This window comes from Pleurodeles waltl, chromosome 7, assembly GCF_031143425.1.
Source record: "Pleurodeles waltl isolate 20211129_DDA chromosome 7, aPleWal1.hap1.20221129, whole genome shotgun sequence".
NCBI classification, from domain to species: Eukaryota; Metazoa; Chordata; class Amphibia; order Caudata; family Salamandridae; genus Pleurodeles; species Pleurodeles waltl.
This window is the reverse complement of record NC_090446.1, coordinates 128,369,548-128,657,905: the sequence shown is the minus strand read 5'-3', so window position 1 is coordinate 128,657,905 and position 288,358 is coordinate 128,369,548. Positions and strand designations below refer to the sequence as shown.

At 45.4% G+C, this 288,358-nt stretch overlaps 2 protein-coding genes across 5 annotated transcripts; one reads left to right on the top strand and one right to left on the bottom strand.

The window, feature by feature from the left end:
• Window positions 1–77,332: 77,332 nt before the first annotated feature.
• SNPH (syntaphilin) lies at window positions 77,333–189,803 on the top strand. 4 transcript variants are annotated; one of them, XM_069243301.1, is made up of 5 exons: window positions 77,333–77,820; window positions 114,804–114,891; window positions 173,450–173,656; window positions 182,275–182,424; window positions 186,574–189,499. In XM_069243301.1, exons 1-5 carry the CDS (start codon window positions 77,769–77,771, stop codon window positions 187,802–187,804), a joined length of 1,728 nt encoding a protein of 575 aa, XP_069099402.1. In that variant the 5' UTR covers window positions 77,333–77,768; the 3' UTR covers window positions 187,805–189,499. The 4 variants fall into 4 exon arrangements, with proteins under 4 accessions (XP_069099402.1, XP_069099405.1, XP_069099404.1 ...); XM_069243304.1 differs by having other exon boundaries at window positions 77,350–77,833; window positions 173,549–173,656; XM_069243303.1 differs by having other exon boundaries at window positions 77,354–77,820; window positions 173,549–173,656; window positions 186,574–189,803.
• A 49,627-nt stretch (window positions 189,804–239,430) lies between these two features.
• SDCBP2 (syndecan binding protein 2) lies at window positions 239,431–287,528 on the bottom strand. Its single transcript, XM_069243300.1, has 9 exons — window positions 287,292–287,528; window positions 274,462–274,542; window positions 266,496–266,568; window positions 265,775–265,875; window positions 263,527–263,688; window positions 244,107–244,282; window positions 243,041–243,212; window positions 241,540–241,631; window positions 239,431–240,890 (listed from the first exon to the last, which is right to left on the bottom strand). Exons 2-9 carry the CDS (start codon window positions 274,510–274,512, stop codon window positions 240,836–240,838), a joined length of 882 nt encoding a protein of 293 aa, XP_069099401.1. The 5' UTR covers window positions 274,513–274,542; window positions 287,292–287,528; the 3' UTR covers window positions 239,431–240,835.
• Window positions 287,529–288,358: the final 830 nt, after the last annotated feature.

The following is a 288,358-nucleotide window of genomic DNA, read 5'->3' as shown; positions in this document are numbered from 1 at the left end:
CCCTGTAGTGTTGTTTCTCCGCAGGTCGAGCCGGGGGCGTCGGGTGCAGAGTGGAAAGTCTCACGCTTCCGGCGGGAAACGTGCAGTCCTTTAAAAGTTGTTTCTTTGTTGCAAAGTTGTTTATTCTTTGGAGCAGAGCCGCTGTCCTCTGGAGTTCTTGGTCCTTTTAGATGCAGGGTAGTCCTCTGAGGCTTCAGAGGTCGCTGGACCCTGGGGAACGCGTCGCTGTTGCAGTTTTTCTTGAAGTGGGGAGACAGGCCGGTAGGGCTGGGGCCAAAGCAGTTGGTGTCTCCGTCTTCTCTGCAGGGCTTTAAGGTCAGCAGTCCTTCTTCGTCTTCAGGTTGCAGTAATCTATTTTCCTAGGTTCTGGGGGCCCCTAAATAATCAATTCAGGGGTGTGTTTAGGTCTGGGAGGTTAGTAGCCAATGGCTACTAGCCCTGAGGGTGGCTACACCCTCTTTGTGCCTCCTCCCTGAGGGGAGGGGGGCACATCCCTAATCCTATTGGGGGAATCCTCCATCTGCAAGATGGAGGATTTCTAAAAGTCAGAGTCACCTCAGCTCAGGACACCTTATGGGCTGTCCTGACTGGCCAGTGGCTCCTCCTTGTTTTTCTCATTATCTCCTCCGGCCTTGCCGCCAAATGTAGGGCCGTGGCCGGAGGGGGCGGGCATCTCCACTAGCTGGAATGCCCTGGGGCGCTGTAACAAAGGGGGTGAGCCTTTGAGGCTCACCGCCAGGTGTTACAGTTCCTGCAGGGGGAGGTGAGAAGCACCTCCACCCAGTACAGGCTTTGTTACTAGCCACAGAGTGACAAAGGCACTCTCCCCATGTGGCCAGCAACATGTCTGGTGTGTGGCAGACTGGTAAAACTAGTCAGCCCACACTGTAAGTCGGGTATGTTTTCAGGGGGCATCTCTAAGATGCCCTCTGGGGTGTATTTCACAATAAAATGTACACTGGCATCAGTGTGCATTTATTGTGCTGAGAAGTTTGATACCAAACTTCCCGGTTTTCAGTGTAGCCATTATGGTGCTGTGGAGTTCCTGTATGACAGACTCCCAGACCTTATACTCTTATGGCTACCCTGCACTTACAATGTCTAAGGTTTTGCTTAGACACTGTAGGGGCATAGTGCTCATGCACGTATGCCCTCACCTATGGTATAGTGCACCCTGCCTTAGGGCTGTAAGGCCTGCTAGAGGGGTGACTTACCTATGCCATAGACAGTGTGAGGTTGGCATGGCACCCTGAGAGGAGTGCCATGTCGACTTAGTCATTTTCTCCCCACCAGCACACACAAGCTGGCAAGTAGTGTGTCTGTGCTGAGTGAGGGGTCCCCAGGGTGGCATAAGACATGCTGCAACCCTTAGAGACCTTCCCTGGGATCAGGGCCCTTGGTACCAGGGGTACCAGTTACAAGGGACTTACCTGGATGCCAGGGTGTGCCAATTGTGGAAAGAAAGGTACAGTTTTAGGGAAAGAACACTGGTGCTGGGGCCTGGTTAGCAGGCCTCAGCACACTTTCAAATCATAACTTGGCATCAGCAAAGGCACAAAGTCAGGGGGTAACCATGCCAAGGAGGCATTTCCTTACACTGGAGGGGTTCACCATAAACATGTCAAAGTCACACCTGACTTCCTCTCAGAAGCCCACTTTCATCGGAGCTGTTCTGGTCACAGTGCAGTATCAGGCCTATCCTGCCGAGCAGCGAGTCCAGGATATTCAGGTTATGATATCGATGTTTCGGCCTCTATCCTGGATTTTGGTGAGACAGACTCTGAGGCTGTTGGGACTCATGGCTTACTGCATCCTATTGGTCAAGCATGCCAGATGGCATATGAGGGCTCTGCAGTGGGACCTGAAGTTCCAATGGGCACAGGATCAGAGAAATCTTACCAACGTGGTTCAGATCTCAGAGGGAACTGCAAAGGATCTGCAGTGGTGGTTAGTGAACTGCGATTGGGTCAAAGGCAGACTCCTCTCCCTTACCCAACCAGATCTCACAGTAGTGACAGATGCGTCACTTCTGGGATGGGGCGGCTATCTGGGAGAGGTGGAGATCAGGGGTCTCTGGTCTCCGGCGGAATCCAGGCTCTATATCAACTTGTTGGTGCTTCGGGTGATCCGACTAGCATTAAAGGCATTTCTTCCTGTTGTGAAAGGAAGGTAGTGCAGGTGTTCACGGACAACACTGCCGCAATGTGGTACTGCAACAAGCAGGGCGGTGTGGGGTCTTGGACTCTTTGTCAAGAGGCTCTATATCTCTGGACATGGCTGGAACATCAGGGCATAACCCTGGTGGTTCAACACCTGGCAGGTTCTATGAACGCCAGCGCAGACAAACTCAGCCCGCGATGCTTAGCGGATCACGAATGGTGTCTCCATTTGGAGGTGGCGCAAGGACTCTTCCAGCAGTGAGGAGAGCCTTGGTTAGATCTGTTTGCCTCCGAAGAGAACGCGCAATATCAGCAGTATTGCACGTTGGTGTTTCCAAGGCGGCTATGGCTAGGCAACGCTTTTTGTCTCGAGTGGAGCTCAGGCCTCTTGTACTCCTTTCCACCCATACCACTTCTGCCCAGAGTTCTCAAGAAAATCAGGAACGACCGGGCCCAAGTAATCCTTGTGGCTCCGGATTGGGCACAAAGAGTCTGGTATCCAGAGCTTCTCAAAATGAGCATCAGTCCTCCAATCAGGTTGCCTCTTCAGGAGAATCATCTGTTGCAGCAGCAGGGGAAGCTTCTCCACCCGAACCTGTCAACTCTGCGGCTTCATGTGTGGAGATTGAACGATGACAGTTGATGGTTTATGACCTCCCTCCCGAGGTCTGTGATGTCATTCTGGCAGTCAGGCATCCCTCTACTAAGTCGATTTACGCCTGCTGTTGGAAACATTTTGTATAATATTGTACAGAGAGGTCTATTGATCCTCTTTCTTCTCTTTCTAATATCCTTCTGTTCATTCTCTCATTCACCCAACAGGGTTCCTCCGTAGGGACTCTTAAGGGCTATCTTTCTACCTTATCTGCTTTTCTTCATTTGCCTGATCAACAGTCTTTGTTTAAGTCACCTATTGTACAAAGATTCTTAAAAAGGCTTTGCACATATGTTTCCACCTACGTCTTTTGTTATGCTCCATTGGGACCTTAATTTAGTGCTCACTTTTCTAGTGTGTGCTTCTTTTGAGCCTTTACATAACTGTCCTCTCTGGCTGCTCACTATCAAAACAGCCTTCTTAGTGGCTTCACATAGAATGTTTTTTTTTTTTTTTTTTTTTTTAACATGGGAGGGTAATCTCAGAACGAAGGCCCATTTGGGACAGCTACTAGTGTGACTCAAATCCACGTCAAATGCCAGGATGACAAGGAGTTTTAGTACTCATATCAGAACATCAGTCTTGTAGATACTATAAACATCATGATGAAGCACACTGAGGACTCCCCATCCTCTTTACAGCTGTTCCTACGATAATTACTGTGAGGAACCACAATACAGCAGCAGGCCCATGGTGATGGTGCCCGTAAATTTCATCAATAAATTACATTCAATGTCAAAGTGTTATCCCAGGTTTCCACCAACTCCCAGCATCATGATAACTTCATCTCAGTTGCATTGGCCTGCTGAGTGATCAAGACTCTCTGAGTGGGTTGACTACATTGTACAACAACTTTGAAACCTATTCTGACCAATGTGTATGCTCCATGGATATATCCACTACAGGCTTCAGGTAAATACCTGGAGCTGCTGCTCTAATACGTCAAGGTTGGTTTTCCTCCATATCTTCATCCCTTAAAGTACAACACTGCATGCTTCATATGCCGTACATTTGAGAGTACCTGTTCAGATAACTTTGGATAAAGCTCTACAGTGGTAAATCGAACACTGGCACTGCCAGATCTTCGGGTGTTCTACACTGTAGAAAGAAATCTCCCTTTTACAGTGCATGAAGCAGGTTTATACTGTCATTTAGAGGTGACTGTATGCCCAAAAGATGTTTATCACAGTAACCACAAGAATTGCCTTATTTTTGCCAGCCTTACTATCAACCTCAGCAACACGGATTAGCATTATCCTCTTCCTATGGCAAGCACTTTCCCAAAAAGTGTAGCGGAGGTCAAACTAATCTAAATCTAAACCAGTCTTCTCACAAAAGCAATGACAATGTACAGGCTCCAGCTACTCCCACTTTCTGATAGAGAATTCTATCTGTAAGTTTCTCTCCTTTTAAATCCTCTCCCAGGCGGCTGGTTGAATCCAGAAAATCTTTTCCAGTACCCCTGCATGCAGGCAGGTGGCCCCAAAGTCTGCATCCTTCCATGCCAGACACAACATACATGGGTGCCATGTATTCCGGCCCTTGTTCTGTAGCAACCAGAAAATCAGGGTCTGTCAGCGGCGCTGCACCAAATTGAGGACTTACGCAATGCAATGCTGTGACTTTTTGGCACGTTACAAGCTTCCTCCGGTGCATCTGCCGGCCCCAAGGAGCCAAGGAACCTCCCAACTGGGCTTGTTCTTGTGGGACACCGTCAGTGACAGTTAGGCCCTCTGGATCTACTCAGGGCTCCAGACCGACTTCGGTACATGGTCTCTTCCCAGTGTTACAACCCACACCAGAACGCTAACCGCCAATGTTGTCGCCTTAGAATCTAGGTTAAGATAGCAAACCCATAGTGTTGAATTATATCGAGACAGCACCACCTTGACTGAAGCCATGCAGTCCTTTTCTCTGAGCTGCAACCTTATTACCACCCTTTCAAGTACAATGCAATGCCTCGACTTTCTCGAAGAGCTCATGTGTTTCATATGTTATTCAGCACAGACTCGGATAATGGAGGCTATGATGCTGGGGATGAGTTTGTCCAGCCGTATAAAAGGACAGCAGGTACCAAGATCTCCAGGATTTCAGTGGTCTGGATACCTCCCCAGACACTGGACTAGTTTCCTCCCCAGGTCTGCCATGGAAGACAGCACCAACTTTGCTGTGGTCATACAAACAGTGGTGGAGGTCTTGGGTCGTCTACTTCCAAATCAGAAGGTTTAAACCAATGTTCTAACAGGTGTTTCAAAGTAACCAGTCGGCTTCTGAGCGTCTACTCCCATTCAGTGAGAGTCTAACTGATGCGATCTCGGGTCCCATCGGCAAACCCTGCTCGAGCCCAACCTGTGCATCCCCAGACGTTTCTCCCTGCTTAGGTGACCCAGCCTTCCTCACTCAGCACTCCAGTCAAGAGAGCCTTATCGTACAAGCTTCAGCCAACAGAGTAAACCCAAACATGTTCCTGACTACTCTTCTGAGAGGGAATCAAATAGGATAGAGGCGTTGGTAAGCAGGATTTCTCCTCAACAAATCTGACTCTACGCTCAGTGAATGCCAGCTGCCTCTTAAGCTGCTACTCACACACCCTGTGAGACTTCGTGGCCCAGATATTTCCCTTGGCCTCTGAAGAAACCTGGGTCATACTCTCCCAGGCAGTGCAAAATGGCTGTGATGTTGCCAAGTTCATCATCCCCTGTGGACTAGATACCACAGTGATGAATGCAGGACCGCAGACCAGTCTGTGGCAAACTTATCTCCTTGCCCCACAGTGGTGAATGAAGCATTGCTTCAGGCTTGGGGATGCCATCTGGGAGAGGTGGAGATCTGAAGCGTCTGGTCTGGGGCAGAGGCCTTCTGGAGCCTAGAGCCATCCTCTTGGTGTTGAGATTTCCTGAGCTCACTCAAAGGCAAATGGTGTAGGTGCTTGTGGACTACACCACAACCATGTGGTACTGCAACAAGCAGGGAAGGTTGGGGCTGTGGACTTTGTGGCAGGAGGTGATCTCTACGTGGCTAGGCCGCCAAGGACTTTTTCTGGTGATAAACCACCAGGCAGGTTTACTGAACACCAAAATGTATCAACTAAGCCGTTGATGACTTGTGGATTACACATGCAGTTACATCTGGAGGTGGTGCAGGGTCTTTTCCCCGAATGGGGAGAACCTTGGCTTTATCTTTTTGCCACCACCGGGAGCGTGCAATGTCAGCACATTTGTCTGTTTGAATTTCCAAGGCATCTCTTGCTCGGAGACGTGTTCCACAAAGAGCGGAACTCTCCTCCAGTGCACCTTCCTTGCCCATACCTCTCTTGCTCCAAGCTCTGAAGATGATCAGAAATGACAGGGTCCATGTCATCTTAATTGCCCCAGGTGCACCACAGAAAGTATGGTATCCTGAGCTCCTGGGCATGAGCATCTGTCCTCTGAACAGGCAGCATCTCCGGGAGAATCCTCTGACACAGCAGCAGGGTAGGGTGTGAACCTGAACATATGGAATACACCTCCTTGCTTGGAGATTGATCAGCAACAGTTGAATGCTGTCAACATTCTTCCTGAAGTTGTAGATGTCATCTTCACAGCTAACCTCAACCAAATCTTTTTGTGCCTGCCATTGAGAAAATGGTGCCCTGCTAAACAAATTGACCCACTCCATGCCAAACTGTGCGAAGTTCTGTGGTTTGTTTTGGCCCTCATCCAGCAAGGCTTTGCTTTGGGCACTGTAAAAAGGCAACTGTCAGCTCTTTCGGCCTGTTTACAGTTGCTAGACCAGTCATCATCATTTAAATCACCCGTTCGGATGTGTTTTCTCTAGGTTTTTGTATGTTTTCCTCCTTCGCTGTTTGTTATGCCCCAATGGGATGTGAATTTGATCCTCACTTCTGTCATGTGCGTGTCCTTTCAGTATCTCCACATTTCTCTCAGGCTTCTTATGCTCAAGGCAGTCTTGCTATACCATTGGCCCAACGGTCAGCAAATTACAGGCCCTTTCTGTTAACCCTCCCAACACTTTTTTGTTGTTGTTTTTTTTTTGTTTTAATTTCTTTTTAATAATTTTTATCAAGATCCAACCAGATAACAAAAACAACCAATGTAATTCCATACTTTATCTTTCCCAATGATTCCCAATAGGATGACTCTAAATGAATTCAATTCGGCTAAGTGTCACTCCAGTTTTATATTATAATTGAGCTTGAAATTATTGCACACAGTTGTCTAGAAAGAATTCGCCCCAAATCCGTTAAAACATTTCCCCGCCTACTCTCCTGGCATATCTCCTCTCCTGATTTCTGACCTGTACCATTTTACTCAGCCATTCTTGAGGGGAGGGAATTAGATCAGAGTGCCAGTTTCGTAACAGGAGAGATCTAGCAATCACAGTGGCAAAAAAAACTAGTTTTTCCCATCGAGGTGAAATCCTAGCCCTGGGATCATAGCCCAAGCTCACCAGCCAGATACTGGGGATTATAGGAGTCTGGGCAATAGTTGTTAATATCTTAAATACACCATCCCAGAATTCCTGAATAAGTGGACATGTACCAATCACGTGTATCCAGCCAGCCACGCCTGCTGGCTAACACCGAAAACGGATATCCGGGCAGCTGGGTATCATCCGAGATAGGGCTTGCAGAGTACGATATAATAACCATTTGCTGAAGAATATCATACAATGCCAATTCAATCCTCTCAGTACTGCAAAATTTAGCTGATTGATCTTCTCCCAGCATTCCCTTGACAAATCAAGGGCCTCTTGACGGGCCCACTTTCTTGCTGCCTTTTCCCAAAGATCAGTCTTATCCTGCTCTAAAAGTAACCTTCTCCAAGCAGCGGCTCACATTAGTCCGGGAGAGTCTACTAGTCCAGCAACTAAGGCCTGCGTACTAACAATTAGATCGATATTCAATTCCCTCAAACTATGTAGCATAATACTATAGGAAATCACCAAAAGGAAGTCATTTCGGACAGACGTCTGGATGTTTGAGAGACTCTCCCAATTATCGTTGATGCAAAAATCCCCAATTTTACTAAACTCTGCATAATCCCATCTTCTCGCTGTCTCTAAATCGAGGTGATACCCAGAGCGTAACATGAAATATGTGAGAGGAGTAGGAAAGTGCAAGTGTGGGATTGGATATCTTCTAAAAAAAAAAAAAAAAATCAGACTTTCTTTTAAAGAGCCATTTAAGAATCTTGTATCAAACCTTTTTAGGAGATTTCACCAACAATGCCGGATTCGGGATATCTTGCAGGGGCAGATTAAATCACGAAAAATCTTGAAAAGATGGGCAGCCCACAGATTGATTGATTTTGAAATTAGCCAGATAATGTGCGAAAAAGGCAAAGTAATAGTCTTTAAAGTTTGGCGATGCTAAGCCCCCAGCCACGCCTTCTGGCTTTGCCAAATGAATGAGCTGAACATAGACTCTAATTTCTTGAAAAATAGAGACGATAATACACAGGGGACGGTTGAGAACATAAAGTTAAATAATTTAGATCATAAAGATCTCCTATTTCGGACAAAAAATTTATCCCAAGGTACCGCTTAGGCCTCGCATTGACACAGGGCATTAATTCAGGGAGCAACCTAATAGACGAAGTGCCACTAACAATGATATCGGTCTTACTCATGTTAATCTTATAGCCACCAATTTGCTCAAATTCGGCAAATACCATAAGAGCTTTTTCCTGGGAGGACCGCTGTTCATTTAAAAACATAATATCGTTGGCATAAAGCTTAATCTTCTCCATTGACTTTAGTGGGGGATAAATCTGATTATTCTGTCTAATTGTGATTGCTAAAGGTTCAATAAAAAGAGCAAAAAGAATAGGAGACAGGGGGCACCCTTGACGGGTCCCGCGTGAAACTTGAAGTCGACCAATACTGGAAGAATTGATTATGATATTGGCTTCAGAGTTTAGATAAAACCTTTGAATTAATGCAGAGAGCTGGGAGGAAACTTTGTATCTAGACAATATTTCAAACAGTGTATCCCAAACAACCAGGTGAAAAGCTTTTCAGCATCTAATAAAAGAATGATAGCAGGGATTTTATTAGAAGCAAAAGAATCAAGAGCCTCGGCCAGATAGTCCGTATTAGTAGCCAACTGTCGGCCGGCAATAAACCTGTTCTGATCGGGTGTACCAGTTTAGTAATAACCCTGTTAAGCCTATTGGCCAACAATTTCATAATTTTATAGTCCGTAGTTATCAAAGAGGTTGGACGATATGCATTAGGGTCTTCCCTGTCCTTATTCTTTTTAGGTAAACTAACTACATACCCAGAATACCAAGAATTGGGGATCTGCTCACCCTAGAGCAAGCCATTAATTAAAAACAAAAAATGGTCTACAAAAACATAGATGAAACTTTTATAGAATTCAGCTGGGAAGCCATCAGGTCCACAAGCCTTCCCCGTGGGGAGGCTCTTAACAACCTCCAGCAGTTCTGATTTCGAAAATGGCTGTGTTAGAGCATCACGATCTTCTTTCGAAAGAGTAGGAATATCCAATTGCCCCAAAAAGTCCCTAATAGTCTTAAGGTTGATAACCTGGGTCTGGCTTTAGATCTGCCTATAGTGTTCTAGCATGATTTTTACCACAGCTCTGGGATCAGTATGCCTTACCCCAGAGACGGGGCACCTTAATGCATGTATCATATTGCTAGCAATTTGGTCTCGAGCTTGCCAGGCTAAAACTTTGCCTCTGAAATTACTCTCTTTGTATACCTTCTGTCTATGAGTCTGATGTCCTGTGTCAACCTTCTTAAGAAAACTGTTGGACAAAGCGCGTTTAGATAATTCAAAAGATTTTCTGTTGTTTTCCGTAGGGGCATGAAGATAGATAGCTAAGCTCCTCTGTATTGTGTCTTCCAGAGCCCTAGTTTTTTTTGTCTCTGAGTTTTATCTGTCGCCCCCTTAGTGATTACCAAGCCCCTGGAAAAGGCCTTGAACGCATCCCAAACCATAGCTGGGGTTGAAGATCCCTGATTATATTTAAAGAATTCACTTATTTCGACTTTGGAGGCCTGAAGCCATCCCTCGTCTTGGAGTAATTGCTGGTTGAACACCCACCTTCTAGATTGTGGTGTAATGAACCCTGGAAAAAGGGATACTTCTAGCACCAGGGTGGCGTGATCAGATAAACCAGAATGTCTCACCAATTGACTCTTAAAACCCAATGTTTTGGATATTAAAAAAAAGTCGATGCAGGAGGCACTCTTAAACCGGCTTGAAATGCACGTATACTCTCTTTGATTTGGGGCACTTATTCTCCAAGGATCACAAAGCATCAACACTTTGACGTAGTCTTTAAAGATTTTAGCAACTCTAAGTTTGTGTTGTTTTTACTATTTACAGAGCGGTCTATGAATGGATCCCGAAGAAAGTTAAAATCCCCATCAATAATGATTTTACCTGGAAGTTGCAGAAGAGATTGAAAAAGTTCCATATAAGGAGCTGGATCATCAAAAAATAACTAGTTCTTTGGCGATCAAACAGTGCACCCAACACAATCGCCCCTCAGGGTCGCTAAAACAATCGAGTGCCCGCGCACCAAGATCTCTAGCTAGAAAGACCGCCACGCCTCTGTGAGCTGCTGGAGCTGCGGCAAGCACCTTGAGATCTACATCTCTTTTGAACATGTTGAAGCCGGCTACATTTTTAGCCGGGATATGAGTTTCTTGTATTCGAATAACGGAGGGATTTAGGACATTTACCCTGTCTTCAATTGCAGCCCTTTTCCTCCTATTATTTAGCCCATTAACATTCCAGGAAACTATTCTTAATGGGGAGTTCAGCCTTGCCATTAGAGTCTTTTATAGGATTGGCTAAATATTTAGATATTCAAAACCTACCAGAAACTGTAGGCCTTGGCCTGTATCGGATAGTGCCATCCACACTATAGACGTCATCACTTTACATTGTGCATACCTATCTTTCAATATTGTGAAAATGGATCTTGTACCCCTATGCACCCCCCGCCCATCCCCCTGTGCCCTCACCCCACCCTTTAGGTGGCCAACACCTAGGGCCCTCCCGTCTGGGTGAACCGCGACCACCATCCACCCCCTGACCCCCTCCTTCCCTAATCGGGTACCTTGACATGGCCCCCCAGCTGCCATAGGCTATCAAGGGACAGGAATGTAAGTACCAAGATAATGCGTTATATTTCCACTCTGTGAAATCCACCACTCTCAAATGAATTCACCCTTGTCAGTGCTTAATGTGCCCACACCCTCCCAGTTTCTTAGTCATGTTCCCCATCTCCCACCCCCAACCCCTCTTCCTTCGTCGGGGTTTTGAATCGTATGCAAAAGAGTCTTAGCGGCATCAACAGTATGAATTCAATTAGAATGTCCCTGGAAAAAAACATTAAGTTTAGATTGCTGCACAAGTCCAGCCGGTGCTCCGGCTTTTTGAAAAGCTGGAATCATCCCCTTCAGTTCTCTCCTCCGATGCGCAGCCGCCACCGACATATCTGAGAAAATTTTAAAGGCGTAATTGCCAGGGATCTGGTGTATTTTACTCTTGAATGCTTGTTGAAAAATACATTCCTTGACACGAAAATCACTAAAGTTTACAAGAATAGTATGAGGGTATTTTGCATTAGGTGGCTGCACAGCAGGGACTCGATGGGCCCGCATAATAGTCCGATCCAAATGAATCCGTTGGTTCCAAGAGAACATGATGTAAAATAAGATCAGTAATTAAATCTTTAACCGTCAGCCCATTTTCTTGGCCTACAGGAATTCCTGTAAATCTCAGTTTAGATCTGCATGAACGATTCTCAGCATCATCTAGCCGAATCTGTAGGTCTAACACATCTGCTTGACATTTTGCCACTGACGGCTCCAAAGTGATGTGTACATCCGACACTCGCTGTTTAACCTCTTTGATACGTGAGTTAAGCTGCTCTATATTACTGCAAATTAAATTTAATCGCGATTCCGTTCTCTGGTTAGCTTCATCTTGCGAAATTTTCAAAGTTTTTAACTCAGTTAAAATCTGAAGGAGCAGGTTTTCTGAGGGATGCCAGTGCTTGCCTTTTCTCTGAGTTCGTGAGAGGGAAACCCCATTGGGTTCAGCTGATCTTGGGCGAGCTCGGGGAGACCATTGAGAGATGAATTCGGAGGAGGGGGCCGATTGCAGTACTGATCCCTGATACATAAATTGGCTTGTGAAGTATATCGAGTGGGTAGCTGTTTGCCTGGGGAGCAGAGAGGGAGTCACTAGTCAGTGGGGGAGTAACATCCTTTTGACCCATCTCCACTCCACCACCAAACAAGGGATACAGCAGCTTGGGTGCTACGCCCATATCCAGAGCTTGAGTGTGATTAGCCTCAGAATTACAGCTAGAGGTTGATTGATTCAGAAGTGGGCAGACTTTGTTGACCGATTGCAGATTTAAGTCCAGGTCCGGGTCTCTGACCCCTGCGGGCAGTGAACCAGAGCCAAGATGCTGATCCCCCCCCCCCCCTGCTAGTCATAGAAGGTGGTAAGTTGCGAGGGGAAATAGCGCTGAGAGATAAGTCAGTGGTCAGTGGAAGGGAATTATTTGAAGGTGAATCCATATCTAGATGATTGTCAGAGGGGGCTGGGCACTTTACTTTAACAGTGTGTGTTGTTTTAGGTGCCCTAGGGGAAGGGCGTCCTTTTCCCTGAAAATTATGTGGAGATCGCCGCATTATATAACATTGCACCTTGCTCTCGCCCTGACAAGACACCCAGTCCCCTTTTCTCTCCCTCCCTGGGCAACTGACTCTGATTTTAATTGAAAAAAAAAAAAAAACTCGTGGCGTGCCAGACTTGCACTGAGGTTACACTAGGGGAAATGTCGCTAAACAGGTAATTTCCAGGAATCAAAATGTATTGCACATAAAGTACACTAGAAGGTGACCAAAGCAGTGTAGACTGGTCAAAATATAAAAAGCAGGAACAAAACAAGACTGCCCCTGCTGGCAAAAGTCTATTGAAGTCCGTAGCCTCTGCCTCACCTCCCTTGTCTTTTATAGAGAGATGATATCCTATCTTAGGACAAGACGGGTAAGACCGACATCTGTAGAGCTTCTGCAGCAGCAGTGTCGATTTTTCAAATGAGGCAGCGAAGGGGCAAAGGGGCAGCCTTCCAATCCTTTCTTTTGACAGGAAGGGGGGAGGGGGAGCTCCCTTGAAGAACTTGGCGGATTCAAACTCTTTTCCACGTTCGGAGACGCGGCGAGGCTATAACGTGTCCGATTTCCAACGTGCGGCTTCCCTCTGAGCCTGTAGCTAGCCGCGGAGCATGACGGGAGCTACTACGCGGCCGAACTACTCCAGTCCTCCCATCACTATGTTCTACGCAGACAAGCTTGTTCTGCGGACTCAAGCCTTTTTTCTTCCAAAGATAGTGACTCCTTTCCATGTCGGTCAGAACATCTGTTCCATTGTTCTTTGCCCCTCTGAGGAGGAGAGACTTCACCAGGGCTTATACATTGATCGCACCAAAGAACACTCAGTGGAAATCTGCTCTTTATCTCGTTCACTGAAGCAAAGAAAAGCAACTCTGTGCAGAAAAGGACCATATCACGCTGTATCCTACTCTGCATTAAGATCTGCTACGGACTGACCGAAAAGCATCCCCTGAAGTCTTACAGGCGCATTGTTCTAGAGTTAAGCCTGCCACAACTGTTTTGGTACGTGGGGTGCTGGTTCTGTAGTCTGATGTGGGCATCACTACATACGCTCAAGAGGCACTTTGCCTAGCCAAATCAAATCTGCTGAGAGGGGCACTATACCTGCTTCCTCCTTCAGGACTTTTCACTTTGAGTCAGTTCATGGACCCTCCAACTTGGAGGTATTGCTTGGGTATATATTCAAACGGTGAGAATCTGTGGATAGAAGCCTCTATCAGAAAAGCTTACCTTTGGTATGCTATTTTGGTAGAGACTATCTAATCTAATATTTCTCACAGACCCTCCCATCTTCCTGTTCTGGGAACTGTTCTCCTCCTAAAAAGATAAAAACATAGGCATCTGCACACTGGTATTACTAATCTGATTGGCTCTGTCTCTCTGGACGTGGAGTGTCAATAAAGCAAATGATAACTGTGCACATGGGTGATGCCGATTAAGGCGCGTGCATGTCACAGTCTGTGTGGAACAATGTGAACGTGGAGCAAACGGTGCCACTTGCGACGCACAGGGGTACTGCTAAATATTTTCAGATGTAGGGCCAGATGTATCAAGAAAGCGCTTTGCGGTTTCCTAATAGCAAATTATTGCGATTCGCTATTAGGAAATCACAATCTGCGATGTATTACAGTGTGTTTAACACTGTTAGCGATTTGCAGTGGGTCACAAATGAACCTGCATCATCATCAATCATGAGGCAGGTCGCAATTTGCGACTCATTATGAATGGCTGCAATCACAGGGATGGTGGCCAGCTGGAGTCAGCAGACCACCTTGTCTGTGATTACTTTTTAGATAAAGCATTTTTTTTGTAATGCAGCCCATTTTCCTTAACGGAAAACGGGATGCATTACAAAAAGAAAACTGAAAAGTTTTCTTTTCATTTTTTAAGAGTAGGAAGTGGTCCCTGAGACCATTGCCTGCTCTTAAAACATTTTTGCACCCCCTTTACTAATGGATTACCAGCAACTTGAAGTTGGTGGGAACTCTGATTGTTGTGCGACTGCATTCCCGGTCGTGAAACAATCATACGTGGCCCTGCGAGTCGCTGTTAGGAAGGGACGCCCCACCTAATAGCGATTTGAAATCCTTATTTTGTCGGTCGGTGACAGGTTACCGACTTGCAAAATAGGGATAGTACATGGCAAAAAGCCTTTTACTGGTCGCAAACTGCATGATGGGCCGTTTGCGACCGGTAAAAAAGCTTCATACATCTGGTCCCATGTCTGACTCTTGGGGGGATGGGGTTTATTAAAAAGTGAGGAATCTGCCATTAGATAGAGTCTCTACCAGAAAGAGTGTTACAGAAGGTAAGTAACTTGTTCATTTTGTCCCCCAACACTCAGTTTAGCAGCAGGAGTAAGGCTCTTCCCCTTTCTGTTGTCATTGGGAACAGGTTACATCTAACAGATTTGTCTTAGAGCAAGGTCTTTATGGGCTTAGTCTGGAATTCCTGTAAAGACCTACACCATCTCAGAATACCTATTATCAGCATGTTCGACTATTGCTAGAGGATATTTTTTTTCCATGATCACCAAATAGGGAAGAGAACCCTTCCTCAAATCCCAACACAATCAGGCTTCCAGTGGATACTTCTGACTGTAGATAATTTATTGTTAGAATATCCTCCAGATGGCAGACCGGTTCCTGAAACTTACCATAGCAATGCTCCTGTGTGCTCCTGGGCGGCACAGCATGGCTCCTCGTAGGCTTTGTTCCAGCCCAAAAGAGGCAGGGCACAGCCACATATAAGCACCATGCCTGCATAATAATGTCAGTTTCTTTTTTCCACACTTTCAAAGGTGGATCCAGAGCTCCGATAGCACTCATCAGTTTTCGCCAACCCCCAAAAATGAAATCCAGTAAGCATGGTAATGATGTCCTCTCCTAAAACTACAGGCTTCAAAATATTCTGTGACTGCAGCAAACAGATGATGGTCACAGGCCTGCATGAGGTGTGTCTCTGGTGCTTGCGATGGGGCATGACTAAAAGTTGAATGAGTGCGTCCTCATGCACCCTACAGTGATCTGGGACCACCGATCTATGGACCCAGCTCCCAGGGGCACTCCTGTGAGAAGTTGTGTTCGGGGTCAAACTCCTCCAGGAAGTCAGAGTCCAACCAGATGCATAAGTAAGCGAAGGGGGACTCACCCCCATCCTGTTGATCTCTATCAAAAGAGAAGTTGAGAGGGTGTAAAGGAGCCAACCAGTGTTGTTACCGATCTCTGATTGAGAAGGTGATCCCAATGCAGTCTAGCTCCCTGGATCATCAGCAACACCGCAGCACAGTGAGAGCTACCAATACTATGCTACTACTACCACAGAGATGCCCTCAGAGACCTCACTGACTTTTTGGCTTTGACTGTGATCAGAGTTTGTCACCAATAAGAGACAACTGCTGTGGGAGTCAGGATGGGAATGATTTACTCCTCCATTATGACAGTATTGTATTTAAATGAGCTTACAAGAGGCCAGTGGGCCTGATACCTCCCTTGATACGGGGTTGGATTTGCCCACAGGTCCCAACAGAAAAGAGTGCTTCATTTCCTGTGGTAGTTCAACTTAGATCCAGGACCTACAACTGCCTTCAGCCGGAGTTAAGATAAATGTCTTTACTGAGGCTTTGTCATCTGGCCCAGCATCTTCTGAGCCCTTGCTTCCCTTCAATGAAGCTCTTACTAATACTTTAATAGACACTTGGTCCAAACCTCCTTCGTGCCCACCAGTGAATAGGCAGGTGGCTAGATCCCAAATGCTGGTGACCCTGATTTCCTTACATGACATCCTACTCCAGAGAGTCTGGTGGTCTAGGCTTCCATCTACAGTGAGAACCCCAATTTATTCTATATGACCCCAAAAAAAAACACCCCTCCAAGACAAGGAGTTGAAGAGAATTGAGGTGTTTGAAAAGCAGTAATTCCCCCTTCTCCCCAACTAGCCTAGCTTTGAGGTCAATCATTGTGGTTTGTTTATTAGGCCGATATATATCGACAGCGGCTTCTCCACAATGGCAGAGGAGCGTCTCCCCGCTGGCTCAGAGCCAGCCGCTGAAAAATAAAACAATATTTTATTATTGTTTTATTTTTCAGTTGCTGGCTGAGCCAGCCTGTGCATGGAGGGGCAGGGCTGGGCCATGGGAGTGGGTAGTGAGGGTACATAACTGCACACATCTGTTTGGCCAGCCATTCTAGGCCGGCCAAACAGACATGCGCAATAGGTGTCTCAAAACCAGCTGTTTTGACAGCCGGATTTGGGAAACAGCACAGACTCTCCCTGTGCCTGAGGGAGCAGTAAACCAGCCCCAAGATTGAACAGGGAGTCGTTTAAGCTGACCTAGGGCCTGCTAGGAGCAGGAAGCTGAGGAGAGCAAGGTGGCCTGCAGCACCAGGTACGTGATTTTAATTTTTTTTTTTTTTTTTAAATTATTATTAAATATTATTGACCCTTGCGCCCCACCCCCACACACCATTTCCCCACCTGGCCCCCTCCACCCACCCCACCACTTATAATCTGTGTTGACTGCCGCTGAGATACATGCAAGCCCTCTGGTACATGACCAGCAAGATCTTACTGTCCCGGAAGAACATGGGACTGACTGCCTTGCCTCAAACCATTCAAGATGGTAAGGATGTAGCCAAAATGTGATCTCTGCTGGCCTTGATAATACTTATTGCCTGGGATAGGCGGTTAGCACCAGTGTGTTGCTCTGTTGCCAAGTGTGAATGCGATCCACAGCTTTCTCAGTTAATTTATAGGCATCCCTTATGGATTTGCCTTTCAGTGGCTCACTTCTGTCCAGTGACCTAGCTGACTCATAAGGTTTTAATGCTTTAAGGAGAGTAGGAACATGGCAAACTCTCTGGGTCTTGCAACCTCTGCCTGACAGTTTCCTAACCATTTAAGGAAATTGCAAGGCTACTTTAGGCAGTTGGCGTAAGGTAACACCAGTCTCCATACCCCTCCCTGCAGACAACCCTAGTCCTTTTGTGGCTAAGAATGTGGATTTGTTGTCGAGTGCCCAGGTCTTCAGAGGCATCTGTCCTCCCAGTTGTTGTGCAGTGTTGGGAAAAGTAATGTGTGCCTTTATTTAACATTGTAGCATCTAGGAACTTCCCTAAAGAGAATAGATAATGCACTGTGTGATATCCCACCTGCTGTGGCAACTATTTTGTGGCTGCCTGAAGCTAGCAAATGCTTGGAACAATGCATTTGAACATGTGCAGGTGTAGCCTCTTTCTCTTTGACTGTTTGGCTCCATGCCCAGTAGAGGCTCTATATGTAAATATATGGTGTTTTCTATAGCACAAACATAGCCAAAAGATAACACAGCACTGTACATACTCAAAAGACAAGTATAAAGTCAACAAGGAAGCTGGTTTGTAAACCGGTAATTGATTGAGATGTAGTGTTATTTAAGTACGTGAGTCTTCAGCTCTTTTCTAAATTGGAGCAGCATTGGGTCAGTCCTGATGAATATGAGAAAGTTGTTCCCGATCCTGGGTGCACAGATGGAAAAGGTCCTCTGACTTGTTTTTAATGTTTTGCACCACTTAGTCTACATAGTCTACAGCCTGATTGTGTCCTGACTGCAGGTGTGCCAAGAACTACGAGAGATTGAAGGCTTGCCTGTAAGATAAGTGGGGGTTCTTATCACAAGAGCTTTATAAATGATGCAACTGTTTTTTAAGAATGTACTAAAAAGCTCCACTTTAGGTAGACTCCCATCTCCAGCAGAGTTGGGTACCCTGCTTTGGAGACAACCCACTTGCCACAATCAGCCAGAGAATTTCCAAGTACACTCCGGGTAGGAGCCTTCCATCTGGATACCTATTGGGTACTTCAGATAATGGTGAAATGCTGATCTTGTGCAACTGTGTTAGGGACTTTTAATCCTACTGCTATATCATCAGGTTAGAGGATCTGCACACATTCTGCAGTCAGTCATTTGAGAGCCTCTGCCCATCTCATCACACCTGAATTTAGTGAGTGGGGGCTACAAACAGATGAGCCCAAGCAGAACAACTGTCCATGTATTGATTTATCCTTTACAGCTAATCATTTCAAAAACCTTAAAATGTAATAATGGTCAGATAACATTAGAAAATCCCCTGCATTCTAAAATGCAGTTTATCCCAAATTCTACTGAGTAATAACATTGTATAATAATAAAGCCATAACAGTGGTTCTCCAGCATTGGATCTTTCATAGATTCAAATGCTTGAATCATTCCTGGTTGTCGAGGTGAAAGAGCCAAAGTAACATAATAGTCCAAGGCTCAGTATGCCTAAAAGGCATCACAGCAGTACCACTTTAGTAGCATACTCACTTCATTGAAAAAAGCCCAAACATCAGCCAGTGAGGTGAGAGTGCCCCTAGCCTCACCCTCTCCTAAGCCATCTCACTTCAAAGGAAATTCCGGAGCTTTGGGTCAGTCTTCAGACAAAAAAGTCTCTACCTCAAAACCTTGACTTTTATTCTTTCCTTAGGTTGCATTTGTTAAGCACCACTACCTCTGGATTACATGAATTGAACACATTTTTATATGGAAAAGTATTTGAAAAGGAGCCTTTTTAAGACATGTGACACTTGCACAAAAATGTGAGTATTTACAGACGATATGCACAAAATGTGCATTTACTCCCTTTTCCAGGATCATAGACCATAGGACTGCTAAATCTACACAGCGTTTTCATTAAAAACCCTCACTGTGCGTGGAGTCCGGATCAGGTTGAAGCCTGCACAGGAGAAAGACACATCACTGCTATCTAGAAACCATTAAAGCTTCCAGAAAGATATCTCCAGCAAAACAAAAGTGTCTAACTGATAAAAGCCCCGGGCGAAAGTGTACAACAGTCTCCTTCATCCGGCAGGGACAAAAAATAAGAGAAATACTTGCCTTTTTCTTTGCCACCTGCATCTCCTCAGGTGAAGACAGCACTGTTGGCCTTATTGTCGTTGACACCTTGAACAGCCAAACAAATACTTCTAACAGTGGAGCCACCATCTACAGCAGCTTGGTGGACAACCGCGTCATTCTCTAAAAGTCCTCAACAAAGATCCTATCATCTATGACAGTCTTGTAGGGCAACCCATCAAAAACTAACCCAGATGAAGACACCACTGACCACAAACCTGTCAACTGATGTCTTATCGACTAGTTCACAGAGACGAAAGACCTATGGATGCATATTCCCTCAACAAAGGATCTTAAACCTAAGAAAGACCAGCAACCTTCCGAAATCTTTCCAGACCACACCTCTTCCAAAAAGATTCAGCCTCAATCACTGGCCAAGCTCCTGCCAGTGCCTCAAAATGTCCACTACAGGAAAATGCCTGGACACAGGCCTGAGCCTTTTAACCCAGTTGTCTTGTCGCCACTGATATCTACAACACCATTTCCTCCGGTTCAGCACTGTACAAACCTAGTACTAAAACCCTTACAAGTGAACACATGAGATGGAGACCAGTACCCGGAAAGAGGAGAAAGACCTCAGAGAGCCTTCTAAGCCTCAAGATGCAGAATGAGATAACTAGGTGCTTCCAACAGTAGAGCTACCCACACTCTAACAAGCTCTCCAACTGATAACATCGCCAAGTTTCATACCTTGGCAAAGGAGCATTTAAAACATTTGACCTTCTGGTGACAAGCACAAAAATAGATTTGTTTCTCTATGCCTTAAGGGAACCATCTAGAACAGTGATTCCCAACCAGTGGTCCGGGGACCCCAGGGGGTCCGCAAAGCCTCCTCAGGGGGTCTGCGACTGCTTAGAAAATTAAATAATATAAAAAAATTAGGTCCTCCACCTTTCCTTTCAGTAATGACTCAGTGGGGGGGGGGTCCCAGATTCCTAGAATGATTCAGTGGTGTTTCCTGGGTTCCAGTAATGTTGAAGTGGAGGTCCACAGAGGTCAAAAGGTTGGGAACCACTGATCTAGAAAGTTAATCACAGTAATTTCAATGATGGACCACCTATATATATTTTTTTTTAAATATATTTTTATTAACACTTTGTTGTCTTACATTTGTATGTCTGTTCATGGTAACATCTTGTACTCTTTATACATATCCATCAGATAATCCGCTTTTGTGATATATATTCCTTGTGACCCGTTTCACATCTCCTTGGTACTGTTAATTTTCCTTATGCGTTCATTGATCACTGACTCTAATAAGCTGATCCCATTGTCTTACTATGCTATGTTCCTCGCTGCTCTGTGTTATCTTTTGAATCATCTGAGTAAACAACAATCTTATATCAGTTCTAAACTATAGCTTGAAGGAAGAAAGAAAAAGAAAGTAAACAAACAAAAAACCAGGAGTTAATGTAACAGCTTTGTGTGGGTGGGTCTTGTAGCTGATGATATAAAAGGCACAAAAACATAGGAAAAGGGGGCCAGGCCCAGGGCGCACCAATGTGCAGAGGGACAGCCAACCACTCACTCCACCCCTCGCCACCGATAGTGGTATTATAATTTACGTCTCGTCCGTCACTATACTACATCACTCAGTGCGGTCTATTTATGAGTTCGGCCACTTTCCGGCCCCTATTTGGGGAACCTTCCCCCCTGGGTCAACCTTGTAGAATGTGCTGATCTTCTCCTACTTCGGGGCCTTCTGGTCTCTTGATTAGACCATCCCAGCTCATCACCAGGTCTTCCCACTCCGGGGCGATGGGAACCTGACGGATGCCCCTGGCCTCCTCGGCCTTCAGGACCTGCAGCTCAGCCCTAGACCAACTCGAAACATCACCTTTCCATTCAGCCAGCGAGGGGTGGCCAGAGGCCTTCCAGCCCTTTGTGATCAGTCTTTTGTAAAGGGCCAGGGTCAGGTCCGGGAAACGCCCTCTCACCTTCCCTTGTAGCGCAGCCGCCCTGAGGCCCAGTAAGCACAGATCAGGGGTGGGCTGCAGCTCCGTCCCAAATAACTCAGATTGGGTAGTCATTATCTCCCTCCAACCAGACTGAAGCACCGGGCATTCCCACACCATATGGTCGAAGTCCGCATCTCCACCCCAACATCTCAGGCATGTCCTAGGGGTCCCCCCGTAGATGCGGAATAGTCGGTGAGGTGTAAGGTACGTCCTATGTAGATAATTGTATTGAATGTATCTTAACCGTGTGTTACGCGAAACCACCCACGAGGGTAAGCCAGTGTTTTGTACCACTCTGAGTCAGACAAGTCCCGCCCGATCGTGTTCCCCCATTTTTCTCTCAAGGAATGTAAAGGATCTAGCACGGCCTCAACCTGGGCCGGTATATTTTGGCGATCAAATGAGGTTCCTCCCCTGATGTCAGCAGTAGGTGTAGCACCCCGTGGGTAGCGGGCTCCGCGTTTATCGTGTCCCAGTGGTCTTTCAGAGTATGCACTAGCCTCCCGAAGAGCAAAAACTGACCCCGGGGAACACCCCCACCCGATAGGTCAGTGAATCCCTTCAGCACACCCCCCTCAAAGAGCCCCCCAACTGTCTCCATCCCCGCTCTAGTCCAAGGACCAAGCCCCAGACCCCCCAGTCCTTTCCCCCCGGGCCCCAGAGCCAGTGCCGACAGCGGCAAAGCCGGGGAATATGGCTGGCCCACTCCAACCCTTCTCGCGCACCTTTTCCAGCATGCCATTGCGACACTAATCATTATGTTGTTCCCAGGTGGGGCAATTTTCCTTCCTGCCATGCGCGCTGCAATCCAAGCCATATCTGTTACCCCATGAGCAGTACACAAGTCCAGGCGTCCTCTGCCCACCAGCCAACCAGACACCCACTGTAGTTGGGATGCCAGATAATATGCCTCAAAGTCAGGGGCACCCAGCCCGCCCATGCGGGTCGGTCTGCAGATGGTCGTCAGTGCGTCTGCGTCCATCGTCCCATATTAGCTCCCTGAGCAATGCGTTCAAATTGCGAAACCACGCGGGGGATCAGTAACGGTAGGTTAGCGAAGTAATAGAGGAGTCGGGGAAGCATAATCATTTTAGACAGCGCCACTCTGGCCATTATTGTCAGTTTGTGAGCGCCAGAACCCAACCGAGGACCGCAAGGATCGGAGCGCTTGGCCAAGATTACCATCCCTGAGATCGCCCAACTCATGGAATATTTGAATGCCCAGGTATTTGATGGTCCGTGGGGCCCAGTTCACGTCTATCGGGCATACTCCTGGGCGCGCGCTAGGTCTCCTATACAGGTGCATATAATAATCCCTAAATGTGTCATTAGTGGGGCCTGGACTAAGTCTACGATTTCCCCCTCTGTCCAGTACACTCGTGATGGGCTCGCTAGCTCCACTCGGGTGCACCAGCCATGCCAGTAGTTTATCCGATCTGCCCTCCTGACTGGGGATGCCAGGTATTTTTGCGTGCTGTGACACCTGAGCCGTTCCTCAACTTGAGAGTGTTCTCTGCGGGCGCAGTCGTATTCCTCATCTCCTTGTGTTACCAGACCCTGTCTCAGTTCCCCCTCATGCATGACCTTCTCCAGGGCAGTTAGTTCCCTCTCAAGCGTGCGCCTCACCCCCGCCAACTGCCCGAGACAGAAGCCCCTCGTCACCACTTTGAGTGTCTCCCATTCCACGGCCCTGGAAGGAGTGGATCCCTTGTTGGTCTCAATGTGTTCTACCACATGGCAGCGCAGAGCCTCTCTGTACGCCTGATCTTCGAACGCCGCAGGGGCCAGTCTTCATGACGGTATGAGGGGTCTGTCCTGCGATACCCTCAACAATAACAATAGTGGATTATGATCCGATATAGTGCGGGCAAGGTATTCAGAGTGAGTCACACTACGAGCCAGCTCCGCAGTGCAGACCACCCTATCAATTCTGGTGTGCACCTGGTAGAGGCCCGAATAAAACGAGTAGTCCCTAACGACTGGGTGCTGCACCCGCCAAATATCCACTAATCCCCAAGTGCCCAGCCACTCAACCAGTCTTTGAGCTATCTTAATTGACATTGCCCCTTGTAGTGGCGGGTGGACCTGTCCATGTTTATATCTAATACTGCGTAGAAGTCCCCTCCTATTAGTACTTCCCCAGTGCGTTGGCGGGTAAGGTGTCTTGATAAGCCTGTCATGAATGAGACCTGGTCTTGATTAGGGGCATAAATGCAACTCAAAACCATCGGGGTCCCGTGTAACTTCCCCTCCAGTATCACAAACCTGCCCTCTCTGTCTATGTTGGAGGAATCAATCGTTAGGGGGACCCCACCCTGACCCAAATCAGTACGCCTCTTGCATAAGCTGAGTATTCTGTGGCAAACACCTGCCCCCTCCACCTGTGTCTCAGTTTCTCTCCCTCCCCCGGTGCCAGGTGGGTCTCCTGTAACATTGCTACCTGCACTCCCCTTCTCTTTAGATAGGAAAAAATTCTATGTCTTTTGGCCGGAGTGGCCATCTCCCTGACATTCCAGGTTATGAAATAGTAGTCTGCCATCTTGTTCTTAAAGTCTGGTAAAACTGGGCCTGGCGCGCCCGGGATTCTGATTGACCCCCCCCCCCCCGCATGCTCGTACCTTTACTGTGGTCAGTCTTCTCCTCCCACACTGCCTATTTAACTCATAACTGCAAACCCCAACTCCCCATCCCCAGGGCGCCTCCGGAACTGTAGGTTGCCCAGAAAACTGTGCAACAGTGTAACTTGTTCAAACACATAACTGCAGTACTCGCCAGCCTAGTTGGACAGGCGATAATCTAGTCAGGGGGGGTGGCCAGGTCCGGAGGGGCCACTCGTTCACCCAGCTTGCCATGTCTCCGGGTGCCTCTGCAGGCCTGGCTTATCCAAGTTCGTCGGCCGTTTGTGGGGGTCACCTTCGGGGCGCGAGACAAGCACCCCGAGTCCCCGGCGCGGGACACCATTGTGTCATCGGACTCTTCTTCAGAACCCTCCTGGGGGGACAACTCCCCGCCCACTCGGGCCGCCGCCTCCAGGGCCGCCCTCCTGCCCATCTCTCTTTGCGTTGGCGCCAGTCGTGGGCGATCTCTGGGGCCCGGCAAGTCCTACTCACCCCCGGGCTCTCACGCGCGGGCCGCGCCGATTGGGACCCACGTCTCTGGAGCCATTCCCATGCCTCTTCCGGGGACTGGAAGAAAGTGGTCTTCCCCTCCACAATCACTCTTAGTCTTGCTGGATATAGCAGCGAGTACTGGATCCCTTCATCGCGTAAGGCTCTTTTAACTGCTAGGAATGAGGCTCGCTTGTTCTGAACATCTAGGGTGAAGTCCGGTAATAGTGTCACCTCCCCATTTGCCACTTTAAACAGCCGATCTCTCTGGCTTTCTATAAAAGGATGTCTCTGTCCCTGTAGTGCAGGAGTTTGGCGATTACAACACGCGGAGGTCTGCCAGGGGCAAGAGGTCTCAACGGCACCCGATGCGCCCGCACCAGCGTGTAGTAGGGGGTCAGGCACCCCTGTGCGACCACCGTGCTCAACCATTTCTCCAGGAATTCCACCATGTTCATCCCCTCGGGGAGGCCCACCACACGCACATTGTTCCTCCTATTTCTTCCCTCCGCATCTTCGGCTCGTTGTTCGAGCCTTGCCACTCTGACGGCCAGAGACGTTACCTCCGCCGCTACGTCTTTCTGCCTTGGCACGATGTCCGCCAACGTGGATTCCGTTTCTTTGATTCTGTCAACCAGTTTATGGTGATCAGCTCTCAGGAGACCCACCTCAATCACAACTTGGTTGATGTTGCGTTGCAATGTTGACTTTGTGTCCTCTATCGCCCCAAGTATCTTGTCTAGGGTGTCTTGGACTTTGGCTTGTGACTGGTTCTGTAGGACCGTTTCTCTGTCCCCGGGCTGCGCCACGGGGTCCATGGTTCTGTTCTTGTGTCGGCCCTTGGGGGGCATCGGTCAGGCCAGGGGATGTACCCCAGGGGCCCGGGAGGCGGCCCAAATGTTATTGTGTGCTCTTCTTCTGTCTTGTCCCCCTGTTTTGGTCTCCACTGGTTTCACCTCTGCGCCTGGGCCTGGGCCGGGCTCCAGGCGCCCCGCCGGCCGTCCCCGGCTTCCAGTCACAAGGCCAGGGGGCTCTACGTTGACAGACCGTGGCTGATTGCCACCCGCTTCGGTTCTAGCTCTTCCACTTGTTACTCGCACCGGGCCCCTGCCAACCAACTGGGATCAGGAATGCGCCGCCACCGCGGCCCAGTCGTCCCCCCTCGCGGGGCACTCACCATCTCTCCAGTGCTTCCTCCGTGACTATGTCTACACTTTTGGTCTTGCCCAGTGTCCACACTCAGGGGTCGATGGTGCCCCAAGGCTTCCAGCAGTTCGACAGTCATCCCCTACCAGGCAGCCGGTCACCATTCCCCTGTGGGGTGAGCCTCCTCCGCTGTGAGCTCCATTGGACGTTCCTTTCTGCTTCAAGTCATACTCTTCAGGGGGGTATGCCCCCCCCCCACTCCAAGAGAGGCCCCCGGTGATCCCGCGCAGTATGAACACGGACCGGCTCCTGTTCTGCGCCGGGTTGTGTCCTCACCTACTACTCAGGCCTACTTCTTCTCAGGGGCCTGAGAGGGCCTGCGGGGCCCCCGACAAGCAGAGCCCATCTCCGCACGCGTGACTCATGGGGTCCCTCGGACCCCTCAAGGAGCCCGCAGGTCGCGACGCCGACTCGTCCTCCCGGTGCCCCGCCTGGGCCTGGCGCAATGCTCGCGGGTCGGCCCCAGCAAAACCAGGGCCGCGCCCGCCTCACCGACTCTGGAGGGAAAGTGTTTGTTGGGGTGAGGTCCCACCAAGGCCCCCAGCCCTTGCCGGCAGTTCCGCTTTCAACGCGGCAGGGAGACCTGAGGGCGGCCCCCGCCGCACACAGGCCGTCTGCTCCGTACTCGCAGCAGCCCACAGCTCCACCCGTGGCCGCGGCTCCAAGCGAGGGGAGGGGCCGTGAGCCTCTCCCGTCAGTCGGCCCGACTCAGTCCTCCGCTCCCCACGCGTCGTCAGCTGGTCCTCTGTACAGCGCCCGCGCTCCATGGAGGGATGGCCCGGGCTGGCTCGTTTCTCAGGAGTTTTGCCGTCGGCCCCTCCGGAGCGAGATATTCAGACGTGCGCCATGTTCAGAACCATGGCCACGCCCCCCAACCCCTCCCCCCCCATTAGATATAATATCATGTAATGATCTCAACACTTTTAGGGAGTCAACGACAGAGTCCAACTATATCAGGTGCTTATCCTACTGTCGGATAACCATTTTACCATCTGCAGTTGCAATACTTTAAGGACTGTGGCTCTCAACAACCACATCAAATGAGCAACTCCTGCCCTGGCTTACAACATGCCTCCATCCAAATATAGAGGTGGTAGACAGTCCAAGTCTTAGGACATGGAACATTGTCCCTGACAGCATCCCTGGCTATACTTGTCTATATCCTTCACCTCTTGAAGCTTTGTCCCAATAGGTGGCAGAAATTCAGTTTTCTACAAAACTGAGCGCAGATCAAATCTTCATCATGCTACATCAGGGCGCTATTCAGTCACTCCAGAAAAACATCAAAATAGACTTCTAGTCCAGGTTTTTTTCTCATATAAAGAAGAGGTCAGGAGAATAGAGATCTATTTTAGATCTTTACCAGCTTAAGGTCATCCTAAGAAAACAATTATTCTGAATGGTTGCTTTGCAGGAGATATTGCAGTTGCTTATGAAACCCAACTACGTCCCAATATTTGTTCTTCATTTGCAGTTAAGGAACTCCCTGGGTCTTCTCGTGCCACTGTGATTTTTGTGGTGAAAGGAGGATCCACCTGCAGTGCTCAGGTCCCCAGGACATCAATAAAAAGCACATGGACTGCTTTAAATAAAGAATAGGGGGAGTGGCCATTCTCAGCCTGCAACACCCCTCCGGTGTGGCAGGCGAGGTGACCACTCCATTTAATTTTCCTCCATCTTGGATGGCAGGAAAATAGCCAACCAGGGTTAGGGATGTGACCCCTTCCCACAGGCAGTGGCCACATGGTGTGTGTAGCCACCTAAATGTAAGTGGCCTATTGGCCACTACCAGCAACTCCCTCTAAAGCCCACTAAATACAGAATTTAGTGGGAATCACTAGACCTGCAAATCAGATTTGACAGACACAGGAAGACCAGTGACAAGAAGACCCAAGGCGCAGGAATAGAAGCCCTAATGCAGGAAGAAAAATGCCCGAAACCGTCCCTTCTGAACCCAGGACTCAACAATTGCAGCTGAGGGGTCAACTGCACAACGGAAGGGTTCTAAGAAACCCCAGAGGACCACCTGGCTTCCAAAAATTGCCAAGAACCTCCTTCTTAGTGAAGGCATCACTCCCTGCAGGCAAGAAACCAGTGAAGTCCCTGCCAGTGTGCCAGGTTTGGTGGCACTACGACTTTCGGTAGCTGAGACGTGACTTAGCCAGAAGAAAAGTCCACTCCGGACTCTCCGAGGACCAGAAGTGAGCTCCAGTCGTGGGACTTCAGGACACCCAAAAACCAGCCCCCAGAATGGCCCTGTTGACCTGCAATCCACCCTCAAAGTGGCCTGCCCCTAACTACAAGGACCCTAGGACACACAACCCTTGGCTGACCAGTCCACGCGGTACCCGGCCTCCCTGGCCCCTGCATTGACAAACCAGCTGTGCTCTAGGGCTCCCCAACCCAACCCCTTGCGACCGCTACACTCCAGGGGGACCCACCGGACCTACCTTTAAGTCCGTCTGTGCAGTGTCTTCCTAGTGGTCCTCTTCACCAGCTCTAAGACTTTCAGTCACTGCTCCCGCCAAAACCGGGAATTGCCCGAACTTCTCTGGCTGGCCCACAGGACATCTTGACGACCCGACCTAAAAACAGAAGGTGGCACTTGTAAGAACACTGCCTGATTTAATATGCATTTGAAAAGTTTTCTCCAAGGTCTTTGTCTTTTTAACACTTTCCTGGAAAAGAACAAATTCAGGATGATTGTGCTAGCTCAGGTTCTGTCTGCCTGGTACTGAGTGGATGATAGCGTTGGACCGATAGGCTGCTTATTTCCATGTCCTTGTCCTCCAGGCTGACAGGTGTTATGATAAGTCGATCTATAAACCAGGAGAATTTTTAGTTTGCGATGCTCCCTTTTGGCCTCGCCAGTGCCTCATGAGTGTTTAGGAAAGTGATGGCGGTACTCAGAGTACTCCATTGGAGGTTGGGAGTTCCATTCTTACCCTACCTCAATGACTGGCTGTTAAAGGCAGGCTTGCCCCAAGCAGCAGTGGACCACCTCCAGATGACAGCAAACCTTACAATACCATTAGGGTTCACTATCAAAGTGCTGAAGGCACACCTGACTCCTTCTCAGATGCTCCATTTCATCTGAGCCATGTTGAATAAGTGTGATTCCGAGCCTTCCTAGGTAATCCACCAGGACATCTCTCTGTTTGAGAACCACCTGATGGGATCGCTAAGTGCCCAGGTGAACATGCTCAGCTGCCCATGTTTAGTGGATCATGAAAGACAGCTACACCTGGAGGTGGTACCTGGTGTCTTCTAGCAAAAGGGAGAACCCTGACTCGATCTTTTTGCCACCACCAAGAATGTGCTGTAGCCATACTTTGTGCACTAGAGTTCCTAAGGGGGGTCTCTTTTGTGGAAATTCATGCTGCCTAGACTGGAGGTAGGAACTCCTGTATGGCTTCCCACCTCTACGTTTCCTGGCGCGAGTTCTGAAGAATATTACTAGCGACTGAGCGCAGGTCATCCTAGCAGGTAAGAATTGGGCCAGGAGAATGATGAGAATGTGTTACCCAGATATGTGTAGCCAGTCCTCTGACCAAGCTGAGGCTTCAGGATGATCTACTGTTGCAGCAGCTGTGCAGGCTCCTGCACCAGGGGCAGTGCAGTCTGCACCTGCATGCATGCACATTGAGTGGCTTTAGTTTATTTTCTCCTGAGATTGTTGATGTAATCTTGGCAGCTTGTGGTATTTTTTGTTCCCCCTCATCCCTCGAAAGAGGAAGAGAGGCTCTGTTTGGATCCCAAGAGAGCGCTCAGCATTTACATCTGTCACACCAATAAACATCGGATGGATTATCAACTCTTTATGGGCTTCTGTGGGGCGGTGCAGAAAGGACCATATCAGTCCTCTGCATTAGGATCTGCTGGGCACTGGCTAAGCAGCAGCAACCAGAAGACATACCAGCTCATTCCACCAGATCCTCCAAGCTGCTGCCACTGCACTGGCAAATGGAGTGTCCTTCCCAGATATTTATCAGGCAGCTACGTGGACATCAGTGCCTATATTCACGTGCACACGTTCACAAAGCACTGCTGCCTCAACAGGCCTTTGAGAATGGAGCACTGCTGCCTCAACAGGCCTTTGAGATGGGCGTTTGAGGACTCCAAACCTAGTTGATATTTGACACAGTAGAAACCTTACCTCTGAAGATGGTAAATGCTCCTCTAATGCACACAACTCCTGGTCCAGAATAGACCTATGCTCTTGGTCTGTCTCTGTCAAACACATTCCCAAAATGCTATTGGACTACTGTAAAGTCTTCCCAGAGGCAGTATTCCCTGTACTGCAACCACCTCCACTTAACCTCCATACCACATCAGATCCAGGCTTCAGAAATCAGGACCCCTCTACAAGTGTACTTGACCCCCAACACGATTTGAGTGCTGAGCAGGCACGCAATTAGAGGCATTTAACTTGCTAATTAGAGGAGTCTGAATAGTCAAGCAAGCTAGAATATTTAAAAAAAAACCTTAAATCATGATAACCTAAATTATAGGATGAATTTTGTGCACTGAAAATAGGTAATGAAACATCTATAAACCCCAAGGTATTAGCTACCATACAATCCAAACTAGCAGTGCATGAAAAAGTTGCCAATATGGAGGTAAACTACTTAGACAAAGATGCTAAAGCCAGAACCTTTTCAACGGGTGAAAGACTGAGTAAAACACTGGCTCATGTGATACGTTGGCCCAGGATTGCAAACAACATTATAAAAAGCATCACCAAAAAAGAGAGATGTGCTGTGGAGTAAAAAACATATTATGCAAGACTTCACTGAATAGAAGTTTAAACTCTAAACCTCCAAAATACACCCTGTACTCATCCATCATATTTGGTTAATGTTGCACTGGCGTGGCTTGAGAATACATACCTTACCTTGAAATCTCCACCACAATCCAGGAAAATAAAGCATGTCATCCACAGGAGTTGCCTATGGGTGGTGACAGGCTACCTGGTGATTTCTACAGTGACTGTTGGCACATATTGACCCCACACTTGCTCTAACTGTGCAACCTTACCCCATACATTCAGGGGGCATTGATAATCACTCTACTGAAACCAGATAAGTCCCCTTGCTGTAAGCTTCTGCTGAAAATATTAGCTAAATGGCTACTACCTTTGCTCTCAAGCCTGTCATGCCGAGATTTATCCTTGCCAGAACTACACCTGATACTCCACACACAATTTTTGCTTTGAACACCACTGTGGGTCTTGGACTCACTGGAGTTGGGTTTTGTATTTACAACTCTTCAGCGCATGCACAAGGACCGGCATGGATAGGTTGGATCAAAATACTGTACTAACACCCCAATAGTGAGAATCAGGACACATTGCATGCTATCAGCACCTGTGGCAACTATGCGCAGTCTTCTTCGCCTTTGCCATGTAAGCTCTAACCAGCACACTTATGCACCACTGTTCCAAATGAGGCCTTAGCTCTATGTCAAGGTGACTCTTTATCTAACTACTCGCTGATGACATGATGCTATACATCAGAGACCCTAGCAAAAACAACTCTCCCATTTATGAGAATTTCTTAAATTCAGTTAACTCTCTTGCCTCAAACGAAAGCAAGGCCAATCTATGATTCTACTGCTGATACTGAACACCCCCAAGTGTAACGTAGAATTCCCCCTAAATGGTGCCTCACGTTCACAAATATCTTTGTATCTGGGTGAGTAAACTATGGCACCTCCATGATGAAACCTGAAGACTAGATAATCTACTGGGTTAACCTTGAGCTCATGAATGCAGTTCTGGCTGCCCTTATGAAAATGGTGGTCCTATCCATGTTTTTATAAATGTTCATGAACATCCTGATAGCCCTGCCCAAACATTACTTTCACATCCTTGAATTACCAATTATTAAACTATCATAGGTGGGTAACAGCAAAGATTAAAATGGGAAATCCCTCATATAACCTTACATCCAAGGTGTTTCTTTAGCCCCAGAATTCGAACGTTATTGTTTATGGGCTCAAGTCCATTATGCAAACTACTGGCATCAAATCAGCCCTGCATAGCAATTGAAATAGATTCAGGAATCCCTCGCCCTTTATATGCTTCTTTATGTTATCCCACAAAGAGTCAAATTACTGAGATGGATATCGTGGATTGCCCGGGACAGATTCCATGCTAGAGCCAAGCTGGATAAAATTTACTCACTGGATATTTCCCTGCTCCATAACCCACATTTCCCACCAATGCAGGAGAAGAGAGCAGTCAACCCGCTCCTGTCACTTATCTTACTCAAGCTTGGGTGATCCCTTAACCCAAAGGCACGTATCATCCCATTATGATAACCCAGGAGGGAACACTTAACTGCACATCACTCAACATGTTCTTATACTTTTGTCTTAGGGAAGCAGGGAGCCCCACTTTCCACTCCTTTCGGCAGACGCTGATACAATTTTAGAAATTAAATTATCCTTAAAGTCCTACATACATAAACAAATTGTATCTTGTCTGTACAACTTCATGTTGGAAGAGGGCCCAGCGATCTGCCCTTACACAAGAGGAAAATAGTACATGGATTTGGACTGTCAGATAACCGAAACCCATTTAAACTACTGCTGTGTGCGGACCGTGGCTCTCTTCCAGAACAATAGGCTGAGATTGATTGATTTAAATATTGAATATACCATACGCTTGTAATCCTACATAAATGAGGCATGAGAGCAGACTTGCGGTGTACTAGATACCACGCCTTTAAATTTGGGTTTACTTCACATTGCTTGGTCATGTCCATAGGTGACTGTATATTGTCAAACAATACTATCAGCCATCTTGGACATAATTGTCCCAACATCATCCAAAATTGCCCAGCTGAAATATGTAAAGGAAGGTGCCCACTAGTGTTAGAAAGTTAACAACATAGCCAAAAGGTGGAATGCAGTTGACTAGTGTCGAGGACCCTCCTCTAGAAAGAAGGGCTGTTTGAAAGGCCTTATTTATTGTAATGAACAATCGGAAACATATGGTGAGACATTGCCCTAAGGATCCACACCTGAAGATATCTGGAGCCCTCTAAGAGCATATGTCTTACATCGCCACAACATTTAAATTTGCACTAAATCCTCTTCAAAGAAATACCTATCTCTGGAGGTCTGCCAAAGCACCTCCTATTTTCATAATGATTAATCAACCCCATGCTGTACATCTACAAACAGTGCAATGTGCCTTGTGTGCTACCAACTTTAGCCATACCCCTTAATGTTTCTCTGTGTAACTGCATTGTCAAACTGTGCACATCTGTCTAGTTTGTGTAGATTGAATACTTCAAAAATGTACATTGATAATCACTTTGTATAATAATGTGGTTGACTGCCCTGGAGTCGTTTTATATTTTGTTACACTACAATCAGTAATACAAAAAAATAGATCTAGTCAATGTACGGCGATATGTTGGGACCGTCCTGTAACAGTTCTGTGGTTCTCTCTGAAAGCAAATCGGGAATCTTCGTATGCCGTTGGGAAAATTGCATATACTTCTTTTGGGAGCCCTCAAATGTAAAAATCACACCCTTTGACTCGTGCTACTTTTTGACTAAAAAAACAGTTTGCAATGTCTAAAGTCTTTTTTGTATTTCTTACCTCTTTTCGTCATAAGCCCCATACTATAGTGTGTGTGTTTTAGTTCTTATTTCTGTAGTCCAGTTCCAGGTGTTAGGAATTGTCTTGTTTCACTACTTGAAATAGACATATTCGTTGTTGAGTGGCAGAGTACTATCACACCCTGCTACTGTAATTCTCAATCGATTTTTTGTATTGTGCTTTGCCTCTGACATTATTTGGATATCGGGCGTCAACCTGTGGTTAACTTCTAAGAAGATTTATCTATGTTACTGAGCCCTTATCCCACCCCGTTGTATGCAGCGAAGTGGCTTGTTTCAGAGCCCATACCTATTCTTCCCCGAGTTCCTCAGTTACCAGAGGAGATAACGTTTATGATATGATGTCCTCCCATGTGGTGTATCGCTAACAAAGGGTTGTGAGCAGTCATCGCAGGTAGGATATTATCAGGCTTACTGCAAATGTGACAAACATTTTAATTGTGCTCGCTATATCTCCCGCTATTTGTATTTCTAGTACATATGTTCTGTCATGGGGAATTACATGTTCATCTTTAGTTGAATGTATTCATCAGTTGGAGCAGTGGCCAGATATTCCTGGAAAGTCTGGCACGGTATTGTGATCTCGGTTGAACTGTTTAGAACCTTCACTGTCCCTCCCTTTTCTGTAGAAGAGGGTCATAATGTTTTATACTTTTCAAACATGCCATTTTCTTGGACATAATGTTTTGTAGGGATCAAACATGCAATTTTCTCCTTTTTGAAGTGAGTGTTTAAATCTAAACATTTCCTTCTTTACACTTCGTTCAGTAACTAGTTGGCGGGTCTGTCCCTTTTCGGCTTTCTAAGTGCTGTACTTGTCCATTGTTCAATAATCCATATGCCTTCCCCCACCCCCGTAGCTTTGTGCCCTTTTGCTTTTGTTTTGCATAGGGAACATTATCTCTTAGCTGTTCATCTATCTCAGGCTTAGACTTGAGTTGTGCTAGTACCTAGGGTATGTCAACCTATAGAGGTATATATATAATTGAAGTAATTTTGGGTTACTTGTGCTCCTTTGAGCTCACTCAGCGACCAGATCAAACATTGATGATCGTAGTGCTGTTCATCTGCAGATTAACTCTTTTCCAAAGATGATCCTGCTGTTCATTTCAGAATTTCGGCAATTTCGATTGCTTTTAACCTTCAAATTATTCCTCAAGTAAGCAAGTCTTCCCATTTCAAGTTAGAGGGACCACTTCATCTTTCTCGTCCCTGCCTAGTCTGGATAAATCCTCCCTGGCTATGTACATTGCTTGTCTTGCTCTGAATCTCCTGTCCTAATGATGATCTGCAATTTGCCAGATGTGGATCGAAATGCTGTTGATAATCCCAGCAATTACACTAGCCCATCATTGTCTGTACTATGCTGATAAGATGCACATTGTTCTCTTGGTAACTTACGAGGTTCTCCCTACTCTCCCATTGCGCATAACTCATACAATCCCTAGATGAAGTATATTTGGCAAAATGCCCAGCAGCAGTCTCAACTGTTGTAAATTCTACCCATGAGCTCCACAAGCTCCATATCTTGAGGGGTTTGACCAGATACCTCCTTGCCAGCTAGATTACCTTTTCAGTCTGAGCAAACTAATTGTAATCCACTCAGCTAATTCACGAAAAATGGTTCTTTCTCCGAGCGCCAGTAAAATGTATGATGTCTCTTTTGGTCAAGGGAAATGAGGGACCAACTCATGCAGTAGGCTTCCCAACCTTATTTCGGGCTAGGTTCCACCAGGTTCTTAAGGAACTTGAAGGTCTTTAACTTGCAGACAGTAGTTCTGTAGTATTGGGAAGGGCCATTCCCGTTTCGAAAGGACTCCCTATTTTGTGAGTAGCATGTTTGACAGGTCGAGGCATGGCGTCTGCCCATCTTGCACAGTTTCTCTGGGTTGTAGGTTCTATGTAGGAATTTAAATTGGATAAGGCATATCCAGGCCAAAATCGATAAATCCTAGAGTGACATCTTAGGCTGTCTGCACTTGTCCGTCTCTAACTATCCCAGATCCCTTTCCCAGATGGATTGCAAACCAATAATCGTTCTGGTCTATTTGCTACTAAAGAACTGTAGAAGTCCAAAACATCAGATTTACACAGGGAGAAAACACCAATTTGGCTACAGTGAGGTTAAACTCTGGAAGGGTCACTAATATCACACTGGTGTGCTCCACAATGTGTCACAACCACAAATATCTGAATACATATGATTTCCGGAGCTAAAACTCAGCAGAAAGTATCTCCAAAGGATATTCTGTGATTGCACACCAAAGCATGCTCTAGTTTTAAAATGTTAATGAATTTCCAGGTTCTCAAGACTTGTAGGCCGGCAGATTCTGCTATCTTCAATACCTCAAAGGCAACACTTGTGGCAACCTACCCACCCAACCACCCCATTGCAAGACTTTCCATCAGCAATCCAGTTTGGCTCTTTCGGCTAGAGGTCGAGATGCTGGGATCAGAGAGCTGTACAGGAGTCCGAGTAGGGCAGGCCCCTTGCCTTGAGCTTCAGGCAAAAAGCAGAGTTGTCTCTGATGCCTATGAGCCATTTATTCATTACTGGTAGCTGGGCTACCCAGTAGAAAAAGTCCATATCTAATATACTCAAACTACACTGCAGGAAGGGGCATGGCTAGCGGACAAGATGGCCGCAGCATAACCTAGAACACTGTGTTCGACCCACCAAATCTGCAATAATCCACTCCTGTAACAACACCCCTACCTCTCTTGAGACGCCAACTCTCACCTGACGCATTGCTCTTCCCCCAGGGACCCAGACAAGTGGGCGATGGTGCCACTGTGGACCTTAGGACTGCTCCTGCCGCTGCAGAGCCCCCATCCATCCCTCTTCCCCTTCCCCTCAACATAGGCACCCAGCGACCGATCCCCAGTGCAGCAGAAGGACGGAGCTGGGGAGATGGCTGCACTTCTGGTCCTGAAGGATTGCACATCAACCACCCCCAGCTGATGTATTGATCCCAGCGGTGTCTCATGACCAAGGCGCCCTAGGTAGCAGGGGACCTGAATTCAGGGAGGTGTGCTCCGGCATTCCCTTGCGAGTAAGATTGGGGAACAGAGCGTAGACTTGTCCTTGCTCTACCAAGATCTCTGTAATACAGTGGAGAGGGTCGCCGAGGATCAGCTGTCCAAGATCGAAGACGCTACCACTTGTCTCCAGACTGAACTGGCGATGCTGTGGCAACAGATGGGCCTCCTCGAGTCTGGGGCAGAGGATGCCAAAGATGGGTTCCAACGTAATAACATTTGCATAGTAGGGGTCTTGGAGGGACACTGGCCTACATTTCAGACTTGGTACGTTTCTGGGTCCCGTAGGACTCCCCGGCTTGCTTCGTGGTGGAGAGAGCCATAGGTCCCTGGTGTTGCATCCGGGGCTCCCCCAGACTGATAATAACCCGGCTCCTCAACTTTGTTGACAGGGATACGATCTGTGCACGGCCAGAAAGAAAGAGGAACTGCACTGCGGGGGACATAAGTTTGTGCTATTCCCAGACTATATGCTAAACGTACAACAGAGGCATACCTTTCAGGTAGTCCAGGAGAAGCATTGCACCATGCAGATCACCTATATGTTGCAATTTCCATCACGTCTCAAGGTTATCTACAATGAAAAGACTTTGTTCTTCGACTCTTTGGAAAGTGCCTGGGCCTGGTTACAGGAGTGCCTCGCCTTGGGCTCGGGGGGGCCATGAGAGACCACCCCCATACACCCCCCACCCCAACATCGGGAAGAGACTTGGTGGCATGGAGGCCTCTTCCCAAGCTTAAAAAAAGAGACAGGCGCCGCCACAGATCGGCAGGCACGATACCCTACCCACCGCACAGACAGTGCTCAACCTCAGCGGATGGGTCCCCGGATATGAGAAACAACCAGGGAAGAAAGTAGTGACTTTGCCATCCTAAATTATAAAGAAACCCTTATGTACGGTCACGCCGGAATGTCATATCCTCTTTATCTTGGGGAGAAGACCTCACCCTCTGACAGTTTGTTTTGTTTGGGAGTTATGTTCTTGTTTCTAGGGCGACAGATGCTTCATGGGGGGGGAAGTGTAGGGTGGAAGGTGGGTTTGGAGACCGGCAGTTGCGTGTTGCAGCTCCACTGGTGGTCCATTGGGGAGTTCATTTACAGTTGAAAGAGCTAAAATGATATGACCCACGTTGGAGACTGTACTGGAAAATGGTAGTTGCCTATTGCACCTCCCTCAGTACCACATAGTAGTGTACATATGTTCTATTTTCAGTTACACAAGCTCAGAGGTAGGATTCACGTTGTCACATTTCTGATGTGGCACTTACACAGTACTTAATCTGTGTCTACCACCGACAATTGCAGGTCACACAAGATCAACGCATGGAACGTCAATGTCCTCAATGACAAAATCAAATGAGGGCGATATTGGCGTATGTGAGGGACACGCCCCTATGGTGGTCTTTCAGTAGACTCATCTGCTGGGGATGCAATGACCCTTCTTAGGCCGCTGTGGATACTCCTGTCTCTTTCACTCTGGTTACACGAGGGGATCCAAGGAGGGTAGCCATTTTTGTGCACTGCACCATCCCGCTGGTGGTTAGTTCAGTACACCACGACCAGTCAGAAAGATACATTATACAACATGGCGTAATGGGCGGACAAGCAAGGATTCTGGGCAGCATACACATGCCACTGCAGCTGCTAGGATCGACCCTTGAGGCGGTGATGGGGTGTCTGACAGAGGCCACACCTGGGTTTACCTTACTGGGAGAGGACTTCAACACCTGATGGACCCCGAGGTGGACATGACATCCAGAACGGGAGGGCCACGAACGACTAGGCTTAGGTCCTGGGTGAACGCGTTGGGGCTGGTGGACGTTTGTTGACTCCACCGCCGCCATGATCAACACTACATCTACCACTCACCCACACGGCAAATCCTTACACCTCAACTACTTCTTCTTCCTACCCACAGAGCTGAGACTGACTACTGGGTCCTGTATTTTCCCCAGAGCCCCCTCGGACCCCTCTCCCGTGATTGTGACAGTGGGTGGGGAAGATTAAATGTGTGGTGGCTGCTGGACAAAGACTTTGGGGGAGGAAATTAGAGACATTATATCAGGATACTTCGACCTTAACAAAGGCTCAGTAGACTCCCCAGTAATGCTCTACGAAACATTCAAGACACTTCTTAGAAGCCGGGCCTTCTCCACAATAGGGGGTCAAATGTGCTGCTGTGCGACAGATACACTGCGCTTTGAAAGGTGAGATAAGGAGCCTTGACGCTGTCACTGGGACCCCCTGCTCTCAGGCAGAGCAGCGCAAGTTGATGTAGGTGCACTTGGAACTTCGGCATAAATTGCTTGACACAGCCAGACTTAGAAAACTCCATCCAACATGCAGGGTGTACAAAATGAGTGATATGGCTGGTAAGCTGCTGAATTGGCTGGGGACAGCAGACTGGGTCTGTGACGGGTAAGCAATTACTGGCGTGGCAGCCCTGGTGCAGTGCTTTGCCTCTCTCTTTCAAGATCTAAATGTGGTCAGAGAACCCCCAGCGGTTGAGACCGAGTTGCCCTTCATTTCTGACATCGCACTCGGAGTCTAAGGAATTGGATGAGTCGCTTGCGGCGAAGGAAATCCAGGTTATTATTTTCAGCCATGCCGCCAGGAAAGGCTCTCCAGGCCCCAAAAGGGTTCCCACTGGAACTGTACAAACAGTATGCAACCCATTTAGTACCTCACCTATTGACACTGTATAAAGGAGTGTTCCACAATGGTTCTCTTCCTCGGGAACTATGGGGGGCTACGGTCACAATTATATTAAAGCCTGACAAGCCACCAGAGGATTGCAGATCTTATTAGCCCATATCCGTTATTAACGTAGAGGTCCAAATCTTGGCAAAGGTCCTGGCCGGTCACTTGGCGACGGTGGTCTGCTCAGTAGTGCATGCAGATCAAAATGGCTTTAAGCCCCACAAGGGTACCCATCATTGTCTTCAACAGACACACGTTGTTCTGGCTCGAGCAGTGGAGTTGAGGGAGAGAGTCGATGCTTCTCCTTGTTAAAGAGCAGGCATTCAATACGGTGCACTGGCCCTGCCTACTTGCAGTCCTTCATAAGATAGGGTTTGGTCCCTGCTTTTGCAGATGGGTTATCAGTCTTATATTCTGGGCTATGGGTCCATGTCCATGTCCGGGTCAGTGGGGCTTCTCCTCCCGCTTTCCGATCAAGAGGGGCACCCATCAAGGATATCCCCTCTCGCCTTTATTTACACTGGCCATGGAGCCCCTTGTGGAACTTATCCACATTGATGCTAGGGTTCGTGGCTTTGACTGAGGAGGTGGGGGAGGAAGACAGTGTCTCGATGTGTGCTAACAATATGCTTCTCTTTATCCAAGACACTCCAACACTGGTAACGTTCAGAGGCTTATTGAGATTTTGGACATATACAGCATGACCTTGAACTTGAACGAGTCAGTTGAACCAAATCTACTCTAGTGCCTATCCGGGGGCTAGCATCACGCAACTGGGTAGATCGCGGGCTGCGGATAACAGGTGATAGCTTCAGATACCAGAGTATGACTATTGCTTTGTCCCAGCCACAATATCAGTACCTTACTATCCTCCCATTGGTGGGACATGGCAGAATGGTCCAGGCTCCCACTGTTGATTGCGGGCTGAGGAGCACTGTTGAAAATGGTAGCTCCCCCCGCTTACTATATATGCTTTATTTTTCACACTTATTTAACACCACATTTTATCTACTTTGCTTCAGGTTTGAGCCCCCGAACTGTCTCCTGCCACTTACTTTCGGTCCCAGTTGGCTGTTGGTACTCGACGCTCCATCATTTACAATGCCAGGGTGCTCTCATGATGGCCACACAATTTTAGCATGGGACATGGCTGTCCAAGACTGCTCTGCTGACTGGATTTCAACTTTGGGACCTGATTGCCATCTTCCACCTTGGGAGAAGTCTAGAGCGATGGCCATATGCACTTCTTCCGGGAACTGACAGATGAATTCTGCCTCCATCACTCCCAGTTCAAGTGCTACCTACAGCTGCAGCATGCCTTAGAACATCACAAGGACAGGTTGGCCGCCCTACGCTAAATCATCTCGCTGGAATGTAAGCTGGTGACTACTGCCCTGAGTTGTTTGGGGCGGGGGGTGAGGAAAGGTGCGGCGGGAATATCCAGGCTATACAAATCTCTGGTTGCAAACATGCCCAATCCTAAAGGGGCGTTTGGATCCAGGTGGGAGGAGGATGTTGGTGACTTTGATGACAAGGACTGGATGGAGGCACAGATGGCTTCAAGAACACTTACAATATCCTTAAGACTATGCCTGATACAATTTAAATATTCATATAGAATCTACTATTTCACATGCCTGTGGTGCATGGGCAGGGCCGGAGATCCGCAGTGCCTGTGCTGTGGCTTCTGTCCGGGCACCTTTTATTACATAATATGGACATGTCCGGGGGCGCAGAGAATTAGATCTCTGTCAGCAGTCATATGGGGCTAGGTGCTGGGTATCCCATTAGGACTCAACCCTAAAATTATCCTACTGGGAATAATGGATTCCGTGGGGGACTCGGGCGACTCGCACACTCCTAGTAACGGTTTACATTGTGGCAAAGAGGGATCAGCTAGGCACTGGACGGAGGAGCAGGTTCTGACCCTACAGGAATGGATACATGGAATTGGATATATGCGCTGCATATCAGAGACTGGTCTACGAAGCAAGGGGAGACCTACGAAAGTTCCACCGAATCTGGGATGTGTGGGTGGAAAATCTGATTTATGTACCAGGATGTAGTGACCATAATTATCTGATTTTGTGTAACCATATTGTCTGCCTCTTACCACTGGTATGTGTGTCTCCATGCAATATGCTTCTTTGTGTTGCTGCTTACTGGGTGACACCATGGTTTGAACTCATGGTGTTTTCTGTACTGTTTATGTTGAAAACAATAAAAAAAGATTCCTAAAAAAGAATGCATTGCAAACCGACTGGATATACTTGTCCATTCAGACCCTGGGTTGTTTTACTTCCCAAATGAACAAGCAGGATAGGGTCCTCAATATGGTGAAGAAGCTCCCGGAATCTTGAATGAGTAATTTTGGAGCACATAAAGGAGCGTTGGCAGAGATGATTTTGTGTAAGGCTACTCTCCCTGTTGTAGAGAGGGGAAGATCATCCCACCCTTGTAAATCTCTATTTTATGCTTCCAGGGGTGGCATGCCATTAAGATCTAAGCATAGCTTCAGATCTGTGTTAATGTGTATTTCCTGGTCTTTGAAAGCATTGGCTTGTAAATGCAGTAGGGATTGCCAGTGAGTCTCATTCCACTGCTTGAACAAGGATGACAATTGACTTACACCAGTTGACCTCAAGGCCTCTCTTTATGGGGCCATTATCTCCATTAGTCTCTGTCTGTCCATCTTGAGTATCTGAGAAAAAGTATATTGTCTGTATAGAGTGCGGCCTGGACTTCCATGCCATGCCCCCCTTCCCACTAGAACCTCTGCTGCAGTGTGTCTTTTCTTGTCCAGGAAACGAGTTGCTTAATACACATGGAAAAAAGAGAGAGAGGGCACACCCCTACCCAGTGCACCTTTTGACTAGAAACATCTAGGAAAGGTCAGTGCTTACTTGGTCACTATGCCAGGGGTTGTAGTGTATGACCTGGATGTAGGTCAGGAACCTGTCACCAAAGTTCTTTCTGTTCAAAACCTGATATAGGAGCCCAACATCCCAAAAAGCCAAACGCTTTTTCAAAGACCACAAATATTGAGGCTGAGGAACTTTGAGGCATGAGCCAAGGCAAGCTGTACCCTCCTAAGGGTTTGGTGTGTGCTGTGTTCCAGCTTGAAGCATTTCTGAACCAGGTCGATCAGTGATGGGATCACTTTGTTTGATTAATTAGCTAGGACTTTTGCAAAGTTCTCCTCTGTGTTAATGAGTGAATTATGGCAATACGAGAAACACATTTGGGTGGTCATCCTGGGTTTAGAATGACTGAGATAGTGGCACCCTATAGGTTTCCTGAGTGGGAGCCCAACTGTATGAAGTTGTTGAACTTGTTCTGAAGGTTGGGAATGAGGAGACTATCTCGGCTGGAGATCACGAGGTACACGATCTGGGTTCCTTATGACCTGGATTGGTAGTAGCTGCAACAGGTGGTTGGGGAGCTTACAGAGGTATATGGGTTGATCAGCATAGAGACATTTATATTATTCTACAAATGCAGACACTGTCTCACTGGCAGTAAGCCCCAGGGTTTTGGAGTGAGTAACAGTCTTGGATGCCAATTGTCTGTTGGCAAGCGAGTAAAGAAGCTTGCTTACTTTGCTGCCCATCTTATAGATATGTCTGATGTCATCCATATCAATCGAGCCACATTGCGAGCTAAATGCTTAAACTGTAGTTTGGCCACTTCAGTCCAACAAAGCAGCTGTGGTTCTACGAGTTTGCAAACTCTTACTCTACGGCAAGGACCTGGTCTTTGGTGCAGCCACTGCAAGTTCCTTCTCCTTCCGCTTAAGGTATGTCATAACTTTCTCTTAAAGCACTGGTTTGAAGGCTTCCCATAATGTGCTCAGGAAGGAGACTAGCTTGCAGTATGAGTCTGTCTCTTTCAAAAGGAAGGTGGAGAGTTTATCTATCATCCACTACTCATTTAGGCACCAGATTTCACGTGTACATGCTCATATGTGTCCAACTGACAGCTCTACTGGGGAGTAATCAGAGCTACTGTGAGGGAGGATATGTGAGCCTGTTATCCTCAATAAGTGTAGCAAGGAGAAAGCGATAGTTTGGGAGAACACCTGGTGTTTAGCCGAGTAAAAGGTGAGAGAACCCCCTTACGCCTCACACGCCTACAGGTCTCCCAATCGAGAGCATTGTATTTTACTTGTTCAGCATGACCAGCAGCAAACTATTATCACACTGCAATCACACGCTAACATTGTGAGTCAGGGGTTGTATTTGCCAGTAGGTCACTCAACCCCTGTGGGCCTTCCTGGTAAGTGGAGGGTCAAAAGCACTCAGGATTGACCACAGATAGTCATCTGTGCTGTCTGCCACCAGGATGTAACATGTGCACCTGTGACACCACTAAGAACAAGCATTTGCAATGCAACAGGTCTCACGTTTGCTCGTGTTAGAGCTGATAGTGTTGTAAACTCCTAACGCGACTTTTCACTGGTAATGAAACCTATAGGCAAAAGTGCATTTATGTACATAACCCGAAAAACTGCAATTAACTGTGTAACAGGGCCGATATTATGTAAAGCGCTCGACTTCTGCTAAGCGAGATCGCGCTGGGAAAATAGAGGAAAAAGTAGTCCACGAGCCGGACAGAAAACAGCGAGCCTCGCATGTTTTCTCTACTTGGTCGATACGCTCGAGGAGGGCTATCCACCGGAAAAGGCATGACATGTGCATGCCTTCCACTAATGAAATCAAGCACATTTTAACAGGCAAGCCCACAAGCCATTAACAAACACTGACGTGAAGTGGACAGGGCTCCGAGCCCTTTTTAATTACTAAAGCGTCTCGCTTAGCGAAACGCAAGTGCATGCGACGCAGGCTTGACCCTATAAAGGACTTATGCAGCTGAACTGTTATTCCTCTGGAACCCTTCATGAATTTGGAGTGGTGTGCCCTTTTGCAACCTTGTCTCCCCCTAGAAAGTAAAATTTGTGCTCCAGTTTTTTCCTCCGACAAGAGCCATTAGTTAAATCACGTTTAGCAAATTGCATCACTGCCCCATGCTTGATACTGTTATGGAGTCAATTAACATTGTATGGTAAAATGCGAGTAATTTGTTTTCTGTTTGATTCTCAGTGTGTTCTAGGCACTGCTAGGATGTACATGACATTAGAAGATAGTGAGTAGTACTTGCTTCTCCCTGTTGCCTGTGTCTGTGACTGACAAAGGTGTTCCTCTGCCGGATCATGCTATCTAACCTAGAGCAATAATTATGTAAGCTGAGGAATTAGGAGTACACCACCATAACAACATCTTAAAACTCTGAACAAAAGCTCTTCCCTCCAACTTCCTCCTCTACCCTGCGTTTCCACCCTAGAAGCATCTGTCATCATTACAGGCTGAAAAGGTTCAGGTTTGTGATGCAAACCAACACTTTACTACCCAGCCTCATTGCACCAAGATATGAAAGCAAAATTAGTAAAAGGAAACTAATTCAGGTCCACATCTACAAATGTAGTGCTATCACTCATGGTACAACATCTTACTCCGCCCTCTCTATTCCCATCCCATAGTAGCCGAGTCCAACAGTTAATATAAGAAAATAAAAATGGGTTGGACCCATCTAGACATGCCAATATAAAAAAAATGGGCATAATGAAAAGGAAAGCTGGTAGAGAAAAGCAAGAAATCCAGTCCAGTTGGAAAGAAAACTTTCTGACACTAAAAGGTTATTCATGATATCCTTTCTTGGTTGTAGCTTCATTAGAGTATTCACAGCCGGAATTCTCCTTTTCTTCAATAACCTCTGGATTACCCTTGTTGTCGCCAGCATTAGTTTGCTAGACACGTGTGGCATGACGTCATCTTCTTTATTTGAACTTTGAGAGGTGCCAGCAAGCTGTTCACTGCTCCTCTGGAACTGGCTTTTGATCACTCTTGTGTGCCCAAGAGGACCTTCCTCTCCTTTCCCCTATCTCAGGAGGTTCAAGGAACTACTACTCCCTCCAAATGTAACCCTTTGCCTTAAAGAATGCATCATGACTTATTCTAGCTGCATGGCTTGCAATAACCTCTGAAAATGAGCGCCTTTGGTGTTGAAGCAGACGTGTAATTCAGCAACAGCATTATTCTGGTAGACACACAACCTTTGTGCGGAGTGCTACACAGAGTATTGTTTCGAGTTCCATGTAATTAAGTAGCTTTGAGAGGCTAGGGCAGTGCGATGCACCTGGGGGAGGCTCAGTAAGAACGCATGGTGTACCCTCTCAATAACAATGCGTGGTCAAAAATCTTTGGAGAGTAGCCAGGTTTTTGGACAATTGGAAGGAGATTGTTTGGGGCATGTTCACTTAGCCCCTTTTGGAATCTCTCAGTCCTCAGAATTTCTATTAAACCCTCCTAATAAAGTGAGCTGTATGTGCTCAGATAAATATTATCCATCTTTCTAAACTAGTGTGGAGTCTTCTTGTGTTGTTTTAACGGTGTTACTGTACACAAATACTTTACACATTGCCTCTTAAATTAAGCCTGCCTGCTGTGAGCCAGGCTACCAAAGGGTGAGCACTGGTTAATTTAGGGTGTGTTTCTGAATTACCATTGTGGTCCCTACTTGGACAGGGTACATACCTCTGCCAACTAAAGACCCCATTTCTAACAACTAGCATAAACTAACATACTTATAAGTCCCTACTATATGTACAAGGGGTACCAATGACCTGTAAGTTAAAGGGTCTGCTGTGGACTGCAGGACTTATTATGCCACCATGAGTGGGACAAAGCATTGCTGGCTGGCATAGCAGTTTTCAACTAATAACTTGACTTAACTGTTTAAAATGAAGGCAAAGCTCAAACCTTTTTAATAGCACATGCCTACTGAACCCTGAAGACTTGGTGCATTTTATTTAAAAGTTTGACTCGTTTCTTAACTTTACATGTTCGGACTGTAAAAACCCTGGATTGTCGAGTGGAAAGGCTAGTAGCCCTGTTGGCAATTACAACGTTGGATGCGGACAACTCAGCAGTGTTAACTTCTGAATGGGACCGATAGTTCAAGGTATCTGAAGAATTGTTGCATTAAGCCCATTTTGATGGTCTAGTGAATTTTTTAATTTTTAACTTTTAAAAGTTAACGTTTGCCCAAGGGGCAACTTCAGTAAGTAGCCACTTTGCTACCCAAAGTTTTTCAATGAACATTTACGATTGCCAGCCACGAGAAAGCCATCTCCCCTCCTAGGGGAGGTGTGAATAATTCTCAGAAAGGAGCACAAAGGGTCAGCTGTTAGAAGAGTTGTGACCTCTCCCTGGCAGGAAGACCAAACAGGGTGTGAACACAAAAAGCGAGCTTCAAAGGGTACGTCACCTTTGAAGGGCAAATGGTGGACACACAGAGGAGAGCTGCTCTTTTATACTTGCACACACGTTGGCATCTAGGTGAGAGAAGGGAAAGCTGTTGCCAAACCGTTTTTTTCTGTGGGCTCCAGATAGTCAAACTCCGAGGTGGGCTAGGGAGCTCCACATACCAATCGAAGGGTTCTCCCATCTTGGAAGTGGGCTGAAAGGTGCATTCTTTGCTAGCTAGATGTGACCCTTCACAGGAAGTTGTCACTAGGCAGGAGGGACCTAGTAGCTCATCAGCTAATAGTGGCACTATGACCTGAGGGCACAAAATGGGCATAAACATGGCACCCAGATCAAGTCTGTCCTGAAAACAGGACTACCCTGCTGTTCCCTGATCCAGCAAAGGGAGGCTACATGAAGACTTGACTGCCCCTGCTGCTCCTGGGCTAGCAAAGAGAGGACTATGGCTGTGGTGCCCTGCTCGATGAAAAGTCATCCCGAACCTCAGATAGAAGACATGACTCAGAGTCAGCGGCTGACTTCCTGTTACAGCCACAAGACCACAAAATCTGAAGAAGCCTGCCTTTGCAAGCTAAGAATTTCTGACTGCCAACGTGCAACCTAGGAGACAGTCCCAGCCCTCAAAAGTTGCACCCAAATCTGCTGGGCCCGGGAGACCTGTTGGAGTGCAGTTTGGTTGCTCATCAATTATGTTATTACCAGTTAAAGGTAACCATTAGTTTTGCTGTAACCAGTATACCAGTAGCAACGGTTTTGGACTGGACTTCAACTGTACTTTGAGGGACATAGATCCCTATAACCAAACTCACCCCACCATGTTTGTTGACCTAGGTGTAGCCCCAGGAAGACATCCGTCACTGGATCACCAGCCTCAATCCCTTGCATCAGTACCACTCAATTGAAGTGTGTGGCGGTTCTCCCATAGCACTTGGACCCAGATTGGAGACCAATTTGACTGTGAGAACACTATTCAACTAAGCCTTTTGGCCCCTGTGACTCGCTCCCTGCCAAAGTAGATCACCCAAAGTAGGCCAGTGTAAATGTTTACAACTTAATAGAAGATTTCCAAAGTTTACAAAGTTGCCCGCTAGCACGGTCCATTGCAGTGATTTATTGCACTGAGTGAAAAAGCAATGATTTACTGTTCCTTTAAAAATTCATATCCTTAGGTCCCTCCAGCTGATTTGTGTCATTGGGGTGTATTTCTAATGATAGAAATACAACCTATTTTTCTAAATCGGGGTCAAAGTTCTATTGAGTATTGTTGCTTTCTCAACTGTTCTTACTTCTTAATGCTTTACACTTGTTCTTTGATAAAGCCTGACTGCTCAGAGCCACAGCTACCCAGGGTTGAGCTAAGGTTTTTCAAACAAATCTGACTGAACCCAGGACAGTTGGTGAGTTTATTATAAGGTGAGGTTCCACAACTACAAGGTTTAATAAACCACTTTCCTCACACTCACATTTGGAAATGTAATAATCTAATTGGCCAGCCTAATCCTGAGGTCAGTTAACACAGTTTATCTACTAGGGTGTTGCATGCAAGCTCTTTGGGCATGGCGAACAAAAACAAGGTAATTTTTGTAATGCTTAACTCAATCTCGGCCACTAGCAATTGTTCTGACCACGTCCCAATCCATCATTGCCACCTCATTTTGTACCCATCCCTATGAAAATGAGCTGCAACCCTGCTCCAATGGGAACAGTCCAGCCTGACCTGCCAGACCAGCTCCTCGCTGGAACCAGGTCTGGTTTTGCCCTTATTAGGGTTCATCAGACAGGTGTAGTTTGTTCCAGTGGCACAGTGCATGGGACCCAGTTCTGGGCATACCCATTTCATTTGGGACAACACACTGTAGTATACAAAAAAGTGATGGTGGAATGCCCCCGGTAATTACTCTGGCGCATCCCAATCAATTGTTCTTTTGCACACCATGCACCTCAGTTTGGACTCAGCCATATGCAAATCAGTCTCGACCTTGATCCACTAAGAATAGTCCAGCCCAAACTGCGTTACATTTCAGAGAGGACCTGGCCTGTCAACCAACCGAGGCCAGCTTTTGTCCTTATAAAGGCAGAACCTGTTCTGGGTTGCTTGTGTTCAGATTCAAGGAGGACGTGGTCTATTAGGTCTACCTATGTTCATGCCTTTGACTCTGATACCGATCCTAGGGACCTACTCTTGCTTTCACTCTGGAACTTAGACATACCATTCTTCAGTCAGCAGTGCCATGGCTGGCCCTGCCATAGAAGCCACCTACTCCACCTGCTCTGTCAAAGGACTCCGAGCCGCCAGCACCTCCTCTGCAATTTTTGGATCCCCTGCCTCTGAAACAGATTAAGGAGGGAAACTGAGAGGCTCATAGAAGAAAAAGAAGAGTACCACCAAAGCATACATTACATCTTTGATAAGACTTAGGTGCTCTGAGACGCTATGCTTATGAGGATGGTGTGGAAGGGCACACCATCCCATTATGTGGATGATGTGGAAGGTTAACAGGTTTCTCCTTGGCCAGTGGACTCCTGTCCAGTAATGGAAAAGGAATTCTCTGGGCCCCCAACCCCAGAAGTCATGCCCATGCACTGGTCAAGAAGAACGCCAGGTACTAGATCTACAGCTAGCAACGGTAGGCTTTAAAACCAACATCCTCTCCGAGTTCCTCCTTCCGTCCATACTGACCTCTGAAGGCTTTCTTCTCTTAGTGATGTCTTGGTGGAACCCATAATAGTTGCCTGGGAGAAGCCCACCACAGCACCGGCAGTGAACAGATCGATGGCATGGTGCTACCATCCTGCACCAGGGGATCACTTATTATCTCTTAGCTCATTCATCGCCAGAAAATTTGGTCCAGGCAAGGCGCAAGCATCTTTCCGTCAATTCCTTCAGACAGGAGATCTAAATTACTTGAAGCCTGGGGCAAAAACATGTTCTCTGTGGGCAGTATGTATTAAAGTCCTTGACTGCTAACTGCCTTAAAGTGCTATAACACATAGGGTTATAAGCCTTTGCACAGTTATTCGCTCGACAAGTACCAGAGGATTTAGGGCCACACTTTCATGAGATCATCTGAGAGGGGCAGAATGTCTTATTCTATATTATCAAATCGGACCTGTACACCACAGAATCTGTGGTACATGTGTTTATGAACTTAGGGGGTCATTCTCCGCCGGGGCCAGGGTCGGCGGGAGCACCGCCAACAGGCTGGCGGTGCCCCGCAGGGATTTCTGACCGCGGCGGTTTGGCCGCGGTCAGAAGAGGAAAACCGTCAGTCTCCCGCCGGTTTTCCGCTGCCCAGATGAATCCTCCATGGCGGCGCAGCTTGTTGCGCCGCCATGGGGTTTCAGACACCCCATACCGCCATCCTGTTCCTGGCGGTTCGCCCGCCAGGAACAGGATGGTGGTATGGGGTGTTGTGGGGCCCCTGGGGGCCCCTGCAGTGCCCATGCCAATAGCATGGGCACTGCAGGGGCCCCCGTAAGAGGGCCCCACAAAGAATTTCAGTGTCTGCTTTGCAGACACTGAAATTTGCGACGGGTGCAACTGCACCCGTCGCACCTTCCCACTCCGCCGGCTCCATTCGGAGCCGGCTTCCTCGTGGGAAGGGTGTTTCCCACTGGGCTGGCGGGCGGCCTTTTGGCGGTCGCCCGCCAGCCCAGTGGGAAACCCAGAATAACCGCAGCGGTCTTCTGGAGGGGGGAACTCTGGTGGGCAGCCTCCGCCGCCCGCCAGAGTTAGAATCACCCCCTTAGCCTCTACATAGCCATCCTTGGCTTCAGACTTTGTTTTTCATCCGATGTGTAGGGTAACTTGATGAACCTACGCTTTCATGGTCGCTTGTCTAGGGTCAAAGCTGATGCCATTTTGGGCTGTTTTAAGTCCAGGAAGGACACATCCTGGTGACTGGGACTGACTCTAAAAGGCTGTGGGCTATCACCCCCCCCCCCAACCACCCTTCCTTTAATTTCCCCCATTCTCAAATCTGTTGGTCCGGCAATACAGCCCTCCTCCCCATTTTATGAATGTGTTATAGGGAAAGATTAATAATGTCACAATTCATGTTTGGCACTGTAGTGCTTTTTGCATTAATACTAGTAATGTTTATTACTGATGTTAGTACATGTGCGCTCATCAAAGACTTGGAAAAAATGGATGAAAATAAACGTCTTTGCACCAGGGCCAATATTATATGGCTTTGGTGACGTCATCCAGTGTCACTTCTGTTGTTAGTGCCCCCTACCTGTGACTTAAGAGCTTTGATGTTTCTGGGTAGAGTCTGATACCAGGCACTATTCTACAGGTCAGAAATCACAGTGTAGCTAGAGTATCCACAAGAAAAGTGTGATCAAAGGTAAGTAACTTTTTCATTGACCTTTTGGGGCGGGATCTTTAGCCAAGTCTACTTTGTGTACTGTACCCTGTAAGTGAAATCGCTGTTGAGATTTTTTTGGTTTGTGTCTGCTCTTTTGGGTCGTTAATGACCTAGGGTTGGCTGTGGCGATCAATATTTAAAATAACCATAGCCACTGCATGTGCCCCAGTAAGCCAACATTCAGAGCTAGAGTAGAGAAAATGTTAGTTTGTCTGCCATTTGGATAACTTACTGAGAAGGGAAAAGTGCTAGGTGGGTTTTTCTTGAATTAATCTCAACCATAGGCAGACTACAAGTTTCAAGGCAGTACCCACATGTTCCGGTCCCACTCAGGGTAACACATTGAGGACACATTGAGGAAAACAAAATGTGATGAGTGGAATGCTTGAGTTCATCTAACCCCATATCTGTACATTCCAACTTTAGGGTAGTCACTGAAAAGAAAAAAATATAACCAACTGAATTAATCAGAGCCACTAGTGATTTATGTCAGATGCCTTCTACTCCGACATTTGTTTTTGATCACTGTACAACTGGAGACAACGGCCATTTGCAAATCAGCGCTCATTATGTCCCAAAACTGCTAGGCCACTTCCGCTCTTCACAGCAACATAAACCTGAGTACTACTGCATGTGACTTAAGGGACTCACTAAGGATAGGTACTCCGATGCATGACTTTTGCTGCTTTCTGTGCGAAAGGGGTCAAGCTGCACCTTACTACATGTTTAGGATTTCTTATGTTACCATACAAAGGAATAGTTGCTTAGCAATTCAAGCTGGAATATCCCTTTTGGACAGAACCAGGACTGATTTGCATATGTTCAGTACCCTTTGTGGTTCCACATTAAAAAAAAGGAGGTTAAATGCTGCCCAGAGTAATCATCAATGGCATTTATTTATTCATGCATTCTGTCCATCACTTTTTCTTCAAATCAATGAGTAACCCAGATGTGATGGGTATGTACAGGAGTGGGTCCTGTGGTACACAATGTCATGGGATTCCAGCAAGGGTTGAACTGTGTGGAGTTTTTTGTGATCCTGTTCTAAATCATGTAATTCAGATGTTTGGACTGCACTGTCCTTTTTGGAACGTGGCAAGACAGATTTGCATTTGGCTAGTCTGTCTCTGCAGTGACTCAATGTGGGTCAGAGTAGTTACCAGTGGCTGAGATTATCACATGCATTCTTTTGATTACCTTTTTGTTATCTTAAGTGCACTACCTCACGTGTTACAGGCATGCTCGGACAAGGGCAGAGCTCAGTTTAACCATACCATAAATCCTTTTTTGTTTCTTTAGTGAGTTACCATAAATAGAAGAGGTGCACCCATATGTGTTTTGTGTAGCTCACTCTGCGGTGGTGTAATCTTTTCAGTGAGTAACCTTGAGGTGAACTTCCATTCCTCTAACCTGGGACCTGTAGCTCACTGTGTGATGGGTGTAAAACTGTGCCTTGCTGATAAGGCCTGAAAAAGCTGATGACCCATAGCCCAAGCCGAGTCCATCAGGGCGTGGATATATCTACCAAGAACACAGGTAGCATTTGCAGCCTTGCGAGCCATGCTGCAAGAAGAGAAAGTTTTCTTTGCTGATTGCTCCTTCCTTTTGGATTCCCTGTCCAATGGAATCACAGGGAAGGAGCCTGGTGCAGACCGTGTGGAGCAAGAGGCCTGAACAACCAGACTCTCTGGGGTAGGATGTTTTGATAAGAACCCTGGATCTCCAGGCGCCACTCTGTACCTCCTTGCCAAAGACCTATTTGACAGCAGGTGACGAGACAGGCTTCCTCCAAAGTTCTAAGATGGGCTCCGTAAGAGCATCGTTAAACGGAAGCAAAGGATCCGCTGAGGTTGAAGAAGGGTGTAGGACCTCCGTCAAAATATTTGTTTTAATCTCTGCAGCAGGCAATGTAAGTTCTAAAATGTTTGCCGCCTTACTAATCACCATGTGGAAGGAGGCCGCCTCTTCCGTGAACTCCCCCGACGAAGAAAGGTCCCATTCCCGGGAAGTGTCAAGCCCACTGGCTGAATCCAGCCCTTGATATTCCCCCAAGGGCTCCACAATCTCCCCTTCTTCCAACAACTGCTGTTTGTACTCTTCCTCTTCCAAAAGTCTCAAGGCCTTTCTGCGTGACCTCAGTCTGGCCTCTAACCTCGGCTTTGACATAGAATTGGCCGACGTTGATGACACTGGCTTCAAAACTTGAAGACACGGAACAGGAGAGGAAGTTTGGCTTCGGTCCAATCCATCATTCAGATCTGGCGCCGGAGTGGATCCCAACGGCGCCGAGGACACTTGAGGCGCCACCATTGGCGTCGACTGATGGGGCGATGAGATCGGTGCCATAGGTCTGGAAGGCGACATCATAGGAACCACAGGACCTTGAGGCGACGTCATCAGCGCTGAACCGGCACCCTCAGCCGGATAGAAGGGCATAAACTGTGCCGCCTTGTAAGGAGCCGGGGAGCCCAAAGAAAATGCTAACGGACCCGTGGGACCAGCCGGTGCACGAGCAGGGGCCATAGCTTAAACACAGAGAACATGGCATTTGAAAATGCCACCGGAGCCGGGAAGGCAGGATACCGCTGGTCTCCATGTTGCACCTGTGCTTGCTGAACATCGGAATCATGAGCAGCAGGTGAAAATCGAGGACTCTCCAGGGGTGCCACTACCTCAAAGACTGATGGCGCTGGAGAAGCCTGAGGGCTCTGAGGTTGTGGAGTCAGTCGGACTAACCTCTCATGTCGTAAGGTGCCAACGAGATGGAGACCTTGATCTTGACCGGCTCCGAGCCCAATGACGCCGAGAGCCATGACAACGTTGTTTCTTGTGTCTCTTCAACGAAGTATGGGAAGAGGACCTGTGATGACTCTTATGCCCCTTCTTCACCTTAACCAAAAAGAGTTTGGCCTCTCTCTCTTTCAGAATCCTAGGATTCATGCTCTGGCAGGAAACACACTCGTCGACGTCCTGCTCAAACACACCAAAGGCAATCGTCATGAGGGTCAGTAACCAACATGTGCCCCCGCACTCTTGGCATGGCTTAAATCCAGACTTCCTAGGAGGAGACGTAACTAGAAACCGGAACGAAACTAGTAACAAGATGGAACACCTCCAACAGTAGCAAGAGCTAGGAGAAAACCGTTAGCGTCGAATGCATGGAAAAAAGGGAACTGATGTCAGCACGCCGACGAGGACCTCTTACTGGCACGGTGACATCAGACTGAGTCGCGTGGAGCTGTGCAATTGTGACATGGAGAGCTGTCGGATTCTGGCACATGGGAGAATTCATAAGGTCAGGAATCCACAGGTAGCTATTGTATCCACCAGAAAAAGCATTACCGAAGGTAAGTAACTTGTTCTTTTGTTGTTTTCCACAAGTAAGGATGTTGTGCAAAGGCTGCTCTTGGACAGAAATGGGCTGGAGCGCCCCGTCTTTAAGGACGTTAGGGCCCTCCCCACCTTTTTACAGACAGAGGGCCTCATTACTAGTCTAGCGGTCTTGCGGTGGTGCTCAGACCGCTGCCGACAGGGTTGGTCCGACAGCCATATTGGTGGTACCGGCGGTCTCAATCCGCCAGGGCAGAGCTGCCCTCCGGATTACGACCTGCGTTTCCGCCAGCCTTTGCATGGCAGTCCCACCACCATGCAAAGGCTGGTGGAATGGGAGTGCCAGGGGCCCCTTGTGGGCCCCTGCACTGCCCATGCACTTGGCATGGGCAGTGCAGGGGCCTTACTGGACAGCCCCATCGCAATTATCACTGCCTGAATTATGGGCTGTGAAAAGCATGACGGGTGCTGTCACACCCAACGCACTGCACATTTGCCACTGGCTCTATTAGAAGCCGGCGTCAGTGTTGTGGTGTTTTTCCTGCTAGGCCAGCGGCCCAGCAAGAAACTCCTAATAGGTATTGCGGAGTAACGGCAGCATATGCGGTCATCCCTACGCAGGACTTTGGCGGGTGGAAGTCCTAATGAGAGCCAGAGTGTCTGTCAGGCTGAGAAAAGGTCAGGCTGACACACTCTCTATATGTTCAGGTCATGCGGCCAGGCACTATACATACTCAGGCGTCTGGCTGCCTGAGCTGAACTTTGCTGTTCTGAGGATTTCACAGCCCTGTAGGTGTGACTCCTCACCCATGCAAGTGCCTCAAGGTCCTTCACCTCATGACAAGCAGCAGCATCACTGATAGCCTGGGACCTGCGTGCCTCAGTTTTAAGCCCTGAAGTGCCCAGGGCAGAGTGTCAATCTCATCACAGACTTAGGTTTGGTCAGCAATTCTCACTTTACCCTAACCCACTCTGTGATGAATAAGGGTCTGCCGCTTCTTCTCGCCTAAAGTCTCCAAAGCCTCCAGGAACCTCAGAAGCTTCACCGCTGCAGTCAGGTAAGTTTTGCTTTTTTTTGTTTAGTGCATGCATATATGAGTGTATGTGTATTAGTACATGCGTTGTGTGAATTGGTGTGTATAAGTGCTTGTGAATGTAAGGGTGTTAGTGAGCATGTATGTAGATGGGTGAGTGTGTGTGCGGCCCACCCATCGCCTCCTCAAATTATGGCCACGACTGAAATAGGATTAGATAACTGCTTATAAACTCTAGCATGGTCCGAGGTTTAATTGTCGTTGACAATCTCCTATTTTACTCTACTGTATTGACTTATTGTAAATACATTGATTTCATTAGTGCAACGTTCTAAGTGTGACATGTTTTCCCAGACTTGGGTCATGTGCTCACTGTGCCATGGGACTAAAGCTGCACCCTACTGTTGAGGCCCAAATATGCCAAAACTGCTCTAGTGTTGCTTGTGTTTTTATTCAGACAGGACATGGCCTGGCAGTTCTGGCTAGAATATTCCTATTGAAGCAGGACCTAGAGTGATTTTTAAAAGGCTACTTTTCAGCCTGAGGTGGCATGCTAGGGGGGAAAATATGGACTGGAATATGGCCCAAGTAATTAGCAGTGCCTGATACTAATTCAAGCATTCCACCCTCAACAGTAATGCTGATTTGAGTATGGCTGTTTTCTATTTGAGGTGGTGTGGTGGGGGGGAAAAAAAAAAGAAAACGATGGACTGCTAAGTGTGCCTGTGTAGTTGAGAATAATTCAAGCATTCCATGTTCCTTTTTTTGTCCTTTTAGGTAAGTCTTTTATTGTTTTTTTACAGTTGTACTGTAAAAGTGATTTATAAAGTGCTATTAAAACGTAAGAAATGGGCTTCTAGATGTTGAAAGCCAGACTGCAGATGGTGATGCACTCAGACAGGAGGGTTATGGTGCTGTGAAAAAGCCATGTTTTTACTTTTTTCAAAAGATTGGACGATTCATTGTGGTGCGAAGCCACTTCCACAATTTAGAAGCAAGAATTGCGAAAAAAAAGACTACCTCTTTGTCTGAGTCAGTATCTTGGGGCGGGGGAGGGAAGCAGGAGTCTGTACATGAACGATCTGAGAGATGTAAAGGAGGAATAATTGATAATAGGTTTCTGAATGCTCACTAAGCTAGTATTTTAAAACGCACTGCGGACAAGAAATAGTGTTTTAAACTTTATCCTCATCTCAACTGGGAGCCAATCCTATTCTATGAGTTTAGTCGAATCAGTGGAGTAAAGATTGGGTGCAGAGATCTTGGCTATTTGGAGTTTTCAAGTCTAGCAGATAGGGAAGGCCAAGGTGCACAATTAGAGCAATCTAATCTGGAAGTGAACAGACCATGCAGTACAGACTTTCTCACAGTTTGGGGTAAAAAATCTGATCACTTTCCTCAGCATCTTTATGAGGAGGCCTAAGCAGACTGTGGTCGCTGAAGTGTTTTGGGACTTAAAAGAAACATGATTATCATATTTAACTTTCTTGCGTACTAGGATAGGATAGGGGGGTGAGCCAACTTCTGCAGGCTGCCACTTATTGAACCAGAGTTTATTGACTTTATCCAGGACCTGTAATCCTTTTTTCCTGGATTGAGTTTTAAACAGCTGTTGTTCATCCACACAGAGACTGAGACAAGACACTGTTTAAACATTTCTTGACGTAGAGGATTATCGTTCGTCAGAGATATAGTGATGTATGTATCAACCGCATACAACAGGACTTCAAAGCTGAAGATGCTGATCAAACCTGCTGTTGGGACAGAAAAGTAATTTGCATGGCAATAGGCGTGCTCCCCTGCCATGAGTGTCCACCTGTACTGTTTTCTGCATCCCTAATGTTAATTTTTGTTGTCATAGGGAAACACAGATCATGCATGGCACAATGACATAGTATGGATTGCGGTCTTGTTGGAACAGGAAAGGTGCCCAAAGCTCTGCCCTCATAGTGCTGGAAGGTTACTACCTCCACCAGGAGTTAAGGAGCACAAGCAAACCGTGTTGTGATCAGTAGGAGTGAACATGTCATTCCTAATCAGTGTCACTTGAATAAGGCCAAAAGGCCCGCTCACTTTCTGACGTTCTGTTGGTGTGTGCTTAACTCACCCTTTGGCCCACATCAATTAGATGAAAAATACTGCACAGTGCAGGAGACATGACTGCACTGGTTGTATGTGTGCCTGGAAAAGGTACGGTCGGGGATAGAGCAATACTGTGCGGTGCATGCATGGTGAGGGCATGTTCTGGGTATATGTGTACTTGTGAGGGGTACAGTACATCACAGATGTAGTGCTGTGCAGTGCATACATGGTGAGTGAATGTATTGGGTGTATGTGTATCTGCGAGGAATACAGTGCATGAAAAGTGGTGTCTCACAACCCCAGTCAACACCTGTTTTGTCAAACGGGAGTATCACTATGACAGGGCTTGAAATAACATTTTTTTAGAAACATTGTAATAAGGTATATACATATAAAGGTATTCAGAATATACCTTCACCACAGTATAAAAAAAAAATGTGCTGTGTAATACACGACTCATCCTGCGAGCGGAAACCCATGCTCAATCATAATTCCACAATGTGGTCCTGTGACAAAACAAAGATGTTCATAATAATAATAAAATCACTGATAATGCAAGAGAATTGTGCTATCAACAGCGGATAAAGCCATCATGTGAAACATATTCATTGAAATTAAACGTGTGGTGGAACCAAAAGGCCCAAATATTTTGGTCCCATACAGGGCTAATAGCATGTACCACATATAAAAATTCAAAAAACATGCAAGTGCAACCCATAGTGTGAACACCATAGGAAAACTACTTGCCTTATTCGTATATATCTTCTAAGATTTCAGTGTCCTCATTATTCCAAAAAGGTCAACCAAGCTGTATAAAAAAAATCTCCTAAATCAAAGAAAAAAGCACAACTAGATAAAAAACGTGTTGACCATATTCGAAGAACAGTGCTCTTAAAAGAGGACTTACTGGAGCACTCAACGATTTTGTCTCAATGGCACACTGCGTCACAATTTGTAGTATAAAGTAGTTGCTATAAAGTTCTAGTCCGGTGCCAAAATAATGTCTGCAGCAGATTTTAAACATAAGGAAAGAGTATTAAACACTACACAGTACTATTTTTTCCCAATGTACCCCCATACGGTGTTTAACCACATATGAAAGTCCAATATACATGTAAGTGCAGCTTATAGTGCAAAAAAACACAGTACTTCTACTCGCATAGACACTATAAAGTACTATTCCATCCTTCTTGACCCCCGTATGGTGCTCAGCCATGTATGAAAGCCCAAAATACATGCAAGTGCAACCTATGGTGTAAAACACCACAGTACTTCTACTCGCCTGTCTTGTATTTCAGTATTATGACACCAATTAATTTTGTTGCTCAAATGAATTGACCATATCATATAATAGAACTCCTATATCAAAAGATAAGTCACAACTAAGCAAAAACTGGGATGGGGCGAGATTACACCAATATGTTAAACTTAATAGAATCCCAAGGGGACTTAGATCACAGATTTTTCCAACATTTGACGACATGGATGATGACCTGTTGGGATCTTGGGGAAAAATAACTCACATCAACTTCCATGAGATGAGTATATATTCTGACTGAGAATGCTGACAGGAAAGTTTCCAAGTTACAAACTGAAATTGCAATTCTAGAAAATGAAATAAAAGAATTTAAACTTAGTGAAAGCAGCCACAAAGAATTACACAATTCTACATGACATCTTAACCAAACACTAAGATGAGATTAAACAAAGGAAGGTGAGGAAACTCAAACAAGATGAGATAGAGTACTGCAGTGGCTGAATCTTTACCTTCTCTAAAAGATATGATCACCTGATACAGGTGGATGGTAAGAAACAGGCATTGAAAACTGGTTAATGTAGCTCAGACACAGCTTCCCTTTGTGCTCCACCAACAAGTGAAAGTGACATAGATGAGGGTGAAGGAACGTCAGCTCAGACTTCACTAGCAAACTGAAATTCTTCTTTTTTAAAGGACGTACAAAGAATCAAACAAGGGCATTGGGAACAAACCAGGAAAAAAGATACTCCAACAAGACACAAAGAGGAAAGAGAGGTGGTAGCTCCAAATGAAAGAAGGGGCATGAAGACGAGATCATGAGACAAAAAGAAGTAGACATTGCCCCACATGAGACAGTCAGTATAGTCAGTTTGTCAACCATTACATTATCTAGTGAAATTACATCTTTGTTGAGCAAAGGATTAGGATTTTTGCCTGGTAAGTGAAGGTGACTTGTGAAGATCTAAGATTGACATATTCTAATTTATTAGATGTCTCAAACTGAATATGTTCTTTGAATTGAATCCTGCATCAAGTAAAAATGCAAGTTCCAGCAATACTAGTGTGGAATATAGTCCATTCACTATACAGGATATACATGACATAGTCACCTTACTTTCTATTACAGACTTTGAGGAGGATCCGATCACCATCTTCAAAGTACTATTTGATCTTGATATCCAGTGTGATACGGTCACCAGTGGCCTGAAAACCAAATCACAATGGATTCCTAATTTAACATGTGGTAATACTATTGATGTTTTTCACAAGTTGGTATGCAGGGGCCTGGACAAAATCGATCAAGAAAGGAGATTATGGAAAGGGAGAGGGATGTACATTCTTAGTTCTGGAGAGCATGCAGCTTTTAGAGGCTTACAAGAGGACAATGATCTAATAATCAGGGAAGCAAATAAGGGTGGTAATATCGTCATAATGAACAGACTAGATTATGAACAAGAAATGTATACACAATTAAGTGACCCTGTCTGCTATGAGGAAAATACCACTCAATCCTGTACACAATCTTACTAGCTGCATCAACAGATAATTGAAAGGATGTTTTGATGACAGTTTACTAGACAAGTACGAGTACATGTACCTGAGGGTAGTACAAGCTAGATTCCCCTGTCTATATACTCTCCCCAAGATAGACAAGAACTTTCCCGCCAGGTAGACCAATTGTATGTGGTATAAGAGGTCCCACAGAAAGACTATCCGAATTTGTAGATGTCTTCTTACAACCTTTTATCTGATAGAGGCTTCTAGTTGCAGATTCCTTACCTTAGAATTTCTCCCAGGCGTCAGACTGGATCCGGAGATTTTTTCTTCAAGCAATACCCTTGCATGTCGGTAGGTGGTGTCGGTCGACTTTGCGGGCATCGTTTGCGCTGTGGTTGCTGTGATGACGTCAGGAGTAGTACATAGACGCCACTTCAGAGCAGTGATGTCCGTTCTTTTCTTTCCGCTCCAAGCGCTAATCTAGAGAGAGCTACCCTTGGTCCTTTTTTGACCGACTGACTATTTTGTCTACTTTTTGTGAGTTTTTGGTGCATCAAGGGATGTCCCCGAAGACCGGCTGTAAACTGTGCGAGGACTGTCACCGCATGATGTGAGTGACGGATCTGCATCGGTTCTGTTTGTGGTGCCTGGAGTGCAACCACGACCCAAAGTCATGCTCTGAGTGCTGGGCCATGACCCAAGGGCCTTGAGGGAGCGGTCCCTCAAGCTTATGGCGGCCTGGTGCTTGACTCCGCATAGGTCCCGGTCTCGCTCGAGGGGAAGGTCTCGAGACCGGTTGCGGAGCCACCACCACTCGTCGTCTTCGAAGTCTTCAGGTCTCTACCAGATATATCATTACCGAAGGTAAGTAACTTGTACGTTTCAAATCTCCCGTCATATACCAAGGATATGAAACATATACTGAGCATTCTAGGAGATATTCAGTGGAAACTAGGAATTACTTTAGTAACACTAGATGTCACATTACTCTACACCAGCGTTAAGCATGAGCTGGGGTTATTGGCACTCCGACATTTTCCTAATAAGAAATCACCGAGTTTATGGGAGCACATGGAGATGCTATTGGCCATGACTGAGATTATACTAAATAACAATTACTTTCTTTTCAAAACTGACTGGTACAGATTAAAACAAGGAGTAGCTATGGGATCTAGATTTTCGCCTTCCTATGCAAACCTTTTTACTGGACTTTTAGAGGAGGAGTTAATCTGGGGCCCAGGAGGGGCACAATGGGATGCCTCCATTTTATACTGGGGACGGTATATTGATGACTGTCTCATGAATTGGATAGGCACTATACCAGAGTTTCATAGCTTTTGTGATTACTTGAACTCCAACTTAATGAACATCTGATTTACAAACCAACACAGTCAGAATAATATTGCATTCTTGGATGTGGACTTATTTATAGAAAACAATATGATTCAAAGCTGATTAGACTGTAAGACAACATCATGTAATTCCATTTTACATGCATCTAGTGCACATCTGAAACATCAAATCAAAGCAATACCGTTTGGGGAAATGATTTGTGGGAGTCGAAATTGTAGTAAACAGTCAAATTTTCAACTATGGAGTTTATGTTCTTACAAAGAGGTTACAGTGACCATGATATTAAAGTAGCCCCTGACAAGATTATAAAAGTACAAAGGCGTGACACATTGAACAATATCAAAAGGAGTAAGAGTGAAAAAGTATGTGTTACTGATTATACACAAATGTCTAATACATTATTGAGATGTATGCATAAGCATTGGCAGTCCTATGTGCAGGTACAGCTTTGAACAAGATCACTTCAGACAGACCAGATCGGACGTATCGTAGGGTTGGGGGTCTAAGGAACATGCTGTGCCCTAGTTACCCAAACATTAGATCACCAGAGGACTGGTTAACCAAGCGTGCAAAAGGTTTTTTTTAAATTTAAAATAAATAGTCACTGTGGTATGTGCAAATGGACTCATAACAAAATAGTTGGTTTGGGGGAAATGTAAATCAAACATTTCGTATATGTTCCAACATTACCTGTAAAACAGATTATTTTGTACATATCATTGAATGTAAATGCAGCTGCATATACGTGGGGAGTACAATTAGGGTCCTCAAAGCTAGGAAAAGTGAACATTATCGTGCCTTGGGACAGGAAGATAAACAATATTCAATAGCGATACACATCAAAGAGTGTCCAGCTCAGGGGCCGATTAAAAATGTAAGATTTTTTGCAATAGAGCATGTAAAAAAAAGACTCCAGGGAGCAATAGAGAATTGTATCCAGGAAGAATGGAATGTATCTGAATCATGCAGGTAAGGGCAGAAGAAGAAGGTTTGAATACCGATCATGAATTAGAATATTTTATGGGAGACTAAATGCATGAGGATGGTATTAGGTCTTGAGCAAATTATTAATTTGCTATTTGCTTACGCACTTAAGTTGGTGACTGTATATTGAAAATGTTTCCTGCAACCTCATCCTGTATTCCTTATCTTTTCAATTGACTGTATAACGCTATCTCTTTCTTAATGACCCTTTTTTATTTTGATCCCATACAATCAGGAGAATGGCATTCATTTGCTACTTGAAGGTATTCGTGGTAAATAGCAGGGCACTTTTTCTATAGACATGTAGGCACAACTTGATGCCCGGACGGTTATGGTTTTGTGGAGAATTAGTTCTGCGGATATGTGGTCACAATGGTCAACGTATTATTACAAGTGGAGCTTTCTGATCGTAATTCAGGAAGTTAGCTGGATATTTATATCTCATATTGGATAATTAAATATTGCCTCCAGATACTGGATTTTTCGCCTGAAATTGATGCAGGCATTAAAGAGGGTGGCATATATCAATTGGGATGGATTGTGAGTCAGTTTATTTTTGGTGGTTACTGGTTGCCCATCCGGAATCACGTAGTAACTTGAGATAGTAATTTCCAACAAAATTTGAAAAAAGAAGAGAATTAAGATTTGCCACGCCGATTAATCGAATTAAGGGTAGAACCGGAAGGAAAATAAACATTCCTGGTTCATTACATTATGTGGATTCCATGAAATATATTTCCAAAAGACTGCGGAAATCAAGGAAAGTATTTATGCTAATATTTGGATCGGTTTGATTGGTTTGATTTGGCATTAATGGAGACTTGTTTTAATACGTTTTGGGAGCACATTATCTAGCCCTGAAGAAGGTGGTGAAAAGGTCTGGAAGCCCACCGAAACGCGTCAATGCTATATTTTATTACTGGACCCACAGGAGGAGGCCGGTATCGAATAAGGATTGATGACAACAATCGATTGGCCTATGTCTACCAGAATTGGGCTAGTTTAATTTTAATAGACTATTGTATATGTCTTTTTATTGTCTCCCTTGTATTGGATTTGATTGGTTTTATTGATGGTTTGGCTTTGTGATCATTATGATATTGGGTTTTGATTTGGGACTATATTAAATATATACCTTAGATTCCTTTGCTTTAAGATTGATCATTTGAGAGATTGTGAGTGTGTGGGGTAATTGTATTGCTTTCTCTTTGGGGAATTTATTTATTTCAGATAGTAATTTTGGATACAGTGTGGCTGCAACTGCTAACAGATTCAATGTATGCAGGCTTCCAAATAAACGTATGGGAGCTTGTTTTGAGGAGTTTGTTTGCTTAATACGTACACCGTTACCTGATTCTAATAATTTTTAATCTATGGTACACTAAAATTGTGGTCCGTCTGTAAAGTGGATGGTACCTTTCCCGCTGTAATTATCTACTGATGAATGGTTTATTAATTTTACAGTCTCGGTTTGGTTGTCTGTTAGCTCAATTTTCAGTTATATTGGTAATTTTAAATAAAGCTAAAGTAACAACTTTATTTTTGTTGTGTAACTCAGTATGATTTCTAGCCAATTTGACACGTTCCAATATGGCGGCCACTGTGAACTTAGTTCATCACTATTGTCAGTTTTTCTTTTTTACTAGGGTCTATATATGGGCTAATCATGGCACCCGTGTAAGACGCTGACAGAGCGTACTCGCTCTGACACGATTGGATACACGAGTTGCAATTACACATGGTAAGTCGGTTATACTGCAGTCTGCAGGTGCAGAGTTTTTCTGCACTGCAAGGGCCTTAAACATGACAGTTTAGTATCGACAATGCTTAAAACTGATTATTCTTTTTGAGGACTTTTTGAACTTTGCAGATGGTACTTTGGCATCAGTCTGGAGCATCATAGCGAATGCTTGATACTACCAAACGTGATGAATTTGAATCTGACATTTAATGGGTGAGCACATTACTTAGTTCTCACTTACTAGTGTGACTTTTTAAATACTGTCAACACAGTTTTTGCTTAGTTTTGAGTTATCTTTTGATATAGGAGTTATGTTATATGATATGGCCAATTCATTTGGAGTACAAAATTAATTGATGTGTTAAATACAAGTCAGGCAAGTAGAAATACTGTGGTGTTTTACACTATGGGTTGCACTTGCATGTATATTGGGCTTTCATACGCAGTTGAGCACCGTATGGGGGTCAAGTGGTACGGAATAGTAGTTTATAGTGTCTATGCGAATAGAAGTACTGTGGTTTTTTGCACTATAGGTTGCACTTCCATGTATATTGGACTTTTATACATGGTCGAGCACTGCATGGGGGTCAATTGGGACAAAATAATACTGTATAGTGTTTAATACTCTTTTCTTATGATTAAAATCTGTTGCAGACATTATTTTGGTAACGGACTGGAGCTTTATAGCAACTGCTTTATACTGCAAATTGTGACTCATTTTGTCATTGAGAGAAAATCGGTGAGGGTCCTCTTTCAAGAGCACTGCTTTTCGAATATGGACAACAGGTTATTTATTTAACTGTGCTTTTTTTCTTTGAGTTAGGAGGCTTTTACACTGCTTGATTGACATTTGTGGAATAATGAGGGCACTGAAATCATAGGAAATATATATATGAATAAGGCAAGTAGTTTCCTGTGGTGTTCACACTATGGTTTGACCTTGCATGTTTTTTGGATTTTTATACTTTGTGCTTGCCATTAGCCCTGTATGGGACCAAAATGTTTGGGCCTTTTGGTTCTCTCACATGTTTAATTTCTTGGTTTCAATTAATATGTTCAATATGATGGTTTGTCTGCTGTTGATAGCGCATTTCTCTTGCATTATCAGTGATTTTATTATTATTATGAACGTCTTTGTTTTGTCACAGGACCACATTGTAGAATTATGATTGAGCATGGGTTTCCACTCGCAAGATGAGCCGTGCATTATACAGCATGATTTTTTGGTTACTTTGGTGAAGGGATATTCTGAATGCCCTCATATGTATTTACCTTATTACAATAGTAGATTTTTTGTTATTTCCAGCCCTGACAAAGTCATAGGGGATACTTCCATTTGACAAAACATTTGTTGGCTTTGATTGTGAGGCGCCAGAAGAGAATCTTTCAAGAATAAAATCAAGGAGCAAGAAATTCTTTAAAAATTTTAGACTTTGTATTATTTCAGGTGTGTGCCTTGGACTCTAGTTTACATACTTGTTAATGCTCGGATTGGAATTACGGGGGAGTTGGGTGGATCTCCCCCTTCCAGGAGCACCGCATGTATAGATGGATACTTGTAGATGTGTGAATCTGTGAGTGCTGTTACCTATTAGAAACACCCCCTGGTTTTAGTCACTTTTGATTGTAATGGAAGAATTAGAATGGACTCCTGAGTTAAGGCCTACTCGTGGGTATTCCCTGAATGCACCCACCACTAAATGAGGAATAACCCCAGTCACATTGCGTGGAACGGTTGACACAGGGACTTGCCAAGGAATCACTAGAGCCCCAACCTCGAGGGGGAAAGGTGTTGTCAGTAAATGCTGTAACTTTCGTTTGAACGAGTAGAGTTAGAAATAAAAAAACGTATTTTGTTATAAAAGAACATATTTGGCTGGATATTGATGTATTGCTGCTGCTGGGCACTCTTTGAGTTATGCGCCGCATTCACTAATCTGTATCCAGAACTCCACCTCCCATTGAGGAAGCCTTAGACTGCTCATTCACATCTACTAAGGAGAGTCAAGTGCAGAAGGAGTACTTGGCTCAGTTGCTCAGGATCCATAGTAGGCTTGGTCCCAGGATATCAGGAGTAAAAGACCTCAACCCCCGTGGTTGGGCCCAGTAGCCCTTTCATACCCTGTGGCCCTCTGAATTGGGTTCTTACACCTGACAAAGGAAACAAATAAATATTGAAGAGATTAGGGCTCATGAATGACCTCCATGGAACTTGATAAGGGAGTGGCAATGGTTTGGATGAATATGGTAAAACCTGAATGTTTTGGGTTCTAGTAAAGAGGAAGCTCTCTAAGAAATCACTCATCCTGTGACTGATATATTCTAGTCTATGTATCAGTGTTGAGTGGAAGATACTACTGAAAACTGCCGACCGATCAAAGAGGACAAGGGCAGCTGTGCCTCTGATAGCAAATATGGCTTTAAGATGATCAGATACTTGTAAGAAGTATAGATTCTGTACTGTGGCCACTGTGAAAACCAAGTTGACCAACACTGTGTGAGTTGCACCTAGTGTATTGGACTGGACACAGACCATAAAGGATCCAGGGTTTGAAATAAAATGGGGACCCCGCACACATATGGAAATCTTCTGAAGGTAGACTATAGGGTCAAGAAATTAGCCTATCTTTGATAGAGTTCTAGCTGCAGATTACTTACCTTTGAATTCTCCTGAGGTGTCAGACTGGATCCTGAAGATTTTTCATTAGCAGTACCTCTGCGTGCTGTTAAGTGGCGTTGATCGGCTGTGCATCCATCGTTGGCATAGTCTGCACTTGGTATGATGTTGTGGGTTCTATATAAGCGCCACCCCAGCGAGCTGACGTCCGGTCTTTACTTTCCATGCCAGCAAGGATGATCCGTAGAGAGCTACCCCTCTGTCAATTTTTTAATGGCTTATTTCGACATTTTGAGTATTTTTTGAGTCTTTTACTCCTGGTGCATTGAGGATGTCCTACAGAAAGACCGACTTCAAGGCATGTGGATCCTGTCATTGGGTGTTGTCTGTGACTGATCCGTACCTCGTGCGTCTTTGGTATCTGGAGCATGACCATGACCCGAAGTTGTGCTCCGTGTGTCTGTCCATGCATCCAAAGGCTGTGAGGAAGCGGTCCCTGAAGCTGATGTCGCCCCAATGCTCGACCCTGCGCAAAGTCAAGAGGAAGGTCCCAGGATCGGTTGCGTTGTCCCACACCAAGTCCTTGGGGCAATCGGGTAAGTCGAGGCATAAAAAGTAGTCCAAGAAATCAAAACGTTATTAGACTTCTCATCTTTCAGTGACGAAGGAACTTCGACGCGCTAGCCCTTGTTCTCCAGAACATGCGCCTGGGCCCAACAGTGCACCTCCCTGAGTTTCTGGGAGCCGGAGCAACCCATGCTCAACTCCGAGGGTTTTACGAGGCCATGCGCCTCATTTTTGGGCAGCCGACACCACTAGAGCACTGTCGGCCTCCCGGAGCCAGAAGGGGCCCATTTTGGTTTCATTCTACCTCCGATGGTGAGGGGCATCCGGGGATCCATTCTTGGATTCAGACCAGCGGTGGTCAAACCACCTTGACCTTCTTCGACGCCAGTCACAACATCTGACGCTCCCGGATTCGTCCTTGCCCAATGGCAGCATCATCCCCACTGAGATCCACGACTCCGACACGGAGGGGTGCTGTATGATGCGGGCACCAGCAAGAGCCTTGCCTCCTTGACGAGATCCTGGGCCCTTTTACTGTAGGTTAGGCTTTTGGTATGAATGGGAGGGGTCGCTGGACGTTTTAGAATATCAGCCCCATGAAGCAATATACTGGCGTGAAGACTTTGGTGAGGCAAGCAGACTGGATACTTCTCCACTTACTGGCATGCTTTCTCCCCCTAACGTGGCTATAGAGGAGGGAGCTTCTTATGCTATGGTGATGGGGAGTGCAGCTGAGGTCCTGGACTTTCAACTGCCGTCATTGGCTGTCAAGACTAATCTCTTCACAGAGGTCCTGCAACCGGGAACTTCCACCCCAGAACCCCTGCTCTGGTTCAGTACTGCCCTCACTGATGTACTACTGGGTACCAGGTCCAAACATAGCTCAGGAGCTCCTGTGAACAGGACTGTTGCTCACCTCCACTGCGCCGCTCCTGATGACCCAAGTTTTTTAATGCAAACCACCCTCTCCCGCCCCGCCCCAAGAGCTTGGTGGTCCATGCCGGTACCTCCGAGGGCCCATTGCCTTCCAATCCCTTGATAGGGAATACAAACAACAAGATGTTTTCTTCCGCCATCCTGGCATTGGGCCCATGAACAATGCATGCCTTTTGGGCCGTTACTCCCACACTCTGTGGGATTCAGTTGTGCAAGTGCTGCCACAGGTCCTGGAGGAGGCTGGGGCTGTACTTTCCCAAGCATTTCCTAATGGGAGAGACGCAGCAAAGTTCACGATCCGATGTGGACTGGACACGACCGACTCACTGGGCAGAGTGGTTTAATCGACAGTGGCCCTTAGACACCATGTGTAGGGAAATGCCACCCTTGGCATGGTTACCCCCTAACTTTCTGCCTTTTGTTGATGCCAGTTGTGATTGAACATGTGCTGGGATCCTGTTTACCAGGACCCAGCACCAGTGTTCTTTCCCTAAACTGTACCTTTGCTCCCACAATTGGCACAGCCCTGGCACATAGAAAAGTCCCTTGTAACTGGTACCCCTGGTACCAAGGGCCCTGTGGCCAGGGAAGGTCTCTAAGGGCTACAGCATGTATTATGCCACCGTGAGGACCCCTCAATCAGCACATGCACACTGCCTCACAGCTTGTGGGTGCTGGTGGGGAGAAAATGAATAAGTCAACATGACACTCCCCTCAGAGTGCCATGCCCTCAACCCACTACCTGTGGCATAGGTAAGTCAACCCTCTAGCAGGCCTTCCAGCCATAAGGCAGGGTGCACTATACCACAGGTGAGGGCATAGTTGCATGTGCACTATACCCCTACAGTGTCTAAGCCAAATCTTAGACATTGTAAGTGCAGGGTAGCCATAAAAAGTATATGGTCTGGGAGTTTGTCAAACACGAACTCCACAGTTTCATAATGGCCACACTGAAATCTGGGAAGTTTGGTATCAAACGTCTCAGCACAGTAAATCCACATTGATGCCAGTGTGGGATTTATTGAAAAATGCACAAAGAGGACATCTTAGAGATGCCACCTGTATACCAGTCCAAACACTAGTGTTAGACTGACCAGTTCCTGCCAGCCTGCCACAACCAGATGGGTTTCTGGCCACATGGGGGGGTGACTTTGTCACTCTGTGGCCAAGAACAAAGCCTGCACTGGGTGGAGGAGCTTCTCACCTCCCCCTGCAGGAACTATAACACCTGGCGGGAGCCTCAAAGGCTCATGCTTGTTGTTACAGCGCCCCAGGGTATCCCAGCTAGTGGAGATGCCTGCCCCTTCGGACACAGCCCCCACTTTTGGCAGCAAGTCTGAAGGAGATAATGAGAAAAACAAGGAGGAGTCACCCACCAGTCAGGACAGCCCCTAAGGTGTCCTGAGCTGAGGTGCCCCTGCCTTAAGAAATCCTCTGTCTTGGTTTTGGAGGATTCCCCCAATAGGAATAGGGATGTGCCCACACCCCTCAGGGAGGAGGCACAAAGAGGGTGTAGCCACCCTCCAGGACAGTAGCCTTTGGCTACTGCCCCCCAGACCTAAACACACCCCTAAATTGAGTATTTAGGGACAACCCTGAACCCAGGAAGTCAGATTCCTGCAACCGGAAGAAAGAAGGACTGCTGACCTGAAAGCCCTGCAGAGACGATGGAGACAACTGACTTGGCCGCAGCCCTACCGGCCTGTCCCCAGACTCAAAGAACCTGCACAGCGACGCATCCAGCAGGACCAGCGACCTCTGAGGACTCAGAGGACTGACCTGCACCTAAAGGACCAAGAACCTCCCGAGGACAGCGGCTCTGTCCAGAAGCAGCAAAGCAAGCAACTTTAAAGTGACTCCAACTTCCCTTCAGAAGCGTGAGTCTTCACACTCTGCACCTGACGCCCCCGGCTCAAGTTCAGGACAACCAACGCTGCAGAGAGGACTCCCAGGCGACTCCAACGATGTGGACACCCTGAGGCAACCTCCCTGCACCCCGACAGCAACACCTGCAGAGAGGTTCCAGAGGCTGGTAACAAAGGAACCTGACGCCTGGACCAAGCACTGCACCCGCAGCCCCCAGGACCGAGATGAACCTCCTACCAGTGCAGGAGTGACCAGCAGGCGGCCCTCATCCTAACCCAGTCAGTGGCTGGCCCAAGAAGACCCCCTGTGCCCTGCCTGCATCACCAGAGTGACCCCCGGGTCCCTCCATTGTTTTCAACGACAAACCCGACACCTACTTTGCTCACTGCACCCAGCCGCCCCTGTGTTTTGTGTGCTTGTGTATGCCCTTCCCCCACCCCCACCCCCCCAGTGCTCTACAAAACTCCCCCTGGTCTGCTCCCTGAGGACGCAGGTACTTACCTGCTAGCAGACTGGAACTGGAGCACCCCTGTTCTCCATAGCCGCCTATGTTATTAGGGCCCTCCTTTGACCTCTGCACCTGACTAGCCCTGTGTTGCTGGTGCTGTGGCTTTGGGGTTGCCTAGAACCCCCAATGGTGGGCTGCCTATGCCCAGGAGACTGAAGTTGTAAGTGCTTTACTTTCCTGAAAAACTAACCAATACTTACCTCCCCCAGGAAATGTTGATTTTTGCACAGTGTCCACTTTTAAAATAGCTATTTGCCATTTTTTCCAAAACTGTATGCTACTGTTTTAAATCAAAGTTCTACACTTACCTGTGTGAAGTTCCTTACAATTTATGTACTTATCTAAAATTTGAATCTTGTGGGTCTAAAAATAAATTAAGAAAATATATTTTTCTATATAAAAACCTACTGGCCTGGAGTTAAGTCTTTGAGTGTGTATTCTCATTTATTGCCCGTGTGTGTACAACAAATGCTTAACACTACCCTCTCATAAGCCTACTGCTCGACCACACTACCACAAAATAGAGCATTAGTGTTATCTAATTTTGCCACTATCAACCTCCAAGGGGAACCCTTGGACTCTGTGCACACTACCTCTCACTTTGAGATAGTATATACAGAGCCAACTTCCTATATTGGTGGCAGCAATGGGATCTAAGACTTTGCATTTGCTGGACTACTCAGCCAATACCTGATCACACCAACTTCCTACACCACTCCTGGTTGAGTACGCCTGGCTTTTCAGGGGATGTCCAAGCCAATCTTATGGACATGCCATTTGATGGCACCTGTCTCTTTGGAGAAAAGCAGACTTGGCGCTCAAGCACTTCAAAGATTCTTGTGCTATGGCCAGGAATTTGGGTGTCCCAGTGGCTCCACATCCCACCCAGTCTGCCTTTTTCCGCTTTTGTGGCTACAGAAGTGGTCTCCAACCCTGTCCATTCCTAGCCATCCATTGTGCTGTGCAGGCTGCCCAGCTTCTGCGTGGCTGAGGGTGTGGGATCCCCTGGCCTTGTGGATCAGTTGGCCAGCGGTCCGGAAGGTCCACCACTCCCCCTCTACAGCAGCGTCTAAATCTTCGTCTTCTGACTCCTCCCCACCAGGGGACAGTTGGAGCCAGAATTCGCCATCACCTGCTCTGTTGGCAATCTAACACGTCCGACACGTGGGTTTTGCAGGTAGTCCAAAGGGGCTACACCTTCCCTCCATGCCACCGTCCTATGGTTGGATGATGGAGGATCATTTGTCCTTTCTCTGCGAGGAAGGGAGCCATAGAGATGGTTCCCGTGCCAGAAGAAGGCTGTGGTTGCTATTCCTGCTAATTTCTGGTTCCCAAAAGGGACAAGGGGCACCGCCCTATGTTAGACCTACAGACAGTCAATTTCTTCCTCAAGAAGGAGAAATTCAAGATGCTCACTTTAGCTCAGGTCCTATCCGCATTGGACCCAGGAGACTGGATGGTAGCTTTGGGCTTGCAAGACACTTATTTTTATATCCCTGTCCTGCCTGACCACAGAAGTTACCTGCGGTTCACAGTAGACCAAGAGCACTTTCAGTTCATTGTTCGCCCCTTTGGCCTTACCAGTGCCACTCGGTTGTTCACTGAGGTGATGTTAGTGGTTGTAGCTCAACTGCAGAGATCAGGGGTATCAGTATTTCCTTATTTCAGTGACTGGCTGTTGAAAGTGAGCTCGCCTCAGGTGTCGTCTCCCACCTCCAGATAACAGTGGACCTCCTTCATTTGATGGAGTTCACTATAAATGTGCCAAAGTCACACCTCATTCCCTCTCAGATGCTCCTTTTCATTAGAGCTGTTCTGGTCACAGTGCAGTTTTGGGCTTATCCTCTTGAGCGGTGAGTCCAGGATATTCAGACTATCATGCTGATGTTTAAGCCTCTTTCATGGATGTCGGTGAGAATGACTCTGAGGCTGCTGGGCCTCCTGGCCTCCTGCATCCTTCTGGTGACACATGACAGATGGCATATGCAAGCTTTGCAGTGGTACCAGAAGTTCCAGTGGAGGCAGCATCAGGGAATCTCTTCGACAAGATTCAGATCTCAGAGAGATCTGTGAAAGATCTGTAGTGGTTAACAAACCGCAGTTGGGTCGGAGGCAGATCCCTCTGCCTTCCCCAACCAGATCTGACAGTAGTGACAGATGCATCACCCCTGGGATGAGACGGCCATCTAGGAGAGGTGGAAATCAGAGGCATCTGGTCTTCGGTTGAATCACTCTGCTGGAGGTCTGTGCAATCCAGCTAGCATTGAAAGCCTTTATTCCCTCTATCAAAGGAAAGATGGTGCAGGTATTCATGGACAACTACACCGCCATGTGGTACTGCAACAAGCAGGGCAGGGTTGGGTTTTGTACATTTTGTCAGGAGGCTTTGAGTCTCTGGACATGGCTGGAACAGCGGAGCATATCCCTGGTGGTTCAACATCTGGCAGGCTCTCCGAACGCCAGAGTGGACAAACTTAGCAAAAATGCCTAGCGGATCATGATTGGCGTCTCCATCTGGAGGTGACGCAAGTTCTCTTTCAGCAATGGGGAGATCTTTTGTTAGATCTGTTTGCCTCTGCCGAGAACGTGCGATGTCAGGAGTTTTCAGCACTGGAGTTTCCAAGATGCTCGGAGATGCTTTTTGTCTCGAGTGGAACTCCAGCCTCCAGTTCACATTTCCGCCTGCGCCACTTCTGCCCAGAGTTCTCAAGAACGACTCAGCCCAAGTAATCCTTGTGGATCTGGAGGGGGCACAGAGTCTGGTATCCCGAGATGCTGAGTATGTCCGTCGATCCTTGAAACAGACGTCCCCTTTGGGAGGATCTTCTGTTGCAGCAGCAGGGGAGGGCTCTGCACCCGAACCCTCTCCGCCTTCTTGCATGGAGATTGAACGTCGACATTCAACAGATTTGATCTTTCTCCCGAAGTCTGTAATGTATTCTTGGCAGCCAGGCGTCCCTCCACCAAAACGGTATATGCCTACTGTTGGAACAAATTTGTGGCATGGTGCACAGAGGAGTCTGTTAGCCCCCTTTCTGTCCCTCTCTCTGAGGTCTTGTTGTTCATCCTTTCTCTGGTCCAGCAGGATGGAGCTAGGGGCACTCTTAAAAGTTATTTTTCTGCTGTTTCAGCTTTTTTGATGTTGCCTGATCAACCTTCTTTGTTGAAGTCCTCTATTGTACGTAGGTTCCTTATAGGCCTTACGCATCTTTTTCCTGCATCCGACTTCATTATGCCCCAATGGGATCTTAATTTGGTTTTGACCTTTCTGGTGTGCACTCCTTTCAAGCCTCTGCATAATTGTCCTCTCAGGCACCTCACTTTAAAAACAGGCTTCCTGGTGGCTATTACATCTGCCTTCAAGGTGAGTGAGCTGCTAGCATTGTTGCCTAAGCCATCCTACCCTTCTGTCTATCCTGACAAAGTAGTGCTTTGCACTAGGGCCTCTTTCCTACCAAAAGTGATGATGCCCTTTCATGTAGGCCAATCCATCACCTTAACTACTTTATACTCGCTCCCACATCCTTCTAAGGAAGAGGAGAGACTCCACCGCCAGGTACCAAAAAGAGCGTTGGCATTGTACCTTGATCGTACAGAAGAGTTCTGGGTGGAGTGCCAACTCTTTGTAGGATATGTCAGTGCGAGGAAAGGTTGGGCAGTGCAGAAGCGGACTATCTCCATATGGGTCAAACTCTGCATTAAGATCTGCTACCCACTCGCCAAAAAGCAACCTCCTGGAGGTTTGCAAGCTCATTCCACCAGAGCTAAAGCTGCGACCACTGCATTAGCACACAGAATTCCATTCCTTGACAGCTGTCAGGCGGCAGTGAGGGCATCTTTGCACATATTTACCAAATACTACTGCCTGGTCGGGTACTTTGCCCGTTCGGTCCTACAGGACTTCTTTGTGTAAATTTGGTTCTCAGACGCACCTCCGGGGATGGTACTGCTTAGGTATTTATTAAAAGGTAAGGAATTTCCAACTAGAAATTTCTAATCAGATGAACAAGTTATTTGCCTTCGATATCCCCTTATCTGGTAGAGACAGTGTCTAGTTGCAGGTTCCTTACCGACCCACTCATCCTCCCCGCCAACTGATTTCTAGTGGCAGAGACTACCTTTTCAGGGCCTTAGTTTTGATGCACCAGTAATCATTTTTATGGTTCTGCGCTTCTGGTGTGGAAATTTGTGTAAAGAATCTGACATCAGCGCACCGCGGTGGCACCTATGTAGGACCCATGACATCATATCCGGCGCAGATGAGGACAGACGCGGAGCCAATCGACATCACCAAAAGGTGCTAGGGGGTCCTTTTCACTAAAATCTTACTGTATCCAGTGTGAGGCCTGAGGAGAATTCAAAGGTAAGGAATCTGCAACTAGAAAATGTCTCTACCAGCTAAGGCATTACCGAAGGTAACTTGTTCGTCATGTTGGTTATGCATAATATGAATGCCTTAAAGAAGTTCACGGTGGTGAGTGAAACACGTTATCTTTGTTGTTTTCAGTAATGTTTGTATTTTAATGATTATGAAACCAGCAAAATAAAGGTATGGAGTATTTTACATTTTGATTTGGACTCTTCTGTATGGTTATTTGGTGATGGTGCACCACTATTTGTTTTTTTACATTGTGGCTATATGATGAACCCTTTAGCAGCAGGTGTATGTAGATGGTCCAGCCCATCCTCTTGGAATTACTTATTTTGGGTCAAAGAGGAGGTGCTGTTCATTGGAACTTGCTGCTCAGTTGATACTTTTGTAACAAATTGAGACGGGTATGATAGGTTATTGGTCTTCCTATATGGTGACAGTTGTCGGTTAATATGCTTCACCAGCATCTTCACAGGAGATGGTAGCAGAGAGATGGTCCATATTGACTTCTTTAAGAGCGGTATAACCTGAGCCTGCTTCCAGGCATCCAGAATCGTCACATTATTTATAAAAATGTTTAGCACTAAATGGTCTGTTCAGTTTTGAGTTTTCTTCCTGTATTAACTGAATTTAAATATTAAACCCTCAACCTCCACGAGCAAGCCCTGACTGCTCAAACTCCAACACTGCTGACAGCCAAGCCCCCAAAAGAACTGTCTTTTTCAGTGAGTTGTGCAGTAGTATCCAGTCCCTGGGGTCCTGGTATCATACGATACTTCTGACGACGCCCCCACGCCCCTCCCATGACCTGGAAAACTGGCCTGAGATGGCCCACTTAGCACATTCTTGGCGTTGGCCACCAGCCAAGGCCAGCCTATTTGTGGCGCATGTGAAATTCCTTTTGTATGTAGTAATTAAGATAATTACAAACACAACGTTTCTCTCTCATTAATGTTAAAAAAAAAAAAATTAACTGTTAAGTACTCGCTCTGAGCCATCCCAATTTAATGTCCTCATAAGTTCAGTGCCATTAAATGAAGAATGTCATGCAGTAATCACTTTAATGGAGGAAGTGTCTTCGATTAATTTTGTTTGGAAAGAATTAACTGAAGTCACTTGAGTAATACGAGAGCGCTCAGTTGGAGCCCCCACATCCTGTTCCAAGAACCACCTTTAATATTACAAGTTGAGGGTGTAGGCAGTTACGTTTTTAAATATAACGTGTACCTATGATAGGACTGCAACCTAGTTTTACTATGAAAAGCAGGCAGGGTCATGACACGTATATAATGTACAGGGAAGCTCTTCACTCTGCTGATGAGTTTGAGAGTGGTTCTTGCTCAAATGGTAATGGGCAGGTTGATTTTGTCTGTGATACCAACTTGTAGGTAGGCCAGTGGCTCGGACGATGAAGTAAAAATAAGAAGCTCCTGGCTCTAATAATATACTGAAGGGGGTTCCTGTCTAATGTTAAAGGACTTGTGTGCAATCTCTGTTGGTGACCCATAGGCAGGCAGCTGCCTTTCAAGAGGATAGAGGTGTTTTCATCTGGTGATTATGGCTGAAGATGCTTCATGCTCTCATGGCAATGCACAGGGGGTTCCTGGTTATGATGTTGATGGGTAGGTAGGCTCCTAGGTCTGGTGGCAATGGGTGGACAAGAACTTGATTCAGTGGATAATGAGCGACTATGTAGACATCTGACTTAAGTAGAGCTGGGTGGGTAGCCTCCTGTCCCTGGTGACAATCGCTGTGCAGGCCTCTAGCTGTGGTGATGATGGTCAGCACACCCCTGTTCATGATGGCAGGCGGTCAGGCTCCTAGCTCTGGTGGAGGTGGTTGGACATACCTCTGGCTCAGATGAGAAGTGGTGAAGCTCCTTCCCCTAGTAGCAGTGGGAGATCAGGCTCTTAGTTCTGGTCATAAGATAGGCTCCTGGCTCTGACGAGGAGGATCCCAGACAGGCTCCTATCTCTGGTGCAGTGGGAGAACATACTCCTGGCTCAGATGTTGAGTGGTGTGAAGCTCTTTCGTCTAGTAGCAGTGGCAGGTCAAACACTCGGCTGGGGTCAGGTGGGCGTACAGGCCCCGGCTCTGACTAGGAGGGTCCCGAACAGGTTTATAGTTCTGGTGGCAGTGGTGGGCAAACTTTGGACTCGGAAGATGCTGAGCGGGAAAGTTCCTTATCTAATGATAATGGACCGTAAGTAACTCCTGGCTCCAGTGGCAGGGGATGGGCGTGCTCCTGGGTCTGGCATCAACGCTCTTACAGATTTGTGCCTGCGCTGCGTGCGGAGGGTCCAGGGATCAGGCACTTGTCTGTTGTTTTGGGTGTCCCTGTCTATCCTGGCAATAGTCGGCCTGGTTCTGGTAATTTGATGTTGATGGGCAGCAGTTTCCTGTTTTGGACGAAGGGTCGTGCTCCGGGTCTGCTGCTCGCTGTGCCTTTAAGTGGGAGTGCTGCTGAGTCGCTCAGCTGCTGATGGATGGTGGGTGGATCAGGAGCTGCGGTTTCTGTATGAGGGTGGCAGCGAAGCTCAGATCGTGACCCCATGGGCTGAGGATGTACACCCGCGGGGATGCTCTGCAGCGCACCCTGTGCAGTGGCCCCGGAGAGGGGCGGGAACGTGCAAACGCATCGGCTAGACCCGTATGCCCCGTCTCCTCATTATTGCTTGCTACTTTCTGCTCTGCGTGCATCCCTCTAGCCCCATCCTTTTAGCCCTACCTCTACCTGCCTGCTCTCCCGTTCCTGTGGTCGGCTCTGTTCATCCCTGCCTGTATCCCGTTTATCCGCCCCCATTCCCTCCCCTCCCCGATGAGTCAGTCATGTCGGGCCTTCTCTCCGGTGTAGGTGGCCGCTGAACCAGGAGCGACGCTGCTCGCAAGCCGCATGCTGCAGTGCGGCGGCGGCACCAGCAGGACCTGCTGTGGACCCGGAGCAGGTGAGAGCGGGCGGTAAGTGCGCCCACCCCTCCTAGTGCATGCAGGACACAGAAGTGAGGGGACGCAGCTGCTAGCATGATTCCCTCCGCCGCCTGCCCTCGCAGGACACCTCCACGTCTTCGGCAATGACCTGAGTGAGGGGTCTCGGCCACTGACAGTGTGAGCTAGTGGTACCCCGGGCCCCTCAAAACTACGCGGTGGAGTCAGTCTGCAGGGATTCCTGTGGTGTGAGCGAGGCTTACGCATGATTGCTGGCTGCATCGCCGGGGGCGGCTGATTTTCTGCAGCTTCCAGATGCTCAAGGTCACTGTCAGCTGCCTGCCCTCCACCGAGGCTTATCCGGGGCCTGAGCTGGTGGGAGATGCGTAGATAGGGGCTTTGGGCACGCACGCACGCCTGGGACCTGGCTGAACTGGGGTGGTTGTGGTGTACAGAGCATGGGGTGTGGCAGTCAGCATCGCTCGAGGGAGCATTGAGTACCAGCAGACAGCACTGCGATGGCGGGGCTGAAAGGGGCGTCCAAGTGAAAAGTGTCGAATAACATAACTTGCGTCACCCATGGTTATTAGACGTTTTGTCCTGTTTGCGTAAACAGGGCTCTCTTACCAGTGGACTGTATTGCTGTAGGCTCAAAGCCAAGATTTGTCGTTCGTGACTTTCATTTGAGGCACCATTTCTGGAAAGCAAACCAGACGTCTTATGCAGCATTCAGATGACATTTGCATGACACTGCTGAGATGGTAGTCGCTGACATTAATGTAGGCTAATATAAGGAGGGCATGAGGGTGGGCGGAAAAAGTGATTAAAGCTAATGCTGCATGGTCTATTGTATTATGTAGATTGTAGAATAAATGGCCACCGTTAATGTATGTGCTGACAATGTCAGAAGCTATACCGTGTGTCCGAGGTAGCCAGTGTCCTCGAGCAGGTTTCGAAGGACTTATACGAGGCAGTGTAGTCCCTCGGGCCTCTGTACAGCCTCATTACTCTTCTGGTGCGAGCGGCATGCCATATTCCCTATGCAGTGTAAGATTTCAGGTGGATTCTGAAATAAATATTCCATTACGGTTCTAATTTACATTATGCGAAATTTCGCACTAGCAAATGCTCAATATTGTTAATTGTGGAACACATTAATCCAAACCTATGCGAAATATCCCGTTTGCACAATATTTCCTTTTCTTAGACTAAATACGTCTTACACAACCAGCTTAAAACACACTATTTCACATTATTATTATTAAATTCAATGTATGATCGAAGCCAATTTATCATGTAGTCTCATTTGCAATTTTCACATCCCATGTCTAGTGCCTTACTAGGCCAATCCGTTCTTAATTTTTGTCCAGTTAATTAATTCATTTATTGTATTTATTTGGTTACATTTCAGTTTTGAACAGGCATAGTCTTTCTTTGGTGTGAATTCTATATTTGCGCTGCTCAGGCTAGAGGTGCAAGGTCACAGAAATGCTGGAGTTTCCCATGGGATGAAGGCAGAAGTCAATTGGAAGTAGACGTAGCAGGGAACTAGGCTATGCGACTAGCGAGCCAGCATTGCTTGCTGTGTGCTGGAAGTAATAAACCCGAAGATACAGAATTGTCTTTACTTTCCTGCTGTTCGATATCTCTATGTGCCCCTACAGACACATACCTGAATAGCATTATACATATTTCCAATTGAATTTTCGCTGGTGTGGCAACACTCAACATGCGACACCAGTCATCCCATACTTACTACATTGTAGCAAGTCAGACTGCACTTATGACAACGCAGTGCGATGGCTGATATAACAAAAAAGTAATGAGTGGAATTCTTGAATACATCTGACCGACTTGTAGTTATTCACTCTACATTCTGGTGCATCATGTTTTGCTCACTTTTAAGTCAATAAAGGAAGCAACCTTAGCAAATCAGCCTAGGTATCCTAGGTCTTGCGCCAGATCAGTCTAGCACAATTTGATAGCCCACTTACTCCCTGAAGGGCAGCACAAAGAGCGTTAGACCACATTGTGCCTCATTTGCTTCATAACTGGGGTGTGCAGATTAAACCCTATAACTCAGCAAGTTGTGTGACAAACCCCAGCAGGTGTCTCACCTTTAGGGCTTGCTGAAATTAAGTCGCTAATGCCTTTGTCATTTCCAAAAAGTTTGATCAGTTTGCTTTCAGGATACGAAGGTACTCCTACCTCTATTAAAAGGCTTGCTGTTTGCTGGAGACCGATTCAGTTATGCTTTTCCTCAGTGGCTGCCCAGGATGCACCGTGATTCTGGTGGTGTTACCTTGGTCCTGCCACAACTCGTGCCTAGATTCTTGAATCTTCTGCAGAGAAAACTTCTTTGTAACTCCCAGAGACAGGACTTTCTGCCCATAAAGACATGGAGCAGTCAGCATATTTCACTACCACTGCTTAACCTGAGCACTTGCTTCCATATGAGCTAGCCTTTTGTCACTAAGGCATCTGAAATAGCATGGATGTTCTGGCAGCTGCTGGACTTCATTGACCAGATTGCAGCACAAGTGCAAATTGGTGAAGATCTGAAACTGAGCCTTGCTCAAGAGCATCAATCCACTCGTCTTTTTGATAGAAAATATAATATTGTTCACCAAGCATCTAAATAAATCAAACCTCCAGGTGGACACTGATACAATTTACTTTGCAGCCATTAATGCCTATAAAAATAGATTAGCAGAATACATCTCCGTGGCTAACTAGGTGGTCAAGCATCATCTGCCCTGCCTCTTGCACTTCTTTACCCTTGTCAGGTGTTATACTGTCACCTTGGCCAGGTGAATAGCTTATCCTTGCAAGCCTTTTGCAATATAAAGCTTCTTTGCTGGATGGCATATGCCATAGTCTTCATTATATTAGCCAGGAGCAGCATTAAGTTAGAAGTCTGATACACCCTCAGCCTTTCAGCGTATTTGATGTGGACAAGGTGGTATTTGTTCTCAAGGTGTTTGATAGTTTTCTACTTGATTGAAGTTGTTTTTCCAAACTTTTTCTGTGCCTATACACTTACTTCTAGTACACACGTGTAGTTGGCATTACAGTACAACTCGACCAAACCAGTTGATTTTCTTGTTGCATTCTCCATGTTATGAAAATTGCATCTTGAATCTCGCACTAAAGTGATCCTTCCAGTACCCAATCAGAAGCCATCAGGGCTAATATTATGCATGTCATGTTATTGGCATGTGTATAGCACGTATTGTGCCATTGGTTGGGAACTGCAGTGCTTTCAGCAGTCTTGGGTGACCTTGCAAATGTTTCTGAAAAGTATTGCAAACCCAAATGTCCTTTGGCTTGTGAAAATATAATATTAATAATAAAAATAATTTATATGATTCTATTTTAGGTGACTGCCCAAATCCTAGTCGAGTAGTAAAATGATTTCACACGCCTCTCCATCTACTATCTTAACGAAATTATATGCACTACCGATTATCAAATATCGTAGTTTTGTGTGGTTCATTCACTGGTAGTAAAAATAATGGAAAAAGGCATGAAGCCTCTTGCTATTTTCTTATTAATTAATGTGTTGGACTTGCTAATTTCATTACATTACTGTGTATTCCCTAGCACCTTGGGGAAACGATGTCCTGAACTCTGCACATTCAGGAACTATGCCTCTTTATCTGCAGAATGCATTTCTAATCGTTGCTCAGCTTAGAATCAAGCCACATTACATTCGAACTAGCAGTGGCTGTTCAAGCTAACAAAGCACCTATCATTTTTATTTGAAAGCTTTACACTCTTCTTATTGGTCAATAATAAAAGAAACAAAATAAGTCCTCCCATTAATTACATTAGGCCAAATGGCATTGTGGTCTTGACATACAATGCTGTTTTTTTACCATATTTTTGGAAACTCGTAATATTAGGTTACAAATATTGTATTTAATCTCTTGATTCATTTATTCTTCTCGAAATTTGGAAATAATACTATATATGTTTAATTCTACTAACTACCAAATTATTAAATGAATGATTCCTTGCCTCCAAAAAACAACTATGATTCAAGATGATTTTACCATGATTATTCAATAGTCTGTCATGGACACAGATTGTCTTAGGTGCCAGATAACCCCTTCAAGCTTGAGCTAAACATTTAGGGGTCTTTATTATGTACAGTATTTATTATGAGTTGTTAGACAGGACTCTTTCCAAGTTCATGGCAACTTTTCCCACCTTTTAAAAGAGGGATAACTCTTAGCAGAATATTTATTCCAGTTTCTACTAGATAATACAAACAAGATGCTTCCAGGCCTTTTTTATAGGTCAGAGAATCGAAATGGAGAAAATCGATTTCATGGACATGGTTTCAACCAGTCATTAGCTCTATTGGCGGAAGCTTTTCACATAGCTAAATCAGAGTGAAGTACAATTTCTTGAAAAAAAAGCCCTCTAAGTTTGCTGCCTTTCAATATTTGGCCCATGTTTGGTACCATTTCTCAAACACTGCTGTTCTCGCATGCACATATTGATTAAACCTTTCAAATTTCCTGATGGAGATGGGAGCTAAGATTATGTTAGTACCTTTTATTGGTGAGGTTCATATCTTTGCTAAGAAATGAGTCATGATTTTCCTGGACACTCAGTTTGGTCTGAAAAGGAAAACGCTGTCTTATTGTCAGACAGTGGGTTTGGAGACTTTTTGCTCACCATTTGGCTGAGCAGGCGGAGCACTCATGCCACCTGAACCACCTTTGAGTCTCTGAATTTGCTTCTGTCTACAAGGTTGCTCCACAAGTGCCTCCGGTAGAGGGCATGGTTGCGGCAACAGGATTGCGGAATGCAGTGCCATTCAAAAGTTATCAAGCTTATGATTATTCTTTGTCTAGCATAAGAACATCATGTGCTTCAGCAAAGAGGCTTCGGCAAGCCCTATAAACTACTGTTCCAAGGTGGTAGTTTGCTCATCGGATGTTAACAGAGGTTCTTATTAAAAGAGGAGATGAGATGATCCTGTGGTGTCAGTTCCTGTCGGTAACATATTTAAGGAGGGATTTCCACTTGAAGGGTGTATAAGAAAGTTATTTTTCTTCATGTTCATCGCCCCTGTGTTACTGTTTTGTTCATGAGTTTTGCTCTTTGCATTTGTTCTTTTCTTTCAGGCTCTACTTATGGATACCACTCTCTGACTTTTTTTTCTCCTTTCTAATATTAGGAGGAGTTTGGTGCCTTGCTAATCCCTTCAGTACTAACTTTCAAATTTAGTTGAACGATTGCCAAGGAAGTTTTTTTTTCCTCTTTGTGTATTTTTATTTGTCCTCCTTCGTTCATATGAATCTGCAGTTTGTTTTCCTCGATTGACAGCTGAAATTACTGGGCCTGAAAAGCGCAGACGAGTCTTTGTGGAGGTTATTTGAAAGAAGAGATCAGGGATTAATTGGTTTGTTCCCAGCATCTTACTTAACTTTTCGAACTTATCCATTTAGCACTTTTAATTGAACATAGGTTACGAGAGAGATGGAATTAAAGAAGGTAGTTATTCTAGTTAATCCTTAAGTCTCTCATTTACGTGATCAGAGCTTTCATTGGTCCTGTTGCTCCAAAAAGATAATTTGTTAGTTGTAAAGAGGTCCTTTCACTGAAAGTGAATTACAAAAGAGATGGAAAGAAAGAAGGAAGTCATTCTTCTTTAGTCGAGACATACAAGATGGCCAATAATGTGTTTTTTACCACTTCATGTGCTTTCTTTCTAAATTGTCATGTGTTGCCTATATTAATCTGTTCAGAGTGGCTCCCTGGCTGTTTGGAGGAGGTGCCTTTTCCTCAGTCAATTAAGATGGGAATTTAGATCTTCCCAGCACCCAGTCCCTGACAATTTCCCTGTCCTGTAGGTTTTGTGTCATCAGCACTATTGCCCATTGTCAGATGTTAGTAAACCATTAGTCATATTTTGGCTAAGACAGAAAGGATTCCCCACAGCGTCAAGTAATACTGACCATTAATGGGCATATGTAATAATGAAAAGCAATTCTCTCTCAGTAAGGTTCCTCAAAATGTCCAGGTATTGTTGTGCTCAAGCATTGATGAGCGTCATTGGCCCCAGGCAGCCATGAGCCTCAATGGTCCCAGTCATTAATGGGCAGCAATCGCCCCTGGCATTGATAAACTTCATTTGAACAGGCAATAACGAACTTCAGTGGTCCATTAAGCAATCATACTGTGACATTGACCACACATTGTGAACTTGTTCAGGAAGCTGCCAATACTGAAACAAGGTGTGTACAGGAATTATGAATGTCAGCATCTACAATTTCCAGAAGGATGCATGACTGATTGTTGCATCTCTTGCAGTGGCCAAGATGAATATTCTATGAAGGTGGAAGACAGTAAGTGGATCACAGTGCAAGGAATGGTTGGGCGAACTACTGAGAACGGTTGTGAATGAGAAACTGATTTACAGAGCTGAAGATCAGAATCAAATCTATAAATTAATCGTATGCCCTTTTCTGGAGTTTCACCACATGGGCCAGCTGTCAGGCTGATGATTACAACATGGGACATTTTTAACCTTTTAACCTCCTTCATATAATTTTACGTTATGTGAATTGCTTTCGTTGGTTGTTGAATTCCAAATCAAACCTTCTCTTTACCCTTTTCCCACTATTTTGTCATGTTCCTCTCATCCCTATGATTATCAATGTGTCAGGGAATTGAGAATTTACTGGTTCATGCATTCTGATGTCTCATGATGGGACTAACAACTACCACTGGGCGTACATGCATATTAAGGTGCAGTCTGTAATCAACCTCAGTGACGCAATGGATTAATAAACGCAAATGGCCTCAACCAGGAATGAACGTTCATCCAATATATTAGAACTTGAACACAAAGTTCAACCATTTTTTACATTTCCGTCAGTGTTTGCATTGCACTGAAAGAGAATGTGAGAAAAGGAAATTGTTAAGTGTTCCAAACTATTGCTAGAGAATCACAGTTGCACTCAGAGCACAATACTCAGAGGCTCTGTAGGTTCAACAGCATGCAGGGAAAATCTTACAAAGAGAAGAACCAGCATTTGCCTACAAAGGAATTAGCACAGAAACGTTCCTTAAAACATGTTAGCTAGATTGTATCTGGAAGAAGTATCAAGTAAAATACTTCCTCAGTGCATCTGGGGATGCCAAAATGTCTGACATGGACATGCCTGTGAGAATACAGTAAATGCTAGTTTGTCTCTGGTGAGGTGTGCTTGTGAATTAAATGAACATGGTCTTTGCTGTAGACCATAGCCATGAGCGGTGCTGAAGGAGGTACCTGTAGCAATAGTGGTCGTTGGTGCAGGGTTTGCAGGCATTTTATGAATTTTACAGGTCCTTCAAATGCTGATGTTTGTGTGTTTCTGTAAGTACATTGCAGCTGTCTGAAAGACCTATTGTTTCCAATAAACTTGTCTTTAAGTCCCTCCCTTCAGGCACTGGCTTGTTCGAGTCAGCCCCATCAGCCATTGCTCTGTGATATTCTCAATCATCTTAGATCAGCCAGGATGAGTGTGCTTCTCTCAAGCCATTCTGTTGGCTGTTTGTTGTTTCAGTCCACCTTTTAGGTAGTGTATCTGTTGCAGTGTACTAGTTGCATTCTTTTAACCACGTGGCAAGGACTATGTTGTGAATGTAAAGAGCACCTTCAAAATAAGGCTACATCCTCCGAAAATACCAAGTTCTACATTATAAACAAATGCTTAATCAAAGTATAATCTAAATAATAAACATGTAAATTATCTATTATGTTTTTTTTACACAATTTTTGGGCATGTTCCATATGTGCGATACTGTTACAGATAACAAAATCCTGCCTAATCATGGTTACTGTTAAAATAAGTAGACCTTATGTGTGGAAACTGATAATCCTAACCATGCTAGTTTTTTACGGGTTGGGCCCCAGCATCATAAGGGACAATTACTGAAAGGAAAGGGGGGAAAAAGAAGACATGCCAAACAAATCCTAACACAGGGAAACAGGGGGCTGCTGCGTCACCAGGATGTAGGCATGATCTCCAGTGCAGTGACTTTGGGCCTGGGAGAGGGTGGGACCAGGGCATAAGGGGGAGGGGGAGGTGGTGCACAAGGATACATGATGGTGCCCTTGGTAGTATGCATGCAACTTCTGTGAAGTGTGACCAGAAGGTGACCAACCAATTGTTCAGTCCTCCCCCTCTTAGACCCCATCTGACGGGGGAAGCAGACTGCTATCATTTGTAACCAATGGGATGTCCTGGTGAATCTCGTCCCATACTTGTGAATGATCAGGGCTTCAACGGCCACTCTGCACTTCTATTTTTAGAGTAGCACTCTTGCATTCCAGCCATTTGGACAGCTGTCGCCTCCACCCCACAAAGAGGGACCCATAGAAGCCCTCTAAGACATTGAGATGTGGCAGCATGCCAGGATGATGGCCACATACGCAAATATTGATGTGATCATTCTAGTGTGAGGTTTGGAGAACAGTCTCAATGGGCAAACCACAGGCATCCACTCCAAGGTATGGCCGTGGCTGCATTATCCAGAGCAGTCACCGATTCCCATTAGGTCATGATGAACGGGCCGTCCCAGACCAGGTGGTAAGTCTTTTTCCTCAAGTTGACATCAAGGATAGGATGCCTTGAGCACCAGATTCATTACATTTAGTCATTTAGGAGTCAGATACACTCTGTAAGTAATAATACTGGATCAAGTTAAAAGTGGGTATTACGGGAAATCCGAGTGGTGTCACAAAGGATATTGTTCCAGTCTCTGTCCATCAAGTCTCGGTCTGTCTGCCGCCCAGCGGGCCTACGGGGGGAGCTGTGTTTAGTTTGAAAAGGTAAGGTTTGGAACTGAAGTATGACAGCTTTAACTTAGCCCGTCGTCATACATATAGGGGCTGATTATGAGTTCGGCGGACGGTTTACACCATCCGCAGAACTTCTGACAGGGACATTGCCGCCATACAGGCTACCTCCCCACCGGCCCCATTAAGAGTTTCCTCTTAGGTCAGTGGGTGCAAACCTGAGTTTCCGCCCGCTGGCCTAGTGGGAAACCGCATTGTTTCCAGCTCGTAATAGGGCCAGCAGCAATGCTGTAGAGCGCAGGGTGCACCAGCAATCTCACAATGTTCACTGTCTGCAAAGCTAACAGTGAACATTGCGATGGTGCTGGACAGGAGTCCCCTGCACTGCCTATGCCAATTGCATGGCCAGTGCAGGGGCCCCATGCACCCATTCTCCGCCAGCATTTTCATGTCAGTACCACCACCCTGAAAATGCTGGCAGAGAAGGGGGTTGTATGCCCTGACAGATTTGGAACGCCACTACTGCCAGACCACTGGGGTGTCCGATACTGGGGGTTCCCTGGCAGCCCGAACGCCAGGTTTGTAATGTGGCTGTCGGACTGCCGCATTGGCGGTGGTCCAACCGCCATCCGCGAGTATGGCGGTCTAGTGACCGCAAGACGCGTAATGAGGCCCATAGTTTGTAGAGTGTTGTTTACAGACTGTTTGAGTCTCTTGGCACTCTACCGTCTTCTAATAGCAGCTGTTACTTCACCGTATAGGAGGATGTAATGTGGGGGGATGCTAAACTCAGTATTCAATTTCTGGAATGTGTGCAGTTGGCCATTGAGAAACCAATCTCTGACTTACTCCATCCCCCACTGCTCCCAATTGTGCAGACCTGATCAATCTCCCCCAGGCAGGAGATGCAACAGTATCAATAGGGGAGGGTCTTTGGCATTGGAGAATGGCATCTTAATGAATAGCAACGTTTGGGTTTATGCGAACTTGAATGTATCTAGCACGGGCCCGTCCACCACTGTTCGGGGGTGTGAACGTGGCTCAAAAAGGGAACCCACCAGAGGAAAATAAGGAGCCCCTAGGCATCACCGCTTCGCAATCCTGTGCTCCAAATTGCTGCCCATTTCAATTGAACATCGAGGTCGTAGATCTCTATATCAGGAGCCACAAGTTCATCCTCATCTGCAGGGAGGCACAGTTTACCCAGGGCAGTCGGATGGCGCCCTGCACCCCAACTAAGTTGTGTGAGTAGGCAATACATTTTGACAAAGGGGGATGTGGGGAGGCAGACAGGCAGAGTTGTGAAGTAGTGGATGAAGAAATATCATTTTTGGGAGGGCAGTTCGTCCCATCACAGGTAAAGGAAAGGTGAACCAAAACTGTGGAGTGGCGTAGAACAGCAAGGGTCATCCTAAAGTTACCTTCAGTGAGCTCCGTTTCAGAGTGATGGATCTTAATCCCGAGGTACCAGAACGTTATCAATTCCCAACAAAGGATAGCACCAATTTCAGGAGAGAGAGCTCGTGTGAAACATATCATTTGTAGGCATTGGACTTGCCCACGTTGACCCTCAGGTCTGACAATTTTTCTATTGTGTTGTTTGAATTGTAAATATATTTTTGGCATGGAAAAAAAAAGCACATAAAAAATAGAAATAGATTGTTTTAAAAACGAACACGTGACCAATACTAGTGACAAATACTACTCGGTGGCTCTTGTTCAATCAGAAGGTCAAATCAGGTGGTTTCTATACATTTTGGCTTTTTTTGTTTTTCTGTCTACTGTAAGTGTCAGTGTGGTCCTTCTTTCATGTTTCTAATTGCCCGTATATTTGTGGTCCTTCAGAGTTGCTGGTAATATGTTGCAATGTAGTCCTCCTCCCATGTCAGTGATTGTATGAAATATGACTTCTGAGTTTCGTTTTTAAATGGCTATCTTAATATTTTGTTCTCTTACTTTCATGGGGAATAAGGGAAATGGTTCGCCTCTGCTCCATACTGGTCACACAGATGCAGTGGCAAAGATGCCTTAGTGAGGCGCTCTGACTGATATCGGCCCAGTGAAGGGGATAAAGGAGGTGCCGTTAACCATTCCTAGAAATCCCCCTGCAGGCCGGTGCAGTCCCTCACAACACCTGTCTGCAAGGGAATCTGTCTCCCCACCCCCCTTAAAGTGCAAGTAGATGCCACCTGCACATGAAAGGCGAACCAACTGCTTCAAACAGCTATTCGGTTTTTCAAGAATACACTGCCCCGAAAACAGGCGTAAGTTTGCAGATGCCTTGGGGACAATGCCTTGTTGGTAATAGAGCACACTACAACAGTCTGCTCCATTAGCTTCTTGTTAGTGCACTGTAGCACAGAGCAGGGCAATTCTCCCTTTCCATATCAAGTTATCAGTCTTTAATCTCCTAATCAGTTGTGCAAACTGTTACTAGATGTCCCATTTCAGTCAGCAGCACAAGCGTGCAGACCTAAAGGATGGTACTAGATGTCTCTGTTAAGCCAGCAATATAGATTGCAGTTGTACAAGCTTTTATCTGATGTCCCATTGTTATAACTGCACAGGGGTGCAATCTACATCACAAGCAAGGCCTCTGCAGAACATGGTTATGGATTGGGGATTTGCATCCATGGAGAATGTACTGTACTGAAGGGTGCCTAAGTAGACCGCTGGCACGCACCCCGATTTTAGGCAACAGCATTCTTGGGCTCATCTTGCATTTCTTTACTTGCAGAGGCAATGAAATCAGTTTTTCTGCAATGTGCATTTTATATGACAAATTCCAGAAAGATTATAGTAATGAGAATTTCTTCATATTAGACACTTTTAAATATGCACACGTTATAGGTAGAACAGGAAAGACAAGTTAATGTCAACCCTACATATTGGTGGACAAAAAAAGACCAAATGAACCCTAAGTCTCATACATCTATTCATTCTCTAGAAATTTGTTTGGCAGCATCCTGAGTTAATTTGGAAAGTGACACCGCAGACAGGAGTTTCTTTTCTAGAAATGGCATACTTTAAGTTCCTTTATTCTTCAGGATATTTTTATATCCTTAATTCAAGAGCAGCACTACAGCAAGTGCTAGGCTTTCATCAAAAAGCCTTGACAATTTTGTAAAACTGACCTGAAGCTATGATTTTAGTTGCCTTTTTAATGAGATGATGCACTCCCATCCCTGATTCCCAGTTTTCCATGAAAATGCACAGAACATCCACAATATGACGTATTTCTGCAAGGAAGCAGCCCACATTTGAAATAGTTTACTCCCTTCATTTCTACTAGAGATTACAACATTCAAGAAAGATTTGAGGACTTGAGATAAGGTATCCCCAGTGGACTGTTCTTTGAAAGGACACCTGCCGTATGTATCCCTGACCTACCTCTACCTTGCAGCCAGTCAGACAAGGTGGTGAAGTTGGGTGCCAGTGATAAGGTAAGGAAGGAGAATCTCTATGCTATGTCTGATGTCTGCTACATACATCAAGAGCATAGAATTGGGGCCTAGGACTAGTATGCCCGCAGTGTTAGTTTCATTGTGTCATCACTTTCCATTGAGTGTTATGTTTGTCTTGCATCACCCTCTAGGAAGCCCCCTGACTTGACATGGAGGCCATGATGCATTCCAGAAAAGAAAGGAGAAAGCCACTCTGGGAAGAGAGATTGTAAGGAGTGAAATCAGATGAGCAAAGTTACATTCACAGAATGAGTCAATTTTGGAATGAGCTAAAACCATGTATTTATGTATCAGTATGTAACATCTCCGTCCCTTGTGACCGGGTCACATGGGCGCACAACAACCTCACCAGAACGAAAGTAAGGCAGTTCTCTACCACCTCCTGTTTAAATGTAAGAAGCATTTTGTTTGGTTTGAGTAATCTTAGTGACTAGCCTAGGACCTATCTGTTATCTTTGCACTACTTTCTTTCAGTTTCTTAGCAATCTCACCCATGCATACCACTAGTGACATTAGAAGCAATGTCCTCAGACTCCCAGTAGAAAGGATTATGACCCTCTTTTCCAATGGGTACTTCTAACTGCAGATTCCTTAGCCTTAGACTATTCTGCAAGTGTCAGATTGGATCCCAAAACTTTTTGAGCATTATTTCTGCATGCCTCTGGGTCGTGTTGTACAGCTCCACTCCAGAAGTGATGAGCAGAGCTGCATATATGGGCCACCTGTGAGTGCTGATACTGATTCCTTTCTTTCTGCGCCTCTAGATCAGGAGCTACTCTTTTGTCTCTGACCAGACACTTTTATCCTCCAAATTCTCTTTTTTATCTAGTATGCAAGGAAAATGTCACATCCCAAAATCACAGGATTCAAACCTTGTAGGCACTGTCAGTAACAGATATGTATGACGGATCCCCATTGTTAGAAATGGGGTCTCTAGTTAGCAGTCGGTTTGCACCCTGTCCAAGTAGGGACCCTCACGCTAGTCAGGATAAGGGAGATACCCGCTCAGATAACCCCTGCTCACCCCCTTGGTAGCTTGACACGAGCAGTCAGGCTTATCTAAGAAGCAATGTGTAAAGCATTTGCACATAACACACAGTAATGAGTGAACACACTACAAAAGGACACCCACCCGTTTTAGAAAAATAGCCGATATTTATCTATATAACACGAGACCAAATACGATAAAAATCCAACATACAGTAAGAAAAATATGAATTCTGCAAGATTGACTCAAAACTACAGTTCCTTGAAGTCGATAACTCCACCTGGGGCTATAACGGCATCGTGATCAACAAAACCAACAGTTCAGGCTGGCAGCGGCATCACGGGCCAGCTACGGTGTCGGGGAAGACCCGCAAACAGTACCTTGGATTTGCAGGGCGTCGTGATCCTCGCGGTGAGCTCCGGAGAGCGGAGTCGCTGGCATTGGTTCCGGAGTCGGTGCAGGAGTAGTCAGGCCCGTGAAGTCACGCACCTTGGGGATCGAACTCCGGGCTGATGAAATCAGGTGCGCTGGCATAGATGGCACCGGGCCTGTGGTGCGAAGCGGGACGATGCGACGTGCAGTGCCCACAGGTCACGGTGCAGGCAGTGGCTCGGTGACGGCGTTCAGCGTTGTCAGTGAGAGCAGGGCTGCGGTGTGGGGCGGTGCAATGTGCGGTGTCCACAGGTCACGGTTCAGGCACAGTCGTCCTCATTACGGAAGCGCTGTTATCGGTATGCCCAAGCCAGCGGTGTGGGATGGGACGGTGCTGCGTGACCCTCATGAGCGGTGTCCACAGGCCATGGTGCAGGCACGGATGCCTAGTGACGACACTGGAGCCGATGGTGCTGGCGTCGGTGGACCGGGGCTGCAACGCAGGACGGGACAGGGCTTCGTGCTCCTCACGAGCGGTGTCCACAGGCCACGGTGCAGGCAGCGGCGCCAGTGTCAGCAGGAGCAACGTCATCGGGGATGCCCAGGCTGTGGTGTGAGCAGGTGACGCCGGAGTGCGGGGCCCACAGGTCGCGATGGGAGCAGCGGCTCAGTGAAGTCGTCCGATGACGGCGCTGGTGAGACCAGGGTCGCGGTGCGAAGAGGGGCAAAGCGACTCCGTGCGGGGTCGGCAGCTCATGGTGCAGGGCAGCTGCGTCGTTGGTGCGTTGCAATGGTTTCTCCTCTTGAGCAGCACAAAACACACAGTTCCCAGTGCTGCAGGTCGAGGAAACTGAAGTCCTTGGTGTCCCTGAGACTTCCAACAGGAGGCAAGCTCTACTCCAAGCCCTTGGAGAACTTTCTCAAGCAGGACACACAGCAAAGTTCACCCTTTGCACTCTTTTCAGGCAGAAGCAGCAACTGCAGGCCAGTCCAGCAAAGCAACACAGCAAAGGGACAGTACTCCTCCTTCAGCTCTTCTCCTGGGCAGAGGTTCCTCTTGATTCCAGAAAGATTCTAAAAGTCTGGGGTTTTGGGTCTTCTTCTTATACCCAGTTCTGCCTTTGAAGTTGGCAAACTTCAAAGCAAAGTCTCAAGTGCTTGCAAGATCCTTCCTTGTTCAGGCCAGGCCCCAGACGCACACCAGGGGGCGGAGACTGCATTGTGTGAGGGCAGACACAGTCCTTTCAGGTGTGAATGACCACTCCTCCCTCCTGTCTAGCTCAGATGGCTCATCAGGATATGCAGGCTACACCCCCGCCCCCTTTTGTGTCACTGTCTAGAAGAGAGGTGTGAACAGCCTAACTGTCAAACTGACCCAGACAGACAATCCACAAACAGGCAGAGTCACAGAATGGTATAAGCAAGAAAATGCATACTTTCTAAAAGTGGTATTTTCAAACAGACAATTTAAAAACCAACTTCACTAAAAGATGTATTTTTAAATTGTGAGTTCAGAGACCCTAAACTCCACATTTCTATCTACTCTCAAAGGGAATCTGCGCTTCAAGGATATTTAAAGGCAGCCCCCATTTTAACCTATGGGAGAGATAGGCCTTGCACAGTGAAAACAGAATTTGGCATCATTTCACTGTTAGGACATATAAAACACACTAGTATATGTCCTACCTTAAACATACACTGCACCCTGCCCATAGGGCTACCTAGGGCCTAACTTAGGGGTCCCTTACATGTAGTAAAAGGGAAGGTTGAGGGCTGACAAGTGGGTACACTTGCCAAGTCGAATTGGCAGTTTAAAACTGCACACACAGACACTGCAATGGCAGGTCTGAGCCATGTTTACAGCGCTACTAATGTGGGAGGCACAACCAGTGCTGCAGGCCCACTAGTAGCATTTGATTTACGGGCCCTGGGCACCTCTAGTGCACTTTACTAGTAAATCAAATATGCCAATCATGGATAAACCAATCAACAGTACAATTTTTATAGGGAGCACTTGCACTGATTAGCAGTGGTAAAGTGTGCAGAGACAATAAACCAGCAAAAACAGACGTAAAAAAATAGGAGGAAGAAGGCAAAACGTTTCGGGGATAACCCTGCAAAATTGCCATTTTCAACACCCATGAGGTCTACCTTTCGTGCTCAGGGTCAGAACTCAACTCTACGGCCTGCAACAACTGCGCCCAGAAAGGCCAGAAGGCCATATGGCCACAAGGCAAAACTGTACGGTGCCAAACAGAGGAAGACTCCACACCGGTCGAAGTCGAAAGGAAAATCCTGATGTAGCTCATGAAGTTGTTTCCGGAGTAGATCTTCATCACAGTTGAATAATCAGGAAAGTCAAAGAAAGAAATGCAAGTTGTCCAATTGAGATTCAGCTCATTCCCACCTCTCTCATACTCCAAAGAGGGCACAAGGGTGTCAATGTGCCTCTGTCTCCCTCTACCGATCTTGATCTCCATCAGAGCAGATTCTGAGCCTGGACTCCATAGGGCCCAAATTCCAAGGTTCATCATCAATGCCGCAGTAGATGGAGGCTTTCCTGGAAGACATGCTGGGCCTTGTTGCCCCCTTACCGCCTCCCTCTGGTGTGCATTTGGGTTTTTAGGATTCATGAGAACCTCCATTTGGACTTCGGCGCCATCTGGACCCTCCAAACCAGCTTAGTTTTCTGCATTGGCTTCTGTGCTGACTTCATTTCCAGCTCCACATTCTGAGCTGGTTCCTTCCACAATTATGCCGGTAACAATGCCACTGGTGGAAGAGGTGCAACCAATCGTGCTTTCTTACTCAATCGCACTCACCTTGACCGAGGCCTCACCCAGATCCCACTGGGCTCCAGCCTTTCGGCAACCCATTAGACTCAGACACTTGTGCTTTGCCTCGCGGCTGACACCAAGAACTTCAAAACAGACTCGAACAATGATAATTTTGATGGAGATAAGTTTGCACCTCAGTACAGAGAGAACATTTGGTATGAGAAACTGCAAGATGCCAGTGGTCTGGACACCACCCAGACACCGGATTGAACCACCTTCCTGACCCTGTTACAGAGGAAAGTGCTTCCTTAGCCATGGTGATGCAAAGGGTAGCAGAAGTCCTTGATTTCAAATTATCTATAAAGAAAGTAAAACAAATGGGCTTACACAGGGCTTTCAACTAGGTCTGACACATACAGAACCTGTGTTGCCTTTTAATGAGGCTTTAACATACATTCTACAAGGTGCATGGGCAAAGCCATGCTCTGAACTTCCAGTTAGTAGGCAGATATCTTGTTGCCATCGCCCTGCACCTGGTGACCTGGAATTCTTAACTCACCACCCTAAACGTGAGAGTTTGGTGATAAATGTGCTTACAGGTAAGGTAAACCCTAACTCCTTCCTGACTCTGCTTGATTGTGAATCTAAGTGCATCAAAATATTTGTCAGGCACATGTTCTCCTCCACCAGCCTTGCCTGTGCTCTGTGAATGCCCGCTGTCTCTTAGTTCTCTACTTCCACATACAATGGCCCAAGTCCTCCTAGCATTTCCTGCAGAAAGGGATACCAATACAAACACCAACAGCTCACACTAGTGATCCAGCATGTTCCCCATCCATTTCATGGCTGTGGCCATGGTTCCCACAGGCAATGCCCAGGACAGCAGGGACAACATGCAGCTCAGTCCCTGCTCTCCGAGCTGGGGCAAACCACTTTAGTGTGTCGTTCCAGATGAGTGATGGAGATTGCAGGACAGTTTCGGAGTTCAGACGTCCCAGTCTTCCCATACTTCGATGACTTGTTGTTGAAGGCTTGCTTGCCCCTGGCAAACATTGACTACCTCCAGATAACAGCGAACCTTTTGACATTGTTGTGGTTTATTACCAATGTAACAGTTACACCTGACTCCTTTGCAGACACTCCCATTCATCTAGGCTGTTCTGTACATGGTACAGTTTTGTGCCTTTGATGGTGCAGAGAGTCCAGGACATTTGGGCTATGATCCCAATGTTTCAAATTCTCTCTTGGATCTCAGTGAGGATGAATCTGAGGCTGCTGGGATTGCTGGCATCCTGCTGGTAAAGTATGCCAGATGGCATTTGCATACTGTGCAGTGGGATCTGAAGTCCCAGTGGGCACAGTACCACGGAAATCCATCCAATCTTGTCTGGATTTTGGAGGAGACTGCAAAAACCTGCTGTGGTGGTTACTGGATCTCAGCTGGGTCAGTGCAGACCCTTCTCCCTACCCCACCCAGAGTTGACAGTGGTGATAGATGCATTGTTTCTGGGCTGGGGAGGCCATTTAAGAGAGTTGCAGATAAAAGGACTATGTCTGCTCTCCAGCATAGCTCGACTCCGTATCTATCTTCTGGAGCTGCAGGCTGTTTGCTTGGCATTGAAAGTCTTCCTGCCCATCCTCAGAGGGAGGCTGGTACATGTGTTCATGAACCAAAGCACCATGTGTGGTACTGCAAGAAGGAGGGTTGAATCTTGGACCCTGCGCCAAATGGCTTTACACCTCTGGAAGTGGCTGGTCCACCAGGGCATTTACCAGGTGTTCCATCACCTGGCAGGATCGTTAAACAGGGTGAATTAACTCACCTGCCACCGACTTGCAGACCACGAAAGGCAGTAACAACTAGAGGTAACGTAGGGCATCTTCCAAGAATGGGGAGAACCCTTGCTTGATCTTTTTGCTACACCCGAGACTGCACAATGTCAGCATTTTTGCATGCTAGAGTTTTTATGACCGCTTTCTCTTGGACACACATTCCGCAGAGAGTGGAGCTCTGGCTGTTTTATGCCTTCCGTCTGCTATCTGTCCTGCCCAGCGGTCTGAAGTTGATCCGGAGCGACACGCCCAAGTCACCCTAAGGGCACTGGTTTGGGACAGGAGAAAATGGTACCTGGAACTCCTGGGCATGAGCATCAATCCGTCTATCAAGCTGCAGCTTCAGGAGGACCTTCTGTTACAGTAGCAGGGCAGGGTCATGCACCAGGGCCTGCAAAACTAAATCTCCATGCATGTAGGTTGAGCGGTAGCAGTTGACTGCATTCAGCCCCCATCACAAAGTCCTTAATGTTATCTTGGTGATGAGGTGCGCCAAAATGGATGTATGCCAGCCATTGGGACAAATTTGTGGTTTGGAGCATCATCTAGAGTGGCCTACTTCAAGCCAAGTTGTCTAAATTGTAACTCGTGTTATCCCTGGCATAGCAAGAACTTTCTTTGGGCACAGGTAAGTGTTATTTGTCTGCTGTTTCAGCATTTTTGCGATTGCCTGATCACCCTTCTTTTTTTAAATCACTTCTTGTGAAGTGCTTCTTAAAAGGTTTACAGCATTTGTTTCTTTCTAAAGCCATTCATGATACTCGCTAAGAAAGTGCTGTTTAGGAGACAATTATATTATTATGTAATCGGTGCCCATGAATGGGATCTATGTGAAAAGCTTGGGATGATAGCTCACAAGACAAGTCATATTCCGCTGGTTACTCTTTCAGGCCAAAAAGGATACAATATTTCTGAGTGACCAGTTGCATTCACGGATCAGTTTACTACTCTTGATTTTAACCCCTTCGCTGCCAGGTCTTTTCCCCTCAGGTGCCAGGCCTTTTTTTTTATCTATTTGGGGCAGTGTGCGCTTAGGCCCTCATAACTTCTTGCCCACATAATCTACCCACACCAAATTTGCGTCCTTTTTTCCAACATCCTAGGGATTCTAGAGGTACCCAGTCTTTGAGGGTTTCCCTGAAGGAGATCAAGAAATTAGCTAAAATACAGTGAAAATTTCGATTTTTTCAAAGAAATTTGGAAAAAAGGGCTGCTGAAGAAGACTTTTGTTTTTTTCCCTAAAATGACATCAACAAAGGGTTTGCAGGGCTAAAATCACCAGCTTTCAGGAACAGGCAGACTTGAATCAGAAAACCCATTTTTTCAACACAATTTTGGCATTTTACTGGGACATACCCCATTTTTACTATTTTTTTGTGCTTTCAGCCTCCTTCCAGTTAGTGACAGTAATGGGTGTGAAACCAATGCTGGATCCCAGAAAGCTAAATATTTCTGAAAAAAAGGCTACATTCTGAATTTATCAAGGGGTAATTTGTGTAGATCCTACCAGGGTTTCCTACAGAAAATAACAGCTGAAATGAAAAAATATTGACGTTGAGATGAAAAAAACCAGCCATTTTACATCACGTTTTACTCTGTAACTTTTTCCTGCGGTGTCAGATTTGTGAAAGCAATATACCATTACATCTGCTGCACTCTTCTGCTTACAGGGATATATCGGGATTGTATGTTTTCATTCTATACTGGGCATACAGCAATTCATTTGCTGAAATATAAAGAGTAAAAGATAGGTATTAAGAAAGCCTTGGTATTTCCACAATGGGCACAAGATAAAGTGTTGAGAAGCAGTGGTTATTTGCACATCTCTGAATTTCGGGGTGCCCATACCAGCATGTGAATTACAGGGCATTTCTCAAATAGACAACTTTTTTTTACACACTGTCTTATATTTGGAACGTAAAAATGTAGAGAAAGACAAAGGGCAATAACACTTGTTTTGCTATTCTGTGTTCCCCCAAGTCTCCCGATAAAAATGGCACCTCCCTTGCGTGGGTAGGCCTCCTAATGCTAGCGACAGGAAACGCAACATGGACACATCACATTTTTACATTGAACTCTGACATGTTTTTTCAAAGTGCCTAGCTGTGGATTTTGGCCTCTAGCTCAGCCGACGTCTAGGGAAACCTACCAAACCTGTGCATATTTGAAAACTAGACACTTAGGGGAATCCAAGATGGGGTGACTTGTGGGGCTCTCACCAGGTTCGGTTACCCAGAATCCTTTGCAAACCTCCAAAATTTGCCTTTAAAAAAACACTTTTTCCTCACATTTCGGTGACACAAAGTTCTGGAATCGGAGAGGAGCCACAAATTCCCTTCCACCCAGCATTCCCCCATGTCTCCCAATAAAAATGGTACCTCACTTGTAAGGGTAGACCTAGTGCCCACGAAAGGAAATGCCCCAAAACACTATGTGGGCACATCAAAATTATCAAATACAAAACAACCTGTTTTTTGAGGGGGGGGAGGGGCACCTGCGTTTTTAGTCCTGGATTCAGCAGCCATCTAGTGAAACCTACTAAACCCAGACATTTCTGAAAACTAGACACCTGAGTGAGTCTAGGTAGGTTTGACTTGCGTGGATCCCCCAAAATCCTCAGCGAACCTCAAATTTTGCTAAAAAAAATCTAATTTTTTCCACATTTCTGTGTGGGATCACCGCACAAAGACAAATTTCCTACCACCCAACGTTCCCTCAGTCTCCCGGTAAAAATGATACCTCACTTGTGTAGGTGGGCCAATTGCCTGTGACAGGGAAGAGACAAAAACATTTCATAATTGAGGAGGAACCAAATTGGGTCCAAAAGGGCAGTTTGAAAAAAATAATAATAATAATTTAGGCTGACAATTGCTGCAGACTTTTTATCTGCACAGATGAGACAATGCTGGGTGGTAGGAATTTTGTGGATTCCTGCAGATTCTGGAAGATTCCATCACAAAAATGTGGGGAAAATGTATGCTTTCCAGCAAAGTTGGAGGTTTGCAGGGCATTGTGGGTAAGAAAATGGTGCAGGGTGCATGTGAAGCACACCACCCTGGAATCACCCAGTTGTGGATTTTTCGACATGGCAGTGTCCCAAAAAGTGCTGCCCTCGCCATTTCAAGTGGGACGATTTTTATAGTTAGTCAAGATCTCATGGCTCCAATGTAAAACCAAAACCCAAAATAATCAAATGTCCTCTTGCTTGCCGTGGGATAAGATGTTTTAGTGTGCGGAGGGAGAGCTGAAAGACTGCTACTCCCTTCAGTTGGGGTGGGGGCATAACTAGGCCCATACTGGTTGGTAGTCACCACCCCACTATTTTATATATATTTTTTTAATTCTCTGGCATCTAGTATGCTTTCTGCCCTCCCCGGGGAGTGGGTCCGGGGTAATTGACCCATCTGCCCACCGGTGGGCTGATCAACTTTGGCCTCATTTATTTTGGGTGGGGATACGGCCATACCCTCACCCTCTTATTTTGGAAAACAAATCTTCCTTGGTGTCTGGTGGGCTTTCTGCCCCCCTTGGGGTCAGATGGGCCTTCCAGAAATAGGGCGTTCTGCCCCCCTTAGGGGCAGATTGGCCTAATAAAAATAGGCCGATCTGCCCCCAAGTGAGGCAGGAATGGCCTAAAAGTAAAATTACCCCCAAGGGAGCGACCCTTGCCTAAGGGGTCGCTCCCCACATACATAAAACAAAAAAAAGATCCCTGGAGTCTAGCCGTTACTGCCCCCCCCCCGGGGGCAGATCGGCCTAATTATAATAGGCCGATCTGCCATTAGAGGGGCAGAAATGGCCTATAAATAAATTGCCCACTGGGGAGAGGCTCTTGCCCAAGAGGCCGCTCCCTTTATGCGCAAGTATAAAAAAAAAAAAATCCCTGGTGACTAGTGGTTTCTGCCTCCCTTGGGGTCAGATTGGTCTAATAAAAATAGGCCCATCTGCCCCCACTGGGGGGCAGAAATGGCCTAAAAGTAAAATTGCCCCAAGGGAGCGACCCTAGCCTAAGGGGTCGCTACCCACATACATAAAACAAAAGAAAATGATCCCTGGTGTCTAGCAGTTTCTGTCTCTGCCCCCGGGGGGGGGGCAGAAATGGCCTATAAATAAATTGCCCCCTCCTAGGGAGCGGCCTTTGCCCAAGGGGCGGCTCCCCTTCTGCCATAAAAGAAAAAAAAATCCCTAGTGGCATTTCTGCTGAGAGACATGAAAGGAGAGGAAAGGCCTTGCCTCTCTTTTAATGCCTCTCTGCCCTCTCCACGTGATCCGGTGGGGAAAGGCCTTTGATGAGGTCAGCGCGCAATTGCGCACTGACGTCATCAGATGCCACAGGGGGATCGGGGGTGGAAGGGAAAGAGAGATTCCCCTTCCACCTCTGTCCAGGGGAGGGAGGTGCCAGGCCCCCGTGGGGAGTGCTAGCGCTTCCCCCCGTGGGCTGCTGTTTGGGCGTAACGGTTATGTCCAAGGCACCCGAGGGGTTAAAACCCATCTTGTTTCTTTGCAACATTTTAACCCCTTTCTCTATTGTTTTAGACCAGTGGGTCACAACCTTCTCAATTCTGTGGAACCCCCCCCCCCCCCCCCCCTCCCCAAAACACACTTTTTCATTACAGGAACCTGGGGACCGCAACTGAATCATTATTTGAATCTGGGGGCCCCCCCACTGAGTCATTACTGGAAGCCAGGAGTCCCAGACAAAACATTGTGTATTATTTGAACTGCCAAACAATAAACAAAATATAAAAACAAGCATTCATCAAACACACAAATGATAACACGTTATTTAATCTGCAAACAAATCCAAATTAAAAAAAAAAAAACATTTACCGTATTTATCGGCGTATAACACGCACCTCTTTTTAAGAGGAAATTTCAGGAAAAAAAACCATTAAATTTTATCGGCGTATAACACGCACACATCATTTGCCCCCTAGTTTCAGGGAGAAAAAGTGCGTGTTATACGCCGATAAATACGGTAATTTTAATAGGAAGGTTAGATCTTTTCAAAATTCAATTGAAGCCACGCATCGTCCATACTATGTTCTGTTTGATGCATCTGCACTGCTCCCTTGAATCAATCTGAAGATTCTAATTTAATTTTTAGTCGCCAATTTCAAATTCATTGACACATACAGTATTTTTTTTTAAATGTTCAATTGCACATTTAGCCACTTTACTTATATACACTTTATTAATCTATTAATATTATTTCATTTTCTAAGCAGTCACAAATCCCCTAAAGAGGCTTCATGGACCCTCAGCTGTCCCTGGACCACAGTTTGGGAACCACTGTTTTATACTCCCTGTATTGTGTGTTTGCAGAGGTCATTGTGGCCCAGAGCCCACAATCATTAACTACTGCTGCATCCTGCCCACCTCAGTCAAGGCAAGGCCCAGCCAGCCCCCACCCCCGTTTACCTTGTGATCCACAAAAGCAAATGACTGACACCTACAGACCACACACACTTCTGAAAACATGTCTGAAAGACATTCAGAACTGAAGTATTAGTAACAGTAACGATCCTTGGCAGAGCCAATAGGTCTCGTCTCTGCAAGAGTTATTGGCTTGGCAGTGTGTTTTTGCCATGTTGTACACCAATATGTCTGTTGGTCAGCATGGCTAAAAGTTAGTGGAGTTAAGTGTCATAGAGAAATGTAGTGGAGTAGTTGTAGAATGGCTTTGTTGGAGTAGTGTCATAGAGAAGAATAGGGAGAGTAGAGTGTTGTTGAGTAGAGCAGAGCAGAATTCAGTTGTTCATTGGAAGAGTGTCATAAAGTGCAGTGTTGTACAGTGGTGTGGTGTGGAGTTTAGCAGAATAGGCTAGAGTGGATTGGGGTAATGGGCAGGATTGGGGTAGAGTGGGATGGATTGAGTGAACTGTGGTGGATTGGAGTGGGGTGGATTGAAATGGGGTGCGATGGATTCCAAGGGGGTTGATTACATTAGACTGGGGTGGGTGGATTGGATTGATAGGACTGGGGTGGGGTGGATTGGATTGGGGTGGAGTAGATTGAACTGGAGTCAGATGGATTTATTGGATTGGAGTGTGGTGGATTGGATTTATTGGATTGGAGTGAGGTGTATTGGACTGGGCAGGGGTGGATTGGACTAGAGTGTTGTGGATTGGAGTGGTGTGGGTTGTATTGGAGTGGATTGGATTAGAGTGGAGATGAAGTGAACTGCAGTGATGTGGATTGGACTTGGGTAGAGTGGGTGGATTGGAGTGGGGTGGACTGGATTGGGGTACATTGGAGTGAGGTGGATTGAAATGGGGTGGGGTGGATTGGATTGGGGTAGAGTGGGGTGGATTGGAGTTGACTGGGGTAGATTGGAGTGGACGGGATGGGGTGGATTGGGGTGGAGTCGAATGGGGTGGATGGGGTTAGGATGGGATAGTTTGGCTTGAGGTGGGGTAAATTTTTTGAGTGGATTAGAGTGAGGTAAATTAGACTGATTGGATTGGATCTGAGTGGGGTGAACCGGAGTGGGGTGGAATGGTGTGGAGTGGATTTAAGTGGGATGGATTGGATTGGATTGGAATGGGTGGACTGGTTTTGAGTGGACTGGACTTGAGTGGGGTGGATTGTGGTGAATTTGGCTGGAGTGTGATGGATTGGAGTGGGGTGAATTGGATTGATGTGGGTTGGATTGGAGCAGGGTGGACTTTTTGAAGTGGGGTGTTCTGGAGTGGCGTAAATTGGATTGGTGTAGGGCGGATTGGACTGGAATGGGTTGGATTAAGGTAGTTTGGCATGAGGTGGATTGGATTGTAGTGGGGTGGAATAAAGTGGATTGGACTGGATTGGTTTGGATTAAGGTGGATTGGAGTGGGGTGGGTGAATTGGAATAGATTAGGGTGGATTGGAATGGAGTGGAATGGATTTGAGTGGGTGGGTTGGATTGGAGTGAGGTGGGCTGGTTTGGAAAGGTGTAGACTGGAATGGGATTGGATAGGTTAGGTTGGGATGGATTGGACTGGGGTGTGGTGGGTTAGGCTGGATTGGAGTGGGGGGTCGGTTGAATTGGTGTGGGGTGGATTTGACTGACAGTGGATTAGACGGGAGTGGGGTAGATTGGATTGAATTTTGAGTGGGATGGGTTGATGGTGGATTGGAGTGGGGTGAATTGGGATGTAGTGGGTTGAGGTGGATTGGATTGGAGTGGGGCGGTTTAGAATGGGGCAGATTGTTTTTGATTAGAGTGGGCAGATTGTGATTGGAGTGGGCAGATTGTTTGTGATTGGAGTGGGCAGATTGTTTGTGATTGGAGTGGGCAGATTGTTTGTGATTGGAGTGGGCAGATTGTTTGTGATTGGAGTGGGCAGATTGTTTGTGATTGGAGTGGGCAGATTGTTTGTGATTGGAGTGGGCAGATTGTTTGTGATTGGAGTGGGCAGATTGTTTGTGATTGGAGTGGGCAGATTGTTTGTGATTGGGGTGGATTGTTTGTGATTGGGGTGGATTGTTTGTGATTGGAGTGGGGTGGATTGTTTGTGATTGGAGTGGGGTGGATTGTTTGTGATTGGAGTGGGGTGGATTGTTTGTGATTGGAGTGGGGTGGATTGTTTGTGATTGGAGTGGGGTGGATTGTTTGTGATTGGAGTGGGGTGGATTGTTTGTGATTGGAGTGGGGTGGATTGTTTTAGACTGGAGAGGTGCGGGTTGGATTGGAGTGGGGCAGATTGTTTTAGACTGGAGTGGGGCAGCTTTTTCGGATTGGAGTGGGGTAGATTGGTCTGGAGAGGGGTGGATTGTTTTGGACTGGAGTGAGGTAGATTGTTTTGGATTGGAGTGGGACACTTTTTTAATTGGATTGGGGTAGAGTGTGGTGCATTGCATTGTATTGGAGTGGGGTAGATTGGAGTGGGGCGGCTTGGAGGCAGATTGTTTTGTATTCAAGTGAGTCTGATTGGAGTGGAGAAGCTGACTGGAGTTGGGCAGATTATTTTGGAATGGAGTGGGACAGATTGTTTTGGATTAAATTGAGGCCTACAGGAGTGGGGCAGATTGTTTTGGATTGGAGTGGGACAGTGGAGTGGGACGATTGTTTTGGATTAGACTGAGGCCTACTGGAGTGGGGCAGATTGTTTTGGATTGGAGTGGAGCAGATTGGTTTGGTTTGTAGTGAGGCAAATTGTTTTGAATTGTAGTGGGCAGATTGGAGTAGTGCAGATTTGAGCGGATTCGGGTGAGTGATTTGAGTGGGGTGGCTTGGATTGGATTAGAGTGGGGTGGATTGGGGTGTACTGCAGGGTTATGTGAAAGCATAATTTTGGAAATTGAACACCAGAAAGAAACACTGTTGCTTTGCAATATATAGAACAAGAGAATCGTCATCTTTTGAGAACAGTGCACATGAGTGAAAACAAAACATGAGTGCAAAGTGAGGAAAGAAGGCTTGGCAAAGTAAAAGAAGCAAGTAATTTATAGAAAATAAAACTTCGCAATTATATTGTCCTTCTGGACATGTTTTTGCCAGTCGCACACCTTCTCTTTGCAAGGTCCTAGAAGGTAAAAAGGAGTACCTCAATCACGTCGGGAGCAGCAGAGGGGCAGTGAATAAATTGACTCAATCTTCTGGATATGTGCTAGGCTGCTACATGGGCATCAGTCCACATGTTCAAGAAGTATTATTGCCTCCATGGTGAAAACGTCCCATGCTTGGAGGTCTGAACATCAGTCATGCCAATCTGCTGTTACACTTTGCGTCTGAGGGAATAGGAATAGCCTAGAAGCAACTGACATCAGGGCTCATTTTTGATGCTTACACGTGGGTCTGCTCATCACTTCCGGAGCAAAATGACATTGGTAGGGAGCTGCATAACCCTACCTACCGCTATGCAGGGGTACTACTTGAAAAGTTTTCAGATCCAGACAGACGTCTGTGGAATATTGTAAAGCTGGAGAATCTGCGGTTATATAGTATCCACCAAAAAGAGCTTTAACAAAGGTAAGTAACTTGTTCTCCAAGACGTAGCATGTTAAATACACCACAGCCCTTCTTCACGTTACCAGCGGGGGCATAAATTCACTGAACATGGTTGGACTATCTGCTTCTCAGAGATGTGTATACCAAACCCATCCACAGACCTTGGTGTGATTCTTCAAAGCTCCAAAGTGTAATGAAGGCACAATCTCCTTGCATTTGATATGCAGCATGCTGAGGCCACAGTGCCCTCTGTCATTATGGCAGCTCTTAATAAGTGTGCCATGATGTGTCCTTTTCTTTCCAGTTTTGGTCACCTCATGTGATCATGCCTATTTTGTTTTACTATACCATTTCTTCTTTGGGGGCAAGGCCCTGGTCAACCAGCGCACCTATTCTTGCCAGATCTACTCTAACAGCTGGGTCTTGCTTTACCAGTATCATTCACCGTGTCAGATTTAGTTTGAACAGTGACCACTTCTTATCATGTGTTGCTACAGTGGTGTTCTACTGATTGCTATGTCTTGCTCAGACGACTTTGGGTGTCCCACTCCCCAGGCTTGAGTTAACTGGTGTCACCTTGCATACCATACCCAGCGTTAAATGTCATCCTATCGTTCTCACCCTTTGTTGATCCACTTAAACCGTTCTCTGTGTGTGACTCTTTGGATGGCTTGTTATCTCTCTTAGTTTTGTTTGCTACAGAAGGCTTTTGCTACATCTCCCTCCCATTGCTTCTGGCACAATCTGCCTTTCATTGCTGGCTTTATCAAGCTTTGCCGGCCTATTGGCTTTCGGGGTTTTGGACGTTGAATCATAAAATTAAGTTGTCTGCGTCATAGCAACATGGTTTGCCATCTGTCAGTTCTGTCACTATGACAACGTTTTCAGATTTGTCAACTGGTCCATAGCCAGCGCTCTACTACTGCATCGGGGAGACATGGAATTAGTTCCCCAACATGCCGATTGAGATACTAACCTTGCTGCCTGAGTGCTAGTTTCTCATAGTGTGTCACAACTAAAATGTGTGGTGTCATATTACCTCCAGTTTTGACAGGGGATGATTTGGAAGTACAACAGAGGTGTTTCCAAGATATAGAGAAAGATACAGGAGGAAACGGTCACAAAATTGAGAAACAGTTCATTATGTATTGCTTATGATGGCCTGAATGGCAAAGCCGGGTAAGTTTTATATTAAAAACATACTACCTTATTATTCCTCCTCAAACTTTTTGATCTATTTGCTTGTGCTAGAGTCTTCAAGCATTTCGCAGGTGCTGTTCATGAGTCTTAGAGTAACCAGTAATAGAGCAACGGAGAGGAAAGTACAATAGTAAGCACCTGCTGGTTGTTCGGCAGCTTCAGGACCCTCGAATGGGCTAGGTCTTGTCATCCCTTCTTGTACAAGGAGACAGAGCTTCTCGGTACAGATGTGAATGGATATTGGAAGGCTCCATTTGGGACCTCTAAGTCTATATTCAGACTGCATACCTTCTCAAGGCTCACTAAGTGGAGAGAGACTGGAATTAATCTTTGTTTAAATGTGACGATTCATAAATGAGAAAGCATGTCTGTCTTCCATCCATGATGCTTTTTTGTGGATGGGAAGGTTACGAAGTTGCCTGCTGCCAGAGAGTAACTTACGTGTAGGGAAAATAGTCATTTGTTCTTGTTTGGTTTTTTGAATTTGTATTTGAAACAATCTGGAGTATGTTGAAAGCCATGTTTTTGAGACCATATATCTCCAAGCGAAGGACCGAAATTGTGCAGTTTGGACAGAAGTTGGTGGCAGACCTTTAACACAGTGCATCATGTCCTCTTTCTGATGTGTTAGTTGCCTGGGTTTTTCCATGCAGACATTCTGAACAATTCACGCTCTGCTTCTTACCTCTTACAGTTGTATTACCTTCTGCTCATCTTGTCTTCAGAGCTGCCACATTGTTATGGTCTGAGGTAACTGAGCAATTTCGTAGCATTCACACAAGATTTCACATAGAAATGTGTTGCTTAAAGATTGTCATCAAACTGGGCGAAGGTTGTGACCTTGGTCGTCCGCATAACAGCGGTCTGATTGGAACAGTCAATCAAACACTGTCTCTTGGGCCTCCTGTCCCTCCTTTGGGATGGCCGTAGACTGGGTTAGAAATTCGCTCTCCTAGGCCTGTAACTTGCCAGACAGATAGTCATCCACTGGGCACAGGTGGCACCCCCCACCCTCGACAAATGGCAAAAAGATTTATTGGAATGGACTGTAGCAGAAGGGATACGTCTCCGTAGGGTTTGTACAGATGAACATGGGGAGAGAGATCTTGATATGTGGGACGACATGATTTACCATATTGAAGGAGACCACGATAGAGAGACAGATGACCAACTCGCGGCGCCGCTTGGGGATTCGCTGGACCTCCATTTCTCACCACCCTTCTGACAGTGACTGACGATGAAGGTCACACTTACATAACCCACACACACTGGGGCATACATATGATTTGTGGTATTCATGAAAAAAGGTGTGATGTGACAGCCAGGGAGTGTTAAAAGCGCTGAGCTGGCAAAGGGCCCTATATTGAATCTCATGGTGCTGGACGTCTTGATATCCCTATAGGGAATTCACATTCCTGGCTTGGATCCCCTGATCTCCTCCTTGGCTAATTGATGTATTATGCTAGGTCATCCTTGTGCCACAGACCCCCTGTTCTCTACCACCCCCCCACCACTACAAGTGTACACACCTGAAAAGAGAACGTAGTGTAATAATTATTGTACAAAACATTAGGATGTCGCCACCATATGTTTTGTCCTTTTGTATTCCTGAGTGACTAAAACGCTAATAAAGATATACTCAAAAAATTATCATCAAAAGGCTTCAGCAGCGTATGTATCCTCAAGCATCCTCACGACTCGGCGAAGTAATGGCAACTGAATATCCCTCACTGATGGTGCTGGCCCAATAGATAGATTCTGTCCAGCCTTATTTACACCAACACCATTACACTAACAACTGACCAGTTTTATTTTTGATTACTCTTTTTCAGCAGATTGCATACAATGCTTATTTATACAATGCTTATTGTAAGTAATTTTGTACTGTTATATGTATGTCTTCTTTCCTAAAACTAAAAACATTATTGTAACACAATTGTCCTAAAGATAGCTATCTGTTTACTCCCTTTCTCTGTCTATTCAGTGAGCCAGCCTTTGCTTTTCATTTAAAAGCCTGTGCTGTACTCCCTGCTTTTGTCCTTTGATCATAAGATTTAAGCTTGTGCATCACATTATATAGTTATCTAAATGTTGGGAAAGTTTGAAGTATTATTGAGAGTAAGCTGGTTTGTTCCTGTTCACTGAGTTTGCTTGTTCATCGTTGAGACCTGTTTCATGCTAAGACTTTGTGCTCATTGGCAGAGCAGTTGAGCCTTCTTCGAGAGTATTGGAGATCTTATTTGTTCTTGCTTTCGGAGAGGACTGATTCAGTTTGTTTTGTCTGTGCAAAGTGTGACCTTCACTATGCAGACTAGGTTCCAACCAATTTATGTATAAACTTAATTAATCTAGGTAGTGTCTGTGATGAGGTAGAACTAAGGCGCCTGAAAGTGAAGTGGCTGGACCATGAACAATTATTTTTTTCCACCACCACTGCATGGCTCTCTACCCCTGTGCAGAGACTTGCTCTTAATCTTCTCAAGTGTCTGAGATCTGTATCCAGATGGGCTCGAGCACTGTTTTGTTCATCTCTGAAGGTGCTAATGATGTTGAATAATTGAGATACAGGATGCCATTAAATCCAGGAGGGCTTTGAAGTTTATTATAATGTGTGAGACTTGTGCCTGTACTCTCTTTGCCAGATGCATCAAATTTGGCCTGCATTCTTCAGATGGGGAGACTTTTGTGTCTTGTAGGACAGTTTTTGAGTACGTGAAAACGTTCCTCAGGATAGAAGAGAAACCTGTCCACATTTAGGGGAAGACCAGCGGATGCATGATTGGCAGAGCCTGGACAGTGACCTGAACTGCAGATGCTGTCAGCAACCAGTCACCTAATTATGTGAATATTTTAATTGCTTAGCACCATAGATGTGTTGGCACTGGTGTAAAGCATACAGTGAGCAGTGAAAACGTAAGTCCTAGATTTCATAATAAAGTACGTGCATTGATGGTAGATGCCCTTTATCAGGCTGCGAAAAAAATGTCCTGGAGATCAATGGAAGGGAGAAAATTGTATTGTTCTGATGTGTTCTATCGTGATCAAAACAACTTTTTTGTGAAGTCCAAAATAGGTCTTCAACCACCCAGTTGTTTCTTCATAATTTTCTTCAATAAAAGACTTTGCCTCTCACGGATCGTGCGATATTCTCTTTATTCACATGCACAAGGTTTTTTGCAATATGTTTATATACTAGTAAATCCCAGAGAATGGACCTATAGAACAATGTTGAACACCCATTTGTCTGAGATTGTGGCCTGCCAGAGAGCAGATAATCCGTATTTATTTATTTAAAATGTTCTTGAACTGCCCCTCTACCAAGTATCTGTGTGCTTTACAGAGAGACTTATGTTATCTGCGCAAAGCAAATAAAGCGGTGCACAGCCAGTGAATCATAAACAAAAAACTATAAAGGATGATGAAAGGACTGTGTTTAGCAAAATCCAATAAGCAGTTAAATGATGAAAATTGAGTAGGATAGAAGGGTAATGTAGTAATGGATGGAATGATAAGAATGTTATCAGAAGAAAGAGAAGACAGACCGTGGAAAGGATGGTAGATTAAGGTGGAAGAGGATATGCAGAGCAACCGAGTGGGTATGGTAACGAAGAAAAAGGGATTGCAGAAAGAAGCTTTAATGCTCTAATGGATGTATTACTGGTCCAAATATAGTTTAAATAGATAATTTTAGGATTTTTTCCTGAACTAAGAACCTCAAAAATGGCAGTTCTTCAGGCAATCAATCAATCACCGGGCTTGCTATAGTGCAAGCTTGTCATCCCAAGGGGTCTCTAGGCGCTGGAGAGGTGCTGCAGGCCTCATCTGGCTGGTGCTAGCAGTTGAAGAGCCAAGTCTTGGGCTGCTTTCTGAAGTCCTTCAAGGAAGAGGAGGTGCGCCGTTGTAGATCATTCCAGAGTCTGGCGGCAGGGTGGAAGAAGGATCGACCTCCTTATCGTTCGTTGTGGATGTGGGCCTGGGCAAAGGAGGCTGAGCGGAGGTCTCTGCTTGAGTGGTGGATGTTGAGGAGTTGTTGATATAGACTGGTCCGACATTGTGGAGAGCCTTGTACGAGTGTGTGAGGTGTTTGAAGAAGCATCTTTGCTGTAAGGGGAGCCAGTGGAGGGCCCTGAGGTGGGGGTGATGCGGTTTCTTCTGGAGACAAGGTTTGCTGCCGCATTTGGATGGCCTGGAGGCGGAGGCTCTTTTGTGGTTCCGGCATAAAGCTTGTTGCTGTAGTCGAGTGGGCTGGAGATGAGGACCTGGGTGACTGGTTTCTGGTAAAACTGGGGATCCATTGGAAGATCTTGCGGAGGATGTGGAAGGAGGCAGAGGCGACGGTGTTGATCTGTTACTTCATTATCAGTTGGGTGTGTAGAATGAACCTGAGGTTGCGTGCGTGGTTGGTGGGTGTGGGTGAGGGAACGAGGGCGGCGGTCCACCACGTGTCGTCCCAGGGGAGGGCTTGTTACCGAAGATGAGGATCTCCATTTTGTCTGAATTTGGCTTGAGGCAGTTGGTCCTCATCCAGGCAGACAATGTCAGTCATAGTGTTTTGGAAGTTAGTTTGTGTGGTGGCAGTGCCGTCCGTGAGGGAAAAGATGAGCTGAGCGTCATCGGCGTAGGAGACGATGTTGAATCCGTAGGTGTGTGCCAATGGAGTCATGTAAATATTGAAGAGAGTGGGGCTGAGGGAGAAGCCCTGGGGAACACCAAAGATGTTTTTGGGTGCGGAGACATAGGGAGGGAGGAAGATACTCTGTGTTTGGCCGGAGAGGAAAGAGGGGATCTAACTGAGTGCAATGTCTTGGATGCAAATGCTGTGGAGTCTGGTGATTAGAGTGTGGTATGAAATGGTGTTGAAGACTGCCGATAAGTCAAGGAGGATGAGGGCTGCAGTTGCCCCCAGGTCAAGGAGGCACCTGATGTCGTCAGTACCTGTAATCAGCGCGGTTTTGGTGCTGTGATTAGGCCGAAAGCCTAATGATTGGGGTGGGTCATGCATGTTGTTTTGTTCAAGGTAGTCAATGAGCTGGTGATGGCCTTTTCCAAGACTTTGGTGGGGAATGGGAGAAGCGAGATGGGGCAGAAGCTTTGGAGCTCGCTGGGATCATCTGCGGGTTTCTTCAGGAGGGGCTTGACTTCAGCGGGCTTCCAGGCGTCAGAGACAATGGCTGCAGCGATGCAGGTGTTGAGGAGCACTGGGGGCAATGAGTTTCACAGGAGAGATAACACTCTGGAGAATGAGTGTCTTCCTTTTTTTTAGTGTTTTTTCCCGTCGTAAATATTTAAAAAGGATGCAAGTCATCTTGAACTGAATTCTTGCCTCTCTGGAGAACCAAGTTGTATATTCAAAATGAGAGTGATGTGATCATGTTTTTTTGCCTGATGCAAGCCTGTATGCATAATGCAGAATCTCTTTGTGGGAACCTATGTTGACTTTTATCGCTTCTAAAATGGTGGCATTCTTATCAGTGTAAGAGATGACGAGTATGTATACAAAAAAGCAGAGGACTGATAGTTGAAGTAAGCCTTTTTTATATTCTTTAATATGCTGAGCTATTCTGAATGGCTTCACAGTATGTTCAGTGTGAGATACCATGGTTAAGTGAGAGTTTGAGCTAAAAACCTAATGTATTTACTTTGGGATCCATGAATGACTTGAAGCCAGATATGTGCCAGTTTTTTACAGTGCAAGTATCTTGAAATGTAGACATTTGGAAAGAGAGCTGGGTACGAAGAGAATATACAGTCAGCTGCTCCATCCATTTTTTCCACCAGAATTATGAGTGGTTATGTAAACAAACTTAATGGCGTTAGACCAAGAACATACCTTTGGGAGACAACACAAAAGACTGAGTTAATCTAAGAGATTGAGTTGTCCATCTCACTAACTGTTTGTAATTCGCTAGAAAAGAAGTGAACCTGATCTGCTTCTTTAACACTGAGTCAGTTGTCAAGGATATAATTCACATTTTTTAGTCTTTTATTGCCAGGAATGTAAAAGGCTGATGATAAATCTAGGAAGAAAAAGAAAGACATTATGTTTGTCTAGCATGGAGTTCAGTGCTTAATTTGAGCAGGTGCTGCAGGTGGCATCCAGTCATTTTTGGGGACTGGCACTTATTATCCTCATAAGATTTTCAACCACCGGGAGCGATAGAAAAAAGTCAAGGAGAAGAGAAAGAGTAAGTGGGTGACGGAAGGGAGGGAGAAATAAGGAATAAAAAAGAACGTCCATTGGTGAGAAAAGGGGGGCAGGGTGTGTCTGATGGTGGAAAAAAAAGGTATGAGATTTAACCAAGATTAAATCTCAAGACCTGTTTTGTTTGGCACCTCCGATATTCATATTGCAGGCTTTGGGCTTCTGAACAAAACGTTCAGCTTCAGCACTTACTGTTTACAAATTAAGCACTGATGAAATGTAAGTATTTTGGCTTTGCTACTTTCATCTGTTAGAGCCCCTTTCTTTTGAACAAATGTTCATCAGAAAACAACAGATTGTATGATCCTGATGTTACTCTTTTTAGTTCTATTGGGTATTTTTTTTAGCAATAGACGTGCACAGGGCATTGTGGTGGCTGATGAGTTAATTATGTTGTTTCTTGTTGTGATCTTCAAAATAATTTAATTTAATGTTTGTGCTTTGCATGTTCTGTCTTCTCAACATGGAGCTGACTGTTCCTTTTACCGTATCCCTTGTTGTAGTTATCATACTCTTCATACTCCATGAAAAAGTGTATGTTCAGTTCATATGGCCCCAATGATTCTTGGGGCCCACCCTCACTATGATTTCCCTCTTCCTTACCTCCTTGCAGGCTTGCCCAGGATTTGGTGAGTCTTTGTTGGGGTGATAGAAGAATATTTGGTCATCAATAGTGGTACCATACATGATGTCTTCTTGATTGACAAAGATGCCATCAACATAGTCAGTGATGAGGCTGTAGTTGGCTGAACGGTCTTCTGAGGTGATGGATGGGCGATGAAGCAGAGGACACAGTTACCTTCATCAACAATGACTGTATATTTAGTGACAACCCGGTTTTCTGAAGCCTGGGTGAACTATGTAGCTTTTGCATTTTTATCAACAGACATATTGAGCCCCACTTTTCCCTATGTTGCTGCTTTGGGGGGATGGAGAGTTGAAGTTAAAGGTATATAGCACACTGATTTGTTTTATGTAACTATATCTCTGCAGAGAAAATCTTGAAAAATTCACACACTCGAGGAATGTGGTTAGGATGCAGGGATTAAGTATGCTGCTTGGCATTGACAACCCTCTTTTTAGCCCCAGATGTCTGGTAAGGACTAATGAGCGATTTTCACATTGCCAGGCATTTCAAATGTGAGAGAAACTCAAAAGATAAAGAGATGCAAATATCTTTCCGCTAGGTCCAACGCTCAAAGATGGGGTAGAGCACAAACCTCTAGGCCCTGTTGTGGAATCAGTAGGGAAAATGGCTGCAAAACACCTGCAGCTGGGAATTGTAAGAGAAATGAGAGGAAAAACAGCTTCTGGTGTGGAAGAACGCTTCACAATATCCCTTATCTGTAAATACAGGTTGTTAACTAATCTTTCCAGTTTTGAGAGGCTTGTGCTACATATATTCCTCAGAAAGAGCAGACCCCTGGAGAGTTCCCTATTACATGCCATGCTGTAGAAAATAAAAAGTGTGCTAGAGAAGAGTGTGACTCCACCCTTTTAACTCTCTGTTGAGTCACAGTATGAGGTGGTTAAGCTGTACCTAATACAGTGTTAAGTGCATTTTGTCAGTCCTAATTTTACCATCTTGTACTGACGATTCCCACACTGAAGACGAGAATTTGAATGAAAAAATGTTCAGATCCTTGAGATACAATGATAGAAAGCACTGTCCTGCAGGCCGAAAGTGCTTTTGCACCAAAAATTAGGAAACAAAGTGCAAAACTGTCAACATTGATGATGGCTAGTACCAGCTGGTGCAAGACTCATGTAGTGGAGACAGTGAACTAGATATGAATAAATACCTATGGATCTCTAAGGAGGCTAGAAAAGAAAGCACATGATGCACCAAGCCGATTAGCTAGCTGAGACACAGCATTTGGAAGGGATCAAACCAGTCAACTGTTAGACAGTATGGTAAGCAGAAAAAGTATCAAACAACTCTATGCCTTAAGTAGAGGAACAGAAGGGATGGGAAATGTGATATATTGTAACTCAAGATTGGCAAGTGAACATTATTATCCAAATTTGCAGCTCAAAATAAATTCTCCTTGCGGGGTGGATTGGTTTTAGTTAGCTATAAAGGTCACAGTTGGTTCCAGTCGCTGTGTGGGAGTGCGTTCTGACCTGAAATCTGGATAATAGGCCTTGGGGGCTATTCTCACATCCTGAATAATATGCGGCCCAAAATGGGAGATGCCAGTCTTGTCAAAGTGTATGAGTCTGCAATATACGAACCAAGTTGCAGGGTGTAACTGGCTGGTGATACGAATAAAAAGAGTTGGGAACATTATGATTAGTAGTGAACCTGTAACTTGTTTAGTCCGAGTATTAAGAGGAGATTGTCCACAAAGTAGGCTCTGTGCCTGAGAATAGATCAATCAACTAATATTTGTTCTTTCCTGTCCTACCCCCTTTCTCTCATCCCCATCTAGACCTTCAAACTTCTGGGGGCGGAAACCAGCATCTTCACAGTGTAATGTCGCTGCCTGGAAGTAGAAGGTCTTCCACTGGATCCCGGAGGTAAGCTATAACCGTCAGAGGTTGATTTGGGAAGAGGACAGTCCTGTACCTGACGTGTGGCTGAGTTGGAGGAGTTTCATTGAGAAGTGTGAGTGTGGGCATCTTTGTGCATTTATTTTGGTGGGAGTTTATAACCAAACCAGTGCCACAGCCTAAGAAGCAGGCATCTGATGACCCTGTATGGTAGGGTTCACATTTCATGTAATAGTAGCAACTGAGCATTTACTTTTTATTTATTTGTTACAAGACTATGAGTATTTAGAAGCATGTCATTTTCAGAGCCTTGTTACAGATTTTATACTTCCTCGAATATTAGCAAAATCTCATCGATTATAGCTCCCTGTGGGACCTTGTGCATGAGTCTTGTTCATAGATATCCCTCCATTACAGAAAAGTGGGAATGGGAAAATGTGGAGAGCAGTGGTAAAGACATGTGCATAAATATTGATCTGTGCTGACAGAATCTGCGCCACATGTGAGGTGACTTATTAGATTTGCGTTCAATCCCTGAGTGTCAAATGATGCCCACTATAGCAAATCTGTTCACTTAGTGGATTCTGATAAGGCACTCATTCAAAAAGCAATATTGTATTAATTCAACTTGTGATCTGGTTTACCAGTGTGCATGAGGGGTGGGGGAGATTTGAATAATTTTCATCCCTGTGTGTTGTCTTTTGTACATCAATGTGTGATGTCTCAATCATTGTTCAGACTCCGATCAGTTCTGGTAACAAATGTATTATCTGATAGAGACTTCTAGTTGCAGATTCCTTGCCTTAGAATTTCCCTCAGGCTTCAGACTGGATCCGGAGATTTTTCTTTGAGCAATACCCTTGTGCATCGGTAGGTGGCTTCAGTCAACTCTGCAGTCGGCGTCCTAGTTGCTGTGATGACGTCCGGAGTAGTACATAGATGCCGCCTCAGCTCAGTGACGTCAGTTCTTTTCTTTCCGCGCCACATGCTGATCCTGAGAGAGCTACCCTGGTCTCTTTTTGTCAAGTTTTCTATTGAGCTTTTGGGGCGTCGAGGGTGTCCCCGAAGACCGGGTTCAAGCCGTGCGAGGACTGTCACCGCATGATGTTGGTGACAGATCCGCATCAGGTTTGTTTGTGGTGTCTTGAGCGAGGCCACGACCCAAAGTCGTGCTCAGTGCCAGTCCATGCACCCAAAGGCCTTGAGGGAGCGGTCCCTCAAACTCATGTCGGCCCGGCACGCAACTCCGCTTACGTCCCGGTCTCCGTCGAGAGGAATGTCTCGAGACCATTCGCAGAGCCATCACCATTCTTCGTCCTCAAAATCTTCGGGTGCAGGAAAGAAGTTGTCGTTGAAGAGGTCCCATCGCTCTCTGACTTCGCTCCGTCGCTCGGCTGACGTGGGAGGAGCGTCAACACTCAAGGACTCTGTCCTCGGAGCCTGCGTCTGGGTCCGCTCCTCACTTCCGAGAGATTCCAGAAGCCAGAGCGACCCCCACCCAACTTGAGGAATTCTGTGAGGCCATGCACTCATCTTTGGGCAGACCAACCCTGATATGGAGCCTACTGGCCCAAGGGTTTTGGTTGAGGGGCCTTCGGGTTCCGCGCCGGCGGCTTTGGCCCCAACCACGGAGGTCCCCTCGGATCCGCTCACAGATCCGCACCGGGCGCACCATTGAAACCTTCCCCGGCACCGGGTCGATTGTTGACGCTCCTGACGTCGGTAGTGCCCACTATCGACGTCAACTCAATCCTTCTCCCTGATGACTCGGAGTGGCATCGGCTGATGCCACCTTTGTCTTCGATGGGGCCCATTCACCCCAGGTCGGATTTGGACCCTATTTCCTATGGGTACGAATTCGGGGAAGGATTGCAGGGGTCCCTGGACCGTTATGAATACCAGGATGACCCATCTTTGGACTGGGCACAGGAATTGGGCGACGCCAGTGGACCGAACACTTCTCCAGACGCTGGCATGCTGTCTCCTCCTACTGTGGCTACGGCGAAGGGAGCAACTTATGGTATAGTGGTTAGTATGGCAGCCGAGGTCCCTGGCCTTGAGCTTCCTACTGTAGAGGTTAGGTCCAACCTCCTGACAGAGGTGCTTCAGCCAGGGGCTTCCACATCTGAGCTCCTTTTACTGTTCAATGAAGCCCTCACCGATGTCCTTTTGGGTACTTTGTCCAAACCCAACACAGAGGCTCCTGTGAATAGGACTATCACATGCCGCCACTGGCCTGCCCCGAAAGACCCTAAAATTCCTGTCCCAACACCCCACCCCTGAGAGTCTTGTCATCCAGGCTGCTGCTTCTTCAGACGCATTCCCTTCTGCACCCCCGGATAGGGAATCAAAAAGGCTGGAACAATTTGGGAAGTAGTTGTTTTCTTCCTCCAGTCTTGCGCTACAGTCTGTGAACACCGCATGCTTGGGCCGCTATACCCACTCTATGTGGGATACAGTTGCGCAAGTCCTGCCGCAAATACCGGAGGAGGCCCGTGCAATTGTCTCCCAAGCTGTCAACAATGGGAGAGATGCAGCCAAGTTCACGATCCGATGTGGGATGGACACAAACGATTCTCTGGGCAGATCGGTTGCTACGACAGTGGCCTTGCGACGCCATGCCTGGTTACTGTACTTCTGTTTTTTCTGGGGCTGTCCAACAGTCCCTCATGGACATGCCCTTTGATGGCTTTTGTCTCTTTGGAAACAAAGCGGACTCAGCCTTGGAGAGACTCAAGGATTCTCGGGCTACGGCTCAGTCCCTTGGTCTTACCTCTACCTCTCGCCCCCTGCAGTGTGCTTTTCGCCCCTTTCATGGCCATGGAAGCGTCTCCCTGTCACGTCCCCCGCCCATCCACCTTGCCACCCATGCTGTTCAGCCGCTGCGTGGCTGGGGATGCAAAATCCCAAGTGGTCGTGGGACAAGGAACCAGAGGTCTGCCCAGTCCACCTCTGCCCCCGCTGCAGCCTCCAAACCCTCCTAGTCCGTCCCCTCACTCCCTTCCAGTTGGCAAGAAGATTCAACATCACCTGCCCCACTAGGAATCCATCACTATGGACAGTTGGGTTTTGCAGATCGTTCGAAAGGGCTACTCCTTCCCTTTCAAATCTGCCCCACCAGCCATGCCTCCATCACTCAGCTAACTCCTGGAGGATTATTTGACACTTCTCGCCAGGAAGTCGTGGCTCTCTTGGCCAAGGGAACTATAGAGAAGGTCCCTATGCCCGAAGTAGGTCATGCTTGTTATTCCCACTATTTTCTGGTGCCAAAAAATGACAAGGGTTTACGTCCTATCCTAGACCTCCGGGACCTAAACTACTTCCTCAAGAAGGAGAATTTCAAAATGATCAGCCTGGCTCAGGTTCTGTTTGCCTTAGACCCACGAGTCTGGATGGTAGCGTTGGACTTGAAGGACGCTTATTTCCACATCCCCATCCCCATCCTGCCTGCCCACAACTGTTACCTGCGATTTGTGGTAGGTCATGAGCACTATCAGTTTACCATGCTCCCCTTCAGCCTTACCAGCGCCCCTCGGGTGTTCACAAAAGTGATGGCGATGGTTGCAGCTCATCTGCACAGGTTAGGGGTATCAGTCTTCCCCTACCTCAACGACTGGCTGTTGAAGGCGGACTTGCCCCAGAAAGTAGTCTCCCACCTTCAGACTATGGCAAACCTCCTGCACATGCTGGGGTTTACTATAAACGTGCCAAAGTCAATACCTGACTCTCTCTCAGATGCTCCCTTTCATCAGAGCTGTTCTGGACACAGTGCAGTTTTGGGCCTATCCTCCCGAAAAGCCAGTCCAAGATATTCAGGCTATGATTCCGACCTTTCAGCCTCTGTCTTGGGTTTCAGTGAGACTGACTCTGAGGCTCCTGGGCCTCTTGGCCTCCTGCATCCTGCTAGTGACACGTGCCAGATGGCATATACAGGCTCTGCAGTGGGACTCGAAGTTCCAGTGGGCGCAGCGTCAGGGGAATCTCTCCGACATGGTCCAGATCTCAGAGGGGACTGCGAAAGACCTGCAGTGGTGGCTTTCAAATCCACATTGGGTCCACGGCAGATCCCTCTCCCTTCCCCAACAAGATCTATAGTGACAGATGCGTCACTTTTATGTTGGGGCGGCCACATGGGAGAGGTGGAGATCAGAGGCCTCTGGTCTCCAGCAGAGTCTGGGCTCCATATCAATCTTCTGGAGCTCCGGGCGATCAGGCTTGCGTTGAAAGCAATTCTTACCTCTCTCAAAGGGCAAGTAATGCAGGTGTTCACTGACAATACTACAGCCATGTGGTACTGCAACAAACAAGGCGGAGTAGGATCCTGGACACTTTGTCAAAAGGTCCTACGTCTCTGGACATAGCTGGATCATCAGGGCATTACCCTGGTGATTCAACATCTGGCGGGTTCTCTCAACACCAGAGCGTACTAACTCAGCCATCGATGCACAGCCGATCACGAATGGCATCTGCATCCGGAGGTGGCAAAAGGTCTCTTTCAACAGTGGGGGGTGCCTTGGTTAGATCTGTTCGCCTCTGCAGAGAACGCACAATGTCAGCTGTTTTGTGTGTTGGAGTTTCCAAGGTGCCACTCACTCAGAGACTCTTTTAGTCTCAAGTGGAACTCCGGCCTCCTTTCCGCCTATACCACTTCTGCCCAGACATCTCAAAAAGATCAGGTATGACCAAGCCCAAGTCATCTTGTTGGCTCTGGACTGAGCACGGAGAGTCTGGTATCCAGAGCTAGTGAGCATGGCCATCGATCCTCCACTCAGACTAACTCTTCGGGTGGATCTTCTGTTGCAGCAACAGGGGACGGTTCTTCACCCGAAGCTGTCCAATCTCTGCCATCATGTGTGGCGATTGATCGGCGACAGTTGACAACTTTTGATCTTCAACCCGAAGTCTGTGATGTTATCTTGGCAGCCAGGCATGCCTCCGCCAAAACTGTATACACCTGTTGTTGGGATAAATTTGAGGCATGGTGCACCAACGAATCTGTTGATCCCCTCTCTGCCCCTCTATCCAAGGTTCTTTTGTTCATTCTTTCTTTAGCCAAGTAGGGCTCTGCTTTGGGCACCCTTAAAGGGTATTTATCTGCCATTCCAGCCTTTCACAGGTTACCTGATCAGCCCTTACTCTTTAAATCTCCTTTTGTGAGTAGATTCCTAAAAGGTTTCACCCATTTATTTCCTCCCACTCCATTTATCATGCCTCAGTAGGACCTAAATCTTGTCCTTACTTATTTAAGGTGTACTTCCTTTGAGCCCATGCACAATTGTTCCTTACGGCTCCTCACCTTCAAAACTGTCTTTCTTGTTGCCATCACCTCTGCTTGCAGGGTGAGTGAGCTTCAGGCCCTTTCGTCCAAACCTCCATGCCTGTCTGTGCACCCTGACAAAGTGGTGTTGCACACTAAGGCTTTCTTCCTTCCAAAGGTGGTTACTCCTTTTCATGTAGGCAAGTCCATCACCCTGGCTACTTTATACGTACCCCCACATCCTTCCCATGAGGAGGAGAGACTCCACCGCCTGGACCCAAAATGAGCATTGGTGTTCTATCTTAATCGTACTAAAGCTTTCCGGGTGGACGATCAACTCTTTTTCGGGTATGTGAGTGTGAAAATAGGAAAGGCGGTGCAAAAACATACCATCTCTTGATGGGTACCTCTTTGCATCAAGATGTGCTACGCTTTGGCCAAGAAGCAACCCCCTTAGGGCTTGCGTGCTCATTCCACCAGAGCAACTGCTGCTTCATTGTGTTGGCACGTGGAGTTCCTGTCCTGGATATCTGCCAGGCAGCTACATTGGCATCCCTGCACACGCTTGCTAAACACTACTGCCTGGACAGTCAGGTCCATCGGCATGGCTACTTTGGTCGTTCGGTCCTACAGGACTTCCTAGTATGATTTTGGTTCGCAGCCCACCAACGAGGATGGCATTGCTTGGGTATCTATTCTAAGGTAAGGAATCTGCAACTAGAAGTCTCTATCAGATGTACAGGTTACTTACCTTCGGTAACGAAATATCTGGTAGAGGCATATTCTAGTTGCAGATTCCTTACTGACCCACCCATCCTCCCTGCTTGTGAACTGATTTCTAGGGACAGGGATTCCTCCTTCAGGTTCTTAGCTCTGGCGCACCAATCTCTGTTTTCTTAGCGGCTCTGCGCTTTGGTGGGGGAAGTTGTTAAAAGAAACTGACGTCCCTGCGCTGAGGAAGCATCTATGTACTACTCTCGACGTCATCACGGCAACTACGACGCCAACGATGCCCGCGGAGTCGACCGATGCCACCTACCCATGCGCAAGGGTATTGCTCGAACAACAATCTCCAGATAGAGTTTGACGCCTGGGGGAAATTCTAGGGTAAGGAACCTGCAACTAGAATATGTCTCTGCCAGATTTTCGTTACCAAAGGTAAGTAAGTTGTACATTTAGCCTTTTCCTGTTTGAAGGATTGAGATGATCCAGTATTGGATCGAGAGCATTGCAGAGTGTTTGCCCTTGTGCTTGTGATCTTCCAGAGAGCTTTAGCTGTTTGAACTGTTGTAGGATGATCATGTTAGTGCTTACTGATTTATAATCTTTTGCATGCATATTCTGGGCTTTGGAGCTCAGTTTTAGGGGGCCTTATGCCTTGGGCACAGTATTTTGAATTTGATTCTGTCCTCAGACAGACGTCAAAGGAGGGATTTTAACACTGGTTTTATGTGTTCTCCTCTTCTAAACTTAACACTGAACATGGCAACTTGATTTTCAACTAGCTGAAGTCTTTTGCAGTGTTCTAACGAGCCCTTTCTAAGACTGGTGAGTTCTATGCAGTGACTAGTTTCCAAGAGTGGTAATATAAAAACGAATTTCTTGTTGATTTCCAAGAATTTGTTTCAAAAGGCCTGTTTAGGTTCTACACAGCTTACTCTGGGTCTTTCATTGGACTTTGTTTTGGATATGTATTTCCACTGTGAATCCTGAAACCATTCCATTGTATTAGATCTATTGTGCTGTAAACAAATTCGAAATTTCTTCCTCCTTGGGATATACATGTTTCTATAAAGCATTCTAGTGGCACTTACAAGTTAATAATACAAATAAAAACCCTTATCTAGCTAAGAAATCCTTGATACCGGTTTGAGGTAACTACCTATCATTATTAGAGTAATAGTCAATCTGTTTTGTTAGTCTTATTTGAAACGAATTGTTAAACTACATTGGGAACGCTAATCTGTCATAAAACGAAGAAAATACATAAATCTAGAACACATGCTAATCCTTAATTTTACAAAGAGCATAGCAATCCAAAGCAAAACGTTCATCAACTTGAATACAAACATCAGAAATGTAAATCATGGGAAGACCTGTTTGGTCTAACTATCGGGCAGATCGAATATGCCCTTTAAAGCAGTACATGAGGAAGCAACCTGTAAAGATCCAGCCTCCATGTAGTGAGAGACCTGGTGGCTGACAGGGAAAATCAGCAACATTATTGGACCTGGCGAAGGTAGTGGAGACTAGAGGTCCTTCAGATGGCACAACTGAATAAGACATTGATCTCCTCGATGGGCTGTGTGTGCAGGAAGTATTGAGCCAGGTTGAAACCATATTCTTCACGGGAGTGCTCGAACACCATGTGGGAACCATGGGCTGTTGAGGGTACCTGCTCCTGATTCGTGGACCACACTGGCGGTCCCTCAGGGTGTCCACACACCTGAAGCAAATTCAGCCTTGGAGCTTGTGATTTGTGGCTCAGTTGTCAGCTATGTCAACCCAAAAGAAGTCCAGAGAGGACTTTTTTGAACCATACGTGAAGATGACAAAAGGAAACGTGTGAGCAGGCACACAGTGTGCGGCAGATGACATCGGCTTAACAAAAGGGGAACGGGTTCTCCCGAAATCTGTAACAGTCTTTCCCACAGACATTGACGAGAAAACAAGCACAATTACAGTGACAATGAGAAACGTGACCACGCGCTGAGTTTGGAAAAGGCAGTGGGGAGAACAGAAGGGAGAGTCCGCTCTTTAGAACAATCTGTGGCAATATCTGTGACATGAGGTTAAGGACCTGCACAACTTCAAGCAATTCGCACCAGCAGCCATACTGGAACTTGATGCACAGATTGAAACATTGGAGGATCAGAGGAGAGAGGCCCATATAAGCACGACTTTGAAGAGACCCAGCCCCCACCCCCTTCACTAGCACCACACCACCACCGGTGTTCATGCTGGACTGGATGGACAGATTGCTCAGAGATCTGCTACAGACCCCAAATGACAGTGTCTCAGTGATTTAGAAAATGTATAGAGTTCTGTTGAGGCTGCAAAGAACTGCATCTGATGTGGGGGCACAGTGATGGTAGTGTTGTAATCACAGGACTACATGGAACAGATCTGGAGAGAAGAAATACAGTGGAAAAGAGTGCAGGTAGGTGACAATATCCTGTTGCTGTAACTCGATCTGAGTGCTGGAACTCGGGCAAGCAAAAGAGAACTGATGGGCATCAAGCAGGCAACGGTGAAAAAAGGTCTTTCAGTATTAGTGGGTTTTCCAATTAAACTGATGATGGAGCACAGTGGGAAGGGACATGTGTTTGTTCAAGTGGCGTCAGCAAGGTTATTCTTAGAGAGGTTGCAAATGGACACGGGATGAAGTTGGGGTGGGTTTATAGACACTGGACTCAAAGGGATTTTTTTGACCTTCTTCCTTTCCTCAAGGAGCTACTTTGGGAGAATCTGCATTTTCTTAATTCTATGAGTCTCCCTTGACATTGTTATTAGGATTCAAACCATAACTGCGTCAGCTTTTGAGGTTCTGTGATATTATTGAATGGGTTTTAATGTTAAACTTACTGTTCATTTTGTGAAGATCTGAAATAAAAAGATTTAAACAAAAAAACGTATTTCCCCCGATATAGCATACACTGAGGTTCAGTCCTATCACACCTTCTATTTAGCATGACCCCTTGGCTGCGATAGTTACAGTCTGTGGTCAGTGGCGTAACGAAACTTGAGGTGGCCCCCTGCAAAGTACTGTGAACAGGGCCCCTCCGCCTTGGACCCAGTCAGGGGCCCGCCGCCCGTGCACAGTGTACTGTACTGAGGCCCATCTCCCAGTGGCAGTTTCTGTGCAAGGGCGTCAGGGCTCCGCCCCCTCCCCTTACATTTACCGTAAAAAAGAAAGCAATACTAAATCCGCTTTTTTTGTCTCTCTTGAACTGGGGCCTGTTGTACCTGCTGTGATGATGACACTAGTGTATCATGGCGCTTTCCCTAAACTTGCTCCCCTGGGCGGGCCCAAAAGTCTAGAGTATTTGCCGGGCTGACAGTCTCACAACCCTGAGGCTTGTGATGTCACTAGCTCGGCAAAGATGGCCAGTCTCCACCCCCTGATGACATGGGGGTAAAGTTAGCCCTGGGTGTTTCACATTCAAGCCCTGTAGCGCTAACCCTCCATGTCAATCACGGAGTGGAGAGCATTGTCACCCCACCCTTTCCCAACTCGTCACAGGGTGGGGTGTGACCCACCCTGTGGCTAGTTGGGAAAGGGTGTGGTAGACAGGCTCCAGATGGAAAGCCAAATTCGAGTCTGCGCAGACTACTTCCCGCGCGTGATTTGGAGCTGGTCACTGTTTAGATGCATCATGATAACATGCCATGGCAGCAGCTAACTAGGAAGTGAGTTGAGAGATCTCAGCTAGTGTGTTTCCCCTTGCGCATAGCAATACAGGTTCATGTGGTTACTGGTGTGACTCAACGCTGTGTGTGAAGGAGTCAGTGGGCAGACTTGTGAGGTAAAAGAATACAGTTTCCGGGCCCAGGCCTGTTTAGTTTATGATTTGTTGTAACTTTATTGTTGGGCTCGTTACATGGTCTAGTGGCATAATAACAAAGGCCCCCACAGCCCCAGCGGTTGGAGGGGTGGGGGGGCAGTAAGTTCCAGGGGGCCTCCCCAGCACAGCAACTGGCCTGAGGGAGTCCAGAAGGGGGCCCCCTTCATGTTGTTTGCAAGGGGGCCCTCTTATTCCACTGCTCTGTGGATCAGTGTGCCTACTGAAGAGCGCCAGGCCTCTGTTTCTGACTGAGGTGATGCAGCTCAGTGGGTCTAGGCACCTGCTGCAGGAACACACGTTCCCTGCTTGCAGTGGTTGTCAGTCTTAGATAGGGTCGGTGTGCCTACTGCGGATTGAATGGTCCCTTCAATGTGATCATAATGAACTGTCCTTGAAAGATGTGTGAAACCCACATGCTTACAGCTCACTCAGATATCCCTGAGGTGCATGTGTGCAGATTCCAAGCTGCAGTGTCTGTTTAATGGATCAAAGGCACTGCACCTGCTGCACAGATGTTATCCACTGGTTCCAGTTCAGATATCAATGTTAAGGCACCTGTTGCCGATCTCAGTGTGTTACGTGTCACAGAGCCATGTTCTGGCATGGACAATTCAAACGTCAGTGCTTCTGACCTCAGTAAGATTAATGTCATTCCTAGTCCCGTGTGGCAGGAGCACGTTATCTGTCCTGGAATTGTTACAAAGTCCCAGCTTTCAGAATGTTTTGCCTAACAAGCTAGGACTGGATAAAACTCCCATAAAGACACCTGCCAGTTGGCTTTTACATCGCAACAGGTATTGGTTGGTGGTGGGGGTGGACATGCGGGGTCGGCTTTCTTCTACGGAGTTCAAATCTGGGTAGTTCTAATTATGTCTATACCAGCCACTTCTCTACTCTTTATGAAGTAGTGCCTGGAATGTGGAGTCCCTATAGTAAGGCGCTAGCAGGACTTCTTCAGTGAAATGCTCTTCCCTGAAATGTGTCCCTTAAAAACTTGTTGGACACAATCCCCAAAGGAGCATAGGGCCACGTGCACAAGCTTCTATTTTCATTGTGTCAACACTTGTGAACATGTATATCTATCCATAGTAAACAACTGTCCCCTAAGTTAACCCACCGAGCTATCTTTTACTGTAAAAAACTAAATTAAGGTCACTCCCCCTGAGATGATGTAGCGTAACGGCTAGATTGGCCAACTTTAGAGCTGGGGAACCAGGTTCGAGTCTTGGCATTGGCTCAGCAACCTGTTATTCTTGACAAATCTCTTAATCTCCCTGTGCCTACCAAAAATGAATGTGTCCTTGTGTAATGTAACCGTTCTCGTGTCAAGCGCTCTACTGCCTTAGGGTCGAGGTCATAATATATAAAAGTGCAGAAAAATAATTTGAGAGTGAAGGCAGCAGATTACCAGCTTTCTTATTTTCTTGTTTTTATATACCCCGCCTTTATCTGCCCAGACTACATTCCTAAGAGACAGGAGGTAGGTCTCGAAATCCCAAAAGAACAAAAATATAATTAGCAGCACTGCTATTCTGGCAAAAGGAAAACATTTCACATTTTTTGCCAAATGCAACCAATGTAATCTTCAGAAGCGCTGCATTCCTGGCACATTTCCCCCTAACTTTGATGAACCACTGTTTCAAATACATTTTTTTACTACCCTCCGCTTCTTGTTAGGCTAGATTTCTCTACTTGACATTTAAGAATTGTCATTGCTCCAGCAAAGAAACACATCTTTATTCTAGTTACAGTTCAGCTCCTAAGTTCTCAATAGATATATCCGTTCTGTTTTGTGTAAATCTACACCTTGTTCGCTAACATACGGTATCAATGTTGTGACCTTCAAAAGGGTGGAAGTTTGATTTGCTCTCTCAGGATTCCAGTTTGCAGCCTACGGATCGCTGTATGGGTCAGCGGCGGACGTTTAACTTGGTGAGCTATCCAGCCTACTGGATAAGAATGCAAATAATCTCTACTGAAATGTATTACATACACTTTGCCCTGATACATGTTTAATACTTGCAATGCCATGAATATAGGAGCTGGTAGGGATCTGTTGCTATTTGTAAATGAACCCACCTCCACATAAGCCCGTGGCGTCACCCATTGTGGGCTGCTTGAAACCCGAGTCAGTGTCTTGCAAAACGGCACTTTGATGACCAAAGGCACTGCTAAATGTCCAGTTAACGATAGACCACTCCAGCCACACCTCCACCTATTATAGTGCATTTCCAGGCATCTTTATAGAGGACGTATAGTCTTCCAGCTCATGGTCAGTTCGGAATAGGCAAAGGGCTCACATGGCAACTCGACCAGGTTGGCCTATTGCCATTCTGTGCATGAGAACAGGGCAACCAGTCTGTGTTAAATACACACCTTTCTAAGCTGCAGCAGCTTTGCCTTGTATGAGGTGTTTCTGGTAGTCGAGTTTACAGACGAGGCACTGAGGGTAAAAAACATACCAGCCCACAGCTGGGCATTAGGCTACTGGCCATTGCTCCAGTGCCCAAATTCCTGACCTCTCAATCCAACCCTGCTGCTTGATGACAGTGAAGAGGCCCGCAAGATGCCATTTTCACTGGTATCAGGTCTGATACAGTGGAATTCAGAACCATAGAGCCAGTCACTCCGTCATGGGGTACAGTAATGATACCACAACCCCTGGTTGACATGATGGAGAAGTGTAGCACTCAGTCCTGTCGCTGCCTATCCAACTATTACGGCTGATACAGATGCAAAAGAAACATTTTATTAATTTCCTGATTTCCCTTCCTTTTTCACCCATATATCTAATAATACAAATTGTTGCATTGTGAAAACTGCAACATTCATGTTATGAGCAATGCTTTGGGGATTGTGTTTTCATAGTCTATAAATGACAACTAGTCCCTGGGCACTTATTGTCCACCTGTGGGGTGGGGTTTATTCGTTTGGCGTTTTTCATCTTGAAATGGAAATGTCACATCCATAGTTAGCAAAGCTGATTTCCTAAGAACGTTTCTGATGCTGCACTGCTCTTGGGTTTTTAAAAATAAATGGCTCATGCCACCACACAGCCACCAACAGAGTGAGGTCTTTCATGAACAGTGATGCCCTCATTTAGAGACTGTTGAGCCATTTGTGGTAATTCGCTATCATGGCCTGTCTGGTAATTGCATCATCACGTGTTCCATAATAATAATAATGGCAAAATAACTCGGGAGTTTAACATATTTGCTAGCGAGATCTGTGTTTTGTCTAGTCCTAGTTTGGAATAAATGTAGCATAAAGGGTTAATATCTCCTGCAAAGCTTATAATGTAACATGCAGATGACAGATTTCTATTTTAGGTAGATAAGTAAGTGGTTACTGATTTTAACACGGTGATCTTACAGTTCATAAATTGTATTCCTTCTAATATAGCACAGTGAGCTGTGAAGGACTTGCGACTCCTACACTTTTTATCCCTCACTGCCTGATGTAACACATCTTGTACATTGATGTACAAACTTGTATGAGATATTGTCAATGTATAATGTGTAAAAGTGATGTAAAGTGATGCTGCTTGCAGTCCCCCCCCACCGAAGCAGTAACTGCCCCTCCCCTGCATCCAGTCATCCCATGGCAATGTGACATCACCTTTCACCCCACCAGAAGGGCATGAAATCAGAGAAGTAGGCACTGCAAAATCCTCAAGCTCTTGTTTTGCTTTCTTTAGTCTAGGTTCAAGGCCGAACTGGCCGTACTGGGCATCAGGCATTCCCCGGGAGGCTGGAAGGGTGGGAGGCCACTTTTGTTACTGGGGGGGGGCGGTGTTGTAGCAGCACACCAGTTTTAAAAGCACTGCTGAGTTCCGTGTATTTCTAACAGTTTTCAGCCAACAATAATAGTGGCAAGATAACTCTGGTGATTAATGTACCTGCTGGAGGGAGGTAAGAGTTTTGTCTAGCAGCAGTTTTGACTGTAAGGTAGCGCAGAGGGTTAATACGCTTCCTGCAAAGAATGTGCACTATGCAGATCACTGAACAGTATTTTATGTGCTCTGCTCAGTGGGATACTGTTTTGTTACAGAGATCCTTTAGGTACTGTGCAGTGCATAAGTTACAATCATAATCTAGCACAGTGAGATATGAACTGCCATCAATGAGCTGCATGCAAACTGCATGGTGTAGGCTAGAAAGTTATTTTTTTTCCTCAGTCTTTGATAATCCTAATTTTTGCTAAAAGAATTTGTTTTGGATGGTAGTAAATTATTAGTAAAGTCAAACCTAACCACTTAGTTATGTTCTGAATCCTGAGTTTATGCTTCCCCAGACCAAGCACTCTTAAAAGAAATCCCTACCAGTATGGACGACATGTGAATGCTACACCTTGTAGTCCCCTTTGTCTAACGTAACATTGTTTTATACATTGATTTACAACCATATGATTCATGGTCTCTGTATGTGTGTATGATGTGAAGTGCTCCAGCACCCTACGCTGGTAAGAGAGGCGCTCTCAAACAAATGAAATACAGGTGAGGGAGGGGACTAAAGAGAGATGAGAGGCACTGTTAGAGGGTGATGGTGAGGGAATGGTTGAAGAGCCCATTTAAGATTGCTGTATCCTGGTGCACTGTAAGGTCATCATTTACTATTCTTTAAAAATGAATACAATGGAATATATAATGAAAAATGTGTTGTAGAATGCTCAATGCAAGCAATTCCTTTTTGTTCTTTTTTTTAAAAAATATATCCCAATTTTGTTAAATAGGATTTGTAGAAGAAATGAAAAATAGGCGACTAACCTCCCGAATAAATGTGCACATCTCCCCCGCCCGCCGCCAAGTCCAGCCCCACCACTCACAAACCTCATCAGCCGCCACTGCCCCCTCCCCTGCACCGCTGGGGCCTTTGTTACACCACTGTCTGTGGTATGCTGATGATAGCCAGATTTTGTTGTATATGTATGAGAGGTCTGGTGATGATAATCATTAATCGACATGCCTCTTGTCCATAAGAGCATGGATGTCCAATAACTATGTTAAAATTCAAGAAACTGAAATCCTGCGCTGAGGCTAATTTTCATGTGCAGTGCCTATATTGGTTTGGTCACAAGCAGCGACATGTTACTCTGATGCAGAGATTGGGGTTATTTTGACTCCAGTCTTTCTTCTGCACCTCATATTCCTGCCTTGACTAAGATGGCTGATTTTAACCTGTGTATTGCATCTAGAATCTGCACATTATCGGGCATTACACCCAGTAGTGCTCTAGCTCTGGCCATTGTATTTTCTAGAATGTTTTTCGCTTCACAGTTTATCTTGTTTATGCTGCTTGCAGTCCCCCCCCACCGAAGCAGTAACTGCCCCTCCCCTGCATCCAGTCATCCCATGGCAATGTGACATCACCTTTCACCCCACCAGAAGGGCATGAAATCAGAGAAGTAGGCACTGCAAAATCCTCAAGCTCTTGTTTTGCTTTCTTTAGTCTAGGTTCAAGGCCGAACTGGCCGTACTGGGCATCAGGCATTCCCCGGGAGGCTGGAAGGGTGGGAGGCCACTTTTGTTACTGGGGGGGGGCGGTGTTGTAGCAGCACACCAGTTTTAAAAGCACTGCTGAGTTCCGTGTATTTCTAACAGTTTTCAGCCAACAATAATAGTGGCAAGATAACTCTGGTGATTAATGTACCTGCTGGAGGGAGGTAAGAGTTTTGTCTAGCAGCAGTTTTGACTGTAAGGTAGCGCAGAGGGTTAATACGCTTCCTGCAAAGAATGTGCACTATGCAGATCACTGAACAGTATTTTATGTGCTCTGCTCAGTGGGATACTGTTTTGTTACAGAGATCCTTTAGGTACTGTGCAGTGCATAAGTTACAATCATAATCTAGCACAGTGAGATATGAACTGCCATCAATGAGCTGCATGCAAACTGCATGGTGTAGGCTAGAAAGTTATTTTTTTTCCTCAGTCTTTGATAATCCTAATTTTTGCTAAAAGAATTTGTTTTGGATGGTAGTAAATTATTAGTAAAGTCAAACCTAACCACTTAGTTATGTTCTGAATCCTGAGTTTATGCTTCCCCAGACCAAGCACTCTTAAAAGAAATCCCTACCAGTATGGACGACATGTGAATGCTACACCTTGTAGTCCCCTTTGTCTAACGTAACATTGTTTTATACATTGATTTACAACCATATGATTTATGGTCTCTGTATGTGTGTATGATGTGAAGTGCTCCAGCACCCTACGCTGGTAAGAGAGGCGCTCTCAAACAAATGAAATACAGGTGAGGGAGGGGACTAAAGAGAGATGAGAGGCACTGTTAGAGGGTGATGGTGAGGGAATGGTTGAAGAGCCCATTTAAGATTGCTGTATCCTGGTGCACTGTAAGGTCATCATTTACTATTCTTTAAAAATGAATACAATGGAATATATAATGAAAAATGTGTTGTAGAATGCTCAATGCAAGCAATTCCTTTTTGTTCTTTTTTTTAAAAAATATATCCCAATTTTGTTAAATAGGATTTGTAGAAGAAATGAAAAATAGGCGACTAACCTCCCGAATAAATGTGCACATCTCCCCCGCCCGCCGCCAAGTCCAGCCCCACCACTCACAAACCTCATCAGCCGCCACTGCCCCCTCCCCTGCACCGCTGGGGCCTTTGTTACACCACTGTCTGTGGTATGCTGATGATAGCCAGATTTTGTTGTATATGTATGAGAGGTCTGGTGATGATAATCATTAATCGACATGCCTCTTGTCCATAAGAGCATGGATGTCCAATAACTATGTTAAAATTCAAGAAACTGAAATCCTGCGCTGAGGCTAATTTTCATGTGCAGTGCCTATATTGGTTTGGTCACAAGCAGCGACATGTTACTCTGATGCAGAGATTGGGGTTATTTTGACTCCAGTCTTTCTTCTGCACCTCATATTCCTGCCTTGACTAAGATAGCTGATTTTAACCTGTGTATTGCATCTAGAATCTGCACATTATCGGGCATTACACCCAGTAGTGCTCTAGCTCTGGCCATTGTATTTTCTAGAATGTTTTTCGCTTCACAGTTTATCTTTAATATGTCACGGCGTTTCATAGTTATTTTGCTGGCAGTTGAAAAGAATAATTTACATAGCACTTGAATATCCAGAGGCGTCTCCCTTTCATGGCCTCGGACAATCCAAACCCCTCACCCCAGTCCCACCTTCCAAGCCTCTTTAGTGTACCCTTACAGGGTCACTGCCATCCAGTGGGAGGCAAAATACATCGATTCTGTCTGGGTTGACAAGTGATCACATCAGACCGATGTGTCCTACAAATCGTCTGCTGAGGTTATGCCTTGCCCTTTCTTTATTTCCTGCTGCACCTCCCACCACTACCCCAGCGACTGACGGAAGACCATCTCCAGTTTGCAGCAGGAAATGCAAGTGGTTCAGGTCAAAGGGACTGGCAGGACGCTGCCTGTGTCAGAACTAAGATGTGGTTGTTATTCCTGCTACTTTCCTTTTCCCAAGAAGGACGTAGGTCTTTGCCTAACCTAGATCTGCACCCCCTCTCAATGCCTTCCACCATAAGAAGTTCAGAATTCTCACCCTGATCCATATCATGTCTGTTCTTGACCCTGGGGACAAGATGGGGGCACTGGATCTGTAAGATGCCTATTTCCATATTTCCACCCTGTCGGCTGATCAGTGCTACCTGTGGTTTGTCATGGGAGAATAGTATTTTCAGTACACTGTGCTCCCCTTTGGTCTCACCAGCACTCTTTGGGTGTTCACATAAGTGATGGCGTGGTGGCAGCACACCTTTGGAGGTCAGGCGTGCCCTAGTCTTCCACTACCTCAGTGATTGGCTGTTTAAAGTGGGTCGCCACAGGCAGTTATCAACCACCTCCAGACTACAGTAACCTTCCTGTTATCTTTGGGGTTCACTATCAACGTGCCAAAGTCACACTTTACTCATTCTCAGATGCTTCCCCCTTCATCTGAGCCATTCTGGACACATGTTAGTTTTGTGCCTTTCCCCTGGGAAAGAGAGTTCCAGAAACTCTGGCTATGATCCTGAGTTTCCAATCCTGGTTCTGGATTTCAGTGACGGCTGCTGGGACTGATGGCTTCCTGCATCCTGCTGATCAAGCATGCCAGGTGGGATGTGCAGGCTGTGCAGTAGGATCTGAAGTCTGAGTGGGTTCAACATCAGGGGGACCTCTCTGACCATGTTCAGATTTCGGAGGCGACTGCGAAAGCTCTGCAGTGGTAGCTACTGGATTGTGATTGGGTCATAAGCAGACCCCACTCCCTTTCCCACCCAGGGCTCACAATGGTGACCAATGTGTTGCTTCAGAGATGGGGCGGCTACCTGGAAGAGGTGGAGATCAGAGTCCTCTGGTCTCTGGTGGAGTCCTAGCTCTAAATCAGTCTTCTGGAGCTGAGGACCATCTGATTGGCGCCGAAAGTCTTACTCAGGTCTGTAGGACGTTGGCTCTGTATATACTATCTCAAAGTGAGAGATAGTGTTCACAGAGTCCAAGGGTTCCCCTTAGAGGTAAAATAGTGGCAAAATGAGAATTCTAATGCTCTATTTTGTGGTAGTGTGGTCGAGCAGTAGGCTTATCAGAGGGTAGTGTTAAGCATTTGTTGTACACACACAGGCAATAAATGAGGAACACACATTCAAAGACTTAACTCCAGGCCAATAGTTTTTATATAGAAAAATATATTTTCTTAATTTATTTTTAGAACCACAAGTTCAAGGTTTGAAGTAAATACATAAAATGCAAGGGACTCCACAGGGGCAGGGGTCATCTCAGCTCAGAGCACCTTAGGGGCTGTCCTTACTGGTGGGTGACTCCTCCTTGTTTTTCTATCTCCTCCAGCCTTGCTGCCAAAAGTGGGGGCCGTGGCCAGAGGGGTGGGCATCTCCACTAGCTGGGATGCCCTGTGGCGCTGTAACAAAGGGGGTGAGCCTTTGAGGCTCACCGTCAGGTGTTACAGTTCCTGCAGGGGGAGATGAGAAGCACAGTTTGACAAAGGCACTCGCCCCATGTGGCCAGCAACTCGTCTGGTTGTGGCAGGCTGGCAGAAACTGGTCAGCCTAACACTAGAAGTCAGATTGGTATTCAGGGGGCATCTCTAAGATGCCCTCTGGGTGCATTTTACAATACATTCCACACTGGTATCAGTGTGCATTTATTGTGCTGAGAAGTTTGATACCAAACTTCCCAGATTTCAGTGTAGCCATTATGGAACTGTGGAGTTAGTGTTTGACAAACTCCCAGACCATATACTCTTACGGCTACCCTGCACTTACAATGTCTAAGGTTTTGCTTAGACACTCTAGGGGCATAGTGCTCATGCACATATGCCCTCACCTGTGGTATAGTGCACCCTGCCTTAGGGGCTGTAAGGACTGCTAGAGGGGTGACTCACCTTTGCCACAGGCAATGTGAGGTTGGCATGACACACTGAGAGGAGTGCCATGTCGACTTAGTCATTTTCTCCCCACCAGCACACACAAGCTGAGAGGCAGTGTGCATGTGCTGAGTGAGGGGTCCCCAGAGTGGCATAAGACATGCTGCAGCCCTTAGAGACCTTCCCTGGCATCAGGGCCCTTGGTACCAGGGGTACCATTTACAAGGGACTTATCTGAGTGCCAATTGGGGAAGCAAAGGTACAGTTTAGGGAAAGAACACAGGTGCTGGGGCCTGGTTAGTAGGGTCCCAGCACACTTTCAATCATAACTTGGCATCAGCAGAAGGCAAAAACTCAGGGGCTAACATGCCAAGGAGGCATTTCCTTACAACGTCCATCAAGGGAACTCTGGTGCAGGTGCCCACAAACAGTACTGCACCAAACATGAACCCTGTGATAGGAGTCTGTGCACCTCTGGAAATGGCTGGACCACCAAGGTGTCTTCCCGGTGGCCAACCACCTGGTAGGCTTCCTAATCGCCAGGGTGAACAAACTCAGCCGTCAGTGTCTAGCAGATCACGAGTTGCAGTTACACCCAGAGGCAGTACAAGGTCTCTTCGGCAAAAGGAGAGAACCTTGGCTTCATTTATTTGCCACCACAGAGAACGTGCAATGTCAGCACTTCTGTATGTTGAAATTTCCAAGAAGTCTCTCGCTCTGAGACATGTTCTGCCTTGAGGACTCCTGTATGCCTTTCTGCTGATACCACTCCTGCCTGAGTTCTCAGGAAGATCCGGCCTAACGTGGCCCAAGTCGTCCTGGTGGCTCCAGACTGGGCATATTTTAGAGTTTTGGTATCCAGAACTCCTGTCCTTGAGCATATGTTCTCCAATTTGGCTGACCCTCCATTAGGACCTGCTGTCGCAACAACAGGGCAGGGTTCTGCACCTGGGCCTTCACAACCTCCGCCTACATGCATGGAGATTGTGCGGCATCAGCTGAACACCTTCCTTCAGAGGTGGTTGATGTCATCTTGGCAAGCAGACATCCCTCGACGAAAACGGTATACTGTTTTGGAACAAATTTGTGGTTTGGTGCGGCACTCACCAAGTTGAACCTCTCCAGGCCAAACTGTCTAATGTTTTATTATTTATTCTGTCTCTCACCCAGCAAGACCTTGCTCTAGGCACAGTTAAGGGTTATCATTTGGCACTCTCACCCTTCTTACGATTGCCTGATCATCCCTCTTTGTCTAAATCAGCAGTTGGATGTGATTTTTGAAAGGGCTATAACACAATTTTTCCTGTTCTCAGTATGTGATGCCCCAGTAGAACCCAAATCTTGTCCTTACTTATTTAATGTGTACTCCATTCGAGCCGCTCCACAACTGTCCTTGGCTGCTTCTCATCATTAAACTGGTGTTCCTGATTGCCATCTCCTCTGCACAGTGTGTGAGTGAGCTTCAGCCTCTGTGTTCATTCACATTACACCACCTTCTTCTCCACTAAGCTAGTTCTGTAAACTACAGTCTCTTTTCTGCCAAAAGTGTGACCCTCATTCCACGTCACTCAAACCATCACCCTACCAGCTTTCTAAGCTCCACCCGAGCCCTCTAAATTACTTATCTTCGCTAACACTCTTCCTGGTAGAGACCCTATATAACCGCAGAGCCCTCACCGACCCTCCTATTCTCCCCATTACTTGATTGGATTCCACCCATTTTCAAGATCCCAAGTCAAGGAATATGCACATTGGTCTATCAGTTCGTTTGTTTGAGCTCAGCATCTATGGGGCACAGAGAGTCTCGAAAGCAAGTGATGTCAGTGTGCAGGGGTGGTGCCTATATAGACCGTGCTAGTCATTGTCAGAGTGAAGCGGCATCAGTGCGGAGCTACACGTTGCCACCTTCCAGCATGCAGAAGTTCTATGGAAAATGTTTCAGAAATAGTCTGATGCCTAGGGAATATTCAAAAGGTGAAGAATCTTCAGCTAGATAGTCTCTACCTGAAAGAGCGTTAGGAAAGGTAAATGTAGTTGAGATGCTATGGTAAAGGGTGTTAAGACATCTTCACTTTCTGATTTAATGCAAGGTTTCCCTTAACTATCATGAAGGGCATTTGAAATTCTTACTTATCTATGATTTTGAATTGTCTGATCTGATTTACATAGACTTTTTTGTATATTTCACATTGTGTGGTGGAATAAGACAATTATTCAACCATAGTTGCAGGTGTATCTCAAATTTTGTCATCTCAGTGTTGTGCATAGACCCTACAACTATGTACATCAGTTCTCAAGCTGGGTTGTTGTTGAGTCTTCCTACCCTTACATTTAAGTGACCTGTTGCCAGTATACATTTCACCATTGTTTGTAGAATTGTAGACAAAGATTGAATAAAGGAACGTCACATGTCTTGGATTGCGTATCCTTCACGTACAGAATTAATAAATAACTGTTGATAATTGTTGGTGGCCTATTGGAAATAAGTGCATACTTTGTCATGTAAATCAGTGTGTGCCATCTCACGCTTTTGTAATTGCATCACCACTTCCTCTACTCTTCTTCCTTATTTATGAAGATGATTTTGTGTTTGGGAGATGTTAGATCATCAAGAGTGGTGACTGCAATCTCTAAATCAGGTTTCATTCGGACGTATGGTGCGGCATTTGCTTTTTACAGTTAAGTCATGAATATCAAAGTAGTGCTCAATATAGGATTTAGTGGTGATGATTTCTACATATTCATGACCGACAACTAGTCACTCAGTTTCCTTAAAGTGAACCTGTTTCTGCTTCTGTTTGCCTGTCTGACTGAGTCTTGCTAGATCTAGGCTAGGAGGTAGTAACCGTGGTTATCCTAAAGAAAGTAGAATATGGTTGTGAGTGCTTTGGATCTCCAGATCATTAAGGACAATGTTTCCAGGCCTGAACTGGTGTGATAACCTAATGGATTCTGGGTATTGTAGCCTTGTTTTGTACCCATTGAATTCATCAGATGAATACCTGAAAATAATGTTTTTTTAGATAGGGACTGAGACTGTTGTAGTGACTTGGAGTAAGGTTGTCAGCCTATTTGGGGCCCACACAGAAAGTGCAGAGGGCTTCATTTCTTATAAGTGCATCAGGTTTCTGTATTTGCAGGCTTAGCATTTTGGGCGGGGTGCTCAAGCGTGGACTAGTAAATGTCAGTGCTTCGTTTAAGCCCTTTTTGGGTGGTTTGAAGTCAAGAAAAAAGATGAACTTTCCAAAAGTAAAGACCAAAAGTAAGACTTACTAGATTGCTTTTCTGTTTAAATTCTTTATTTCACATTTAGTGTTTGGATGTTCGGTTTTCAAGATAATATTAGCAAAGAGTTCTTAGCAGCCATCAGTCAGCAATGTGAAGGAACACCACAAAACTGCCTAGGAATAGGTAGTATGCACTGCTGCTGGGACTGGGCATGCAGGCTGTATGTGCCGCTTGGGCCGCGTTCCTTCTGTGGCTTTCCTTACACAACGTACAATGAACCTTGCATCATTAGGTGCAAAGAGCATCACTTTCAGTTTCACTTGTTGAGCAGAGCTAATTTTATGTACCTTGGCTACATAGACAGATCATTGCCGACTTTCCTCAATAGGACTTCTTTATTCTGTTGTGATGGTCTGTTTTTAATTTTGTAGTTATAAAAGTATTATTCGGCTGGTAAAGACCTAGGAACTCATGCTCTCCATAATGCAAATAATCTTGATTTAAATTTAGACATTTGCAGATGTCATAATAATAGTGTTTTGTCATTTTCTCATTGAGTGATAGGAAGCTGGCCTAGTGTGTGGTGGACACCTATGGTGTTGGCACCTTATACCAGGTCCAGGCAACCTCTATTTGTGAAGTGTAGGCAGTGTCTAGGAAGCCAGGGCTCTCTAGAGGTAGCTGTGTATGAGCAGCCAAGACTTATCTAGGAGGCATGCAAAGCTTATGCAATACCACTATAGTCACACAGCAGCTTATCACACATGAAAGAACCACACAGTGTTACAGACCTAAAGGTACTTTATTATAGTAACACAACACTAGATTACTTATAGGCGCCCCCCCCCCCCCCAAGTGAAGGTAGGTACACACTAATCATATACACAATATCAATCAGAAATTAGCATAGAAACAATAAGCATTGGCAATAATAGTAGAAAATAGTGAGGGCCCTAGGGGAGGGCCAAACCATATACTGAAAGTGGAATGCAAAGTGAAGTACCCCATCCAAGGATATGAAATTGTTAGAGGGGAGCTGGAATAACTAGAAACCCCAAGAGGTGAGTACCTGGAGAGTAGAGCTAAGTACCTGATCTTCCCAAAGACTAACAGGAATACTTAGAAAAGGTATTGTGCAAGAACAGGACCAGTCTTGAAGAAACCAATGGTGGATTTTGAAAGAAGAGGACCTGCAAAAGAAGGGGACATAGTCCAGTCCACACTGGAGTGCCCAATGGGGCAGGAGCTACTACCCACCCATCTGTGGATGAAGAACCAGGTCGACGGGGGAAGACCAGCTGTGGTGCCCAGAAGCTGAAGAGGAGTACTTGGAGTGGTGCCGATATTGTCCCACATCCGTTGTTGGGTTGCAGATGGTCAGTTGTGTAGGAGAACCACGAACAAGCCTTGGCAAATGCATGAGGAGCAAAGGAAGAGTTGCAAGGCTGAAGAGGACCATCAAGGCCCAGGGTACTCGACCCTTGGAGGGGATTCCGGGGTGACCCTCAGCAGCTGGGAGAGCTAAAAGAAGCAGTTGCAGCCCCCACAGGCAACCCACTGGCAGCAGGCACAGTAAGTCACATTGAGGCCCAGTCAGCACAGCTAAAGAGGAGCCCAACATCGCTGGAGCATTAAAGAGGAGACTGTGCTTGGCATGAAGAAGTGCTGGGGGCCAGGGCTACTCAGAGCCTGAAGATCCCTTGGAGCAGGAGACAACAGGGCTTGGTAGCTGCAAGAATAGAGGTGTACAGGGGTACTGTCCTGCTAGGAGAGGCAAGGGTTCTCCGTCTCCCAAATTGGACAGCTGGCAGAGAGGACCAAGGGGATCACTACAGACCACCACCTGTGATGCAGGACCCACGCAGTTTCAGAGGAGAGAAGATCCACACAGCCAAACGTCATTGCTGTAGGTGCCTGCAGATACAGGGGAGTGACTCCTTCACTCCAGGGGAGATTCCTTCTTACTTGGTGCAGGCTAAAGCCTTGTCGACGCCAGAGGATGCACAGCCTGGGAAATGTTGCAGTTGCTGGAAGGAGCCGGAGAAACAATGTTGCAAAGCACAGTCGTCGCCGAAGTTGCAGTTTTGTCAGTTCCAGTGGCCAGAAGTCTAAGTAAACAATGCAGAGGAGTCCTGGTGGGGTGTCCCATTTCACATCTGGGGACCCTCCCCCAAGGAAGTCCCTAAATAGTTTTAAAAGAGGGGTTGGTCACCTAGCAAGGTGACCACCTATCAGGAGGGGTCTCTGACGTCACCTGTCTGACCTGGCCACTCAAATGCTTCCAGGGGATTCTGCACATCTTGGTTTCAAGAAGGCAGAATTAGGTGGCCTCCTGGAGGAGCTCTGAGCACCACCCCTGGGGAGGTGATGGACAAGGGAATAGTCACTCCCCTTTCCTTTGTCCAGTTTTGTGCCAGAGGAGGGACCGGGTGTCCCTGAGCTGACGCAAAGCGGTTTATGCAAAGAGGGCACCAAATGTGCCCATCAAAGCAAACCAGTGGCTTGGGAGCCTACCTCTCCCAAGCTTTGTAACACCTATTTCCAAGGGAGAGGGTGTTGCCTCCCTCTCCCACAGGAAATCCTTTGTCCTGCCTTCCCCTGCCTGAGCTGGTCAAGCAGCAAAAGAGCAGTAACCTGCCTGCGGGTGACAGCAGCACGGGCTGCCCATAAAACCCCAGAAGACTGGTAAGAGCAATACTGGGTGGTCCTCCAAGGAGCCCTCAGAGTGCATGAAACCTTACAGCCAATACTGGCAAAAGTATTGGTGTATGATTCCGACATGTTTGATACCAAACGTGCCCAGGTTCAGAGTTACCATTATGTAGCTGGACACAGGTAATGTGAACTGTGTCCAGTATTCGGGTAAAATGGCTTCCCCACATTTAAACGAAGTTGAGTGCAATGAACTGGAGTTTGCAGGGGCACCTCTGCTCATGCAGGGGTGCCCTGACACACAGGGACATGGACCCTCCCGTCTGGGCTAGGCGGGCCTACCATAGGGGTGACTTTCAGTGACCTGTGGTGAAAGGGTGTATGCACCTCTTCACTCAGGCTGCAGTGGCAGACCTGCAGACACATTTTGCATGGGATCCCCTGGGTGGCACAATACATGCTGCAGACCATGGGGAGTCCCTGGTGCCTCAATGCCCTGGTTACATAAGTACTGTATACTAGGGACTTATAAGGGGGGCACCAGTATGCCAATTATGGCCTACTGCTAAATGTAGTCCTAGGCTACTACATTTAGAGGGAGAGAGCACAACCACTTGGGTCCTGGTTAGCAGGATCCTAGTGAAAATAGTCTAAGCATACTGATAGGCAAAAAGTGGGGGTACCCAGGCCAAAAAGAGGGTACTTTCCAACAGTATTGTTTATAAAGAGTACTTTGTCGTTGTCTGCACGTCTTTTGCATTTGTCACTTTATATAATCTCCACCTAAGTGTTGTAGAATGCTGAAGAATAAAAGGGAATACTACTGCACTTTCAAAAATAATTCTTTGTGATGTAGAAAAGCTCTGGATAAGGTATTAACTTTTCCACAGATATTTGGATTTTTCATCCACCACAAATATGATGAGCAATTTCCCTCACAGAGTTGCCCACAGGAACCCCAGCTTAGTTGTCATGTGGTACTTGAAGCCAACTCTCTGTTCAGGTTATATGGTCTGTGTTGATGCCTGATATAGTAGTATTCTGAGATTTGAGGTTGAAGCCTGGATTTTCTTTCAGCTGCTTGAGTCGTTTGCGTGTACTGTTGTCCTGTCTAAATCTGCAAGACTGCTCATTTGTGACCAGGGATTTTGTTTACTTTTTTATCAAATTTATTATTAAACAGGAGAATGGAACAAGGCTATAGAATTAATAGGGTAAGCATCCAAATAATTAGGAATGTCCTAACCATCAAGAGAGTTTAAGCAGATCCAGTCATATATTGTTATATACTCTTTTGGTATTTTTGGTTTTGATCCTCTTTGTACAGTGTATGCTTTTGGTGAAGTTGATTGTGAGTTACATTATTTACCTCTAATCCTGTAATGAGTCAAGAATGGGTATATAACTTCTAATACAATATACTTTTAATTATAAAAGTTCCTTTGTTGAGTTCGAATTTAGAATCCGAAAAAGAGGATTATTCATTATTTGAAGTAATTCAGCCTGGAATTAAAGTAGGGGGTTAAATGAGAAAAAATGGGATGTTATCTGGACATGCTCAAACTTGGACATCCTTATTTATTTGTACCAATTTGTAAATCACACTAGTTCTGGTTGATCTGGAAAGAGCTCTGAGACTAACACAAATAGATGCTATGATAGTTTGCATGCCTGCTTGTACAAGGATCCCTGTCAAATTAGTACCTTAAACAAAAAAGAAGCAATTGATGGCCTTTTTAGCATTGAGCACTTTTGGACGTGGCCCTTTTCTTTTTGTAGAGTTATCCCCAAAACGTTTTGCCTTCTTCCTCCTATTGTTACTGACTTTATTTTTGGTGGCTTTAGGACTCTGGGCACTTTACCACTGCTAACTAGTGCTAAAGTGCATATGCTGTCTGTCTAAAATGTGTTGGCAACTGGTTTCTCCATGATTGGCATATTTGATTTATTAGTAAGGCCCTAGTACAGTGCACAGTGTGTGCCCAGGGCCTGTAAATCAAATGCTACTAGTGGGCCTGCAGCACTGATTGTGCCACCCACATGAGTAGTCCTGTAAACATGTCTCAGGCGGCCACAGTCTGTGTGTGCAGTTTTAAACAGCCTTTTTGACCTGGCAAGTGTGCTCAAATGGCTGGCCCAAACCTTCCCTTTTACTAAATGTAAGTCACCCCTCAGGTAGACACAGAGCAGCCTCATGGGCAGGGTGCAGTGTATTTAAAAGGTAGAACATGTACTAATGTGTTTTACATGTCCTAATAGTAAAATACTGTTAAATTAGTTTTTCACTATTGTAAGGACTATCTCTTCCATAGGGTAACATGAGGATTGCCTTGTAATATCTTTTCCTTTCAGAGCAGATAGAAATATGGAGTTTAGGGTCTCCGAACTCACAATTTAAAAATATATCTTTTGGTGAAGTTGTTTTTTTTAATTGAAGGTTTGCAACTGCCACTTTCAGGAAGTGGGCATTTTCTTGCTTAGCCATTCTGTGCCTCTGCCTGTCTGTGGAATACACATCAGGGTCAGGATGACAGTTGGGGCTGTTTGTGAATTCACTCTAGTCACACAAAGGGAGCTGAGGTGTGCCCTTAATTTCCTGATGGGTATTCCTGGGCTAGACTGGTGAGTGGAGCTGACATTTGCACCTGAATAGGACAGTGCCTGTCCTCACACAAAGGAGTCTCCAATCCCCTGGAGTGTGACTGGGTCAGGGCTGGGTAGGGCAGGATCCTGTGCACTATAAAGACTTCTCTTTGAAGTTTGCCTACTTCAAAGAAAGAAATGAGTATAAGTACTTGCCTGTGACACCACAAAGTTAGAACACTCTGGACTGAGGACATTCTGTCAGGAAGAAGAGATGAATGCCATAGGAGGGACTGCCACTTTGTCTGTTGCTTTGTTGTGCTGGCCTGCTGCTTCTGTCCGCGGAGTGATAGGATTGGACTTTGCTTTCTACATCCTACTTTCAAGGTTCCCCAAGGACTTGAGTTGAGCTTGCCTCCTGTTAAGAAGTCTCAGGGACATCAAAGACTTCATCTGCCATCACCTGGGCTCCTTTGCTGAGAGCCCTTCCCTGTCAGGTGGTGCCAAATCCAGTTCTGGGCCCTCAAAGGAGGTTTTTGGTGCTACAAGAAGAAAATCTATGCATCGACTCGCAGGGTCATTCGGAAACTACACATCACTGTAAGGATTCAACACATCACAGCTGCCCGCACCGGAGCGTGGTCCCTGCCCGATGAATTGACCACGGTTTTCAATGCAGGCCAAAGCTTTCCATCACAGTGTGTCAGAAGAACCACTGTTCTGTTGGTTTCGAGAACCATATCAGCAAAGTCCGTAAGGCGCCTGCTTCGTCGCTGTGAGATACACTCCTTGACTTTTGATGTATCATTGAAGCATCGTCCCTGGGCGCCATTTTCTTCATCGACACCGCACCACAGTAAGGAACCGATGCTTTGTGCTGCAACCAATGCATCACCTCCCTCCCTGCATTGCAGTAGGGAACCGTCACATCACCTCCCCTACCTAGCAGTAAGGAACCAACACATCATCTTCCCTGAAACAGTAAGGAACCAATACATCTCCAGCTCTTTTGACGCATCACCTCTCCTGCAACCCGCATCGTCTTTGTTTTTTGATGCATCTCAGGTACTTTGCCTCAGTCAGCGCTTCATTGATTTCAAGGAACTACAATTACATTTAATCTTTTTAAAGTGATATCTTTGATTGTACATGTTAGATTTTTGTTGTTGTGGTCTTGTTTTACTCAGAGAAAATGTTGGCTATTTTTCTAAACTAATATGGAGTAATTTTGTTGTGTTTTCACTGTGTGTGTGCGTGCATGTGTGTGTGTCTGTGTGTGTATATAAACAAATACTTCATACATTAACTCTGGGTTAAGCCTGACTGCTCGTGCCAAGCCATCCAGGGGGTGAGCAGGGTTTATCTTAGCTGTGTGACTCCCATACCCTCACTAGAGTGAGGGTCCCTCCTTGGACAGAGTGCAAACCACTGCCAACTAGAGACCCCGTTTCTAACACTCACCATTGGATAGAAGACGTGGTGTAGGTGGGAATGTTTGCAGAGAGATAGGATCTGACAACTGCTACTCTCCCTTTCACAATGCATATAATTCATATTTGAATGAAGAATATGAAAATAGCATTTAATATTCATGTACAATTTGACATACATTTTCTAGTGGATCATAAAGAAGCATCAGTAAATAAACATTCGATTTCCCAATACAGTTGGTCATGGTTGTTGATTTTTTTTCGATATAGGTCTAGTTTCTTCTATATGCAGAGCTATTGTGAGTGATGGGATTGGCTGGTGAACTGTGTTAATGAGTTGAGTGAAAGTTCAAGAGACTGCATCCGATTGGCCAGAATACGAGGACAGAGTGACTGTTTAGAATGTTCAGTGGATTCCTCTGACACAGCTGGTATGACAGTTGGAATTGAGGACCGCCGGGAAGATCTGAGAGGTTTGTTTTAAGAGAGGAGGTTGTCAGTTGGCAGAACTGTCAGAGTGGATGTGCAGGAGGGATCCCTCATCAAAGATTCAGCCCTTTTGGGCAACAACTGCCCAGTATAGACGGGGTTAGGCATCCTTGCCAGGTAAACTGATATTGGTTTTGGGTGGGTAACTGGTATGTACTTCAGAAAGGTTTCGGACTCCGTGCACAAAATGTTGCTGCAAACTTCTCAGACTTACACACGATATTTTCTGATATAGTTGGCCCCTACCAGTGGTGAGAATGCTGGAAGTCTGAAAATAGAAGAGGGTTAGCGATGAGGCTATCCCGATGCCTAATCCAGATGTGATGAAGGTGCCACTAGTTTACTTAGGAGCCCTCGCCTGTGATACAATAACTACACTGAGTCATATGTATTTCATTATATTGTTATGGTTACTTCTCTTCTTTTTTCCGGCTTCTTCTGAGAGGATTCTGGAGCATTGAGCTCTCAGTTTTTCTGAGTTTTTCTCAGAAAAATACTTCAGAATAGCGTTTTTTCCACCTTTACTTGACCTCTAACATCATTGTCTGAGTCTGGAAATTTTTTCCTGACTGAAAAATGCCTTCACTTTTTGTGAAATGCCCTTCATGTGGGAAGAAGCCCCAGTCAGATCCACACACTCTCTGCATTGTGTGCTTGCCTCAGAATCACTGCCCTGACACTTGCAAACACTGCAAGAACATGTCAAAAAGAACTCTGAAGGACAGGGAAAAGATCAGGCTTCATGGGCTTCACGAGAGGCAGAAAACATCATCCTCTTCGCTTCCCAGGCAGCCAACAAGCCATTCTCAGGAGAGACAGGCTAGATCGACGTCAGCAGGTAGGAAGATACCTGTTTGTTCCCCGTCGACGTCGTCGCTGCCACCATCTCACCGTCATAGATCGCCGTCGACGGCGACACGACCGACGTCAAAGGATACGGCGTCGAGAGAACATGGCCACCGCAGGGGCATATCTCCGTCGACGGCAACCCACCGATCGACGTCGAGCCATCACGGGCGTGCCCATTCGCCGCCGAAGGCCTCGCACCCCTCGACGTCAAGGAAGGCGACGTCGAAATCGCTTCAGTGGCAGGAACGAGGACATCCGCCGTCGTCGGCCCACCGCTCGACGGTGAGGCACACGACGGCGAGCAGGTCGCGGTCCAGGGATCGCCGGTCAACGTTGAGGCACACAACGTCGAGACAGGAACAACCGGCGGCGCTCCCTTCGACGTCGTTACAGCTGTCGACGTCGACACCGGTTTTACCTGTCTTGGTGGGAGCAGAGCATCGGCTTCCACCGGCGGATAAGACCACTCCATCTCCGGTGGTCTCCATAAGAAGTGGTTCATCTCAGTCGAGAGCTGCATCGTCTGGGCATGTCTCGCCCATCAATTTGCCACCGAGGTGGTTGGATAGCCTTAATAGACAGACGGCCTCCCCGGACTCGCAGTATTCGAGGATGTACTCTCCTACTGCCTCTCTCCCGAGAACACCATCACCGACAGTGCGGGCAGGACGGGCTCGTTCTGCTTCTCACCAGTCGACCACGAGGCCTGGGCGCTCTGCTACAGCATCTCGTAGCAGGTCACGCTCCCAGAGACGATCTAGGTCACGGTCAAGACACAGAAGGTCGCCCTCTTGGTCATCGTCAGGGTCATCCGTCAGACAATACTCCCCCACATTCTCCACCAGCTAGGGTTTCCCCGGTGGACGACATCACTACCTTTAATGAGGTGCTTATCAGGGGAGCACAAAAGCTAAACATAGAGGTTCCAGAACAGTCAACCTCCTCATCCGTCATTTTTGAAACTCTGCAGCATAGAGCGGTTTCGAAAAAGCTGCTGCTGCTAGTGCCTGGTCTGTTGCAACCAACCATGGACACCTTTTTAGCGCCAGCCACCCTCAAATCAGCTCCTGCTAGGATCTTGAAAAAATATAAAGAGCCTGAATAAGATTATTTCTCAGGACGGATCCGCCGCCGGACTCAGTCATATTGGCTGCAGCCCGAAAAACACACTCAGTAGCATCATCCTCCACGGTTCCACCGGACAAGGAGAGCAGAAATCTAGACTCTCTGGGGAGGAAAATGTGCGGCACAGCAGCTTCTATGATGAAGGTCTCCAGTGCTTCTGCACTCCTAGGCAGATATGACCGTTCACTGTGGGACTCTCTGAACAGGTTCGCAGACAAATTGCCTAGGGAGGACAGGCAGGACTTCCAGGAGATCCTTCAAGAGGGATGTCTGGTCTCCAACCAGGTCATCAGCGCAGCGGCAGATGGGGCAGACTTAGCTGCACATGGATACGCACATGGGGTTTGTGCAAGAAGGTCTTCCTGGTTGAGACTGACTGGATTAAAACAGGAAGCACAACAGTGTATCTTAAATCTTCCGTTCAACGGGAACTCGCTGTTTGGTACCCATACGGACGAAGAGATGGCGCGCATGAAGACGGAAATGGACACCATGAGGGCGGTAGGCTTGGAGAGGAAAAAGGACTTCAGACGAAAGTATAGGCCTTATGACAGGCGCCCTTTCCAGCAGAGGGTTCAAACCCCTCATTGGTCCCAGAGGCCACAACAGAGGCAAGGACGCCCACTTTTTCAGTCTCGTAAGGCCACGAGGGAACAAGGGTCAAGTAGACCACAGCAGTCCACACCCAAAGCACCAGCCAAACAATGAGAACTCGCTTCCCTTAACACTGTGCACCACTCCGGTGGGGGGAAGTATCACAGACTTTATTCACGAGTGGCGTGGTATAACAAAAGACAAATGGGTGCTCAACATTGTCGAGAATGGGTACTCTCTTCTTTTCCGGCAACCTCCACCGCACTTACCACCAACCAAATGCAATCCGTCTCACGTCCGCCTATTGCGCAAAGAGGCTCACGCCCTTTTACGAAAGAAAGCAATAGAAAAGTTCCAGTCGCGCACAGAGGGAAAGGGGTATACTCCCGTTATTTTCTGGTAGCGAAAAAAGGCCGAGAAGGTGTTTCAGACCGATTCTGGACTTACGACTACTGAACAAGTACATAAAAAAGCAAAAGTTCAGGATGCTGGCCATTCACCAGATTTTCCCTCAGCTACATCAGGGGGACTGGATGTGCTCCATCGACCTGCAGGATGCGTACTTTCACATCCCGATCGTTCCCAAGCATCGGAAATTCCTGCGCTTCCAGATAGCCTCACAGCACTATCAGTTCAAGGTCCTACCATTCGGCCTGAAATCTGCCCCTCGCGTTTTCTCGAAATGCGTTGCAGTGATAGCGGCACATCTACGGAAGCAAAAAATCTTCATTTACCCATACCTAGACGACTGGCTACTGAAAGCCTCCTCTCCGGAACAGGCAAGAAGCCATCAGGACATTGTGCTCAAGGTTTTCAGGTCTCTAGGTCTACAAGTCAACTACCAAAAGTCCACCTTGATTCCAACGCAGAATCTCCACTACCTGGGAGCAATACTAGATACAGAGCTCGAAAGAGTGTATCCTTCGGAAGAACGACTATTATCAATAAAGAAAAAGTGTCAAGACCTGTTGAAGCCCGACGCACCTACGGCCCGTCAGGTGACATCTCTACTGGGCTCCATGGCATCATGCATTTTCATTGTCCCGAATGCCAGGCTACATATGAGGCCCCTCCAAAAGGCATTGGAAAACAACTGGAACCAGAGGACAGGCCGCTGGGAGGACAGAGTGCGGTTGCCGATAGGAGCACGACAGTCATTACAATGGTGGATGTACAGACCTCACCTGTCAGTAGGAGCTCCGTTTCACCAGGTAATTCCATCCGACACTCTGGTAACGGATGCGTCTTTTCAGGGATGGGGAGCTCATCTAGGTCCCCTTCAAGCTCAAGGCCTGTGGTCCGACAACGAAAGGGAGTACCACATCAATCTGCTGGAGCTCAGAGCGGGGAACGAGATCCCTACCCCTATCTCGGGACTCTCAAACAATCTGGCATTGGCTCCTGGCGAGAGGAATGTCGCTTACAGCGGTTCACCTACCGGGTCAACAAAACGTGGAAGCAGATTTCCTGAGCAGACACCTCGAGGACGCCCACGATTGGGTCCTGCACGACGAAGACATCTTCGCTCAGTGGGGTCGGCCTCAATTGGATCTCTTCGCAGATGAGGTAAACAGGAAATGCCCAGAGTTCGCGTCCAGGTTCTCCCGTCCGGGATCTTGAGGGAATGCCCTGTTGATCGACTGGTCATGGATATTTCTCGATGCTTTTCCACCGATCCCCCTCATACCGGCGGTGATCAACAAACTTTACAGATCCAGCACCAGAATGATTCTCATAGCTCCGCAATGGCCCCGTCAGTTCTGGTACACAGATCTCCTCAACCTATTGGAACAACCTCACAGGAGGCTGCCGTGCAGACCGGATCTTCTTTGCAGGATGGAGGGCAGGGTACTTCACCCCAACCTACCCTCTCTGAGCTTGACAGCATGGCTCCTGAATTCCTGCAGTATGGGCACCTAGGGCTCTCGCAGGAGTGCATGAACATCTTAAAGGAGTCCAGACGACCTTCCACGCGGCGTTCTTACGCGTTCAAGTGGAAGAGGTTCTACATATGGTGCTGTCAGCAAGGTCGGAATCCCATACTGGCTCAGGAGGAGGTCATACTGTCTTACTTACTCCATCTGGCAAAATCCGGTCTGCAGGTATCCTCTATTAAGGTACATTTATCTGACATTACAGCCTACCGTAAGTCACCTTCTCAGGAATCCTTCTTTACGAAACCAGTAGTCAAGGATTTCTTAGAAGGTTTGAAAAAAGTTTTTCCACCCATTCGGAAACCCTCCCCTCCATGGGAGCTGAACATAGTACTATCAGAACTTTTGGGCCCTCCTTTCGAACCTATACACAAAGCCTCTTTGCAACACCTTACGTGGAAGACTGCTTTTTTGGTAGCCATTACTTCCGCAAGGAGGGTCAGTGAAATTCAGGCTTTGTCCTCCAAAGAACCTTACACAGTCTTTCACGACAATAGAGTGGTTCTACGAACTCATCCATCATTCCTACCGAAGGTGGTGTCAGAATTTCACATCAATCAGACTATTTCTCTACCAACTTTTTTCCCCAATCCGGAGACTCCGGCGGAGAAAGCTTTGCACTCCCTAGATCTGAAAAGAGTGCTAAAATTTTATTTGGATAAAACCAAGCTGATTAGACATTCCAACCACTTGTTTATAAATTATGGTAATTTGAGAACAGGGGAGGCAGCATCAAAACGAACCATATCAAGATGGATAGTTTCTTGTATTGTTAATGCATACCAGTTGGCTAACAAACAACTACTTGCTAGACCTAAATCACATTCCACAAGAGGAAAGGCAGCTACTGCTGCCCTCCTTAATAATGTTCCAATCTCTGAAATTTGTAAGGCTGCTACATGGAAGTCTGTACATACATTTACTAGACATTACTGTTTGGACTCAGATGCAAGAGCAGACGCCCAAGTTGGGCAAGCTCTGAGAAATTTGTTTGTATGATACATATCTATTCCTGCACTTCTATTGGACAGTCCGCAGAGTCAAGGGATGGGCTTGCTAATCTATTCAATGTTTATGACTATTGATGAGGATCCCCTGGAAGAGAAGGATAAGTTACTTACCTGTAAATCCTAGTTCTCTTCCAGGGGTATCCTCATCAAAGTCATAAACAACCCACCCTCCTCCCCGTACGCACGTCTCCTAGAAGTGCAGGACAGACTATCTTTCGAATCTGCTGCACAGCTTGTCACCGTAAAAAAGTACTGACCTAACTGTGAACCAACTGTCACCTCTCCTTCACCCTTGAGGCATGGTGGGATACTGGAGGTGCTCAGTGTCTTAAAGGCACGGTGCCAAAGTTTTTATGGTTCTCCTGTGTTAACCTGCATGCAGCCTATTGGCTAAGAATGCTCCAGTGTTTTTCAATGTAGTTTTTTCTCTTTTTTTCTCTGATGATTACTACTGCTTATTTCCCTAGGACCAGTGGTGGGGCTTTGGTAGATATTTTTTCTGGTATTGTAATTTTGAAAAGAATTTAAAAAAAAAAAAAATCCATAGAAATAAAGCGTTTTAGCCTGTTTATGATTATAGTCTGCATTGCTGTTTTACACATGTATATAGGAGTTTAGTATGAAAATTTGTCTACTAAAAATGCTATATATATTTTTTGTGCATATTTCATACTTTGTGTGTGTATTTTATATATGCTCCGGGGTCCCCGCACGAGGGCGGGAATATTCAATGTTTATGACTATTGATGAGGATACCCCTGGAAGAGAACTAGGATTTACTGGTAAGTAACTTATCCTTATCTCCTGAGCATGCAAAGTTTACCCCTACATTGGCTTCATTTCTAGGTAATGGAACTTCATACTTGTAGTCAGTAATGCACACCCATACTTGGAATAAGTATTCCTTTTCAGAGGTTAGTGGTATGGGTGCTTTATTTATAACAGTCTACAAAACAATTAATCTTGCTTTCTCAACTTTAGTATCTCTTCACACTCCCAGCACAGCCTTTCTGAGTTCTAAGGGACATTCAGCATTAATGATTTTCTTCCCCTTTGTGCTGTTGTGTCTAATGCCATGAAGGTTATCTCTCCAGAGTCCTCATTATAATTAATTTGGTTTCAACACCCCAACATAATTCTTTATTTGTTCATCCCTTTGATTTTGATTTATCCACTGCCACCAAGCTGTGTCTTCTGTTTAGTTGTTTTTGTTCTGTACTGCTCCTTTTCAATTTAATAGTTAGTCCACGTGTTAAATCTGGTTGATGCCTACATTGCTTCCCATAGTTTGTATTTCCAGTACATGCTCCATTTTAACATTTGATACTATTCACATTTGCTCTGTATTTACCACCTGATACTTGGAAGTGCAATATTATCCCGACTGGATCATACTGCCTTTGTAGGCTGGTATTACAAAGCAGCCAGTTGCGGCACGTGGGTGTTAAAGGGGGCGAGGCAGCGCGTGGCGGGGAGAATATTAATAATATAAAAGATAAAAATAGTAAACAATATATCTTACCTGCTGCTCAGTTCCTCCATCCTCTCAGCATGGACAGTCTCCCAGCCTGCCCTGTGGCCAATCCTAACACTGCATGAAAGCCGCGTTAGGATTGGCCAGAGCCCCCAGCCACTGCGTTCCCAGGCAGACTGGAAGCCGGTGCCTGCTCCCTCCAGCCTGGCAACACAGTGCTGGGTTAGAGAGAGCACAGTGCGCATATGTGTTTGGCCGGCCCAAGACGGCTGGCCAAACACACATGCACACTGTGGCACTCCCCCTCGTACCCGTCATTCCCCATGGCCCGCCCCTTTAACAACAAAATGATAATAAACATAGTAGAGGAGCCGCCATTGAAAGCAGCCTTGGTTCTACAACTGACAAGTATTTCACCCCACTTGTGGTTATGTAGTTAATCTATATAGAGGCATTTCTCAAACATTAATACTGGTTGTTCCAAATCCAAGTTCCGTACAACTCCATTTTGACATATGTTCATTCTTGGAACCTGGGGTTCTTGAAACATTTTATTGTATGTTGATTGGTTTGGAGAACCATGCCCTTGTTGCAGCTGTGTTCCAGAATCAGGGTCCAACCGGTATGAAATTATTTTCTGCATTTGCGTTAGATTATATTGGAAATTATTGCGAAGAATAAGTGAAACATGCCATTTGGAGCAAAGGATGGTGACAGATGATGGGTGCTGCAGCATCACTACTTGTCATTCAAGGAGTGAAAAACCCCATTGCGCAAAGAGGATTTCTACTTTCATTGACAAACAGCCCGGAGTAAAAGGTCCAAAATGTGCATGTGTCTCACATGGTTTCCAGGATCATTGACATGAAAACAAAGCAATATTAACAATCGGGCACCTTAGACAATCTTATTCCAGGATAAAGGCAGAATATGTCATCATACTCGAGGTTAAATTATCCCAAGTAAGGGAAGAACCCCGCTAAGTGCTGCGGCGCAGGAGCCGGATTAAAAGTGGCATTAGTTCAGATGCAGAGCAGGGTCTGTGGTAATATGCCTCACTCTTGGGTCTACTCATTTAACAAACTGTTTTATCCTGGACTAATCATACTCTCTGTGTGCCTCTGTTCATTGATCTGACAATATGTCAGCACTTTGAAAAACAGGCCTAGTGGAAAAATAAACAACCACCAATGGCATACTACCAGTACTGGTTCCCAGCAGTTTTCTTTCAGACATTCAAGGCAGTTAGTTTGTATCTCATTAAATGAAGGTGCCCCAGAAGTTGCCCTACCCTTCTTGTGTTACAGCTCTTTCCTCTCACAAACTAAAAAGCCCCTTTGTGGAAGCTCATAGAGACCATAAACAGTGAGACTTAACTTGTCATTTGAGAGTGCTAAAAGTGAGGGGTGGCACCAAAATACTGGACTGTGGGTGTCCCACGGTGCCTCTCTTTTAGACAAGAGCCTTGATTGCAGGACAAACCTGCTAAATGCTGTCCACCCTAGGCCCACAGGAGGACAGCTTGGGTTCCCCGTGTTGAAGGGCTGAGCGCAGGGCCTTGCACAACTGCTCACGCCTAGCACCAGACCTGGTGAATGGAAATGCAATTTGTGACGTTGTCTATATACTAATGCACAGGGGTGGCAAATCGACCAGCCTAGCAATCATTAATTATCAGGGGCGGTGAAGTAATCCACTTCCACCAGGGTTGACGAAATAGAAGATTTATTTGTAGTTACATGGATTATACAAGCTCCATCCACCAGCAGATCACACAATAGCCTCCTGCACCTTCCGCCGACCTACTCCAACTGCCTCTCAAAGCATTCTCTTAATGATGTCACATTCCATTCACACCTCATCACTTGATGGAACTTTACAGTATGTTTCTTAGATTCCACATCACCTGCCCCTCCCAACATAACAACATCAAAATAACTAAACAATAAACAAGCTATCATTAAACAAAACAGCATATAAACATGTAAAAAAAAATACAAATGTCCCTGAGACATATACACCAGCCTTGTGTTGCACACAGTCTGTTAGACGACTGGGTTTCACTATTTTCCGTTTCGGTCTCACCTTGATATCGAGTCCACTTTTTGATTCCAAGTGACCCACCCCACTTGGAAAATTAGCACACTTCACAACTCTATTGAGATTCCAGATCTTATAATCACTAGTTTTCACAATATTTAAAGCAATTTTGTGACTTTAAAAGGCCCTTTGTATTTTGAGAAAACACCTTCTTTTCTAGGAGACTTGATCTTAATCCAGTCACCCACCTTCACCACCATATTTTTTTCTCCAAAAATGTATTTCCTTTTGATTTTTTGTAGCCTCTCCTTTTCTCTCCAACCCTCAATATCTTCAACATGATCTTCTAAATCTTTACTTTTCTCCTGTAACCATTTGGGAGCAACTTCACCTATTGGCATCCTACTCCTAAACAGCTGAAAAGGGGAAACCCCTGTGCAAGAATGCGGTGTTAAATTATATTCATTAACCTTTTTTTTCCATTGCTTCCTCCCATCTCATACCATGCACTGAGGACAACTGTAAACATTCTTTGAGGACCTTGATAAAACGTTCAACAACATCATTAGACTCCGGATGGTACAGAGCTGCCTTTTTGTGTTTGATACCTCTCTCTCAAAAACATCTCCATTAACTCCGAGGTCAACTGAACCCCATTGTCCATGAGAATAGATGAAGGAAATCTCTCCCTCTCAAACAGCTCATCAGGGAAACCCATTACATCTTTAGTTTCCACCGAATTCACTACCTTAATCTCGGGCCATTTTGAGTACATATCTATGCAGACAATGACATATCGCTCATGTGAGTTTATTCTCACCGGACCAAGTATATCCAATGCTATATCAACCCACGGTCCTGTAGCTTCTTCCCTTATGGTCATTGGTTGTGTCCTAAATTTTAATACTTTATCAGATCGAACACATTCATGACAATTTCTGACCTCCCTCTACACCTGCATATCCATAGCAGGCCACCGGTAATTAGATCTTACCCTCTCCTTAGTTTTAGAGATTCCCATATGACTAGCATGGGCATGATTGTCCAGTCGGCTTCTTAGAGTAACTGGAGGAATAAGCTTGCTTCCCCTTACTAAGACGCCATCAACAACAGCCAATTCATTCCGCACCTGTCAATAAGCCAACACATCCTTACTACATTCACGTTTACTGCACCACTCCCCTTGTGCCACCTTTTGCAAAACTTCATCTGCCATGAATTCACTTCTCCATTCAGACTCATGTATCGCTTCATTCGTAACAAAACACACCTCTATCTCCTCATCAAAATCTCCCCCGCGAAATACTCTGCACTTCCTATATCTCCTTCTTCACATGGACCACATAATCTTGACAGACAATCTGCTTGCACATTCATCACTCTAGGTAAGTATGACACTTGGAATTCGTACTCTTGTAGGGCCACCGCACACTTATGAATTCGAAGTGAAACCATATCAATGCCCTGCTTCATAAATACCTCCTAAAGAGGCTTGCGATTCGTTATAATTTTAAACTCATGCCCCCAAAGAAACTTCCTTAACTTTCTCACTGCCAAGTACACACCTAGTGCCTCCTTTTCAACAACCGAATAGTTACATTCTGCTCCTCTAAGTCCCCTCGAAATTAATAATATGGTTCTACTTTTCTCATTCGCCTTTTGTATTAAAACTGCACCTAGCCCTTTAGAGCTTGTGTCAGCCATTAACATGGTCTCGTCCTTTGTGTTAAAACGTCCTAATTCCAATGTTTTCTTTATGCTTTCTTGAATGTCACAAAGTTCACTCTCACATTCTGCACACCAATTGTAGTCTTTCCCTTTACATAGTAGGCATCTCATCTTTGTTGTCCCATCAGCAAACCAAGGGATACATTTATTATAGAACTCTGCCATTCCTAGAAATGTCATTAACTCTTCCTTTCTCTTGGGAGCCAAAAGATTATTGATGGTGTTCACCAACTCCCTCTTGGTCGAATGCCCCCTTCTGAGATCTGTTGATCCAAGTACTCAATACTATCTACATCTATATTAAATTTTTCTACCTTTATTGTTAACCCATTTTTCTTCAAAGACGTTAACACCTCCGTCAACCTTTGGTCATGTTGTTGCGTAGTCGATCCAAATATTAAAGGATCGTCTTGGTAGACCTTTAGTCCCTTTATGCCCTTCACCACCTTTTCCATGGCCCTCTGAAAAACGGACGCAGCAGATAGTAGCCCAAAAGGTATTCTGAGAATTTTGTACGTACCAAAAGGAGTAATAAAGGTTGTAAGAGCTTAATTAGGGGGATGTAACATTATCTGATGGTACGCCAAGGTCAGGTCAAGTGTTGAAAAGTATTTAGCTCCATCTGAGGAACATAACATTTCATTTATGTTAGGAAGGGGATAATGAGCCACAATGACAGACTTATTAAGTTCTCTCAAATCAACTCACAATCTTGCATCACCATTGGCCTTTCGTGCCATAACAACAGGTGCCACCCATTCTGAAGCCTCAATTTCTTCTATAATGTAATTTTAAACTAATTGTATCAGCTTGTTCTTTCATTTTCTCTCTCACTACTAACGGGACCCCTCTCAGTTTAGCAATTTTAGGTTGGGCATTAGCTTTTAATTTGATCTCATAAACACAATTCCAAGACAACCTAGTTCTCTCGTAGGGGATTTCCATGTATAGTCATAAGCACTGAATAGTTCCGCGCGCCTGCGGGGACCCCGGAGCACTGATGTGAAGTATATTCTTAAGTGCAAACACCAGCCGTTTGAAGAAAAGGTCTGTCAAAAAACACTTAAGAATAACATTGTGCAGCCTATGTGAACAGCTACACAGGCCAAATTGTTGAAAAGAAAATCAATAGTAGTGTAAATTCATGTTCAAACACCTATTTATTCTGGAAATGTAATAACAAATACATTCTCATACTTTATTTACACCTCTGATGAGAATAAAACAATGCAGGGCAGTGTAGCCCATAGGCTGCCATTATACAGAATGTAAATAGAGCTGTGCCTTTAAGAAAGCAAAGTCTTCCTGTATCCCATCATGCACAGCAACAGGCAGTTGCCTCAGTTCTTTTTTCAGGCTCCTGCTGACAGGACCCTGAAGCATTGAGCTCTACCTCACAAAGCTTTTTGTGACAGAAATTCATTGAAATATCTTCTGAATTTCATTTTCACTCGACGTTTTTACCTTTGAGTGATCATTTTCTACTGATTTCTGTTACATTCTGACAGAATTTTGAGGTTTTTTTCTAGTTAGAAATACCTTCACTTTTTGATAAATGTCCTTCTTGTGGCAGAAAGAAGGCTAAAACAGATCCACATAGGGTCTGTATAATTTGTCTTCCATCCAGCCACAAACAGGAGTCGTGTGACATTTGTAAAACCTTCTCTAGAAGAACCTTTCGTGATAGAGAGAAGATCCGACTTCAGGCGAGAGAGGACAGGAGAAAAAGTGGCCATTCCACTACAGAGCGAGGAGAAGGTCAGGCTTCTACCAGGGCTCTACCTGTTTCCTCCATGACTCCTTCCAGACCTGCTGAAAAACGACATAGATCTCCGACGACGTCGAGAGCGTTGACGTCGAAGCAGGGAACGGCGCCAACATGTTCGCCGTCGAGGAGTGGTTCGCCGGCGAGAAAAAGACATTGTTCGCCGTCGACAGCTATTTCGCCGTCGAGGCGGCGAAGACACCCGACGTCGAGAGGATCTGGGTCGCCGTCGACACGGCGAACACAGTCCACGCCAAGGAGATCCGAGTCGGGCTCGCCGTCGACACGGCGAGGGAGATCGCCGTCGAGAGAGAGTGTTCGCCGTCGGAGGCGTTCACCGTCACTGCACCGACGTCGAGGGTCGTCGTCGAGAGGTTCGCAGTGGCGAGACGAGTCGACGTCTAGAGGCACTCGCCGTCACCGCAGTTCGACGTCGAGTAGTGCTTCGACGTCGAGAAGACCATCTAAGAGGCCTAGAAGGGTTTATACAACCTCGGAATCCTCTGCCTCGCTTATCCTACTTCCAGCATCGCCACAGCTCTCGCAAAGGCAGTCGCCGTTACCACAGACGCCGGTAACACCTACGGCTCCTCTTCCGGCGCCTCCTCCAGAGCCTGTTCCGAGGACCCCAACGCGATCTGCAGGGCGTTCTGGATATTCGTCGAGGCGTACATCTACCTCTAGGCACCGTCGTCAGGAATCACATCATGGACATTCTTCATCGTCCACACGGGACTACTCTCCAACCTTATCGGACTCACCGTCCCCAAGAGTGTCCCCCATAGATGATGTCAACACATTTCAGGAGGTCTTAGTGAGAGGGGCAACCAAGCTGAATATCCCGCTAGCAGCTCCGGCCCCATCGACATCAGTGATCTTTGAGACCTTGCATCAAAAGACATCTTCACGACCTTTACTTCCACTGGTTCCGGGTCTTATTGAGCCAGCAATGGACATTTTTCTCACGCCGGCTACAACAAAGTCTGCTCCTTCCAGACTCATTAAAAAGTACCGTCCACCAGAGCAAGATCCTCTATTCTTGAGGTCGGACCCAGTACCAGACTCGGTAGTTATAGTGGCAGCGAAGAAATCGCATTCGACGTCACAGTCTTCCTCTGCTCCTCCAGACAAAGAGAGCAGAAAGATCGATGCTGCAGGAAGAAAAGTATGCTCGACGGCATCCATCACCATGAAAGCAGCCAGTGCCACTGCTTTATTAGGGAGATATGATCGATCCCTCTGGGACTCTATACTGCAGTTCGCGGAGCATCTCCCTAGGGACAAAAGGGAAGATTTCCTAGAGGTCGTGAGCGAGGGAGCTATGGTTTCTAACCAGATTATAAGTGCTGCGGCGGATTCTTCAACACTATCCGCACATAACTATGCTCATGGTATAGCGCTCAGGAGACATGCATGGCTGCGGCTTACATCGCTTAAACCCGAAGCACAGCAGAGGATACAGAACCTACCTTTCTCAGGCTCCACTTTGTTCGGCTCTCATGCCGATGACGAGATGGCCAGAATGAAGTCGGAGCTGGATACCCTGAAAGCGGTAGGCATGGAGCGACCTAAAGAACAGCGAAAAGGATTCCGACCATATCAAAGAAGACTGTTCACCCACAGGTATCAGACTCCACATTGGACGTCTTCACGCCCTCAGCAACAGCAGCAGCAGCAGCATCAGAGGGGCTTCTCCAGAAGGTCGACAAGGGGTCGTTCAACACCTCAGACCCAGACACCTCGACAGGTGCCCGCGTCTAAGCCCTGAATCTTTGCTTCCCCCTCCTCCTTTACCCACTCCGGTAGGGGGAAGTATCTCAAATCATCTGGACGAGTGGCTACGCATCACATCAGACGCCTGGGTTTTGAATATTGTGAGACATGGTTAAGTTCTCAGATTCACCCGTCCTCCACCATCTGTTCCACCCAAAACAACCAACCGACACCTCGAAGCTCTTCAGTTAGAAGTCACCATCCTATTGCAAAAAAGAGCCATACAACCCGTCCCGATCAGCCAGCAAGGGAAGGGGATTTATTCGAGGTATTTCCTTGTGCCAAAAAAAGACAAGCAAGAGTTTCGTCCCATTTTAGACCTAAGGACAGCAAACAAGTGGATTCGCGAAGAGAAATTCAGGATGCTATCCTTGCACCAAATTTACCCACATCTTCGTCAGGGCGACTGGCTCTGTGCAGTTGACCTTTGCGACGCTTATTTTCATATTCCGGTGGCCAAGAAACATCGAAAATTCCTAAGGTTCACCGTCGGAAAACATCATTACCAATTTGCGGTTCTGCCCTTCGGCCTAAAATCAGCGCCGAGGACTTTTTCCAAATGCATGGCGGTGGTAGCCGCCCATTTGAGGAAGCATCGAATTTTTGTCTACCCCTATCTAGACGATTGGCTCATAAAGGCCTCCAGTTATCTAGAGACGCAACAACATTTCAAATGGACTCTACAGCTGTTACAGAAACTCGGTCTTCAAGTAAATCTCCTGAAATCCACAGCAACACCGGTTCAGAGGTTGCATTACTTAGGAGCCATTATAGATACAAATCTAGGAAAGGTGTTTCCTTCGGAGGAACGACGATTATCGATTCTCCAAAAGTGCAAACAACTGCAAGAGGCTCCACAGACCACTGCAAGAGTAATAGCTTCCCTACTGGGCTCGATGGCGTCTTGTATCCATCTCGTTCCCAATGCTCGCCTCCATATGAGACCATTACAGGAAAACCTGGAGGATCAATGGAGTCAACTAATGAACGAATGGGAGAACAAAGTCCTCCTTTCTCCCCACGCCTTACAGTCCCTCAAGTGGTGGTGTCTACCCGACAATCTCTTGGTGGGGATTCCGTTCCAACGACAGCCTCCAGCTCAAACCATCGTAACAGATGCGTCACTGCTCGGATGGGGAGCGCACATGGGACATCTTCGAGTCCAAGGCAAGTGGTCACAGAAAGAGAGTCTCTATCACATCAACCTGCTGGAACTTCGAGCGGTCCACCTTGCGCTCAAAGCTTTCCTTCCCTCTCTGAGAGCAGAAACTCTCCTTCTTCAGACGGACAACGTGGCCACCATGTACTATGTAAACAAACAAGGAGGCACCAGGTCCAGGATTTTATCCAGGGAGGCTCAGACAATCTGGCATTGGCTTCTAGCCAGGAACATGTCGCTAGTAGCAACTCACCTGCCGGGCATCCAGAATGTGCAAGCGGATGCTCTCAGCCGAGTAATGGACGAGAACCACGAGTGGGTTCTACACGACGACGTCGTTCATTCCATTTTCGCACTATGGGGTTCCCCCTCTATAGACCTGTTCGCAACCCCAGAAAACAAAAAATGCCAAAACTTCGCCTCCAGATATTACCATCCAGGGACACTGGGGAATGCCCTGTGGATAAACTGGTCAGGAGCATTTCTTTACGCCTTTCCACCGCTTCCCCTGATTCCGGCGGTCCTCCAGAAGTTATCCAATGCTCAGTCCAAAATGATCCTGATTGCTCCGGAATGGCCACGACAATGGTGGTTCCCAGACCTTCTTCACCGGTCACTCAAACCACACATCAGGCTCCCTTACCGTCCGGACCTGCTCACGAAGTTCGGAGGGCAGATATCTCATCCCAACCTCTCATCACTGAGTTTGGCAGCATGGCTCCTGAGCTAGTGCAATATGGACACTTGAACTTACCTCAGGACTGTATGGAAATCCTGAGAGAAGCTAAGCGCCCTTCCACACGATCCACTTATGCAAGCAAGTGGAAGAGATTTTGTGTGTGGTGTTTAGACAACAACATTGACCCGATATCCTGTGGAGAAGAGTCTATTCTGCCAAACCTCCTAACATTGGCAAAATCGGGCTTACAATTATCATCAATAAAGGTACATTTGGCGGCTCTAACAGCATACAGGAAGAGCCCATCGCAAACTTCCTTTTTTCGAATCCCAATTATTAAAGACTTCCTGGAGGGTTTAAAAAAGGTTTTTCCCCCCATTAGAAGGCCGTCTCCTCCATGGGAATTGAATGTTGTCCTATCGCGCCTGATGCTACCTCCATTCGAGCCAATACATAAGGCATCGCTTCAACATCTCACATGGAAAACTGCTTTTCTGGTGGCAATCACTTCAGCGCGTAGGGTCAGTGAAATCCAAGCCCTTTGCTCTCAGGAACCCTACACGGTTTTTCATTCTGCGAAAGTGGTAATGAGAACTCATCCAAATTTTTTACCGAAAGTCGTCTCCGATTTTCATGTGAATCAAACCATTTCACTTCCAACTTTCTTTCAAAATCCAGCTACTCCTGCTGAGAGAACGCTGCACTCTCTGGATGTAAAGAGGGTTTTGAAATTTTACTTGGACAGGACAAAATGCTTACGTAAATCACAACAGCTTTTTGTTAACTATGGCCCACTTAGAACAGGGTTGGGCACGTCTAAGCAATCACTATCCAGGTGGATTGTTTCATGTATAATGTTATGTTATCAGTTAGCGAACAAGTCCCTCGGTGGTAGGCCAAAAGCCCACTCTATTAGAGGGAAGGCAGCTACTACAGCCTTAATGAGAAATATACCTTTGGCAGAAATATGCAAGGCTGCCACTTGGAAGTCTGTCCATACCTTTACTCAGCATTACTGCCTTGATACAGACGCTAGGGCGGATGCACAGGTTGGACAGGCCTTGCTTAAGAACTTATTTGCATAACTTTAGTGTTTTGGCACTATTTTTTCTGTCTGCTCCACCGCGGTTATGGGGATGGGCTTGCTACTCTATTCAGTGCTTATGACTATACATGGAAATCCCCTACGAGAGAAGGAATGGTTTCTTACCTGTAACTCCAGTTCTCTCGTAGGGGTATTTCCATGATAGTCATAAGCAACCCTCCCTCCTCCCCGGTGGAGTTCACATAGAAAAAGTTGCCATAAATATGGTTGATGTTGGTACTCCAACAAAGCTTGTTCCAGGTTAAAAGCCTTCAAAAAGAACTGAGGCAACTGCCTGTTGCTGTGCATGATGGGATACAGGAAGACTTTGCTTTCTTAAAGGCACAGCTCTATTTACATTCTGTATAATGGCAGCCTATGGGCTACACTGCCCTGCATTGTTTTATTCTCATCAGAGGTGTAAATAAAGTATGAGAATGTATTTGTTATTACATTTCCAGAATAAATAGGTGTTTGAACATGAATTTACACTACTATTGATTTTCTTTTCAACAATTTGGCCTGTGTAGCTGTTCACATAGGCTGCACAATGTTATTCTTAAGTGTTTTTTGACAGACCTTTTCTTCAAACGGCTGGTGTTTGCACTTAAGAATATACTTCACATCAGTGCTCCGGGGTCCCCGCAGGCGCGCGGAACTATTCAGTGCTTATGACTATCATGGAAATACCCCTACGAGAGAACTGGAGTTACAGGTAAGAAACCATTCCTTCTTTTTTTTTTTTTTTTTTTTTTTTAACACCTCCGAAAATTTGTCAACACAGTGACAGTTATTATCAGAGGTATTACCAGATACTCTCTCTACCCTTGGAAATTCCTTAAGCTGGACCGGGGAACTTGCATTCGGGTCAAGGTAAACATACAAGTCATGTTGATGAAACTATCTGATTAAGGAATCACCTTTTATCGAAATGTAGGTCTTTGCAGTTATCAATTGTTCTGTAAACTCTATGGTTCCCCAAAAGTAATCCAACAGTTTGATTGGTTCTCCGCCATAACCCGTAGGTCTTATATCTGGTTTCATTAATTTGACTTTCCCCTTCAAATGATGATCATAAAATGTTTTAGGTATGAGTGTAATCTTTGCGCCCGAGTCAAATAAGATTTTGATAGCCTCACCATTCACTAAGATGGTGTCCATAGGGCCACTAATGGAACCACAAATATTTTGTAAAATGTCAATATCACCCACCAAATCAACCTCACGTCCTTCCTCTTCTCCTTGAACTTCCCTTATTTTCTTCATATCACCTTTCGATGTACAACACACTGCTAGATGGCCATTTTTCCCACAGTTGCTACAAATTACTCCCCAACCCGGAAATTTTTAATTATTAGCCGTATGGCCAGTTTTTCCACACCGAAAACACCTTCCTGTAAATATTTTACTAGACTGTGAAGTAGTCTTATTTTCTCATTCTGGTTGCATCTGCAGGCACGTTGCATACTCTTTATCTCAATATCTTCATTCCTGTATTTATCCGTGTTGCTTTTGCGAAGGACCTCCACACATCTTCTTGAATGCTCACTCGTTTTTGCAATCATTAATACTTCATCCAGTGAAGGGTTGTCTTTCTGCCACATATTTTCCTTGACTTCTCGAGAGAACACCCTAACAAGAATTGGTCTCGTAAATGTTCCTCACACGAGTTACCAAATGAACAGGTAGAAGCAAGTTTTCTCAATTCTGTTATATACTGTTCTGACGTTTCTTTTTGGTGTTGAGTTCTTTTGCCAAACGTATACCTCTCCAACACCATGCTAGCTTTAGGTAGATAATGTAGGTCCAACTTCTTTATGCAAACCTCCTTCTCATTCAAACCCGCTGCATCACTGTCAGGTCAGGAAGATTCTCAAAAACTTCCTGACCCTCCGTCCCAAGGCAAGGCATTAATAAAGACATTTTCCTCTCTGCACTGAGGGACGTTCCGCAAACTTACGCGTAGTTGAAGAAAACCGTTTTCCATTTTTTCCAACAAATTGGCTGATCACCTGGTGAAACTAGAAAAAACGGTGCTGCTGGTATATTCTGCATGATGTCAGAGATCGTAGTAATGTTAAGTGAAAGACAAGCAATGTTGTATAAACATCGAGGTTCAAAATAAAACGTCACAAGACCTTACCATCTTTTAAATCAATGAAGTAAACACAGAAACCCGTTGCCTGATTGATTTCACCAGTGCGTTCTGTCTGGAGTTGCTAGGCAACCCCAAGGAAGCGTAAATACCGAAGCGTTAGCGTTGCCTGAGTTATGGCTGTCTTTTCCGAAGCCTCATGCTGCTTCTCTTTAATCTGTCATGCCGTTTTGAGCCGCTGTCTTAACCCGGCTTGAGGTTGCCAGGCAACGAACACACCGCAGAAGCATTAATATGTTGCCGGGCTTGGAGCTGCCATCTTGACCCGGCTTGAGGTTACCAAGCAATGAACATGCCGCAGAAGCGTCAATAGGTTGCCGGGCTGGGAGTTGCCAGGTAACAAATACGCTTCCTCCTCTTTGGAGGCTCATCACGCCGCAAGAGCATCAGTACGTTGCTGGGCAACCCAGCAACGAACACGCTTCTTGCTACGCATCAACGTGTTGTCCAGCGACCACCACACCTTCAGGTTGCCAGGCAGCAGAAGCGTTGACTCACAGGGCCGCGCACGAGTTCAATAATAAAATATAATTTAAAGGTGAAACGATTAAAACAATTAGATCGCACCACCTTACCGTCCTTTAAATAAAAAAAAATTGAATTGACGTGTTGGGAGCTTGTTAAATAAACAAACTTTGTCCATACTTTGTACGTGGAGATTTGTGATTCCAAAATGCATGATCCCACCAATGTGGGAGATCCTCACCCTCTTGGGTGAGTGGGCACGGGCAACTCGGTGGGCTACTGGGAGGGCGGTGCTAGTACAGGGGGTGGCGGCTGCACCTGTAGCTAGGGTGGTTCCATAGGTGTCCGCCACCACCAGGGAGCTACCATTGGAGAAGGAATCAGAGTCAGTGTTTTTACCTCCTGTCTCCGCCGTGGTGCTCCCCTCGCCCTCCGTCCCACTGGTCCCCTCAGCATCGGTGGACTCTGCCTCCTGGGTCCTGTGGGATGCAGCTCCCTCAGTCGCCGGTGCCCGTGCTCCTCTGCCAGATTATGCTAATGCACGTATGGACAGGTTGACAGAAGAATATATGGGGGAGAGAGAGAAAGGGAGCACTGGGTCCATTACTGCACCAACACCACAGATGGCATACACATTACCATCACCCACAGGGATCAGGATTGAGCACTATGCATCGCACTGGCATTCCATTGGCTAGGTACCACAGCAAGATAAGAGTCAACCACCGCTAACTGCACCCCTCCTGGGGACCCACTAAGCCCTGTCTGACATGGAATGCACCCTAGCTAGGTTACCAGATTTTGCAATACACCCATTTCCCTGGAGCTGGATCACGCTGCAATGTCTGACCTGGCATTAAGGGGCACCCACTAACTAAAACCCCCCACCAGGAGCCCATGCCACCGACCAATTATTGTTGTTATGCTCACTGTACTCATCCCCCTGTGGCTGCTGTGATGCCCTCAAGCGCCCATCCAGCTCTGGGTAGTCCACCGCCAGAATGCGGACCATCAGGGGGGTCAGGTTCCACTGGGCCTCCGCGGTCTCCGGGCCCAGCGTCTCAGGTCCTCCCACCTTTTCCTGTAATGTGTGCTCTGCCTGCTGTAGACCCCCAGGGTCCGCACGTCCTTGGCGATGGCACACCACAATCCCTTCTTCTGATGGGCCCTGACCTGCAGCGGTAATACAGACAGGCGGACACCATTAACATACAATCCAGCCTGTCACACGTATGGCCAACAAATCCCATTTCCATCTCCATTGGCACACACATCACCCAGCGCACACCATGTACACTACCACCAGACATACCACTCCCCCAAATGAGACAATGCTTGCACACACATCTCCATGCAACCTTGTCACATGCATCGTGCCCAAGGTGTACTCATCTGTTTGTCTGGAGGCCCATACAGCTGTCCATACTGGGGTAGGACCCCATCCACCAAGTGCTCTAACTCCTCTGAAGGCAGGGGCCCTTTCCCCGGTCACATGGGCCAAGGGAGGATCCAGACACAGGTCACAGCTGCACACGCAGTGTACGTGTTGTCCTGTGGAAAGTCAGGAATCAATTGAGGTTATAGACAGAAAATGGTGGTCACGTCCGCTGCAGTGTACACAGTCACCGTCCCCGGTGATCCCCATTGGCCACTGTACTCCATAGAGCCACATATTAGCCAATGAGGAATAGAACGGTGGTGCAAGACCGCCTTCCGCCATGACGTCCAACACCGGCGGAGTTACCTCACTTCCACCTGTCCCTACATACAGGACAGACGGTCACCATTTTATGGTGGTGGACTACATACAGATAATCGAGAACTGCGTCATTGCTATAATTTGAGCATACATTGCTATTCCCATTGTCCCTTCACATTACTGCTCTATGTACACTGAGGTGGTAGTTCCATTGTTCAAATTGTGACACCCTACTTACTTTTGTGTCCCTTAGATACCTACCACTGCGGAGGAATCGGAGGAGGAGACAAGACCCCATGTACAGACCCCTTGTGGACTTGGCTACACTGGAGGACAGACACACAATACTGACCTATAGACTGGACAGGTCCACTATCACAGAGCTGTGTGCTCAATTGGAGCCAGATCTGATATCAGCTATCCGTCATCGCACTGGTACCTTCCCTCGTCTGCAGGCTCTCAGTGCTCCATTTCCTGGCAGCTGGTTCTTTCCAAGTAACAGTGGGCTTGGCAGCAGGAATGTCACAGCCAATGTACTCAATCGTGCTGGCAAGGGCTTTGTCTGCCTCGGTCAAACACATGTGGAGCTACATTGCTTTCCCCCAGGTGGAAGATTTGCCCACTGTGAAGGCAGGATTCTATGTAATGGGACATATACCCAACATTATTGGGGAGATTGACGGAACACATATTGCATTTGTCCCCCCAACACCACAACCACAATGAACAGGTGTTAAGGAATCGGAAGAGTTTCCACTCACTCAATGTGCAAATGGTGTGCCTGGCTGACCAGTACATCTCCCACGTCACTGCCAGATATCCTGCCCTGGTGCAGGACACCTTTGTCCTACGGAATAGCAGCATCCCAAATGTGATGGCACAACTACAGAGGCACAGGGTGTGGCTTATAGGTGAGCCTGAGTCCCCACCCAATGCATGTCGGTGTATGCCTTCAGGAGGCATACACACAGTGTGTCAGGCTAATGTTTGTCCCTCAATACTTCAGGTGACTCTGGCTACCCAAACCTATTGTGGCTCCTGACGCCTGTGAGGAATGCCATAACAGGGACTGAGAATCAGTATAATGATGCACATGGGCGAACCAGGCATATCATGGAACGTACCTCCAGCCTCCTGAAGGCCAGGTTCAGATGCCTCCATCTGACAGGTGGATCCCTGTGCTACTCACCCGAGAAGGTCTGCCAGACAGTAGTAGCATGTTGCACAACCTGGCCCTCAGATGACATGTGCCTTATCTGCAAGAGTAGGAGATTGGAAATGCCCCTGTGGCTGCAGTGGACCCTGAGGACAGTGAGGATGAGGAGGCAGAGGATGAGGATGTGGACGATAGAAAATCAGTTATACGTCAATACTTCCAATGACACACAGGTGAGACAGTAGAACTAACCATTCCTCTGACTATTGGTGTTTTCAATGTGGTTGTAGCAGGATGGCATTCAGTTCTCCCCCTGGCGCACAGCTGACCTCCGACTGTCCCTGTCCCCCTGTGCCTGTGTCCCCTGAACGGTGTGCCCACTGCCACTGACCCCAGGACCCTGATTGTCTAGCGTGTGAGGTGTGGACTGGGGTCCCTGTACAGGTGGGCACACTGCTGATTGACGTGTCCTGGGGACAGAGGTGTGGGGATGTTGGGTGGTTGCTGTGGTGTTGGTTACTGAGGGGGAGGCTCTGTGGTGGACTGGGACTGGGAGTGGGCTGGGGTGAGGTGGCCGACTGACCAGTGGTCCCTGATGGGCCTGGTTGTTCATCCAGAAGTCCAGAGTTACTGTCATCACTGGGGGCATCTTTTGTTGGGAGACTGGTTAGTCGTGGCACCTCCTTGCTGCTGGGATTGGCTGGGGCACCTGTGGGGATGTAAGTGATGTATTATGCTTCATGTCTGTGACATATTGTACATCCCTAGCCTTCCCCTCTATCGTGGCTGTTGCCCTGCCACCTTTGTTTGAGTATGGTGATGTATTGTGTGATTGTTAGTACTCCATGCTGTCCATGCTTTGGTGATTGGTGTACACGCAGGGCTGGAAGGGCTGTCCATGCATTGGTATGGCATGCAGGGCTTTTTCATTGGGGTTGGTCACATGTGTAGGTGCACTGTGTGGAATGGAGTGGAATGATGGGAGTCAGGGTGAGGGGGTGAGATGTCATGCATGTATGGAGGGATGATAAGTAGTAAGTATTGACTCACCAGTGTCCAGTCCTCCGGCTACTCCAGTGAGTCCCTCAGGATTGCCCAGACTTACTCCTCCCATGCTGTGAGCTGTGGGGGAGGAGGTGGGGGTACACCACCAGTCCTCTGGATGGCGAGCTGGTGCCTTGCTGCCACGGAACGTACCTTCCCCCGTAGGTCGTTCCTCTTCTTCCTGATGTCGTCCCGTGTTGTTGGATGCTGTCCCACGGCGTTCACCCTGTCTCCGGCATAGCTCCATCTTCCTGGTAATGGATATCTGCTGTAATTGTGTTCCAAACAGCTATAGCTGACTACTTCCTCCACCATAACCCGCAACTCCTCATCAGTGAAGCGGGAGTGCCTTAGTGGGGACATGGGTGTTGTGTGGTGTGTGTGTGTTGTGCGGAGGGTGAGTGATGTGATGTGATGGGGTGTGGGACGAGTGACGGATGAATGGGTGTTTGTGGTGTGTGTGTGTGTAGTTGTCTCTGTGATATTCGTTTCTGTCTCGTGGCAATTTTTGGTGTTCGTAAAAGGTTGTGGGTAATGTGGGTTTGTGTTTTATAGTGCTGTGGTGGGTGGGTGTGGTGTGTGTATCAGTGTCAGGTGTGTGTTTTTGGTACTGGCCAATGTTGTGTGGTTTTGTATTTGGGTGGCCATTGAGACTGCGCCGGTGTGTACCGCCAATGGTTTACCAACGTTGAATGTCCTCCGTGGTGATTCGTGGGTCTTAACGTAGTGGGAGTTGTTTTGTTGGCGTAATGGTATGGGTGGTAGTACCGACAGTTTAACACTGACCTTTGGACTGGCAGATATGTGTTTGTGGCAGTAGTCTGTTGGTTTGGTGTGTATGTGTTATAATATGGCAACGGATGTTCGCATCCGCGACAGGATTGTTGGTAGCCGTCACCGCAGCGGTAAGTGGGATTTACCGCCATTGTCATAATGAGGGCCATAGTTCTTTCTGCATTTTAAAATGTTTTACAGAATTAGATGTGGAAGATATTTAAGAACGCATAGAAAATGAGTCATCCTTCTGTCTTTCTAAAGCACTAACCATAATTTCTGTAACAAAGTTTCCTCTTTTTTGTTCATTTCTAAAGGAAATGTGTTAGGTTTTGTAACTTTGAATCCATCAAAATGGCTTCCGGTATGCCACACGTTTGTCATAAATACAGAAAGTTAGCATTCTAGTTGTTTATTAGAAGACTGGGAAAATGCAGTAGAACACTGGGAAGATAACAGACAGACTGCTGCTGTAGTTTGAAGTACATTTTTAGCCTGCTTGTCAGTATAACGTATTGACATGGGTAAGAAAGATATTTGAGAACTCATAAAAAATGTATCCTCATTTTGGCTTTGCAGAGCGCTAACTATAATTTCTATGGCAAAAAATAGCCCCATAATTTTGTTACTTTCTAAACAAAATGCTTTACGTTTTACAGCTTAAATTCTATCATGACGGCTTCACACTTTAATCACAAAAACATAGTGTTAGCAGTCTAGTTGTTCATTAGAACAGTGTTAGAAGCTGCAGTAAAATATCGGGGAATCAACTGAAGACTGATGCTGTTGGAAATTCATGTTTTACTCAAATTATCAGACTTTATTTTCACATGGCTTTGGAAGATAGTGTGAACTTATAGAAAATGTGTTTCACCTTCCATTATTTAAATGGGAAAATCATGGGAGGATTTTTTTTTTTATTAAACGTGACTCATCAGATACCAGCAGAGTATCATGATATACCACATGATAAAATCAACCAAGAACTCACTAGTATTCAGAAAATTAGTTAAGCATCATCAACAAATTATTGAAATTGTGACTAAAATCAGTTAGTGCCATATGTATGTGTTCCTTTTCATAATTCTCACAACTTGGCATTCTCATCAGTGTATTTCAGTGAGGACCATGTCCCTAAATCCCTGTAGTGGCTGCCAGCTGGCCAATCAAGGGGAGTTCCTTTGAAAACTGCCCCCTCCTGACAAAAACAAGTTAATGGGTGTCAAGGTGTGCTTACCCTGCCCACTATGTTGTTTTAATTCATTTTCAGGATGCAGGAACCATACCCCTGAGTCCTGGAGTGGCTACCACAACATATGTTCATGTTGTGGACAGCGAGTCAGTGTTGCTAGTCTTCTTTAAAGTGGCTAATTAGAGCATATTTGTACACCTACAGTACAGATATATCGATTTTTTTCTTTTAGCCCCTTCATGACCTCACCGAGCAACTCTTTAAACACAGTTTTCTTGAAAAATGGATGAACTGATTTACACCAAATCAAAAAACATGGTTTCCAAGTTAAATTAAGTTTTAACTTTTGGCTAACTTGGTTTAATTGCATTCTTCTGTTTTTTTTCTTTTTTTTTTTGTATCCGCGACAGACATGGCCTATGGGAATTAACATGGGAAGTCAATGATTAGGACATTCCCCCCCCTTCCCCAACCCCTGCCCTTTCTTGGCCCCTGCTGCACTGAACATCCTGAAACTCCTAGAATGGAGCTGAAATACATGAAGTTTGTTTTTTTTGGAATGCTTTGTGTAGTTGCGTCAAACTGTGCTAAACTTATTAGCAAAACAAAAATACACTTCCTTTGGAAACGGTGGCCTAACTATAGCTAGACAGGCGCAACCTCCATACTGTAATATATATAGATTTAGGGCCAGATGTTTGAAGCATTTTAACGATTGCCAATGCATTTGGCATTTGTGACAGTTAAATTGCTTTCTGCCATGAAATAATCCCATTTTAGCAGACAGAAAAGGTGTTCTAACTCCTAAAATAGGATTACGAATGGATACTGATTTGGTATTTGGAAGGGGCTGGGTTGTAGGCATCCCTTCCAAATACCGATTTATTGTCTCATATATCAGTGCTTTGTGGCGGAAATCTGGGAAATTTTACTGACTCCTTAGTTGGGGTGGCAACACATTCACAAAAGGGAAAGTAGACCTTTAAGGACCCCTTCATCTCTGTGATTTTGAAAAAATTTTGTTGGGGAATAGCCAGTGATCCAGGGGAGCACTACCAACTCTCAAACAAACAAAAAAGTAAACTTTTCTTTTTAGTTGCAGCCCCATTTCCTTTAAGGAAAACAGGCTGCATTAAAAAAAAAAAAGACTTAATAGGCAGTCTTTAGACATGGTTATCTCCTGACCTCAGCAGCCCACCATCTGCACGACAGCCTCCAATCGGAGAGAGTCGCAATTTGTGACTTGCTTCATGAATATTAATGAGGTATGTCCGATTGCGATCAACTTCGAATCAAATGTTTCTGAACTGACTTATTTGTTTAAGGGTTGGTTTAGATCCGGCCCTTTGTTCCTCAGATTGTCGAATTTTCCTGTGCATTACATAAAGCCCATAAGCAAAGAGCCTTTATCCAGTTCGAAACATGTTCCTTCTTTCATCTCTACTTCTATATTATCATGAAGATGATCCATGAGCCCAGACATTCCAGCATTCCAGTTAGTTGCTTGTGTTTTTACTGTTATTTTGGTTGGTTCGCAGTAATTAAACAAGCATTTGCAATGCAATGGGTCTCACGTTTGCTCGAGTAAGAGCTATTTGCATTGTAAATTCTGAACTTGACATTTCTTGCCACATAAATTGAAATAAAAAGTAAAACTGAAGTTCGCTCGCAGTCAAAAGTATTATCGGCAAAAATGCAATTATCCATGTAACAGGGTCGATGTGATACAAAGCGCTCTACTACTTCCTAGCAAGATCGCGCTGCATATGAATTAAATAGAAAAAAGTAGTCCCGAAACCATACAAAAACACGGAGCCTTGTATGTTTTCAGTAGTTAACTGGTGCACTCAAGGAGGGCTAAAAACCGGAAAAGGCATGACGTGTGCATGCCTTTCACTAATTACAACAAGCTAATTTTAAAAGGCAAGCTCACGAACCAACCAAACTCATGGGCGCGGTTACAAGCCCATAGAGAGATTACAGCAGAGACAGAGCGCTTTGCGCTTGACCCTAAAAAGGGTCTCAAAAACTGTCTGCTCTTTTTAAGCTCTCTCTTGAACTCTAAGCAATCTTTTGAAGTTTACCAAATTGTTAATAAAAATCTATTTTATGATTCCTACTACCTCCTACACTGAGCCAATCCCCTTGTAAGATATCCTGTATTTTTATGCCTTCAGGAACAGCTCATCCATTGCACCCAACACTTATGCTGTCCCTCTGCACTATCTGTCTAAGAGTTTTGTATAATGCTAGTACATGTTACTTAAGAGCTCTGGGTAGGCTGACACGTAGGCACTATAGGCAATAAAATGCTGCTTGTTTTCCTCTGTTTGATGTACCATAGTGTGGCTGGCTTCAAGGATCGAGAGGCGGTTAATTTGAAGATCTGTTGATGGTACCTGTGTGCCACTCAGCCTATTGTTTGTTGCAATAAAACTACATATCCCATTAGTTTAAATCATGTGTTCTGAAGCAAACTCAGTACCTGTAATAGGATATTGAATATGGATACTCTTCAAATGCATCAGCCTTTTCTTTATTCCCTTTTCTTGCTCGACATGAGTAACACATTTTCAATTTGGAATCCTTATTTTTGGCGCTAAACCGTTTGATTTGGGAGGCTAATTATCCAAGACTGGCTATAAAATTTCCTTTCATTAGTAACCTGGTAAAATGGTAGTAGATATGTGGTTTACAAATCTACTTTTCTAAAAACCCTTTTTTAAATATGTTACTTCAAATTCAAATCTAAGGAGACTCTGCCCCGCTCCAGCCATCAGCCTTGTGCCATAACTTTTACTGATGCCACATGCAGAGGTGGGCCACGATTCCATTCTTCAGCATTTACCTCCAAAGAGCACTTTTTTTTAAGGTGATCTGAATTCGGATTTACTTCCAATTTGTCTGTGAATGAGTCCTATGCAGTGCATCACAGGGCTGTTCCTTTACTCTTGATTCCCGGGAACTTCCTTCCATAGTGCGCAGAGTATTGAAACCACACATCCAATGACAATAGAAATAGTTAGGGCATCACCACTGTACGGCACCTTTGCACTTCCAACTTACAGACCCCCTGTGCTCAGAAATACGACCATTCACTGCTTGTTCTGCTTCTCCGCGCTCGTTTCCTCGTTATAAAGTCTGGTGAAGGGGACTGGAGTAACAGGGGATGGGACTGGTTGAAGGTTTGCATGTTACTGCTTCTGTAAACTGGTTTCTGCTCTGTGATTTTGTACGTTTGTAGATGTCCCTTGTTGCACATTTTATCTTGCGTGATTTTGCCTGTCTTTGTTTTTTACGTGGTGGTTTTGAAGTCGTGGGTTTTATGGGAAGAAGGGGTTTGCCTCGTTCTTTAAGTCATCGACGCTGCCTGCCTCTCAGACTGAGACACTGCCTCTTCACCCTGCCCCCAGGCGGCCGTCGCCAACCATGAGCATGCGGGACACCTTCTGCACTTCCTCGGTCAGCAGCAGCAGCAACTCCGGCTCCTGCAAGGGCAGTGACGGCAGCCCTACTCCAAGGTAAAGACATGGCCGTGCCAGGCCCACGCGCTGCATGATTTCTTTTTAGAGCAATTGTACCCTGGTTTAGCGGCTTGAGGCTCTAAGGGCACATGGTGCTGGTGTAGGAGGACCAGCTGTACAGGGCCGGCTTTAGAGCTGGTGGCGCCCGGTGTGACAATCTCCTCAGATTCTCTCACTACCACCCTGCAAAGGTGCCCCTCATCTGTCAATAGCCACTTCCTCGTATACGTTCCATTTGTGTCCATTTGTGTTAAAGCGCTGGCAAAGGCAGGCTGTACTAATCCACTCAGCTATTCACATAAAACATAGATCTGTTCTTTGCAGCAGGCACAGTAACCCTCTGAGCTACGTCATTGCGAATCTAAACTGCGCCAGGCAAAATTCCATTCCCTCTCTTTAGCAGGAACATTAATCACAAGAGTTATCTTGACATTTTTATTGCTGCCTGAAAGCACAAGGAACTCTGCAGCAGGTGCTTTTAAATCGAAAGTTATTGCGCAACAAAGCGCGCCCCCTGAGGTCAGTGTCCTCCCTCCAGGTCAGCGCCCAGTGCGGCCGCACCAGTCAGTCGCACTGCCCGAAAACCAGCCATGAAGCTGTAACGTGCAGCCATAGGAGTGTGGGCAGCCACACAATTCTTACTGTCCTACCGCCATGTCTCAGAAGTGTCCCAGGCATCTGGAAACAAACGATCTCTGCCTGTTGGGGCCTTCTGGTTTATGCTGGGTGCGCTTCCACCCTTCTCATATACTTGCCATTGGCAGCATGCGAGTGGCACAGCTGAGCAGCCCACGACCCCCTAAATGTTATCATTAGGCCCTCTGTGCTATGCCATGGAAGGAGCCACACAGATTCCCCTTCTGTGCAAGCTTCTCCCCAACCTTTTTACCTCCATGCATTCCTACTGCAATGGACATCAAAGAGAGACCCAGCCAAGTGTCTCTGAGATGTGAGCACTTCTGCAAGGAGAATTGTGGTTTAGATTCTCAGGCCCAATAAGCCTTCTTCTGCTCATGATGTTTGCTTCGTTACATGATTTAGTAAATATAAATTAAGCTTTATTTTACTTATCAGCTCATTATTAAGTGCGTTATATTGTTATCTCATTGTTTGCGTTTTTTGCAGTTATTTTACTGCATTAAGCGCAACGCCCACAAACTATGGCACAGAGGTGGGCACTTCAGCCTGTTGACTAAGTCCGAGGCATAACGAGAATCCAGATGAATAGATAACCTGGGCGTCCAAAATGACGACAATCCGCAAGACCTAGTGATGCGCGCAACACCACTCCAATTCTTGGGAGATGCCCACCCCTTCTATTCTCACCCTTACTTATCTTGAAACTCAGAGGTGCGGATGATGACGTAAAACTTGCAACCAAGCTTAAAGTCTCCTACCTACTAGTATCCTTGTTAGCTGAGCTCCCTGGTGCTATCAGACTGACAATAAGAGCAACAAATTCTATCTCATCACACGCAGTGTAAGAGCCCATCAGTGTTTCCTACTGGATGCTAAGCTTTAATTTTAATGCAATGCTATATGGTTTCCAAAGGTTTTTGGCTGATATTATTAACATGTTTAAGGGACTCAGAAATCTTTGGAGTAAGTTTGCCTTTCTTGATTCTGTCAAGTTTAAGAAAGCAAATACATTCCCAAACGTTTTATAAACATTACGCCAGTAAAGCTATCTTTCTGCCCTGTTGTACTAAATTTTAAAAAAAGAGCTGAAGACCTTTATTTTAGGAGCACAAACATGGAACAGACTGTTTTATGGTGTTCTGCGTCATTTCTACTTTTATCCATGTTTTAAATGTCATAATTGTTTTGGATATATATATATATATTTCTAAATGCTTCTGGGATTAATGTAATGCTTTTCATCACGTAGTTTGCCACCTCCAGGTCAAGTCCATGCCTAATAGAACTGTTAAATAATTAAAATTCAGCTTGCCTGCACAAGTATGCACAGCATAATGTGTCCTGGAATTCTCTCCATTGCTTACTCTGGACATCTTGATGCTTGTGAAAATGTCCCTTCTCGAGTGACCGACGTCCTGAAACCTGAATTATGCAGGCTCTACTGAAAACACCTTTTGAGTACTAGGTACCTTAAAATAATGGCTGATTTCATATCTTCCTTACCTCAGCACAATCATAGAAAGGAAGTAAGACTTCTCCAGTACTGGATCATAGATTCACATGCTTGAATCATTCCCCATTGTGGAAATCCCACAGTACCATAATAAAGCAGTATGTATCATTACCATAGGCCCTAATGGCAATGAACAGTCACTTTAATAGCTTGTAAATGTCCTTTTAAAAAAGGACCAAACTTGAACTGTGACCAATCAGACAACAGTGCCTGTAGAATACGACCAAGAGAGGCTGCATCCCTCAGAATTTCTCCTGCACATCATGTGAAGGGAGTCTCCCTGAGCTCCAATCAGTTTTTTCTTCCTCAAACCAAAGAATGTAGCCTAAACATCTGATAATTCCAGAAAGGTCTCTTCAGATCCTGCAAGACCTGTGAAAGAAAACGACTGCATGTGGATAACCCACATAACAACTGTCTTTATTGCCTCTACCCCAAGCATCGGGTAAAAGAATGCAAAATATGTGGCACTTTCTCTTCTAAGTCCTTGAAAGACAGAGAGGGGAGACTACTTCTGTGGCTTTAGAAGTCTAAAACTCAGAAATCCACCACTTCTGAGGAAGACAGTGACACCTCTGAGAGGGCACAAATAAGGGCAAGATCCTCTGACCAAGGGACATTTGAAGAGAGCAGAAAGGCCTTACAGACACACTATAAAGACCCTCTGAGAAAAGAGGAAAGAAAACACATCTCCATAGAGGAGGCCTCTTCTCAGCCCGACACCCCATTTCTGAAGACTGCAGGGGTGGCTTCTCCATGAGGGCCGAGGAGCATCGCCCCGCCGCCAGCAGCGGCAGCTGCAAACCTTTTCCACAAAAACTATAATAAACTTTGTTTATAATCGTTTTTGGGGAAAGGGGGTGGGGCCACGGGGGTGATGAGTAATGAGGGGGAGTGCACAGCACTCCCCCTCAGACCGCATGTATGTTTGGCCAGCCTTCCTGGGCTGGTGAAACACACATACGCAAAGAGCTCCGTGTTGCTGGGCTGGAGAGAGCCTGCCTGGGAGCACCCAGCCAGGGCGCCCCCCAGCCAATCCTGACCCTGCTCTGAGCAGCGTCAGGATTGGCGCAGGGCAGGCTGGGAGCCTGCAGGCAGAGGAGAGGAGCAGTGTGGTTCTGAATGCGACGGCAGCAGCAAAGGTAAGTGTTTTTATTTATTCTTAATGTAATCCCCCCATCTCTCCCCCTGTTAATCCCCCCTCCTGCGCACCGCGCCGCCCCTTCACCATCGTGCGAGCCGCAACTGGAAGACTGGGGAACCATCATTGAGGAAACCCAAAATTCTCATGAAAACACCATCAACGACATCACTGTCGACGGCAGTGTCATTGAGAATGGTCATCACCGTCTCACCTACGAGGCCACAGTCAGCAAGAACGAAGACAGCCGTTCACCCACAATCTCGTAGACGAAGATTCAGCCACCGTCGGCTTTGACACCAACAGCTACACTGTCGATGGCAACCGTGTCGACGCCACGGGTGACAGCAACACCACTGAAAACAACACCAGGATTCCACCCATCGATGCTGGCAACAATAACATCAACGACGGCATCGTCAACAGGTCCATCAATGGTGATAAAAATCACAAGAAAGACAGTGACACCAGAATTAACATCACCCAGTAAAGTTTCACCTTTTCCTCAACATCATTTACTGGATATGGAAGAGTCGGATGACGACTGGCCTTTTGGACCTGCACACAGTCCATCTGAGTTTTAGTCAAGTGTCAGGATGACAACTACGTAGAAGAAGAGGAAAAGCAGTACTACCACCAATACAATGCCCCACCACCAAAGAGACATTATGAACAATACCAGTATCTTTCGCAACTAAGGCGTGATGATGTACAGTTACCCATATGGCTTGTCCAGAACTTGCAGCTATGCTGCAAGACTACAGAAAAAGGTTCATTGAACCACAACATGAGCAACAGGTAATATCACCTCAACCAGCTTCTCCGACTGCACTAAGACATAACCCTCCATCTTTGACACCCAGGATGACACCGCTGTCAAACATAGTGGCACTACCAAGGGAAGACCCATCTTCATTGGAGGATGAAAGAGGTGAAGGAGAGATACCAGAACGTCACCCTCCACAAAATGAATGGGATGATTACCTCATCTCCACATCTCCTCAACCACTACATCCTTCAGATTCTCCCCCAAAAGACATTGGGGCGTTACATAACTTAATGGACAGAGCAGCGACAAGATTTCCCCTCCCAACTTCCATCAAGACAATCAGTTACAGCTAACCCATCATTGATTACATCTGGGAAAAGGGAATAAAAATAATGAAGAACCCGGCTACAGTAGCTACAGTTACACCCTGTGTAGACAAAAAGTTTAAAATTCAGGAAGATTTCCCCGCTTGCCTCCCAGGTCATCCCAAGCCAAATTCTGTGATTTCACAAGCTGCACAACTTTTCTCCAACAACCCTTCTGCTCCCATCTCTACACCACCAGACAGAGAGGGCAGACGTTTAAAATAATAATAGCAAGAGGTTTTCCTTCATGTCTGCCATTATGGCAAAAGCAGGCAACTCTCTGGTGATCCTGCATCCCTACGATTGGCAGATGTGGTCAGATATCAGCAGTCTTATAGACGTTGTGCCTGCGGATAAGAAAGCAGAAGAAATAAAAATCCTGCAAGGAGAGCTCACCATCTCTGAGGTGATAGATTGTGCTTTGGGCATCGCCTCCAAAGACGTCCGTCAACTCACCAGAGCAGCGGTCCTGAGATGACAAGAATGGCTCAAAGCCACATCTTTCAGGCCAGAAGTCTAATCTAAAGTTTTAGATATGGCCTATGACGAAGAAACGCTTTTTGGGAAGCACATAGATGAGGCACTGTTAGCAATAAAAACGGACACAGACACAGCTAGGTACTTCTGCACTCTTCATTTTAAGAAATTGCCCTTTCGGAGGGTGCAAGTAAGGGGATTTTCCACTTGTAGAGAGTTATACCAACACTTTCAACAGTTCCAGCCCTTTCAGTCCCAATACAGACCTGCCTCCCAACAGCAGTACCATCAGCCTCCTGCAATTGCCTCTACCAAGCAAGGCCCTTGCCGAAAGCAGCCCGCCCAAGGTAGAGACATAAGTCGTAAACAGTGACCTGCACCGGGTACCAGTTACAGACACTACATCCAATCCTGTGGGTGCGGAAGAGTCAGCGAAATACAGGCTTTGACAATGCAGAAACATTTTCTACATTTCACTGAGGATTATGTACTTCTCAGAACAAATCCAAGATTAATTCCCAAGGTCCCATCTCAATTTCATATCAATTAATCTATCATACCCCACACTTTTTCCCCAAATATGGCTACATGAGCTAAACAGTCTCTCCATACTCTGGATGTCAAATGATGTCTTAAGTTCTATTTGCACCATAAGAAGCAAATTCATAAAGCTGATCAAATTTTAGTATCATATGGACAAACTCTACAAAGTAATTTTGTCACAAATGCGACTATTGCAAGATGGATTTCTGCTGCCATCCAGTTTTGCCATTCAGAGGTGGGCAAACCACTTACATTCAAAGCCAGAGCACACTCAACAAGAGCAGTGTCCACTTCGGCTGCGGTGTTTGCAGGCGTGCCACTGGAAAAGATTTGCTGTGGTGCAACATGGAAGAGCGCCCACACGTTCATGCAGCACTACTGCCTGGAATCGGGCACCACAGTGATGCGGCTGTAGGACATGTAGTGTTAAGTCAGCTATTCCAATAAAATGAGCCTCTGTTCCTAAAGGTGTGTATTGGTATTTAGGTATACATTCATATAGTGTTGTTTTATACTGCATTCCTGTCTCATCATGTCTAGAGGATTTAAACTTGAGACATACATGTAGTATATTTCTATTTGTTACCCACCATCCTCAAAGAGTACTTATATTGCCTCAAGGTACAGTTACAACAACTGCTTGCTGTTCTGATTCAAGCATATAAATCTAAGAAAGATCTAATATTGAAGAAGAAAATGAGTTACTTACCTGTACCTGCAGTTCTTGAGTATTAGTATCTTTCATAGATTCACTTGCGACCCACCCTCCTCCCCTGAGAGGGTCACCTTACATCTCGAGTGATGTTATACCACTTGTGCTCAAATCTGAGGGATGCAGCCTCTCTTGGGAGTACTCTACAGGGTGCTGTCGCCTCAATGTTTATAGTTTACATTTGGTCCTTTAAAAAAAAAAAGCTATTAAAGTGACTGTTAATTGTCATTAGGACCTATGGTGGTAATACATACTGCTTTATTATGGTAATGTGGTACTCCCACTTCGAGGATGGGGAATGATTCAAGCAGGGAAATCTATGAAAGATACTAATACTGGAGAACTACAGTTACAGGCAAAAAAACGAATTTTCTTCAGAAGCATCTGCGATATCAGAGTGAATCAGGTACCCCCGTAGAGTGAATCCCATCAACCCTCATGCATTACAGCAAACACATTCAAATTTAGTTTAGTCAAATACCAGGATAACAACTGCACAGTGCTTCGTACACAGGGTCTACCAGTTCAAGAACATTTATAACTAATCAAATTTAAGCAGCAAAAATCATAGGCATAAGTCCCACAGAAAACAACACCTGTAGCTCCCGAGTGGTTTTAAATAGCTTCTTCAACACCAAACGACCCACCTAGCCCACTTTTGTTTGAACTGAATGTTGTTTTTGTACTGGTTGATCGGTTCATATGCACCTGTTTCTATTCTTTCCATAGAATGATGCAACATCTATATGCGTCTTGTGATCACTCAACTACACTTTTATAATAATATTTAGTTATTTTTTTATAAAACCCGAATCATGTTCCCTCAAAAGGCTTTAGAGTGCTGTGCAAGAAAGCTTGAAATCAAATAATAAATATGTTAAATTGTATGATGTATATATAGTCCTATAGTTGGGCAAGATAGTACAGAAATTCAGTCATCTTCATTTGATGGCCCAGTTATGGTTGAGACAGATCTGGAACTCAAAGCATTTTCTTCTGCTGCTCTCACCTCAAGTGGCCCACTAAACGGGGTCCAAAAGATGCTGCTTCTTTGCAGCTGAACTGTCTGTCTCATGAAATCGTACCAGCCTACCTCCAGACCGTGTGAAATAGCAAACAGCATTTCACTAGAACACACAGTTGTGGGGAACCAGAAGTGGCCTTTAGGCCAATAGGATCTCTGAACACTTTGTTATAGGCTCCTGTGCTCGAACATAGGTATAGCTGGGGTAGCAGTGCTCTATCTAGGAAAAGTACAGCCTCTGTCCTACCTCTCAGTGGGCAAGTTCTCCAGACAGAGTCAGGATGCAAACTTAGATTCACTCAAGTTGGTACTCATAGTCCTTAGGCCATGTGATAGGGTGCAAAGCTTCACTTTATACCTCTGTCGTTGCCAGCTATTGGGGAAATCAGTCCAAAGTCTACCTGCACTTCTACGACATATAAACGAAACGTAGTCATCACAAACTGGGAGCATGCATGGAACATCAAAAGAGCAAAGTACCAACCATTATCCTGCCTGGTCACGGGAGAGAGAGATTCCAATGACATCAAGTGACACAGCCCTGGCACATACATATAAGGATTTAGACTCCCCCATGGAGTAGAAGAAATTGATACGAAGCCTGCCTCTGGGAATAACACTTCCAAGATGGCTTCAATCACCCCAGACATCTATCTCTTAATGCATAGATCAGCAAGTGCCTACTAATTTAAATACATGGTAAAGTGTTTCAGGGTCCACTCTCGTCCACGACTTATGTTCTAGTGGAGTGGAGATCTAAAAGGTGTTTCTATGCCAGAGAACAACTGCCATAAGTAATCATTTATTCCTACTAAGAGGCATTGGCAGCCTTTCTTGTGTTCGGTTTCCCTTTTCAATCTCTACTGCTCTTCCACATTTTAGCTTCTCATCACTGCACTTCCTTCTTGTAGCTGCAGACTACAGTCAGATTGACTTATAATCCAATTATACTTTAATATCTATTAAAATAAAAGTGGAATTTGTGAAACATTGTTTTGTGATTGCTGCACAACAGGTCTAATAATGCAGTATACATGCTCCCTTTTCACCTCACTTGTACCATGCTTGACAATGTGTAAATACTCATTTATTGCATGTCACCACCTCCTTCTGTTTTTCTGTAAATAAAAACATTAATTGCCAAGCATAAAATCTCCCATTAAGTAATTCACTAACGTCATTACGCACTAATCAACCCCAAACGAGGTCCATGTGGACCCAGCCATTTGCCTTATGCTTTCTGGCAGTTACTATTTGGAATATTGGGCTGTCCTTGCCGTTGAATATTATTTGCCCACAAAATATGAATCCATTTACTGATGTGCTTCTACAACCTCAACCCTCGAAGAAAGCGGAAGGTGAGCTCTGTCCGGTTTGGTTTTAGAATTGTTTCTCAAGGAGTGATCAGCTAATGAATGCCTTCTGTTTTCAGGCGTCCTGTTAAATACAACCTCTGTAGTGAGAACCATGGGATAAAGCCACCCACCCCGGAGCAGTATCTAACACCTCTCCAGCAGAAAGAGGTGTGCATCCGGCATCTGAAGGCCCGATTGAAAGACACAATGGACAGATTGCAAGACCGGTGAGTGATGGGTGAAACTGCAAGGTGCATGGAGAACGCTTGTTTTTGTAAACAGAATTAAATGACCTGTCCACCACTGGACACCAGTTATTGAAAGCCGCCCGCCATTTCCATGGTGGCAACCATCACTAGATGACCCTGACCGGAATCGCTATACGAGGATGGGCAGCCACAAGTGGTCATAATCTAATAAACTCTCTGACCCTCAGGAAAAAAACTCCCTGAACGTAGGGGCCGTTGATGTTTTTTTCATTATCAGACTTCAGCTTTGGGAGTCATACTTAGAAACAAATACATTTGCCAAGTAGGCGAAACAAATGTGGTGCTTGATCAGCAAAGTTATTTGTCTAAAGAGCAATTGCTATTCTGATGTTTGTTCTGAGAGCTTTAGGGCAGGCTTCTCCAACGTGTAGCTCATGAGCATTGGTAGCTCTCCGGTTACCTGCAGGAAGCTCTCCTGTGTGCATCCTAGCCTACTAAATTATAATTTTTCTTGGTTGAATGAGTGTATCAATGCCAAAATGGTGTATTCAAGACAAAAGTGTATGCATTTCATAATTTATATGCTGATGTTTGGAGAAAAAAAGGTTGAATGTCTAAAACACTAGTTATAGGTGATTTTTGAGTATTCAATCACGTGGGAAGACTTTATACTAATATCACTTTCGTGCCAGGGGCACTAGACCTATGGCTGCTATGTATTACCTTTGCATAGGCTTCCAAATTGACAACATCTTTTTTATATTATTGTTAGCATCACTGTCTTATGCTCTTAGGTGATCACTGCTAGTAATCTTGCATAGGTGGCCACTAATCTTGTCTGACAGGGTAACTATTACAACTTTACAGAGCTTGGGGGGGGGGGGATGAAAAAACTGGAGGGTCTCTCAAAGGGGTATTGTCAATGTAATTAAGGGCATGGGTTAATAACACATAAGCTAAAAGTATGTGCTTAGCACAGTGTGCTGCCCGACTGGTATCTGTGCTTCTTTCTGTCATTGCATACAGATATCTAATACAACAAGTAACAGTACACCTCTAACAACCCAGGACTGTTGGCGTTGTCAGTGGTTGTTAGTTGCATAAGATAAATGAGCAACAACAATGGCTTCATTGTATAAAATATTGAAAAAGCGTCAGTTCTGAAATGAGACTTTGAAAGAACAATAACGAGTTTCTTTGAAGTTACATCAAAAGCAACTGCAGAGTTAATATTGTTTTTTCACCCTGAGGGTGGGGGCAAAATGGAGAGCCTGATAGGGATTTGTCTCAGCACTGGCTTTTTAGATCTGATGATGCTGAGCACTGGCAGGACCCGGACCACTTAAAGCCCTGCAACACTAACAATATTAGTAGCTCGTAATCATTTCATTTAACATAATTAGCTCTTACTACACAAAATGTTGGCGACCCCTGCTTTAGAGATGCCCTCAAAGCAGGCTTGGATTTATAAATATGGCTGGCTGTTCTCTACCAGAGAAACAAAGCCAGAGTCTCCGTTCCCTGGCAGGATAATGGGCCTCCCTCGATGGTCTGTATAACACTCTGAAGGTTTTATTATGTATAATGTGCATGTTTGAATATTTTAGTATTTTCAATAAAATTACATGAAGCACAGTAGTAGGTGATAACCTTCAAGTGATTTAATCTCATATATTCTATCCATAAAAAACTTTAACAATGTACATTATGGGCCAAATGTGAAATGGTTCCAGTGACGCACATCAGAACACAAGCAGCAATGGCACCACATCAATTTGCATGGCTCCCTGAAAAAGTTAAATACGAAGCATAGTTGGCGAGGGGCCTTGATATGGTTGTGGGTAGCATTCATTATTTATAGGACAAAAACAAACGGTGACAGTCTGCAATGCTCAAAACAACAGTTGTCACTACCGGGAAAAGAGCTGATGGAAAACGGCGACATCCATCACATTGAACTGCATTTTCATTAAGCTTCATCTTCTAATTCCTGGAACTGTGTTACTTAAAATAAATGATTGTATCAAATTGTTTGTTTGGGGTGGCTGTAAATTGAGACTAAGGATGTTAAGGACTTAGGCTGCTATGAATCAATATTTCTTAGAAAGTGCAAGAACTCTCACAATTGTTCTGTACATTTTCTAAGTCTACCCCAGATCATAATTGGTATAGGTTAAAAAAAAATATAGATCGCTTTCGAGGAAGCCATTCTGCAACTCTGCAAGATGGCTCTCAAGCCCTATGGCATGCCTTTGGCCTTCATGGATCCCTTGGCCTCCGGTCAGACACCCAACTACAGGTCGTCCCATTCCATCTTCGTCTCAATGCCACACCTCAACTCCCTTGCCACATGCTAGCACTCTTGTTCCCAAGTCAACACAGGTACCAGAGATACCAGTGTTGGATTCTGCTCTGACTCCAACTGCAGATCCAGAACTGGCTACAGCGTGTCATGTTGCACTGAACAATCAACACAGCACAACCTCAGGATGAGGATGTTGCTCCTCCTGTCCTATTGCATCGGAGGCAGTATTTCAGGAGGATAGATGTCGTCTTTGGCTCGGATTCTGATGCTCTTTGTGGCCTTGAGCAAGTTCCCCAAAATTAAGAAAATGAGGCGGTTGGGAACTTGTTCCCTCTCATTACACTTACGCTGGCTTACATCTTCATCTACAAAATGCCAGTGGCTTGAACACTTTGCCAGAGGAAGACATAAATTCCACCTTGTGGCCCTTGAGTGGGAAAAGTGCCTATTTTCTAGTGGTGGTACTTAGAGGCACAGGGGTGTTAGATTTACATTTGTCTACTGTGGAAAGTAAGGCTAACCTTTTGACTTAGATTCTGGAGCTTCGAATGTCTATTTCAGATCTTTTACTGCCATTTAGCGAAGCCATAATTGTGCCTCTCATGCTGGCCTGGTTCAAACCTTGTTCGACCCTGTCAGATAGTCACCCTATTGTGCTACGACACAGGCCTGCACTAGGTGATTCAGCGATCCTGATGCAGAATCCTACTTCTGATAGTCTTTAATAGCCAAGCCAGTTTAAATTATTTTCCCACTTCACCATTGAATAGAGGATCTAAGAAATAGATACTAGAGGCAAGAGAGTCTTCTCTTTGGCTAGACTTGCACTTCCATCATTAATTGAGGTATGCCACTTAGGTCGCCACACTAATGTCCTCTGGGACATGGAAAGATTGTTTTTGTGTGTTCTTCTGAAAGATTTCTGTAATTCTTTTGCACCAAAATACAGGTTTGCCATAAGGCAACAAAGCATATTTTGAGGTCTGGCCTGGACCATATGGATTGGGTTTGCAGGACTATGGGCACCAGTTTTGTTATACAACCTCAGGCTTGGATGCTTTTGGGAACATCCACGCTTCACTGATGAACTGCATTTTGATAGTGGCAGACTATTTGGTTAAAAGGCAGACTGAACGCTAGAACGCTGAATGCACAGCAGATCTGTAGCTTATTCTCTGATGCCACTTTCCTTCACTCGCCAATTCCAACAGTTGTATCAGAAACATTCTGATGTATTAAAAAAGTGAAATCTTCAGGTAAAAAGAGTGTCCACTGAAAGACAACTCGTTAATTTTTTTACGTGAGTTTTGGATATGGTGTGATGTAGTTGAATATTGTTTACTGCTCACTGTTAGTGTCTGTCTCTTTAAACAAATGTCCTCCCCAACAGGACAGGGTAGGAAATGGTGTGACACTTTCCAGATCTACATTCCTATTCATTATCTAGCACTGAATTTATTGGGGGATTAGTGCCTATGCACTCTTCATTGTTCAAATTCACTATTGAAGATCAGCAGGAGAGATGGTCTTTATGATGCATGCAAGTAAATAAACCATTTGTTGTCTCCTTTTTAGATTTATAGGGCATATCATGATATGAGATGCATGCATATCAAAATTTTCATACACCCAAGGTCACTTTGACTCCATGAAAGAAATTTCAAAATGATAATCACACTTTAAAATCAAAGCCTTATATAGGAACCACTCATGTCCCTGTATGATGGGTGTATGTCTCATATGTTGCCCACTGTCTCTGTGCTTCTAAAGTTCTTCTTTCTCTCCTTCAGTTTCCTTCCTCTAATTTGTTCATTCTCTGCTTCCTTTTCTCTCCCCACCATTCTTATTTGGGTGTTCTTTAGGGATACAGAGATAGATGACCTGAAACTACAGCTGTCCAGGATGCAAGAGGACTGGATTGAGGAAGAATGTCATCGCATAGAGGCCCAGCTGGCTCTAAAAGAAGCCAGCAAGGAGATCAAGCAGCTAAAGCAGGTCATTGACACTGTGAAGAGTAACCTGACTGAGAAGGACAAAGGAATCCAAAAATACTTTGTAGACATAAACATTCAGAATAAGAAGCTGGAGACCCTCCTTCATAGCATGGAGATTGCCCAGAATGGTGCTGTAAAAGATGAGGGAGCAGGTGGATCTGCCGGTGGTTCACCTGCAAGGTCACTGACACGCAGCTCCACATATACCAAACTGAGTGATCATGGAGGAGGAGACAAGAATGCTGGTGATTCTCAGAGCATATGTGCCGAAGACGGAGCAGACAGTGGATTTGCAGCCAACGATGATGTCATGAGCAGGACTGACTTCCTTGACCAAAGCAGTTTACTGTCTTCTGGTGTGGATTGTTGCCTAGATGAAGGGTCCCTCCAGGGCTCTTTCTTCTTGGGCTCCCGGTTTCCTACGAGCTCCGTGAAAAGCCTATCCTATGAAAAACTTATGCCTCTCTGTGTAGAGGCTGGCGTTCAGGCTGGGAACATGGAGGAGCGGGCTGTTCAGACAGACTTTGTGCACTATCAGCCTGATCTGGACACCATTCTTGAGAAAGTGAAGCAATCCCAGGCAGGCAGCCCTGGTAGCCCTACATCTCTATGGGTTTCAGAAATGGAAGATCCATGTGCAATTTGTCCCCCTCAACTGCAAGATGTTAAAACAGTGGGGGATGTTCTTCCAACTGATTCTAACTTCACTATTGTGGTAACAAGCCAAGACGAAACAGGACCTTGTATCCAACTGGACAGTCGAAATCCTTCCACTCCAGGTTCTTCAGTCCTTCCTCCTGCAGGTAACATGGACAGTGCCACGTACAACATGGAGGAAGATGTCAAGGAGGCAGACCAGGATACTCCTGCAGCAGCAGCATCCAAGAGCTTCTGGAGCCCACATTTCATCGTGGACCTGCTGGCCATTGTGGTGCCCTTGGTACCCACAGTGGCTTGGCTTTGTCGTAGCCAGCGCAGACATGGCCAACCAGTCTACAACATCAGCTCCCTGATGCGTGGCTGCTGCACTGTAGCCCTGCACTCCCTCCGCAAAATAAGCTGCCGCCCAGTCAGTAATAACAGCAGCAGCCAACTCTGACCTGAAACTCATCTCATTATCTACGCTGTAACTGGCATAATGAGCGATCTTACAACAGACTAAGGCCTTGCCAGTGGTGGCACCACCTGTGCAAGCGGCTGACATCATTGCACATGCTTATACTGCACTCGCACGGCACCACTTGTGTTCTGACCACTGATTGTACAAAATCTACACACATATTTATTTTACATACTGGCACAGTTGCCAATCTGGTATGATGGTCGGTGCTGACACAAGGGCCTTGATTGTCACTCGAGGCCTTTCGGTACTCTCTGGATGGTAAAATATGTGTGTTGCAGACAGATTCTATGTTCAAGTTCAGTTACAGTTTTTGTTTCCAAAGTTGTGTGAATCACAGATAGTAATTTGTTTGTGCGTTCAAGCAATCTAGAGGAGAGGTGACATGGTGAAGAAAGGAGGCTTGAGTGACTTTTGGATATAGGCTTGAACTTATCTCTTTAACTGTGAAATGTACTTATAGTCCTTCTTCTCTTGCACTCTCCCGACACTTACTGCTCCCTGAAAATGGAATGAAATTATAATGCTAGTGCCTACCAAATATGCACTTCAGCCTGTGCCCTTTGTCTTCTTTGCAGGCATGCTACCATTCAGATTACAAAGAGATTTTTGGGTTGTCCTTTTATTTAGTTAGGGCACAATACAACTAGTGGTCCCCAGAATTGTAATGACACGGTGAAGCCACGACCTCACCCTAACCAGTCTGTGAAGACCCAACCGGTTCAGTGCCTCCTTTTTGGTCCCCCTTGCAAATCATGTCTGTGACATTTTCGGACTGTAAAATATATCTTCTGAGCTGAGGCTCATGAGACACTCATCACTACATGTATCTGAACACTATTTTGTTTTTCATTCAATGAAATGTGGCCACAATTTCAGACTGGCCCAATGCACAGAGAGAGCACCTGCCTTTACTTTCAGAAAAAAACTCTTTGCTCCTCTTTTGAACAACCGGTGTGAGTAAAACGGGAATACATTATACCTTAGGTTTTTAAACATACGTGCTACCTAAAAAAAAAAAACTAAGGGCCTGATGTACGAAGCCTGTTTGCATTTCTTAACTGTCTGAATCAGTATTTGACTGGTGTGTTTTGAAGAGGTAAAGCACTCCTAGCCCCAAGGAGAGAAACCAGGAACTTTATTCCTGTTCCAAGCAAAGAAATGGATATCAAACTTGAAATCTGAAAAAGCACATTGGCCCTTGTTGGACTTCAATCTTTGGGGAGTATGCCACCGTGACTACAGCTCTGCTTATACAAGGTATGGACTCAGCAGTAGAGCTATTTTTTCCATTACCTAGCACGCAAGAGTGCATCACAATCAAACCTGCAAAATTTCATGGATCTGCTTCTGCCTGCCAAGAATAATAAGCATTTGCAATGCAATAGGTCGAGCATTTGCTTGAGTTAGAGCTATTGACGTTGTAAATTCATAACTGGAATTTTCTTGCCACATAAATTGGTCAACCCTCCCTCATAATCTTTTCCTGCTATACAATTGTAGTGGCACTGTATATAACTAAAGCACTTCCATTTTCGTTCTTCCTCTACGTGCAGCCAAAAATGAAAATGTTGCCTTTTAGCATCCTAATTTAAATCTGCCATGTTAATTCCACCAGAATACCACTGTCACCACCCCACCATCAGATATGCTGGCTGGCTAACACAATTCACCAAAAAAAGACACAAGACAGCCACAGAGGAGAAATAAACTAGAATGGTCACCCAAACATATCAAGAGTGTTCAAATAGTCAATGTGTAATAAGGATGTTAAGTTGGCCTGACTTATGGTCATATTTGTAATAAGGAGAGATTATTAAAATATATACAATCATATAAACCTTTATCAGAAATAAACTTATGGCATTAGATTGTAATGCTCAAAAGAGCCCCTAAAGGGGACCATAACAAAAATATCATTTGTAAGAAATGTGGTCATGTAACCATATTGTTAGCCCCTGGAGGGGATATCCCCATTAAAAACAAAACTGGATAAAGTGATGCATTGTAACCATTTACTTAGCCCCTAAAGGGGGTTTTTAGGGCTAGCAAGCCACAAACAAGGCCTTTAAAGCAAAACTTCTCTTGGCTGTAAAACAAAGGTTGTAACCATGAGAAAGCTTAAAAGACATTGAGTGGTGGAAGAGGTTATTATTTTGGGGTCCCCACTAACCTAGTGTGGGGACCCAGAGATGACGTAGACTGAAAGAGCATTTTGGAGGTGACCCCATTGTCCTAGGACTACTACAGTCATGATCAAAAATGTTTTGTAAAGGTTATGCCTTGCAAAGCACCATGGAGTGAGTTTCCGTGCCGTGAATATTATAGTATGTTGACTGCAATGCTCTGAACACGCCCTAGAGGACAAAACAATAAAAATAGCATTTGGAAGGAACATAGGGGGAGATTTACAAGAAACTGGTGCATCAGCACTGATGTGCCAGTTTTCTTGCATCGCCTCTGCCCCACCTAATGACACCATGGGTACGCCGTAGTTAGCATGGCGGTTGTTACGACAATAGCATCAAAATTGTTGACACTATTGTGGCGCTAGTGCAGGGAGGCTCATTGATTTCAATGGGTACGTCATGTTAACTCCTGTTCTTAGAAGGCGTTAAAAATGAAGGAAAAAATGGTGCAGTGAAATCTTGTAAATTTCACCGCACCATTTTTTTGAGCCTCCCTGTGCCGAAATGTCCCCTTTGCATGCATTATGCCTAGCACAGGCATAATGTGGCGTAAGGGGGTGCAAAGTGGTGCGATGAATGCTTTACGCCACATTGTAAACTGGCGCTGCAAAAATGCCTTCCTAACACCACATTAGCGTAAAAAAAATGATGGTTGCGCAAGGAGGCACTAGGGGCTTGTAAATATGCCCCATAGTCATACAGTCAGCCCTTAGAGAGCAGAACCACATGAAAAAAGAATGGGAGAAAGTAATACAGTGTAACCATATATTTAGCCCTTAAAGAGTATAGCACTTTACACATTTTCAAAGCTGACTATTGCAATGATATTATAAACAAGGCTCATAAAACTTAACTTCTCTTCACTGTTAAACAAAAGTTCCAGCCATTAGAAAGGGGAAAATGATAATGAATGGTGGTAGGGGTTATTATTTTGAGGTCACCACTAACATAGTGTGGGGGGCCCAGAGATGATGTAATCAGAAAGAGCACATTGTGGTCAATGTTTTGAAGGTGGTCCATTGTCCTAGGACCACCACAGGCTCTGAGTTGTGAGCAAAAATGTTTTGTCAAAGTAATGCCCTGCAAAGCATTATGGGTCAAGTTTTCCCGAGTGCAGAGAATATTGTGGTACCAGCTCTCCCGCTGTGCCAAGAGAACCGCTTTCTCTTTGAGGATTTCTGTCTAACATAAAGCATTCACCAGTTTTAAGGTGAGAGCCAAAAGAAATGACTTTGATTAGGTAACACTGAACAATTTGACTAGCGCTCCAATATAACCAGTCAAGGGCCCTCTGTTGTGCCTGTTTACATTGTGCTTGTTTGCGTTGTGCTCCCCATGGCTGCCGTGCAGCACGAAGGGAAGAAACATAAGAAAAAAAAATAGTTTGCTCACACTGACGTTTTTTGGCAGTCGTGCAATAATCCATGTGATGGGCAGTCTGAAAGGCGTGACAAAAACAGGGGGGACAAACGTAAAGCATTTACCAATGACAAGTGATTTTTGAAAAGCAAGCCCACAAGCTGTTTAAAAATCGCAAACTGTCTGGTTCATGGGAGCCCTAAGTTCGAGTAGTTTGCCAAGGGCGCACAGCATGAACAGCACAAAGGCTAGAAATGCATTAATTTACTGGGCCAGTTCTGCCCTGACTTAACTGGTTCTGGGTCTGGTTTATCTTACCTGATGTGGACATATGAAGCAAAGTATGTATCTCCTCAGCATAAACCACTGGCTTCTACCTAGGGTAACTTTTAGGTGTTACTCCTTTGTTACTTACGTCATGGGGAGGGAGCCCTTCGCCTGGAAATCAAGAGTGTGGCAAGGTTTGGTTTTAGTAAAATATGAGCAATACCTAGCTCCCCAGGTATATGTCTGTTTCCACATCTTTACTATCCTTTGCTTAAGGAAAAAATGTGCTCCTACAGCCATTTCTTTTTCTCAGTTTTATTGGAATAGAGGACCGGACCAACAAACAGAGGACAGGAGCCACAAACTTTCACACATTTTTGTTTCTTAAACCTAAGTGCAGAGTGGCAGTAAATCAGACCCACCAGCTTTCATAAATTACAGTTCTTTCTCTGTTCTTGAGGGTTCTAGACAGTTGTTCATATCTCCCTGCTTTTAGGAGTTTTGGATAGTTTGTTTGTTTCGACAACTGGAGGTTCTTTTGCAGTGTCCCTTTGATTGGTCCTTGGAATCTGCCTAACACTGCATAAAAAGCTTCAGGGAAAGTGGATATTTCTGATCCTATATTCCTACTATGCCATAGAGCCTTGTTTGGTTTGTGACTTTTGCAGGTAACATGAGCCACTATTCAACGGTACACAGACATCTTTAGGTTAGAGCAGTGCTTGAAATGGAAAAATTAAAGTGCAGGTACTCTGTGACAGAGTACCTGCTTGTTTCTGAGAAGTGCCGGTACTCTGCAATTAAAAGTAGTACGTTTTTCTTGAGATATGCCGGTACTCTCCCTCTCAAAATAAAAAAGTGCCGGTACTCAGTACCGGACAGTACCGGCCCATTTAAAGCACTGGGTTAGAGACACAGACAGAAAACTTGTAATTACTCAATTGGAAGCAAAATGATAAATGGACCTCTGTTTACAGAAGCCCTTGTTTACTATAACCGTTTCATGAGACCGGCTTCCGAGTTTTCACAGGAGAAATCTTGGAATTTCTCAATAGGAAGCAGAAATCAAAGTAGACCTCTATTCACAAAAACCCTTGTTCACTAAAACCTTCTTTAGAGGAAGGCCTCCCAGGTTAGGGAAAGGTTATAAGTGAACAGGCTTCTGTGACACTGCTGGTGGCAGTCCTGTGGTCCTCTGCTCCAGCCTCAAAGTTTCTTATTCTTCAGCTCAGGATTTGAGCCAGTTATCACCCGTTTCTGCATCAGAAAAGTGATCTCCTCTCTTAACTGGGGAGGTGGGGGGGTTACCCCAGCCCTAAACTACTGAACCAGGTTGACCTTGTTATGAAGAACCTTCTGAAAAGACACATAGTAGCAAGAACCCTTCTGTGCTGAAGGATTTCAGGAGCACACACATTCTTTTTTATTTTAAGGATTCTGGAGAAAAAAGATTATCTTCTAATTATTCTTTAGACAGTGCTGTTTTTCCCCACAGGGCCTTCTTGTCAAATGTCCAGCTGGAGTACGTCTTATTTAGCATAATAGGCACCGTCTAGAATTCTGTATTGGTTGCCTACAATAATATTAGAGCAGTGGTTCCCCTGAATCACTCAGGGATTGCTATATCCTTTCCTACCAGCATTAATGAAAAACCAAGTCACCCGTCAGACAATACCAACTGAATAAACATGTAGACAAGTGAAAATATTACTTAGTTGTTTTATATATTTCACAAGATTTTATCAACACTATAATCTTTATTCAGTGTGCGTTAACGACCTGCATACATTCCCAGGCATGATGTTGATGCAGCATTCACTCCAAGTGATTAGTTAAACAAATGTGAGAAGGTGCGAGTGTCCAGGGTAAATCTGGTAACTAGACAAGTTAACTGATAGTAGATGAGTTCTGGGTTAAAATGTTGACCCTCTGATCCCATCAGCGGAGATGTCCTCAAGTTTCATCAGGAGGAATTTGATTGGTGTTGTGGCATACCATATGCCAGGGCTCATAAGGCACTATACTGCTATAGGTGGTCCAGTACAAAAAGATCAGTCAGTGGTGTGTGCCCGGTATGTATTGTCCCCAGTGTTTTATATTCTATTTTTTCATTATGCCCAGATTTCCGAAGTAATACTGTTCAATGCTGTACGTTTTCCATTGATTGATTCTTTAAAACATTTTTTATAGCATGCACCACACAGTTCTTTTGGTACCAGGAACATTCTCACTCTAGAGTAATTTCTTCAATTAAATGTGAGACATTTTCAGGTGCTATTTCAAATCAAAACCCTCTTGGCTAGCAGCATCTAATAAAGACAAGGACCCGCCTGCTTAGACTATGTATGAACTGAGCCCAACAAGTGTTACCTCTTGAGAGATTGTTGGTGGAAGTTCCCCTGTGTAGGGCATTTAAAAAATCTATTCCTAACTTGACTGTCGGGCTGACGCCCAGTGATTTATTAGTTGACTAAAGTAGGGGTGTTATTCCTTTCTACAACAAGTTCTGAAAGTATTGTGGATGTAGCACTACTTTTGTAAAGTTAACTTACTTTGGGAGCAGCAGGGGCGGCTCCTCCATGAGGGCGGAGGAGGGTCGCCCCCCTTGCCAGCAGCAGCAGCTGCATAACCTTTATAAGGAAACCGTAATAAACAGCGTTTATTATTGTTTCATTATAAAGGGCGGGGCCACGGGGTGACGAGTGTGAGGGAGAGTGCCTAGCACTCCTCCCTCAGAGCGCATGTGTGATTGGCCGGCCGTCTCAGGCCGGCCAAACACACATGTGCACAGGGCTGTCTCCAGCCCAGCAAAACAGTTGCTAGGCTGGAGAGAGCCTGTACCGGGTCTCAGTCCAGCCAATCCTGACGCTCCTTTGAGCAGCGTCAGGATTGGGCGCAGGGCAGGCTGGGAGCCTGTGCGTGGCAGCAGAGGAGTGGGACATTGCGCAGCGCTCGCACCTTTAAGATAAGTTTATCTTCTTTCTTTTTAATTATATTAATATCCCCCCTCCTACCCCAACCCCATCTAACACCACGAGCCGTGGCTGGGGAGCAGTGGAGTGCTAAATACTAGTTGAGAGCTTAGGGAGCATGTAGGTTATTATCATGATGGATTATACTGTTGCTTCAAGAGATGAGCCTTTAATTTCTTCTTGAACTGCATGAAAAATTGAGTAGTTTCGATGTCGATGGGGATGATGATGTTCCTGGATGCATAGGTGGATAAGTCCAGTATTCTGATTCCTTGTGCTTGCATTTTTTATGCCTCCGGCCTGGAAATGTCCTGGTTCCTTGTGTGGCACAGTCCCTCCGAGTTGGCCAATCATTGCTGGAAAACTAGCCCTCCAAATAAGGGAGGGAAAGGAGTGTGTTGTCTGATTTTGATGTTAGGCTTTGCTCAACTCTGTTTTCTCTTCAGCAGTCTGCTATCTCTCCAGCTGCCCTGTCCTTCTCAATCTGGGGAAATAAGCACCCACAGGTTATGCCAAAGAGTGCTTCAGTGACTTAAGAAAGAGGCCAGAAATTGGAGGTGGTGGTGTTGAGATAAGTCATGCCATGGGGCTGCTGATTCTTGATTAAGGCCCACCTGCCAGGTTTTCTTGCACTGTGTTCACTTTATTTGCAAGCGTTAGCAAGCATGCATTTTTTTGCAGACCTCTGCATGCATGCATGTTTTTTGAGAAAAGGCCAGTTTTGCAATACGGATGAAGTAGGTCGGCAGTGATAGGCTGCTTTCCTTCTGCTTTTTCTGTAGTAGATATGAGCCTATCCTCTTTTCAACAGAGGTGGAAAGGCATCCTTGGGGTGCTGATATTTTTTTCGTCCTGCCGGTATATTTTAAGAGGTGCCTTTTGTTTTGGGGGTCTCTAGAGTACATTTGGAGTTGTTTTTCCATGCACTCCTCTACCTTTGTGTGCCTGTGGTGTAGTGCGTTGTATGTAGAGGGTGTGCCATTGCACATGAGAGATGCTCTTGGAGCCCCATTGATGGCATTTTAATAGAATGCCTATAGTATTTACAACTCACCTTTCACTTTTCACGTCTCTGAGTTCATCAGAGGTTGGGTGAAGCCATATAATTAATGCACTTACAAAATGTAGGTCTCCTATGGCATGCTGGGAGTTCTATGAAAATATTGCTTCTAAAGGCACCATAAGTAAATAGTCTTAGTTGTACTCCATTTCGTCCTCAACACATCGCTCTCCATATCTTGGCATCTCCATCTTCATTGTACAAATGTCTCATTCGTTTTGCAAGTTTTCTTGAGTGGCTCATTTGAAAGACTATAGGTGAAGAGCACTACTCAGAGAATGAGCAAACACACTTCTGTGCATGAGAGCACAAGGACATTTAATTATTTTTAACAATATTGCATTATTGAAAGTGTCTCAGCTTGCTCCTCTCGGAGGAGGAACTATTGCAATTGGTGAGGGGGGATGGCTTAGTCAATCTTGTGTGCTGTAGATGCTGTGTGAGAAGTTGCAGCAGTAAAACACACATCCATTGTGGTGTCAGTCCTCAATCCTTATCCTGGATATACATTATTTATACATTATGAGATAAACCTGCACCTCAAGTCCTGAGATGTGATGGGCCATTGCTTGCATCCTATGGCCTGAAAATGCCTATGGTGTCCGCCTTCACCCCATGATCACAAGAAACGTCTTCACCTGATGTCCCAGAACTGCATTGTGCGGTTACACTCCACACAATGACCTGTAGATCCAATATGGGAATACCATGGTCCCCATTACCCTAGCGCTGCATTGTTGAATCAGACTACATATGAACAGAGATGCACAGGGATGCCTGTTTGCCCCCACTGGCCTATTAATGCTTCATGAGATCTGCCTGAACCGAATGACCTGAAGATTCATTTGGATATTTACTTGCATCCCATGCTTTTGTCGTGCATTGTGAGTATTACACTGCGCACTCTAACCCAAAGATGTTTTGGGGTGTCTGACTTAATCCTATAACGTGGAGTCCATTGTGAGATAAGTCTGTGCCCCATAACATGGAGATCCATTGTGATGTGTATTGGAATGCCCACTTGCACGCCGTGACCTGTAGATTCAGTGTGATATTGACATGCACTCCATTACATGGAGATGGATTATATTCACAAAATACACTCCGTAACCTTGACATCCTTTGTCATCAATTGCACCCCATTGCTTATAATGTGATGTACTAGCAAGCCATGACACGGGGGATGCTTTGAGAGGTTAGCCTGCACCCTAAATCTTGAAGAAATATTGGGATATAGACATGCATCTGGCAATCTTGACTTGCATTATGAGATCAGGCCGAAACTCATGATCCAGATATTTACAGTAATGGTGGCCCGCACCCCATGACACAGAAATCTCTTCTGATGGTAGCGAGTACCCTGTCAATTGGAGATCAGCAATGAAGTCCCCAAGCTCCACGCAGCTTGGAGATGGTGTGTACTGCATAGTCATGTTTTACCTTCCAAACTGTACTTTAAGTGTGAGGTCAATCTGCGTACAGTGTTCTACAGTTATAGTGTGAGATCAAGCAAGCTGCACCTAATGATCAGAAAACAGTATGAGATGTTAGCCAATATGCTAAACTATTGTGGTGCATTATGAGATCAGACTCTTCCTTAACGCCTGTGGATAGTGTGTTGTCAGTCCGCAGAGTATAATCTGAGATGCAGTGTAAATTCGGTTTACACACCTTAACTTGGAAATTAATTGAAAATCAGCCTGCGCTCCATTAACTACAGATGCAGTGAGAGGTTAACCTGCACTGCATAACCTGAAGATGTAGTAGTTTATCAGTGAGCAACTTCTAACATGACAACGAAGAGTGTGTTTTGCCAGAACCTCTGAAATCGGTGCTTAGTTGTAGGTTAGACTGTACCGTATATGTACACAAAACAGTCCTTGACATGAGTCAGCAGATTTTGACTCCCATGATTAATTTCAAGCTATACGACCACAACAATTCATAAATGACCAAACAAAACTTGAAATTACATTTCATAATAGAGAAAGTTCCTCCAGGCATTAAATTCAAAAGGGGAAGGTGAAGAGGGCTAATTGGGAGAGATCTATCATATTTTACTGTGTAAATATGAGTTCTTGCTCAGACACTTTGATCTAAATTGATATTAAAACTGTTGCTGGCATACTGCTTTTCTAGGAGAAGCTATAAGAATAATGTACTGCTTCATTTTTTCATCTGTTCGCTCAGTGTTTTTAGACCTTCTCCCCATTCTGCCACCATGCCACCCTTCCTCTTCTCACTGGTATCTCTTCATGGCGCCATTGAGTTTCCAATGATGCTGGTTGTAATTAACATCACTTCAGAGGCCAAAGTAATAAAGATTCCTGTACTTCGTTTTTATGGAGTTCTGCCATTTTTAAATAGCTTGGTCCTAGCAGAAAATAGTGTAGCCAGGAGTGTACATTAAGAAAGGGGATCAAGTAATTGCTATACACCTAATTTATCTAACCATGGGCACGGGCAAGAGATATCTGACACCCCATATTCAATCACCTGGAAGGGAAGAGCTGGGGTAGCTTGTAGGTCAGAATCACTAGACTAGCTTGCCAAGGAGAAACACCAAGGACGTTCTTGAGAACAAGGTGAAAGTTTGCTCTGGAGCTCAATTTGTGGGGCTTTCCAGAAAAGGAGGTATCTTTAAAGTCAAAGTGGACTCCATGGACCATGTTTTTTTTCATAGGGAGGCCAACACAAAAATGTCTGGGAGACCGTCTCATCCAGTACTTGAATGGCATCAGGGCTAGAGACGTGCGTGTTTGTAGACTCTCCTATGTCTGTTGGAGGATAATGATAAAATATTGCAAGGTTGTTGTAATTCTATTACATCCAGATCTGCATCACAAAAATCTGTTCCGAATGCCTCTGCAAAGTGCAGTCAACCCCTGGGCACCCTAGTGTCCCGCTACCAGCCCATGAACATAGAGCTTCACTTCTAGCTAGCATCTTTCCATCTATGGGCGTGGCTCATATAAGTGGGCATGTAGGATAATGGTTCATACAGTGTGCATCTGCGATAATGGATTTCTTGTTCCACAAAATTACAGTTGCAAAGTAAATATTTACAATTTGTGGTTTGGTGTACACCTCCAATAGCTAGGCGTTTTTTTCCTTCAGTGGTAGCTGAGCCTGACTCGGCAACTTTCTATGTACTTTCGTGAGCAATCTGTAGATAAAGGATGACATTTGTAAAAGTGTTATTTTAGCTGTCTATAATTATGGATTTTAAGACAGGCCTTAAAGTTATTCTCAAATACTAATAGGTTTACATTGGAAGATGAATCCAATAGACAAGGTTTCAGTGCACACCGTTTAACCCATAGACTTGTGTACTGTGAACTTTTTGACTTGCTGGACCGTTATATTCCAGATAAAACTTTACCTGCATTTATGGCCATTCGCATTCCAACAGTTTGCACCTGATATAATTTCACCACATGAAAGTTGTCCTTGATATTAATTCTCCATGTACCAACGTTGAATTATGTATTATGTCCCTAACGTTGTGCTTAGTTTGTAAGAATAACTGCTTTAATAGTCATGATCCAATTTTTTTGATCTTTGACGAAAAGGCTGAAGGGAACTCTGTCACTTATGAATGAAATTATTTCGCGGTGTATTGTGTGAGATATTGCTCAGTGGCCCCCAATATTACTAATGGCCTCAAAAGAAGGCCTTAAATGCTGTTTTCAGCAGACACATTTCTTTGGTGCAAATATGCAAAACTTCCGTATGGACCTTGGCATTCAACTTAACTGACATATTGTAAGTCCTCCGAAGCGGAGTAGATGCCTGGTTTGTGTAAAATTACCTACACAATAAGGCAAATAAGGTATACTACTAAATATAAAGTTGTTTTAAGATTATTAATCAATTTGCTTTTATTGGTGTCAGCTTTAAGCCACAACAAACATATAAAACATGCACACTAAATACTTAATTCTGTGAAAGTAAAAGAAACGTATCACACCATAGCACGTAAGCAAATAATAATATGCAAATAATACTACTCCGTTTCAGGTAAAATATATAAAACAATCATATTTTACTCAAACCAGGGCTACCTACTATAATGTTCAACAGTCTCATGGGACCTCGGGCATGGCAACAATAACATTGGGATATAAATAGTTATTGTGAAGCGGTCCTATTTGCTCTTAGCTGTAATATTCCAAGCAACACATAAAAAAGAGGCCACAACATATAATACCAGTTCCGGAGCAGTCCTAGAATTGAGAGCTTAGGGCATTAGCATTTTCAATGACACCATAACTCCAAATTAGGGGAGTCAATAAATTATTTGAATAGAAGATATGGTAGTGCAAAAAAAATCAAGGAGTAGGGTAGGTTCTCGACTGCCAGAATACCCATTGTTAGAAATCTGCTGCATGATACCTGGTTATGTAATCTCAGATAAGGAGTTTTACCAAGTGTTCAGGCTGCAGGATTAATCGTATTTTTTTTAAAAAGACCCGCGGCCTGCATTATACTTGTAACTAATATACCTGTGAGTCAGAGTGCGGTACTTAGTTGCTTGGAAAAGTTTCACATGTTTAGTGTCTCAGTACATAACCCTTTGTTATCTAAATTGTGTATAACTTTGCAGATGTAGGGTTTCTCCAAAGCTGCTTTAATCCCGAATCCCTCAAATTGTACTTCACATGTCTTGACATCATTTTCGGTAGCATCCAGATGATATCTGACATAGCTTTACTATATATTTCTTCCTGAAAGATTATTCATTTACTTTATTATTATTTTTTTTACTGTATCTCACCATTGAAGCATAGGTGCATTTTTGGCTTGGGCTATATGCAGTCCAGGTGGTTGTGATAGAATGCTGGAGTCTACTGGTCAATGCCCACCTTCTTACGTATTCTTAAATTGATGAGCAAAGTATAAACTTCTATATAGGAGACACCAGAGCCCTTTCATGTGGTCTGGTGCAGCAGTGGTATATGATCAAGTTTGGCAGCCGGCCGACAATGCTAACAATGTTAGTCAACGTGCAAAATGCCTGGTAATGGCATAAAGCTTGATTTAAGATACTTGTTTCAAATACCTCTTAATTTCTGGAAGCCATATTTAATTATTACTTTAGAAGCAGGATGTTTCCCACTTTGGAGTCCTGAACATGTAGACTTTATCCACCAAACAATATAGCCCTGTGAGTGAGTAGTCATGCAGTGATTTGTGGATAAGATAAAAGCCCTTAAAGGGCAAACATTCTTTCATTGGAAGCGATACCCTGCACTCACAGGGATGGTGGCCTGCTGAAGACAGCAGACCTCCATGTCTGTGATTGCTTTTTAAATAAAGCAGTTTTTTATTTTATTTTGCAGCCCGTTTCCCTTAAAGGAAAACGAGTTGCAAAATAAAAACAAATAACGAAACTATTTGGCTTCGTTTTTTCAGAGCAGGCAGTGGTCCATTGGACCACTGCCTGCTCTGAAAAAACCTTTATGGCAACATTCACAAAGGGGAAGGGGTCCCATGGGGACCCCTTCCCTTTTGCGAATGGGTTACCACCAGTGTGACACTGGTGGTAACTGCGAATTGCTTTGCGACCGCATTCGCGGTCACAATGCAATTTAGCATCACGATGCGAGTCGCAAATAGGAAGGGGACACCCCTTCCTATTTGCGAGTCGCATTCACAATTTGCGAGTTGGTACTGACTCGCAAATTGTGAATGAGCATCGCAATGAACATTTTGCATGGTGCAAACTGGGATTTTCGCAGTTTGCACCATGCAAAATGCTTGCTACATCTGGCCCTACGATTCTTCTCGTTTTCTGGAGTCTGCAGTAGACATAGAGGCAATCTGCACAACACCTGCTAATCTACAAACCTGAATTGGAAATTGCATTTACTTGATGAATCAAGGAGACACCACTATCGAACAACACATCCAGGTTCCAAACCTTTTATGTTCCAGGTAATGGGACTGGACTCAGTGACTCGGGTCAGACAGCAGGGACAGGGAAGCAGTTCACATGGCCAATGTGTCAGTTTTCAGTATCCTCATTGAAGCAAAGCCATGTTTTTCCTGCACCAACTGCAGTGCCTGTGTTAGGCAGTTAGCTACACATGTGTAAGTACAAAACTGTCTTCCTTCTTTAGATAAATGTGGGTATCATCAACTGATAGCTGATCTTCTGTGTATCATGGATGCAGGCAATTATCACCTTAGAACAACTGAGAGGTTTGATGATAAGGCCAATCAACGATCTCCCAGCAAGAGGTAGATAGAAAGTAGACCAGTTTAACCTGTTGAATGCGATTTTGAAGGAAGGAAACAGACCATGTAAACACTGTTCCGCCAATAGGTTGCTAGGCAGCTAGGGGCCACACTGTACTCACTGATATAAAATGCAGTTTACAGACCTAATAAAATTATTAGGGTGTAGGGGATTCTTGGCTTCAACCATTAAGTACTACTTACATTAAGCCCAAAGGTGTTGTCTTAGGTCTGGAGCAAGGTCTGAATACTGTGCCTTTACAACTTTAGATACATAAAAGACTGGTGGAAAGTTTGAAAGGCTAGTGGGATAAAAAGGAGGGGTCCTTTTTACTTCAGATGTGGGATGATGATTTTAGGGCTTGGAGAATCTGTCCTGATGAGGGAAAGGCAGTGAGTAGACTGCTGAACATTATGCATTCTGTGTAAGATCTAAATTTATGACCTAACCATGACGTGTTCCAATAAGCGCTGATGTTTTTGTAAGACAGTCATTTTTTTTACTGTCCGTCTCAGGGATGTGTGATAAACTGATGGAAGGGAGTTAAACAGTGAGGCTCTGGCAGTAGGATTGTCCATGTAAAAAGGCAAGAGCAGCAATCTTTGTGAAGGAGTGAATTTTCTTGCAGAAAAATATAAGGTCACCAAATAGATCTTTCGAGCGGGCTGTGATTTAAAGTGTTGGACATAGGATCACAAACTCCTGTTAAATAGAATTCACAGCCACAGCGATTGGTACAAACCTTCCACCCACAGCACATTTTTTCCTATTAGCAAAATGGCACTTGGGTTCAGTAGCTTTTTCGGCAGGTACCGGGGTTGAAGGGAGGACAGGGTATAGTGGACTGGTGACATAACATCCGTGAACAAACTCGGTACAGGAACATTTTATTACCATGACCTCCTAAATTCTGGTGGCTGCTTTTTCTGCACGTGACATTACGGAGGTCTGCTTCAGGGACTTACATTTCAGAACCAAGCAAACTAAGTACAAAACGATATACTGTAGTACCCTTCTCCTGCTGAGAATCGGTGATGGTGCATGGGTGGCAGAAGGGAAATAAACATCAGCTATTTCCCAATTCTCCATCTTCACCCCTGAAAAAAACATTAAATGTTGTTATGAGGTGCCCAGTGCAGTGATTCATCATTGGTGGCGAGCTTCACAGATGAATTAAAGACTGGGTATCTTTGTACTTTTGCATCAGATGTTGGTACTCACTATCTGAGGGGTGGTATGCCGGTGGGCACTCTTTGTGTCTTCAACTAAAGCGCAGTTTGTGCGAGAGGTGCTGCTTTAGTAAATATTGTGTTTGTGTTATCAATGGATGTGTTTATATGTGTGCATCCAAGATGGGGGATGCTTTATTTTGCATCACATACGGTGGTGCAGAACGTTTGCGTCAGTGAGGGTGTTCTCTGCCTTTGCATCGAAGGTGGAGTGCATAATATGTGTCTATGGTTGAGTATGTGTGTGTCAGAAAAGAGATTCACTTTATGTGCATCTCAAATAGTGTGAACTACTTGTGCATTATGTTTTGAGCTTTGGACATTTGTGTCAGATATGGGATGCGCCGAGTGCATCAGGGATGGTGTGCTGTGTGTGTGAGATTCAGAGATGGGATGCTGTGTGTGTTTCAGAAATTAAAGTTCTCTACCACGTGTTGGTGGTGTAGGCCAGATGAAGAGAGCTCTACGTTTCCCTCAGAGATGTTGGTGCTCTGAGTATGCATCTGATACGAGTGTTCCACATGTGTAGCAAGATGGGGATGGTCTGTAAATGTGCACCAGATATGTTGTGTTTTAAATGTGTGCATCAGGAATGGGAGTGTTTTGTGATTTTGACTCTGAGTTGTGATCTGTATTATTTATCAGGCTTTGTATGCAAAGAGATGAGCATAATCTATAGTTGTGCTCTGAGACCCGAGTGGACTTTATGTCCATTTTCCTTATAATGTTGCAATTTCTGCTTGTTCAGTCTTAGGTAGAGTATTGGGTTGAATGGGATTGTGCTCTTTTTAACGAGATGCTCTGTTTTTGTGTTCTCCAGGATATTGTTCTCTGCACTTGTACTAACTGGTGAGAGATGCTCTGTTTTTGCATTGTTTGACAGGATGAACACTATACTTCTGCTGTATAGTATTGGGTGTTCTGCCCTTGTGCTATCTCTTAAGGGGTGCTTTGTACGTGTGCTATACGATATGATGTGACTCCATTTCGCGTGTCTGGTATGGACTCCTCTGTACTTAAATTCTCAGGCTGAGATCTTCTGTACCTGATCCTGATGGCAGAATGGACAGTTCTGGGAGCGCCATTTCAATGATGCATTTTTTATCTGGGGGGATTGTTTGGCGAACTGCTGCTCTTTGTGAATATCGCTGCCGCGTTGTCAGATGTAGTCTGTGTATGTCTCGTAGAATATCCAAAGCTCTGCCTAATGATAAATGTATAGTATATTTGAGAGATATTATATATAAAATATATTTTTCAGTAAATTAAATCAATGCCTGTACTTGCTGTCACTTCCATTGTTACATCTGATTTCACTGTCTGTCGGTGGTTCAAATAAACTGTAGCTGGCATCACGTGTAAAGTTTATCTGTGTTTTATCATTTGGGTGGTTATCTGTACAATATGGCCATTTCTTTACTGTACCATTGGGGTGTGTGTTGGAGTGCTGTGGCTCTAAATCCTGCCTATCTATTACTACGTTTGTATCGGTAATCACACCATTTGTCAGATGACCTCAGCCCTGTTAGGGAAGTGCAGCAACTTGAACAGACCACCTCAATTCTGTGGTTCACATAGGAAGCAGGGCGGCTCCAGTCTGGGCGAAGTGGGGGGCACAAAAAAAATTACAAATTAAAAAGTAATTAAGAAAAATAAACTGACCTTACTTGCCGCCTCTGCCGCGCTGCTCCTCTGTCCTCACTCACAGCAGGCACAGGCTCCTAGCCTGCCCTGTGGCCAATCCTAACGCTGCTCTCATGCAGGTGGCAGTATGAAAGCAGCGTTAGGATTGGCCAAAGCACCCTGACTTGGCGTTGCAAGACAGACTGGGAGCCTCTGCCTGCTGACTCCAACCCAACAACAGTGTCGGGTTGGAGAGAGCACAGTGCACATGTGTTTTTGGCCTGCCCAAGACAGCAGGCCAAACACATAAGCGCACTCAGTGCTCGTCATCCTTATGGCCCCGTCCCTTGACAAATTAAAACGATAGTAAACATTGTTAATTATCGTTTTTATTTTTCAATTTGCAGCTGCTGCTGCTGGCGGGGGTGACACTCCTCCGCCATAGCGGGGTAGCCGCCGCTGATGAGAAGTGGACTTAATTTAGAGGTCAGTCTCCATATCCTGCTTCTCTGACCTCAGTGAGAGGAGAGGATGGAAGTGGTACGTTTTTAATGTTGTTGGAGATGCCTTTTCTCCCTGGATCACCAATGTTTCCCTTCTACAAGCCTTTTAAAGGGACCTCTCCTGGAGAAATATAAGTAAATGTTAGAGATCCTTTCTTGCCAGTGGTGATGGAAAAGGCAAGGAAACACCACTAAATTGGTGGGAGTGTATTGTAATGGTTGTTCATGTGGCAAAATACTTCCCATGTAAAGAAACAAAAATGAAGTTAAACAGAGAAAATGCACATATGTGTTAAATTTATGCATGCAGGTATATAGACTTTCTACATTTTCATGTAGGTAACCGTTAATGCATGTGAGCATTCCTGGAAATCAGTGACTGTCGTCAATGGAAAAGACTCAAACTACATCATATAAGATGAGAGCACAGTGAACATCTCTGACCCTGGAGGCCACCATGCCTAAAATTTCTTAGTACAAGTGTGAAAGGGATCTTATCTCATATGTGAGTTTCGCTGACGAAAATGAAGATGTTCATTTCAAACTACAAAAGATACCAGAGAAGTGTAATTACAGCTAAATAACTTGTTTCTTTCGCTGCATTAGATCTTTTGTAGATTCAAACGCTTGAACTAGACAAGCAAGCATTACCTAGCGCCAAGAAGGTGGGAGCTACTGAAAGCTTTGGGAAAAACATTTACCCCTAGGGCTAGGTTTAGGAATTAACATGTGTTAGCAATAATGTTTGCACCTAACAGACGCCTAGTATAAAATACTCCCGGAGGAAGGGTCCCCCCACCATCATTCGTATTAAGTCTTGAATCCTTCAGTGACCATGTATAGATCTTGTTCCTTCCACTGTAAAAATGTTACATTCAGTCGACTAAGGTAAGTGGTGGGTTTAGGTTTTGGGGAGGGGGTTGGGGGGTTAGGGGGTTTTAGGTTTTGGGGTGGGGTTGCAGGGGTGGGGCGGTTTTGGGGAGGGGGTGGGGGGTTAGTGGGTTTTAGGTTGGGGGGTGGGGTGTTTTTGGTTTTGGGGAGAAGGGGGGGAGTCAGGGGGTTTTAGGTTTTGGGGCGGGTTGGGCGGTTTTGGTTTTGGGTGGGTTGGTCAGTGGGGTTTAGGTTTTGGGGTGGGGTTGTGGGGGTGGGGTGAGGGATGTAGGGTGAATGGTGCCTATTAGTAATGATTTTATCAGGAATGCCTTTACAACAAAATATTGTTGTTAAGGCATTCGTGGTAAAATCATTAGTAGTAAGAACGAGGTCGGTGTTCCGACCTTGTTGTTAAGGCACTAGTTGTTTTCAAAGTCGGTGTTCCGTCATACAACCGTCATAATGGCCCAGCCCTGCCATAGACTCGGCTGGCTCTAGTGCAGTAAGAAAAATAAAATGATAATAAAGTGGTTTTATTATCATTTTATTTTTGACGTTTCCCTCTGCTGGCTCTCAACAGGGGTGGGCAATGCTCCTCTGCCATAACGGAGGAGCTGCTGCTGGGTAATCTGCAGCTAGCCCTTGATTAATGCTAATAGAGATCCTTGTATAGAGGGGACAACCGCCTAGTTTAAAGGGGGAGGGGAACCAAGAGAGGTGGATAGTAGATCGAGGCAGTAGGCCCAGCTTCAAGTTGGCTTGTGTCTGTTCACTATTACTTGCGCAGTATCTCGTTTGTGTGTTTAATAAAGTTGTTTCACTGGGACAATCAATTATTGTGCTGCCGGGTACCAGCAGCGAGCACCCTATTTATTTTTTAATTCAAGCACTGATTGCAAGGGTTGTAAGTAAGCTATGTGCCACAGCACCCTAGCAGTAAACCTGGCAAGCTTCTGTAATAGTACTCCCACCAGCCAAACATCAATCAAGTGTGTCTTGCTCTGGAAAAGAAGACACTACTGAACTTGTGTGGTTACTGAACAGCACCAGGGCACGACGAAGACCCTCAGTGCCTTTGCTACTCAGGTTACTTCTTTATATTGTACTACTGTTTAAACAGTCTCCCTATTCGCATTTGCACTCTTCCACATGACCCAGCATTTAAGTATGTGCATCTCCATTGGCCAAGCAAGGGAGACAGTCAGCTTGGATAAAGCAAATGTCCCATTTGAAGCCTACATCTTGAAGTAATACAATTAAAATGCCTGCAAAACAATTAACTGCTCATTTCTAACCATGTAAGTGTATAAACCAGCAGTGCTCTGCGCCACTGCTCTTGGGTTTGCCAATGTGGGATGCTTTTAAAATGTGCCAGCAATGGGAAAGCAGATGTCAAGATTATGTACATATTGTGTCTTGGAATCTGCACACAGGTCACACCAATTTGCTTTTGGGGTTGTGCGACTAGGGGTGCTGACAGTCTAAAAAGCATGCAGGAATAGCGCCTTTAAAGGCCCTGCACATCATTTGTGAAGCTGAACTTTGTTGGTGAGGTGCTGCATGGTCCCACCTACAGGTGTGCAGAGATACTGCTGAAGAGTCTCTGGATCCAGTCTGATGCTGAAGAATACTCAAAAGGTGACGATTCTCCAGATAGACAGATTCGTACTAGAAAGACCATTACCGAAGGTACGTAACTTTACAGTTCTTGACCCAAAGCTGACTCTTGTGTAGTATTTTATATAGTGCTGTCTGCTACAGAAACCTTAAGCTGTCTGTAGCAAGGCCACAATAATCTCACAAGTCTAATAAACACCAGCTATTAATTCCAACACCGTATTACCAGAACAGTGAGGAGGAGGTTAGCTCTAAATTAGTAATTGGTGTAGGAGGCTGGCCTGGCTTGTAGTGGGTACCCGAGGTACGTACACCTTGTGCCAGGTCCAGTTATCCCTTATTAGTGTAGAAGAGGTGTTTCTAGCAGCTTAGGCTGATAGAAGGTAGCTATGGCAAAGCAGCTTTGGCTGAACTAGGAAACATGTAAAGCTCCTACTATACCACTGGTGTCATATGCACAATATCATAAGAAAACATAATACACAGAGTTACTAAAAATAAAGGTACTTTATTTTTATGACAATATGCCAAAAGTATCTCAGTGAGTACCCTCAGTATGAGGATAAGTTATATACACAAGATATATGTACACCAACCAAAATTAGGTAAGTAATAGCAAGAAAAGTAATGCAAACAGTGTAGAATTACAATAGATTGTAATAGGAGCACGTAGGTATAGGGGCAACACAAACCATATACTCCAAAAGTGGAATGCGAACCACGAATGGACCCCAGACCTATGTGAGCTTGTAGAGGGTCGCTGGGACTGTAAGAAAACAGTGAGGGTTAGAAAAATAGCCCACCCCAAGACCCTGAAAAGTAGGTGTAAAGTGCACCTACTACCCCCAGAGAGCACAGACGTCATGATAGGGGGATTCTGCAGGAAGAACAAACACCAGCAATGCAACAACAGTGGATTTCCGGACCTGAGTACCTGTAAGACAAGGGGACCAAGTCCAATAGTCGCGACAGTGTTGAGAGTGGGCAGGAGCCCAGGAAATGCCAGCTGAGGGTGCAAGCAAGCTGCCACCTGTTGAAAGAAGCTTGGAGTTCTGCAAGAAAGAAGAGGACTAAGGACTTCTCCTTTGGAAGACTGATGTCCCACGTCGCGATGAAGCTTGCAGAGGTGTTACCACGCAGAAGGACTGCAAACAAGTGTTGCTAGCTGCAAGGGTCGTGGTAGAGGTTTTTGGGTGCTGCTGTGGCCCAGGAGGGACCAGGATGTCGCCACTTGGAGGAGGAGGAGACAGAGGGGGCGCCCAGCAACTCAGGGAGCCCTCACAGAAGCAGGCATCATCCGCAAAAGTACCTGAACAGGCACTTGGAAGGAAAGTGAACCGGAGTCCACGCAAAGTCACAAAAGGGAGTCCCACGACACCTGAGGACAACTCAGAAGGTTGTGCACTGCAGGAAGGAGTGCCGGGGACCCAGGCTTGGCTGTGCACAAAGGAAATCCTGGAAGAGTGCATAGGAGCCAGAGCAGCTGCAAATCACGCAGTACCCAGCAATGCAGTCTAGCGTGGGGAGGCAAGGACTTACCTACACCAAACTTGGACTGAAGAGTCACTGGACTGTGGGAGTCACTTGGACAGAGTTGCTGTGTTCCAGGGACCACGCTAGTCAGGATGAGAGGGGACCCAGAGGACCAGTGATGCAGTCTTTTGGTGCTTGCGTTAGCCGGGGGAAGATTCCGTCGACCCACGGGAGATTTCTTCAGAGCTTCTGGTGCAGGGTGAAGGCAGGCTACCCCCAGAGCATGCACCACCTGGAAACAGTCGAGAAAGCCGGCAGGATTAGGTGCTACAATGTTGCTGGTAGTCATCTTGCTACTTTGTTGCGGTTTTGCAGGCGTTCTGAGCAGTCAGCGTTCGATCCTTTGGTAGAAGGTGAAGAGGGAGATGCAGAGGAACTCTGGTGAGCTCTTGCATTCGTTATCTGAAGAATTCCCCAAAGCAGAGACCCTAAATAGCCTGAAAAGGAGGTTTGGCTACCAAGGAAGGAGGATTGGCTACCAAGAGAGGTAAGAGCCTATCAGAAGGAGCCTCTGACGTCACCTGCGGGCACTAGCCACTCAGAGCAGTCCAGTGTGCCCCCAACACCTATGTTTCCAAGATGGCAGAGGTCTGGGACACACTGGAGGAGCTCTGGGCACCTCTCCTGGGAGGTGCAGGGGAGTGGTCACTCCCCTTTCCTTTGTCCAGTTTCGCGCCAGAGCAGGGCTGGGCGATCCCTGAACCGGTGTAGACTGGCTTATGCAGAGATGGGCACCATCTGTGCCCATCAAAGCATTTCCAGAGGCTGGGGGAGGCTACTCCTCCCCATCCCTTCACACCTATTTCCAAAGGGGGAGGGTGTAGCACCCTCTCTCAGAAGAAATCCTTTGTTCTGCCTTCCTGAGTCAGGGCTGCCTGGAATCCAGGAGGGCAGAAACCTGTCTGAGGGGTTGGCAGCAGCTGCAGTGGAGACCCCGGAAAGGCAGTTTGGCAGTACCCGGGTACTGTGCTAGAGGCCCGGGGGATCATGGAATTGTCCCCCCAATACCAGAATGGTATTGGGGTGACAATTCCATGATCTTAGACATGTTACATGGCCATGTTCGGATTACCATTGTGACGCTATACATAGGTAGTGACCTATGTATAGTGCATGCGTGTAATGGTGTCCCCGCACTTACAAAGTCCGGGGAATTTACCCTGAACGATGTGGGGGCACCTTGGCTAGTGCCAGGGTGCCCACACACTAAGTAACTTGGCACCCAACCTTCACTAAGTGAAGGTTAGACATATAGGTGACTTATAAGTTACTTAAGTGCAGTGGTAAATGGCTGTGAAATAACGTGGACGTTATTTCACTCAGGGTGCACTGGCAGGCCTGTGTAAGAATTGTCAGAGCTCCCTATGGGTGGCAAAACAAATGCTGCAGCCCATAGAGATCTCCTGGAACCCCAATACCCTGGGTACCTCATTACCATATACTAGGGATTTATATGGGTGTACCAGTATGCCAATGTGAATTGGTAAATTTAGTCACTAGCCTGTTAGTGACAAATTTGGAAAGCAGAGAGAGCATAACCACTGAGGTTCTGGTTAGCAGAGCCTCAGTGAGACAGTTAGGCATCACACAGGGAACAGATATAGGCCACAAACTTATGAGCACTGGGGCCCTGGGTAGCAGGATCCCAGTGACACATAACAAACATACTTACAACATAGGGTTTTCACTATGAGACCTGGGCCCTGGCTAGCAGGATCCCAGTGAGACAGTGAAAACATCCTGACATATACTCACAAACAGGCCAAAAGTGGGGGTAACAAGGCTAGAAAGAGGCTACTTTCCTACAATTAGTAGTTGTATTTTGTGAAAGAAGAGAGGTAATCACGAACTGAAAGCCAAAAGGATTGTTTTTATACTTCCTGATGTCATTCATGATAAGATGTGCATCCTCTGGCTTGATGACTAATTCAAACTTATTGTTAAATGACAAGTTATTGACCCGGTGTGAACAAAGATAGTTTTAAGTAATGGAAAAGCACAGCCCCAGACAATTACATCGCCTACTTTCGGTGTAGATTTTGGACATTGCTTATATTCTGGCTGTCCAATGTAAACTGTTTCATATTAGTTGGGTTGTACCTTGTGACTAGAGAACCTGTGCAACAAAAGGTTCTTCACACCCTTATGTGTTTCTCTACATGCAGTGTGAGTGAGGGTGTCATCCAAGGTGTTGAAGAAAAACAGATGCATTCAATTAGTGCTCTCCTCGCACCTCTGGAAGCTCACTTGTTTACTGCTAACTTTCGCCCTTTTGAGTCTGACCTTTTGGACCAGTCTGTTACTCATGCTGATGTATGCTGATGTAGGTGAGCAGTTCATAAGAAGTCTTGTTGAAAAAAGATGTTTCTACACAATTACGCAGTGTTAGTATTTGATGACTCTCAACTCGGCTGCCCTCTGCACTCTCCTCCAGAGGGGATCATAAGCCTTTTATCCCAATCCAGGGCATTAAGTGGGAAGAAACAGACCTTGTTGCCTGTTGTTTCAGAATAAATTGATAGCAAGCTTACTGCACCCTCAGTTTGTATGTCTTCCCAGCCACCACCTCAGATCAAGTCCATTAAGCACGTAAATGCTTTTTTGTACAAGTCTTAGGTAAACTTCGGTGAGGGTGATCTGCATTTCATTTACGTTAAGCTATTGACAGTATTTTATTATGGGCAGTGCTTAATTTGTGTTGTTTCCGGTGCGGAGCACCTGCACTTATTTCTGAGGGCCGGTGCTTAGTTTTCTGTCTCAGGCATTTACTGCGAGCAAAAGACACGTGGAAAACACAGAGGAAGAGAAAAACGAAAAAGGGTCAGAAAGGTGAAAAGCAGGAAGCTGCAAGTGTGAGCTGAAGGGGCTGGAAGTGGCTGTAAATGGATTGAAGAGGCCCGGGGTGGCTTCAGGATTATGCTGCCTCAGTATTATGTGCTCGCACTTTTAATTGCAGCAGCCGTGTGTTTAAGAGGAAAGCTTTGAGCACCGGCACTTTTATATTTACAAATTAAGCACTGATTTTATAATCCCAGTCAAAGCAGTTTTTTTTTATATTTTCTTATATTTGATTATTGATTATTTGACTGGCAGTGAGCATAGGGAATGATCCTGCAAACAAGACAGCCTTGGCAATAGTCAATTTCTTTTTTTGGAGAACACAGCATGCAGTTAAGTCATCTCATAGAGCTCGAAGAGAGGGCAATAGAAGGAGCTCCTGTAGGCAAGCGTCTAAACAGGCTGGTAAATTTATGCAGAGATGTCTGAGTATCAAGAACATTGCCATGGAGTGCTGAGATGATGCTAAAGCTGTGAAAATGGCATTGTGATGACCCCTCCTGTGGTACTCTCCTTTTTACTAGCCAGCGTCCAGTATGAGATTTGAATATTGTTCTTTGGTTTGGATGTTGGCTCATTAGATGTTCTATCGCCAGGCATCCATTCCTTTTAAACTGATGACAAGGAAATTTCCTTTTTGACAGCAGTAATGTCAGTGAGGCGAATCTGAATGTTTCAGTTTCTCTCTTCTGTTGAATCTTAAAAGTTATTGTTTGAGGAAACATGCTATTCTTCTGAAGAGATTAAGGGTATGGCCACGGTCAGGTGCGCAACTCTGGTTGGGCTAAGAGCCCTTCAATTAACCAATTGCACTCATTTCCATTTCTCCCAGGTGGCAAGTATCCTAGTAATAAGGCTTGTTACTTCTTTCACTGTTTGCCTCTCACTTGGTTTCACAGAATAGGTAGCAGTGGGAGAGTTAACAAATTAACAGGAAAGCTAAGCCAGGGTCTGGCTCTAGGAGTCTTGCACTTGCTAAGCCTTGAAAACATTTGGAATGTAAATCAAGTGGCAGATATATGCTTCCTTAACATGCGGAAGCGTTTCACCTTAGTACATCAGATTACATCAATGCACTGAGAGGCATTTATTAAAAGTGATAGTATTTAAGCAAGCACTTTAAAACATTCATATCCACAAGCCATGCCACTGTGACTAGCAAACAAAAGGCAAGTCAATTGTCATGTATCCTGAATGTGGCATTGATTCTTGAGATGCATGGACCAACATTATGGTCCATTAAATCAAACGCAAGACGCTTTTGTCCAGCACACATCCCAAACTCACATATTTAAAGGAGCTCTCATGTGATAATGAAGAAAAAGGAGGCCCTGCGAAAGAAAATATTTCCCTGGGATCTCACAGTTTGGTCAAGCGAGGAAACTGGGATCGATTCCAGGTTTTCCGGTTTGACACTGTACAGTCCAGCTGCTAGATGGGTATCCCTTTCTCTCTCCTTTTTTCACATCAGCAGTTACCACTTTGTTTGTATTAACTCTTTATGCATGAAATTAGACTATGGGTGGCAGGGAAAAGCCACATGAAAACTCAGTTTCTGCTTGGGTTGGGCTGAAGGATTCAAGAGGACCTCCAGCTGAGTCAGAGCCAGGCATATGAAAAGGAGCCCCTTCCCTTTCAGCTAGAGGCACCTGAATGTTGGCATTATCTATTCTTGAATAGTTATATTTTTAACAAAAAGTAAGGAACCTGTGAAGATAAAATTTAAAAAGATTAGGAAATTAATTTCCAGCTTATCTCTCCCACTCCAATCAATGAGGTCAGATAAAAGCTGTTTATAGATAGAGGGCACTTCGGTTTTTATTGCTTTTTGGAACTCGTGGTGTTGTGATCGCTCAACCTAATTAGCCAACTTGCAGAGTCCCCATAAAAGACACGTTCATGCTCCCAAACTTACTTGATGCGGGAACAACAAAACGGAATAACATAACGGATTTTACCAGCCGTAAAGCACAGCAGGTAAAATCTGTGAGAAAATCCTACAGCACTGTGAGGCCAGAATAAGGCCAATACAGAGCTAGGCATAACTGTTGTCATAGCTCATCCCTGCTTTCTGTAAATGTGCAGAGTTTACTTAGGTCCTGATTCAAAGTTGTGTTTTAAATTCCAGTCAAAGCGAAAATGTATATTTTCACACAGATTTGAATTCTGAAATGTGCACCAGTTACCACACACTGTAAACTTCTCCTGACAGATTTCACCACTAAAGCATGAGGAAATCTAACAGGGTTAAATGCTAAGACATAATGTAAAACATGCAGTAATCGATGTGGTAACTATTAGTTGTTAGTTCAGCACCCAGATGTCTTAGGGCATTGACTGCACCTTATAAGGAACAAGTCAGCAGCTTATCCCTTGCATGTTTATATTTTCATTCTATTGAGTGGGTGCCTTCGGCACTAAACTCAGGGCTGGAGGGAATTGTAGAAGAAACCAAATAGAATTGATAGGTTGTGGCTCTGCCATTTGGGATTATTGCCACCTGAGATATAGCTCTGGTGTCTGGGGTCTGTCCTGTATTGACACTGAAAGATAGCTCAACTATGTAAAGCCTAGGCATATAACTTATGTCTAAAAAGGGACATTCATCTACTGCCTGAAGCAAAATGTTCTGTGATCTGTTTCTCAGTGTATTGTAGGAGAGATGTAGAATCTGCTTTTACTTATGTTTTTTATGTATTTTCTTCTCTGGGATGGTGACTATGCAGAGGAAGGGATGTACACCAGCACTCCCCTTGTGTAGGCATTGTATCCCTCTGCCCTACCTCGTCAAGCTAGTGTACTTTGGCAGCAAATGCTTACAAAACCTTATTTTTCTCTCAAACTAAGATTGGGGCTGTTAATAGTGGCTTAACTCTGATATTGTACATAGTAGGCTACCGATACGGAAGCACTGCACTATAAAAAAACACTACTTTCTGCACCTTTTCGTCTAATTGTACAGCAATAAAAAGGTAATCATGTTGTCTCATTGGTGTCTCTGTTTTGCCCCATCAAAGGATGGGCTTTCTATACCTAGGCTTGGCTACATACTACAGTTAGTACACACATTTAAGAATAGCCAATATAGAGAATTCGGTAATTCTTCTCAAGTGAAGTTTGAAGAGATTTGTGATAAATGTTGAATTTCATAATGCATATTGCCTGTGCAAGATTTTAAAACATTTATATTTTAGGGGATTTAGCACTTTATGTGCTAGGGCTGTGAGAGAAGAATTGAAAGCGTGGTTATCATGCCACATGCTACTGAGAGCCTCAATTTCCGTTTCTGAGTAAATGATCGCATCGGAGGACATTTCCTATCAGACATACATTTTAGATGTTGTAGAGCTTGAATGAATAATTGTACCCACAACATATTTGACTACAATTCTTTGCTAAGTTGTTTCAAGGCAACTGCCTTTATTCAGTTCTTCAGGCCTGGTAGCTTCCTGCTTGGATGTAGGTAGCTCAGTCATATCGATTTCAATTTATTTTATTATCATGATTTGGAACTCCGAAGAGATCCACATGTATAATGATACAAAACCATATAAATACGTAATAAATTAATACACTTTCTAAAATAAATAAAACTCCATATTATCAATTCGTTCCTACATGCTTCACACATTACAAGAACTACCAATAAATGGCAATATTTAATCTTGATATGACATAAGTTTAACCTCCTACTACAGACACAGATTCTTAAATTCGAAGAGTCCCCGCTCAACGAAATTGAGGGACGTGCCCCTCTCTTCCTTCTTCTAAGAATCTCTCTTTAAAACGGGACAGTGTAAAATTCCATAGGCAATCAAGAGGCCCCACCTCCCTCAGAGACCCGGAAAAAAACATAAAAAACCCTATAAACCCTGCAATATTTAATTTAATTTCCACGCCAAGGCCCAAGTGGCGATCTAATCACAGAAGATCAATATAACTGCAAGAAGGTTTGAATTTTTTTTTTTTTATCCTGTAACAAAATCTTTCATTTGGAGGGTTATAACATGAATCTAGGGCCTCTCTATAAGATCTAATATTTAACCGCAAGTAGAGGGGTTTCAACCATAATTTTCTCTGAGCGGCTAAAACCGGATAGACAACAAAAATGTGTTTAATATTCTGTACCCCAGCTTGACACAAGTCACAAGACTTAGTAGCACCATCCCATTTGGAAATTAGATCCCTAAGAGGTACTCTATCAAGTCTAATCAATATAAAAAATCGCCTCACACCACATGGAAGATTCCAAGTCAGGTAAGGTTGAACCACTTTCATAGACACTGACTTGATTAGATTCTGTAGTCCTCTTTTAAGGCGGCACGACTCAAGATCCATCGCAAAGCCTTATAAGGGGTATTGAAGTAGTGTGGTCTGAGTCCAGCTCTAAAAGCTGAATAGCATGAGTGTAATTTCTAAAAATGTCATTAAAAGCAAGGTTTCTCAGTGTAGATTCCTCACTGTGTATGAGGCAATGTGCCCTTCTGATCACGGCCGCATGCCCCTGCACAAAGATATTCTTGATGCTGAATTCAGGCCTTAGAGCTGCCCCGAAGCTGAGTTACTGCAGGAAGCCAGGCGTCTTAGGATCCAGCCTTCTCTCTTTTTAAGAAAGTCCCATTTATCTATAGCTATACATTTTATTGTGTACAGAAGAGTAGCTGGGATCTTAACCTGATAGGCAGACAATAGATGTGAAAAATGGCGTTTACCATTTTCATTGAAGAAAGCCGCCAAACCTTGATCATGTGAGAGCCTTACTAATATTATTACGAATGTGATCTTGATCCTTTATCGTGGCCGAAAATAATATTTTTCCCAGAAACCGATGTGCATCTACCCACTCCAACTTATGTTGACCCAAAACCCTGGAGGAACAAATTTTCCTTCTGTTTTTTTTTTCCCTGTGAAGCATTCAACCTGAGACTTAGATGTATTAATTCTCAAATAGTGCTTCACAGAGTAAAAATTTAGAGTGGCCAGACGTTTATTTAGGCCCTTTGGGGTGAGATAAAAAACAACTATATCATCCGTGTATAATAGGCAGGCAATTGGTCGGCCACCCACCGCAGGGGCATAACCATTGGCACTCCTAAAGATTTTGTGGAGGTCATATATGTATTGGGAAAATAGCAGTGTGGCCAATAAACAGCCCTGTTTCAGGCCATTTTTGCTTTAAAAGTTTGAAGACAAGCCCTGCTCTCCACCCATAAGGATTTTACACCAAGTCAAAGAGTGCAGGGCTATCACCAATCGCAACAGGCAAGGCGGAACCCCTATCTCCTGAAGTTTCATCCACAGAATCTTCCTGTCCACCCTATCAAATGCTGTGCAGTAATCAATAAACGAGGCATACACTACTCCCCCTAGTCTGGACATATTTGTCAATTATTGTTTGCATTATCAGGATATTATCTAATGTATTATGGGCCTTTCTAAAGCCTGCCTGTTCCACTGGAAGAATATCATTTTCCTCTATCCACTCAGTTAATTGTGTTAGGATACTTTTCACAAAACAATTGACCGTTTCCTCTAACAAGGCAATTTGTTGATAGTTTAACGGTACTGTTCTAGCTCCCTTTTTGTATAAGGGGAGTATGATACTACCCGTCCAAGATTCCAGGATATTACCTTGAGAGTAGCAGGCACAAAATACTGGGTGAAGAAGTATTGCCCAAAGCGAAGGCTCCATTTTAATTGGTGTCATCGGAACCTCTTCAGGGCCCATGGCACCCGATGAGCGCATTGAATTTATAATCCCCTTCAGACATGGTGGGTGAGCCCATATTGTCCATTACCCCCCCCCCCCTCCTCCATTTAATGCTGTCGGCATAAATGACCCGAATATACAGCCTCTAGTCATCCTCTGCTATCGGGAGCAAAAGGGGTTTTGTGATTTCCGCACCCCTCGGAGATAATAGCACAATATTTACTAGGGTTTCTCATTGCAGCTGCTTCCCTCCGTGCGATCCACCTATGATCCGCTTCTTTCCTTTGGATGGTCAGTTTCACCCGCAATGTTCTTCTCTTTAATAGTGATATTTTCCTACTCCTTTCCATAGACTTACACTTCAACTGGCACCTTACTAGTTTGTTAATTTCTCTATTCAGATTCACAATGGGTAGCTGAGCTTTTTTATTTCCAGGTATGCTGCGCTCGGGCTGATTACACGTAATAATATGTCTCATTAATTTAGGAAAATATATGAAGGTGTCCTTCCTCCAAACCTCCATATTTCCCACAATATTTTCCAACAGTGGCTTCAACGATGTTATTTTAGCTGTCGACCAATACATTCTCCTATTTTTCTCATTAATGCTAGGTTTTATGACTTTAATAGACCAAGGATCAAGTGCAACTAGCTAGATTTTTAAACTGAGTTTTAGAATCATGTGGTCACTATACATGGTATCTATTATTATCATATCCTCAACTCTTTGAGCGATATTATACGAGGTGCAGATATAGGGCCTGATTACGACCTTGGCGAAGGGGATTATTCCGTCCCAAACATGACGGATATCCCGTCCGCTGTATTACAAGTTCCATTATAGTCTATGGAACTTGTAAAACGGCGGGTGGGATATCCGTCACGTTTGGGTCGGAGTAATCCCCTCCGCCAAGGTCGTAATCAGGCCCATGGTCTATAATAGGATTACTCATGGGGGACTTATGAGTGTAGGCTGTGGGTGAGTCCGAACAGAAATGCCCATTCAGTATAATGCCGCTAAAGGACCTCAGACCTTTCAATAAGATAAGTCCTCTTTTATCTGTCCTGATTCTGGGAGGAAATAGGATGGGTGGGATGTTCAACGCCTTGTCCCTTTCTGGATCACAATAGATGTAGAGCGTGGAATTTTAAATTTTGTAATTTAAATCCCCCATTATAATTAAGTCAACAAAATTTCCTAAAGCAAAAACTTGGTTAAGCATCTGTTGAAGGATAATGTGAAGTTCCTTTTCAGAAGAGATATATGCATTTACGATAATCAAGGTGAATTTCCTACCCCTCTTCCCATGAACATGGACTCGCACTATTTAAAAAAAAATTGTTAATGGGAAGACTAACGAATTCCCAATTATATCTATCGCTTAAAAGCATGGCTTTACCCCCTTTAGCACTACCTTTTTTTGAGGGGAGTGCTTTTTTTACTTAAAATCGTGTAACCGGGGCATGAAAAATCATGTAACACCAGGTCTCTTGAATGCACATCAAATCAATCTTCAATGAACAAATTACATGTAATTTTCCTAGATGTTTCCCTAATCCTGCAGCGTTCCAAAAGACCAATGAGAGGTCAGTGTTAGTAACTCAACTGTATCAACTTGCCCTTTGACTGAGACCTATTCAAAGTCCCCGCCAAATAATTCAAATTTTCATGTTTAGGACTGCTGACCTGGTGTAGGGGACCTTCCAAATCCTTCACCATCCTTGCACCCTGGAATAAAGAAACTTGCACAATTTTGCCGGAGGATGATAAACATTTTCCCCCCCAGTTTGAATTACTATTTGAGGAGCCTAGACCATGAGTAGAATACTGCCCACCAAAGTATGATAACTTATCCCAAACTGGGATAACATCTATACCTCTGCGTTGAAGTTGAGCACAATTGACCAAAATTAATTTCAAAACAGTTTGAGGTGAACTAAACCTTTGCCTTAAACCCACCTATACTGTGGTCAAGAAAGACCCTCACAATATCGCTACTCTCAATTAATTTGAGTTTCTCTATTTCCAGAAAACCCGACAGTAGAAAGGATTGATTTGAACTTATGTTAGTGTAAAATATAGTCAAAAGCTCCAGGCTATCCGGTGACTCTGAATGCCTAATAAGGTCATTATCCCTTCTGGGTTTTTCTCCCACATTCTGAATGCCCAGTATAGAGCAGGTGTCCAGAGCTTTTAATGAGGCGGTGCCAGGCAAGATTGCATCAATTGAGTCAAATGTGCCACATGGCATCACCGGGTAATCTGTCTGTCAGTGATCTTGTGATGAACCCATATCTGGCATTTGCTGTAAAACAGGAAACACCTCCTCAGTCCCGTTCTGGGAGTTCTCAATTATGGGGACCTGATCCTGCACATCCGGAGATCCCACATGCTCCCTTTCCTCAAACTTGACCTTCCTCGCCTTCTTTTTAATGATTCAACTATTCCTATTCCCCCCCTCCTTTTTCCCCTCTTATCGTAATAGGTTTACTGGCCTTTTCCATCTTGTTTCCATTCAGTTCAATCGACTTTAAGGAGGAGTGATCTTTAGGAAGGAAAATTGGAAGTAGAGCCGCTCGAGGGTTTAGAACGAATTCCTTTTTCTGAACATCTTGGTCCACAGGTGGAGTACTAAGCGCTGAACTCATGCTGGAGAAAAGATTGTCCAGAGAATATACCACACTCTCTTGGGGAGCAGGATTCGCTAGCGTTGGAACTGCTTTATCCAGTTGTGATTTTCCCGCTTGGGTTCCTTTATTGGAGTGGGTGAAAATATCTACTATGTTCGTCAAAATTCCCAACAGTTGAGGAATGCAAACAGCTACCATTTATGTTTAGTCCCAGTAATTGACAGACATCCTTTACAGTTGTCTTGGCCGACTCGTCAGAAGGGTGGCTCGCATTTTGTTTTGCTAATAAAACCTTCAACATGGAAACTAGGATATCCTGGGTGTGATCAGAATTTTTTATGGATTTTTCGAGGAGTTACAGAATCGACTAAAGGATTCTTTTGAGGCATTTAAAGGGTTCAGAGAGGACTATGTGTTGATCCGGTGGACAATTGGAAAAGTTCCCTGTGCAGACCAAATCCAACGTTTCTGAAGACCTTATATCCGAAAGGAAGTGGTCCGAAGAAGTACTACTAAAAAAGATCTAACCTGGGAGAGCAAGGATTAGATTGAGCTACTACAGGTGTTGCTGGAAAGGATGGAGGAACAATTCTAGGGCCGGGCACCTCATCCGTGTCAATGTCGGGAAGGATGCATTCCCAAATTTCAGCTTGAGTGATCCCTACTAAAGAGAGGGGAGGCGGTGACATCAACTAACCCCCTCCTTGTCAGCAGCACCCTAATCCATCATGAGATTTAAATCATTACCCTGGTCAGAATCTTGGGAGATATTATTGTTGGTACCAAGATAATTTCCTGCCTTACCAACCAATGTTTCACATGGGTCATTTTGGAGAAATGGGAGAATAGAGTTCAAACTTTTTACGTTCAGATGCTGGATACCCTTATTTCTTAAGGGGTTCGATTTCGTTTTTTTTTTATAGACCCGACTGAGGAATGACCTGCTCCTTCTCATGCGTTTAGAAGTCATTTTTATTAATTCTGATCCTTTACTCCTTTTTATTCTACTTTGTTCCTTAATCCACTCTCCAAGCAAACCAGTATTTACTTTCAAGAATTTTGTTTGGCGTTCCACAAGGACATAGTATAGAACTAAATACAATTTTTCCTGCTGCACCCTTCTGCTGCACTCTCAATTACAATCACGCCCTAGATCTCCCAAAAAATAATCGCAGTCCACGGGCCTCCAGTCACCCGCTTTATAGCGATGTAAACTGGCTGAAGCTCAACAGATCAGAGCAAAGCAGGGCCAGGTGGAAAGGAGTAAGGAAAATAGTGGAAAGCCAGGGGCTAGCAACAAACCAGTGTCTCAATGTCAGAAATACAAGCTCCCCTCAATTCCCGGCTCACCCAGCTCTCTTCCACCCACTGCTCACCACGTCCTTGTAACCTGTATCCTCTGCGCGGGCCGGCTCTTTGATCTTTCCTCAGTGCTGTTCAAATGCTTCCCCCTTGTGTGAGCAGAGAGGGTCTCTTCCTCTCTCCCCCTCTGTCTGTTATCTTTGAGCGACGCCGGACTTGTCTCAAGAGAAAAGCAGCAGCTTGTCTCAGCTCCACGGACCCCGCCGACCTTTTCCTCTGTTGACGGTGACTTCCTTGGGCAAACTGCCCAAATCGGCCCGATTCTGCCCACTTCAGGCAACCCAACCTCAGGGGGGAGGAACGTGCTCACTCATGCTGCCTCCGCCTCCCCATTCCACGGGACCTGACAGGAGCCTCTCACCTACGGGCGCTGTCTTTGCGGGCTGTCGGCTGGCCGTGGAGAAAGGAGGACACTGCCGTGCTACCGCTCGACCTGCACGGTACCTCCGCCTCTCTCGCGGCGTCCCTCCACGCGCCCGAATTCCTGGTTCTTCCCAGCCGGGAGTGAGAAAAGGAGAGCGCTCACTGAAGCTCTCCGCCGCCTCTCTCGTGGCGTCTTTCTATGGCGTCTTTCCACAGTGTCCGGCCAGCCGGGAGAGAAAGACTCTGCCGCACTACTGCTGTCTTCCTGCTGCTTGCCTATCTGCTTGTGCGAGAGCTCCACCTCTATGCGGCGTCACCGGCATCTCTCCGTCTCAGTCATATCATATAAGAGCTGCTCAATATGGTGTGTTAACTGAAACAATTTTGTAATAATTTAGGATAGCGCAGATTCCTGGCAGAAAATGTGAAAGGCTATAATATTGCCAACTGTTTGCCACTCACTTAATCACCCTCAGGAGGAAGGATAGTTGTATTAAGAATCAAACCTCTGAGTTGACAGTTACAGATCCTGAAAGTAGGTGTGTTACCCAACTAAGCTCAATATTCTGATACCTGTACTTGTGTGCGAACTCAAACATATTTTGCTATGTCCCGATGAGCAGACTGAAAACGTACATTTGATAAACAGTAAGGCAGGAGCTTCCTTCTGAATATAGAATTAAAAATATTTCATGAACTCACTGTCATTTCACAGATGGAAAAAGGTTGTCCTCTTGACATAGATTTGTGAGAACTGTTCTCTAAGTTGCTTTTATTGAAATCTGAAGAAGCTGCTTTTAAGCTGTCAAATCGCTCATTCCCCTTTTTAGAGAGCTCTGTCATTAGCCTATAAACCTTGTTAACTGTACTAAAACGTATTTGTTGTAACCTTATTGATTTTAACCAGTATGTTTAAAATTTACTATTTATCACACTCGTTTTTAGGGGCAAGCCTGCAATAGCGTGTGCTAGCATATGTGTATTGCTTCCGAGATGCTGTTGTAAGTAGAGAAGGGCTTTGAGCTGGCCTTTTGCTTATCATTTGTCGGATTGCATGGCACTCTTCTTTGCAGCCTCGCAGTTGGTTATGGCTGGCATTTCATCACTTCTGTTCCTGTCTGTGGAGCATGGACCAGGCATTGATTGATTCAAATTAATCAGTACTTGTCCATTGCTCCCGATGTGATTGAGGTACTATTTTGTTCTTTTCAACTTCTAGTGCCCTGCACACAGAAGGTGTGGGACTGGTTATGGAGGTCTGGCAGTTGCAGTCAGCTGCTGGACTGCTCCTTTTCAATGCGCTTTTGTGCACATTTTACTGTGTTTTGTTTTAAAGACGTCTCCAAGGTTTACATTTTTAGAAATGCTGAGTCTTATGTATATGTGTCATCGTTTCTGTCTGTTGTAAATGTGTGTCTCTCTCCCTATGTGTTACTTATGTGTACGGGCTCCCTGTGCCTTAAGGATGTGTATCATAGGCGCCTTTTCATTATTCAGAGCACTCCACCTCTTCCCCTCTCCCATGCATTAAATTCTGCCGACTCCTGTCTCTCAAAAACAACCCTATATGAGATGCCTATATGAGATCTGTTGTCTTTCTCAATGTTTTTCAGCCATGTTGCATAGTAGCACGGCCAATGTGCAGCGTGACTGAAAGGACAAAATATAAAAGCGCTCTGACCTGGCCATTGTTGACAGCGTCATAACGTTTTCATTTTCTTTACTTTCAGCCACGTTGGACAGCAGCTGTGCTACTATGCAATATGGTTAAAAACATTGACAAAGACAATAGATCTTGCATAAGCGAGATCTATTGGCGTTGCCAATGCTTGTTTGTATAGGCTTTAAGGATGGTCATTCTCCATTGATTGAAGTTAGTCCCGCCTCTGTTGGTTGACATATTAGACCAATTATGATTGGGTGGCAAATCTCATAATAGGCCCATATTCTCTTTTGTTCACAAAACTGATTTATGTTCTGTGTGCATAACAATAGTGTTTGCAGCTCTGGAAACTTGTGTGCATATGTAGGAATGGGGGATTACATACACTATTAACAATTTGGGGTGTTTTCACCTTTCAAGGGTAAAGTTACTCAACTGTTAGCTTGCAAACCGAACACTGTCCCACAGATGCATATACACTACACAATATATATATTTATTTATTTTTGACAGAAAACTCAAAAATAAATCGCATTAAACACTGAGCTTCAATGGGGCTTAGTAAAGAAATAAACTATGAATGAACTCTCAGATACCGCTGATTAAGCACCACGCCCCCACCAGTGGCGTAACAAAGGCCCCCAATGTTCCCTATTGTAGGAACTTCCCATCCAAGAGAGAGGCGTGGGGGTGGTGGTAGGTACTAACACGCAGCAATCCCCACGGCGGATAGTTGGCAATAGTCTACATCGCGGCCTCCGAATACAATAACCCGGGAACGCCGACTCGAGAGCGCGAGGACCTGTTTCTTGCGCTGCTCGGACGTCACCGAGAGCTACATTTAGAAACGCGGTGCTGCGGAGTGCTGGCCTCGTGGCAGTCCCAGCCCTGCTGTCGGAGAGAAACGCCGCTCCCAGTCCCAGCGGCCGCCTCCAGCCTGGTAACGGGCCCGGGCAGAGCGGAGCGCCGCGTCGCCCTCGTGACGGCTCAACCGGCCCTGGGCTGCTTGTGTTCTCTCGCTCAAACCTCTGTAAATGCGGGTAAAACCTTAACATCCAACTGTCCCTCCCATCCCCCGCCCCTCTAAACTCAGCGGTCGAAGTGCTTTAAAAACTTTTAGGAACCCTGGTGCCGCTTGCAGTGGGTCTGGGGACCTCAATGCTATCCTCTTTGGGAAATGCACTTCAGTACATTATGAAACCTTGCACTACAGTACATTATGAAACCTCCATTAGTTAATGCACTGCAGTGGGCTGCCCGAGTGTAACCAGAGAACCACAGAATTAAGTCTTGGCTGCGACAGTGGAGAAAAATGACTTGTGTATTTTTAGTGCCTCGAGGTCACTCCCTGACAGAAAGCACTGTATGTATAATTCATTCGTTTAAAGTTGTATTACACACATTATTAAATAGACTGCTACAAAATGGCCATATTGTTTAAGGTAAAAGGGTTCTTCTAAAATATAGATTTTAGTAATACCCAGTATCCACGTAGTGCTTTTTTTTTTTACATTACTGACCCGTCAGCACCTCCTGGTGTAGTAAGCACGATATAAATACATTTATAATTAAAAGCACACACTCCAGAGCCCAGTTGTTAACTCTTTGCACAATCACTCTAAAAGAATCTTTGTCATCACAAACCTTACAGTTATCAGGTCAATTAACCAATGTATGTGAAGGTGACTGAGGGTTGGGGCAGTGATCTAAGCAGAACCCATACGTTTCCCAGGTCCATAGCAAGTAAGTCATCCGGCCTCGATTTTTCTTTTGCATTTTAGGAAAGCCCACCTCCTCAATCGCCACATTCCTGTACTGTTACGCCACTCCCTCTTTTCAGCAAGGAACAACACAAACGTATTTTACAAAAAATGGTACAAGGTACATTTAAAATCTAGTTACATGGCCAAAACTTTGCCTTTCGAAGTGACAACAGGTATTTTCACAGTCGTAAATAGGTAGTTTTGTGTTACTCACAAAGGCCAATTTCACATCGTATTACTCTTGTGTTATCATAACCCTTTCTCGATACTGGTTACCAATAGACATAAAAACTGTAAACTTCGCACTTGTATAGCGCACTGCTCACCCGTTAGGGTCTCAAGGCGCTGTACGCAGACCGCTGTGGAACCCTTCCTGGCTTTTCCCTGTGATGCGCCCACTTCTGGACAGCCCCAGGGTGAAGCCAAGCATCCAAGCGCTGTGAGGGCCGTTGTGGAGATTAAGCAAGCTATTGCCCAGAGTTACAGAGTGGGACCCATTAATTAGATTAGGCACAGAGTCGAGAATTATCTGGTCCAAGGGAATTGAACCCTGGTCCCGGACCAGATCTCTGCATCAGGGTCTGCCACTCTAACCATTGTGCCACACTTCTCCACTTTACAGTTAAGCATCAAAACAGGATAGGCAGGTGACATCATTGCACAACTGAGCAGTGGATCGTAGGGATGGGAATGATAAGAATAATTCCCACCCTCAGCCAGAGTCTTTGAATAACAAGGCTTTTGTTTCCCTTTTTGAAGGTGGTGATGCAGAAGGTCATGCAGGGTGCTAGTGAGAGAGTTCCAAATCCTTGGAGCATTTCTTGTGAAGGCCTGTTTCGTTCACTGCTCTTTCTTGAAAGTGGTAGGCCCCAGGACAAGGGATTGTTCCTTCCTCGATCCCCTTCAAGCATCAGAGACTTTCAGTTTTGTAGCTATGTAATAGGGTGAGGCGTCATGAAGGGCTTTGTGAGTGATGTACGTAATTCCCCAGCTTTGCATCGGCCAGACCTGACGACCATGGCTCTGGAAAGAGAGTCTGTATTGGCCACATTGATGGGGAACATGACTTAATCTGATGTGCCAAAAGTCAGATCCAATGCTATTCTACTTTGTACGGGTGAGCAGGGCAGAATGTGGTGGGGACAGGGGGAGTGCTCTCCAAGACTTGTTGTGGCCCTTCTACTTCCCTCTGGAAGGTCCCTCACCTGCCCGAGATCAGTAAGACTGGTTCACCCCGCCCAGTTGGGCTTCAACATGTATGTTTTTCCATATTGTACAGACCATTGTGTTGTCATAACGTAGTCATGTTGGTTTTCTTTATTTGCAGAATTATTTGGGGTGTTTGTCTCCGTTATATCGCTGAGTCACTTCTATGCTACCTAAGCAGTGTAGTAGCAGCTAAGCACTGGTCGGCTGCTCCTAGGCGAGGCCCGCCCCTCACTTCTATTAGCCCTTCCTTGGAACTTAAGATTCTTAGCTTCAATGTAAGGGGACTTAACAGCCCAACCAAGCGTCTGCCTGTCCTTTCCCTCCTTGAGCGCTCTGGAGCAGATATTTGTCTCCTACAGGAGACACACTTGGTTCTGAAAGAAGTCCATAGAATGCAATCTCTGATTTCCTAGACAACTCTGGTCCTCTTGCCTACAAAGAAGGATGAGGTGGCCATTCTTTTTCTCTGAAATTCTGGGGGAGAGCTTGTTGACCCTTAAGGAGATAAAGAGGCATCTTCTGGTGGTCCGTATTTAGGTTTGCACGCTGATCCTCTTGTTGGGGAATGTTTATACCTCGAACAAAAACAAGGAGGCCTTTTTAACAACCTCACTGGCACAGGTGTCCCAGACCCTTGATGAAGCTTTTTTGGTTTTGGGGGGGGCAAGGGGGGGGGGGGGTAAGGGGGGGTAAGGGGGGGGTGAGGGGGGGGGGGGGCGGCTGAATCTAGACATGGACACAGCCTTGGACTGATCCAGACAATGTTTTGGCTAATCAGGGGCCTTCTCCGCTTTAGGCCTCAGCTTGTTCTTTGAATGCGGGTTACACGACGTGTGGCGCAGACTCTTCCCATCTGCCAGAGTCTACACCTACTGAGCTGCACACAAAACATAGGTGTGTATTGACCATTTTCTTGCCATTTATCCCCCATTAGAACTTGTAACTGATGTCTACATAGCTTAACTTTCCCTCTCGGACCATGCCCCACTGCATCTTTCCGTTAAGACTTCCTACCAAATGATTGGAGAGCTCTGTTTGGCGGGTGCATGACGACCTTTTGCAGCTTAAGGTAATGTGGCTTCCATTAAGGCACTGATTGTGTCATATTTACAAATTAATGACACAGGGGAGTCTTCTCTGACAGCCGTTTGGGAAGCTCTGAAACTAGTGGTCCATGGGGAAAGAGAACGATTGTGGTGGATGATAACCAGCGCTGCAGAGATATGTGTGAAACCCTGGGGATTGTGGTGGTGGAATTGGAGGCCATCCACTGATGCTTAAGAGTGTGGAGAGAGTTGGAAAAGAACTGGCTCCTTAAACGCCTCGACCAAGACAGGGCCAAATATGCGATGATGTACCTTAAACATAAATTCTAGCTGTGCAGTAATCGAACGCTAGCGCACCGTCTGTGCAGCAAAAGTCACTCATGCACAGTCAAAGGGATCTGCACAGGCCCCTTCACCATGACAATGGCATTTTGAGACATCTATGTCACGTTGTATGCCTCCGCGGACAGCCCAAGTGATGACCACTGACATATCTCAGAGACGTCGCCCTAACCCCTTTACCAAAATCAGGTCCCTTGGCCTTAGAGCACCCTATCAGCACAGATGAAGTCGTTTCAGCTATAGCCCACTTGAAGCCCATGAAAGCCCCCGGATCAGATGGTTTCATCTCCCGTTTCTATAAGACATTTTGCCACAAATTAGCTCCTCTCCTCATTCAGTTGTATAACTTCTTTGTCAACTCGGGCTCCAGTACGGATTACATGTTGGAAGCTACCATCTCGGTGATCCCCAAACCGGGCAAGGACCCCATCCTTTGTGTGTCATACCAACCTATTTCTTTATTAAATATAGATGTGAAATTTTTTTGCAAGTGTCTTGGCACACCGCCTAAATCCCTTAATGCCCGGCCTGATAGAACTGGACCAGGCAGGATTCATACCCACACCCCAGTCCAGCGACAACACCAAGCGTATACTACACCTGACAGATAAGGGTCAGAGATCGCGAAAGGAGGTGCTTTTATTGTCCATGGATGTGGAGAAAGCGTTCATCCACGTTCAGTGGCCTTTATTCTTTGACACTCTTCACAGGTATGGCTTCGGGACACTTCTCTAAGTGGGTGGGGAGTATCTACAGCGCCCCCTGGGCATCAGTTAAAGTTATTGGCATGCTATCAACATTGTTCCTGATCTGGAGAGGCACATGGCAGTGCTGTCTCCTCTCCTTTTTGCTCTACATGGAGCCCCGGGCACAGAGGCTGAGGGAAAACCCTGCAATTCATGGCATTCGGTCCGGAGGGGCTCAACATTTGATAAGCCTGTATGCCAACAATGTCACCCTCTCCATTACGGACCTCCTGAGTTCCCTTTCGGTGCTAACTGAAGAACTCCGTATTTTGGGGAGGTGGCGGGCTTTAAGACGAATATACAAAAATCCCAGATACTTAAACTTACAGTTAGCTCAGCTTATGAATCAGCATTATGTTCCTGTTTGAGTGGGCTCCTGACACCATCCCCTACTTGGGCATTGTTTTAGCATGGTCCGCACACAAAACACTGACCGTTAACTTCTCTAAGCCTATCTCACAGATGTGACAGGACTTAATGCCCTGGAGCCACTTCCATCCTTCGTGGATGGGCCTGGTTGCGGTGGTCAAGTGGACAATCCTTCCACTCATTTTGTACGTCTTCCAGACCCTGCCTCTTACCCCACCGCCACATGCGATGATAGGCTTTACAGCTGGCTAAATTTATCTGAGACGACAAAAAGCCAAGCCTGCATAAACACTTGATCTACCATCTGAGAAGAATGGAGGACTGGCGGGCCCTCATCTCCTTCGGTACTATCGAGCAGCCCTGTGCTGATATGTGGTGGAGTGGAACCGCCCACTCTCGGAGAAACATTGGACATTCATGGACCAGTCGGTTGCTGGCTCCCACATACATGTAAGGAGATCTGGCTGCCACAGGGCCTGAGGCCTCTACTCTTCCCCAGTGACAAGCACAGCAATGAGTGTCTGGGACTCCATTGTGACTATAGCAGGCCTCACGACTTTTCCCTCTCCCATTACCCCAATCCTGGCTAACCCTGACTGTGCTCCCAGGTTGCAACAGGAGCAATTTAAGCATTGGTGGGAGGGTGGCTGTAAATGTCTGGAGCCCCTCTTCGATACCTCGTGGATCATCCCCTTCGATCAATTAAAAGCTGACTACTCTTTGAAGGACTCAGACGACGTCTGCTACCTCCAGCTCCGCCACAGGATGACTGGCTCAGGTACCCATATTGGCAGGGGACAGCCATTGTCTCCCTTTGAACAATGGATTCTTCTTAAGTCTGATGACAAGCGTCTTATTTCTGACCTTTACGCCCTACTGGGAGGGAACACAACTCTAGCCAAGTCTAAAGGGTAGCTGAGGTGGGAGGCGGAGCTGGGCAGGACCCAATTCAATAAATACTGGACTGTTATCTTTAACAGGGTACGCCACAGAGCACATAACACAGCTAGCACTGAAACTGCTTACAAGATTGCCTCCTACTAATAGCCCGATCAGCTCCGGAATGTTGACAGGGGTGCGGCAATACAGGAACCCTGTTACACCTTTTAAGGCATTGCCCGAAGCTCTCACGCTATCGGGACCAAGTCCTAAATGATATGGACTGAGCTTTTGACACATCTATCCCGAGATTCCCAGCTTACACTATCCTAGGGCTTCGGAATCTAATGACATACCCCTTGTGCTCACGCAGAGGCAGACAAATGGATTTCCCTTGAATGCTGCCCACCAGGTCAAACTCTTGTATTGGGGCTCTGATAAAACCCCTGACCACACTGTTTGGGTACTTAAGCTGTGATTTATTTTAGACATGAAGAAACTGTCCTTGGACATAGACCCAGATCGCTCCCAAAACGCAGACATGTGTGCCCCCTTCATATGCCTCCTTTCACAAGAGTTCCAAGGGCTGACTTGTCCATCCTTCCCACGACTCCTCTGCTTGATCCCTGATGCAGCACCCAGGGTATCAGTGGGAGTAGCCGAGCATTCCCAGCCCTCAACCTCCACAGCCTGATTTAATCTGCTGCTTTTATTACCGACCACTACGCTCCACATGATAGGAGACTTTGGGGGAGGGGGCGGGGAATTACTTAATTTCTTGTTGGTTTTGGTACTTTGATTAATCTTCCTGTTACACGCTGCCGTCCCCAGGGTTGTAGGTGTACAGCTGTGTATCCTGTTACCTGACTTTGCTTTCATGCGTAGCTGACCCTTGGGGTTGTAGGCGATAAGCTGTGTTTTGTTGCTGAAGGCGATAATAATACTAATAACAAATACATTTTCCATAAAAGCAGAAAGCTTTCAATTATAAAACAAAAGAGTTGCAAGGTTAGGTCGATATCGTGTTCTTAGTGTTTTTCCCCCACACATTGTTTTCCTTCCAGTGATCTCAGGCGTTGATGGCATAAAGAAACCTATTGGTGGGAACTCTGCAATTTTAAGGAGTGGTGATACCAACCAAGACACTTTCATGCTTGATTGAGATGTGTTGCATCTCATCAGTCAGGTGTACATTTCTTCAAGAGGCACGGACTATGTCCAGTGGGCCAAATAAGAGGTGGCAGGCTCAGAGTCCCCTATTAACTTTTCAATAAATGTGGTGAAAGCTACTTGCTGAAATCTTTCTTTTCCTGCTGTGTAAGTCTTTTTGCACTGCAGTAGACAGCCGAGGAAGAATTTCATGAGCTGGTGGGCTATATTTTCCAGTATTGGTAGTCTTCCTTCAGTTTCCATGCACTTATTGAGAAAGAAAATGGACGCCCCAATATGAAGGACAGCCAAGGCCGAAGAATCACAGCAGCAGTGAACCCTCAGTTGACTAGCTACATTTCACCAAACAGACACCCCTGAAGGACACTCCTATGTACATGCTTCCTCTGTGAGTCTCGCTCCGAGACAGCTCCAAATCCATCACTTCTGTCCACGAGGCATTGGTTTAGAATCCCCTGCATGCCCACAGGAGACTCAGCATTCACCGACAAAAAACAACCAGAATCCTGCACAGTACCAAGACCTTGCACTATGAAAAATTACAGCTCACTGGGAAAAGCGGAACCATAATAGAGCGATGTACCTTGAGAGGGAGGACTCGCTGAATTATTATGATGCTTGAGGGAACCTCAAATATATTTTACAAGTGAAACAAACAAGAAACTACTATTTTCAATAGTGTACCTTTGAGTACCACAGATAGATTGCAAAGCATCCAACACGCCCTGTTGTCATTATCGGGTATGTTTGCAGTTGTTATGTAGGTTTTGCATTTAAGGAAAAAAAAAGAGGGAGGGTGATGTCATATTAAAATTGTGTCCAGACATGATTGCAAATTTTTATCTTAGCTTTGTGTTTGTAACAACATTAAAACCAAATACAATTATTACTTTTCCTTTAATGAGGTCAGCGTGGGGCTGTGCGTCCTAGGTACCTGGGCAGCCAGAGTGTGTAGTAACACATAGTGTGCCGCTATGTAAGGAGCAATAACGATTTGTAGTGATCTTACCCTGGGTGTACAATTCCCTGCCTTAATCTCAGCTTGTCATCACGCCTTACATGTGCTATTGTTATGCATAGAAAATGGATTGAGTAGAGAAAATGATTGCCATCTGAGAGGCGTCCATGGCAGAATTTGCAGTCATCATTTGAGAAACATCCAGTTGCCTGTCTAGATGCAGACTTTCCTTGTCACCTCCCCCATTTATTTTCCTCGGGTACCCCCCCGTTTTACACACAAAAAAAAACATTCAGGAGGGTTGCTGCTGCGTCTGCACATTTTATTAGCTTAATGCTTCAGAAAATTGGTGGCCTATGGTGCCCTTCTCTCTAAAAAGATGTTCCACGTGGCAGTGGCCCTCAAACACAACTAGTGGGCAATTTACTGGAGAGCTGAAGGTACTGCTCAGGTAACGCCTGCAGCTCTATATATAGATGTTTTCCCATTTTGTTGGGGGTATTTAAATTGCACAAACCTAGCACTTGGGGGCAGTGACAGCTTTAGAGAAGAATAGGATATGTCTTGTACGCGTTACTCCTTCCTTGGAAATTTGCACTATTAGCAAGAGGGGGCAAATTTACATTACCAAGTTGATAGCAGAAAGGGAATCGGAACTTTAGTTACATATATCTTTTTACTTCCGTGGTGCCTATACCATTGTTAAAACATGTTGTGAGGATATGTTGTGATTAACTAGTAGTGAATGAAATGTATGCATCATTACGTGTCATAACACATCCTCACAACATAATGTACCCGTGCATAAGCACCCTGGACATAAAGAGAGGTCCTGGAGCATTCCCATAGCCATTTTTAAGCAATAAACTGAATACCGCCATTTATTCAGATAAGACAGTTTTTATAGGGATCCCAACCAATAGTTGAGCCCATTCCAGGGGATACTCACCTATCCAAATGAAGGAAAGGCATCGATGATGAAGTATGCTACTATTAGTTGTGGGTGATGTGTCTTCACTTTATATATTTAAATATATCTATCAAGCTGTAGGTGGATCCACAGATCAGGACTCCCCTGGAAAATGGCCCATGCACCTTATTGTGTTTTGATATAGTGACTAGAAAGAATGTGCATCAGTCCATAATACAGCAAGCCAGAGAACAGGCAGCAGTGCCATGGAATATAGTTTTCATTGGAAAGAGACTGGAGTCCAATGAGCAGAGCACTGCTCCCTTCAGTCTGAACGAACATAAGACCTTACATGGTGGAGCAGAAGGTGTGTGCCGCCAAGTAGGTTTTTATCCTGCACAGGAGGCAGATTTAACACCAGGCTAGTTGGTATGTCTTTTTTATATGCTTGCTAAATAAGACGCAAGGGTCAACATGAAAGCGTAAAGGTCTTGGAGCTGGTTTCCTGGATGGGGAAGATGTTAAGTGGAAGGTTGGTCAACCAGACCCTGATCTGATGTTACATTTTCCCATCACTGATGAGAGTCAAGTAAGTTTTAGTAACGTTCTGTATTAGACTGCAACTACCCATGGCGGAATTTGTGCCCAGGCAAATCTTGGATGCTAGAAGGACACACTGAGCTTTGCTTCTGATCCTCTGTATATTGTTGATGAGCAACATTTTGCTTTGCCAGGAATCCTCCAAAGGGCTCCACTTAAGAGTTGAATCAACTATATGTGAAGACAGAGCCCAGCGAAAAAGTGCTTGGAAGTCTCATTGAAAAAATGTAAGTTAAGGACAGAGTTTGAGATATCCATGTGGAAGAGGGTTTATAAGAGAACTTGGTGATTGATGTGTCAAAAGCAGCAGAGAGGAGAGATGGACGTGTAGAGGTTTTTTTTTTTTTTTTTTTTTTAACAGTTCTTTGAGGACCGTCATATACATCCAGTAGGGAGACAGTACCGTACTCTATCCAGGGTGGATGTCAGATTGAAAGGTGTCAGCACTCTGTCCATCATCCTTTTGTGTTGCTAAGTTGCCCTAAGTGGGATAGGTATGCCCAGACGTGGGTCCCTTGCTCACTGTGCCACTGGATTCAAGCTAGCCTGGCTGATGAAGGGTGATACCCTCAAACCGGTCCCAGGATGCTTGTTTTGGGTCCAGGGAGGACCTGGCCTGGCAATTCGGGCTGGACTGTTCCATGGGGAATAGGGTCAAGACTGATTTGCATATGGCTGGGTCCAAACTGGGGTGGCATGGTGAGCAAAAGAACAATGGATTAAACCCAGATCTGTGACTGGGGGGTGAGTGGTTGAAAAGTTTCAGCACTCCGTCCATCATCCTTTTGTGTTGCTAAATTTGCCCTAAGTGGGAAGGGTATGCCCAGATGTGGGTCCCTTGCTCACTGTGCCACTGGATTCAAGCTAGCCTGGCTGATGAAGGGTGATACCCTGAAACTGGTCCCAGGATGCTTATTTCTGGTCCAGGGAGGACCTAACCTGGCAGTTTGGGCTGGACTGTCCCCATGGGGAACAGCCAAGACTAATTTGCATAGAGATGGGTCCACACTGGGGTGGCATGGTAAGCAAAAGAACAATGGATTAAACCAAGATCCGTGAGTGGTTGAAATGTTTCATCACTCAGACAAACCTCCTTTTGTGTTGCTAATATTAAGTCAGTCCCTTCCATCCTCAAAATTACATTAAGGCTCCTAAGATGGAGTTTAATTACTTTTGGCTAAACAGTAGTGGTTAGTGACCACCAGACACTGGCAACAGTCAGGACAGTAGGTTTTCTGTAGACTTGAGTATGCATTGGGTCTTTTCAGGCTTTGCGTGCAGAGCATTGGGGTTTGATATGGACGGTTTGGTACTAAGAGATGGATGGGTTGGGTCTGAAAGTACTGCTATGCGTCAAGGAAGGTGTGTAAATCCTTTTCTGTGCTGTGGTAGAGGGCAGACTAGGGGACAGATCTCTAGAAAGTGGCGCTGCACTAAGTGCAGCTGCATTTTCCCTGCGCCCCGTAGCACCCCTCTACCGCCACCATGTGTGCGCCGTATTTAAAATACGGTGCACCATGGCACAGGGTAGGGGGCAATAGTGTAATTTTTTTATGACGCTATTGATGTACTCTGCAGGAGTAGCGCCAAAATATTGGCGCTACTCCTGCAGAGTACATATGGCCCCATTCTAAAGAATGGCAGCCCCCTTTTAACGCCTGCTCTTGAGCAGGCGTTAAACGTGCCGTAAAGAAATGGCACAAGGAAATCTCATAGATTTTCTTACGCCATTTTTCCAGCTCTCCTAACAAGGGAACGCACCCTTTGCATACATTCTGCCTGCCGCAGGTATAATGTAGCGCAAAGGGTTACAGAGTGGCGCAATGTATGCTTTGCGGGGGATTTTAGCCTTGTTGGGCCATATTAAAGTCAAAATAAATTACGTTAATGTGGCGCATGGTGGCGCTAGGGGCCTATAAATATGTCCCTGCATGTCTAGATACAATTGGAGAGGAGGTTCTTGAAGCCTCTAGGTATGATGAATGGATGGATGTTAGAGTTGTCCATAGAGAGGGATATTGTAGGGCGATTGGGAAGTTTAATGCGTAGTCATCCATCCAGGGAAGAAGGGAGTGGAGACAGGCAGGGGACAGGAGTATGGATACGTGAGCTGAGGTTGAAAGAAGCAGAATGTGGCTTATCAAACCGCAGTGTGGGTGAGGATAGCTGAAATATATTCAGATATTTGTTTGGGCACAGTGGTGATAATGAGTAAGTGCATATAATGAAGCGCCCGGCGCATGTTTTTATGCTTCACGTTTGATGGGTTAGGTTGTATATGTGTGCTGTTATTTTGTTTAAAAATAAAATGATAGTTTGAGTAGGTCAGCTCTCAAGAAGGAACTAACGGCATCATTTACAAGGCCTTTGCACACTGTTGTCATTTATTTTTTATTGACGCATCGGTGGCGCTAGCAGTGCTCTACACTGCTCTAAATTTACAAACTAGCACATTGGGCCCAATGCACCAGTTTGTAAACCCTTACATCACACTATACCTGCGCCAGGTATAATGTATGCAGGGTAGGCATACCCACAGGAAAAGCCATGCAGAAATGACACTGTGAAATTTCCAACATTTCACTGCATCATTCTGTGACTTTACTGCACCAGAATGTTACTGCCTGCTCAGAGCAGGCGTAAAATGGACACAGGGCTTTTCTCTATGGGGGTCTCCTTGCACTGCTGGAGTAGCTTTTTTTTTTATTACACTAGTCCAGCAGTGCATGAGTTTTAGCGCCACAGATGTCAGAATTTCTGACACATCTGTGAAATTGTGCACCATAGAGCTCTGTAGTGTAACTACAACGCATCCATGGCATAGTTAGGGGATCGACGGGCAGCACAAGAAATCTGATGCATGGGGCAGATGCGTCAGATTCTTCTGAATGAGGCCATAATTCTCATCAAGAATGAGGTGAGTGAGCAAGTCCATGATGTTGGGTAGTTATTTTTGGGTGGAGTAAATTAAGCTTTTGAAAGCAAGGTGGATTCTTTAGTTGAGGATTATCGATTCCATGGGTGCAGTATCTCAGTGGGGTGGGAAGTGCTATGTGAATGGAAACAGGATTGAGAGTAGTGGAGTGCGAGAGTAGATTATGCTAATGCTGTGAGTGAGATAACTGTGGGTGAGAGTTACATGCAGCAATACAGCATGAGCAGTAGATGCAGTTGGGCGCAAGAGCCTGGGAGAGGAGTGGTTGCACAATAATTCATGATCTTTCTCATGAAACATGCACATTTTGCGCTGATTAAATACTTTTTTTGTCAAGGAGCAGTTTTTCTCAATGGTCGTATTAATTCAACTTTTTTTTGTTATGCATTTTACTGATCGCACATGTGGCATAAATGCAAGACTATGAGCCACCTGCACAAACCGTTGGTGAAAGCAAAAAGGCGTTTTCAAATGTACAGAGCCGTATTTGCAATTCAGTAATCTATTACCAATCACAAATTGGGTTTGTGATTCGGTCTTAGGAAGCAGAGTGTTAAGGGCATCCCTTCTTAATACTGAATCGCAGTGGTATGTAAGAAAGTTTTGCGATTGAAATGCAGTAGCAAAACATTCACATTTTACCAGTTTCTTAAAGTAGGTGGTAACCCATTTGCAAATGGGAAGGGGTCCCCAAGAGACCCTCTTTGTGAATGTTTCTAAAACATTTCTTAAGAGCAGGCACTGGTCCCACAGCCTGACACCAGCCATGGTCACACAGCAGCCTTACAGATGAGAGTACATCACATGAAGTCTGTACTTTCTGTTGGAAGAGCTTAAGAGTCTGCCTAAAAGCCTGCCTGAGTCCTGACAAAGTGAAGGGGGCTGCCTGGGCCTGCAGAAGGTGAGACTGTCTAAAAGGAGAAGCCCAGGGTTGAGGGAGACCCAAATAAAGTAAACTGCATGAGACAGCAAAGCCAGGAGCAGCCTGTGCTGTGGGTGTGTCTCCTAGTTTATACAGTTTATATTAAGAACTCCATAAAGCCTCTTCTAATTGCACAACTGGGAGTCCACCAGGTGGCCGAAGTGGACCACAATTTGATAGTGCTGTTGCTGGAGAGCTCGTGTACCTAGAACATCCAAAACTACCGGGAACACATACCTGCTGAGCCCTCAACCTGGTGTGGGCCGCAACTGACTTTCTGTAGAGCTCCTCTGCAATTGGCCAGTGAAGAGCCATAACTGTAAAAGACGTCATGATAATTACGACACGTTCCAGGAAGTTATGTTCAGCCAGTAACCGTTACTAAGGGTGGCTGTGCCTAACCACCTCCCTTAACCACTGTAGAGTCGACACACAAGTACTACAGGCTTCACATGCTCATTCAAGAGAAAGGACTAGGCTGTGTGGAATGTATTCTGCAGCAGTGCTTATTTCATGCCTCTGCCAAAGAAAATAGGGTACTATAATTAATAGGGTTATCCGTGCTGGAGAGAGCACTGGAGTTGGGTAGAGCACACACGGGGGGTGGGGGCGGTAATCATGGATATCATCCTGTATTCAAAATATGGATTGTGTAGCATTTCTGCTATGGGATTAAAATGATAAGCACTAGGTTGGACAGAGTTACGTCTGTTGGTTCATTACTGAATTCTGAGCTCTTGCTACCTCCCCGAGATGCCTGCGACTGATCACCCTTGCTACACTGAGATCCAAGTGCAGGAAGGGTTGTACTTAGCCTGGCTTGCAGAGCCACAGTAGGGCTGACCCCAGGACACCAGGGTGAACGTCCTCAACAGTATAGTTAGGGACGAATGGACCCTGTCTGCCCTTTGGCTCTGTATGGAGTGTGATAATATCCTAGCTGTCCGGTTTATTGCTAGTTGTGTGTGAAAAGAAATAATACTACTACTGTTAAATTCCCTTTGAAGATGTTGCAGCCTCAAATTTTTGAAGGCTGTCCATACAATGTTATTTGCGGTATCGTTGCACAGTCAAATGAGAGAGGAGTGGCACCATATGGGGCATGGGCAATCACTGATTCCTATTCTACCCCTTTGGAAGCCTGAACACGGCCCAGAGCATCTGTCCCCCTTCAAAGATGAAGCTTGCATTTCTTAGCCAGCATCCCGCCCCGGCAGCAGCTGGGAACGCATGTTCCATTATGATTCGACTGAATGTCATTAGACTGTGGACAAACCCTGCACAGAACAAAATGTATCGTAAAAGGCTATAAAGAGGTTTTTGTTCAAAGTGCCCCAAGCGCCACGCGATTCAGGGGATTGCTGAAAGCTGAAAAATCAATGACTGTACAAAGCTCTTACTGCCTGTCGAGAGTGTTCTGTGCAGGCGCAATTAGACATCTGAGTCCGAAGGGACCAGTTTCCAGGTACTTCACCAAGAGTTCCCAGGGCACTGCCCAGAGTAACTGTTTACGCTGGTGCCCTGTTGTCTCATCGAAATACAAGGAGGCACAGCAGTCTTTACATATGGAGGAAAATGCCCCTGGGGTGCAGAGAAGTTTTTTGCCCAAACCATGGTTGTTTCCTGTCTGGTCTTGACCACCAGAGTTTTAGTCCACCTGGGATGGAAAGGCGGTCCTCATTGGAAGATATGAACTACAGAAAGAAAGGACAAACCAACAAGAAGAGGGAATGGATCATTTTATTGGTCTCGAGCTAGCAGCGCCATAGGATGGTTGCTTCAAGGATTGCAATAGATGTATTAATGCGCACACAGAGAGCACAAGACTTTGACAGGTAACAACAAATGTAACGGACAGTGTGAGGGGAAAGCACAGCTAACCCCATCCAAATAGAGAACAAACTGTAATGCAAAAAATGTGACAGTTCAGAGGTAGAGGGCAAGTGAAGGGAGTGGGACTTTTGTCTAGCACTTTGAAGAAGACAAGCGTTCAAGCAGACAACTGGAAGAGGTCCACAGATGTTTGTATATAAGAGAAAGGTGCAACGATAACTATTTTGGGGTACTGAGTCAAAGAGGAAAAATGATATTCATTATATATACACAAAAACATAAAGCCAAGAGTAAAGTGGAGAATGCAAGATACAGCAAGCACATTGTTACAACAAAAAATATAGATACGACAGCAACTATAACCCCAAGACAAGGGAGAAGTAAACCTGGGAGTCTTTACTCTCAGATGGAATTTGATGGTTTTTAGCCTTGAAAGACTGACCTTTCGGCATATAAAACTAGTTCAGCTAAGAGGGTATGTGCTTCAGCAGGCAACATGTTTAGAAACCCTGAGGAGATGGTCTTTTGATTGTATTTAAGGCATGATTTTAACAGCACGAAAAAGAAATAATGCCAGCAGCGGATGCAATGAAGGTTTGATCCAGGCAACACAGATTGGTTCCAGTCCAAGGTACTTATACACACAATGATGTGCATCTCAGCTTCTTTTTCTACGACTTGTACAGTGTATCCTTCGTAGTGGCCGGTTCCAACTCTTCTTCAGATACAGAGGATGCATATGCTCATTTTCCACCTCAGATAGTTTTCTGACTATTGCCAAGTCTCCATTATTTCTGATTGTGCTGTAGGTGATCGGCTGTGGGAGTGCTTACTGGCAGTTTTCCACTGATGGCAAAGAGTATTTATTTCATGCGACTAGCACAAGTATTGGCTTCGTGCTCAGAGGGGAAGATAGTGTTGCAGGTAATTCTCTCTCGAAGGATGGACCAGTTAGGCAGGTTGGTCCTCCACTGCCACCCATTTCTGCAAATTATGAGGAGATATTTCCAGCTAATGTTCTGTAGCAGGTGGGGTTGGGCGTTTGTGCTTCTTAGGTGGACACAACTGATTCACAAAGTCACCTATCAGATTAGGGTTGTAGAAATGGAAGGAGACTTTGAGAAAGCGGCTTGGAACGGTGAAGAAATCCTGCCTATGGGAACACTTAACTCAGTTGTGGTTTCAAAGCCATGTGGCACATGCAGCAGCCCCACCCCACATAGATAGAACAATTGCTACATTCAGTCCAGGACGGGAAGGCTCATGTGAACAGAAACCTCATAGGAAGGAGCAGTTACACCTCTGGGATGGAGTGATCCATTGAGGATTTCAACAGGCTTGATGACATCCTAAAAGAAAATTAGGAGAGAAATATAATCGTTGAAAGTTACTCATTAAGCAAATGATCAACTGGGCACCTCCTGCAAAATGGAAAGGCTAGCTTCCCTGATCACTTTGCAAAAAAGTATTCTTGAAGCCTTTTGTGACCACATACGAAAATTACACCAATTATCTTAAATAAGTGAACAGCAAGTTGCAAGGGTGGTGAAAGGTGGCACCATAACGGCAGTCTTAAACTCGGCACGAATGTCTTCTCATTTCTCACCTTAGTGGGCCAAGGACAGCATCCTGCGAAGAAGTGGCTTCCCACCATCTCCCTTTTGAATTCCACCCCCATATCTGTACATTGCCTACGCTTACCTCCTCTGTATCTCCCTCCCCCTACTGAGAATCCTCCATGTCACTTTACTATATCTCCTTTTGGAATCTTCTGCCCTCTCTGCATTAAATACCCCATATGCATCCCACTTTCCGCTGCAATTTCTTCTTGCGCTGTCCCTGGATCTGCCTTCCCTTGCCAACCTAAGCACAAATCTCTGAGTATCTCACTCCTGTCTCCCCAAACCCAGTATCTCCTCTAAGATGCTTTGCCAGAAGCCCCTCCTTCCACCCCCCTCCCCCACACACACACACCCAAGTCTCCAACCATCTGCTCACCTTTTCACCATGTGCTCATAGATCACGCAGGGAATGATGGTGACAGTGATGACGTCTCCGGCGGTGGTCAGAATATCTGCTACCTGACTGTCCTGCAAAGAATGAGAATCAGAGACCATGAGTGCATCAGACATGCAGAGAACTCCTAGTGTAATGCAACGATAAGCGTTCTTTGTTGGATTCACAAATGAGGTCCTACATTTTACATATTAAATTAGGATGAATAGAACTCACAAATACTAAGGCCACAATTTGTTAAACCATCCAGGAACACAATAAAATAGTGCAGGCATACACTATACTAAACATTGACATCAGCCACAACATCACTTTAGAGGAAAGGGCTTTTGGTTGGATTATTGCAAAAATGTCGATTTCAGTTTTAGAATAATTAAGACAACACAAGAATGGCTGTATTAAGCTCCTCTATACACGGAAACAAGATTATGCACAATGTGTAGACAACAACATGGACATTTGTCTGAGATACGCTTGTATGTCTCTGTGATGCGTTTTTCGGGGGGTAATGGAGCAGTCAGTGGTCACTGAGCATTATCCACGCTGAGTGCTGTCATTTATCACTGCGATCCCACTGAGAGAAGTACAAGTGGACGCCAAAGTGATCCCAAAGTTCCTTCTTTCGTGCATTTGATTCTCCAATGGTGTCAGGAATTATGCCAAACTCTCAATCAGACTTTTATATTTTTAACTTTCTTCCTTATAAATAAAAGGCCAGCTGTTTTAAAACATAAAAATCTGGCTGTCCTAGTAACTAACATTAATCCTCCCGACTGCACCAAGATCAGAAAAAAGGGCCTCCCACTTCCTTAGCTACATTTTTAAAAATCATAGCGACTGAACAATTTGTATTCATATTTTTACATTTACACTATTACTTAACTTTTCAGCTAACATACACGTTGGATGTGCTTCTATACATCTCTAGTTCCTTCAAGAGACACAATTAAAGTACGAGTGATACACAGCACCATGAAATGGAATTTAAAGCGGATAATCCACTGAGGCATCTCTCGCTCGTTACCCATCCTCATTATATATATATCCGCCCTTTATATTTAGGTTGCTTTAGGGTTACTAAATCATGTTGACCACAATGATGAAGATAGCTGCCGTGGGTCTGTGGTCAAACGAGTAGTGTCTCTAAGTGGCATCATGCAAGGAAATACTGAGGCACTTGTGACTCTGTCCTTCTCTTCAGACATGACATTTATGTTGAGATACTCGTACCAGGATGAATTGTACTAGTGTCTTGGTCTTAGTGTCATTGTAACAAATCTCACTGGGTGAAGTTAGTACGCATTTTGTCCGTACTGTCAGATTTTATCAGTAGCAATGCAAAGATTAAGAGGAACCCTGCCAACAAGTGAAAACAAACAAATGTGTGCCCACACAGACAAACGTGCAAACAACCTTGTGCACACAAATGCACATACTTGTGACTCCCCACTCAGCCGTGCATATTCAAAGACGCTAGGCTTACCTTGAGTCCAATCACATTCTGGCCATTCACTTCACAAAGGTAATGGTTGGTCAGAAGCCCGTTCCTCGCGGCAGAACTGTCTTTAACGATGGAAGTGATCTTCCCCTTCTTATAGATGAAACCAACATGTCCTGTGCTGTCTTTGTGCATGGTGATGGTTCGCTGGAAAGGTCTGTGTGAGAAAAGAGGAGTTAGTGCCATATTGACAATGGAGCCTGAGACATGCAAGGCGCAGTCTGAGGTAGGCGATGCACTGCAAAATTATCCCTGCCCAGGAGATGACTGACTCCACCCAAAACTAGGAATGTTGGACATCCTTCAGACTGCCAATGTGTAGTCTGAAGTGCAGAATTAGCAGTGTACCATATGGCCTTGGCTGTGTTGTCCAACAATGCTAGTGACTATAGTCTGATTGACCGGGCACAGAATGAGAAAGGGTAGGCCTGGTGGATTTGCGAAAGCAAGGCTCTAGAACAGCCAAGGTATCTCATTATCCCTGCCCAAGAGAGGGACTGATGGCACTCAAAACTGGGAATGATGGACATCCCTCAGGCTGCCAATGTCTAGCCTTAAGTTCAGAATTAGCAGTCTACCATATGGCCTAGGCTGTGCTGTCCAACAATGCACATATGATGATAGTCTCATTACACCAGGCACTGAATGAAAAAGGGTTAGCATGGTGGGTTAGTGAAAACAAGGCTCCAGGACAGGCCAAAGTATCTATTTGTACCAAGGAACAAAACTTAACTGTTTGGCTATACGGTGCTATTAATGCATTGAACCAATGGTGCCTGGCACTGAAGCTCACTATATGGGCAAAAAGCGTGGGTGTGTTCTCATCACCCAGACAAAATGGCAATCACAACTGGTGATAAGGCCCAGTCACCCAGAAACCTACATGTGTGCTACTTTAATCTTTCAGGTTGGTCATCCTGAAGCTTCAACCCAACAGCCATGCGCGCGCACACACGTAAATATTATGGATAACGGATATATTTTATTGAAGATTTGCAACAACTGAATGTTAGAATTTCCCATTGGTCACTCTAATCGGTCTTCTGCTCACCTGTCTCGTACAATCATGTTGATCCGATCCTGCGATGCCTTCTTCAAAGCCTTGTGGGCCTTGTCTGAGCTCCAGCCAGCACAGTCCTGCCCGTCAATCTGCAGAACCTGGTCTCCAAAACGCAGACCAACGAGGGATGCAGGAGAATTGGCCTGGACTAACTGGACAAATATACCCTGTGAGAAAAAGAAGCACAACACTATGATACTCCTCCATAATCAGAAGGGAAAATACAGCTGATATTTTCCTCTTTCTTTTATTACTGCAGTATCAATTTTGTCTGTCACATGGCACCATCTACCTTCCTACAGTCCACCTGTTCAACTGTCTTATGGTAGAAGTATTCAGGGGCATATTTATAATGCCCTATCACCACCTTCTGCCACATTAATATAATTATTTTTTACGTTAAGGTGGCCCAATGAGGCCGAAATCGCCACGCCCTATTTACAGGGTGGCACAATGCATGCATTGTGCCACTCTGTACCCTTTGCACTACATTATGCGTGCACCAGGCATGATGTATGCAAAGCGGGGGCGTCCCCCCCGTTTGAGGAGCCGGAAAAATGGCGTAAGGAAATCTATGAGATTTCCTTGCACCATTTTATGGCACTTTTTAACGCCTGCTCTTCCATTCTTTAGAATGGGGCTGTATGTGCTCTGCAGGAGCAGTGTCAATATTCTGGCGCTACTCCTGTGGAGTACATCAATAATGTCATGAGTAATGATGCTATTGCCCACTACCCTGGGCCTTATTTCAAATACGACACATATGGTGGGTAGGGGGGTGCTAAGGGGCGCAGGGAAAGTGGCGCTGCACTCACCACAGCGCCACTTTCCATAAATCTGCCCCTTAATGCCAAAATAAGCTGCCAAAGGCTGATTAATCGAGTGATTAATGTTGAGTGCATCGATTTTATTTACAGATCACAAACCTAGGTAGAGAGGAGGCAGAGGCAGAACATCAACAGAGTTGTGCCCAGGTGGGGAGATGAAGCTGAGAGGCCTTCATTATTGATTGGTAAAATGTAATTCAAAGCAACTTGTTGTCTGTTCTTCTCGTAATTGTAACAGCGAAGGTGGTCCCACGATGACTTCAGCAATGTAGTTTTATATTCTAGGTAACTGGTGAAGGCATGCATCTGTGTTCTGTTGTGCAGCCATGTTGATAGGTGTGCCGTTTGTTACGGTTTTCTGTGTGATGCAGCATATCTTAAAGATGATGCTAGCTTCGAGAGGTAAGCAATGTAGACTTATCAAGATGAGATGCATACGTATCAGATTTCCTGCAGTCCTTTACTAAGAGGTAAAACTACATGGAGGAGACTGTTTAAGGAGTCAGAGTGGAACCAGGAACATCAGTGACTAGGGTATTGTCGCAGGACAAGTTCGAGAGGATCAGGGTTTGAAAGGTGGTCCTAAAGTTTGCTTTGGGAGATATGAATTTGCATTTCCATAATATTGGAATTGATCATCTGTGTCTCGGCTTTTTTGGCAATGAAGGTTTTTGAAAAGAGGGGGAGTCAATTCTAAAGCCAGGTGTATAATTGACGACTCGCTCTTGAGATTGGCAATGAAAAAGAACTCCACCTAGGGTAAGCTCTTGACATCCATGCTTGGATAATGGAGAGACCATCTTTGAGTCTGTTAATGTGGTGACTATCAGATAGTTGTGTCATCGCTATAGTTGGAAATCTTGATTTCATGGTTGGAGAGAAGACATCTAAGTGGATCCACATTAAGACTGAGAACCACAAGAGAGACAATGAATCCTAGAGAGGTGGTGCAGGAAACTGGTAACTATTGAGATCTCGAGGAGTACAAATGGAAGAGTTGTAAGTAACCAAAGTGGTGTGACACAAACGCACAAGAGAAGTGCAATTGAAGCCCATGTGCACTGAAAGGATATTGATTAGAGCTTAATAGTTTCCAGTGTTGAAGGCTGCTAAAAAAAAAACAAGCAGGTCGAGGAGGCAGTGTTGTCCTGGCCTTCAAAGCGAAGTGCACGGTCCACAACTTGGATGTGGATTGCGAGTGTCTGTGCAGCAAATTGACCTGAAGCCAGGTTATATTGTGTAGAGGGGTCTAATGCGTGTCTGCTCTTGAAATAGGATGGCAACAGCTTTTTAGCTCAATCTTTTTACTGATGGATTGTGATTGATCTGTAGGCTGTTGGATGTGGTTTCCGGGTTAGCTTTCTTCACGAATACGCGGTTTGGCTATGTTTAGAGACTGTCTAGGAAGATACAAGGCAGAAGCTGATTATACTCAATAGAGCTGGGAGCTTTTTTTGCCAGTGAGGTATTCACTGGGTCGATGGCATGACCTTGAGAGTATTAAGGATGTCTGTGACGTTTTCGACTCAGAACATTATAAAATTGAACTAGTTGAACATACTCAATGGTGGGGTGGCGTCACGTTGATTTTATTTGTGAAGTTGCTTGGTGGTCTTGATTTGATTTAAATATTCTATGAGTAACTTGTAGTTGGTGCTTGCATTTATCTGTTGAGTATGGTAATAGTGGATCTGGCAGAGGGATGAGGCCTTGTCTGAAGGCTCTGAACAGGGCATCATCTTAGAGGACAGGACGCGTTTGTGGTGGCCGAAAGGCCATTCTTCATTTGGTGAAAAATCCATCATGGAGCACACCAACCTGAGAATCCCAGGCTGCGGAATGGCCATTTTGGAGAATTACTAAAATAAATAAAACACACTTATGTGATTTCCAAACAAATTTTGTTGAAGAAAAAAAGAAACACAAACATCGAATCCCAACGCTGAATTAAAAATGTGTTTTTTTTTATTTTATTTTTTACATGCAGTTCTTGTAACTCCCAACTGCTATGATCGTAGGCAAATTACATTTTGTTTTGACGGTGAAAAACGTTAAAGGAACAAGGAAAACATTCTATTATAAAAGTAGTGTGGTTGCCTGCTCTACACCTCTACCTCCGCCAGAGCTGCACAGAACCCATGTGCCTGGAAAAGGAGGTGGGAGGTCGTGCACGTTTGGAAAGATATAAAAAGTTAAGGAAGAACACAGGAAAACCGCTCTAAGGTTGGAGCGAGGAAACCGAAAGGGACCGTGGGCAGGGTATGAGTGCAGCGATGGCAGGAAAGGTACTCAAAACGTGGAGGACTGACAGGGAGTAGAATGGTGAGGCAAAGCGGCATGGTAGAGGCGTGGGGGGGCACAATGACCCTCACCAAAACACCTGTCAGTGCCCTTGGTCGTGGGGGTGCTGGATTGGGTGAAAGAGGAAAAAAACCACCACCACCACCACACAAAGCAGTAAGAAACGAATTGCATCCAACTTGGCAGCACAAAATACCAATTTTCACGACGAAGGGCATTTACTAGGCTGTCTTCAGCAGCCTGGTAAATACTGATTTTGAAACATTAGGAGGCTTTCACTAGGTTCGTTTCTCAGGTTCCACATAAACCAGGTAGAAGTAAAATAGTCAGTAACAGTTTAAGCTATGCTTTCTCACTGCTAATGGTTTCATTTATTGAAATTACAATCGACACATTTCTAGTTTATGGTGCCCCTACGAGGCACCTTCAGTTATTTCGTTATATTAGTTGTCGCACCTCATGATGCTGATTTGTTCATTACTTGGCATCAAATTTACCAACAGTGCGTGCGCCTCGAAAACAAAAACAAAATATACGTGCCTAACCTATCTAATTTCGCTCTTTCGATAGATATACACACACACAAACATAATTTAATGACTGATTTCCTTAGAAAGTCGATTTGAGCAAAAATGGTAAACATTTCCACACTTCTAGGTCATGGGTACCAAGACACTTTTTATAATATAATTATAAAACATTAGCTTTGTTTCCTTATAATTATACCTCAGTCACTTCTGCTGACCATTACTGTTCACTTTACACTTATATACTTCTTTTGGAAGACAACATATAGGCATGCCGCTGGTATCCTCTGTAATTTTTGTGTTTTATTCAAATGCATTTCACCGCCGGCACTACAGGCAGAAAACGCCCCCAGAAAGAAGTAGCTGATCTCTCGCAGTTGCTTTAAGATTACTCTCGATGTTTACTGTGTGCACTCTAGCCACATAAAACTCATGAATAAAGTGTTTGCACACAATCATGCAAGGCTTTGCCAGCCAGCGTTACTGTATACCACAAATTATTGTAGGCTCATCTGTATGCAATGCATTACTGGGATAATTAGATGGAGGTTGTCATAGGATTAACAGAGCTTGGTCTGTTCTCCTTTGTGCATGTAAGGACTGATTAATAACTGTATCTCAAAATGGTTGTTAACTATATCATCTTAGTAGACTGTTACAAAGATCCCCGACCTGACGCTCATCACACCATCATCCCTTCTTATATAACACTTCACTACAGGTATTGCTCCCTCCGAAGGGAACATGTTGGTAGAGTGCTGGTTTCCAGGTTCAATTGGGGCCTTCTTTGAAGCTCTTAGCACTGTCCTCGAATCATGAGGACACACCACTTCACCTCTCGTTCTCACAATGAATCTGACCCTCAATAATCAAATCAGGCTTACTTTATGCATGCAGCCTCTCCTTGATCACGGAGTGCTCAACAAAAGCACCAGAGCCAGGCACAACCAGGGAAAACCTCTGGATCTTACACTACTTTCAAATACCTTTATACACTCCCTTTTTACAATCGCCCCCCACCAACGTTGACCCCACCATGAAACGAAACTTGATAAATATTCCACATGCCATACCCTTCATTGTGACTGCTGCAACAGCTATGAGAAAATTCTCATCATCTTTCAGTATTCCTAGATCAGAAACACAATGCTTTCACACCTTTACAATTAAACAATCCAACCAAACCACGAAACGTTTTAAACACCCACTATTCCTCTGTTCACTCCCTACACCCCCAAACATTTTCATTCTCACAACCCTTTGTTCACAACCTCCATACACTCATTGAAACTTCAGTGCATGCACTTCTAATTGCTGCAAAAATAAGACCTCTGGAAGCGTAAAAGTGTAACAAGCCCTGGAATAACTATCTGTGCCCCCCGAGATGCCTTATCAGTCTCATCACCACCACAACTGATATGCACAATAAAAAGCCGACTCTACCTGCCACGCTTAACTGTCACACTATCTTCTCTCTACGTATGTATCCTAACTATCAGGTAAAATTAACACTATCAGTATCAGACGAACGTTGAGACATTACTCACAGCTCCATCATACCCTCTACTTCCCCACGGCATCCCATCTACACTCTGCTAGGCTCTCCAAGTTTATTACTGCATCACCCATAGAGTTTATCCCAATACTCACATCTGCTAACCCGCTATCTGGCCTTTTCATGTCCTAAAAAATATCAGACGCCTGGCTTTCACTTCCAAGGTACTGCTCTGTCTGCTAAATCACTCAACTAATTTGGCTTCCTAACCTTGTATCCTGACCGCCCTCCTCTACTACCCGTCTTAAACAAACCCACTCAAGGCCTTTCTGGCTCTGCCTTTAAAGGTTTTTCCTCTTAACCTTTTAACTAGACGCCCTCGGTTGACATCCAAACATTGCCCTCCTGCACAACCGCTAAGGCTTCTTAGGCTCCTGTTTTTCTTTTGGACACATCCTCCCTTGGTATATGAATATGCAGACAACACCCAGATCTTTTTCTCATTCTCAGCTTTCTCACTTCTCCAGTCATTCATATCTGACTGTCCTGCTACCTTTTGCTGCTCGTCTAAATCTGAGGTCCTGTGTTTCTCTTTTTTCCACGTTATAAATATATGTTCGATGGCATCTGTCGCTGTAGATACACATGGTATGCATGAGCTCGCCATCTGGTGTTGGGTCGGAGTGTTACAAGTTGTTTTTCTTCGAAGAAGTGTTTTCGAGTCACGGGACCGAGTGACTCCACCTTCTGTGCTCATTGCGCATGGGCGTCGACTCCATCTTCGATTGTTTTCTTTCCGCCATCGGGTTCGGACGTGTTCATGTCGCTCCGAGTTTCGGAACGGAAAGATAGCTGAAGACGGAAGATTTTCGACGGTATCGTTGCGATCCGGTTAGAGATAGACACATACGACGACGCGTTGAACATCGAAGCGCTTCGGTGCCCTTCGGGGTAGATTTCGGCACCCCGTCGGGGCCTAGTCGGCCCGACCGCGTGGAGGACAACGCCGATGGATCGGACCCCGTTTCGATTCTGCCCCGAATGCCACAACAAATATCCTTATACGGACCTGCACTCGGTCTGTAATCTGTGCCTGTCACCCGAGCACAGTGAAGAATCCTGCGAGGCCTGTCGGGCGTTCCGGTCCCGAAAAACTCTGCGCGACCGTCGAGCGAGAAGACTGCAGATGGCGTCCACGCCAAAAGAGCGTCGACAGTTCGAGACAGAAGAAGAACAGGAGGAATCCTTTTCCATCCAGGATTCAGACTCCGACGAGCTACACTCTACAAGAACTGTGAGTAAGACGTCGAGATCAAACCTTAAAAAAGGAAAGAAGGCCCAGGGGACGCCACTGCCAACCGGCCATGGCTCCACCCAAATTCTCGGTGACCAACAATCGGCACCGAAAAAGGCCCTTTCAGTGTCGAGATCGTCCGACTTCGGTCGAGACACCGGCACGCAGCCTCCTCGGGACCGAGAGAGTGCTAAACAGAAGCATCGACACCGAGAGTTCGGTGTCGACACCGATCGACGCCGAGACAGTGGCGCCGAAGACCATAGAGGCCAAGAATTTTCGGCACAGAAAAAGAGGAAGGTTACCTCGGAGCCGAAAAAACAATCGACAGGGCTTTCGGAGCCGAAAAAAGCGACATCAGACCCTGTTTCTGGCTCCTATACCGAAGAGCATTCTATGTCTTCTCAAATGAAGAAACATAGATTTGAACAAGAACTGCAATCCACTGACGTGGATCACACGCAAAAGCGTATCTTTATTCAGCAGGGGACTGGGAAGATCAGTACCCTTCCACCTGTCAAACGAAAGAGAACGCTTCAGTTTACTCCTCAGCAACAAACAACACAAAAGGTAACACCTCCTCCCTCGCCTCCACCTGTAACTCCGGCTTCGCCAACTTACACCCCGTCACATTCGCCAGCTCACACCGCCATGAGCCACGACGACCAAGATCAGGATGCGTGGGACTTGTACGACGCACCAGTGTCTGATAACAGCCCAGACACATACCCAACTAGGCCATCACCACCGGAAGACAGCACAGCCTACTCACAAGTGGTGGCTAGAGCAGCTCTATTCCATAATGTGGAACTACACTCGGAACAAGTAGAGGATGATTTTTTATTTAACACCCTCTCCTCAACCCACAGCTCCTACCAAAGCCTGCCGATGCTCCCAGGCATGCTACGCCATGCAAAGGACATTTTCAAGGAGCCAGTTAAAAGTAGGGCAGTGACGCCTAGGGTGGACAAAAAGTATAAGGCGCCTCCTACGGACCCTGTCTTCATCACCTCTCAGCTGCCACCAGACTCTGTGGTGGTAGGGGCTGCCAGAAAACGGGCAAACTCACACACTTCTGGGGATGCACCTCCCCCAGATAAAGAAAGTAGGAAGTTCGATGCAGCCGGGAAGAGGGTTGCTGTCCAAGCAGCAAACCAGTGGCGCATCGCAAATTCACAAGCGCTGCTAGCGCGATACGACAGAGCCCACTGGGATGAGATGCAGCATCTCATTGAACATCTCCCAAAAGATCTGCAAAAAAGAGCAAAACAGGTTGTTGAGGAGGGTCAAAACATTTCCAACAATCAAATACGCTCCTCCATGGATGCAGCAGACACGGCCGCAAGAACCATTAATACGTCGGTTACCATCCGTAGGCACGCATGGCTCAGAACGTCTGGATTCAAGCCAGAAATTCAGCAGGCAGTGCTTAACATGCCAGTAAACGAGAAACTTCTGTTCGGTCCGGAGGTCGACACAGCTATAGAAAAGCTCAAGAAGGACACTGACACTGCCAAGGCCATGGGCGCACTCTACTCCCCGCAGAGCAGAGGATCTTATAACACCTTCCGCAAAACACCTTTTAGAGGAGGGTTTCGGGGTCAGGCCACACAAGCTAGCACCTCACAGTCCGCACCGCCCACCTACCAGGGACAGTACAGAGGGGGTTTTCGGGGCCAGTATAGAGGGGGGCAATTTCCTAGGAATAGAGGAAGATTTCAAAGCCCCAAAACCACTACCAACAAGCAGTGACTCACACGTCACTCACCCCTCCCACACAACACCAGTGGGGGGGAGGATACATCAATATTACGAAGCATGGGACAAAATAACTACAGATACATGGGTCCTAGCAATTATCCAACATGGTTATTGCATAGAATTCATGCAATTCCCTCCAGACATACCACCAAAATCACAAAATTTATCAAAATACCATTCACAACTTCTAGAGATAGAAGTTCAAGCACTACTGCAAAAAGATGCAATAGAATTAGTACCAAGCACACAAATAAACACAGGAGTTTATTCACTGTACTTCTTGATACCAAAAAAGGACGAAACACTGAGACCAATTCTAGACCTCAGGGTAGTAAACACATTCATCAAATCAGACCACTTTCACATGGTCACACTACAAGAAGTGTTACCATTGCTCAGAAAACACGACTACATGACAACCCTAGACCTCAAGGACGCATATTTCCATATACCAATCCATCAATCACACAGGAAATATCTAAGGTTTGTATTCAAAGGAATACATTACCAATTCAAAGTACTGCCTTTTGGTTTAACAACCGCTCCAAGAGTATTCACAAAGTGCCTAGCAGTAGTCGCTGCACACATCAGAAGGCAGCAAATACATGTGTTCCCGTATCTAGACGACTGGCTAATCAAAACCAGTTCGCTCACACAATGCTCAAACCACACAAATCAAGTCATACAAACCCTCTACAATTTAGGGTTCACCGTCAACTTTGCAAAATCAAACATTCTGCCAAGCAAAGTACAGCAATATCTAGGAGCCATAATAGACACGACAAAAGGAGTAGCAACGCCAACTCCACAAAGGATCCACAATTTCAACAGGGTCATTCAACACATGTCTCCAAACCAAACAATACAAGCAAGAACAATACTACAGCTCCTAGGCATGATGTCCTCATGCATAGCCATTGTCCCAAACGCAAGACTGCACATGAGGCCCTTACAACAGTGCCTAGCCTCACAGTGGTCTCAAGCACAGGGTCACCTTCTAGATCTGGTGTTGCTAGACCGCCAAACTTACCTATCGCTTCTATGGTGGAACAGTATAAATTTAAACATAGGGCGGCCTTTCCAAGACCCAGTGCCACAGTACGTAATAACAACAGATGCTTCCATGACAGGGTGGGGAGCACATCTCAATCAACACAACATAAGAGGACAATGGAACATACATCAAACAAAACTGCATATAAATCATCTAGAATTATTAGCAGTTTTTCAAGCACTAAAAGCTTTCCAACCAATCATAACCCACAAATACATCCTTGTCAAAACAGACAACATGACAACGATGTATTATCTAAACAAACAAGGAGGAACACATTCAACGCAGTTAAGCTTGTTAGCTCAAAAAATATGGAAGTGGGCAATCCACCATCAAATTGGTCTAATAGCACAGTTTATTCCGGGGATCCAGAATCAGCTGGCAGACAATCTCTCTCGAGATCACCAGCAAGTCCACGAATGGGAAATCCACCCACAAATTCTGAACACCTACTTCACACTCTGGGGAACACCACAAATAGACTTATTTGCAACAAAAGAGAACGCAAAATGCCAAAACTTCGCGTCCAGATACCCACACAAGCAATCCCAAGGCAATGCCCTATGGATGAACTGGTCAGGAATATTTGCTTACGCTTTTCCTCCTCTCCCTCTCCTTCCTTACCTAGTAAACAAATTGAGTCAAAACAAACTCAAACTCATTTTAATAGCACCAACGTGGGCAAGACAACCCTGGTACACAACACTGCTAGATCTGTCTGTAGTACCACACATCAAACTGCCCAACAAACCAGATCTGTTAACGCAACACAACCAACAGATCAGACACCCGGACCCAGCATCGCTGAATCTAGCAATCTGGCTCCTGAAATCCTAGAATTCGGACACTTACAACTTAGCCAAGAGTGTATGGAAGTCATAAAGCAGGCCAGAAGGCCATCCACTAGACACTGCTACGCAAGTAAGTGGAAAAGATTTGTTTGTTACTGCCATCATAATCAGATACAACCACTAGAGGCAACTCCAAAACATATAGTAGATTACTTGCTCCATTTACAAAAAGCAAAGCTAGCCTTCTCTTCTATTAAAATACACCTTGCAGCAATATCTGCATACCTGCAAACTACATATTCAACTTCCTTGTATAGGATACCAGTTATCAAAGCATTCATAGAAGGGCTTAAAAGAATTATACCACCAAGAACACCACCTGTTCCTTCATGGAACCTAAACGTGGTTCTAACAAGACTCATGGGCCCACCCTTCGAACCCATGCACTCTTGCGGAATACAATTCCTCACCTGGAAAGTTGCCTTTCTCATCGCCATTACATCTCTAAGAAGAGTAAGTGAAATTCAAGCGTTCACAACACAAGAGCCTTTTATACAAATACATAAAAATAAGGTCGTCCTACGACCTAATCCAAAATTTTTACCAAAAGTTATTTCTCCATTCCATCTAAATCAAACGGTAGAATTACCAGTATTCTTCCCACAGCCAGATTCTGTGGCTGAAAGAGCACTACATACATTAGATGTCAAAAGAGCATTAATGTACTACATTGACAGAACGAAGAACATCAGAAAAACTAAACAGCTATTTATTGCATTCCAAAAACCTCATGCAGGTAACCCAATATCAAAACAAGGTATAGCCAGATGGATAGTTAAATGCATCCAAATCTGCTACCTTAAAGCAAAAAGACAACTGCCCATTACTCCCAGGGCACATTCAACAAGGAAAAAAGGTGCTTCAATGGCCTTTTTAGGAAACATCCCAATGCAAGAAATATGTAAGGCAGCCACTTGGTCTACGCCTCACACATTCACCAAACACTACTGTATAGATGTGCTATCCGCACAACAAGCTACAGTAGGTCAAGCTGTATTAAGAACTCTATTTCAGACAACTTCTACTCCTACAGGCTAAACCACCGCTTATGGGGAACTAACTGCTTACTAGTCTATGCATACCATGTGTATCTACAGCGACAGATGCCATCGAACTGAAAATGTCACTTACCCAGTGTACATCTGTTCGTGGCATCAGTCGCTGAGATTCACATGGACCCACCCACCTCCCCGGAAGCCTGTAGCAGTTCAGAAGTTACCTTCAATTTTGTACATTTGTATATATATTACTTAATCCTTTAATAGGTACATACTTACATTTTTCATTGCGCGGGCACTATTACTATAGTACAACTCCTACCTCACCCTCTGCGGGGAAAACAATCGAAGATGGAGTCGACGCCCATGCGCAATGAGCACAGAAGGTGGAGTCACTCGGTCCCGTGACTCGAAAACACTTCTTCGAAGAAAAACAACTTGTAACACTCCGACCCAACACCAGATGGCGAGCTCATGCATACCATGTGAATCTCAGCGACTGATGCCACGAACAGATGTACACTGGGTAAGTGACATTTTCATTCTAGCTCAATCTCTGCACCCCCCCCCCCCCCTCACCCTCCGACTTTTCACCCATCAGCGAGAAACCTGGCCATTTTTTTCAGTCACAATCTGAGCGTAGAATCCTTCACCATACAGACTACCGCAGCGAGGTATTGGGAAGAAATGAAAATGTCACTTACCCAGTGTACATCTGTTCGTGGCATCAGTCGCAGTAGATTCGCATGTTTTGCAATAGCTCGCCATCTGGTGTTGGGCCGGAGTGTTACAAGTTGTTTTTCTTCGAAGAAGTCTTTCGAGTCACGGGACCGAGTGACTCCTCCTTTTGTCTCCATTGCGCATGGGCGTCGACTCCATCTTCGATTGTTTTTCCCCGCAGAGGGTGAGGTAGGAGTTGAATTGTAGTAATAGTGCCCATGCAATGGAGTGACTAAGTATGCACCTATTTAAGGTTGAGATGATACATATATAAATAATTGAAGGTAACTTCCAAACTGCTACAGGCTCCCGGGGAGGCGGGTGGGCACATGCGAATCTACTGCGACTGATGCCACGAACAGATGTACACTGGGTAAGTGACATTTTCAGTTCGATGGCATCTGTCGCTGTAGATACGCATGTTTTGCATAGAGTAGTAAGCAGTTATCTCCCCAAAAGCGGTGGATCAGCCTGTAGGAGTGGAAGTAGTCTGAAATAATGTTCTTAATACGGCTTGACCTACTGTGGCTTGTTGTGCGGATAACACGTCTACACAGTAGTGCTTGGTGAATGTGTGAGGCGTAGACCATGTGGCTGCCTTACATATTTCTTGCATTGGGATGTTTCCTAGAAAGGCCATGGTAGCACCTTTCTTTCTGGTTGAGTGTGCCCTTGGTGTAATGGGCAGCTGTCGTTTAGCTTTAAGGTAGCAGATTTGGATGCATTTAACTATCCATCTGGCTATACCTTGTTTTGATATTGGGTTTCCTGCATGAGGTTTTTGAAATGCAATAAATAGTTGTTTAGTCTTTCTGATGTTTTTTGTTCTGTCAATGTAATACATCAATGCTCTTTTGACATCTAATGTATGTAGTGCCCTTTCAGCTACGGTATCTGGCTGTGGAAAGAACACTGGAAGTTCCACTGTTTGATTTAGATGGAACGGTGAAATAACCTTTGGCAAAAATTTAGGATTGGTCCTTAGGACGACCTTATTCTTGTGTAGTTGTATAAAAGGTTCCTGTATTGTAAACGCCTGAATCTCGCTTACTCTTCTTAGGGAAGTAATGGCGATGAGAAATGCCACCTTCCAGGTTAGGAACTGTATGTCGCAGGAGTGCATGGGTTCAAAAGGTGGACCCATAAGTCTAGTTAGGACAACATTTAGGTTCCATGAAGGAACAGGTGGTGTTCTTGGTGGTATAATTCTCCTAAGGCCCTCCATGAATGCTTTAATGACTGGTATCTTATATAGGGAAGTTGAATAGGTAGTCTGCAGATATGCAGATATTGCTGCAAGGTGTATTTTAATGGAAGAGAAAGCCAGGTTAGATTTTTGTAAGTGAAGCAAGTAACCCACTACATGTTCTGGAGTTGTGTGTAATGGTTGTATTTGATTAATATGGCAGTAGCAAACAAACCTCTTCCATTTACTTGCATAGCAGTGCCTGGTGGATGGCCTTCTGGCTTGTTTTATGACTTCCATACATTCTTGGGTAAGTTGTAAGTGCCCGAATTCTAGGATTTCAGGAGCCAGATTGCTAGATTCAGCGATGCTGGATCTGGGTGTCTGATCTTTTGGTTGTGCTGTGTCAACAGATCTGGCCTGTTGGGCAATTTGATGCAGGGTACTACTGATAGGTCTAGCAGCGTTGTGTACCAGGGTTGCCTTGCCCAAGTTGGTGCTATCAATATGAGTTTGAGTTTGCTTTGACTGAGTTTGTTTACCAGGTAAGGAAGGAGAGGGAGAGGAGGAAAAGCGTAAGCAAATATCCCTGACCAGTTCATCCATAGGGCATTGCCTTGGGATTGTTCGTGTGGGTATCTGGATGCGAAGTTTTGGCATTTTGCGTTCTCCCTTGTCGCAAACAAGTCTATCTGAGGTGTTCCCCAGAGTTTGAAATAAGTGTTCAGAATTTGGGGGTGAATTTCCCATTCGTGGACCTGTTGGTGATCTCGAGAGAGATTGTCTGCGAGTTGATTTTGGATCCCTGGTATAAATTGGGCAATTCACAACCAAATTCGCCTAATAGCACAACGCCAAATCTTTTGTGCTAGCAGGCTTAACTGCGTGGAGTGCGTCCCCCCCTGCTTGTTTAGATAATACATTGTTGTCATGTTGTCTGTTTTGACGAGAATGTATTTGTGAACTATTATTGGTTGGAAAGCTTTTAGTGCTTGAAAAACTGCTAGAAGTTCTAGGTGATTTATATGCAGTTTTGTTTGATGTACGTTCCATTGTCCTTGTATGCTGTGTTGATCGAGGTGTGCTCCCCACCCTGTCATGGAAGCATCTGTTGTTATTACGTATTGTGGCACTGGGTCTTGGAAAGGCCGCCCTTTGTTTAAATTTATGTTGTTCCACCATAGAAGCGAGAGGTAAGTTTGGCGGTCTATTAACACCAGATCTAGAAGGTGACCCTGTGCTTGTGACCATTGTGATGCTAGGCACTGTTGTAAGGGCCTCATGTGCAGTCTTGCGTTTGGGACAATGGCTATGCATGAAGACATCATGCCTAGGAGTTGTAGTACCATCTTTGCGTGTATCCTTTGTGTTGGATACATGCGTTGTATGATGGTGTTGAAATTTCGAATTCTTTGTGGACTTGGAGTGGCTACTCCTTTTGATGTGTCTATTATGGCTCCCAGGTATTGTTGTACCTTGCGCGGCAGAATTTTGGATTTTGTGAAATTGACGGTGAACCCTAGTTTGAAGAGGGTTTGTATGATATGATTTGTGTGATTTGAGCACTGTATTAACGAATGGGCCTTGATTAGCCAGTCGTCTAGATATGGGAACACATGTATTTGCTGCCTTCTTATGTGTGCAGCGACTACCGCAAGGCATTTGGTAAAGACTCTTGGTGCGGTTGTTAATCCGAAAGGCAGTACCTTGAATTGGTAATGTATTCCTTTGAATACAAACCTTAGGTATTTCCTGTGCGATGGGTGTATTGGTATATGGAAATAAGCATCCTTGAGGTCTAAAGTTGCCATGTAGTCGTGTAGTTTTAGCAATGGCAATACTTCTTGTAGTGTGACCATGTGAAAGTGGTCTGATTTGATGAGTGTTCACTACTCTGAGGTCTAGGATTGGTCTCAGCGTTTTGTCCTTCTTTGGTATCAGAAAGTACAGTGAGTAAACTCCTGTGTTTATTTGTGTGTTTGGCACTAATTTGATTGCATTCTTTTGCAATAGTGCCTGCACTTCTATCTCCAGGAGATTGGAATGGTGTGTTGTCAAATTTTGTGCTTTTGGTGGTATGTTTGGAGGGAATTGTAGAAATTCTATGCAATAACCATGTTGGATAATTGCTAGAACCCAAGTGTCTGTAGTGATTTCCTCCCATGCTTTGTAATAATGACTTATTCTTCCCCCCACTGGTGTTGTGTGGAGGGGGTGAGTGACATGTGAGTCACTGTTTAGTAGTAGGGGTTTTGGGGCTCTGAAATCTTCCTCTATTTCTAGGGAATTGCCCTCCTCTATATTGTCCCCGAAAACCTCCTCTATACTGTCCCTGGTAACTGGACGGTGTTGCTTGTGAGGTGCTGGCTTGTGTGCTCTGACCCCGAAACCCCCCTCGAAAGGGCGTTTTACGGAATGTGCTGTAATTCCCTCTGCTCTGCGGGGAGTAGAGTGCGCCCATGGCTTTGGCAGTGTCCGTATCTTTTTTGAGTTTCTCAATCGCTGTGTCCACTTCTGGACCGAACAGTTCTTTTTCATTAAAAGGCATATTGAGAACTGCTTGTTGAATCTCTGGTTTAAATCCAGACGTTCGGAGCCATGCATGCCTTCTGATAGTTACAGATGTATTAATTGTCCGTGCAGCTGTATCTGCAGCGTCCATGGAGGAGCGGATCTGGTTGTTGGAAATGGTCTGTCCCTCCTCAACCACTTGTTTTGCCCTATTTTGTAAGTCCTTGGGCAGATGTTCAATGAGATGTTGCATCTCGTCCCAGTGGGCTCTGTCATAGCGCGCAAGTAGTGCCTGGGAGTTCGCGATGCGCCACTGGTTTGCAGCTTGTGCTGCGACTCTTTTACCAGCTGCATCGAACTTGCGGCTTTCTTTATCTGGGGGTGGTGCATCTCCAGATGTGTGAGAGTTGGCCCTTTTCCTAGCTGCTCCTACAACGACAGAGTCTGGTGGCAGCTGTGTAGTGATGAAAACCGGGTCTGTAGGAGGCGCCTTATACTTTTTTTCCACCCTTGGTGTGATTGCCCTACTTTTGACCGGCTCCTTAAAGATTTCTTTCGCGTGCCGGAGCATACCAGGGAGCATAGGCAGGCTTTGGTATGAGCTGTGGGTGGAGGAGAGTGTGTTGAATAAAAAATCATCCTCGACCTGTTCTGAGTGGAGGCTTACGTTGTGAAATTGTGCTGCTCTAGCCACCACTTGAGAATACGCGGTGCTGTCTTCTGGTGGAGATGGCTTCGTAGGGTATGCCTCCGGACTGTTATCTGACACTGGGGCGTCGTATAGGTCCCATGCGTCTTGATCTTGGTCACCCTGGCTTATGGTGGTGTGAGCTGGGGAGTGTGATGGAGTTCGTGCTGGTGAGACGTTAATCACGGGCGGAGGAGAGGGTGGTGGGGTAACTCTTTTCACCACTTTTGGTTGTGGTGTCTGTTCAGTCTGGAACTCCAACCTTCTCTTTCTCCTAATGGGGGGGAAGGGTGCTTATTTTTCCTGTCCCCTGCTGTATGAAGATACGCTTTTGCGTATGGTCCACATCAGTTGCTTGTAGCTCTTCCTCAAACCTATGCTTTTGCATTTGGGAGGTTAGCGAGTGCTCTTCTGTATAAGAGCCTGAAGCTGGGTCGCTTGCAGTTTGTTTCGGCATCGAAACCCTGTCTGCGTGTTTTTTCGGCTCCGAGGTGAATTTTTTCTTTTTCGGGGCCGAAACCTCTCGGCGTCGATCTTCTTCGGTGCCGCTGTCTCGGCGTCGAGCCGTGTACACACCGGCATCTCGGTGTCGAGGCTTGTCTCCAGCACTTTCTCGGTCCCGAGAAGGCTGCGTGCCGGTGTCTCGACCGGAGTCGGACGACCTCAGCACTGTTTGGGCCTTTTTCGGTGCCGACGGTCGGTCACCGAATTTATGGGTGGAGCCATGGCCGGATGGCAGTGGCGTCCCCTGGGCCTTGTAAATGTTTCTCTGTGTGGTTTTCGACGTCTTACTCACGGTTTGTGTATCGTCGAATCCTTCGGAGTCCGATTCTTGGATCGAGAAGGTACCTTCCTCTTCCTGCTCCTCGAACTCTCGGTGGGCTGTCGGCGCGGACGCCATCTGAAGTCTTCTGGCTCGACGGTCTCGGAGTGTCTTTCGGGACCGGAACGCACGACAGGCCTCACAGGTGTCTTCACTGTGCTCAGGTGACAGGCACAGGTTACAGACCAAGTGTTGGTCTGTATAGGGGTATTTATTGTGGCATTTGGGGCAGAAACGGAACGGGGTCCGTTCCATCGGCGTTCTTCAGCACGCGGTCGGGCCGACCAGGCCCCGACGGGGGATCGAAAAACTACCCCGAAGGGCACCGGAGCTCTTCGATCTTCGATGCGGTGTGGAATCTAAGTACGACGATCCCGAACGCAACAATACCGACGAAAATCTTCCGTAATTAGCTAATTTTCCGTTCCGAAACTCGGAGCGACAGGAACACGTCCGAACCCGATGGCGGAAAAAAAACAATCGAAGATGGAGTCGACGCCCATGCGCAATGGAGACAAAAGGAGGAGTCACTCGGTCCCGTGACTCGAAAGACTTCTTCGAAGAAAAATAACTTGTAACACTCCGGCCCAACACCAGATGGCGAGCTATTGCAAAACATGCGTATCTACAGCGACAGATGCCATCGAACATATACTTATGATTAGTCTATATATACACAGTGCAACAAAGCAAGGCACTTACTATTCATTAGTACTCAGCAAAGTGGACTACTGCAATAGTATATTACTCCTTCCCTTTGGACAAAAAGTGTTAAGCTTTATACAAGTACCGTGTACGGTCCTCCCTAGTAGCATGAAGCCTCGTGTTACTGTCACTAGACAGGTTCACTCTCTGCCAACATAAAGGCCTAACCCTTCAACAGCCATCCACGCAACTTCAAACTACCTATTTGATTTCAAACCCTGGTACTATACCTCCTATTGTAACCTACGATCTGCTAGTACATACTTCCTAACTTCAGCCCTCTTCAGTATAGAAGTTCAAATCGACCTTAAGAAACCATTTCTGGCTTCTCAAATGCAATCAAGGATAACTAAAGCACAGTGACATCCAGCCAAACATTGGGTCAGATTTAAAAGGCCCTATTGCCACCAGAGCATCACTTTTTGCAACGCTCCGGTGGCGCTAACCACTGCTCAATATTTACAAGAAGGTGTAACGCCACTGTTTGTGGCCTTACAACTCCTTGTAAATATGGGCCCCTCCGATGCAGTTTTCTGAATCAGACGGGTGTGCAATGGGTGATGCAGTGGGCGTTCCATCGCAACACCTATTGCTTTTGACGTTGCCCCAGATTTACAAAAAATGGTGTGCAGCACACATAGAAGCAAAGTGCCATAGATTGTTTATGTGCAGGAAGGTGTCCCTTCCTGCACATAACAATCATTAAAAAAATGACGCCTTGGTACTTCAATGTGTGCTGAGGAGTGCCGAATCGCCATTGTGGATTGTTTATGTGCAGGAAGGCATACCCTCCTACACATACACAATCACTACCCTCAACACTAATACCCTTGCAGTATGGTGCAAGGATGCCTGCATTGGTACAGACAGCTTAAATTAGTGCCAGCGCAGGGGGAAAACGCAGGGCTGGGCCTTATTCTTGTGAATATAATGCAGCCCTGCATTTCAAAACTAGCGCAGCTCTGCTGATTTTTGGCTCACCACAGTGCTGCACCGGTTGCTTGTAAATCTGGCCCATTGTATATGCATCAAGGGATACGGGAGACAACCACCCTCTGCCCTACCACACTGTTTGTTGTATGTCTGTGTTCATAGCGTACTTAATATGTTTGCCCTTGCTGTTTTCTTTCATAGGACATCATTCCTAACTCAAACCATATTCAACAGTGTTGGGATATGAACTCATTGATAAACCGGCATTTGTTCAACATTTCAAATCAAAATGTTATCTGATGCGCTAAATTTATAAATAAATATTTTAGCTATTTTTACCTATCATTACTCACTACATAAAATATGCCCTTCAGAATGATGACAAATGTACGCAGAGTCTTCAAATCTCAGTGGCATCTAAACCGGGTTCCAGAATAGCACAGCCACCACTCAAAACACCCCCTCAATGCATTCTCTTTCAGCTGTTCTGTAGAAGGTAGGGAGTGTATCAATATGCTTGAAGCAATTATAAAGTGCACATGTTTACCATGGGTGTGCCTTGCTGTGTGTGGTGTGTTTTAAGTAGTGAGTGAGTTACGACAAGCTGCAAAAACAAAGTTGGATTTCAGTTCTTCAAGTACAAATTACAGGCTGTACCAAAATGCTAGTCCCAGCATACATTCTGTTAATGGCACACTTCGGCTTCACTCTTTGCCCATGGTGCCTACTCCACTCACCTTGTCGATGGCAATAAGGCGAAGGCCCATCTTGCTGTTCTCGTCCTTGCACAGAATTACCTCCCTTATGCCCTGCTTAATCTCTGCTCTGCACAAGCCAATGTTGTTTCCAGTGACAGGGGCCACCATCATGCCGTGCGCTGTTGGCCTTGTGGCCACCGTCTGCCAAAACAAAAAGAACAAGGGAAAAAGGATGAACACGGGCTCAGAACGACAGATAGCTGGAGTACAGAGCTATCCACTGGGTATTGAGACACCTTACCAAATCACTACACAACTGGGCGGCGTCACCCATCTAATGAATGGGTTTTAGTTTTGTTTAGAGAACATGTGACCTGCTAGACCTAAAGTGATTTTGATTTTTGTTTGTTCATTTATCCTGAAACATAAATAATCTTGAAAAGGCAGTGTGGTTCGTGTTTTCAATTCACGTAGTGCCCTAAAAAATGACTTCTGCCTCAGACCAAGGGAGGGCAAATCCTTACTTTACCATGTGGGCAGGGTGCCACGTGGGCAGGGAGGGAGTTAGGGACCCGCTATGGAAGAAAAGGATAATTAAATGTCTTACCAGTTCTCCTCACAGTTATCCATTCACAATAGGGCCTCTCAATAAACATATCTAAGTAACGGAGAGGCTGCAAATATGCTAACAAGAGCAGCAAGCCACCTCAACATAAACTGCACAAAGGGAGGACCGCCAACACATTCACCAGAAAGACAGGTCGTTCAGTCACAACCATTATAAATAAAGGTCCCCAAGTACACCGCATGATGCAAACACACTAAATACAGAGAATGAAAAGAGGTGCAGAGACATGCATGCAAATACGTCCTTACTAGCACACCCACGCCCAAGATTCAAAGTTCTGTGAACAATCAACATAGCACAAGAACCTAGACACAAACGTAAAGTTAAGCTTCGGACAGAAATCGTAAAAAAGGCCTTCCAAAGAAGATCACCAACCTACTACAATCGAAGCTTAAGTCTTTGTAGACAAAGCAAAGTACATGTCCACTGAAGACACCACATTAAAAATATAGGTGCTTACACCAGGCACATTTCTACCTGGAAGAGAAGTCACCATAAATAACAACTGACAGCCGATCCAAACTAAACAGCTGTGAAGAAAGTGCTGTGAGTACAACGCATGGTGGAAGGTTACAAAGCATACCCAATGGAGAGATGTACTCCAAGGACACCTAGTAAAGAAATCGTTTTTCAAAAAATGCCAAGCTATCACTGGAGTTCCAAACTCATTGACCATGAGAAAATCCTTAATGCACAACAGCAGTGTTCTATACACAACCAGCAGGAAGAGACCTTTCAAACCTAACAAAATACATACAACTGTGTTCAGAAAGTGCATTCGACCAAGTCTTTGAATAAACAGGATTTCAATATACAGCCATATTGAAGAGAAGCCAATGAATTGCAGCCAACACGAACAGATGCGTCATAATTGGAACAACCGTGAGAATTAGCATAAAGGGAAGCTTCAAAACGCACCCAGTATAGTGAGTGGTGCTGCAGTCAAGACAATCAAGGACAGAGCTCACTCTCTATTCATACATATGAAGCAGTCCTCCATTGGTCACTGTGGAGAGGAGCTCCAGTCACCAAGAAGGAAGGCTTGTTGTCAAACTTACCAGAAAATACAATAACGGCTAAAGGAGTAGTAACTAAGATTTAGAATTTAGCAGACATGATTGTGAACACGCAGGTACATAACAGGACATAAGAGCATTAGGTTTAATCCTGCAGCAACTTATGTTTGAACCTCTGCATCAACAGTCCTGCAGAAAGAAAGGTAGAAGTGTGAGAGTATGGAATCCCCAGGCAGTGAATTCTGCAATCTGGGGATGTCTGAGGGGTTTCAAGGAGCAGCTGAGCTTTATGTTCCTCCCCAACAATGGAGAGCTTTTTGTGGAGGTCCCATTGCTGGTGGAGATGGATTGACTGGAGAAAGCTGGCTACGGTTATGGAGTTGGAAAGCGCCAATTTGGTGGCATGATGTACAATGTACAACATAATGGAATTAAGCGACTGGGTAGTATCTGCTTACTAGATTCCTAATATTTGTATCACAGAAAATGCATTTAAATATACAGACATAACCAGTTTGATACAGAAACACACTTCTGCAGCATTTGCACAAACGTCCTGGGACACATTAACAGAGTAAGTGTAGAGAATAACACACTTAAAGGGAGCATGGGGTTTCACAGGCAAACACTGGACGATACGTACATTGTCTCCCGCTGGCAGCAGGGCCAAGTTCATTTGGACCTCCTCGCTGGAGAGGGAGAGACCCATGTAATTGCACAGTTCACCCAAATTTGGGTACAAGCCTGAGAGGAAGGAAGGAGAGAAGGATTATTGAACTCGAGATGACGGGCTAAAAAACAGAAAAAGTTATGTTTGCCACGGCCCACACAACGCCATCCATCCCTCTTCTGCAGCTCTTCATTACAGCCATTCCCACTCGCACGCTACATGGACTATCTCATCAATGTGTCCCTGTTCCCTTCCAACCACTCATTCCTCTAAAAAGCCATTTCAATCTCCATCCACTCATCTCCACTCCTCCTGGCTCACACACTCTTCCCCCACCACGTCTTCAACTACATTCCACTGCCTTCCCAACCTTGTGCTCCTCTCATCTCCAGCTATCTTTCTCCCTCCACTCACTCATCGTCATAATCCCTCATTCACCTCCATTAACCTCTTAGCCCTCATTCGTCTCCCAGCCTACTCTTCACTACGATTTCTAATCCCTTCCCTGTGCCCGCATCTGTTTAGCTTTCCTCCTGAACCCTGCCTCTGACATCCACTCCCCATCTTTGCTTCTTATTCTGCTCATCAGGAATGCATCTCCAGGTTTCCTTAATCTGCTCTGCATCCCTCACTTGCTCTCACGCTTGCCTGCTCTGTGTTTGGCATCTGCCATCCTTAAGAGGGTGGTACTCACCAGGAGCACCCACAGCCTGCGGGCCTTCCATAACAGCAGGCATCTGAGTCCACTGAGCGGCATTGGCTTGAGCCTACAAGGAAGACAAAGAGGGGAAAATAATTGACTGAGGTTTGCCTGGAGCCTGCGTATCAGGGCAATTGTTCTTATCCAATTTCTTACAAAGTAAGAAAAAACATTGGGTACAACCTGCGTTTATAAATTGACTGATAAAGCAGCAGAATTTGTGCTACCTGGGGCAGAAGACTGACTCCAGGCCTGCAAATGCTGCTAAATGTAGGCACCACAGATTCAGTCAGTGAAAACCTTAAGCGAGTGCAGTTGAATTAAAAAGGTCTTTGGGTGTCCCTCAACACACTTACTCAACACATCCATTTAATCAGAAACCACAGTTATTGTTTTCGTACCTATGTCTTTTACAAATTTATATTTATTCCAGTATTGGAACTTTCATAGAGTCACATGCTTGAATCCTTCCCAGTCGTCGAGATGGGAGCCCCCGGTATATCAAAACAGCTATACATACAGGCTACTGCAAAGAAAAAAGGCCTAAGGCCTTCACTTTAGTAGCCTATCCTCATCATTATGAGCAAAAGGTCCGAAGCAAGGCCCAGACAATCAGGCCTCCCCTCCCTCTAGAACCCTCCTGAGAGGAGCTCCCTTCCCTCAGATTTTCTACCTCATGTCGTGCTAGTGAGTCTCCATTGAGCTCTGCTAAGTCGACACTTCAGAGAAGTTCATTTTTGCTATTTTTCTTCAGAAAAAGGATTTCCTAGAGCATGGAAGGTGTCTTCTTCTTACTTTACTAAAGGGAACTCTATTTTGGAAAGAATTCACCATATCGGATAAAGAGAAGAAAGGCCATTTCAGAGCCTGTAAGACCTGTGGGAAGAAGAGGCTTCACTCTGAAGACCCACACAGAGACTGTATTTACTGCCTCTACCCTGACCATGTGGCCAAAGACTGCAGGGTTTGCAGGACCTTTTCTAACAAAACCCTCAAAGACAGGGAGGGTAGTCTACTAATTTGGCTCCAGAAGTTGAAGTCCAGATCTAATCCAGTGTCTGGTTCTGACAGTGAGGAATCTACAACTTCCTCCAGAAAGCTACAGAAAAGAGGCAGATCTCCTCACTCAGAAGATCTTCCTAGACAGGCTCACAAGAAATCCAAAAGAGTGTCCTCTATAACCTGGAAGTCCTTCCAGTTCTCCTCTCAGGAGTTCTGTTTCTTCCAGAAGGCACTCCAAAGAAAGATCTGGCTCGTCAGAGCACAGCAAAAGAGCCTTTTCTGAGCCTCCAACACCACTTCCTGTGGTGAAACATGTTTTTAAGGGCCATTTGTAAAATCTACGACACCATCATCGTCGACGACGAGAGCACTGTCGACGGCGGTGTCTAAAGGTGTCCGCACAGCATCGTCGTTGACTGCTACAATCTCTACAGCGTAGTCCTTTTCATCGACGATCGTGTCGACGACGCCCTCGTCGACGGCGTTCATGGTTGCCTCACCCATTGCCTCTCCTTCATCGATGCCACCGCCTGTGAGACCGTTGACGTTGACTCTGCCGTCGTCGTTTTCCTCGTCGACGAGAATTTCTCCATCGATGTCTCCGTCGGTGCTCCCGTCGACGATGCCATCAGTGATGCCGACGAGTGTACCAGCTACGTCCCCGTCGACGATGTCATCCGTGTTGCCATCAATGTCGTCGACGAGGGTTAAAGCACACAAGAAGTCTTCTTTCCTTTCACCGTTGGTAACATCTCCAAGTAGAGTTTCAGCCATGGTACCTACGCATCTGCTGGAACAAGAGGACTCAGACGATCAGGGACCTTTCGAGGTTGCTCATAGCCCATCAGAAATACACGTCAAGTGCCAGGACATAGAGGAAGACACCCAGCATGATCTGAACTCTTACTACCCGCAACCGCACCAGTATCATTATCAGGAGCAGATGGTTTCTTTGCCAGGATCACTCATAGCTGATCTACAGCTTATGTTGGATGACTACAGAAGGCGGTTTTCACCAGCTGGCTTGGAAGTTCAGCAACCTGTTGCACCCTCTATACCTTCTACTCCTGTCCATCCAGGAATCCAACCATCCCATGTACCGCCACAGACACTGATTTCCATTCCTACGCAGGATTTGTCCTCTTCTGAGGATGATGATGACAGAGAGGAGGGAGAATTACCGGGTGCAATAACAAAATGGGATGACTATCAAATTCCTACTCTGTCCTCTCCCTCTCCAGTTCCTGTAGATTCCCCTCTAGGTTACATCAGTGGTTTCCACAACCTGCTTGAAAGAGCTGCTAAAAGATTTGAGTTGCCCATGCCCACAAAGCAGATGGACTGCTTTTTGTATGATTTTAAGGAGCCTTTTCAAAAGAGTATTAAATCTATGCCGATTGTGGACTATATCTGGAATGAGGACATTAAAGTTATGAAGAACTCGGCCACGGTCACCCCGGTTCAACCTCGCCTTGACAAAAAGTATAAGGCGCCTGAAGACCCGACTCACTTATTGCACAGGCGGCACAACGCAGATCAAGGAACCCTTCAGCACCAATCTCTGTCCCACCTGACAGAGGGTAGGAGATTAGACAATATAGGAAAACGCTTGTCATTAATGGCTTCGCTTATTATAAGAGCTTCTAACTCTCTGGCTATCTTAGGCAGATACGATAGACAGATATGGGCTGACATTGCGCACTATTTGGATCAACTGCCTGAAGACTCTAAATTGGAAGCCAAGAATGTCTTGCAGGGAGAGGAGAGGTCTTCTGCAGGAATCACAGACTGCACTATGGACATTGCCACCACAGCTTTCCGTCAGATGGCAGGTTCTGCTGTCCTCAGAAGGCAAGGTTGGCTTCAAGCGACTTCATTTAGACTCAAGGTCCAAAACAAGATCCTTGACCTCCCTTTTGATGGTGAAGCCCTTTTCGGGAAGCACATTGATGATGCGCTTCAGTCAATCAAGACTAACACTGACACGGCCAGGTCCCTTGGCACCCTGCAGTTTAAAGGGCAGCCTTTCCGAGGAGCTCGAGGCCATAGCTACTCATCGTATAGACCAGGTTTTCAGCAGTATAGGTATCCTTCTGTCTCTGCGACATCCCATTCCTTTCGTCCTCAATTCCAGCAGAGGATGCCTCAACAGGCGACTTATTCAAGAGCTTCCCAGAGAGGAAAGGCTGGAAGGCAACCAACAAATACAGGCCGTAGACAATGACTTGCTATCGTCTCCGGCTACGAACCTTTACTTGCGTTCAAGATTAGGGGGGAAGGATTTCCCTCTACTTCCACAATTGGCAGAAGATAACATCAGACCAATGGGTCCTAAATCTTATACAGTTTGGCCATACCCTGGAGTTCTTGCAGTACCCTCCTACAAAGCCTCCCCTTCCTCTAAAGGTGAAGCATTTGCATCTGCTCGAAGCAGGAGGTCGAGTCCATGCTTCTCAAGGGAGCTATAGAAAGGGTTCCACATCGGGAGAAAGGAAAGGGTTTCTACTCCCGATTCTTCTTAGTCCAGAAGAAACAAAAATGTTGGCGTCCAATTTTAGACCTCAGGGATCTCAACACTTATCTAGAAAAACAATAATTCCGTATGATCACCCTATCAGACATTCTGTCCCTTCTAAATTCGGGGGATTTCATGGCCACCCTCGATTTGCAGGACGCATACTTCCATATCCCTATTCATCCCTCCCACAGAAGATATCTCAGATTTGCAGTAGCTGGAGACCATTTCCAGTTCAAAGTCTTGCCCTTCGGCCTGAAATCGGCTCCCAGGATCTTCACCAAGTGCTTGGCTCTAGTGGCAGCTTTCCTCAGGAGACAGACCCATCAAGTCTTCCTGTATCTGGATGATTGGCTGGTCAGGGCCAGATCCAGATCTCAGGCGCAGAAGTACACGAGAGCTTGTAATCAAGCTGTTCACAAGCCTGGGCCTAACGGTCAATCGCGAAAAATCAGCATTCCAGCCCTTAAGGAGAAGAACTTTTCTAGGGGCAGTACTGGACACTTCCACCAACAATGCAGCCTCTACAGAGGACAGACGGAGAAAGCTCATCTCCCTTGTGAAGCGTTTACAAAAAAGAAAGTACGTTTCAGTTCGCCTCTTCAAGTCCCTGTTAGGGATGATGTCCTCCTGCATTCCTCTGGTGCCTTTCTGTCGTCTAAGAATGAGAACCCTTCAGGAGCAGTTAGATCTTCAATGGGCACAATCCATGGGGTCTTTCGACTATTATCATCAGGATAACAAAGCCCATGATACTCTCTCTAGCTTGGTGGACTCAGGAGTCTCACTTAGGGAAGGGGCTTTCTTTTCTTCCCCAACAAGCACCTTGGGTGATAACTACAGACGCTTCTCTTGAAGGATGGGGTGCTTTCCTTCAGCACCTGCAAGTAAAAGGCAAATAGAAGCCACATCAGAAAGTCTTTCACATCAATTACCTCAAATTGAAGTCTGTTCGACTAGCGCTTTGCGCTTTTCTCCCAAAAATAAGAGGTTCCTCAGTTCTCATCCGGACGGACAACACAACGACAATGCATTACATCAACAAGCAGGGAGGAACCAGGTCTCTGCTCTTATAGAGAGAATCTCAGTGCATTTGGAAATGGTCTATCTGCCACAAAGTAAACCTTTGAGCGGAACATGTCCCAGGCATGCAGAACATCATTGCGGATTACCTGAGCAGATCACGGTCGTCCAGCCACGAGTGGGAATTGGACCAGGGAGTCTGGAATCATGTCTTCGCCCTATCGAGGAAACCGAACCTGGATCTCTTCGCCACCCTGCAGAATGTGAAATGCCATTTCTTTGCAAGTCGGGATCCACATCGGGGCTCTTGGGTGAATGCGTTTTCCATGGCATGCTCAGGAATTTATGCCTACGCTTTTCCTCCCATTCCCCTGATTCCAAGAGTTCTGGTGAAGATCAAGATCGAACGCTGCAAGCTCCTTCTAATTGCTCTGGCATGGCCTCGTCAGTTTTGGTATACGGAACTCCTTCCCCTCTCGGAGAGCCGCAGCATCCCTCTACCAGTTATGCTCTCCCTGCTTACGATGAACGAGGGCAAAGTTCTCCACTAGGATCCTGCTTCACTTCACTTGGCAGCCTGGCTCCTGAACACCATGAGTTTGCGCATCTAGATATACCATCGGATTGCAGGGCCATTCTTGCCAGAGCTGTGGCTGAGAGTACCAACAAATGTTATTGTCTAAAGTGGAAGAGATTCTGCTCTTGGTGTGCTCAGGTTCAGATGCATCCCTTTTCTTCATCACCGAAGCAGATACTACCTTATCTTCTGCTCTTAGCCAGATCGGGTTCGGCAATTTCTTCGATTAAGGTTCACCTGGCAGCAATTTCCTGTTATGGGCATACGGAGAACGTGCCTCCTCTGTGGTCAGCAAGAGTCATAAACTGTTTATTAAGGGTCTACTCCGGTCCTTCCCTCCGGTACGGCCTCCACCTCCTTCATAGCACCTTAATTTGCTCTTGTCTCAATTAATGAAACCACTGTTTCAGCCAATCCACAAGGCGGATATAAAGTTCTTATCCTGGAAAGTCTCTCTTCTGCTCGCTTTCACCTCAGCTAGAAGAGTAAGCGAAATACAGGCATTCACTATCCAGGATCCTTTCTTGGAATTCAAAAGGGATAGAGTAAATTTGCTAACAAATCCAAAATCCATACCTAAAGTCCCGTCCAATTTTCATATAAATCAACCAGTGATACTGAAAACATACTTTCCTAATCCATTGACGGCAGCAGAGCAGGCTGTACATTCTTTGGATGTTCAGAGGTGCCTGAAGTTTTACCTGGACAGAACTAAACAGTTTAGACAATCTAACCAGCTTTTTGTGACTTTCAGTGCTCCACGTAAGGGACGAGCTTTATCTAAACAAGGAATTGCGAGGTGGATAGCCTCTGCTATTAACTATTGTCATACAGTGGCAGGAAAGCCTTTGCAGAATCCACCACGTGCACATTCTACAAGAAAAATGGCTGCATCCATGGCACTTTTTGCTGGAGTGCCCATTCAGGACATCTGCAGAGCAGCCACGTGGTAGTCTGTGCATACTTTCGCAAGGCATTACTGTTTAGAGGAAACTAAGCAAGGAGCTATGGCGGTAGGACAAGCGGTGTTGCAACATCTTTTCCAGTAATGGTGAGCTGCTGTAAGTTCTTCATTCCTTTTTTCCTACCAGCCCAGTCTAATTTGCGTACATTGCATGAGTTTGTTTCTTCCTTTACGGCTCTCATATTCATAGTTTTGCCTGTTTAACATACCGTCCTGTTATCTTACTTATTGTTTACCTAATATGCTATTCTTTCTTACATAATCTTTTCCTTCAATATTTTGCTGATATATATATGTTACAAGGTGTATAGATATAGTTCTACATATATATATATATATATATACATATACATTTGTGTATACATGTATCAATAACAATACATATGGATTAATGTTATACAATGTGCTTCATTACTGCTTGCTATTCTGATTCAAGCATGTGAATCTATGAAAGTTCCAATACTGGAGTAAGAAAATAAGTTACTTACCTCTAACTGTAGTTCTCCAGTGTTGGAATCTTTCATAGATTCACATGTGACCCTCCCTCTTCCCCTGGGAAGCTCACCTTCTCCTGTCTTCTTCAGATACTCTTATACTTGTGCTTGAGAAAATCTGAGGGAAGGGAGCTCCTCTCAGGAGGGTTCTAGAGGGAGGGGAGATTGGCTGGGCCTTGTTTTGGACCTTTTGCTCATAATGATGAGGATAAGCTACTAAAGGGAAGGCCTTAGGCCTTTTTTCTTTGCAGTAGCCTGTATGTGTAGCTGTTTTGATGTACCGGGGGCTCCCATCTCGACAACGGGGAAGGATTCAAGCATGTGAATCTATGAAAGATTCCAATAGTGGAGAACTACAGTTACAGGTAAGTAACTTATTTTCATCCGTTTGCAGCTATTATAACGATACAGAGCCTTTTCGTCTTCTCCTTACACCCAAGAATATATCTCCTGACAATACAGCACAATAAGGGTGCAGGCGACACTGCAACACACCTGCGGAAGTTTGATGCACACATCAGTGACCAGCAGCATGTTAGCAAAGACTTCTCGCATGTTGAACCACAATAACTCACCATTGTTAGGAACACTTCTTATATGGCAACATATTCATAAATATACAGACAGTTCAACCAGCATTCAGTCTGTTTTTTGTGTTGCGTTGTGTGCTAAAGTTGCTAGTTTGCATAGCTCATATGACCAGGTTTCCCTTGTTGCAGTTAGCTGGCCTTTCCTAGGTCTTAGTGATGGTTTATTTCTAATTGTCACTACCTTCAGAATAACTACATTGCTTTAATCTTGTTTTACTTCATATTTAGGACGTAAGGGCATAAGACATTTTTAGATTTTCTAAACCTGGTAAACCTGGGAATGCACCAAAAAGATACACCTCCCCAGGAGAGGCGTAACGAGGAGAAATATATTTATTTCTCCTTGTTACTGCTTCTTTCTATGTGTTCAGAATTCTGCAGCACACACAGAGGAATATGCCTCTAAGAATTGTTATTGTGCAGGCAGTTGCCCCGTCCTGCACAAAAACAATCCTGCATGCAATGCAAGCACCCTTACACCAGGTTCCTAAAGGGTACCCGTGCTAGGCAGCGAAGGGGGAAAAGACAAGAATGCGCCATATGCCTTTCATATGAGGCAGTCCGCCCTTTCCCAGTGATGCAGTGTAGCACAGCCATGCACCACTTTCCCATAAATATGGGCCTGAGTGACTGTGGCCTCCCCTATTTAGAGAGCTCTGGAAGCTTTTGCAATGGCAAATTATGTTCATCATACCACACTACTAAAATCTTTGCTTGCTTCAAAGTTAACTCTTCAGAAAAAAATCCTTGCTCCGATGGGAGCAGGAGAAAAACAAAAAAAAACTTCACATTTACCTGGATGACTCGGTCAACCTTCAGGTCTTCTAGGGATGGATACAAAGACATGTTGGGTACTTCTACAGACTGTCCTAAAATCTGTGAAAGCAAGGAAACATAAACATCAGGCCACCCTTTCCCAGGACATGAAATGTGGTTCAGAGAATGAAAAAAATGTAAGTGTTCAGTAGGCAGAATAGGGAACAGCATGGACGTGCACTGAAAAACAGAGGAGCGTGAGAGAGTTCGGATATATGTAGATGCAAAGAAGAACGAAAAAGTGCAGAGGGTATGTAGGAGAAAATAAAAAAAAGGCAAATTAAGATGTTGGATAAATGAAAAGTGGGAGATGAGTAGGATGTAAAGAGGATATATAGGGTAAAACATGAAAGAAAGATAAGGAGATGTGGTATAAGAATCGAGGAGTTACAAAAAAAGGAAGCGATAAAGAAGTGTTAAATACTAGTGAGGCAGGAAGAGAGGATATTTATCTACAAGCAAACAGAAAGTTACGATTCAGGATATAGAAGAGAAAGACATAATAAATATAACTAGCGAGAAGGAGGGAGAGCGGATAAAGGAAAAGGAAGAAAAAGATTACAAACAGCAAGAAGAAGAGAACACGAGAGGAGAAACTGAAAGATGAGAGGAGGCAAAGGCGGGCAAGGCAGGAGGTTGTGAAATGGTAGATCTGGGAGTTAGAAGAAACACAGAGGGGCGCCAAGCGTATAAAATGGAAGAAAACAAAATCAGGCGAAGCTATTGTTTTACCACAACGCGCAAAGAGTTATTATTGTCGATAAGTATACATAGGCTGGACCTCTCTCGATAGGCGCCCATTTTCCTAAGATGTTACGCTTGCAACCTTTCAAAATCGATTCCAAGGCACCTTTCAGGAAGTGCGCCATTGCTCAGGGCGAGGCTTCAACCACTATTGACATTAGTGCCCTGGACGACGGCCATGTTTTCCACAGCAGCGCAGGGATATTTTAGAATTATGACTGAACTAAGGGGTTACCCTGGACCCAGGCTGGTGCAACTGGAAGCAATGTGATGGCCCCCTGCCCTGGGGCAGTAACTCCAGACGAGAGGGTCTGTCGGAAGAGACGTCTGCACTAAACGCACAACACCCTTTTGGGTTTGCGCTTTAAAAAAAAAAAAATCACGCACATTTAAGACATACGCCGAGTCCCTTGTTATACATGAAGGGCCGGCGAGTTAAATTTAAACTGGGAAGGTGGCAATGTGGCGGTAAAAAGAACAGGTAGGAAAGCGTGTGGAGTAAGGTGACCAGGCGTCCCGGATTTGCCGGGACAGTCTCGGTTTTCACCAGCTGTCCCGGGACATTGCGGGAAATTTAGCTCTTGTCCCGGTTTTAGAGAGGGTCGCCTGAAAACGGTGGGAGGTGATTTTTTTGGTTTTCCAAAGAAGAGATAGCAGTTGTTCTCAGAAATCAGTGTAATTAACGGGTATTATACTCGCTTTAACAATTGCATTTTTTTAATGTTCTTAGAGCCACTTCTGTAATTCTGTGCGCACGGTCGAAGTAAAGTTATAGTCCCTCTTTTTGGCTTTAAAAACTTGGTCACCGTAATGAGCAGACAAACATGAGGGACCAAGAAAGGAAGAGGGCGGGACGAATGAAGGTGGGTTGGAGAGGGAGGTGCTCAAACCGTGAAGATGGGGGACTCGCTTGGGGCAGGACGCAGTATTAATCAGAATACCGTGAGAGGAGAGCAGCTGGGCGGAAGGAGCCGAGCCCCCTATGACCATCACACCACTTGAATGAACAGGCCTCTATTGAGGGTGAGCAGGGGTGGTTGGTATGCTGTGCCTCAGCCCTTGTCCCATGACTACAGGTCTCCTGACAGGCAGCGAGGGGCTTGCGTAACACGTGAAAGGGATGAAATAGGGGGGATTCCAAATCCTGAGCCTCCCTGGAATCTCCCTTTTGTTTTCTGTCTCACCAAGTCCAGGAGACGCGGTATACCTAAATCCCTAACCATATATTATATATGTAATAAAGTACCTTTCTGGTGTACAGTATAAGGATATTGCAGGTCAGAGAGGCTCTGTGCAGTTAAACCCTCAAAAACAATACAGGAGTTTTGTTAAAGTCCAGATGAAATTTTCTCTAGGCCGGCGTAATCACGCATAATTACGGGAATTTTGAGTTCTGGCATGATTACAGAATGTATGCCGTTATACCACTTGGTGTAATAAAACTGCACTCGCGACAAACTTTAGCACAAGAATACGCAGGCTACCAGAACATGACCGAAATACGCCAAACCTGTCTAAAATGGACGCAAGGGCCTCTTTCGCTCTAAAATATAGCCGTAAATGCCGGTTTTGCATTTCACTGAATTTTGCCATATTACGCAAAAAGCAACTCACTCAGATCTCGGCCCTAGTTTTGTATCTTTTCCCCATGGAAGACAAGTTCTGCAGTACTTGATCTCAAACAGCAGCTCAATTCCCACATCAAAAGCAGGGTCAAAGCACTAGTTGACCTTCAGAAAGACGTAAAATCTATCTGCAGGAATCTTAGCTTTGAACAGGGATGCAGGCACCTGTGCTGTCCACCAAGTTCTAAAAAAAAAACACACACAAAAAAAAAAAAAACACACCTTCCGCTGCCGGAAAAAGTGCCGAGAAGAGTGGTGCAACATGCCGCTGTGCTACCGATATAACCACATCTCACTGGTCATCTTGGGTCACCGTTTCCCATAAAAACCTGATGAGTCTTTAAGCTGGTATATTGACACACAAGACTGAAAGCCTCCTATACGTGGACTACCTAGAACGCAACCTGTGTCCATTGTCAAGAGGGCTTTGTGGGATAAGGAGGATCTTCGCATTGAGCTTCCAAGCTTAAAGAAAGAGTAAGCCATTAAACAATGCTTCCAGTGATGTAGCTTTTAGTCTGGTACTCAAACACATGCCAGAACTATGTCTAGCAACATACCCTATCATATTCCGGAAAAAAAAGTTTTCAAACTTCCTTCCCTCTCTCCTAATGGTACCTCAACCAAAGAAAGCTTACAGAGCCTCAGTACCTCATCTGTCAAGATTAACCCTGATGAAACGTCTTCCAGTGCGCATACCAGACGAATGACAAGGACTTCAGGACCATAGTTCACATTTCCTTGAGCACCTTATAAAATTACCCACAGTTGAACCTGTAAATATATCTGCCTTCGGTTTCTAGTCCTACAATATCTCCCAGTGCTCAGATCAGGAGCTTCTTATCAATTCACAGCCAACCGGGCTGCCAACTGTGTAGTACACGAGTTTCATGTTAAGCCAGTGATCACCCCAGGGAATAAGTGAGACCAACATTTGCCTTCTAATAAACCCGTGCACTGCTGATCACAACACACTTTTGATGGAGTTTCCACTCACACACCCCTCTTCCTTCATTGGAAGATTACAGTTGACATGCTTTCACTAGCCTGAATGTATAAACAGCATCTCACCATGCCTCCAAAAAGTAGGTTCTGGCCCATGGTGAGAACCAAACTAGTACGGTTACAGCTGGCCTCCAACAATACCTCGTGACCCCATTTACCTTCTACCCATGTAAAGCCACTCCACGTAAATGTGTAAACCCACACTTCAGAACTGAGTGCTCCCCCCTGCAGGTGTCCAGCAGAGGTCAACAACAGCCTGATCCACACCAGGCTTTCTGGATATCCACACAATATAAGTTTACAAACAATTAATCTAATATAAATAATTTTCACACTCTGGTTAACTTGAAAATATTGCATGGTTCCAGCCCTCATGGATCTACACTGGCCACCTCTTTAACTCCAGTATCTACTGGGTGTTGTATGCCATGAAATGCAAATTATGTTCAACATATGTAACCTAACCCACCTCACCTGGTGGTCTCAGCACACCCACAAACAGGTCACCACCAACTGGAGACAAGTGTAAGAAGGCAAAAAAACTAGGCAACGGACTTTCTCCATCTGTATGCCCCGGGTCTGGAATTGCAGCATCCTTCAATTCACGAAGAAGCTGAAAGCACACCTCTTTAGAGGACACTACATTGTGACGCATGAAATTGTCCACTTCCTTCCCAGAACCCTCACCACCTGCCTATAATCACTCTCGGACAGTATCTCTGCTTTGATCCTGTACAGTGCTTAGCTGTCTTTCCACTAGGCTTGCACTATACAAATACCGAATCCATACATAATGCCTACAAGGTCCACTTGCAATACTGGTTTAATGTGTGTAGTAGACTGTGCCTGCCATGCACCACTGCCCGTGTGGCAAATGCAATGATGTCTACAGAGTTGGACGCTCAATGCAAATATGCATGCAATAATGTTTAAAAATAATGTTCAAAACTACAAAGCACTGGGGTGCGCGCTTATGGGTGCCTCATTTCCACTATATAACACCATAAAAAAATACTAATATATCTATCTCATTCCAGCAAGCAGTACTCAATTGAGAAAGCTTCAGGCATGGTCGCCTGGAAGGCGTAAAACTGATGTTGATTGACCCCAATAAAGAAGTCATCATTATAGCTTGGCTCTGTCGTCTCGAGTGCAGTTTCGACTGGTCTCAATCATTATTAGCACGCAACTCTCGTATGTGACCAGGGTCCACAAACCCTAGGTTCTCGCTGACTGTATTCAAAATATGAAATCCAACAGACGCTTGGTTAAAGTCACGCATTTAGCATCTCTGAGTGCTTCCATGCCAGAGGCAACTATTCTCCATCCAGCATCTAATTTGATCTTGCAGTCTTCCAACTCTTGCTCCCCATTTATAAAAAGCTGACACAGCAACGCAATGGTGCTGCACGGGCATTTAATCAGTATATTGAGGCAACTCAGTTAAATCTCAAATGGTCGCTTATAAAGTTGACACTTGCCACAGCTGCTTTGCTGAAGCTGTGGATGCCCAAATTTGAATTTATATCTTGGAGATCTAAGATCACTAACATGTTGCCCATTATAAAGTAACAGCCTTAAAGACAATGTCTCTGTTCCTATGTAAAGGTCATCACATGGAGCTAGCAAGAGCCTTGGTCTGGACTATTGTAATACTGTTTACCGCAGGCTTCCAAAGAGGTTCAGCAAAAGGCTACGAAGACTAAATCAAGAGGCGAAAATATACCTGGTCCTACGGGATCATCTACACACCACTTTGTTGGCTCCTAGCAAATGTGATGATTGATTTCTAAGTTCTCTGCAATATCCAAAAGGCTCAATAACGAGAGAAGACGCAGAGTGACACAATAATAAATAATTATTTTCATGGATTGGTGGACCAAGTTATAGCTAATGTGTGCAGTAGATTTTGTGTGTGTGTGGGAGGTGGGGGGGAGAGGATTCCAGCTTGGGTGATCTGAAGGCATGTTGGATGATAAAGCAAATCGACAAGGTGGTCGGCCAATAGATAAACCAGAGAAAACTCAGACTGTCTAATAGACAGAGCAGAAAGAACTCAGACTGTCCAACAGAATAATAGCGACAACTCAGACTGACCAATTCAGGAAACCAGAGAGAATAATTGTAATTTACAGAAACCAGAGTAGACTCGAAGAGGTGGCCAGTATGGAAACCAGAGAGAATTCAACAACACACTTGCCACTTAGGAAAACTGGACAAGAGCGCAACGGACCGGCCAATAGGGGAAACCGGAGAAAACTCAACAGATTGTCTATATAGTGAAACCAGGCAGAACTCAACACGCCTGCCCCGACCAACTGAAAGGATTTGGAGGCTAGGAAAAGCTAGTTTCGTCTCAGGACAACCGGAAAGAAAGAGATGCAACTAGTTTTGGCACAGTCACGCTGGCCTTTCAAAAGCACTGGCTTCTCGAGTAACTTGCCTAATTCAGCATAAGGGAGTCAGAGTATCAGAATTTGCAGACAGTTGGTAGAAAGGAAATCTAAATGACTGTCTACAGTCCTCAGAGTATGCCCATCTAGTTTGCCTGAACTAATATGACAGCCCTTACCTTGATTGGGAGGACAGCTATTCTCTAGCTGCTAGCACAACCCCTTACACTCCTCATGTGGGTTTGTTTCTGTTGTATATTTTACATATGACAGTAACTTGATAACTTATAGAGTATGGAGCGTTTGTACTATAAAGTGAACAAAGACATTTTGTCAAATGCCCATGTTTCATGTGCCCCATATTGGGACAGTGGTGATGCTTGCATTACTGACATCTGCACACGGGAGTGGGCCCACTTATCCCCGAGCGTGCAGTTGTCTCCCATACATTTGTCCCCACTTTCCTAACATCTGTGCGTAATATGCACACATTCAAGATAATACACCTCATGAACTCAGAACAGACACTTCCTTGCTACCGGCATTCAAAATGTTACATGCTCTCCTCTTCCATTTCAACCCCCTCTCCTGTCGCCGGACTCACCAGAGAACCTGGAAATGGAGCAACATGGAGTCCTATCTCCCCTCTGATGCTGCTGCATGGATGTGATGGACACTGGAGGATGAGAAGCTTGCACTAGTGAGTAGTGCGAGAAAGTGCATAAAGGATCGTTTGCGGATAGGTGGGGGCTAGTGGCACATAGCCAAGAGTTCTCACTGATGAGCTGTGTCAGCATCTGGAACTGGAGGGCAGAGTGGGAGGCTGGCTCTGGTGGGTAGTGGGTGCAGCTGGCAGTGGCGAGCAGCAGTGTGGGGCTGCCACTGGTGGCCTATGTGAAAAGCCTGCACTGGTGGCAGTGCAAGAGACAGTGGAACGGGGAGGCGGTTTCAGTACTTTCCACATTTTGATATTTCCCACATACCATACTGTCACAGTGTGACTAGGCATACTTTCTGAAAAAGCAGGAACCTTAGAAGTTACTTCTATTTGTCAAGGTCCACCACCCTCTTGTGCCAAGGATGTAACAAAAATAACAGTTAAAGCTGGCAATGCAAAACATAAAACACTCTGCCAAGCCCTGCCAGAAATAGCACATCACGATTAGGAAACAAACAAACGCCGGCCTCGTTTCACAGGGCCACACTGCTGGCACGAGAGCCGTCTACAATAACAGGGAGTCCTCTGTGTGGATGAAGGGGGCGCTCGCTGGGTGGACAGGTACTCTGTTATTTTTCAGATGCCAGGCATTTCTTTGGACTTCTGTTCTACCCATGACTTCTGCTGGAAAAATGCTGATTCCACCACCATTTAGGACATGTTTCTAAAAATGTGCAAGAAGTTTCCAGTGGATACATCGGACGGGACGGAACAGCCAACCAAAAACCTGCTTTACGTTTGCGCTTGCAAACCCTGACTATATCAAGTTACAGACCTACTATAAATACAGGTTCAATACGTATATTCTCCTAATTATCCCTAGCTCCCTAAAATTCCATCCACTTCGACCTACCAGTCTTCACGCCCTTCCAACTTACCGGTATTTCCTTGTAATTACCATTCATATCACCACACTGCCCTATTTATCCTCCCAAGCCATACCAGACATATTGGTCCATCCTTTCCTAATGCAGACCTACATACCCTCCTTTTCTTTCCTAAATCTACTGGTTCTCCTAATCCCTTCAGTTCTACCGGACATTTCTGGGACCTATAGATCGCACCTTAATACTTAGTCATCAATTCATGCCACTGACCTACTCATAGTGCTAAGCAATCCAAGACCTACTGGTAAACCTTTTTCTGCCTTTGACCTACCGGTTCCCCATCCTCTGGTAGAATTACCTCCAATCTTCAACGTACAAGACCTACCTGCTAGCTCCCTTAGACCCAACAATCCTCCACCAATTCTGGGACCTACTTCTCTTTTTTCCTCTTTGAGACCTACAAGTCATCCTTTGAATTCTATTATCTAGTGTCTCTCCGAACCCCTCCAGACTTACCAGTGCCCTTTCAATTAAGGATCTACAGGTCCACTTCTGTCTTCCTAATTCTATTGTTCATCATAATCCTTCCGGTCCTTTCAGTCCTCCAGAGCTCTTCATCCTCCCATTACCCTTGCCGACCCACTTTGAACAAAGCCAATCTTCCTGTACGGCCTTACTGTTACCAAAAAACATCGCTAACTGTCATTCATTGCAATGTTAACTGGAAGACTAAGAAGTCTAAAACAGGTAAGCCTTGATTTCATTTTTTAAAGTTTGGAGACTGTGCTGAAAAGCTTTAAAGTGCTTCAAAAATAAAAATAAATTCTGGAGACTAGACTGTTGTATGGTCTCCTCAGGAAGACTGCTCCAGGAGCTCACTCATAAATGTCCAAACTTTCTTCTAGCTGAGTGGAAGCTTTTGCTTGAATCTGGCTTAATAAATTCCCAAATTCCTCTAGCCAGGGCGTACAGTCCTACATGGGCTCTCAAGATATAGGGGCCCTTAGAATAAACAAATCAAACTAACAATAAAGGTCATCAATGTCTATTTCTTCAACTGACCGACTACTCCAGGCCCAAAAGAATTTATAATTGAATAAAAAACAATAAGGCATATATCGACACATGAAAACAGCCAGAGAAATAATGGTGGAGAATTTATCTTTGCCGCATCAGAGCAGGAGAAAACAACATAAAAATGGTGGATGATGCCGTACTACTAAATATAATAAAAAGCGGTTATCAAAAACATGGTGTGGTTGTGTTGGTGGCATGATGCCAACAGGAGAGAAATGCACATTAGGCCAGGTTCCACCAATGCAGGGGCCAGGCCATGATCAGCCGTCACGGGCAAAGGAACCAGCCAGGGTCCGTGCAGTTTATATACTACACTAAGTCACCCCAATTCTACGAGTGGGAGCAGGTTTACCATCTCACCCCACTGAAACTCCTCATATCTGTATTTTGTTTATAGAATTTGCTCCAAATTCTTTCAAGAAATATAGTGCCGCAGAGCAAGCTATACTAGCTCCCATGAAAATGAACAAGCTTTGGCAAAGTCAATAGGTCTGGCTTGCAGTTTGCACCCTCAGTAAAACATTTTTAAAAGTCTGCTACAGTGTAAACATAACAATGTTTTTCTGTATGCCATACATCTAAGAGGTAATTGATGGGATGGTAAAATAAAGTTGTTGGTGCAATCCAATGTAAGCACTAAATAGAAGGTGAAATGATATACCAAGCAGCATGATTTGAGAGAGATATTCTTGTCTGGGAGGAGCCAAAGCCCATACTAAGTATTGGTAATAACAGGCTCATACTAAGCATTGGTAACAATAGGTCAAGCAGTGAAATACTCTATCAAGCCAGAAGCACAAATATGGAACACTGCATGCGGGAGGCTGAATAGTTCACTGCATCCAAGGAACATATCACTGGCAGAACACCATGGCCCATATTTATACTTGTTTTGCGCCGCATTTGCGTCAGTTTGTGATGCAAAAGCGGCACAAAATACAATTATATTTTGTAAGTTTGCACCGCTTTTGCATCGAAAAGTGACGCAAATGCGGCAAAAAAAAAAAGAATAAATATGGGTCCATGTTTACAAGAAAGAGTATAAGAGGCAGAGGAGAGAGTGTTGGTCACCATAGGAACCTTTATAACAAGGAAAGGTTATTGGGAACATAACAGGTGTCTTAAAATGAAGAGAGGAGATTTGAGATACAGTAGTACACCTATAATGAAGAAATGTACCAAGAATAATGCAAAACAGCTTAAAATAAATTTCAAGGAACTGCAGGCCATGTTAAAGTTAATTTAAAATGTCAAACACGTAGCAGGTTTCAAAATGACAACGGTATCAGGAGTGTAACAAACCATCTTAAAAATGATGAAAGAATTATTGAGAGGTTCTTCTCATCGATGGCGCAGAGGACCTGCCTTTCTGCTTAAGCACAAGTGCCTTGCAGCGGGTGAGGAGAGCTTCAAAGCTACAGTGTCTAACCCCCGATTCCTCTATGAAGAAAAAGGATTCACCGAACCAGCCTGTGAGGTCTCTTAAGAACAGCAAAAGAACTTCTAAACCGAGACCCTCTGCCTTCATCAATGTTCCCAAAACAAGATGGATGCTGAAAAGGGCACTGGTGCTAGAGCAAGTAATGTGCTGGGTTTTTTTGCTGGCAAAGCTCAAGAATAATCTAAGTGATTTTGAACCACAATTGACAGCCTTTGTCATCCACGCCACACTTTTTTATGGTCTTGGAAAAAATTCAAACACTATGGGCCAGATGTATGTGACTCATTTGCGAGTCGCAAAACCAAATGCACAACAGTGTCACTCACACTCTTTGCGATTCCCTATGGGGGGGTCACAAATGACCTACCTCATCAATATTCATGAGGTAGGTCGCAATTTTCAACCCCATTCGGAATGGCTACACTCACAGGGAGGGTGGCCTGCTGGGGACAGCAGACCACCATGTCTGAGACTGCTTTTTAAATAAAGCAGTTTTTATTTATTTATTATTTTTTTTTTTTTAATGCAGCCCAAATTTTCTCAAAGGAAAACGAGATGCATTTCGTAAAGAAAAAATGAAATGTTTCAGTTTTCAAAGTAGAAAAAATATTTTTGCATTCATTCACGAAGGGAAAGTCGCCCTGAGCGAGGCTCCTTCCCATTTGTGAATGAGTTACCACCAGTTTGAAATTGGTTGTAACTGCCATTGTTTTGTGACCGCATTTGCGGTCACAAAACAATGATATATCCCCCCACGGCTCCCTACTTGGAAGGGACGCCCTCGACACGACACTTCCAAATAGTCACGCGCAAATCTATTTTGCGATTCGGTAACAAGATGACTGAATTGCAAAATGTTGTTTGTACATAGCAAAATGCCTTTTTTGGTCGAAAACGGCCAGATTCTAGGAAAAGACATCTGGGCGTTTGAAACTGGCTTGAGAGTATGAAACCGCTTTCTAACACGTTTGGGCAGTGCTCAAACTCAAGTGGTCACCCCATACAGAAAGATTTGCTCCATTAAAGGCAATCCAAAAACACCTAGCTCTGTCTATGATTAAAAGCCGCTACAAATGGTTTCAAGACCAACCGCTATGATAAACAAAATGAGGAATCATGACATGCTAATCCGAGGCACTTGAAACGTGTGTTGGCCTCCATCAGTGCTTGCTCCCATTCCAGACCTCGTCTTCAGTTTAGAGCCGTCATTCTGATCCAACATGGACTACTACTTACCGAGAGTAAAGGGGTAACTAACTTACGTTTGGCATCATGCGCGCACGCTCTTTGCTATTACGTGGTTGCTGATATCACCAGTGCGTGATCTGTTCTAAATACAACTCTTTTTCTGATTTGTGTCCGTTAGTACAACACAGCTGATTTTTGCGTTGTGCAGCGTGCATGTTACCAAAATCTGTCTCTAAGGGCCCGATCACAAAGGTAAACTTATACTTTCTGTAAATGTACTATTTTTTTGATGCTCACAAACTACGAGTTTAGTTTTACTAATAGTATTTTTACAATCACCCTATCTTTTTTACATGGTTCACCTGGTTACAATACAAAAGTATTAAACAAAGAGTATCAAGGTTCTAATCGGAGATATCCTTAAAAAGGAGGAGAGAATATTAGGAATATATGAGGCCACCTTAAAATGAGCACCTCAAAATCAGGACACTATTGGGGCTATAGCAAGTCATTTTATAAGTAGGAGAGAGCATCAGGGCACAACTGGCCTTAAAAAGTGGACCGACGAGGCAGGTCTGATTCGTGGGCATTCCAATAACAGGCAGCCGTCTAAGTAAAAAAAAGCTGGCGTTACTGAACACAGTCTACTTCATAAGGAGGAAACATTATCAGCGACACGTCACTCTGGAATTAGAAAAGAATCAAGGCTATCCCAGGTGTCTGACACTTGAGCATCGATCTCCCTGGCTCGAACCCCACTGTGACGTGAAAGCCCCGGGTTCCTTCCTTGACGTCATCTGGGTGACAGTCACTGCGCCATGCATTGGGTTTCACTAGGTCTCATGGGTTACCGCCTCCTCTGTGACGTAGAGTTGCTTCCGTGACGTCAGTGCGTCGCCCACTGACTTGGGCTTTTTGAGGGCAGGAATTTCTCCGCCCCCGCACTCACTGCTGAGCAAGAAAAGCACAACATTGCCTCACGCTTCCATAGTGTCACCTAAGTGAGAGGTGCGCGTCACCGGACGGCTGTGTTCCTTCCTGTTAATCCATCTCACTGCGTGCCACCCCCTCGTAAAACGATGGATGTTGTCCCTGGACTCAGCTTCTGTTACAAGGTAGTACATAATGCGCTCCTTTTAATGTTTGTATCAGATAATCAGAGACATTAAAGACCACCAACCTTTAATGTGACCTCCGTATCAGAAACATTACCGACCACCTATATAAAGGGCAAGGTATCAAAAGCATTACAAACCACTTTCTAAACGGGGCAGAATATTCAAGGCATTCCAGACCATCCATTACAATGGCAGGGTATTATACATATATTATAGATTACCTTATAATAAAGGCTAGAATATTAGTGGTATTCGATGCCCCCAATAAGAGGGGTGGAGAAAAAGCGAAGCATTACAGCCCCACCTATAAAAGGGCAGCGAGTCAGAGGCTTCGTAGTCCACCCCTATAACACGGCAGATAATTACAGGTCACCCTACGCACAGGAGAGTATCCGAGCCACCCCAGACCGCCCTGTGAACAGGGAAGAGTTCCCGAGACTTTACAGACGCGCCTATAATGAAGGCCGAGACGCGATATGCGACACATCCTGAAGGCCTGTTGATGCCAGAGGAAGGAAGGCGGTGCGGGATATGGAGGGGGTGCGGGGGGCTCAGCGGAAGGAAGGCAGTGCGGGAGAGGGTCGGTGCGAGGGGCTCACAGCATGAGAGGGGGTGCGATAGACCGGAGGATAAGACGTCCCAGGGTCTCCAGAGTCTGGACAGGGGCTCTTACCTGTCCAGATATTCACGGGGTGCTGCTCCTGTCCGTCCGTCGCTCCTGCTTCTCCACCAGGAAGTTCTCAGCCTTTTATCAGGGCTCTGGAGTTCCCGTTTCTCGGGGCGGTGTCAGCTGGTCACAGTCACAAGGGGAGGATGAGGTCACAGCCCAGGGGTGGGCGGGGCGAGGAGAGAGTGCAGGAGGGGGAGAGAGTGATGTGTGTAGCAATGTAGGGGAAAGACGGAAGAAAGCGCCAAGAGAGTGTATCAATGGGAGGAGAAGGAAAGTCGAGGGGATGGAGATTGCAAGTGGAGAGGGGGCGTCATTTTCAGATACAACCCTAGACTTTTGTCTGATCTTCCGCTGTTCACCCCACCCCCCACCTGGCATGGGTTCCCCTCTACTCTGAGACATTGGAAACTAACATTGATATTCTGGTTCCACCTGAATAAATGTGGTGCAAACCGAGTTCAACACAGTCAATTAAGAGAAAAAACAAATAATGAGTTCAGGTGACAATAATATCATGGTGTGAGACTCGAGGCTATGACATCACCACTCTGGACTTTGACATCGCCAGCCAGGGCTATGACATCATCAGCCAGAACTACCACATCACCGGCAGGGACTGTCACATCATCAAACGGGAGTATCACACCATTAGCAGGTACTATGATATCACCAGTCACAACTAGGGCCTAATTTAGAGTTTGGCGGACGGGTTACTCCATCACAAATGTGACAGATATCCCGTCCGCTGTATTATGATCCCCATTGGCTATAATGGGATCATAATATGGCGGATGGGATATCCGTCAGGTACGGCAGTCAGGACTATGGGACCACCAACAAAACAGTAAATCACCAGCCAAGACTACTCGATCACCAACTAGAACACAGACATCACACGCCATAACTACCACATCCCCAGTCACAACTATGCCAGCACGAAACTGAACTGTCACATTACCATCCAGGAGTAACACATCCTCAGCAGGGGCTACAACATCACCATCTACACACTCATGAAGGGGTGAGAGGAAAAATATATTTCTTGTCCTACCTCCCTAGATATCTACCAT

What these genes read in the sequence shown, in the direction of transcription:
- SNPH (XM_069243301.1), top strand. Translation starts at nt 77,769, where the DNA reads ATGCTGCAGTGCGGCGGCGGCACCAGCAGGACCTGCTGTGGACCCGGA. An exon ending in CTGCTGTGGACCCGGAGCAG is followed by an intron (nt 77,821 to 114,803) that starts GTGAGAGCGGGC and finishes ATCCCCATCTAG; the next exon opens with ACCTTCAAACTTCTGGGGGC. An exon ending in ATGGACAGATTGCAAGACCG is followed by an intron (nt 182,425 to 186,573) that starts GTGAGTGATGGG and finishes GGTGTTCTTTAG; the next exon opens with GGATACAGAGATAGATGACC.
- SDCBP2 (XM_069243300.1), bottom strand. Translation starts at nt 274,512, where the DNA reads ATGTCTTTGTATCCATCCCTAGAAGACCTGAAGGTTGACCGAGTCATC. An exon ending in GCCTTATTGCCATCGACAAG is followed by an intron (nt 244,283 to 263,526) that starts GTGAGTGGAGTA and finishes TTTTTCTCACAG; the next exon opens with GGTATATTTGTCCAGTTAGT. An exon ending in AGAATGTGATTGGACTCAAG is followed by an intron (nt 241,632 to 243,040) that starts GTAAGCCTAGCG and finishes CATTCTTTGCAG; the next exon opens with GACAGTCAGGTAGCAGATAT.